Here is a 271,715-nt window from a genome sequence, read left to right on the forward strand (position 1 = left end):
GGGTGTTGAGGGGGAAGGAGGGAGGAGTGGTTAGCCCCCAATGTAGGTAATAAAAAGGAGTATTTTTTTGCTGAGCATGAAAATGATAATAACACTGAAAGTCAATCCGCTTTTTATCATCACTGCATGCTGGCGATCTTAAACAATGCTAGTGCTAAATACCCCACCCTCTCCCACTAAGGCCACCTCCATCCCTACCCATGCCGCTCCCCCCCCCCACCCCCCGCCATTAATAAAAAGGCATCTCTCAGAGTCTGGAATGTTTTCAATGATTGGTAGCCGGGGCACTTTGGTTCTCCTATGTGTGACCTCCATTCCCATATGGCATGTCATCTTCCTTGACCTCTTCACACAGTCTTCCTCTTCAGCAAGATAGTCTGGACTTCCTCACAGCATGGCAGCAGGAGTCCAAGAGGGAGCACGCAGATGTCCAAGTGCATATAAAGCCTTCCCTTGTATCACATATGCTAATCTCATATTGGCCAAAGCAACTCACGTGGTCAGGTCATGCATTAAATGTTGGAGGGGACCCACCGGGACGTAATACTGGGAAGCATGGCTTATCATGCCACCAAGGCAGCAATCTGCCACATGGGCCTTCCCTACCCCCTGGGAAGGAGGGTCAAGCAGAGCCATGAGCTGTGGTGTGTATCAGGCAGGGTCCTTAAAGGAGATAGAGCCACTCAAACTGTAATTTCAGGAGACTATAATAAAGAGGCTATTTACAAAGGTGTCGATGGTGTTTAGAGAATTCCCCAAAGGTTGGTTCCTTTGGGCTAATAGTAGTAAGGAGGCTTTGACACCCCAAGGCCTGAAGGGCAAGAACAGGATGTGGTTGCTAGAATCCAGAGAGGGGTTGTGGCTCTAAGAGGGAACTACCTGGTAGGAGCTGGGGCTTTCAGTAGAGGGAGATGACAGAGAGGAACCTGGGAGGGAGAAATAGTCTACTTTCATCTTCTTCTTCTCTCTGATTGCCTGCCATTTCTTCACATTGGCCAAACCCTACTAGAAGCCAGAGGCAGGGCATGCTGCAGATGCCATCCGTGCAGGTCAGCCTCCAAGTGCCAGAGCAGAGAGGACCAGGGTAGAGGGCAGTCTGCAGGACCTAAGGAAGATATCCAGCACTAGGCACCACTCTTGGGAAATCAGAAAATGAACTAGCACAGGCCCAAGAGGCTAGGTGGAAAGACACTGGATTCTGAATACATCATCTGGGCTCCTGAATCCAGCAGAACCTGAAGCAGCTCTATTCCTGAGCTTTTTACCTATGTAAGCTAATAAACACTTTTTTCCTCCATACGCCAATATAGGTTGGTTTCCGTCTCATGCTACCTCAAGGTCCTGGCTGATGATACACTCCCATTGAGGAGCTGGTCCTTTAATGATATGATTACATTTCACTCTTACCAGAGTCCTAAGAGGGCAATGAACATTGCAGGTGAGCGAACTGAGGCTCTGAGAGGTTGAAGGATGTGATCTAGGTCATCTGGCTCACTGGCCGCAGATATGGGATCTGACCTGCACCCAGTGTCAGTGTTCTAGCCATGTTTAGCCACTCTCTGCCTCCTGAATATGCCATACTCTCTTGCCTCTTCATTTTTACTGGGTGGAATAGTTTCCCCCTCCCTAAAAAAGCCAAGTCCTAACCCCAGGAACTTTCGATTTTGTGCTTATTTGGAAATAGGATTATTGAAAATGTAATCAAGTTGGAATCTTGAGATTGTCCTGGATTTAGGGCAGGCTCTAAATTAAAATGACAGGCGCCCTTATAAGAGAAAGAAGGAGATTTGCATCAGAGACACAGAGAGCAGAGCATATGAAGACAGACAGCAACGGTAGAGACTGGAGCCATGTATCTATAAGCCAAGGAAGTCCAAGGTTTGCCTACACCACCAGAAGCGAGGAAAGACACATAAAACAGATTCTTTCTCAGAGCTCCAGAAACTACCACCCCTGCAGATACCTTGGTTTTAGACTTCTGACCTCCAGAATTGTGAGAGAAGAAATTACTGTAGTTTTGGATTACTGAGTTTATAGTAATTTGTAATGACAGCCCTAGGAAGCTAATACAGGACCTTTGCACATGCCATTCCATTGGCCTATAATATAATCCTTTTCCCTTCCCCAAATCTGCACTCCTGCCCTTTGGGGTTTATAAGTAAACAAACCTGCACGGAAGAAAGGAGTCCTTCCAAGGAATCACTCACTCTGCCCCCTTGCATGTCTTTCCTCCTTGCCTTAGAGATCTCAGCCCAAATGCCACCTCCTCCAGGAAGACTTCCCTCCGTTCCTACTCTTCTCTGTGATTCCACAGTCCCCTATACTGCCTCTGCCACAGCTGTGCTGGCAGTATCTGTTGACATGGACTGTTTTTCACTGCCCTGTTGGACTGGGCACTGCTCAGAGGCAGGAACTGTGCAGGATTCCTCTTTGTGGCTGCAGCTGTGCCTAACACAGGTTCAGGCACAGCAGGGATATTCACGAATGCTTGCTGCGTGGATAAATGGACACATGTTCAGTTCGCCTCCAGTTCTGCCCCAATTATGGACTCCTGCCCCTCAGGGGAATAACCCTTTCTGGGAGCATGTGTGAAATAGTTTGAGATCACCAGTGGTGGAGGGCGGCAGGACACCCATCCTTGAGTTCAGCAGCACCTTAGCACAGCCCTCCTGCCCGTGATGCCAAGGCCCTGTCAGAGGCGTGACAAACAGCTTGGCTGATGGCTTATAATGTCAGAGATGATGGAAACAGGGAGGCAATGGCTGAAAGAATGGGTTGGGGACGCTTGTCATAACTTTATTTGTGGGAGGTGAGTTCCTGTCGGCCGGGTGATGGATGGAGCCAGGGCAGGCACAATGCAGACCCTGCCACTGCATCTCCCCTTTCTCTCTAAGCCAAATGACTTTGGGGATGAAAAATGACTTTCTTGGGAGAATCAGGGAGGAGGGACTTCAGGGGAAGGGGACTGTGTGGTCGGCACCTTGGAACGACTTTTACTTTCTTCCCTGAGAGCTGAGTTTCGCCTGGTCCAGCCTGATGGTGTCTTTTCCTTTCTCCCTCCCTTCTTCCAAGGAGTTTATTGAGATTATTGATCCCAGACACATTACCTGCCTTAATCTTCAAAACTGTCTAAAATGGAATGTGTGCTTTTACAGATGAGGAAGCTGAGGCTTGAAAAGTGGAAGGATACTACCCTAAGTTGCCTGGAAAGAAAGCAGTGGACCTGGGATTTAAACCTGGATCCGTTACTCCAAACCCTGACCTCTCTGCAACATGATGTAATAAAGACCATGTATGTAGCATGTGCTAAGTTCTTTGGAAGCACAGTGCAGAGAGTTATTAATCAGATGGGGGAAAAATCAGGGAAGAGTGCCTGGAAGAGAAGATATTTGAATTGACTCTTGAAGGGTGAATAAAATATCAACTGGTAGAAAAAGAGGATATTGGAATTGAGGAGGGAAAAGAGAGAAGTAACATATGCTTTTATTTGCTTGCCCCAAAGCAGTCAGTCACTGACCTCTTTCTACCTTCTAACGGAACCTTAATTTGGGGGGATACTCCATCCTGTTACAATGGCCATAGACATTATTAAACCATTTGTTAAATTTACATTTGCCTTGTGAGTGATTCGTTTGGAAAGAGGAATGAGAACAAATCTGGCTGATGAGATATAAGAAATGTTTTCCCAAGGACTTCTGAGAAGTCTGAGAAAGGTTTTCTTGTTCTCAGAGAAAGAATCTCTTCTTTTGCAGGATATGGTCACATCTGTACTTGATGCCTGGAGGTGTGGCATCCATCTTGTGACCAGGAGGAGAAAATAACACACTGATGATGACTCAGTGGGAAGATGGGAGTGGCATCACTGAGCTGCTGAGTCAATGGCTCTTGCAGCCACCAAACCTTAGAACTTAATCTTTGAGTTGATACATGTTTCTCACTGTTAATCAGCTAAATTGGTGGTTTTCAGCTAATTGGTGGTTTCAATTTCATAGCCTAAAGCATTCTGACTGGTTCAAGAGCTGAAGAGGATACCAAGCACATAGTTGTTTCCACAGCTCAGGCTTGGAGTAGAGGTAGAGATGAGGGCTAAAGGTATAGGCTTTGCAGTTAGACAGAGCTGGCTTCAAGTTCCAGCTTGGCCACTTCCTAGTTGTGTGACCTTAGGCAAGTCACTTAATGTCCGTGGGATTCAATTCCTGGGGATGAGAATAATACTCCTATCATATGGCTCTGATGATAAAATAAGATAATGCACCAAAAGGGCTCCTTAGCACAGGGCAGGGTTCATATTAAGTACTCATTATGTCACCCTGGTAGTAGCTGTTATTATCATTATTGAATTTTTTGGCCTCCATGGAAACCTTTATGCTCACTTCACATACTTGCCCTAACTCATATACTCACACTAACACTAGAGTTGGCTAACCCCCATTCACCCACATCTAGTTCCCATAGTACTGTGATTGTGTAGGTTTTGTGGTCTTGGAACCACATTCCATACTGGAGGGGGAGAAGGGAGGGCCTGGAGTCTGGTCATGGCACTCACCACACAATGTCGTGTTCTGGCAGGAGTTATCATGGGTAAGGTGAGGTTTTGTGGCCATAATTCAGCCCCAGATGGATTTACAAAAGGGACTTCCCTCTCAGCCAAGGCTGCTTGGACCTTTCACATCCTCAAGCAACTAAAGTGTTCTGCATCTCAAGGTCCTTGATAGTGGTGAGAAGCAGGTGTCACTAAAGGAGCAGCATGTTCCCTCCACCAAAACCCAGGCCTTATCAACAGATACACCTGTAGCCAGCAGATGATAAAGCTAAGTCCTAGGCATACCTCACACTGTTTTTGCCTTTTGGCTTGGATCAAGCTTCTGTTCTCCCCCCCCCTTGTTCTGTCTGACTCAGTTTGGCTCCCCACCATTGCTGGTGGTGGTGGTTTTCATTTCTGAGAGGCACCCCTTAGACTGAATTCTGAAGTCAGTATTTCCAAGTGTTGTGGATATCCATTGTATGGGCCTACTTTCATTCTGCCATACCTGCCTCTGTCCATATGGCTCCCAAAGGAGCAGGCATGTTATTCCTCAGCTGCATGCCTCTGATCATACTTGATTGGGCCAGAGGTGGGCACCTGACTGGAGCTAAGACAGTCAGAAAACTTCCATTGGATTTTTTTTTTTTTTACTTTTTTATTTAAAGATTTTATTTATTCATTCATGAGAGACAGAGAGGGAGAGAGAGAGAGGGAGAGAGAGAGAGAGAGGCAGAGACACAGGCAGAGGGAGAAGCAGACTCCATGTAGGGAGCCCAACATGGGATTCGATCCTGGGACTCCAGAATCATGCCCTGGGCCGAAGGCAGGCTCTCAACCGCTGAGCCACCCAGGGATCCCCTATTTTTTGTTTTTTTTAAGATTATTTATTTGAGAGCAAGAGAGAGATCATGGCAGGGAGGGGTAGAGGGTGAGGGGGAGAGAATCTCAAGTGGACTCCCTGCCGAATGTGGAGCCCAAAGCAGGGGTTCAATCTTACCACCCTGAGATTACCACCTGAGCCAAAACCAAGAGTCTGATGCTTAACCAACTGAATCACCCAGATGGTCCTCCATGGGATTTTTCAACCTAGGGCCAGAGCCAATGCCTTTCTTTTTTAAAAAGATGTATGTATGTATGTATGTATTTATTTATTTATTTATTTTAGAGAGAGAGAGAGTACATGTGTGCATGAGCAGGAGGAGGGGCAGAGGGAGAGGGACAGGGTAAGCAGGCTCCCCGCTGACCATGGAGCCCCATGAGTAGCTTGACCTCACAACCCTGAGATTCTGACCTGAGCCAAAATCAAGAGCCAGAGGCTTAACCAACCCAGGTGCCCTTAGCCAATTTCTTCCTAAGGTAGAAGATGTGGGATTTCAATTTGGAGGTGACTATTCGTCATGCTTCCCAGTATGTGGAAGGAGTCAGAATACAATGTGAGAGAATGAGGAAAGCAGAGACAAATGATGACCAGATGATCCCTGCCCCCTCAACACCCACTGTGCCTGATTTCCTGAGGACCAAAGAGGGACCACTGCCTGGCCACAGCCGGGATTAGTCAATCTTTCTTAAGTAGCAGAAGCTGATATGTTCCCCTTTTTGCCTTGACTAGTTCAAGTTGGACTTCGATCCCAATGACAAGAACCTTGACTGACACCCTCTGAAGCTCTTGTATGGCCCAGGGCCTACTTACCCTTCTCCTTTCAGGATCTCTTCACAACCACCTCCCTCTTTCCATTGCCAACCTTGGCCAGGAGTCCGAACTAGCTCCTGAGGCCCTGGCATGGCTTCTGTCCTTCTTGCTCCACCCACTCTCCCCGAGTGACCTCATTCACTTCCATGGCTCAGCCTCAACAACCTCAATTTGCTTATAACTTCTAAACCCCTAGCTCCATTCTGGACCCCATCTGAGCCCCTGGCTTTTCAAACATGGCGGAGTTTGTTGATCACCCTAATAGCAAGCATCAGAATTCTTCCTGAAAACAACTATTTGGGTTGAGTGGATACCTTGATAAGCTTCCTTGGGAACAGGTAAAGCCCCTGAGGGCATGGATGGGAGCAAGCACTAAGATTTCAGGTGAAGGGCTGGAAAGTGATGAGGCAGGAAGCTGCTCACCAAGGGCCAGGTGGAGGAATTAAAAGTATTTGAGCTGGTGAAGGGTTAGAGAAAAGCAGTGAAGAGTTCAGAGGCAGGTGTGAGGGACTCGGGGAAGGGAGAGCAAGGTATGAAACTGGATATTGTGTTAAGAAAAGACCAAGAGAGAGAGCCGCCCCCACTACCACAGCATTTTGAAGATGGGGGATTTCTTATCTGAAGGAAAACATGTGGTAGTTAACAGAGCGTGTGCAAGGTTTAGACTGCTTTTTTTTTTTAAGATTTTATTTATTTATTCATGAGAGACACACACACACAGAGAGAAAGAGAGAGAGAGAGAAAGGCAGGCAGAGGGAGAAGCAGGCTCCATGCAGGGAGCCTGATGTGGGACTTGATCCTGGGACTCCAGAATTACGCCCTGGGCTGAAGGCAGACACTTAACCACTGAGCCACCCCAGGCATCCCAGTATACACTGCTTTATCTGAAACCTGGCTATACCTGGCTGTGCAACCCTGGGCTCGTTACCTAACTCCTCTGAGCCTTGGGACCATCATCTGTAAGATGGGAGCAGAGTAGTTGTTAGGATTAAGTAAGTGCTAGCATGTGTTGCACCTTGGGACAACATCAACAACAAAACATTGAAGTTCAGAGTGCCTAAGGACTCATCCAAGGCCACTGGGTCAACCAGCATGGGGGGAGGCAGGCTGCAAATCCAAGAATCCCTGATCTCAGAGGATCTCAGAATCCCTCCCCAAAGGGTAGCTTCAGAGAGACAGGACCAAGGCTAGGGCCTACAGCCTCAGGGCTGGGATCCTGGCAGCTGAATCCTTGCTCCCAAGTGCTGGCTCAGCCCACTGTGGCTGAGTTGACTTTGCTTTCCTCCCCCACTCCCCTCACCCTCCCTTCCCCTACTTTTTCCCCTTCCTGCTCTCCTGGACAGTATTTCCCTGGGGCTCCCGTTACCAATTTGCAGAGCAAAGCCACACGCAGGCAGTTCAGGGGTGGTGTGAGCTCAGCGTCTCTGGTATTGTTTTTAATTCAATATTTTGTCCCTGTGCGCCAGACTCCTTTATTGGATGAGAACACTGTTATTGGATCCTGCCCTGCAGGAGAAAAAGCATGCTTCCCTGGACGATGGCAGCTAGGTTGTTCTAGAGTCTGATGAGTCAAGGCAGGGTGAGAAGACAGCAGAGAGTTCCAGAAAATCTGGTGGTTACAAGCTGTTCTGTGACACGCACAAAAATATTAACATATGTATTCTTGACCTTTCCCTTGCCCTCCCTTCTCAGGAGGACGAAGCCCAGGAGGCAGCCTTCACATCGCCCTCTTCCTTTTCCTGCACATCCACTGTGTATCTGGATCCTGCTGTGTTTCCCTCCTCTTCCCCCTGTGCCCGCAATGCCACTCAGTCCAAACCTTGAACACCTCCTGCCTCGACAACTGGTCTACCCCATCCTCCCCTGCTGCCCTCACACCCATTGTCCTTATGCTGGATGATCTTATTTGGGATTTCCTAAAAGGTAAGGATTTGGATGTACAGAATTTTATTTGGGGAGTGATCCCAGGAAGCACTTGCAGGCAAGCAAAAGTAGGATGGCAGCCAGGCAAAGGGTTATCAAGCAGGTCAAACTGTGGACACCTGGGCTTGACTGCACTGGGCACTCTGGGAGCAAGTGAACAGCACATAACTCAGAGTTATCCCACCTGAGGAGTGAGGAAGCTGGGAATTTATCTACTCAGTTCATTAGGTTGAACGCTGTTCTGGACGATGGGGAGGGGTGTTAATTTTCTGGCATCTCTGACCTGTTCCACAGGCAGGAGAGCAGGTTCCAGTGGCCAGAGAAAGTCCTCAGGTAGAAAACACAGGTGCTGGCATTTGGAACTGGAAGTCTGCCCAGTGTACACTGACATGTAAGGAAGGGCAAGGGCACGTGGGTGGGAAGCACTGATAGCACGTCTTCCATACAGACACATCCCTTGACTTAAAGTCCACTGATGGTTACTCTTTGCTATTTGGGTTAAAGACTCAAATGCTTTCCTCTGTTCTACAAGGTCTCAGTAGGTTGGCCCCTGCCTACCTCTGCTGCCTTACCTCACCCCTCCCTCTCTCCAGCTCTGGGTTCCAGCCTTCCTGGCCTTTTCTCTGTTCCTCAAATGTAGTATCTCTCACCACAGGACCTTTGCACATGCCGATCCCACTGCCTGGTCCTTCCACATCACCCAGATATTCCTACACATCCTTTAGGCTTCCAGGCCGCACAATTGTGTCTCCCAGGCTGGTCATGTTCTCTCTGCTCTCCACTGAGATAACTGGATTCCTTCTCCTCTGAGTCTATATATGTGTAATTATGCAACTAATGTCTGTCTTCCCTACCAGACTCTGAATTTCAGAGCCCAGGAGACTGCCTGGTGTATAGCAAGAACTTGATAAATATTTTGTTGACTGAATGAATGGATGAATGAGGATTCTGTGGAGTCCTTTCTTGTGCCAATTGAAATACTGGGTATTGCAATGAATTCAAAAGAAACTAAGAGCGGGGTGCTTGGGTGGCTCAGTTGGTTCAACATCTGCCTTTGGCTCGGGTCATGACCTCAGGGTCCTGGGATCGAGCCCTATGTGGGGCTCCCTGCTCAGCGGGAAGCCAGCTTCCCCTTTTCCCTTTGCCCTACTTGTGTGCTCTCTTAAAAATAAATAAATAAAATCTTAAAAAGAAAAGAAACTAAGAGCCTAAATTTTTAACAGGAAGGCCATAGTTAGGAGGAGGAGACAAGGGAGAAGCAGACAAGATTCTAGAGGGAAGGATAAGAGAAGAAAGATTGAGCTGGTGGTGTGTAGACTAGACAGTAGGTCTAGAAACGGAGGAGGAGGATAGTTACGACATTCCCATGTCTGCCCTTCAATAATGGCTCTTTGCGTTTTTGCCAGGGATTCTCCAAGGTTTGTTTGGTTTCTGTATGTATGGGTTCCTTTTGCATGTCACCTTTTTATGAAGACTGGCCCAAGGCAGCTTGCTTCCTGTGGTCCATACCTGTGTATTCTGTGTGTTCCATCAGTATCAGGATTTGGTGAAAAATCACTTTTGAGTCACACTAACTTGGGTTTGAATCCTGGCTCAGCTCCTTCTAGCTGTGTGGTCTTGGGCAGATTATCTACCCTCTCTGAATGTTGTTTTTCTCATCTGTAAAGAAAGGGTAATTTCTGGCCTTGTATGATTGTTGGGAGGCTCAGGGACCAAACAGAAGCCCAGTGCCCACTACACGATTTGGATGTTTGATAAATAATGCTATTATTGCCCAAACATAGTTTATGACTTCATACAGCAACATTAACTGAGCACCTACTCCATGCCAGGCATATTCATTCTTATCAAACCCTCAGCTACACCGTGAGGTAAGTATTTGAGGAAGACAGTTAAGAGTTCACTGAATCTTACTCTTTCTTCTTGAGCCCACGGAGAGACCTCGTTTCCTAATTTTCTTGTACTTTGTAGTATCCATGTGACTACTTTCTGGACAGTGGATGAGGGCAGACATGAAACACACCACCTCCAGGCTATGCTCCTATATATTACATCTCTCATGAGCCTCCACACTCTCTCTCTTCACCCACCGACTAGAGGCTAAGTTTTTCAAGACTCTAGGGGATGGAAAGCCACAGAGTAGAAAGAAACTGGATGACCGAGTTCATGTGCAGCAGGCCATGTGTCAAACATCCGCTTCCGACTATTTTATGAGCAAGAAATAAACATCCATTTTGTTGTTTGTTCAGAAGTTAGACCACTTTGATTATTCCACTATTTTTACTCACATTTGAAAGATGATAGAAAAGAGCCTCAGGAAGGTGAAGTGACTTTCCCAAGCTTGTCCAGTGAGATGCTGCAAAGCCAGGATTCTGATGCCAGAACATATCCCAAATGTGAGGGAGGCTGCTTTCCTTAGTTGGCTTTCAATAAATATTTGTTGAATGGATGCAATTAAGAGTCTTGATTTCCTAGTCTTAATGTTAATAACCTAGGGGAAAATTAGCTTAAAGATAAATTGCAGAGTGACCAAAAAAAAAAAAAAATCAAGATGTATGGATCCCCTTCACTGTATTGTAAGTTTCTGGAAGGCTATGCCTTATTGTACTCATTTTTTTAAAAAGATTTTATTTGGTTAGTTAACTAATTAATTCAGAGAGAGCGTGAGTGGGAGAGAGGCAGAGGGAGAAGGAGAGAGAGAATTGGAAGCAGACTCCACACTGAGCATGGAGCCCGAGGCAAGGCTCGATCTCATGACCCTGAGATCATGACTGAAGCTGAAATAAAGAGTTAGATACTTAATTAACTGAGCTACCCAGGTACCCCTTTATTGTACTATTTTTAAAATATTTCCCAGCACCTGGCACCATGCTTGGTACATTGTGAGTGCTCAAGCATGGCTGCTCAACTGAATTCTCACAGGTTACACAATTTGAGTGTTCCCCCAATTTGTTCAGATGGTGGAGAAATACCTTGAAATCATTGTCCTTCTTGCATAATACCATGAAATAGTGATAAATTAATTTTAAAGTGAGTAAATACATAATTTTGTGCTAAAATCCCATACCATCTTGTACTAGGCTCCACCATAAAAAGCAGAAGCAGGTGCTAAAGTTGGGTGAAATGCACTGGGGAATAGTTTCATATAAAGGTGATTCTTCCCATGAACCTTTCCTCCATGAATTGGCCTACAACCACCAGTCCACCACAACTGAATTTTAGAACAGGTGGGGCCAGCTCATAGAGGTGTCCCAGTGGGAGCATCGTTTAAAAACCACTAGATGAGTTGGTTGGAATAGAAAGGACCAATTTATTAATGGATAAATTTTCTGTTTTAATATTTGCTAGTTAGCTGCTTAAAAGCAATGAATGGCCTCCCCAGAACAAGCCAACAGCCTCTATCTCTGTTTTTATGCTCTTCTCCAGGTTTTTCTTTTTCTTACACATTCTTTTAATTTATGCTACCTTGCTGTGTTTTATGTATCTTTGTAAGCCACCTTAAATCCTTTCTGGAAGGAGGTGGTAGTATAAATAAAAACATATCACCTAAATATAAAATGTAACAAGCTCTATAAAAAGCTATTCCTAAAATACCAACAGTGATTTTTTATCATGGAAATAAATAAGATGATTAGAGTTATGCTGAGGGAATCCAGAGGGGGTAGATCTACATGATTATACGAAGCCCAAGGTGTGGCATTACAAATAACTTTAATAACTAGTGTGAAGATTAAAAATTAGTTTTATTTTATTACTTTCATAGATATTTATATATTTTATATGTCTATTATTTACTTCTGTAATAGTTCTTCAGGACAGAAATTGAGAAAATACAAATAAACAGCAAGAACAATAAAGCTACTAATAGCTCAATACTCAGAGACCATCACCACCTTTACATCTTCTTCATGTAGGATTCAGAGGCAGAGTCCCAGCAGGTCTAATAGGGGTTAGAGTCTGATGGACTAATGCCCCCCAGCCAGGTGATGGGGGTGAGGAGGATGGGGAGGAGGGAAAAGAAGAAGAGGGAAAGAAGGGGAGAGCAATGAGAACAGAAAGAGTCTTCTGTGTGGGTAGATGTGGAGCTTGGAGGACAAGGTGGTGTCTACTGCCTAGTCTGACTCAGGGCTGAAGTCTGATCTGACCTCCATTGGGAGAGATGCTGCGAAGTAAGGTGTGGGGTATAAGCTGAACTGCCTTGAGGCCCAGACAACACCAAAGAGAGATGCCTGGAACCCGTACCTCTGTAGGATGCTGTCTGACTTTGCTGCTGTGAGGATCCAATCAGGAGATCATGGCACCTCCAGGGTCCTGAAGCTTCTCGAGTGCCAGAGAGCAATGCCCTGGGCAGGGTAGCAGTGGCAGTGATGAGGCTCTCCTTCCAGTGACTTGGGAGTGGCAGGTGCCAATAAAGAGGCTGGAGCAGAGGATCCCTTGAGGAGATTGTCCAAGAGTACACATGGGCATATGCATGCCCAGAAAGAACTCAGTCATTTATGAGAGCTGGGCTGAGGGGCTTTTACTAGTGGACATGGAAGCTCTGAGTCAGAGATATTATTTAATGTGGATGGGGCATTGTTTATATGCTCAGGATGTCAACCTTGGGGGAAATTTAGGCCTTTTAAATATATACATGGATACATACAGAATTTTTTTCTAAACAAAATTTGAAACTGAGGAGATAGATCAGTTTTTTCTTTTCTTTTTAAAATATTATATTTATTTATTCATGAGAGACACAGGAAGAGAGAGGAAGAGACATAGGCAGAGGGCGAAGCAGGCTCCATGCAGGGAGCCCGATGTGGGACTCGATCCCGGGACTCCAGGATCACGCCCTGAGCTGGAGGCAGAAGCACTCAACCACTGAGCCACCCAGGTGTCTCTGATCAGTTTTTTTCTTAATGTGTGTTTCTCATAACATTATTTCCATAGCACATTAACAGATATTATGTGGAAAATGGCTTCAGTGTTCAAATGGGCTTGGAAACCATTGTGTGGAACAAGGTGAAACAGGTTTCCCCCTGTAAGATTACTCAGAACTTTCAATATACTAACATGCATTGTGATCTTCTATGAGAAAGTGTAGACTCAGCAGCTGCCCCTCTAGCCATCTGGGGTACATGGCCATTCACTGTTTTCATTGATATCTGCTGGCAATGGTTCACAGAGCCTAATGGGTACTAATCGAATGCTCAGTTTATCAATAAGTCACAGTGGCTGCCAATGACTGGAATGTCATTCTTTGGTACCTAAGCTGCTTTGACTTTGTATATCTATGCTGCATAACAAAATACCTTAGGAGGTCAAACCACCAAAGCATTTATTATTTCACTGTTTCTATGGATGAGGAAGTTAGGAGTATCCTAGATAGGTGATTCTAGCTCTTATGTCTCATGAGAGGACTGTGAAGATGTCATCCCGGGTTGCAGTCATCTGAAAGCTTAACTGGAATCCGAGGCTCCACTTCCAGGATAGACCCAATGAATCTCTCTACCCTATGTAGTCCCTTCCCACAATGAAAAGTCTAGCGTGTGCCACCTATAGAATATTGCAGAAATGATGGACTGTGGCTTCTGTGACTAGGTCACAAAAGACTTGTGGCCTCTGCCCGGTCTTGATCTTTCTTGGATTGCTTGTTCTTGGGGAAACCAACCACCATATTATGGGAACACCTGGACAGCCAGATAGATCCATGTGGAAAGGAATTGACGTCTCTGGCCAAGAACCAGCATCAGCCTTTGTACAAGCCATCTTGGAAGTGACTGGCATCTTGACTACAATTTCAGGAGACCTTTATCCAGAAATATCTTGATAAGCTTCTTTCAAATTCCTGATCCACAAAAACTGTACAAAATAATAAATGTTCATTGTTATTTTTAAAGAAAGATTTTATTTATTTATTCATAAGAGACACACAGAGAGAGGCAGAGACATAGGTAGAGAGAGAAGCAGGCTCTATGCAGGGAGCTTGATGTAGGACTCCATCCCAGGACCCCAGGATCACACCCTGAGCCTAAGGCAGACGCTCAACCACTGAGTCACCCAGGTGCTCCCATTGTTCCTTTAAGCCACTATGTTTTGGGAAAACTTGTCATACAGCAATTAATAACTAATATACATCCTTAGTGCTAAGGCTGGGTAATAAACAGCTGCTTCAGCTCACTGATTAAGGAGATTGCTTACTTCCCAAGCCAGAAGTGGTCTTGACCAATGTCCTTTCACTGACCCCAAATGGTGATTGCATAAATAGTTCTCTCCATCTTTTATTATGAAAGCATCTCTGGAAGGTCTGACTCATGAGGATCACTGGCGTAGGGCATTGATGAGGGCAGCCCCTCAGAATTAGGGGTTTATGAAACTCATTCTTTTTTTCCCCTGAGGGAGAGAGAGAGAGAGAGAGAGAATGCTAAGCAGGTCCCACACTGGGCCTATTGTGGGCTCTATCCCGTGACCCCAAGATCATAACCTGAGCAGAAATCAAGAGTTGGACACCTAACTGACTGAGCTACCCAGGTGTCCTGAAACTCGTTACATTCTTATGAGCCATTGTCAGTGCTGGTTTCCATAACTTTTCTAGTCATACAGATTTGACTGCAGAATCCTTTCTTTGTGCAATGGACATAGTTGGTCCATAACCACATCATTTCTTCCTTTTCCTTTATTCCTAAGAGAAACTCTCAGAAAAAAAAAATGATCTCTCTTATTCTTGATGTTGTGTGCCTGGGGCTGTTGCCGTCATCCTGTTGGCAGGAAAACGAGTTCCAAAGTATCCTTTACCCAGCTTCTACAATCATCAGTTCACCAATAACCCTCTCATCTCTACTTCTATCCACAACCACACCAGCCCCCACCTTGGATGATTTTGAAGCAAATTCTAGTTATTATATTGTTTCATATATAGATTTATTATGGATCTTTAAAAGATTAGGACTCTTTCAACAACATAATCCAATTATATCATCTTACATTTAAAAAAAAAAGCCTGAAATAACTCCTTTTCATTGTATATCCATGACTATTGAGTTCTTACTTGGTTCACAGTGTATCTAAGAATATAAATTCTTGTGTCAAATCGAGACCAAGATCTGCTGGGAGAGGTAATTACTCTTTGGAATTCAATAATAATTTTTGCCTGGACCATAAGTGTCAGTAACATTTGAAATGTTAACTGAGCCCAAATCCTTACTGTGAAATGCATAGTCAGACAGGCTTGGTTTGGGGGTATTGCCAGTTACTAACTCTATGACTGTGGCAAGTAACTAAACTCTCCGCATTTCAGTTTTTACAGTTATTTTAAAATATTAGAGTGGGGAGAATCCAGGGATCTGGATTTGGGTGGTGAGAGGCAATGAGAACAGGAACTCCTCCGAGCCCCAGCAATTGCATTCTGCTCCCTAGAAAATACATTCCCCTTCCACTGCCCACCGTGTAACTCTTCCCCACTCATTCAGTGCCTAAATAGAGGAGTCAGGCACTGTTATACATTTCCAACCAGCCCACAATTGCAGGGTAGGAGTTCAATATTGGTGATAAATATACTTTATGAGTGCTTTTTGAGGATATTTTCTTAAAGGCTGTTCCAATAAATAATTTACTGAAGCAATGAAAGATGGAGGAAGTGAGTCTGATTACATCTTGGAGTACCTAAAGCTTGGAGTTTAAGGAAGCTAGGCAGCCCACAGCTATTTAAAAACTTTCTGGAAGGGATAATTCTTCCAAGTTACATTTTTTAAAAAGATTACAGCTCAGCAGTTGGTGTCTTGGGTGGTGCCCTTCTCTCATCTCTGGATGCTATTCTGAAATCATAAAGATCATGACATGTTTGTGGACTGTTTGGTTCATCGCTCCTAGCCACACCCCCCGGTCCCCCTTTGTTAGTTTTTTTGAGGTATAATTGACTTAACATTATATTAGTTTCAGGTATACTATGTAATGATTTGATATTTGTATATATTGCAAAATGATCACCACAATAAGTACAGTTGACACCCATCATCATACATAGTTACAAAAAGCTTTTTTTCTTGTAATGAAAACTTTCAAGACCCACTCTTCTAGTTATTTGCAAATAGGCAATACAATATTAACAGTCATCATACTATTCATTACATCCCCATGACATTCATTTAACAACCAGAAGTTTGTACCTTTGGACCCCCTTCATCCATTTCTCTGACCGGCCCCTCCTCTGCCCCAAACTCAGGCAACCACTAATCATGAGCTTTTTTTTTTTTTTTTTTAGGATTTTATTCATGAGAGACACACATGAGAGAAGCAGAGATATGTGCCTATTTCTCTCTCTTGATCTCTTTGCCTCTCTTGATCCCAGGACTCGATTCCAGGATCCTGAGATCACAACTTGAGCTGAAGGCAGATGCTCAACCACTGAGCCCCCCAAGTGCCCCATGAGCCTATTTTGTTTTTGTTTTTCGATTCTACACATAAGTGAGATCATAAGGTAAATACCTTATCGTCTTTTTCTGTTGGACTTATTCCACTTAGCATACACTGTAGATCTTCTGAACTTCCATTTTGCATTTTTAAAATTGGAATAGCATAGCATTAGGATTTGGGGTAGGGATTTGAAGGTATTAGTATTATTGCCAGGAATGAGTCAATCAGTCTGTGGACTGATTGGCTCATCCATTAAACCAATCACTAGTTAGTGAGTGCCAATTAAATGCTAGGTATTTTGTTAGGTTCTAAGGTTATTGTGGTGAGCAATGCAGCAATCTCTGGCATTCTGGAGCTTTGAATATGATAGGGAAAATAGACTTCAAATGAATGAAAAGCAAATCAATATAGAAACGCCAATCACAAATATTTTTATGATAATGGTTAGGAACCCCAATAGAGAATATTGAGGGAAGGAGAGGAATTGCCTTAGATCCTGTAAATCAGAGGAGACCCCTGATGCAGTGACGTTAACCTGAGACCTGAAGGATGAGTCTCTCAAACCTTATCCCTGGAGATTCCCAAGAACGTATTAATGGACAAGATAAAATTGAAGTGCCCTAATATGATATTCAAGATGCTCTATGATTAGGATTGCCATGAGATACAGGATGCCCAGTTAAATTTGAATTTCAGATGAGCAACAAAAAGGTTTTAGTATGTTACTAAATATTGCATGGAACATATTCATACTAAAAAATTTCATTGTTTAACTGAAATTCAAATTTAACTGAATGTCTTATATTTTTATGCACTAAATTTGGCAACCTTATCCAAGATCTTCCCCAGCCATACTCTCCTGACTTACTTCCCATTTTTTTCTTTATATCCTATGCCTGTCTATAAGTGTTCCAACTTCTACGTCTGCTCAGGCTGCTTCCTCTGCCTGGGTCACAAGTCTCCCACCATATCTTCCTGGCAAACTCTTTTCATCTTTTAAACCTCAGTCCAAATGGCACCTTCTCTGGGAAACCTTCCCTGGCAGAGCATTTTATTCACGTTGCAGGGTGCTCACCAAATCTGGTTCCCATAGGGCTTTGCTTCATGAGTCTATGTTTTAATGCATCTAAAACACACAGACAAGACTGAATGGAAAAGAAAGGGTATAGGAATGATTCATTTTTCCTGCCCCTCCAATTCCCACCTAAGTCCACATAATATTAACACCAAACGGTGTTGGAGTACTTTTCTGTGTCAGGCACCTGCTAATTGCTTTGCAGGCAGCATCTTATGTAAATTCTCCATAATCTTAAGAGGTAAACTCAATTGAATCTCCACTTTGCAGGCAAGGGAGTGAGTGGGCACATAGAGGTGAAGTCAGCCGACAACGTTTCCACAGCTGTAAAAATGAGCATCATAACATTATATTCCTCATTAGGCTTTGTCCAACCAGAATGTGGGTTCCAAGAGGGCAGGAGCTTTCTTCATACAAACTTCTATATCGTCAGAGCCTACAATTGTGTCGGTCATTGAGGAGGCACTCAGTAAGTGCTTGTTGAATGAATGAATGAGTCACCTTATAGATGAAGAGAGCACAATTTAGAAAGAGAAAGTAACTTGGGGGAGAGCACACAGGTAGATGTGGTACAATTTTGGGGAGAGCCAGAATCAGTGGTGTGTTGGTAAATATGTAACAATCAGCTCTCTGAAACACCTGTAACCCTGTAGCATTTGTTTGTAGCATTTGTTTGATTTCCATGGTATAAATACTCCCACTGTGGCCAATTTTAAGTAACCAAGCAGCTGTCACCTTGAAAATTTCCTGAAAATTTAACCATAGGCTCTTACTCGCCTGTTTATACAAGCTGGCTCCAGCATACCAAGTACTGGGGGATAATTCTAAAGGATACATAGTTCCAAAAGGTGCATTCCCACCATTACTCATCCTGCCTCCTTGAATTAGGCACTGTCCATCCAGCTAAGGAGGGGGGGAGCACCCAAATAATTCAGTTCAAAGCAGACTGCACTGGTGATTCTTTAAAAACATAAATCCGATCACAAAAAATTTCTGCTTAAAACTTTTCAATTTTTTAAAAGGACTTAATTAATTTATTCATGAGACACACATACACACACACACAGAGGCAGAGACACAGGCAGGGGGAGAAGCAGGCTCCATGCAGGGAGCCCAATGTGGGACTCGATCCCAGGACCCCAGGATCATGCCCTGAGCCCAAGGCAGGCGCTCAACTGCTGAGCTACCCAGGCATCCCAAAACTTTTCAATTTATCCCCAATGTTCTTAGCATAAACCCAGTCTCCTTACCATGGCCCACAAGGCACACCGTGAAACCTCCTCCTGTGCCAGGCACTGTACTAGGCTTTTTGTACTAGGATATAATGGTGACCGTGATAGACACAGTTCCTGTTTCCATGGAGCCCTCGTCCTGTATATAAGGCTGCCAATAAACAAGTAATCAACTATTAAGTAGAAAATTACAGATGGAGATATAAGTGCCATAGAGGAGGTGCTGGGAAAGAGGTTTACGAGGAATGAGAAGGGGCTGCTTACATGGACTGGAGAGGAGTTGAGGAAGGCTACCCTGAGAAAGTGACCTTTGAGACCTAAAGGATGAGAAGGAGTTGGATGAGGTATGGGGCTCAGGGAGAAGAGGAGGGGATTTGGCTCTTTGAGAAGTTATATAAAACTTCTGTGTAGCTAAAGACAAGTGGAGATGGGTTGGGGAGGATGGTTAAAAATATTGCTTTGGTCTGAATGTTTGTATCCCACCAAAATCCATAAATTCAAATCTTAACTTTCAAGGTGACGATAAGGAAGTGGGGCTTTCAGGTTAGGTCCCTCATGAATGGGACGGGTGCTTTTCTAAGAGGGAGAAAGCTCCCTCGCCCCTTTCCTCCTGTGAGGACATAGTGGAAAGTCTGTGAACCGCATTGCAGACAACAAATCTGTTGGTGTCTTGGCCTTGGGCTTCCCAGCCTCAGAACTAGGAGAAATAAATTTCTGTTGTTTGCAAGCTACCCAGTGTATGATATTATTCTCATAGCAGCCTGAACGAACTAAGACAAATATGAACGTGAAGGTCACGGGGCTAAATGGCTAAGAAGACTACGGGAGAGGTTTAACACCCTTTGAAGACAGAGACTTATTTAAACCCCAGAAGCTCAGATCCACTCTTTAAATGATTCTCTTCCAAATCACCTCCAACTTCCTCCTACAGAAAACCTTTTTATATCTCTGGGGTAGAAACAAGATCATCCAGTTCCCACCCGGCCTCGCTTAGATGAATAAACAGAAGCCCAGAGAGGGAGATGTGATCGCCAACAGTTTCTCAGTCAATAGTAGTTGTAGGCCTTGGAAACACACTTTCTGAGACAGCACTGTCCAAAAACAAACAAGCAAACACAGAGGGAGCCATGGTTACATAGGTAATTTACACTTCCTACTAACCACATTTAGAAAGTCAAAAAAAAAAAAAAAGGTGAATTAATTTTATATTTTCTTTGACCCACTATATTCAAAAGAAAATTTCAACATGTAATCAACAGAACTCTTAGAAATCAGGACCCCTGGGTGGCTCAGCAGTTGGGCACCTGCCTTCAGCCCAGGGCGTGACCCTGGAGTCCCTGGTTCGAGTCCTGCATTGGGCTCCCTGCATGGAGCCTGCTTCTCCCGCTGCCTGTGTCTCTGCCTCTCTCTCTTTCTGTGTCTCTCATGAATAAATAAATAAAATCTTAAAAAGAAAAAAATCTTAGAAATCTGGTGTGTATTTTATTTACATTTATGGCACATTTCAACTCAGACTAGCTGTATTTCAAGCCCTCGGTTGCCACATGTGGTTAGTAGATATAGAACTGGACAATGCATTTCTACGCCTCAGTTTCCTTATTTGTGAAATGAGGATAAAATTGGCTAGGTCATAGGGATGCCTGGGTGGCTCAGGGCATGATCCTGGGGTCCTGGGATCGAGTCCTACATCAGGCTCCCCATATGGAGCCTGCTTCTCCTTCTGCCTATGTCTCTGCCTCTCTCTGTGTTTCTCATGAATAAATAAATAAATAAATAAATAAATAAATAAATAAATAAATAAATAAATAAATAAATAAATAAATAAATAAATAAATAAATAAAATCTTTAAAAAAAAATTGGAGAGCACAAGTGAAACTCTCGCTGCTCCGCCCTGCACATAGGGGGCGCCCAACAAATCCTGGCTCCTTTGGGTCTTTCCTCTCACCCTACCGCCCTCCTCCAAGTCTCCGCCCCCTTCCCCCCACGCCCCGCCTCCTTCAGGCTCCGGGCGGAAGCAGTACCGTCGCAAATGCAGCGCGCGTTACGGTGGCGTTGCCTTTTACAGCAGTGTGGCCGGCTTCCGTGGCCCTCTCACTTTTACCTCATTGGCCGTGCGACCCGCTCACCGCGCTTTCCGGCAGTGTGGCCGGAGCCGCCGCGGAGGGGCCCGCGGTTTGGCCGTGAGTGGAGGGAAGCTGAGTAGCAGGTGTTGGCTGGGCCTGGTACCATGGATGTGGGCGAACTTCTGAGCTACCAGGTATGAGGGGCGAGGCAGGCCGGGAGCCATCCCCTCACCCAGGCAGGGCTCTGCGGTCGCGGGACCAGAGCCCCTTCATCTCCCCCGGCGTCGCCTCTGTCCCCGGCCGCGTCCCCCGCGCTCCTGAGGCTCCGGCGTCCGAGCCCCTCGTTTCACTCCACTCCCCTGAGACTTTCCTGGGCCCTTTGGTTCATTCCTTCTCAGAGCGCAGGCTCCTTCGTCTCAGCTGCAGCCTGGGCCTCTTCTTGCCCTACCCTGGGTTGGGGCCTGGTCCCCGTCAACTCTTCCGCAGGCCCCCGGCCACCTTCGCAGCCATCTCGTCGGCTTTCCGGTCCCCCGGGCGTTGTGTTGGTGGCGGCGGTGGGAGGGCACTGGCCTTGCCCGCCTTTGACCCCGGCTTCCCCAGTAATTAGCCATGTGCCCTTCGGACGAGTCATCTCCCCCTCTTTGAGCTTCAGTTTTTGTATCTGTAAGACGGCGACAGTCCTAACCCTCCCGTTGGGTTGTCTGAGGCCTCCGTTGCAAACTACCGGGTGTGAAAGCTGGTTGTAAAGTGTAAGAGCTGTTCCCATGCCATTGTTAGGAGATGCGTGGAATTCTAGCGTGGAATCTTCTCGTCCTCCCTGCTCTGGCTACTTGGCGGGAATCCGCGGCCCAGAGGGCAGAAAGGACTTATCCAGAGTCACTCAACAAGTAAGAGCTGGGATTGGAGCTGAGGTCTCCTGGCTCCCAGTTCAAAGGTTCCCCCTCCTTGACTTCCTACAGGGGCCCCTCGTGAGAGGCAGTAGAGCCCCGCTGTCCACGTTGTTCAGGTGGCTACTTACCTTTTAGTGTGGCTATTAAAATTGCATATATAACCGGTCTTGTATTTCCATTGGCAGGTCTGCAGTAGAGAATAGGTCGTTAAGAACTAGGGGCCGGGGCTGCTTGTTCCTTGGAGTGTCTCTTTTGCTATTAACTGGCTGCTGTAACCTTGCACAGAATACTTACTTAACTAACTCTTTGTGCCTTGGTTTCCCCATGTGTAATTAGGGGCAAAGATGGTACCTGCCACATAAGTCTGTCATGAAGTTCTTATGGTCTGCCAATGCTTGTCAAAGAGTAAAAGTTCAGCAAACACTAACAATTATATTCATGTCACTCCCTCAGCCAGTATATGAAGAACAGACCTTGGAGACGTCGTAGAAAAGAACTTATAAGCAATGGGAGATATATAGCCAAGAGATTTATCTCTCTCTCTCTCTCTCTCTTTTTTTTTTTTTTTTTAAGATTTTATTTATTCATGAGAAACACACAGAGAGAGAGAGAGAGAGAGGCGCATAGACACAGGCAGAGGGAGAAGCAGGCTCCATGCAGGGAGCCCGACATGGGACTCGATCCTGAGTTGCCAGAATCACAGCCTGGGCTGAAGGCAGGTGCTAAACCTCTGAGCCCCCGGGGCTGCCCGAGATTTCTCTTTTTAAGACAGTTATTGAACATGAAAGAAGAAAGGAAATAAGGTTGTTGAATGAGTGGTTACATATCTGTTTGGGAGTTGTAGAATGGCAGGCCCACTGACTCAGAATATTGAAGCTAAAAGAGATTCATTCATTTGCTCAAAAAACATTTATTGAACGCCTACTGTTCAAAATCCTCTGAGTATACAATATTGAACAAAACAGACAAGGTTCTTGCTTCTGTGGAGCTTGTAGTCTGGTGAGAAAGTTAGAAGATGATAAGTGTGTAAGCAAATTCAGATTGTGATAGGCTCTTGAAGGCTAAGCAGAGTATACTCTGTAACTGTGCTGTTTTGTGAGATAGCCACTGGCACCTGTGGCTACTTGAAATGTGGCTAGTTGGAATTGAGAGCTATGTGTGGAATTGAGAGCTATGTGTAAAATACACATTGGATTTCCAGGATTTAGTGTGAAATAAATTAATGTAACGTATATTAATAATCTTTATATCAATTCCATGTTGAAATGATATGTGGGGTATATTGGCTTAAAGAAAATATATTATTAAAGTTAATGTTACTTTCTTTTACACTTTTTTTTAATATGACTACTAGAAAATTTAAAGTTATATGTGGCTGTATATGTGGCTCATTTGTGGCTTTCAGTATATTTTTATTAGATAGTGCTATGATTGAAAATAACCCCTGAGGGACACCTAGGTGGCTCAGTGGTTGAGTGTCTGTCTTTGGCTCAGGGCGTGATCCCGGGGTTCTGGGATTGCGTCCCACATCGGGCTGCCTGTGAGGCACCTTCTTCTCCCTTTGCCTATGCCTCTGTCTCTCTGTCCCTCGTGAATAAATAAATAAAATCTTAAAAAAAAAAAAAAAGAAAATAACCCCTGGCAGTAGGAGACAGGACCTATTACCTTTGGGTAATATGGTCTGGGAAGGACTCTGAGGAATGGATGCTAAAGGACTGAAGGTTGAGAAGGAGCCAATCATGTAAAAGGGCAGAAGGATCAAGGCAGAGGGAAGAGCACGTATGTAGGCTATGAGGTAGAAGCTGGTACAGCCTTTTAGAAGATCAGTGAGAGGATTGATGGTGCTGGAACATGGTGAGTGAGCAGGAGAATGGTAGATGATGAATAGGAGATGTAAGCAGATGACAGACAATGTAGGTCTTCCTGTAGGCCATGGTAAGGAGTTCAAATTTTATTTGGAGAGATGTTATATAGATAACCTCATGCAGCCCACTTCATTACAGATGAGGAGTGAACCCCATTCTGATAAAGCACTTCTCTGCAGCTGTGGGCTAAGGTACTGGCATAGTTGAAACCAGAATCCTGATCTCCTTATTTTCATCTCTGTTCATTCCCCATATGCACTATTCATGCAATTTCCTTTTCGTAAGATGGATGTCCACTCCTCCTGTTCCTAAAAGATGGTACAGTCTGGAATCTAGTTCATAATCAATCAAATGCACCCATCCTCTTGTGGAAGTAGGTGAAGATCATTTGAATTAATGAACGCAAAAGCTCTTCAAAAACAGTAACATTTTATAGCTATGAAAGATGCATCATTTACTTGTACCATCTCTCAAAATCTTTCTAATAACCCTATGAAGAAGGTACTGTCTTTAATCCTTGTTGTACAGATTAGGGAACTGAGGTACAGAAAAGCACCTGCCTCATAACTGAAGCTCCTAGTGACTGTGCTGTCGTGCCTGCCTACTCTGTGCCAGATGCTGAATAAAGTGCTTTCAGATGGATTCTTATATTTAATTGTCAACATGCTTTGAGGTGAGGGGCATGCCTATTTTATAGAAAAGGACACTTGAGCTAGGGAGGTCAGTTACCTGCCCAAGGACAATAGCCAGGAGCAGAGCCAGAACTGGAACCGAATGATTACCCAACCTGGTTTTCTGTTTTGTTTTAAGATTTTTAAAAACTTAAAAAATTGAAGAATGATACACCTATAGAAGAATGCATAAATTTTAAGTGCTGTTGATTATACATATGATTTACAAAATGGACTCAATATGACCACTGAAGTTCATTTCTCAGGGACATGTTGTCTAAATTTGAATATCCTCACCCCCAGAGTTTGATTCAGTAAATCTCTAATGGGACCTTAGAATTTGCATTTCTGACAAGATCTCCGGTGGTGCTGAAGCTCTGGTCCAGGGACTACATTTTGAAACTGCCCCTGGTCTAGAATTATCTTTATTTCTTTAAAAATTTTACCCAACTGAGATTCTCCTCCCTTCGCATAGCTGCTAGTTTTAGTTTTTTTAAGCTTAAGTTATACTTTTTCCCTGCCATCCAAATTATTGAGAACAAATCACTTAATCTTTCTGGGCCTCAGTTTCCTCATATGCCTAATGAGAGGATTAAGTAAGTCTCTCTGAGGTCTCTTCTAACTTTATATTCTGTGATACTAATTATTTAGGCCAAGAGCTCTAGAGTTTTCAAGGGATAAAAAAGCTTGATGTAGGGGAATGAATCGGGGCTGAAAATCTGGGAGATTTGAGTTTTAATCCTCCCTTTATCATTACTTATCTAGGTGACTCAGGACAAGTCACTTCCCCTCTCTGTATATCCTCCTCCTCCTCCTCCCCTTCCTCCTCCTCCTCCTCCTCCTCCTCCCTCTCCTTCTTCTTCTTCTTCTTCTTTTTCTTCTTCTTTTTTTTTTTTTTAAACCACCTCTAAAATGAGGGTATTGAGCTATAAGAATTGTGGTTGTTTTCCTTTCCTGGAACTCAGAGATTAAGGTAAGCAAGGAAAATATGTAATGTCAAGAAATGTTTATTAAAAGTATTTAATATTTTTTGGGTGCTTCCTAAGTTTCAATTTTGGGGAAGCTTAGTGGGAAGATTCCAATTTTCTGCTGAGATTGGTTCTTCTAGTAATAGAGTTAGGCAGTAAGTGCCTCAGTATATGCCTTATATCCTTGACATATGTTAACTATTCATTTGAGAAGACAGGAGAATTACAATGTGGACAGGAGGTGGTGGAAAAAGTCTTAAAGAGGAAGCCAGTTATGTTCCCAGTATGGAAATGTACTTTTTTGATGCCTTCAGGCTTAGACATCTCATCAAGAAGTGTGCCCAGCAGTTCCTTGGCTGAGAAGTTTCTGCTGCATAGGCGTGCATATGAACTTCAGGGCATTCTCATTAATACTAATTCCACAGATGTCTGGAAAAAGTTCTTACCTTCGAAGTTTTGCAATAAAGAATTCACGTTTAGTGCAGCTTGGCTCAGTGAGAATGACCTGCTTTGTGACATGAGAAGTCTTCTCTTTGAGGCAGATTGGGGTCAGGGACCCTTGGTTTTAGCAATACTGCAGACACCCACTCCTCTTGTTACCTATCAGTAATATCATAGCATTTCCTTGGATTGAGGGGGCTTATAGGAATTTATAATCCTGCTCCTTTCCCCTTATGTCCTTCTTTTGAAATAAAAAAATTTTAATGACAATAAACAATAAATAAATTTTAATGACAAGAATAGTATTAAAAGAAGGTATTTGAGAAAAAGGAAAAGTACCCTAATCTAACAAATATTTCTATATTCCCACAGTTATATATATTGCATGGCAATTATCATTGTGTCTATACTGTTTTGTGTTTATGTTTTTAGTTTTTAACACTGCCAGAAATATTTTCTGTGTTTCTATATAGCCTTCATGTTATTTTTAATGTTTTCATGCTTTTTCCTCAAGTGATAAACCAGCCATTTTCCCCTAAATTGTTCCTGTATAATTATTTAGGGGAATTATTTTAAATTATTTGGTTTTCAGGTTTTTGTTCTTGGAAATACTATTGCAGTGAACTTTTTTATTTATGAGGCATTTTTCCCCTCTCACCTGTCCTTTAGAAATTATCACGTGTTATCTCCTGTGCTAAGTATTGCATGTACAAAAATTATTAAGACATGGTCCTGGACCTTAAAGAACTCATAACTTGAGGAATGAGACCACCATTTCAACAATGAACTGTGTGAATGAAATATTATGAGAGCACAATGGAAGGAATGATTGGATGTGCCTGGAGAAGGGATATATTAATGGGGGTGGATTTGAATGTGGTCATTTGAAGAAAAGGGAGATGATGATGTTGGAATCAACCACGATAAATGAATAGGAATTCTGTGGGTAATGAAGGAGGCGAGGGAAGTCATTCTTGACAGGATTAGTGAGAACAGAAGCATGGGAGTGAAATGTCAGAGCATTGAGTAAATGGAGGGGAGTGGCAAATGATAAGGTCCGCACAGCTGCAGATACATTAAGGAACACATAGCTCCTTTGGAATTAATCCTGTATCAGTTTACAGTTCTAACAGTAGTAGGTGTTGTAGTTTTACCACAATCTTGATACTACTTGTTGTCACAATTTAATTTTGTCTCATTAATCTAGTAGGTAAGTAAAGTGTTAGTTCAAGTTTGCTGTGATAAGCATTTTTTTTCCCTTGTGTTATTTCTTATCATCTGCTTCTTTCTCTGTAAGGTAGTGTTGTAGTTTGTAATTGAGTTTTCTTTTTTTTTTTTTTTTTTTTTTTTTTTGTGGTGTAGATTTAAGAAATGTTCTGGAATCCAGAACTCATGTGCTGATTCTGTAGTGGCCCCATTTCACCTATAACACTGAGAGTATTATCTTCATCATGATGTTTTATAGCATTGGGTTATAAGCTTTTTGCATGACAGTTTAGACTAGTGCTTTTCGAAGTTGCTTTTTGTTAGTAGTGGGACTATAAACAACAGATAAAGCACTATTTTCATTGCTATTGCTATTCCCATTTCAGAGTGTTTTCTGTTTCACCTCCCGAGTGATTTCTTTTTTAAGTTCATTTCCTCTCTTTGCAACCTTCTCATCCTCTTTCTTCCTGGTGCATTCTCTTCATATTCATAAAACCATATTTAAGTGCCTCCTTGCACACTACACAGATAACTTAAAGTCAGGGACTAGCACCTAGCAAAGTGTCTTACACATAATGGATGCTTCATGAATGGTTGTTTAATGATTGAGTGAACCAGTATATACCTTCAAATGCGCTCCGGTTATTTCCCCTTTTGGAAAGCTTTGTTCTAATATCTTATTTGCTTTCTGACTTGTATGCCTTTGTTTTTACGTTAGACTTCAAGAATGTTTGCTTCAAATATGTTACTTCAGTTTCTGAATTGTCTTCCTTTTCCATATCATCTCTTGCTACTCTTGCTGCAAGATCTACATTTTTTAAAACTTTTATTTTGAATTAATGTTAAATTTACAGAAATTTGCAAAAATATTAGAGAGTTTCTGAGTTTCCATATACTCCTCACCCAGCTTCCCCTAAACTTAACTTCTTCTATAGCCATAGGGTGATGGTCAAAACCAGGAAATTAACATTCATAATGCTCGTAACCTAACTGCAGACTTAATTCAAATGTCACCATTTTTTTCCCACTAATGTCCTTTTCCTGTTCTAAGATCCTATCCAGGATCCCACATTGCACTTAGTTGTCACTGTCATTTTCATTGGCTTTTATGATCTTGATGTTTTTGAAGAGTACTGGTCAGTTGTTTTATAAAATGTCTAAAACTTGCATTCTTGAAAGTTGCCAGTACCCTCTGCCAAAGATTTTCTTGAGCCTCATTACTTTTGACTCTTCCTTAAAGTTTGATTCTGTAATATACTGTTCTGGATCTTAGATGAACTCACCCATTCTTCCGTCTTTCAGAACTTCAACATAGACAACTGTTAGCTTCTTAGCCCTGACCTAGGCTTTGTCTACTCACCATGCTGGCAAGATGTTCTGGGATCATGTAATTTTTTTGTATCGCTCCCCTTGCTCCACCACCTGCCTCCTGGTTTTGCATTTTAGTCAGGGTGTCTCCTTGGAGCTGTTTCTCAAAGATGAAAGACAAGGTCCTTTTCCTCATGGATCATAAGATCTTTTGAACAAAGAGGTGTAGCTTCTTCCTTAGGGGTCAAGAAGGTGTCAGGATTTGAAAATGTTTAAGCCACAGTTCTTGGTCTAATGGAGCTTGCATTCTTAAGAGTGGTATCCTACAGATTTGAAAATTGATACTCCAGTACACAGCATCATTGCTGTTACAGAGGAATGAACAAAATTTGGTGGCACAGACAGGAGCAGCTCTGTCATTGGGATGGCTTTGCAGAGAAACTGTTGCTTCTTCAGTTTTCTCCTTATTCCTTCCTTCCTACTTTAGCTTCGTAGTTTAGACTGTTGGGACTTTGTTAAATAGGTAGCTTTCTGGTTGGTCTTACTTTTTATTTTTGTGCATCTTGTATTGGCATGGTGATGTGGGTTTATTTCCTCTATAGGCCAGTGGAACACTTTTCTCTGGTCATCGGCTTCTTTGGAGGTAGGTTTTATTGAGATGCCTAATTTTGGAGGTGAACTTGAGGAAGACAGCCATTCCTTTCTGCAGTCCCTCTCTAGGTATTGTTTAAATTAGGGGAAGGAGGGACACCTTCCTGGCTCAGTCAATGGAACATGTGACTCTTGATCTCAGGGTCTTGAGTCCAAGCCCCATGTCGGGCATGGAGCTTACTTAAAAAAAATAATAAATTCGGGGATTGAATTTGTAAAACTTGCCCCAATAGAGAAATTTTCAAATGTAAAAATGACTACATAGGAGAATGTGGATGGCTCAGAAAAGCCTGTCAGCTCTATTGGAGAGAATAATTCAAAGCACGTGCACTCTGAGTGTGCCCATTAGGTGTCTTTTAATGTTAGTGTAGTGAATGAACATTAACTTGGGGTCAGACTGCTTGTGTTTGAAACCCACCTCTGCTATTTGCTAGCTATGTGACCTTGGGTCAGTTAATTAACCTCTTTAAGCCTCAGGTCCTAATCTTTAAAATGGAGATTTTATAATAAGTGTATCTTTGCCCAGCATTAAAAAAAAAAAAAAAAAAAAAAAAAACTATTGTTACCATCTTTTTTTAAAATACAGGATTAAATAAGACAAAATGGGTAGTGCTAAGTAGTATAGTGCCTGACACATAGTAAGCGCCCAGTAAATGTTAGCTGTTAATTTTTAATTGTTGATATAATTACAAACAACACACATGCTGTAGGAAAAGGAAAAAAATGTTTTTGTGAATTTTACAGAGCAGCCTCAGTATTCCCAAGGTCATTGGTCCCTTGGAGATTAAGGTTCAGAATGCTATAAAAGGAAATGAGAACAGTTTGTCACCCACACATGCCACAGTGTAGAACTGTTCTCAGTAGATTAAAGCACAGCCCTCTTCCACCACAGTTAGCAGTCATTGATATCAAGAATTATGTCATCAACACAGTAATTCTTTTCCCCAGGTCTCTTTAATATTGCTGAGATATCTCAGTGTTCCCCTTTTCTAGTGCCAGAAATCTCATTTACAAATTACTCCTTTCTTTTTCTTTTTTTCTCCCTAAGATTCCCGAAGGAAGTGTTTGGTTTTGGCCTAAGTCTTGGCTATGGAGAAATTGGAGAGGAGAAGGTATAGCAGAGATTCTCTTACTTTTTCCAGCAGCCATTTGATTCTAGTATTTCAGCTCAGTAGTTCAAAGTCATTTTCTTTTCTGCAGTGTTCTAGGAATGACTGATCTGAAAGTGTGTTGACCTAAGTTTTAAAACACCATCTCCATTGTGAGTTGGTAAGTAGAAACTAGATTATCCTTGTCCTAAGTTCAGTGAAGGATCTAGTTAGACTACCACAGTGCATTTTCATCTGTTAACTCATTTTAGATTATCAATGGCCTGTGAGCAGATCATCTGCTTGGGCTCCTTAGACTTCTCAACTACCCCACAATGTTCAAAGCCATTGACTGAACTGAGAAGGATATGAAATCAAGCAGAGTATTATGATACTTCCCTCTGAATGTGTCTGACTGTATTCCAGAGGCATATATGCTTGTTTATTGAACAGATTATTTGGCATTACTAATGTGTTTTGTTAATATGTAGAATTGAGGATTGATTACATTTTTAAGTTTGACTCCCCCTCCCAGTTAAGAGGAACTGAGTTTAAAATTACTTTTGGGGGACACCTGGGTGGCTCAGCGGTTGGACACCTGCCTTCGGCCCAGGGCGTGATCCTCGAGTTCCAGGATTGAGTCCCACATTGGGCTCCCGGAGCCTGCTTCTCTCTCTGCCTATGTCTCTGCCTCTCTCTCTGTGTCTCTCATGAATAAATAAATAAAAATCTTTAAAAAAAATAAAATTACTTTTGGAATTTTTAATAAACTTAAGCATTAACAGTACATCAGTCTTCTGCTGGTGTGTCATGTTAGAATGCTATTTTCTTTGCAACTTTGGATAAAAATAAAAGAATTGTGGTTAGAGTTTGTCTTATTATCTTTTAGTGGCCTCTTCAAACATTAATGCTTCCATGGGAACAGTTAATAACTTCTCATGTTAGTGATAAGGGAAATTTGAGCATTTCAAGGCTACGTAATTATTGACAGAGAAGCTGAAACATGGAGTGGGGGCTCTGGCCAGGAGCAGTTGTTGGGCAGAGGAAGGTAAAGATGCCAAAGAATCAACAGAATGCTAAAATACAACAATAAAGAAATAAAAAGATACTACCATCGATAAATTGGGGGTTGCCATGGAAAGAAACCCACATTGAGGTTTTATGTATTTATTTTAAAGATTTTATTTATTTATTTGACAGAGAGAGCACAAGCAAGGGGAGCGGGAGAGGGAGAAGCAGGCTCCCCACCAAGCAGGGAACCCAATGTGGGGCTTGATGCCAGGACCCTGACCAGAGCCAAAGGCAGATGTTTAACCAACTGAGCCACCCAGGTGCCCAAAATAGGATAAAATCTAATCTCTGAGGCCCTGCTTGTACTCTTTCGTAGTGTCCTGAAAGGCTGAGGTTGTTGGATGAATGAAGCATTAGTATTCTTGGTCATCTTTGGATGAACTGTAAAACTTTAGGGCTCTTCTATTAGTTACTGACGCCTGTAAGATACTAGAGACCATAGTGTAACCTGTGTTCATTTTTTATCCAGCATTTCTTCTAGATCTCTTTGCCCACCACTACTTGGGAGACTAAAGAATATCTGAGCTCACTAATCATGAGTCTTTCAAGAGAAACTAGCACTCACAAACAGAAGCTTAATCTGGCCTTCTGTGGCATGTCCCTTTCCTTCATGGCTGCTTATATTTCTGGAAGGGAGCCATTTACCTGTCTGATGGCCTTGACACTATATCTTTAAGCTAGTCTTATATCCAAATTCACACACCCACTAGCCCATGAAATCCGAATCATAGCAATTACCTGAGACCCCATGTGCTTGTTCCTGACCTGTTCATACCTCTGCCCCATTCCTGTCTGTGCTTGGCTCTTGGCTCTGTCTCTCATTTCCTGTCTCTCTTTTTGTCCTCCCAAGTTTATACATCTATTCTCTGAGTCCCAATTGCTGCCTCATCCAGAAGGATTCTGGCTGGCTGGGACTGGGGCTGCGTCATATGGTATACCCTGCCTTTGCTGGACCTTTAAGACTCAAACTTTGGGTCTTGGCCTCGGCCATTGGTAATCACTATTACTAGCCCATCTGATCATCCTGTGAAAGGACAGTTTGGGCAAGACTCTACCCAGAAGGCTTGCAGATTTTCAAATTTTGCAGCTCTGAGAGTCTACAGGTTCATCTTGGTCTTGTCTTTGCCATTGTTTCCTGATCATTCACCAGGTCTTGGTGAAGCACCAACTGTTGTTTCTGGAGCATTGTGAAATATGCTGACAGCCTGTGAGCCAGTCTAGCTTTTTGAGGGTTGGTAAATTTTATGTAGATTAGTGACCCATATTGAACCTTTCCTTCTTTAATTATCCAACAGATATGTAAAAATGCCTAGTGAATGCAGGTTGTTATACTAGACACTGATAATAGAGATGCACAAGACATTTGCAGTACCTTGTCTTTATGGAACTTATATTCAGGGTGGCAAGGTAGACAATAAACAAGGAAAACAAATACAAATAAATAAGAACACCCACACAAGCAAACATATACTATATGCACAAAACCAAGGTAATTTCAAATAGGGATATGAAGGGGAAACAATGAATGGGCTGATGTGATAGAGTGATGGGAAAGCATCAGAAGGTTCTGAAAGGCTATTCTGAGGGGTAACATTTGAATTGAGAACTGAGTGATGAGAAAGATCCAGCTCTATGAAGAGCTGTGGGAAAGCAGCATAGGCCTAGGGAAAATCCAGTACAAAAGCCCTAAGGTGGGAATAAACTTGTCATGTTTCAGGCAGTTGGCTAGAGCACAGTGAGTGAGAAAGAGACAATTAAGGACAGCGGTCAGCTGTGGGGAGGAGGGTAGCCTTAAAATGTTTATATTTTGTTGTCAGTACAATGGGAAACCATTAGGGGTTTGAAGCTGTGGAGTGACACCATTTGGTTTATGTTTGAAAAGAGCACTACATCTGCAGAATGTAGAATAGATTGTAGGGGAGCAGTCTGGTCAGCTTAGGTGTTCAGAGTGGATAGAATTCACCTTTGTGCTGCAGGGGGCCACAGCCGAAGCTGTGCTCTCTCTAGGATAATTGCTTTCCCACCTAGCTTGTTTTCAGAATCTCCCAGTTCTAAACATTTAATCTATGTTCTGGCTTAATCAAGAAGCAACACTCTCCTCGTGCCAGGCTTGGCACAGAAAACGTGGGCATGGTGCCTTTTGTTGAGCACCCTGGCCTGGAGAGAAGGAAGAAAGCAGCCCCGGTAGACCCGAGGACAGTGCAGCTGACCTTCAGCACCTGGTAACTTGTAGGAAGCTTTGGAATCCATAAACTTTATGTGCTTCTGCAAAACAGTTGCAGATGGTCTGGACTGATGATTAAATATCACTGTTGTCTTGCCCAGATCTGCTATGGCTGTCTTCTCCGAGTGTGGTTTTACATTGCAGTGGGTAATTACAGGGGCACAGCTCTTGCTGGTTGGCTTAGGGGGAAATTTCAGTTTCTGCCAGTTGTGTAAGTGACTGCAGTGAGCAGTGGCTGTGAATGGCTACTTTTTGTTTTCAAAATAATGAAAAAAAGGCCAACCAAACTTAAAAAGAACTCTTTCTAATGAAAGGGAATAATTGCCTGCCTTTGCTGTCTCTGCTGATTCTCCGGTGGGAGTTCTGCCATCAGACTTGTCAGACTTGGTTGGCAGGGACTTTTTCTCCTGAGTTAGCACAGAGATCTGAATGGGCAGAGATAACACAAATTAGCAGTGGTACAAGCGTATCTGCAGAGGAACAGATTTCCTTCTGACCAGAGGTGCCATTGGTGGGCACCACCCTAATTCTTAATGCATCTCTTACCACTGATGACAGGACTTTTCAGCAAATAAAAAGAATTGCTTAAGCACCACCTGAGCTGGGCAGTTTTTACAAGACTTTTGAGTTTCAAAGGCCCTCAGGCTGCTCAATCTGCCAATGTAAAGTCACTGAATATTATCTCCCTGGCTTCCTCCTGGGGATCCTTAGACCTCATTCAGCATAATGAACTTGGGAAGACAAATTATGATTCTTCTACCTCTTTTTTTTTTGCCAAAGATTTCTTCTTTTATTCCCACAGAACTTACAGGACAAAGAAAACTCAGTGGGGGAAGAAGAGATGTTGTCTGCCTTCTGGCTGACATGACTTATGCCAGTGGTCGCATGTGGGTTCCATAATGAAGATTGCAAATCGCTCCATCTTCTTGGAGCCTGTCCCATAATTAGAAGATTAAACATTTTGTTTAAATTAGTAGTTTTCCCCCTACTTCCTCTGTGTGCTTAAAATCACCATTAGAACAAGATGGAGACTGGTTGTCTGATACTGGGCTCCATGTGCTAGTTGTGATTGTCAGCAAGAGGTTGAGGAAGTCTTACTTTAATTAAAAAAGCAATTTTGGCCATGGTCCACCTTGTGTGAGGCAGAGGCACTTCTGACCATGTGAACTTTTCGATTGCTGAGTACAATGAGTACTGCTTTTTTCAGGAGCATGACACTGAGCCTAAAAGGATAATATCAGGAGACGGTATACAGCTGGGCTTGAAATATTGCCTCTGCGTTAATGGCAGATTTGCCTTCAATTGACAGATTGTGTTTGTGGGAAAAGAGGGTTACTTATAGGGATAGCATGGTCCTAATTTGAAGTGAATGAAAAGCAACTCATAGAGGAGCCTGTAGGAATTGTCATACTTTTAATGAAATAAAGATATGTTCTCCTCCCTATGCCACCACACCAAAAGAACAAAACAAAGGGCTAGGAACTAGCAGCCCACTAAGAGCCAAGGAATTGTGCTACTCAATTTATATGTGTTGCTGTATTTCATCCTAAAAGCAACCCTGGGAAGTTACTATTCTTATTCCTGTTTTATAGATGTGGAAAGGAAGTTCATAGAGGTTTAGTAATTTGCCTGAAGACCTGAGGAAGTAGATGCCAAAATCTTCTTCCTAATAGAGGGCTCTGGTGGATGAAGGGAGCTTAAAAACAGAAAACCTTAGGAAATAAAATGCAGCAGAATGCTACCATCACCCAGTCTTGTATCTGCCTTGAGTCTACCGTGTGTATCATTCTTGTCCAGCAGAACACCATGCACTGGTTATCAAACCCAGGGGAGCAGAACACTCCTGTCAGTTACCTGTCTCAGGGGAGGACTCCAAATACTTCTGCCCATTGCATCTTGGTATTGGAGTTGCCAGTGAAAACACCACACAGTCAAGTACTGGATGGAATGATGCTTTGCTCACACAGAGGAGAGCCAAAGCAAGATCAGCTCCTGGGATGTGTGTTAGTCCCTTGTGGCTAGTAGGGCCCTCCCACTTCCTCTGAAGCTGTTGCAGGGCAGTGGCCTACGTGGAGCCCTCTCTCTTGCAGTAGAAGGACCCTGACCTGAAAGCTAGTGTTGTGCCTGAGGGGCACTGATGTACATGCTTAAGCAGAGCAAAGGATACTCGTTGAGCATGAAGCAGAGACAGATACTGCCACACAAGATAAGCCTGGCACAAGCTGTATGGATGGGCTCCTTACCTCTTGGTAAGGAAGTGGTCCAGGCCTGAGGTCCATTCCTAAGCGCTGGGTGGGGTTGGAAATACTACATGCATGGACTGCCTTTCCCAACAATTCAGTATTGAAATTACTTGATTATGTGTCTTTCTTCTCATTGGACTTTGAGTTCCTCAAGGACAGTGATATCAGTGCATGCTATGTTGTAAATGCTCAATAAATGTCTCTTGACTGAAGAAAGGAAAGAATAAGGGAAATGAATAAGGAGAAAGGAAATGAACAAAGCAGTGGCCGAATTTAGTTCTCTTCTAGATATCTTTTTGTGTTGAGACTTAGCACCTCCACAGTTGCCTTCTCCTTCTTGCCTCTTCTTTCTTGATGGAGAGTAGATTAAGATATGTTTGTGACAGTGACCCAATCATTGCCTTAAACAAAACAATAGATGATCTTCATAAAAACTTGATTCTAATACTGTAGTAACCTGAGAGTTGACAGGCTTTTTTTTTTTTTTTTTATTTTTATAGACTGGAGTTGTCTCTGACTCCAAAACAACAGATTGATTGATCCATTTATTTGCCAAAGATTTGCTGCAAGTCTACAGTGAGCCATAATTGCTGTATTCTCTTTATCCAACCTTACAGGGAAAGAGAAGAGATAATACAAACAACAAGATTAGTTTTTATTTCATGTTGGTTGCATCTGGCATACCCATTTTCATTTGATTTTTTTTTTTCTTATTTAACATTTATTAAGTACTTTTTCTGAGTTAGGTGCTTCCTCACTAGGAGGGCTTTTTCCAGGATGAGATGGTGATTTGTTCAGGGTACACTCTAGTAACAGACTTGGATGTCTGACTACTATAGTCTGTTTTCTTCTCACTGCACCATGTTCCCCTTTTAGTGGGACCAGTTTAGCATCAGTTTCTTATTTGCTTTATGTTTTGTGCAGGGCAGGGACACACATTGGTTTCTAAAACAGAAAGTAGTAGAGCTGCTAAAAGTTCACCTAAGTAGCCTTGGGAAATAGATATGTAGTAGGCATAGAAACCAGTTAAGGCAGGATGATTTCCCAATCACATGGTGGTAGTATGATGTAGTGGACCGAGGGTTTCAATCCTGGCCCCTCTGTTTTCTGGCTGTTTGACCTTAGGCAAATCACCTAGCAAGCCACTTGTGCCTTAGTTTTTTCACTTGAAAAAACAGGGAATGTGTATTCCCTACCTAGCAGGGCTGTGTAAGGAGTAAAAAGATAATGAGATGTTATGGTCCTGGTATATAATAATCACTTGGCAAGGAAGCTGTGGAGGAAATCTTTATGGTTTAAACCCTAAGATTCTCTAACCTTGGTGCCTCCTATGAAGCCCTTTGTGAGATTTATGTCTGACGCTACCTGTGGAGGCCCAGTCTGGCTTACTTATGCAGCTTTGTTTAAAGGACGTGACCGAATTCCCTTGTGTGCAGGGTTTTTCAGCCAGTGTCTCTCTCTGTTTTTTGGTATGTTTGCAGGGATTCTCAAGCTTCTAAGTAATTTCAGTCTGAGGCGAGTTGGATTGATGTCAGGCTGCTTTAACACAGGTGTTATAAACAAGATTAAGAAGTTGTTGAGAAGATATCAGTGGAGCTCTGGGACTGGCTTTCTGGAGTCATTCTAAATTGACAGCTAATGGGTAGTTTGCCTTGATGGCTCTCTCTGAGTTGGTTGTAACTGACTAGAGATTCACCCACAGAAGAAACTTGCTTATGAAAATTCACTTTCCTTTCCTTTTTCAGAAAGTAAAGCTACTATACCATGTAATAATGTCTTTGCATTGTGCAAAAAAACAGTTGCCTTTGCACTGTTTTAAGATACCTTTTTCTAAGGCAGCCAATTTTTTTTTAAATTTTTATTTATTTATGATAGTCACACAGAGAGAGAGAGAGAGAGAGAGAGGCAGAGACACAGGCAGAGGGAGAAGCAGGCTCCATGCACCGGGAGCCCGACGTGGGATTCGATCCCGGGTCTCCAGGATCGCGCCCTGGGCCAAAGGCAGGGGCCAAACCGCTGCGCCACCCAGGGATCCCGAGGCAGCCAATTCTTAAGGTATTTTGATACCATAAGCCTGCCAAGCTTCAAAGAAAACTTGAAAAAGGGGGAAAGATGGTTCACATTATTTTATTCTTTTATTTATGTTTCTGTATAAGACAGTCATTTCATTATCTTCATCCTTGGTAGAATCCCTTCCTGTCCAGCAAAATATGTGTTTTGCCTTATCTGGTCTACTAGATGCTACTGCTAGAAAATTGAGTGTCCTAAAATGTTCTTGAAGTGAACAGTTATTAGTTTAAGATCACTTTAAAGTCAATTTTATAGCCTCCTTGCAAGAGAGTTGTGGTGAGGATAGAGCTTGCAGGGGAAATTTGTAGGTGGCAAGAGGCATTTAGCCAGGCTCCCAGAGAATTCCTATGGATCATATTCCATGTGGCCAGGTGGTCACTGATCTCTCTGTGCTCTAGGTGGAGGAAGCATTTCTGACTCTAAGAATAACTCATTCCCTGTACTTGTCTTTATTGGCAACGGAGGTGTTTTACTAACTTCAGTGGTTTGTAAAGCTTCTAGAAATAGTTAAACCTTTGAGTTGAGGAAAATAAAGTGCATCTTAGACAAAAGTAGACATGAAAGCATCTCTTTTCATTGTTTTTGATGGACTTATCAACAGGCATGTATTGAGGCCATAACACCAGATACTTCATTCAAGCTGAAAGAGGTAAATTGGTACTAGAAAGTATATTATATAATCATGCTATGTTTTCAGACTTTAAAATATTACCCATAATGTTGAAAAATACTCTAACAGGATACTCAGGGTAAAGCTTCATGTGGGTTCTGTCTTCCTTGAAATAAATGTGTGAGCTATTGTGTAACAGACTTATGTGGATAAGTTTTAACTTTTAAAACAGGTAAGGCCGAAAGCTCATGTCCTAGGCTCCTGAGATCAAAACCGTGTCAGAACCATTAAGAACTTAATGAGCAACTGTGAAAAATCTGGATTATGTAAGTGAATAAAATTATTTATTTCTTACTTACGATTTGGTTCTCACTAATTCAGTGCCAGGTTATTCTTACCTCTCCTTCCCATTTTCTCAAAACATCTTCACTTTTTTCTTTCCTATCTGTCTTTCTGTGAAGGTACATCCTTTCTCCCTATCCACTCTTTCCATTTGAAAGATGAATGAAGTTTTAAGTCTTGGCAGTGACCTCAGAGACAACTTATAGAAAAAGCAATTAAAGATTTCCTTGCCCCACTATAGTCTTAATGAAATTGCCCATTGCTAGAGGCAATACTCCACTGGCTGGAATCTTCTGTCAGCATAATTACATGTAACAGGTGTGCCATATTACATGCAAAACCACTCTGTGGGTCTGCTGGTTGCTGAATGAATACTCCACCTCTTCCCCACCTCTGTGACAAGCACTTACAAAGTATCTAATCTTTGTGTCACCTGAAATAATAGTTGTGAATTTATTGTATCTGAGCTTTGGTTTAAAACTGTAATTTAAAATAGTGTTGCCATGGGATGCCTGGGTGGCTCAGTGGTTTAGCGCCTGCCTTTGGCCCAGGGCATGATCCTGGAGACCTGGGATCGAATCCCACATCAGGCTCCCTGCATGGAGCCTGCTTCTCTCTCTGCCTATGTCTCTGCCTCTCATTGTGTCTCTCATGAATAAATAAATAAAATCTTTATAAAAAAATAGTGTCACATATTAATTTGTTATTTAATGTTTAAGGATTCAGAGTGGACTGGGTGGGTTCCCCAAATGGTCTGGGGGAGGAAGGTCTTACAGAAATCTCCATATAGACAGATGGCACAAAGCTTTTACAAATGGGCAAAGAACAAGGACAGAAAAGAGCTTTCCTGGTTAAAGCCGTGGACAGAAAAGTAGCAGAAGAGATTTTATTGTTAGTTGAAAGATAATGGCAGCAGGGAGAGATGATGAAAATTGTGCCTTTAACACGATAGTTTCTGAGGTTGTGACTAAGGAAAAGGATCCGGAGGTTGTGTGCACTGCTCCTGCAAAAGCAAAAGATTTCAGACCTAGTTCTGTCTATAGCTTCAGGCTTAAGTCCTGTCACTTCCTTGAATCTTAGTTTATTCATCGGTAAATTATGAGGTTGTACTGATATTCTTTGTCTGAACCTGAGTTTTACTATTTTTACCCTTTCTATCACTTGGTACCATTAGAGAATTAACTAAGTGGTACATAAAATATTACCTAGGCTGGCATAAAATAATCAGCTATGTAGGTGTGAATGAATCTTGCCTGGCTGCAGTCACCCTAATGACCCAAGGACCTCTGAGAATATGTGTACTTTATAATGTTTGCTAATAGTAAGTTATGATTCTTGGGGAGTTACTGGTTTAGTTGTCCTCTCCCCACTCTCTCACTGACTTACCAACATGGGTTGAGTGCCTGCTCTGATGTTGGGTGTTAGCAGCAAGGGTCCAATCCCATGGTTCCTGCTCTTGAGAACCCAGCTTATGAATTAGTAGAGGAGATGGAGATTTATTAATGCATGCAATATGTGTCGATAAAGGTATGATATGATGCACTGCTGAGGAAGCTCAGAGGTCTTACTGGAGTTTTGGGAAGACTCTTAGAAAGGCTGAGTAGGATTTCCCTAGTTTGAAGGAAGAAAGGAAAGTGATCTGCTGTTCATAGTAGCACTGTGTGTATTCACCCTGTTGCAAGGCATTGTTTAAATAGCCCAAGGTGACTCTTGGGTCCCTCTCTCAGTCTTTGAATATGTTACTGGCTTTTCCGATAGCAGGGTTTCTGGACCCTGTACTGCTCTTGAATTATCTAGATTTAATCCTTCTTTTTCAAGTGTGGTCGCTAATTCAGTGCTGTGGAACTGTAGCCAAATTGGATGTTATGCTTCTAATAGTATGACCTTAATATGCATTAGCTTTAAAAATATTTAAAGTTGGTCATCCTGTTGATTCATTGAATTGGAGATTTACTGAAGCCATCAGCTCTTTTCTGACTAAATTGTTTTTAAGTCACTTTTCCCCAGGCAGGGACTTTATATATTTGCCATTTTGAATTTAAACAAAGGACTCCATAGTGTTTATACTCTTTTGGTTCAACCAATTAGGGTTCTGCCTGTCTGTGCTACCATTCATCCACATTTCTCTGCCTGTTTGAGTAACTTTGTGAAAGATCTTGTTGAGATAAAGGTACCCAATCTGTGTTATAAACCCTGAACCTTAGTGAGCCGCAACAACATAAGGGAACTGCAACCAGTGGGGTACGACTTGTTCTGCATGATTCCCTGCTTGCTTCCGGTGGTCCCCCACTTCTCCCTCTGAGTGTATGCATAACCATACCATTTCGCAAAATTTACTTCAGATCTTTTTTTTTTTTTTTAAGAAATAAAGTTTTTTAAATACAGTTGAAGTCCCTTGTATGCCCCTCCCTAATCCAATTTCTTCATTACACTTTTTAGAAGCAATTACCATCTTGAATTTGGTGATTATTGTTCCCACACACTTTTTTATTATTACTACTTATGTGTACAACCAGTGATAATTGAAATTTTTTTCTTTTTTTTTTAAGATTTTATTTATTTATTCATGAGAAACAGAGAGAGAGAGAGAGAGAGAGAGAGAGAGAGGCAGAGACACAGGCAGAAGGAGGAGCAGACTCCATGCAGGGAGCCCAATGTGGGACTCGATCCTGGGACTCCAGGATCACACCCTGAGCAGAAGGCAGACGCTCAACCACTGAGCCACCCAGGCGTCCCGAAATTTTTTTTCTTATTACAAATATGTTCCAGTGAACATTCTTTAAGTATCTTTATGCATATGTCTGACAGTTTCTGTAATGTGTGTGTGTATATACATATACACACACATACCTGGGAGTAAAATTTCTGGGGTACGCAGAATGTATGCATTTTCAGTGTTATTAGGTATCACCAATTAGTTTTGTACTCATTTACACTCCTATCAGCGAGTTTTAACAGTTCCTATTTCTCCACATCTTCACCAACATATGATTAGATTTTAATTTTTTCATTTTTTTCCAATCTAATATCTTATGTTTTTTATGTGCATTTAAAAAAAAATATTTTATTTATTTATTTATTTATTTATTTATTTATTTATTTATTTATTTATTTATTTATTCATGAGAGACACACAGAGAGAGAGAAGCAGAGACATAGGCAGAGGGAGAAGCAGGCTCTTAGAGGTTGGGAGCCAAATGTGGGACTCGATCCCTGGACTCCAGGACCATGCCCTGAGCTGAAGGCAGTCGCTTAACCACTGAGCCACTCAGGCATCCCTATGTGCATTTTTCTGATTTCTAGGGGCATTGGATCCTTTTTTTTTTTATGCCAACAGGCTGCTCAGTATTTTTTCTTTTGTGATCACAATCGTGATGATACTCCTTGTCAAAAGTTGGTTTTAAGTAATTCTAAAAGTCTATTGTATATATAGGATCTTGCATTAGCAATCATTAAGAGAAATTGAATCTTAGGTTCTGTTCTCTTTTCAAAATGCTATATCTTTATCTTATTTAATCTTATTCTCCCTTATCTTACTAAAACAATCCTGTGAGGTAGAACAAGAGCAGAGCATTTTATAAATGCTGCACTGATAAGTCAAATGACTTATCTAAGGTCATGTGACTCTTAAGTGATTCACAGGAACCTAGATTTTTCTGATTACTGGTTTGTTGCTTTTTGTTTTGTACTATGGTACTTTCAGATCAGTGCGATTCTGTTGTTATTGTTGTTGGATTGATGTCTGGTATTTCCTCTAGCAGAGTGATGTTCAGGTTCTATTAGCTTAGTAAACACTTCCTGAGTGAATGAATGAATGATGATAGTTCTGGTGTAACTGACAAAACATTCATAATAAGTCTGCTAAAATGGAGGTAGTTTACCTTTCAACGATTTTACAAGTATCTGCCTCTGTTAGCCTTGATAAATAAAGAAACTGAATCAACATTCAGCTTTCTGATGCAGCTGCAGAATTAATCAGAGAAGATGTCAAAGTAAATCATGGATGCTAAAGTATAGTTTGTACTTTTAAAAAAGAAATCCACACACCCTTTGGAGGTGAGAGGAATATATATTCAGGCTTTCACAGAAGTAAGAATTTTCGGTAGGAATAATTCATTAAGTAGAGTCTTCATGATTGCTGATTTAAATCATAAATCACATCCATGTTACTTGTCAGCCAATCAGATTACAGATTTTAAGTGAGAGTGTTGGTGATTTTAATTTTTGATACATTGATTTTTCTGATTTAAGTTTGTAAGATTTAAGTTTGTAAACATATAATATGTAATTATATGTTTTATTAAGATTTAAGTTTGTAAACATATAATATGTAATTGTATTTTAATACCTGGAATAGGGGATCCCTGGGTGGCGCAGCGGTTTGGCGCCTGCCTTTGGCCCAGGGCGCGATCCTGGAGACCCGGGATCGAATCCCACATCGGGCTCCCGGTGCATGGAGCCTGCTTCTCCCTCTGCCTGTGTCTCTGCCTCTCTCTCTCTCTCTCTCTCTCTCTCTGTGACTATCATAAATTAAAAAAAAAAAAAATACCTGGAATATTTCCCAGATATTTCTTAAAAATATGATACAATAATCCTTTGTTAATGTATCACTTTACAGTTTACATAGGGCCCCTTTGTAAGATGTTTTAGTCATCACAACAACCTTTTGAGGTCTGTCTCTGATGGCTTTGATCCCTGATTATGAACTTTGGCTAATGGTAGTTGCAGCATTAGAGATTGTGAGCTTTTTCAGTTCTGGTGCCTTAAGCAAATTTGCAAGGGAGCCCTGATGTTAACTTTGGCAGGTTTCATGCCTGCAAATATTGATTGAGCCAGAAGTCCTAGTTGTAAAATGTCACCAGCGAATGTGCAGCCAGCAAAGGCAAGGGAAAACTCATTACTGCAGCTCATCTGTAACTTCTGGGTCAGGCCACTCACTACCATCTGGTAAAAATGAATGTTTGAAAACTCCCTTTTATTCTGACAAAATGTAATCAGGCGAGGTTAACAGCAGATGATTTCTGAGCATTTCAAATTGGTTATACCAATCCGTCCACAGTCTGGATTTGTGACATTCCATATGTCTAATTACCTTAAGAGGTATCAGAAACCTTTAAAATTATGAAACCTAATGGCAGGAAGGAATTTAATTATTTGTATACCTACTTTTCTCCCATGCATTGCATGCACTCCTCCCCCCATATTGAAAGTGTTTATTCTGAAAAAGAAAAGGCAATGATATAGAAGGAAAGAAATAGGATTACTGTCTTGAAATAATCTCAAGGATTTTTTTAAAATATAGAGTGAGGGACGCCTGGGTGGCTCAGTGGTTGAGCGCCTGTGTTTGGCTCAGGGTGTGATCCCGGGGTCTGGGGTCAAGTCTGGCATCAGGCTCCCCACAGGGAGCCTGCTTTTCCCTCTGCCTATGTCTCTGCCTCTCCTTCTGTGTCTCTCATGAATAATTAAATAACATCTTTTAAAAAAAAATACGACAGGAGACTAATCGTTGTTTATATTGCTTTAAAGGGAAAGATTAGGGACCAAGGAAGAAAGTTGTAAGTTGGAAGGTTTCTCCTCAATTTAACAAACTCTTTGAGTGATCCCAAGATGGGAAGGGCATGATTTAGGGAGGGGGTAAGTTTCTGGTTACTGGAAGTGTTAGGAAAGCCCCAGCCTATACCCAGTGGAGATGTTTTAAAGAGGATTCAGACCTCAGATAGGTGATTGGTTTAGATCAAGGCTTCCTAGTCTAGATGTCTCTAGTGCTTCAGAATTAGTACAGGAGGTTGTGAATCCAGACAGATGTACACAGGCATTCTCTGTAGAATGAATCTCAGTCTCAAAATCTCTCTCAAAACGAATCCATCTCTTTCTTTCTCTCTCTCTCTCATAAATGTAGGAGTTATAAACAAATTCAAGGAAAGTATTACCAAAAAAAAAAAAGTATTACCAAAGAGATAGTATTTGTTGTCATTGTGTTCTTAATCATTGGACATTAAGAGGTACAGCAAGGGATGGAGTCTGTCATATTTTGACATTAAAAAAAATCCTCCTTTAAAACCTGTTAATGGTCAACACCCTTTCCAAACTTAGGTTCTTTGATTTTTTAAATCAGGTGTGTCAAAAATAGGTGGGAAGCTACATGTATTGTCTTCTATGAGCCAGTCTCTTCTGGGCACTTCAGAAACATTGGCCTTTTTGTGCTTACATGTATGTATATACATATATAGGTAAGTGTATGAAGTGGTTATTGTTCCTAGCGTATAGATTGAGAAAATTCAAACTTAGAGGGGGTAAGTTACTTTACAGGACTGCTAACTAACTAGAGGCACTAGGATTTGAATTTAGGAAAATTTGACTCCAAAACTCATTCTCCATATAGGATATCACCAATTGCAAATAGGTTAGCAAGGACTAGTGAGTATTGCAAAGTAGGAAAAGAAAAGCACTATATTGGGAATTAGAAGCCTTGATGAATTACTGTCCATCACAAGCAAATTGCTTAGAGCCACTAAGCTTAGATTTCCCTGTCTATAAAGAGAGGTATAAATTAGATTATCGCTTTGAGCTCAAATTTCTAAGTCTTCCCCATTGTTTGATATTTAGGAAATAATACTTTATGCTCCTTTGGAAGGCCCTTTTTTGAAGTTCTGAAGCTTCTTGGTACTAGATGGAACATTCCTGGTTTATTATTAGGTTATAGAAGATTTCCTTTGACTTTTTCCATCCTTTAATAGAATTGAACATATTTTTTCTTCCAATAACATAAAAGTACATTTTATAAAAATCACTACCTTCCTAAGCCGGTAACTTGGAATACTGAACTTATTTAGACACCCCCCCCCCATACACATCTCCACTGTTATATCCTGGTATAGATGTGCTTTCACATTAATAATTGTGCTGTGTGTTTTCATAATTTATCATAATGATGCCATTATTGCTTATTATAGAAGGCCCCTTTCTCCCACCCCTACCCCCAAGTCTAATTGAGGTCGAGACAAGACCATAAATGTGATAATATAGATTGCATGCTCAGAGGAAATGGAGTTGGTTTCATAGTGGAGTTTTAATTTAGGATTCGTTCTGGTGATGTAGCGTCTTCCTATGGTACATTACTTTGAGCCCAATATAACTGCATTTTCCCACAGCTCCTCATTATAGCTACAGCTTCTCACTGCTTTTTAATTAAAAAAAAAAAATAGAGAGAGGGAGAGAGGGGAAAAATGAAACCTACAGCTTAGGTTGGATATTGTCTGGGTACGCAGGGAGTATCCTAGGCAGATTACTTATTTAATTTTTTAACTCTTTCCAAGCTTTTGTGGTGATGTCTTGATATCTGTTTCCAGGGGGATGTATATATATATATCATCCATCACACATACACACATAATAGGCTTCAAGATTTTTGGAAAGTAAAAGCATCTTATATATAATCTTGAAGCTTACTATAAGCTTTGAACAAGTGGAAATCTTTTATGTAACCTAGAAAGGCTACCAACTGTGTGGTTGGACGGTGGCAAATGCTTAGTGAGCATTTATATTGCTCACTACCTATTGGGAGTAAGGCAGGGAACGTAGAAGATTTTTTAAATCCTTAAAGGCTGATGTTCTGGAACATCAGAAGTTAAGAGTTAATCATTTTTTCTCTAGTCTGTGGGCAGCAGAGACAAAGAAATGACTTTATGAGGAACAGTTTCTTTTGTCATTCCTTCATCTTGAGGGATTCCAAACACCTTTCAGATACCAAAACAAATTAATCTCCAAAAGTGACTGGTAAGAATGGCTTAATCCTCATGGGATTGGTTTTGTAAGATACAAGGAGAGCTCATGTGTGAGCTGTTGACCTCTCTGACAGGCTAAGAGTGTTATATTCCTTTCCTGAATCCAGAGCTCTTTGGCTCTTCTATAGTGGAATTGGTTTGACAGCTCTGAGATTCTTCTCCATTTATGTATTCTTGCTTTGTTTTGTGTAACTGATCACTCTCTCAGTAGCAAATATTGGTAAATATAATGTAGACATTTATTTATTTCCAGGTGAGGATATTGTTAGCTTCATGATTTTTTTTTTGTGGGGACCTTTCACAAACAGTACTTAAGCTTTCTTAGTCCATATTTTATACAATGTTGTTGGAAAGACGGTTCCATTTTGCTTTATCAGGGAACAGGAAGTCCTCAGATGAAAATCCTCTAGACCTGTGGTAGCCAATATGATAGCCGCTAGCAGTATATGGCTGTTGGGACATGAAATGGGGCTGAGTCTGGGTTGAGATACACTCTGAATGTAAAGTAGTCTACCAAACTCTAGAAGCTTGAGTATGAAAAAAAATGTAAAATATCACATTAGTAATTCTAAAATATTGATTACATCTTAAAATGATAATATTTTAAATATATTAGATTAAAACAACATTAAAATTAATTTCACCTGCTTTTTACTTTTTAAAATGTGGCCCCTAAGAAATTTAAAATTACATCTATGATTTCCATTTCATTTTGATTGGGTAACTATGTCCTAGACCATTAAGCCCCTTGATAGGAAAGTAGCATTTGTCTTATTCACATTTATGTCCCCAGTCACCAGCATAGGCCTTATACTTAGTTGGCATTTAGTAAATATTTGTCAAAGAAATGAATCCTAACCTTTATCCTTCAGAGTGGTCAGGTTCAGAAATGAGTAGAAACTTCTTTGGGAGTGTTAGTATCTAAAAAAGAGACAACACTTATTGAAAAGAACAACAATTCTTAAAATCCTGCCTTGGGAGAAAAAAATTGCTGAAACAAAATATCTCGGGGCCTTTAAACAGCTTACCTATCTGTTGGAGGCAGGAGCTGATAATGTTGCTGAAGCAACCATGGCAGAGGACCCTAGTGGCTTTGGCTCTGCTCTGCTGGAGAGTTGTTATGAGAGGAACTCCAGCTGAATGCCCTGTGTAACAGAGAAGGGAGGTGTAGAAAACAGTTTGTGAACCAGAGTTTCCCCTCTTAGGGATGTTGTGCTCAGACTATTCCTAAAGATTAACAAAGTTGTTCTTTTCTCAAGAATCCATCCTGGCCCTATCTGTGCCCGTGTCACCATTTAGACAAGACCCAAATGGAAGCCTGGGACTACCGTGGGCCACCTTATTACCTGAAGACCCTTCAAGCCTTACATTTCTTTAATACATTACTTGTTGAACTAATGGTTTAACAACTATCATTTTAACTTTACTGAGGTCTTACATGACTTATATTTATGGGTATAGGTTCTTGACTGAAAGTCCCTTGAACCTGTCTCAGTGAGAGTCCTGGAATTAAGACCTGGATTAGCAAACTTCCGAGAGTTCGGGTTCACCTTTGAGAATGGACAAGACTGTCTTTGCAAGAGTTTATTAAAGGATCTCAGGCATCCCGCCTCCCTGCTTAGAAAATAAAACTGTTAACCTACTTTTCTTCCCCAGAGGTGTGGTGAAGATTAAGAGAGGTGCTTTAAGTTCTGCAGAAGAAAAGTGCATTTTCAGTGGAAATTATTAGAGGTAAAAGTGAAACTCCTCCCCTAGCTCTGAAAGGTTTGTTTTTTAATAGTAGTTTGGAAGACATAAGATTGGAAGATGTATTCCAAAGAGACACTGACAATGTTCTTTCAGTTTTGCATTTCTTAAGTGTGGCGGTATTTAGCTTTCTCCTTTTAATTGTGGTCCACTGGCTTTTCTGTCTGCCCTCAGAGATAAACAATCCAGAAATCTCCTTTCCGTGGAGAACTGTGGAACTCATGCTTTGATTTGACTGCTGCAGCAGGCTCAACGCTAATCAGAATCGCAGCAGGGCTCATTTTATGAGCCTGAAAGAATTAGTGCTCCCAGGGGGCTAAAGTTCTTACCTGCTGGGGAGCTACAGATTTCTGGTTTGAAGCCTGCCCTCCTTTAGGATCAAGCTACCTTTCCTTCCTTTCTTGCATGAACACCACAACCTCCTTTTTCTTGTGGTCCATGGTAACTGGCATGTTGATTTCTTTCTTCTTTTTCTCCTGTTTTTCTAAGTGCAGACCAGTGATGATGACAATAGATTCTTCTAATTTTTGTATTTATGCAAGTAGAGTGTTATCATAGGAAATTGTAATCTATCTTATGGAGGCTAGGAGCAGAGTGAAAAATAGCAGGTGGTAGCCTACAAACCAAATTGTCTAATGTGAGTTTTCTAAGCAATGTCATATGCTTAGACTTATTGGCGCACCTGGTATGTGGAACCAGCAGGGTATGTGAATATAGAGAGGAGTGAGGAGTGACTTTGCACCACTGGAATAGTGGAACTCAGTAGCATTATGGGTTATAAGTCAAAAGGTGAGATATGTAATGTGTATAGTAGAAATTTGTCTCTTATTACCATGAAACAACTTAGCAGGCTGGCAGCAAATGTGGCATTCTATTCTGTTGGTCTTAATAAACCATATCGCACCTAGCACACTATTTGTGTATGTGGTTATCATAATATAAAAAGAAAAGCTCATTGAGCCTAGCACAAATGTGTTGAGGGAGACAGAATCATGTGGATTACCTTATAGTAATAATCTTTTATATTTGTTTGGTACTGTAATCATTTAGCATTCTTTTTTTATAAATATTTTATTTATTTATTAGAGAGAGAGGGAGAGAGTGCTTGCACATGCACCAGCAGAGGGAGGGCCAGAGGAAGAGAGAGAAGCAGACTCCCATTGAACAGGAAGCCTGATGTGGAGGCTCAATCCCAAGACCCTGGGATCATGCCCTGAGCTGAAGGCAAGACGCCTAATTTACTGAGCCACCCAGGCACCTCTTTTTTATTTAGCGTTCTTTCACTCAAGTTTGCAACCTTTTAGTACAAACTTCCAGTTATGGATAAGTTCTGGGAATCCATCAGATAGCAGAGTGACTATAGTTAACAAGTGTATTGTATACTTGAAAGTTGCTAAGGGAGTAGATCTTAAATGTTCTCATCACAAAAAAAAAAAAAAGTAATTATGAGAGGTGATGGAAGTGTTAACTAACTTATGTGTAATCATTTTGCAATATATACATGAATCAAATACATTGTTATATGTACACAGTGACATATGTACACAGCATTATATGTCAATTATATCTCAGTAAGGCTGGAAAAAGAATGGTAAATATACACACACAGAGAAGCATCCTTTGAAGTTCACAAGGAAAAGGGTTATAATTTCCATTTGCTATTTGCAGATGAGGAAACAAAGGTTTAGAGAGGTTAATGACATGCCCAGAGCTGTACCAGTAGTAATTTGAGCTGTTTGAGCCCTGGTGCAGTGCTGTTTCTCCTTAGCTCTGAAGGCCATTTCGGTAGTGCCCCCATTTTATTCCAATTTAACAGAAGGGCACTGTTAAGAACTCCTCCATGGACTGCAGTGTCAAAGGCAGACTGAGGACCTAACAGTGGGGCAGACAGAGCTCTGGACCAGAAGTCGGGAAGTGTCAATTGTGTTTTCAGTTCTGCTGCTGGTTTTGCATCTTTGGGTAATACTACCTCTGGGCCTTCTTCTACCCTGCTCTTCTGTAAAGTAGGACTTCGGAGTGCAGTAGCCCCTTGGATGTTGCATGTGTAATCTTCTCCATGAGAACTTGTGAGTGACTGTAGTCTTTTCTTAGACATGAATTACAACCGTGTGCAGAGGGATTAGTGTTGGGGATTGTGTCATAACTAGTAAATTGAGCCGAATGTGTCTCAGAGTGGCTGTGTTCCCTGTGATTTCTATATGTACAGTAACTTTTGTGAAGTGGTAAAACTACGCATATTTTTTAAATTCTGTAAAAAAAAAAAAAAAAAAAAAGCCAACAACCTTGTAGGTGACATCAGTCCTGTATTTATAAAATTGCTACAGGTCTGAAAAAATGACCGCTTGGAACTTGGCTTCATTTTGTGAGAGAAACCATTTTGTATGGAGTTTTTCATCAGTGAATTCTTGAAAGCTTTTAGAATGGCTGCTATGTATGCCCTTCTAGATCTTTTCCAGCTCTGGAATCCTATGTTTCTTTTTTCTCTTTCTCAGCCCAACAGGGGCACAAAACGTCCCCGGGATGATGAAGAGGAAGAGCTGAAAATGCGTCGGAGACAAGCTGGTCCCAGAGACCGTGGCCGCTATCGGGAAGAGGAAATGACGGTGGTAGAAGAAGCAGATGATGACAAAAAGAGACTGCTTCAGATTATTGACAGAGAGGGCGAGGAGGAAGAGGAAGAGGTAAGGTGGCAGACGAGGCTGGCCGTGACACCATATCTGTAGAGGGTCATTTTATGCCAAATGCTTTCCCTGAGCTTTTCACCTTAATCTGTGAAATAGGGTTAAGAATACTTACTGCACAGTATTAACATGAAGGTGAAATGCAATAATAAAGTCAGGAAGCATTTTCAAAGTGTAAAGATCATTATAGATAGAGTTTTTAAATTATTCTGGATTATGTGTCATAATCGAGGCCTGAGCACTGTGAGGCTGTTGCTATTGACTGAGCAGGGTCAGAAGGATTCTTAGACTAGACACATTGAAGGCATGTCCATTTTTTAGTAGTATAGTTAGTAATCTTTAAAAGAGGAGTAGAATTTTATCAAACTAGTGGAAGAAGGTTTTTCAGTTGAGATGTCATTAGCAAGGCCACAAAGGTGGAGAAGTTCAAAGGTGGAGCTAAGAGATTAGCTTTTTAGGTGTAATTGAAAAATACAGTTTAGGAAAAGAAGTGCTATGTGCTGTTCCTCAAGGTGCCTTAAGGCATACTCGTTCCTACTGCTGAACCTTTTTACTTCTGTACCCTTCGTGGAATGCTCTTCCCCTAATGCTTTGCAAGACAGCTTTCTTCTGAACTGAGAAATCCAGGTCTCAGTTCAGATGTCTCCTCCTCAGAGACAGAGAAGCCTTTCCTATCTCTGAGGTAGCCCTGTAAATCATTCTCTCTTTCTCTTATCACTTCGATCAGTATATTGTCTTCACAGCACTTACAATGATCTGAGATCCTGGTTTATTTATTTTACTCATTTGCTATTCTCTCCCTGACCTCTTAGGAAAAAGGGACTGGCTCTGTTTTGTTCACAGCTGTATCTCTAACACTCGGTGCAATGCCTGACTCTTGGTAGGCCCTTAATAAATATTTATTGAATGAATAAATGAACGAAGCTAAAAAGAGTAGAGGTAAAATACCAGTGATTAAAAATAAAATGACCTTACCTAAGTGTCTTTTTATATCCTTAAGTATTAACTTGTATGTTATTTCACTCTGGCATTTTGTTCAATATGAATTATGGAAATAGATTCTTAAGAGCCAGCTGTTTTTTGGTTCCCTGAAAGACATGATGCTAAGTTTGGATTTAAAAAATGAAGCTGGAGTGTGAATCTGAGAAGGGAAAAAAATGGATTCATATTCCAAAAAGGTCTTTACTATATTGTGACAATAACTCTCTCCTCATTAGGATCCCCAAATTAGCAGTGCTAATTTGGGGATCTGCCCCTAAAAGATGGTGGTGCTTTGGAAATCTGTGGTGGGAGACAGTCCTGAATTTCCTCTCTAAGGGCAGCAGCCCTGCTAGGCTTAGACAAACAGTGTGTGTAGCATATCCTCCCTCCTTCCTTCCCTGTTCCCTGCCTCCTCCCCCCCCCCCCCCCCCCAATAGCTTCTGCTCAATCTGTTAGCCCTGCAGCAGCAGTTAATTGGCAGGTATAATTCCCATGTAGGGCAAGGCTGGTACTGGAGGATTAGGATAGTAGCTGTCATGGGTAAGTGGTTTCTAGCCTAGGAGACAGAAATGTAGTGTGGGACCAGGCCTTCTGTTAGGGGACAAGGGAAAAAGAGATCGCTTTGTAAAAATGACACATGGAAGACTACAAGTCTAGGAGTTATTTTCTCACTGCCACCAAGGTCCCGTTTGATGAAAAACAAGTGATGTTTGCCCCCGTAAAGTCACGTGGACTTGTAAAATATTATTGTCCTTTTTGTGCTACATCACCAGCATTCATCTTTCTGAAATCTCCCTCTGGTTTCTGACGTTGAGCTATTGGAGATACTGCTGTGGTCGATGACTAAGACTGATAATTCAGTTTTACTCCAGCATTGGAGGGAAATTAAAGGAGGGAAGGCCAAACCCTGAGAGGCCAAGATTTGGGGCATCCTGTGAGAGCTGTATCAACGCTAATATGTTTTTTTTTCTACAGGGTGGGCAAAATGTTAGGGAAGGACAAGAAGTGGAGATTGGGGTTACTTGAAAATGATTTAACCCTTCCTAAAAATTTCAATTACTTAGTGAAATCCTCGTAGTACATTGGGTACATTGTGCCTGTTGATAGTAGCAACAATAAGGGTTTAGGTTAATATAGCATCCTCTAGTTTGTAAAAACAGTTTAATGTACCTCATCTCTTTAGGTCATCTCCCTGACCTTGAAAGAGACAGGTATATTTTTGCCCTCCCTCTCTTCCTACCTGCCTTCCTTCCTCCATTACATCTTCACTGGGCACTTGCTGTGTGCCAGGCACTGTGATGGGCACTGGAGAGTCAATAGTGAATAAGTGGACATGGGATGTTTACTCTGGTTTGGGGTTGGAGAGATTGTCTGGGCCAGATCCTGCCAGACTTTTCCATATCTGGGTCATGAGAAGGATTTAGAATTTTATTCTGAATGCCAAGTGGATGAATTCAAGAAAGACTCCTAAGGTCAGTTGGACTTGGTGACAGCTTGAGGATTATATTCAGCAAAGTAACATTGCCACATGGCTAGTAAGTAGTGAAGCTCCACTCTGAGTCCTGACTGACCCAGGGCACTGAGTTTAGTTTGTAAAGATTCTCTTTAAGCTGTAGATACTGGGGATGGGGTGGGAGTCCAATAGAGGCCCTCAGTGGCCAGGGGTCATTGATAAAATCTAAGAAATCTGTCATGCCCAAAACGAATTTATAGATAACTCCTACTTAAAACCCAATATATTGACACTGAAATTTAATAAAGTAATAGCTAACACTTTGGAGTACTTAACATGTTAGGGATGGTTCATTGCTTTCCAAAAGGATCTGTTTCTGGTTCTCTTAATAGCAAGGTTTTTAAAAAAAAAATTTTTATTACTTTTAGGTGTGAGTTGTGGTCAGTGGTCACAAAAGCTGTGATGCCAGGAGTTGAGCGTTGGAGAGGCAGAGAGTGTTGTAGCATGTGACTTTAACCTCAAAAAGAAACAGAAGAGAAGACGTTCCTGAAATTTTAGTGTAGATTTTTTTTTTTGGGGGGGGAGATGATTCTGTTTTTAAAAATTCATTTTATTTACCTTTGTAGTTATTATTCCAGTGTTTGAAATAAGAAAACTGTATGGTCTCCTAGTTTTTATGCCTCTCCTGAGTGTGGTTACTAAATTCTTGATGCTATATCAGGCCTACAAGTACCTCTCTGATTTCCTTCTCAGCAGCTAATAAGGACCCGAAACAGTGATGTGTAAGAAACTCAAGCAGTGACTGTTGCTAATTAACAATCTTTCTTATGGTATGGGCTATACAAAAATAAGCCATGCATTGGATTTGGCCTATGGTCAGGAGTTTGCTGATCCTTGGCATGCAGAAAATATTGAGGTCCACTGTCACTGACTCAGGTGTTGACCTTGAACAAGTTCTGTTAAACTTGGATATTATCTCTACAACAAGGAGAAAGATGGGTAAATAGTAAATAATCCTTATCTAATATTGTTGCTTAGTACATGCTATCCAGTATGCTCAAGAAATATTTGTTGAATGAGCTAATCTTTAAAACCTTAAATGGAGCTTCCTGAGTTAGTTGTGAGACAGTGATATAACATAGCATGTGGTCTAGATCCTTAACCTTATTTCTAGTGGGAAGATAAAGTATGTACTGTATATTTAACCCAGAAAGGTAAGTGGCAAATGGCTAAAAGCCATGGAAAAGAAGTAGTGATTAGTGAATAAGAAATCCCTTTGAACTAAAATTGTTGCTGTTTGTTCCCTTTATACCAGGAGGAACCACTAGATGAGAGCTCAGTGAAGAAAATGATCCTTACATTTGAAAAAAGATCATACAAAAACCAAGAGTTGCGGATCAAGTTTCCAGACAATCCAGAAAAGTAAGGCTCTGTCTTGCTAATACCCTCTTTCCTTCTATGCGTTGTTTATTGTTTTTGTTTTGTTTTTCGTTTGTTTTGCCTGCGTTGGTTTTTGTGCTTTATGTCAGGAGTCCCACAATGACCCACGTGTTAGGGAAATCACTGGAAAGACTCATAGAGCTCAGAGTCATGGTACTCGGGGCCACACAACAGGATCAGGAAGAGAGAAAGGTCAGACAGTCTGGAGAAATTCATGTTTAGGCTCCCTATCTTTTCTCTGACTGGGTTACATGCAGACATGTTCCTTTCTCCCAACAGTGAAATGCATCAACATGTGTGCAGTGTTTCTGTCCAGGGAAGCACATTTGAGACCTAAGAGTCCAGGATATATTTATTGAGGACAAGTTATATAGGCCTTCTCTGTCAGCAATGACTATCAAAATTCTGCACTCCCAGAAGGAAAGCAGATGTTAAGTGCTGCTCCAGTTGGGCAAAACACCTTTACCACTTAGGGGACCTTTCAAAAGCCAAGTACCAGACTAGAACTAGACTCTTCTAAAGGTCAAGTCTGCTATGTTAACTCTTTTCTGCGTTATTCTTCTCAAGGTGCAGAGAAAACTCACCATGCCTGTCATTAATGATAGATTTTCTGTTGAGAAAATGTCAAGGGCTTTTCGGTTTGACAGATATGGGTGTGACTCCCATGTGACCTTGAATAAGTCACTTTTCCTTTCTTAGCCTCAGATGTCTCATTTGTACAAAGAAATAATACCGCCTACACAGGGTTGTTGTGAAGATTCGGTGAGCATGATGGCATTTATTTAGCTCGGTGGCTGGCTGGCACACAATAAGTGCTCATGAAATGATAATCTATGTGCTTGCTGCCTCCACCAGCACCTCTGTGTCCTGTGAGATGCTGTTGTGAAGAATCTGGTATTTTTCAGTTCATCTTGACAGGACTGACATGGGAAGATCACCCGTCATGTGGGTGTGGAATATGTACAGTATGATTTAGATAGGGGGAAAAATGAATTCTAACTAAAGGGATTTTCATATTTATACAGATTTTAATGTTGTAAATCTCTCTTCCTTCCCTGTCTTTCTGCCTCCCAGGACATACACTTTTAATGAATCTTAATAGGCCCAAGGCCCCTAGGCAATTAAGAGTTGAATAGTACAGTCTTTGTACTCCAGTTTATAGGTTACTAGGGAGACTGACTATAAATGCAGGGTAGAAGGAAATATACTTTAAAAAAGATACAAGCAGAGCACTGTGGGAGCATAGGGAAAGAAACCATGAATACCAGGTTGGGGGCTATTGAGGGCTTCATGGAAGAGGTGGATTTGAACTGGGCCTTGAAGAATGATTTTTATTTTAATAGGCAGAAAAGAACATGGGAAAGCCTGTCAGGCAGTGTGATTAGCATGAACAAAGGCACAGAGGTATCAGAGAATATAGAGTCCTCACGGCAACCTAGTGAGGCTAATGTGATTCATTATGTCCTCTCTGTGTTGTAGATGAGGAGGTATGGAGAGAGGAGAACCTGGTTACTGGACCCACCCAGGCCACAGTCCTCTTTAACAGGAGGAGTAGCTCAGTCAGAGCTCAGCCTTCCCAACGCCAGAGTCCTATCAGTTTTGATAGGACTGATCAGTCCTAACCTCTACCAGATAATAGCACTTGTCATACTGCACTGTGTCTGTGTCTATGGATGTGTGTGTGTGTGTGTGTGTGTTTTGATTATACAAATAAGACACAAATAGACTGTCATTATAAAAAACAACAGTGCAAAAGTGAAGGAAAAAATGAAAGTTCTCTTTCATTGCACAGACCCCCTTTCCATTCCACTACCTGGAGATAGTCTCTGTGAGTATTCTTTTAGATTATTTTCTATACATATATTTATATATGTAATTTTTCCCCCTACCTAAATCATACTGTACCTATTCTGAACCTTTTTTTTTTAAGATTTTATTTATTTGACAGAGAGCAAGCTGCGTGGGGCAGAGGGGGAGAAGAGGGAAGGGCAGAGGGAGACAGAAGCAGACTCCCTGCCAAGCAGGGAGCCTGACATGGAGCTCCATCCAATTACCCTGGGATCATAACCTGAGCCACAGGCAGACGTGGAACTGACTGAGCCATCCAGGCGCCCCATATTCTGAACCTTGATGATTTTACTTACATAACAGAAGATCTTTCCATGCATGTTTACCTTATTTTTTGTGACTGGTATGGAGTGTTTCATGATGTGGAGATACCATGATTTTTTTTACTATTTTTCAAATTTGATTATTTTAAATATTGACTTTTATGAACAATGCTCCAGTGAACCTCCATGTACATTTGTCTTAATGCACATTATTTCTATGGGATAGATACCTAAGTGTTGAATTCTCCAGTTGAAGAGGATGTGTTTTATTTATGTATGTATGTACGTATGTATGTATGTATGTATTTTTTGAAGGGGATGTATTTTAAACTTTGATAGCTACTGCCAAATTCCCTACTGTGGCAGGTCTCTTTCCCTAAAATCTTGCTCACAGTGAATGTAATCAGTCTTTAACATCTTTGTCATTTGTTTTAGTGTTATTTCTTTACTCAGTTTTCCTTCATTATACTCTTTGTATCTTTTAGGAGATAGACTGTGTCTTATTTGTCTCTGTTTATAGTACCTAGCATAGTACCTGCCATACTGTAGGTGCTCAGTAAACACGAGAGATCTTCTATAGTTGAGGTCATCCTTATTACATTCCCATTGCTTAGAACCTGAGGATACATTATGAGGAAGCTATGCTGTAGGTTGCTAACCCTAGAAATTTAAGAACCACGGTACTTTTTGGAAAGCCAATATTGCCTTTGTCTGTATTCTGCCAGTTTATTTTTTATTTTATTTATTTTTTATTTATTCATTCATGAGAGACACACAGAGAGAGAGAGGCAGAGACACAGGCAGAGGGAGAAGCAGGCTCCATGCAGGGAGCTCCATGCGGGACTCGATCCCGGGACTCCAGGATCACGCCCTGGTCTGAAGGCGGCGCTAAACCGCTGAGCCACCCAGGCATCATCAGTAGGCTGCCCTACTTCTGCCAGTTTAGAGCAGTGAGTTTCTCTGGGTTATATTCACCATCTACATCTTAGGTACCACAGATGCTCCAGTGTCACAATTTGTTTCTTTATTTTATAGATTTTACTTATTTATTTGAGAGAGAGAGAGAGAATGGGAAGGAAAGCCCAGAGGGAGAGTGAGAGGGAGAAGCAGACTCCCTGCTGTGCAGAGCCTGATGCAGGGCTTGATCCCAGGACCCTGAGATCATGACCTGAGCTGAAGGCAAACGCTTAACTGACTGAGCCACCTGGGTGCCCCCAGTGTTACAATTTATAAAGTGGCTTTAAGAAAATGTTATTTTATTTATTTATTTGAGAGAGAGAGAAGAGACAGAGTACAAGTGGGGGGAGGGGCGGGGGGATAGAGGGAGAAACAGATTCCCCACTGAGCAAGGAGCCCAATGTGGGGCTTGATCCCAAGACCCTGAGATCATGACCTGAGCTGAAAGCAGAGCTTAACTGACTGAGCCACCCAGGCACCCTGAAAATGTTATTTTATTTAAAAAAAATAAACAGTGTTTTCCATCCAAATTTATACACTGTTTTAATTTTTAAGTCATAACATTTGAAACTTGAAATTATGCATAAAGAACATTTTTTTTTCATATCCAAAAGCAGTTAGGAAACTACATTGTGTTTTAACCTTGAGTTCTTGAATTCTTACTGTTGCGGTGTCTTTTATAATTCTCTAGCCAGCGAGGTGCAATTAAGATGAAAATTGCTAGAGCATATTTGAATGAAACTTTCCGGTTGAGATCAGAAACGTTCAAATTTATTTTCCCATATATGCAATTGTCATTTTGATTGCATACCCAAAAATGCCTCTCTTCATTTGGCTGCATTTCAGATTCAATTGATGGTTCTCCTTTATGCAGCGTCTACTTTGCACTGTGTGATCATTCTCCCAAACATCACACTGAGTAGAGTGTGTTTCTCTCCTCCTTCTCTTCATTTTTGTAGGGGTGGAATTACTTAGTGTAGTGGCTCTCAAACTTTTTAGTACAGGATCCCTTTGCACTCTTAAATTATTGAGTACCCCAAAATGCTTATCTTAGGAAATTTTAGAATATACAAAAACACATTTCATTAGCCCTCAGAACACATTTCATTAGCCCTCAGGACAATGAAAGCATATGTTGTGCAGCCCTCTGGAAAACTCTACTGTATGCCCCTGAGAGAATGAGAGTGAAAAAGGCAGGTGATGTCTTGGATTTACTAGAAAAATAGTTTTGATCATATACACACCTGAAAGGGTCTCTGGCCACCTCCTGCACCACTCTGGGGTCCTGGGACCATACTTCGAGAATTGCTGATCTGTGTGGGTGGAAGAAATGTCATGCTTCCTATGCATTGATAGCTGGTTTTATGATTGCAGGAGGACTCATTGGTTTCTGTTGCTTTTATGGTATTTTTTACTTCACTGGTCATTTGCTAATATTCACTCTTGTGGTTGAAGGAGAACATCCTGCTGGTCTGAAACAAATGCACATGGGCAGACGAGCAGAATATTCTCTGTCAGGCCAGATGGAATTGATGACCCCGCTTCAGCCTGGGTTACTGTTTTAATATGTTGCTCTATTGCTTTCCCATTGACCTCTAACTTGATCCTTTCTTCCAGCTGTGTGTCAGCTGTTGCTAAAGGTACACCTATCCCTAGACAGTCAGTCCTCTACAAATATTGTCGTGTGTGCTTTAAATGAGTAGGCTTATTCTTAGCAAAAAGAGAAGAAAATTTTCTTTGTTACAGCAGAGCGGACTTGAGGGTACCTAGATATATTGAGCACCTGTTATGTGCCAACTGTTTTAGGCACATTATATTTATTATCTCTTTTAATCTTCACTATAATTCAGCTAGGAAGTTTAAGGAAGTTGAAGTTTAGAGATAGGTTAGTTAATCTCCACCTCCCTTGTCCAGACTGGGGCCCTGTGCTCTGTGTTCTAATAACAGTTTTCTTGGGCAACACTGGAATTCTTATGATTAATTGCATTGAACAAATTTTTAGATCTGTTCCTTGCTAGAAGCTCCACGAGAACAGTGAAGACAGCTGGGATGGTTTTGTTATTTGTTATATCCACAGTACTTAACACAGTGACTGGCACCTAGTACATGCCCTGTGAATGCTTGTTGACACCCTGCTCTTGGTTACACAGCCTGTAAATGTGGCTGGGAATGTGATCCAGGTCAGCCTCATTCCCACGTTCAGGCATTTCCCACTCTAGCTTATTGTTTGTGTAACACTGGATCCCAGTGGTATTTTTGTGAGGCTTCCCTGCTCACAATTGACAAAAGTTGCTTGTTTTGGTAATTTTATGACTTTCTAACTTAAAAACACTGGGTTAAAACTACATAGTTGGAAGAAGAATTTCCATGTTGGAAGGGACTGAAAGGTACAGTCCTCCTGCTTGAGTTTCTTTCATGTCACCCTGTATTAATTATCCCCAGTGACAAAGATCTAACTTTACAAAGAAACCTGTTTCGTCTTTGGCAGCTCTGACTCATAAGATTTCAACGTGGAATGAAAAAGAATTTCAGCACATTCTCTCATGAGAGGATGTCTAGACTCCTTATAATCTCAGTTGCTTCCCCAAATTAGTTTCCATAACCCTCCTAAATAATGTATGGTTCCTATAACAGATGTCAGAGACCTTAAGGGTCATCTGATCTGCATGATACATTAGCTCATCTTCTTCTAAGCATGGTAAAACCACAGCAGCTTTTGTAGCAGCTACTTTCCTCTGCTCCCTCCTTTGGCAAGTACCTGCTAGATTTTGGTGGTGGACCAGGGAGTGTGCCTGGTGCTGGGTGTCTCCGTCCTGGCAAGACTGTCTCATGGTCTGATTTGTATTGCAGTTACAATTGATTAAACCATCCAGTCCCTTCTACCCATGTACTCTTACTAAACTGTATCTTTCCCACCCTATGCTGTTTGTACCTGACTTTATGGTTCAGTGCAGTGTTCAGTGTGGATCCTGGGTTATTTTCCTCCTGTTAGATTTGGCCCATCATTATTGTTTGTCAGGAATCAGGAACATTTTTCTTTTTTTTTTTAATATTTTATTTATTTATTCATGAGAAATAGAGAGAGAGGCAGAGACACAGGCAGAGAGAGAAGCGGGCTCCATGCAGCGGGGAGAGAGAGAGAGAGAGAGAGAGAGAGATCGAGAGGAGAGAGAGAGAGAAAGAAAGGCAGAGACACAGGCAGAGAGGGAGAAGAGGCTCCATGTAGGGAGCCTGATGTTGGACTCCATCCCAGGTCTCCAGGATCAAGCCCTGGATCAGCAGCGACTGAAGGTGGCGCTAAACCACTGAGCCACCCGGGCCGCCCTTGTCAGAAACTTTCTGGATGGATTCTGTCAGCTGCTGTGTTCACTGTTTGTATAAGCTTTGTGTTATATGACATTTGTTAACTTTGCCGTTTATGTATCTTCACTCAAGTTCATCAAAACAGGCCTAAGGGGTGTCTGGCTCACTCAGTCTGAAAAGCAGGCAACTCTTGATCTTGGGGTTGTGAGTTTGAGCCCCACACTGGGTGTAGGAATTACTTAAAGATAAAGTCTTTAAAAAACAAAAAACAGGCCTAAGGATGGAGCCATGGGATACCAGCAGAGGCTTCTCTCCATTCATCCATTGATTATACCCCAAGTCTCCAAATCTTCCTTGTACGCATTGTGACTTGGTTTGTTTAGTACTATTTAGTGCCCTTGCCAGTGCTTCCCAATGAACTGTAGAAATCTTTTGTCAAGTTACTCCCTACATGTTAGATTTTTTAAAAAGTACTCATGTGGGGCAAATAAACCCTAGAGATTTGCTGAGCCTTTTAGGTTCAAAGCTTATACAAATCTACTGCCCCAATATCTGAATTCTACACCAGACCTTCCAAGTCATGATTCTGATTTGGCTTGCACACTTTAGGTGATAGGGAATCTAGTGATCTAAAAGGCGTATTAGAAGGAGCCTTAGAAAAACTAGTGTGGAGGGGAATCCTGAGAAGGATAATTTTGAAATTAGGATACTAAGCAGGTGAGAACAGATAAGGAAGGATTAGAAAAGAAGAACAACAGAATGTTGTGTGGTAACAGAGGTAAAATATACTGTGATAATGTGGAAGTGTGGTCCTGGCTGAGGAATTTGCAAACAAATGAGTGAAATGGAGTGAAAAGCCCGTAAAAGGATTAGAGTATACATTAAAATTTAGTGTATGATAGAGGCGGTATTTCTTTAGATCTGTGGGAAAAGGATAGATTATGGTATTGGGACAATTGGCCAAACATTTGCAGAAAATAAAGTTACATCTTTGCCCTGTATCATATGCTAAAATATATCTATTTACTTACCCCTAAACATTTAAATATGTATAAACATTGAAGTAGTATATCATAAAATATATTTGATCTTAGCATAGGAAAAACCTTACTCAGGGGTACATGTAAAATAGAGTTCATAAAGGCAAAGATTTGGCTACTTAGACTTTTAAAAACTTTTATGTTAAAAAACACAATGTACACATTAAAGGGCAAATTTTTTTTGCTGCTTTATTTTTTTTTACAACATAATGGCAGAGATTAATTTCCTTAATATATAAAGTGCTTATAAATCAATAAATAAGATGAGCACCCTGATATAAAAATGGTCAAAGAAACACAAATAACTAGTAACATTAACAGAGTTTTAACTTAGTATCAGAATTGCAAAATAAAAAATAAATTATATTTCTCATCTCAAATTGGAGGAGATTTTAAATAATACTGGTTTTGAGGGCGGGGGATAGGCACTGCTGGTACCTCTCTGGCAAGCTATAGCAAAATTTGTTAAGTTATCCTAACACAGTAATTATGAATACATATGTCTTAGTGTCCTTTTGTTATAAGGGAAAAGATTGGAAACCATCTGAATGTCTGATAAAGAGGGATTGGTAAAATAAATTATGATAGAGCCACACAAGGGAATTCCATGTAGCTTTTTAAAATGTATTACTTAGAAATTTCAGATGGGCTAAATCTACTACACCCACTCTGGGATCGATTAGTGATTTTTTTCTTGGAACACTATTGAGAAGGATTCTGAAGCCATGTCTGGCTCACCAGGGGAGTGTGCTGGGTCTGATGAGGGACTTTGCTGTGGGAGGAGGACTGGCAGCAGCAGCTGATACTGGCTTTTCCTGTTGTCAAAGAATGCTTAATGATAAGGGAAATTGTTCAGCCTATGTTAACAACGGTGGCAAAAATTGAATATAGAACTGTATACTATGTAGGCTACTTTTTAGGGATGGGGATGGGGTGGGGAGGAACGCTATGAGTTGAGAAAAATTACTTAAACCTACCAGAATATTATCAGCGGTTATTTCTGGTCATTGAGATAATGGAGGATTTGTTTATTTTTTTGAAAGCTTGTCTTTTTTTTTCCTCCAGTTTTCTATAAAAATTGGCCTTTTATAATTAGAAAAAAACATATACAAATGTTATGATTAAAAGCAGTAATGGGGAAAAAACAATGGTAAGGATGTGGTCTGAAACACAGGCGTGTTTTATTTTTTAAAAGATTGATTGATTTATGATAGAGAGAGAGAGAGGCAGAGACACAGGAGGAGGGAGAAGCAGGCTCCATACTGGGAGCCTGACGTGGGACTCAATCCCGGGACTCCAGGATTGTGCCCTGAGCCAAAGGCAGGTGCTAAACCGCTGAGCCACCCAGGGATCCCCCACAAGTCTCCAGATTTTCCTCTTTGTGTAATCCAGATTTCTGGAGAGGTGGTATTTGCCCAGCCCCTCAGCATCTGAATGAGGCATGTATAACTTTAAGAGTCCCTGCTTATGTTCTTTTTCTTTAAGTTAAAGTACCCTGATAAAATTAAATTGAGGCCTTTGATTAAGCAGGCATCTGTGGGTAGAGACAAAGATATGTTTCTGCCTTTAAGGAGCTTACATTCTTTTTTTTTTTTTTTTAAGATTTTATTTATTTATTCATGAGAGACACACAGAGAGAGAGGAGGCAGAGACACAGGCAGAGGGAGAAAAAGGCTCCATGCAAGGAGCCCGACGTGGGACTTGATTCTGGGTGTCCAGGATCACGTCCCGGGCTGAAGGCGGCGCCAAACCGCTGAGCCACCAGGGCTGCCCAAGGAGTTTACTGGTAGCAGGAGAAGAAGAAATGAGAGCAAACTTAGTGCTTTTTATAGGCCAGGCATTTTTCTTAAGTGCTTTATATGTATTTATTCATTTACTCTTTACAGTAGCCCTGTGAGATAGGTAACTTAATGATCTTATTTACAGATGAGAAACTGAGGCATAGAGAAGTGAAGTAAGTGGCTAAGTCAGGTTCAAATGCACTCTGACTCTAGAGTCTGTTAAACCACTCCTGGGGCACCTGGGTGGCTCAGTTGCTTAAGTGTCTCTTGATTTCAGCTCACTCACTCTATCTATCTATCTATCTATCTATCTATCTATCTATCTATCTATCTATCATCTATCTATCTATCTATCTATCTATCATCTATCATCTATTATCTATCATCTATCTATCTATCTATCTATCTATCTATCTATCTATCTATCTACCATCTATCTATCTATCAATCAATCAGAGGGAGAGAGAAGGAGAATGTGTGAGCAGGGAGGGACAGAAGGAGAGGGAAGGAATCTTAAGTAGACTGCACCCTGAATGCTGAGTCTGATAATGGGGCTCAATTACACAACCCTGAGATCACGACCTGAGCCAAAACTGAGAGTCAGATGCTCAACTGACTGAGCCCCCGGGCGCCCCTCACCTCAGGTCTTGATCTCAGGGTCATGAGTTCAAGCCCCACATTGGGCTTCACACTGGGCATGGAGCCTACTTCAACAACAACAACGACATAACTACTACTTCCCTTCAGTTACTTTCAATTGGGTATTGTTCAGTCGCTTTATGTGGATTGGCTCACTTCCTCCTCGGGGCAAACCTTCCTGTCTTGTTCATCAAAGGCTTAGTGGGCATTTCTTATATGTCAAATACCGGGGGAGGGCTGGGAGAGGTGAATGCAGAGCAGTTTTGTTCTTAGTGCCTGGGCCTAGATTTGTTGAAAGGTTCAGGTGTGAAAATGTGAGTGGAGTATCATACTGAGTAAGGTTTGGTGGTGATTATAAGATGCCAGAGACTAGCTCTGCTTTACTTTGGTATCTACCTCCTAATCATCTCACTGAGAGGGTTTGGAGGAAGGCAGGGTATTTTTGGATGGCAGGAGAATCCCAATATCTTCCTTTGGGCAAGGGGAATAATTGGCCCTTGCTCTGAAGTGGCAGGTAAGAGAAACCCTTTTTGGATTAGTAGGATAACTGTGTCAGGACAACACGGTGGATTGCCACACTGAGTGGTAATGGTAGCTAATCTACAGGACTGGTGGGCAGATCATTTAATGCTACAAAATGCTTCAGGAGCCTCTAAAAGGCAACTTGTGACTGCAAGAGTAAGGGGAACCCTGTAATGAGATCCGAATCCAAGATTGATTTTTGTAATGAGGAAATTGATTTCTCAAGGAAATTGTGTGACAGTATGATGTTTGGATGAGTGTACTTCCTGGTTGGTCTGTTGCAGACACTTTGACAGATTGTCTGTCTGGAATATGTTGCTCTTTGCTCCTCATTGCTGAGAGTATCCCTTTCCTTTCACTGATGCTGTCTTGTTTTCCCCTTCTAGGTTTATGGAGTCTGAGCTGGACCTGAATGACATCATTCAGGAGATGCACGTGGTGGCCACCATGCCAGACCTGTACCACCTTCTAGTGGAGCTGAATGCTGTGCAGTCTCTTCTTGGCTTACTTGGACATGATAATACGGATATCCTTTCAGATATGTCCTCAGTAGGAAGGCTGACAGGGTGAGGGAATACTGTTTACTCTCTTCTCCTGTCTGTCTCTGCTGATGTCTGCTGTTCACGTCTGGTGTTCTATTTTCATTCTAATTATCTCCCATCTTGAAACACACGCTGCTCTTTACTTATTTGAAAATCTGTTTTTATCTATGAATAAATCTTGGGCAACCCTTAATTGTCCTCTATTTTCTCTTATTAGTGCTGGAACTCGTTGTGATGTATCTGTTCATACCTTAATAGCATTAATTTCTTGGGATCTTGGTTTTCCAGGTCCATTATAGTGGCAAGGCCAGATAGGATTTGAATCTGTTGATCTAGACATCATTCTGCTAACAGATGGCCCAGTGGAGATGAGACAAAAGGAGGCAGTGAACCGTGGTAGAAAGCACATTGGAATGTCCGGGAAGATAGGGATTTAATCTCTTCTGTCCATTGCTATATTCCCTATACCTTAAAAAAGGTTTGCTGCACAGAAACATGCAATATTTATTGAATGAGCATTAGATCCAAACAGATGACCTAGGTTTGACTCCTAGCTTCATTTCTTATATGAAATTTGGTGCCCCTCCAGCCCTCAGTATTGTCATCTGGGGAAGTGGAGTTGCCTTTCATTGTTAGGGAGTATTAAAGAAGACCATGTAAAGGCTAAGCAATTTCTGACACGCAGTAGGTGCTTAGTAGATATTACTTTTAACTGAATTTGAATGGTGACCTCCAAAACCGTTTTATACCTTGTCTTTGCTCTTAGATGTGCAGCAGCTTTCTGCAAACGGTTTCTGATGTGCCTGTGGTTGGGGATATGTTCACTAAAGCAAATTCTCTTCCAATAGTTGTTCTGTTTGAGTCCAGATTTCTGAAGGTATGAGACAAATGTAGTTAGTCTGCCTGAATGATATTCACAGGGAATCTGCTGCTGCTTCATGTGGTTTTCATCTTCCTGGTAATCTCTCTCCTGAGAGCATGTCTGACTAGATTCTTTCCTCCCTGATAATTCTCATAGAAATAAGTCAGTGAATAATTTTAATGCAGGCTTCTTGAAGGGTGATCTTAAGCCATTTCTGAGACTTGTAAGGTTAGATAGTATTAAGAATCACTCTGTCAGTCCCCAGGTTGCTGAGTGTGTTCCTTGGGTGTACTGCTGGATTCTGGGTTGTGTGAAAACCCTGGCTGATTAGCTTGTTTCTGGATCAGATTAGTATAGGATCTAGGATCTCATGAATTAATTCAGTAGATATGCTTTGAGTGCTTATTATTATGCACCAGGCACTATACTAGACCCCTAGGAACAATGGACTAGACTGGATGTTCAAGCAGCATCAGTCACTAAATTACATGTTTGGGTATCTGCCCTATTCAAGATACTGACTAGTCCTCACAGAGTTCTAGTTGTGACTTCACATTTTAACTCACCTACAGAATGGTAGATTTTAAGAATCCAAACAGACCTGAGAGATGACTTAGCCCAGTGCCTTATTTTTTAATTTTGTGACAAATCAGAGGTCTGCATGTTGGACAGCTAACTGTTGAGGTTGAGGCTGGGTCTTTAGGCCCCTGATTTCCGGTCCAGTGTTGTTTCAAGTGTACCTTGAGCCTTCCCCTGTAGGATTGACTGCATCTCTGACAGATTTGCACAGTGTCATCTGCTACTTTGTGTATTCACACAGGAATCACCAAGTTTGTTTCTGGAAACACAACTCTTGTTCCCTTTTTCTGTTCCTGCTAATTCAAAGTAATAGTAGCAGCTTTCCGAAGATCCTGACATTTTGCTGATTCACCAGCCTGGTTCCTGCTGGGGAGAAGACTGACACAAGAAGTGCTGTTCGACATCGGCATACTTGGGAAAGGCAAGGGCACAGATGTTCCAAGTTGTTAAGTTCTGGTCTTTAAAAAGGAAAAAAACAAGTCCCCCTATAATAACTTTGACAGACTGCCATTTCCCTCCTGTTTTCTCAGAGCTAAACTGTGTTTTTTCCCCCCTCTCATATGCCAACCTTCACCCTACTGCCCTAATGATATTTTTTTAAATCTGATTTTTAATTATGCCCTACATCAAATTTAAAGTGCATTTGAAATTTTTTTAATTACCTAATTTTAATTAGCTGCAGCAATTAGGGTAAATGTCATCCTTCTCAAAGTACAGTTTTTCTTGAAAGTGGTTTCAGGAAAGGGTAGGCCCTCTTGACTTGCATCTGACACATCCTCTCCCATTTCAGGACGCTGATCTCCCAGTAGCACTGCACTCTGTTTCTTGTCTTATCTGTGATCTATAATGGAGATTTTTCTTCAGGAGATGCTTGTTAACAATTTACTGTTGTACAGCTGTAACTGCCCGAAACACCTTACCATGAATAAACAATTTCATGGCAGTCATGACTTAAATCTTTCATCTTTTTTAACTCTTCATTTATCAACCAAGACCATATGTGGCTGGTTATGCTCCTGGCAAGCACAGGTCATCTTTGCTTTGTCCTTCTCTGAGAAAACATAAACTATAGGGATTTTAATTGGATCAGAGGCTGGTTTGTTGTAACCTTAAGAGGCAGAGGATGCGAGAAACAGCTTGTGCCTCGTCCTTTCAACCGTGAGAAGCAGCTTCAGAGTTTATTCTGGCGCTCTGCATCACTGCTGCTCGTGAGGGCCTGTCAGCGCTTCTGTGCCTCATCTCTCCCCTTGAGAGGCTGGAGCCCAGCCATGGTTGGCTGCAGAGTGGAATTCTGGTCTGTGAAGAGCATCTCTGGGGGTGAGGGGCAGAGAGGGAGGGGCATACCCCTCACACAGTATTGAAGAGTCACTCTGAATGTGCTAGAAGGGAACACAAGATAGGATCCAACAGCTGCTGTCTTTTAGAAATACTGCTTTTTAAAACCATTCTTCCTTTGAAGTAAGTGATTTAAATATGTTTAGAGCCCCTTTTTTTGGTGAACCTTTTGGAGTGTTTCTACAGAAACATAAAATCAAAGGTACATTTAAAGATATTTTCTTAAGGTTCTGCTAAACAGTTCTTGTGGCCCAGTTTTAGCCATATTTACTCATTTTGCCTAAAGGAACAAGGAAGAATAAAACAAGAGGAAGATAAAACCCCAGGTGGTGGCTTGTCACCCCTTTTACCACCAACAAAAATAATAAATGACCACAGCATCAAATCCATAAGCATCCTATTTTTGTATGTTCTTAGTTTCGTTCTCAACTTGAGTGACAAGTCCGTGGAATCCTTTCTAAAGTACTTGTGGTAGATCACGGCATTTATTGGCTTCCTCCTTTTTGTGATAAGCTCTGTTGGGTCCTCTTGGGGAAAGAAGAAATAATAACTCTAGTCGAGCAAAAACACTCACTTACTTACAAGTTACTTGCTATGTGTGGTAAGTGCCCTTGGAGTATTATGCTCACGAGATGCCATTGGAGTTCTGAGGTGTGAGTCATTTCTGGCTTGGGGGTGATTAGGGAATTGGGCATTGGAGATGGGTAAGCCTTTGATAGATGTGGAGATTAGAGTGTGTTTCAAGTTTATTTTCATGGTCTGTACCTTGGCAATGGAAATTGCCATTTCTTACGTGCTAGAAGCTGATGTGCTCATGTAGTCGGTACAAACTAACCAGGATATCAGGCTCATGACTTTTCTTGAAAACAAAACAAAACCCAAAACATCAAGACTACTGCTTCCCAGGTAGGTACTCTGTTCTTTAAAATACATATACATTGAGTAAACCAAATCGTTCAAAGTCTGCTTTCTCTCCACCTGTTTGTGATTCAGAAAAATGAGGTCTCATTGTAATGGTAGCTTAAGGCATTATTATAGCAGGTTGCATACTAATATGCAGGAGGGAGAAATTTGTTAGTTATAGGGGAGATTATTGGTGCTGATGGAACAGCTTTTTTTTTGTCTGGGATAATTTTAGGTTATTAGAACTATTCTTTTCTAAATTACTGTCTACTTTGCTTAGACTCTAGGAAGCCAGGAAGACCTGCAAAGTTGTCCTGTTGGATTTTGTGAAGAATTACTATGGGAATTGGAAAATAAAGAGCAGACAGGCTTTTTTTAGACCAGCAGGGATCAATTGAATTTGAGCAGTTTGGGTGTGAGAAAGCTAAAGTGGAACAAACTGACTGCAACACACCATCTTGTCCCAGAGGATGTGTACAATAGTCAGGGGTGCCATGTGTTAGAGCCCCAGTGTTAATGAGCAGGAATAGGGCTGGGAAGTGTTTGAGCCTCTTAAGGGCTTTCTTCTAATTGGACTGGGAGGGAGTTGGCTATTGCTCCAGTGCATTCCTACAAGCACTAACAAGACTGTGTATCTTGAACTGTTGTTTTGCTGGGAGCTATTCTCATCTTGATATTTCCAGAATCAAAACTACATTGAAAAGAAAGTACTTCTTTTTCTCGTTCAGTAGTTTGACATGCCTGATAATCTGTGCTGATAAGTCACCCATTTTTCTGGAGCCATTTAAATATGCTCTGAAGAAAGTCAGGTCAGGTAAAAAGTGCCAAAATGGTAATCTAGGAAAAGGACCTCTTAATGTTGACATTTGATCTTATTTATGAGATTTTGGTGAATTCCATGCACCTGGAAGATAGGGTGGTTTGTAACCTGCTTTGGACATCTCCCCTGTGGCATAATAGTGCCCATTAGAATGTAGTAGGTATTTAATGAATCTTGAATGAGTGCATTTTCTTCCTCATATTAGTTTAATCTAGGAATGGGAGAAAATTAAGAGTCCAGGTTTATTCTAGGTAGCTCTGTGCCAACTATTTTAAAAAGAGAAAAAGACCATTGTGTTTGTGTTTTGAAATACATCTGCATTAATTGAGCCATATCGAATCACTGTCCGAACCTAGGAGTAAAAGAAAAAAGATTAAAACATAACAAAACCCACATTTGTTCCATTAAATTGGGTATAGTCTCTGGATCTAGAATGGTTCATTTTTTTTTTAAGGAATTCTTTTTGAAATGACTTTAAAAAAAAATGCCATCTGCTTATTACATCTTATAACTTTGTTCCTTATGGACACATCTCATTGGAGATTTTTTTTTTCTTTTCTCATTGGAGATTAATGAGATTAATGTTTAGTTTCTGTACCCAAACTCTACGTGGATCATATCCAAAAGCAAATATCTAAAGCCAAAAAGTGGAAGTAAATACCCTCTTTTTCCAAGAGCCTTTGTATTCTGGACCATTTCATGCCCAGCTGGTCTTTTCTACTTCACCTCTTATTACACTAGCTTATTGCCCCAGTAGTGGACAGGTACGGAGGGAGTGTGCGGGGTGGCCTTTCTACTCGACATGACAAAATAGGCTATCAAAAACTGTGTTTTAGTAATTCACAGAGAGACAGGCTCTCTGTTTTCCTATTATACTTGGACGGGAGAGCCTTTTACCTTGTGAAATGAAATTGTAACTACAGTGGAAAAACCTATCACCCATGCCCAGAGTCTGCTTGTGAAGAAATGTTGGATGGGCGGCAGACCATGCTGAATTTTCTCATCAAGATTGAGAGTCTGCCTGTCTATCTTTAGTTTTGGTTCTCATTCCTCTTTCTGGTCTTCAAATGACCCCTGTCTTCTGGGTCATATTACATTATCCAGGAGTTGATAATTAAAATTATGGACTTATTACTGCCTTGCTGAAAGGTTATTTGGTGAAAGTTAGGAATTTATGTAAAATCAGTTAGCAGTAGAATTGATGAGATGTTTACCAGTCATGGTAGCTGATAACTGGTTTCACGTTTGACTTCTCAACTGAGGCAGGAGAATAGGCAAGGAGATAACCATTGGAACATTTTTAGAAATGACTTTCCTTGGTGAAAGTTAGGCATTTATCCTGTCCTATATAAAACCACCACCATTGTCAATTTTTTTTCCTTTTTATAAAAAGTTCGTAGGTTTAATGTGACACATCTGTGAGCATGGTATAAGACTAATCAAAGAAAAATATGATATCTGGCCCATAAGACCTTGGAGGCTGAAAAAGGACTTGATCAATCTGAATGTCTATGGCATAGCCGAAATATAAAATTAGATCTTCCAACCCATGGTGACCCAGAAAGGGAGACCATGCTGTTGTTAGCTTACATTTTAGATTTTAGAGGTTTCAGGAGAAAGTGAAGGCAACAGTGAGGGCTGGGCTTTCTCTGTTCTCTGGGAAGACTTGGCTAACAGTCTTTATTATAAGATACTTTCATGTTTTCTTAGTACTTTGATTTGCTTGGTCTTTGATATTACGTGATGTTATTTATTCCTTCTAGCTACTCAGTGAGATGGGCTGAGCAGAGATCATTGCTACCGTTTTACAGGTGAGGAAACTAAGCTGTAAGGAGTTGAAGGGGCTTGGACAGAATTATACAACTAGTGATAATTTCGGGATAGTTCAGGTCACTAAAGATAGAAAGCAAAGATGAATACGACATGACTCCTGTCCTCTTGTTTGCTCTGACTCTTCATCTGTTGTTCTTTCATATATACCCCACCTGTCTCTTGAGGCTGTTGTTTAATGAACAGTCATCCTATATGAGTTCTTAGTTCTGCATGGCGTTATTCAAGGGAGGTAATGATAGTACTCTACATGCCTGATGTTCTTGTCCTACAGACCTCTAACTCTACAGTGGATGGATGGATGGATGGATGGATGGATGGAGAGATGAAATGCCATGCATATAAAATAAGCATGTGACTAGATAATAGGATTTTTACACTCTATATGGAAGAACTTTTTAAGAGCATATATTTGGGAGTTTCTTAGATGAGGAGGGTGAGGGGGAGTTTTCAGCATCTTTTTTCTTCCTGAAACTTTTAATAATTCTTGGTAGAAATCTGTGACAGTTCACTATAATTACAATAGAGTCATTAGCTAGAATTTACCTGAACCTAGCCCTGTTTAAACTTGGTATGTATTCCCCTGTGCAGTAATATGAAGTGTAGTGGCTAAAGTATCATTTTTGGAACCAGATGGACCTAACATTCTGCCTTAATATTGCAGTGACCTTTAGCTAAAGTACTTAACCACTTTGAGCTTTTTACCTCTCTGATCTGTAAAATAGGGATCACACGTATCTTATAATGCCCTTGTGTGAATTTGGTAGCACAGTGCTTGGCATAATGATGACTTTTAGACATGGTGGTTATTACAGTGGCGACCACTGCAGTCTTTACTACTAGTTCCTACGAGTCGGGTAGCTCTGGGGCTTCTAGAGGTTAGTTGGTAGCCAGTTGTTTTTTTTTTTTTAATTAATTCAACTTAAGTGTTTTGGTTTACTATATGTCAAATATGATGTGTGGTCTTCTGTGTCACCTGCTTTCTGGTTACTTTGTTAATGAAAACTAGACTAGCACATAAAGGAGTTTTGTCCAAAGTTGTCTTAAGTTTTGTAGCACTCTGGTGTTTTGGGTCAATATCACTTTAAAGAGTGAATGAAGGTGGCACAGAGAGTTTAATTACTTGTGCTTGATGGTCAACTGGTCAGTTACAGATGAATAAAACAAATCTGCTAATATTTTTTCTTTCAGCAAAAAATGTTCATAAAATACCTGGAATGTCAGTTGGCACTGAGCAAGTCCTATCATTCTTATTACTGTGTCCTATATCTTTCCTTTTATTTTTTTCTTTCCAGTTCTAGTGAAACTGCCCTGGTTCTGACCTTGTCTCACTCTGAATTCGGGTACATGGTATCTTTTCCTCCAGACCTGGCTCCCACCCAGCCCTCACAGTTACCTGCTCATCCTGCCTCCCATCTGCCCACCCCCACCCCCTGCACTAGGTGCTTTCATGCAGCCTGCACACAGCTATTAGCTTATTCTTTCAAAATATTATTCTCTTCATGCGGTTCTTTTTTTTTTTTTTTAAGATTTTATTTATTTATTCATGAGAGACAGAGAGAGAGAGAGAGAGAGAGAGAAGCAGAGGGAGAAGCAGGCTCCGTGCAAGGGGCCCGATGTGGGATCCGATCCCGGGACTCCAGGATCATGTCCTGGGCCAAAGGCAGGTGCTAAACCGCTGAGCCACCCAGGGATCCCCTCTTCACATAGTTCTAGTTGTAATTTTCTCTCTTCTCCCCTTTCTTTGTCCTCCCCTCCTTCCCCTGATCCTCTTTGTTCCCTTCTTCATGTACCTTTGTACGTTCCAGTGTCTCTGTGTGGCTTTCTTGCCCCTCTGCCCTCATCCTTTTTAGTTTCCTGTTTTCTGACCAATCTTCTAGCACATCATTCCTGATTTCCAAGTTAGTTTGGTAGCTCCTTTTCTAGGATGTCTATATTCCTCATTTGTTACATGTTGGCAGTTGCCTGTGGTGTGTAATTTTTAAATTTCTCTGATTTTTGAACTTCCTCATTTTGTAGATGAGGAAACTGAGGCCCACATTGAATAAGAATAATGGATTTGCTTTTGTCACCGTCACAGTGCTTTCTTCTCGTAGACATTCAGAAATGCAGGTCGGCAGAGCACGGTATCGGTGTCCGTGTATGTGTTGGGAGAGAGAGAGAGAGGGATTGTGTTTCCAGGGTGAAGAAGGGAAACAGTTTCCAAACATAACTCCTTTGTTCTCTCTTTCATGTTTTCTTTCATATATATTTTCCTCTTTCTATTTTTGCCTAGTGTTTAATTCTCATTGTTCTTCCTTTTATGTCCACAGTAGCTCAGTGTTTAAGGAGAGGGAGCTGGGGCGGGGGGGGGGGGGGGTGTTTAGCGCAGTCCAGTGTAAAGCCTTCCCTCTACATCTGAAACTGATTTCGTTGTGCCCTGCTCTCTGCCGACCTCTTGGTGAACACCAGCCATCTCATCTCAGAAATCGTTACTGCCTTCGAAGGTGAACTGTACAGGGTAGTTCAGATTATACTGAGTTCCAAGAATTTAAATTGTGAGGTAGGGTTAAGGGTGTTGGCCTCCAGAGCAATTTATTTGAAATTTATGAAAATGTGGTGAACCTATGGAATAAGTGACCAGGAAAGCAGCATAAGGAAAAAGACTGAATTAGTTAACAACATTGACTGAACACCCACTGTGAGTAGAACCCTGTTGAAGAGATGTTAATAAAACCACAGTGTATTAAAGGTAATACATGAATAATGAATAGTAATAAAATGATTGACAAGGAAACAGGAGGGAAGGAAAGAGTTTGATAAAATGTCAGTAGGGTTTCAATATGTACGTGATACCCTTAACACTTTTCACATGTGTCCATAGCTGTGGTTGATTTGCTTCAGGAATTAACAGATATAGACACCCTTCATGAGAGTGAAGAGGGAGCGGAAGTACTCATCGATGCTCTGGTAAGTTGCACATCCAGGTTGGTTTTGTGGGTATGTGCATCATCCCTGTTGTGTCTGTGAGTGGCAGCAGGTGGGTGTGGGCTCTGTGGTGAGACTGCCCTGAATGAGTGAGAAAGTAGAAATGCAACTTGGGGGGTACTTGATAACTCTGGAACTGTGTAAAGGAAGGAGTTATAGAGGCCTAGCATTTACTAAATATCTACTGTAGGCAGGCTTCTTCTCATTTCTTTTCTTTTTTTTTTTTTTTAAAAGATTTTATTTATTTATTCATGAGAGACACACAGAGAAAGAGAGAGGCAGAGACACAGGCAGAAGGAGAAGCAGGCTCCATGCAGGGAACCTGATGTGGGACTCGATCCCGGGACTCCAGGTTCACTCCCTGGGCTGAAGGCAGGTACTAAGCCGCTGAGCCACTCAGGGCGTCCCCTTTTTCTCATTTCTTTCACTTTATGTGATCCTCACCATATCCTTTCATATAGATATTACCATATCCCCATTTCCAGCTGCGCCACTGAGGCTTGCAAAGGCAAAGACAGTTTGCCCTGGTCACGTAGCTGGGCTTTGAACCTGTCTTCTCCTTGACTCTGTGTTCTCCTAGACTCCATGTTCCTGTTCTGTCCCTAACCATGGTGCTGCTAACCTTTTCACAGATGTTTTTTCTCTCCTCTCCAAGCACCAGTGAATATAGATACCATTATTATTTTACAGATAGGGAATTGGGGAACGTTAAAAGTAAGGACAGATGTTCTAGCTCATCCAGCCAGAGTTGCATCCCCTGCCTGTAGAGACAGGGCCGATGGATTTCTCTGTGCTTTTTTTGTGGAGCCTGGGCAAGGCTTCAGAGTCCTCTAGGCAGCAGCCAGTCAGAAGGAATTTCTGTGTGAGTTAAACATAGAATTTAACTCATCACATGAGGAAACCCAGATACAGAAGGACAGCCCTCCACTGGGTCAATCAGCCAGGCCCTGACACCAGAGCCTGTGTGTTCAGATCCCCACCACACCAGCTTCCCTCTCTAGCCAGTGATTGTAGAAGCCTCCAAGACTGGAAAGGTGCTACAACTGGCCAGTGGTGGAGGGAGTCTGGTCCAGCCTCTTACCCTGATACCCTGATACTTCCTGTGGGGCTCTGTCCACCCAGCATGCTGTCTCCCTCTAGGCTCAGTTAAGTTTCCCTCTGTTATCTTCTACAATCTTGTGTTTTCTTCTAAGAATGTCTGTAAAATCTGGTTTTGATACAGTTTATAGTTTATCAAAGATGGCTGCAGTAGGTTGTATTAGAAGCACCGGGGTGTTTGTTAGGCTATATTCTGGCCCCATCTCAAACCCACTGAATCAGAATGGCTGTGACTGGGGCCCCAAATGATTCTGACACCCCATTGCTGCTCCACCCACCCTCTCCTCACTCTTTCTCTCTCAAGGTCCTTGACACTAGAAATTTTCCATGTGCCATGCTTGTTACTGGTATTTGGTGTGAATGGAAAGGCTGTGAACCCACTGGATATGAAGGACTGTCTCCTACAGAGCATGAGGCTGGAGTCCAGCAGGGCTATTTGTGACTGAGTTTGATGAAAATTTCTATTGCCATTTTTCTTTCAAGCTCCTTCCTAGAGCGAACTGCCACTTTTGTAGAATTCAGGACCTTTATTTTTCCTTTGAACCACTGTGCAGAAAGAAAAGGATGATCTTGGGTTGTCCTTTTGTTTTGAGGAGCATCTGAAGGAAGGCTGTGGCCCTTGCTCCTGCTCTGGGTCCCCACAGTGGCATTTGTGCAGTCTTACCTACTAGAGGTTAATTATAGTGGCCCTGAGTGAGCCTTCCTGCCTGGTCCCTGGGCTGATTTTAATTACCATCCTTTGCCTGTGTGAATAGGGGAGATGAGAGAGAGAGCAGCTAGCCTGGCTGCTGCCTGTAAAACGTACCCAGAAACAGCAATTCACACAAAAGCCCCCTTTGTGTTTTCTGTGTTGCTAAGCCCACCAACAAAAGCTGGATTGTGCAGATTTTATTGTTTGTTTGGAAAGAAACAGTTCATCCTCAGTCTGGGGAGCTGTTAGGTAGCTGCTACACAGGGTTTTCTGTTTGTTTAGGTTTTTTTTTTTTTATTATCATTTTAAGATTTTGACTCTTAACAGCTTTATACTGATGGGGTTGGTGTGAATCACAATTGAGCGTTCCTAGACTCCTATATATTATTTACTTGTCTGCAGCCAGTCAGAAGCCATCAGTAAATAACAGAGAACAGAACTGGTGGATGGTCTTTCATTTGTTTTTTTTCTCCACCCTTGCGCTGCATTCAGTAGAAGTTTGATAAGTATTCTCATATTACAAGAGTTGAGTTGTCTTTGTAGTTTTAATTTGGGGCCAATATCAGAGGCTTGGAATTGCATGAGCAGAGGCTAGAGGGCACAGAGCAGAATTTATTGTGGTGTGCAGTTTGCAGTTATTGCCTTGGTCTTTTTCGCAGTTGGAAGTCCTAAGCAATAGACTAGCACATTTGTGGGGAGAGAGTGCTATCCTGGCATTCTTGGGGATCTTTGGGGCTTAAAATTTGGTCTGTATCTACAGTTATTACTTAAGCAAAAGGTGAATATTTGTGCTTTGTAACAAACTGATTTGATAGCCTGGAAAATAGAGTCTTTTCTGAAGAGTAGTAAATGCAAGGGTATACTGCTTTAATGACACTTCTTTGGCATACCTCTCTAAAGAAGTCTTAGGACTTCTTGAGGGTTATGATTAGATTACAGTCATTTCTTACTTACTAGTCCCCAAATTTGCCATGTGCTTGGCAGCCCCATGCCTTTGCATAGACCTGCTTTCAGCATGGCAAGCCTTGCTTCTCCTAGACTACTTGCGATACTCCCACTCTTCTTTTAAAGCCTGACTTAAAGCTTGTCTCTTCTGAGTGTTTTTTAGGCTCATCCCCCGACTGGAGTTTGTGTTCTTTTAGCACTTTATGTGTAATAGCACTTGTCACATTGGCTTAGAGACCATCTATTTATAAGTTAATCTTTTGTGAGATGTGATTCCCATCAAGGGAATGGCCAAATTATCATTTACCAACTGTGTGTCCTTGGGAAAGTTACCTAATCTCTCTGTACTCAGTTTCTTCTTCTGTAGAATGGGGGTACCAGTAGTGCCTATTGCATAACACTGAAGTGAGGAATAAATGAGATATTTAATAAATCTTTAGGACAGTGTCCAACACAGTATAAACGCCAAGTAAATGTTGGCCATTATCTTCATAAGGGTGTTATTATGCCTGGGACATACTAAATACTTAGTAAATGTCAAGTTAAAACAGTTTGTATCATCTACCATGCAGCAAGAGGTTTATGTTTGTTGAGTTCAACAAGCATTTTTTTTTCACTTTCAAAAAATGTTCAAAAAACACTGAATAAATACTCAAAAAATTTTTTGAAGAGAATGGACCTAAATAAGGCACGATAGATATTTGATTAAAAAAAAAAGATGAAATAAGTAATACTGCGGGGCAGAATATTAAGAACAGTTGTGAGAGATGAAGCTTCTCTGGAAGTGGGGAAGAAGGAGCAAATCACTTGTGATGGGAAAGAATCAGTAAAGACTGCAGGTACTTTCTGTGGCCTCAAAGGGAAGCTTTAACAGGAGGATGCATGCAGGTGTCCCAGGAGAAGAGGTGGACTCTCTGAGGCTGAGCCATGACATTGGCCATGGTGGCTAGGAGCCACCATTTGGTAAAGAGTTTCACAAAGTGGCTTTGATATGGAGACTCAGGGGTTGCTCTCCATACCCATTCTTGCACTCAATTAACCCTACGTAAACATTCAACTTTGAGGTTCTGTGGTGGTTTGGCTTGGGTTGGTTGGCAATGCATTTGTGCTACTGAGGCACAGGCAATGCATGGGCTGAGCTTGGCAGGTTTGTGGTTGCCCTTAAAGGCATTTATTATGTAAATGTCTGGATCCTATCATTTTTATCCCTTCTCATTTCTTTTAATGTCTTCACCTTCATTTGTATTTGTCCCAAGCAAAATTCATTAGTTCGTTCATTCATTGAATGCTTATTGAGTGCTTTGTATGTTCTACATTCCAGGAATCGGGTATATAGTGGTGAGCAAGAGACAGTCTGCTTTTGTGGAGCTCAAATTCTAGCGTAGGGAGAAGCAGTAAACAGATCAGAAACTAGTTAGTGATTCTCTGTTACATAAAGGATTAAAATACAGTGATGTGATGTATGGTGACTGGGAAGTCACATTAGATTTGACAGTCAGGGAAGGCCTGAGCTCGGCATGACAAGAGGAAACCAGCCATTCAGAATGACTGAGGGCGAGATGGGACAAGTGCAAAGGACCTAAGGCAGGAATGAGCTTGACAGATTCAAGGAACAGAAAAATTGTCTGAGCACAGACAGCTTGGGGGAGGGGAGAGAGCACGGCCAGGGTTAGGTTGCTCAGGGTTTTGTAGGCCTTGGTAGGAAGTTGGAGTGGAATTGCCAGTATGAAGGAGAGTAACTGGAGTATCTTGAGCAAGGGAGTAGTAACATAGTCTGGCCTAACTTTTTAGGAAGACCATTCTTGGCAGCTGTGTGGATAATGAATTGGAGGAGCAACAGGGGAAGCTAAAATATTTCTAGATAAATGACAGCAGGAATGAAGTTTTGCGTTCTGACCATATTGCCGTATGTATCCTCAAAACTTACTGGGTGATCAAGATTCAGTGGATATGGAAAGTTTTTTCCTAGTTTTTCAAATATGAAATTTCCAGAACTCATAGCAGGTAGAAAATTTTACTCCACACTCTTTAAGAAAGGTTATTGGCAGATTGTACAAGATAGAAAAAGAATCCTTCGAACCTTCTCATCTGTCCTTTTTAAAAGTTTCCTCCTTTTCTCTTTATTCTTCCCTGGTCAAGTGGAAAAGGATATCTGAACATGCCCTTGAACTTGGTCTCAGTAGGACCTGCCAGAATATTGTTTAGGAGACCTGCTAACAAGCTGAAGTATCCAGTGACTTACCAGAAGACATCAGGCTTCAGACAGTCATGATTTCCAAGGCCAGGGTTGCTCTGGCTGACGCTCTGGTCCCTGACCAGGATTTGTTTTGGTTTCAGGCTTAGTCACAGATCCAAAACATTGGCATGAAGGTGGTAGACCCAAGGGGCTAGGGGGTTAATACAGAATGTTACTTTGTGCTCCTACTAGGTGATATCCAGAGCTATGCATAATACAAATATTTTCCCAAGAGTTTTCTGAGCTGAATGTATTTTGACTGCTTTGACCCTCCTAAAATTAGATAAAATTGCATTTAACCCAGCTAAACATAAAGTTTCACATTTTGCAAGCTTGAAAAAGCTGTCTGTTAGAAGTTAGATTTCCGTGGCAAGGAAAAAGATATTCCTTCAGCCAAAGACCCATTCAGTTCTGGGATTTGAATGCGTTGTGTACTGCCACTGTCCTCCCCCCACCCCGCCCCCCACCATTTTCCAGACAGCAGAGATGGGAAACGTTAACTAAGAATCAAGGAAAGAGGGAAAAATAATGCAGATAAAGCAGTAATAAGCAATTGAAATGAGTGAGGCAGTTTGTAGAACCAACAAGCAGTGTGATACCCAGTGGATTTGCAGTGTCTGCTGCTTTAGGATTCAGGGAGATTATAAGTCAATCAGGGTGATTTAGGGAAAAACAAACTGTGACATGGTTCATATTTTCCCCCCAGATGTTTTTCTGTTTCCTCTCACATCCTCAAATTGTCCAATTAATTAAGGAAAACATTGCGGTGGATTTCTTCAGTGAAGCTTTTGCTGGCTGTGAGATTTGAGAGCGAGATTATGTATCTCCTTGGAATAAGAGGGGAAAACAGCTCATTCTTGTATTTATGGGCACCCTCAATTCTGGCATCAGTACCCTCTCAAATCTGCAGCTAGTGTCTTGCTTTGTTCTTCACACCATAAACGGCAGAGCCTAGAAATTACCTCATGTATGATTCAGGTTTGCATATTAGTCAATAATTTCAGTTTTTTCTCCTTGATAGATGCTTCTTTTAAGTATCACCAATAAAGAATAAAGGGGTCTTATTTCAAGATCTGTCCCTCTTGCCATTGTTCTGTTCTCGGGCTCGGTTTGAATTGTGTTGTAGGGTGTCTTATATGTAAGTGCTCCGGCAGTGTCAGTCGAATGAGATGTTTCCTTCTCTCTCCTTTGTTTTCCCCTCCCCAAAGTAACAGGATCTGATTGGAAAAAATAGGCGCTTAGAGCCAATCACTACTGCCACAACATTTGTGACTTTGGCCAAGCTAGTTAACCTCTCTGGACCTTTGTTTACTCATCTTTAAAAGCTGTGAGGATTACATGAGAGTAGATAGAACAGTTTTTATAAAAGACCTGATTGCATTTACACGAAGTAAGTGTCAGTTTGTTTGAATTTAGCAAAATGACTGTCTGTCACGTACTGTAGCCTTGTACTACCCTTGGAAAAGTATGCCAGGATGAACAAGGGTTTGGTGACTTCCTTCAAAGGACTGGAGTTTTTCTTGGTCTGTGGCAGGTGCAAATAGTGAATGATCAGATGTCAGAAAGGGTCGAGAACTATATTCAAACTCTCTACTTAATGTTTAATCTAGACCCAGGGTAAGGCATGCCACATAATTTTATTTAATCTTTATAATTTATTCCCATTTCCTCAGTGAGGCAGTCAGAGAGGATATACCACAGACACACAGCAGGTGTTCTGTTCCTGTACAGGTTCTTGACTGGCTCCTGATGAGAAGTCATTACCAGGTGGATAATCACTGTAGTGTTTCCTTAGTTACCTTCCTAGGTTTGCATCAGGGTTACCCAAAGGGCAGTCTCCCTAAGAGTACAAACTGTGCACAGAGGGAAGCGTGAAGTAGTAAAAGGGTTCTTTCACCAAAGAAAGAAGCTTGTTTTTTGCTTTTGCTGCCACTGCTCAGTAGCCATTTGGTCTTGGCTAAACCGTTAATCTCTGAATATCGGCTCTGTGATGTGGCTACTGAGAGTTTTCTATAAGGTTGTGTGAATCAAATTAAAGAGATTTAATTGCTGTTCTGTGCATTAAATGTAATACAAATGTCAGGCATTTTATTATGTTAATACTCTTCTCAAGAAGGAATTAGAAATTCATCAGAAGTAATAGTTTCATAATAGCTTAGTATAGAATGTTAGGAATGTTTTGAGTTTAACCCTAAATTTTGAGGTCTGTGTAAAGTATGGTGAGTAAACTTCCCAACTAAACATCTCTTGGTGCTGTGGTCTAGAACCATGCTTTTGACTGGAACAAACTTTTTTTTTTTTAAGATTTTTATTTATTTATTTATTCATGAGAGAGAGAGAGAGAGAGACAGGCAGAGGGAGAAGCAGGCTCCATGTAGGGAGCCCAACATTATGGGACTCGATCCTGGGTCTCCAGGATCAAGCCCTGGGCTGAAGGAGGCGCTAAACCTCTGAGCCACTCAGGCTCCCCTGGAACAAACTATTGACCTGATTTCAGATGGTACTTTCCAGGGTGTTTGTTTCAGTACCACAGAGAAGTAGAAAGAGTGCTAAACTTGATTTTCAAAGGCCTGGGTTCAAGTGCTAGTGCTAGCACTCACTAACTTTGTAACCTTGAATTTTACTTTGTCTCCTTAAGCTTAGATTTACTCATCATAAGTTAGGGATAATGAAGCCTGCCCTTTCTTTACCTTGGAGTCACTTCAAGACTCCAAGAGATAATGGGATGAGAGAGCACACTGTAGAACCATGGGTGGTCAGTTATTTTGTTCATGCAGGTGAGCAGAGTATGGGAATGGGAGCATTTGAGAGACTGTTTTGTGACATGTATCCCTTTCTCCTTTTGCTTCTCTGTTGCTGAAGGTGGATGGGCAAGTGGTGGCCCTGCTTGTGCAGAATCTGGAGCGCCTGGATGAGTCTGTGAAAGAAGAGGCGGATGGTGTCCATAATACTCTAGGTGAGGGGCAGGGCGACCAGTGATCCTGAAACCGTCTTGTTTGTTTTGGGGCTTTGTGCTCATTTCTTTCTTCCTTCATAATAGAATCAACAGTAGTGGTATTTTCTTTCCTTCTGCTCCCAGACTGCTTTTCCAAAAATGAAGACCCTTGTGTAAATTTCATATAACTGCAGGTTTGGTTTGGTTTGGCTTGCAGTAATAAAATTGGAAGTCCATTAAGTAGATAACTTCCTGGACAAAAACACTTCTGTTAGCAGGCCTTTGCCTCCAAATGTTAGAGTCATGCCTATGCAGGGTGATTTTTTTTTTTTAAGCTTTAGAAAGTGTGTATTTTATAATTTTTAATCCCCCTATATTGGTTTTTCTTCCTTCTTTCCTTCAGTGGGACTACAAACTTTGGCACAGTGGAGTACCCTTATAAGATAGTTTATTTTAAAAAGAGTTAAGTGTTTCTTTGTCTTATGTGTAGTTTGCCATGTAACCAGAGTTGAAGTATTATTGTTAACTTGGATGCACCTTCATCATATGTTAATTTAAGTGGATTTCTTTGCAGTATTTCCCTTCTTCCTCCTTGAATCTCCCAGGTCTTTTTCCTTGCAAAGTTGCCAAACCATTAGCCTATTTAAAATTATGCTTTTGGGTAGTCCTCTTTAACACTGGTCATTGTCTTATTAAAAAAAAAAAAAAAAAACAAAAAACCAAAGGTGACATATCTTAAACAGAGCTTGAGAAATGAATGAGGCCCAGCTGAAGCAGAAATTTTGATTAGATTAGATTTTCCTCTCAGCTCTTTTGTCTACCACAGATTTCTCTTGTTTTATACTCTCTTCTGTGACCATTGTCATAAAGAAGAGGGAAGACATAGCACCAAGGGACTAAGAGAAGAGAGAACACAACAATCTGTAACTTGGGGGTTGGCTTCAGTCTAGAGCTAGAATTTGGCATTACCATCTGTTAGCCTAATGCTGGATTTTGCTGAATAGAAACTTTATCAAAAGTCTTAACTGACTTAATAAAAAGGGCCTGGTATAATGAAAACAGCACCAGGCTGGCAGGCTTTAGAGATCTGTCTAGTTTCAAATTGGTCACCTACCATCAGCTCAGGAGGTTCATCCCTCTCTCATTTATTGAATGCCTCCTATTTGTGAGGCCCTGTGCTGGATGCTGGGGTACATTAAAGATGAATTAAGCATGATCTTACTTCCTAAGAAGCAGACTGATGGGAAGTCTTAAACAGAAAGGAAAGATAATACAGAATGACAAATGGTATAATAGGAGTCAGTGGACAGCAGTATGGAAGTGAGGAAGGGTCTTTAAAGGTAGCTGATTGGGGCTGAATGTGAAGACAGGTATGTTTTGACAGAGAAATGTGAGAAGGACCCTTGGATGGGAGAGAGTTACAATTGCAAAGCTGTTCATGGGCATGGGCTTGAGAAAAGAGTAGGTATGTATTGTGGCAATAGGAGGTAGCAGTAGTGGAAGATGGGACCTGAGGCATGAGTTTGCCCAGATTGTGGAAGACAATCTTGTAAACCAAGGCAGGATGATTGGATTCAACTCTAAAGAGCAACAGGAAGCCATCTACAGTGTAAGCAGAAGAATAAGGGCATAAGAGATTAAAATGAATGAATTGATTTTGCTGGAAAATGTGAGAAAGTAACTTAGGGTGTTGTGGTGGTCCTCAGCTCTCAGGGGTCTCATTGCTACTCTGCTAACATAGATTTGTATTCCACTACCTGAGAGGGCTGCCCACTGAGTCTTTAACTTGCCACTGGCTGACACGGGCAGAGGAGTGAGGAAGAACCTAAGACATATACGGTGATTTCTTTAGCTCTTTCTCCTTCAAAACTCAGACCTGATGTGTTCTGGGCATTGGCCTTAGAGAATTTAGAACTAACCCTATCTCCTTTATAATAGTAACATATCCTGGGATGGGGAGCTGAAGGGGCCCCAACGGAAATGAAAGCATAGGATGTGTTAGAATGGAACAATAGGGGTTTTTAAAAAAATGTTCCCTTTTTAAATATTGTGGTCATGTAATAACTTTTTTTCCTTTGGCCTCCTAAGTTTTAATTTTTCTATTAAGCAGCAATTTGGCTGTTGTAGGAGATAGCAGGACCAATTATATTTGCTTCCGAGTACCTGACAGTTACCTCTGCCAGCATGGCCTTTCCCCTCTGTGCACATTATTTTGTTCAATTAAGAAGATCATGCTTGCTTCTCTTGTAATATCCAGAGAAAGAGAACTGAAAATGAATGAATCAGGAAGGGAAGAGACTGAATTCACCATCCCCTGATTTTTTTCCCTAAGGCTTCATGCCCAGTCCCCTGTGTCTTTGGTTACAGGTCCCTGGGACTACAGTACAATGAGGACTAAGAATGCCTTCCTAGGTAAATAGCCACCTTTCTGTGTGTTCTGCTCTAGTGTGGTTCCCTATTAGCACAGAACATCTATCACTTACTCCTTTTGTGAATTTCATCATTTTCAGTTATGAGTTTTAGTTGCAATGTTACTTGAATTAAAAATAAACCATAGAATCTCCCTGGTTAATCTAATAATGACAATACAGCATCTGGCTAGGAGGAATACTGGAAGTCAGAGGAATATGGGGCTTGTCCTGGGAAAGGAAACAAGCTTGTTGCAGATGGAAACAAAATTGCCCTCCCAAATGACTGGCGTCTGTCTCCTTTCAGCTATTGTGGAAAACATGGCAGAGTTCCGACCTGAGATGTGTACTGAGGCTGCCCAGCAGGGTCTTCTGCAGTGGCTATTGAAGAGGCTGAAGGTCAGTTTGGCATTGTGGGACCCTAGCTCACATTGTTCTTTGCTCTGGGCCTGGCTGAAGCTGGGTCACTGGCACAGATGTTTGTCCTTTTTTGCTTTGGGATCTAGTTTGGGAATCTTTCAGACAATCTTTCTCTTGTCTCTTTATTGCTTCTTCGTTTTGTTTTGTTTTGTTTTGTTTTTGTTTTTTTAAAGAAGAGGCTTTAAAGTACCCTTTAGGGGCACCTGGATGCCTCAGGGGTTGCTCATCTGCCTTTGGCTCAGGTTGTGATCCCAGAGTCCTGGGATCCAGTCTCGCATCAGGCTCCCCGCAGGGAGTCTGCTTCTCCCTCTGCCTAGGTCTCTGCCTCTCTGTTCTCTCATGAATAAATAAATAAAACCCTTTAAAAAAAAGTAGCCTTCAATATCTCTGAAAATATTATAAACATTTTTAAATACGAATTCATGTGGTACAGAAGGTTTAAAACTGAAAGTAAAAGCTCCCCTCAGTAGATTCCTTCTAATTCCATCTGCCAGAGGCAGCCACTATTAGCAATATTTTACCTGTCCTTCAAGAAGTTTTCTGTGTATCTGGGAATGTGTGTGTTTCACAAACAGAATTATATAGTATTTTATTTTGCAAGTTGGTTTTTTTCACTGAACTAAGAGCTGCCTAATATTCTTTTTTTTTTTTTTTTTAAAGATTTTATTTATTTATTCATGAGAGACACAGAGAGAGAGGCAGAGACCTGGGCAGAGGGAGAAGCAGGCTCCCTGCGGGGAGCTTGATGTGGTACTCAATCCCAGGACCCTGGGATCATGCCCTGAGCTGAAGGTAGCTGCTCAACCACTGAGCCACTCAAGTGTCCCAGTACTCTGTTTTATGCACATATCAAAATTAATTTAACCATTCCCCTTTTTATAACACTTTTTCATTGTTGCATAATAATTTTCCACTGTTGTAAGAAGTACTACAGTGAATATTCATATACACATTTTTCCTTGCATACTTCTGTTAGTTTTTCTGTAGGATAAACTCCTAGAAGTAGAATTGATAGATTGGAGGATACACACATTAATATTTTTGGTGAGTTGTCCTGCATAAAAGCTGCCCCACTGATTTCAGGGTATCTGTTTCCCCTAGCAACATCTGATACTATCAGACTTAAAATTTTGTTAATCTGCTAAATGAAAACAGATTTGATTTTATTTTGGAATTTTAAAATCAGGGAAAGAATATTGGCTACCGCTTGTTTGTTAGCTACTCATCTCTTTTAATTTACTATTTATAGCCTTTGTTCATATTTATATTTCTTTTAGATTATTTATTCTCTCTTCTTCGTATAGATCTTTTGCTGTCTTTTTAACAATTAGTGCTGTCCCATAGAGTAAATGAGAAATGAGAGAGGCAAGAGCTTCTCTTAAAAGAGTAGTTTTAGGGGCACCTGGGTGGCTCAGTGGTTGAGCATCTGCCTTCGGCTCAGGTTGTGATCCTGGAATCGAGTTCCATATCGGGCTCCTCATAGGGAGCCTGCTTCTCCCTCAGCCTATATCTCTGCCTCTCTCTGTGTCTCTCATGAATAAATAAATAAAAATCTTTAAAAAAAAAAAAAGAGTAGTTTTAATCACAGGTGTGATGGAAGGCAGTTTGGGACTGCTTATATGCTACTGAATTGGTCCTCAGGCAAGCAAGTATCCCCAGCTTTTCTGTGAGAAGGAGGCATTTTACAGCTAGAAGTATTCATGGCCTTGCTATGCTTCACAGCCTTACAGAGATCCAGAAAGTCTGAGGTATGTCAGGTCAGATTACCCTCTACTGTCTGGCAGGGCCCAAGAAGAATGTTCTGCCTAAGATAGCATATGCCTCACAATTACTCTTCTTTCTGACAATTGAATTCTTCCATAGTCCTACTTATTTAACCATTTGTTTTCATGAAATCTATAACAGACTTCTACAGCTTGACTTGATATTCAGCTGATACTACCGTCAGTGGATATGGGCACATGTGCCTTACAGAGTATAAACTTAGTGCATAGTTCAGTAGATTACAACTCCTTTTCTTTCTCTCTCTCTCTCTCTCACTCTCTCACACACACACACACACACACACACACACACACACACACACTCTCTCTCCTACCTTTTAGGAAAAAAAAATCAGGTCTGATTAATTCATGCAGTGTCATCTTTGGAACTTCTTTTGACCTCCTCTCATGGGTCTTGATGTCCTTTGGTTTTAGGACTAGACTTGTTTCCCCATGTAGTTCTCAGTTTCTTTCCTCAACATTCAACACGTTTTTATTCTCCAAAGCCTTAAAACATTTTGGGAGTGAGGAGTGGAGGAGAGGAAAGTCCAACACAGAATTGAGGGGACAGGATAGACGGCAGGGACCTGAGTTGTTGCTGGGGTGGCCATAGGTGAGAGCTCCAACCTTAAAATACACAAAACAATCCAATAGCTCTTGTCTCTGAAGTCAAGACCAATTTCTTTAAGTTCCTTGAGAGTTCCTTCATTTGCTTCAGGGATCCGTCATTAAACCAGGATGTCAGGCCACCTCTGCCCTTTGAAAGGTGTTGAAACTTGCCAGTCTTTTTTTGAAATGGTAACAGGAAGGGAAATTGAGACCTTTGGGGGTTTTCCTTGGATTCCATTACCCTAATGAGAGTAATAAAGAGTCCCACTCAATAGTCTAGCAAGCCAGTGATTCTTGCCTTTTAGGCACAGTGTTAATGTAATCCTCAGGGCATAAATAGCCATGTTGCTCTCTCTAAAACAGTTTTTTGAGGTTTCGGGGTATCTAAACATTAAAATGCTATTAGGTTATTTTACTAGTAAGCAAATGCCCTTAGAAAAATCCTGTCTGCCCAGAACATTAATGAGAATCCTGCTTAAGGGTGAAGCCAGCAAGAAGGTATGTTTTTAAAAATAATGCCTTGTGCTTTTTTCTCATAATCTGGGAAAGTGCTTGTTATAATTTTCACTATCATAAACATACTGAATTTGAGTGCTGGATCTCTAAAAAATACAGATTTCCAGACACCTTGTCTCAGTCTCTGTCTTTGGTATATTTTAGAGAAGTTCCACCTATGATTCTAATGGACAGCCTTCACTAATACCCTCTGCTCTCTGGAGATGTGAACATTATTGTTACCCAGTTTAATTCCGCACTACTGGACTAGATTTAAAAACTCCCATTTTCAGTGTGCTATTCCCTGTTCAAGGACCTCCCTCTATACGATGCTGATGACCTCTGCCTCAGATCCTCTGCCTACTTTTAAAGTCCCCTTGTACTTGGCCTCATTTGACGTTCTCATGTCTCACTTTTTAAATGTTAGCCTTGCTACCTTTCAGACATCTTTTTTACCTACCCCCTGATCTGCAACGGTCAGAATTATTTTGACCTTTGTATCTGTCTTTGTTCATTCCCCTCCCTCTACCAGGAATGAGTCCTGTCTTTCTTATATACTTCTCAGTTACACGCAGCCTTCATTAACCAGTTTAAGTCCCTACTCTTCCATGTAGCCGCCATCAATTTTACAACTGAAAGGAAATTTATAACTTCTATCACAGATTAAAAAAAAAAATCAAGACCTATAGAGAGTAAATGCCTTGCCCAAATTCATACAGCTAATTAGAGAAGAGCTAGAATTAAATGCAAGACTCCAGACTTTCTTCGTGCACTATTTCCATGGCACTACTTTGCTTCCAGCCCATACTCTTGTCTGAATTTCAGCCATTTTACTTTTTTCCATCCTGGTTCTTTTGTGGGAGGCAGCAGATCTGGGTTCTGACCTGTACTATAACTGTGACATTTATCCTCTTGAAGCATTTTTTTATCACCTGGCAGACTTTTTTGGTATGCGTGCTTATTGTCTTTCTTTAAGTATCCTTCAACTCTTTAAAAGCAAGATCTGGGGATCCCTGGGTGGCGCAGCGGTTTAGCTCCTGCCTTTGGCCCAGGGCGCGATCCTGGAGACCCGGGATCGAATCCCACATCAGGCTCCCGGTGCATGGAGCCTGCTTCTCCCTCCGCCTGTGTCTCTGCCTCCCTCTCTCTCTCTCTCTCTCTCTCTCTCTCTCTGTGTGACTATCATAAATAAATAAAAAATTAAAAAAAAAAGATTTTAAAAAAATAAATAAAAGCAAGATCTGGGTCTCCATTACATTTGCATCTCCTCTCAATTGTTAAGTGTGGTTCCTGGCAACATGTTAAAAATGCAAAGTCTTGAACCTATGCCTTGACCCACTGACTCTGCCCATCTTGTGTGAGACTAGCAATCTGTTTTAATAAGCGCTCCATGTGACTTGGATGCAGGTTAACGTCAGAGAACCACCATCCTCGAATACTTAACGTTTACGTTTCTTGTTAAACGTTACTGTTTAACTGATCATCCCATATTTATTCAGTTGTCTTTCAGTAATTCTTTCAGTAATTCTACCTTGATGAGGCCTCTTTTTGCACTGGTAGCCTAGCAGTATATAGAGATACTCATGGATTTTTTCATCCACTAAATGAAATTTCACTAATTTGTGCTAAGAGGATGAAACCCATTGCAGAGAATTGCATTAAATGGGTTAGCAAGTGAGCAGATAACAGGAATGTGAGACCATCACAGTTCATTTTTATGGGAAATACAAGCTTATTAGGATGTTGTGTACTATTGAAAATAACACCAAAACCCAAAGTTTTGTTTTTCCTTTTCTAAAAAACACAATTAAAAATCCCTTTGTTTCCCAGTTAAATCACCATTTCTAAAACAGTTGCAACATTTAGCATATGAGCTAATTAATTGAGAATTGACTACATTATACTACACGTACAACTGGTTGATGGGAAGTTCTTAGCCTCCTATGACCAGGAGCTGGGATTTTACAGGGCACAATCTGCTTCAGCAATTGTACAGAGCTCTAGATGTGTCTGAACCTGCCCCATGTGTTCCAGGTACCAGAGGTGAGCTGCAGAAATAACCTGCAGATTCTGGCTGCAGGTGGCAACATAATTGTTTTGTACTTTCCAAAAAAGCAGCAGTTCCCAAAAAGGTGAAGTTTAATTTTATTCAAAGCTAGTACATGCTGAGTACAAACCTATGCTTGACTCTATAATTACTCTGACAGCTGAAAGATTTAGGATCACCAGGTTCCTGGATAGAAGAGAGCCCACAGAAGCTTCAAGTCCCGATGGGACTCATCGGTTAACTTTGCAAACTCCAATAGACTGTACCTACTAAATGAATTCTCCTTTCTCCTGATTTTCACTAAATAGCTTTTTGTAATTTGGCAGTTTGATATTTTGGAGGCTTGGAGGCCATCACCTCTGGCTGAGATTTAAATAGAAATAAAACTTCTTTGATGACTCTTTGTCTTTGGTTAAATGTTTAAGATTAGACTACTTCCTTCCCACCTGGCCCACAGTTTCCTTTATTTGTTTCCCACAAGATTAAAATTTTTGGTAGTCATTACCATCACCATAAGTTTTCCCCATCTGATTATGAGTGTCAATGCATTAGCTGTTGACTATATGGGAATTGCTATTCTAGATACTTCACATACATTATTTCTGATCTTCACAACCTTCCAAGTGGGTGCTGCTATCCTCCATTTACAGATGTGGGAAGAATTCCACACAGGGGAAGTGATTACCCCAACTCCATGTGAAATATGTGGCAGAGCCCGTGACAGTTTGGTCTGGGTATCTCGAAAGCCTCCCTCTCTTGCCAGGGTGCTTCCCAGCTGGTACCTCTTTCAGGCTCTGAGGCATTTTAGGACTCAGTGTTGGGGAGTTATGGAGGTCTAATAATTTTGACTTTCTGATTAGATTTCCTCCTTCATACCAGTTTTTCGAAGGACCTATATTTTAATAGAAAAAGTGATGAAATAATGATTATTATGATTTTTAAAAATTTACTTTGGGCAAATTGTAAACTCCTTGAAGTATCACAGCAAAAGCTGGAGATTTCCTGGGGGAATCAGGAATTCTCAATAGAGGAGAACTAGCTGTTGAGTGCCGATGATGTTGTATATTGGTTAATTTAATCCAACCACCCCAACGGGAAATTATTACTTATTTTTACTTAACATAAGAGAAATTGGGTGAAAGAGACAGAGTAATTTGGCCAAGATCATATAGCTGGTCACCATTAGAGCTGAGATTCTAACCTGGATATTTCTGATTCCAGTCATGGTAGTACCTAATATGTGTTAGATACTTCCATGTTACCTTATTTAATTCTCATAGTAACTCTCCTGATGTTGTGTTATTATTTATTTTTTAATTTTTATTAGGTTGTTCTTTTATTATTTGCTTTTTACAGATAAGGAAACAAGACTGAGAAATATTTCTTGAGTCATAAATGGCCACTCTAAAGTTCATGGTGCCTTGGATGTCTTGGGAATTTTGTTTTTACAGTGCTCCTATGCCAGAAAGGATCTAACAATCATGTTTGTTTTAGGTCCAAGGAATTTAATGCATATTTATGTCCTAACAATGTAGTAGCCATTTGAAAAAGTAATATACATGAATTAAAAGAAAATACTTTTTTCTTTTATACTTAAATACCACAGTTACTTACTAATAGATATGTGTGCCTTTTGAGTACTGCGCAACTAAAACCTTGAAATCCAGTTGAATACCATTACCCTCATTCCTTTTCTACATTGATTTTCACACAGTTTCCTTTATTACAGCAGCCACTAAAACCCAGCTTCACAAAGATAGGATGTCATCAAAAGAGTTTACCTGGAGCTAGTAGTTAATGCAGTGCTCAACAGATGTCAAATGTCACGTGCTTTGTTTGGAAATTTTAAAATATCCTGCAGTGCCCTTGTCAATTGAGTTTCACACTTCAGGTACCTCGGCACACAGTTTGGGAACTACAGACTTTGTGTCCCATAGGTAGTACATGCTCATGAGTCAGACATAGGTGCATTGATCCTAGATTCTTGTTATATGTAACCATATAATAATTTTAGGAGTATTTTTATTTTTTTAAAGATTTTTTTTTTAATTTATTTATTCATAGAGACACACACACAGGTGGGGGGGGGGGGAGCAGAGACACAGGCAGAGGGAGAAGCAGGCACCATGCAGAGAGCCTGATCTGGGACTCCATCCAGGGTCTCCAGGATCACACCCTAGGCTGCAGGCGGCGCTAAACTGCTGTGCCACCGGAGCTGCCCTTAATAGTATTTTTAAGTGCCGTAACAATGGACAAGTTTCATGTCTTATTTACCTGTGTACTTTCATGTTTAGTTCTTTGTCTTGTGTATAGTAGATGCCCAATAAATACTCATTGGAAAAAAAAAGAGAAAATCTCCCCTTTATCTTGGAGACAGGATTTATAAAAATCAAATAAAGGACAAGAGACCTTGAAACCACAGACAGGCTATGATGTCTTTTGGCTTCTTTTAGTTAAGTGTATCTTGTTTCAAAAGAGAACACTTGTACTTGAAAAGCTGTATATAAGTAAAGTGGTGTGGCTTAAATAATTTAAAATACCAATACTTATGATTTAAATAATATGAGTAGATAATTTTATTAGCAAATACTTGAATGTGATAGAGTTGCTCATCTCTAGGCTTACCACTTTTGAATTTTGATTTTTAAACAACTGCTTTCCTTAAAGTGGAACACACTACAGATTGCATTTAAACCCTGGCTGTTATACTGAATTTCTTGAAACAAGGCCTCAAGCTTGCCCAGGGAGCATACCTTGCAGTCAGTACACGTAAGACTTTGCATTAACAGATCTTTTAACCTAAGATGGTCAGCTTCCTGAAACTCTATGGGGTGCACTTAGGCTTGACGAGAAAGACGTGCATAGAAAACTGAAAAGTTGCTGGGCATTGCTTCATTAGGGGCCACTCTTCCTTCTTGAGTACAAAATCAATGTCCAAACAGAACTGTGAATAGCACTAAGGTGACGGAAGTGTTAGCTGTAAGATGAACACTTCCCTGTCCTTTCCAGGGACAGAAATTATTTGTCATTTCAAAAACCTGGATAGGTAACAAGGCTGCTGCTGATTAACAGTTGTTGTCTACATGCCTGCATTTTAAGGATCAAGGGACAGTAAATAAAAACATATCAGTGAGATTTGCTCCTCTCTGTGCACCTTTATCCGAAGGTACCTTATTAATGGTGAGATATTTGAGTCTCTCTGCTGAAGCAACGATGTGGACAGCCATAAAAGATGCTCTCTGCAATAGATATGTTCCCTCTGAAACACCAAGTAGCAGAGCATGCATCAGGGAAAGAATTGTGGGTAGTAATTTGGTTGTTAAAATATTAACACATTTCTGCATTTTTAATGTGGTTTCCTTTTTAAATAGTAGGCAGATTATGGCACATGAGCAGATAGGTTTATGATTTCAAATTAAATTTTAAGCATTAAAAAAAATCCAAAAGGAACTACTTTGTTATAAATACATTCAACTAATCTAAACAAGAACTTGCTTTCTTTTTACCTTCTCTGATCATCTGTCAGCTAATTTACAGCCTAATTTTATGATTGTAATATGTGAACAAAACTTCATAATGGATTTTAGTCTTACAATTTCAAAACTTTCAAGTATTCCACTAGTTCACATTTGAGTATATACTATGTGCTAGCTAGATAGCAGTCCCTGGGCTCAAAATGGGAAATCTGGGAAGGCTTCTCTGAGGAGGTGACTTTCATCCCTGGGCATTAGCAATGTGAGAGCCACTGTGTACATCTGCCATTTATGGTTTTACCGCGTAGTATTTGAGTCTGATCTCTTTGAGAGCAGAGGCAGACTTTTTTTTTTTTTTCCCTTAACCTCCCTTTTTGCTTTCTAACTTCTGTTCTCTAACTCAGATCCTAGTTCTTATGAAAAATTGGTTTCTGGGGAAGTAAGCAAGGCCTGTTAACTTTTTTTTTTATTTCTCCTATTTCCCCACAGGCAAAGATGCCTTTCGATGCCAACAAACTGTATTGTAGTGAAGTGCTGGCCATACTGCTCCAGGACAATGATGGTGAGGCTCCCTCTCGGTATTGATATTCTGTTAGGATAGGAGCCAGGCTTGTTTCAGATCATGACAGCAAGCTCTCTTGCCTTTGGCATCCCCTTGCTCTCCCTCTCGCTCTCTGTGCAGCTTTTGTACTCTGTCAAGCTGTATTGATTTTGTTTGCTGATGTATCAGTGTTAGACGGCTGTAAAATCTGACAGTTAGCTTCATTTTTTTCTTCCTCTTTTTTTTTCCCCTTTTAGAAAACAGGGAATTGCTTGGGGAGCTGGATGGAATCGATGTGCTTCTTCAGCAGTTATCCGTGAGTAATTCTTATGCTTCCTGTCTGCCATGAAGATACATGGCCTGCTTTAAATGGGAGGTGGAGCTGGAAATTGTGGGAAGAAATAGGCCATGTGATGCAAACCATATGGAGTATGTTGGCAGGTTTGAGGTTACAGTGGAGCTACATAGTTTACCTCCTTTTCTTAGTCATTTGCTCTCTATGGCCAGATATCACTGGCTATATCTGCTATGGATTTTCTCCATCTTCTGATATTTGTCAATTCAGGAGAGGTGTGCTTCCAGCTCAAGTGTATATTCTTGGGCCAAGAATACCAAATTATTTTCAGTTGACCCACTCCCAAGACTATTCACTTCCTTTCCTTTCAATCTGCCAGTAAAATGGATTCTATTCATTTAGAATCCAGATAAGCTCAAGGAGTACAAGTTCCAATGCAGTGGGATAGAGGTCACAGAGGAGGACAAGGAAGGATGTGGTTCTAGAGGCTGGAATAAGAAATCAGAAAATGCCATTTTCTCATTATAAGAAATGTAAGTCTAGTTGAAATGTTCTGCTGGCATTCTGAAAACACTGTTAAGATTTCTTCTAACAAATTTCATCTGTGCTATTCCAAAACCAAGACTGAAAATAGATCATTTGGATAAAATCTTGAGTGTTGGGAGTGTCTGAGATGTCAGTTTGCATACAGCTGCCATCTTGGTGCCAGCAGCAGTCTGAGTGGCTTGGCCTCTACCCCAAAACATAGAGCTTTGAAATGTGAATATGTTTCCAGTTTTCTGGGAAGGTGCTTAGTCCTGTTCTGCAAGATTATTGATCATTTTGTAGTAGACTCTATGGGTATGCATATACAGTTAAAAAGGCTTTCCTTTTAACTTGCCATATATTTCTGGCAGAGACAGAACTTCGGCTTTCATTAAATCCCATGATTTAGAACCACACCATGATTTAGAACCTCACCTGCTGTGTGAGACAGTTCAGTAGCCCTGATGGTTAGAGATATCTTCCTTAGGTTGTGGCCCTTCTGGATTGTGGTTTCTTTTAGAAGGAATGAAATGGGTCATGGTTGGTCTGGGTAAGTAGAGAGCTTTGGTGATAGCTGGCAAAGTTATTCCTTGACCTGGAGATGGTGGTTTTAGCTGTACATGCCTTTTATGGAATTTTCTCTATCTGTGTTCTATTTCATAGCAAGAGGGTTTTGTTCATTTGGTTTTTTGTTTTTTTTTTTTTAATCTGAGACAGATTAAAAAAAAAACACGAGTGGAACTCAATCACTCGTGGACCCCAGTGGTCAGTTGAGTGTTTTGCTTTTTTGTTTGAACTGATAGCTATCTAATACCTGTGACTCAGAAAGTCCAGTTTGTCTAAAGTGGAAGCTGGTGAGAATTTTGTTTAGTGAGCTTCTGCTTCAAGTTGTCGGGGTTATCAGGACAGGCTGACTTTGGAAATTGTTGAGTGCTGGCTGACATTCACTTAAGGCTTTGTGCTTTCTGGTGTTTTTGCTGGACAGGTGTTTAAAAGACACAATCCTAGCACTGCTGAGGAGCAGGAGATGATGGAGAATCTGTTTGATTCACTCTGTTCCTGCCTAATGCTCAGTTCCAATCGTGAGCGCTTCCTGAAGGGCGAGGGTCTGCAGCTGATGAATCTCATGCTCAGGTATGTTTCTTAGCTCCTAGTGCTTCCTCTTTTTCGTCCAGCTCCTCACTGTTGGCCCAAATTCCAGAACACATATCTGTGGTCTTTTAGTCCATTGAGTTTCCTAGATATGTAAAACAGTAAGGCCTTTAGGGGTGTGTGCATGTGCACATGTGGCATGTGCCTCTCTGTGTGTGGGTGTGGGTGTTGGGGGAGGGGGGGAGTCCTCTCTCAAGTTAGAGTGGATGAATAGAAAGTACATTTTGGTCTGTTTGTGCCCTGTTGTGTCAATTGGTGATATGACCATTCCATTAAAGGGAAATGTCTTTTTGCTCCTCCTCAGCTTACTCCGTTGGCTTTGGAAAATCTAGTCATGACCTTCTAAACTATGTCAATTTCTAAACTTTATATCACACGTAGACCTACCTATGCCATATATTTGTATTTTTGGTTTTTATATATCATTTTTATTTATACATATTTTTCATTATATATGATTTTTTTGCGAATTGCACATATGCTATCTGGCTAGCATAGGAGATATGAAAATGTGCAAGACAGTTCTAGAACTTTTCTTTATAGTACTTTCCTTTTAGATCTTTTATTATTTATGCTCTAATTCCTTAAGGTATTTAAAATGGTTATCGTGCTTAGTATATTTCATAGAATCCTAATGTTGGAAGTAAATGGGAGGTAGCTTGTATCAGTAACTCTTGAGAAATCTGGCTAAGAAGAGGAATAGGAAAATGGGAGTGGGGGGTGACCAGAGTATGTGATGGAGTCAAGGGACCATTTTTTAAACTGAGAGCCACTAGAGTGAGTTTGTGTGCCTGGAAGATGCTAAATATTATTATTCTTCATGAAATCCAGCTAGAGATTGTGCTCTTGAAACTTCTGTTAAACTAGTTCTTTTGAGGGGCACCTAGGTGGCTTAGTCAGTTGGACGTCTGCCTTCAGCTCAGGTGATGATCTTAGGGTCCTGGGATCCAGCCTCTGTGTTGAGTCTGGCTCTCTGCTCAGCAGGGAGTCTTCCTCTCCCTCTGCCCCTTCCCCTGCTTCTGTGCGTGTTTGCATGCTTTCTCTCTTTAGTAAATAAATAAAATCTTATTTAAAAAATCTAATTCTTTGAAAACAATTTTTTATAATTCAATAAATATATCTATTAAATATAATTTAGAATATAGACATGTGAAACTGCTGTTAAACTGCTGATAAGGTACTACTGTTAAGTGTCTTGCTGTGCTTATAAAGGAATGAGACAAGATTCCTGCCTCTACAAAGCTAAAAAGCAGCCATGTTACCAAAACACAACCCAACTTTGGGTGTAGATTTCTTTCAGTCCTTTTTCCTGTAATTATTTTTTTGTTTTTACCAGCTTTTTAGTCCTGTTACACATGTAATTTCAATACTTTTTTAAACTTAACATGACATTTCCTGTGCTGTGACATGATCTTTGTGAGAGTTTTCAATAACTGCATAATGGACTCTAAGGAAATAGAGCTTACTTAGTATTCTGTTGGTGATACTGAGACAATTTCTGTTGTTTTGATATTATAACAAATTCTACAACGACCATGTTTTTGTTTAAAACTACTTTTGTATTTAAGATTATCAAGGTATATGTTTCTAAAATATCTTCTCTTTAAAGGCCTATGTAGGGCTGGGGGCACAGTAGACCTCTTCGTTTGTCCAGTGCATTCCAGACCTTGAATTGATTGAAAATCTTCTTTTGTGGAATTGCTTTAAAAAATCTATTTCAAAGTGCAGAAAGGAGCATTGGAATTATTCAGAGGCCTTTAGTGTTCACTGATTTTTGCTAGCTTTACTCTCTTGAGTCTTTTGTTTGTTTATCTCCTTTACCCTTCTAATTGCCTGTCCTTTTGTTGAAATGACCCACCTTCTCTCAAGTAAATAGCATATAAAGAAGATGCATTTGGCTTCCTGGGCCTTCTAACCTTAAAACTGTACTCTACAGGGACTTTTCCCTAAGCTTCTTAAAGGTCTGAACTGCCAGTGTCTTTGGATGGTTGAGCACAAATATAAGTGATGTATTCCTGTAGCATATGGCTTGGTAATGTGCAGCAGTGGGGAGCTGAATAAATAACCAGAAATATGGATTATTCAAACAGGAATGCTGAGATTCTGGGAGCCTAATTAAAAAGGTGCTCCAAAAGCCTTAGAAACTGTACCTCTGTAGGATCTCCTAACTTTTCATTTTTGAATGCCAAAGTTACTGTTAGATTAATTCCTGTGCATTAACTAGCTATTTTAGCAGACTCAGCATTCCCTCTTTTCTCTTTCCCATGCTTCTTTGTTCTGTGTTATTTTACTTCTTCAGACTCCCAAATGGAAGGTTTAATTGGGAGGGAATTTTTTTTTCCTACTAGATTGATCCTGATCTTCTAGCAAGAGCTGCCAAGTTGCTCTCGGTCTAGAGAGAGACCCGTTCAGGACCTGGAGGCTGTAGCTCTAGAAGTTCAGGAAAATTTCTGTGGTCTCACTGCTCCTGAGTACGGTTCTTACTGTGATTCAGACACTGAGCAGTCATGAAATACCCTCCTGGAAAGGTGGCAGTGTGGGACAGCATGGAAGCATGGGCTTTGGGAATTGAGGTAAATGTGGGTTTGGAACATAGCTCTTTCACTGACTAGTGGATATTTGGTGAGTTGCTAACCTTTCTGACCTCTGACTCTCAGTTTTTCATCTGAAAAATGGAAATAACAATGCCAAATTCGCAGGGATTTTTGTGGAAATTAAATTAATGTGGCTGGGACAGTTCTGCAGCTATTTTTATTTTTTTTTATTTTTTTTTAATTTTTTTTTATTTATTTGTGATAGTCACACAGAGAGAGAGAATGAGGCAGAGACACAGGCAGAGGGAGAAGCAGGCTCCATGCACCGGGAGCCCGACGTGGGATTCGATCCTGGGTCTCCAGGATCGCGCCCTGGGCCAAAGGCAGGCGCCAAACCGCTGCGCCACCCAGGGATCCCAGTTCTGCAGCTATTAAAACACTGATGAAGTACCATGTTAACTTACTATGTTAAATGCTAGGCTTAATACAGAGCTGAACAAGGTAGGATTCTTGCCTTTGAGAAACTTAATTGCTAGTGAGGGAGGCTGACGTAAGTAACTGCAATATAGTTTAATGTGTTATATAAACTGTTCCTCTTAAGTGTTTGCATGTCTGTGAGTTTTCTTTTACATTTCTGATTATTGATAAGCAAAAGTCATTAGCAAGATAGTCATTTACACACACATTATCACACACACATACCCCTGTATACTACCCAATTTGATATTTATCGACTGTATTGAAGCATAATTTATTTATAATAAACCCATTTTAAGTGTACGGTTTTAATTTTGACAGATGTGTGCATCTTTGTTTTCAGCACAATGAAGATATGAAATGGCCCTGTCCAATAGAAATATATTACAAGAAGACATAGTTTTATATTTTGTAGTAACATGGAAAAAAGATGAAAAGAAACAAAATTAATTTTAATAATACAGTTTATTTAACCTAGTTTAATAAAAATCATTTCAACAGGTAATCAATAAAAAAGATTATTGAGTCATTTTACTTTTTTTTTCCTACGAAGTCTTTCAAGTCCAGTGCATATTTACATCTCAGTTCAGTGCTAAATTTTCATAAAGTACTTGCTTTGTATTTAGATTTCATAAAATTTACAGTTGAAAAAGTAGATTCTCACACCTGAGTTTCTTCAGACATACTTAAATGTTTCCTAATCTGAATCAAGTATCAATTTTTAAATTTAGATTGATTTAATCTGTTTTGTTTAGCCTATGTCACTCAACAGATTGTTTTTGAGATTTATTCATTTTGCATGTATCTGTAATTTGTTCTTGTTCATGTTTAATAGTATTCCATTATATTTCTGCATTCCAGTGTACCCATTTTTTACTTTATTCACCTTTTGATGAATATTTGGGTTGTTTCCAGTGTCTTGCTATTATTAATAAAGCTGCTTAAGTCTTTAGATTGAATATATTTTCATATCAATACCTAGGAGTGGAATGACTAGGTCATATTGGAAATGTAAGTTCACTGTTAGAAACCACCAAGACGTTTTCCAAAGTGGTTGTATCATTTTCTATTCCCTGCCTTCCTCCCACCCCAATAAGACATGAGAATTCTAGCCTCCTCAACACTTGGCGATTAGGTGAAATCTATTTAAGAATCCTCTCACTATGTTACTTCCTCAACCCTACCCTTATACCCACCCACCCACTTTCAAACGTTGAGGATTAGGGTCTAGCATCCTTGGCTTTCCACTATGGGAGCATTTGCCATCCTGTATGTTTATCTCTGACTGTACTATAAGACTCTTGAGAACAGAAACCAGATCTTCTTCCTCTTTTGTCCCTAGTACCTAGCAATAGATACATATTAAGGTTCCTAGTAAATATTTTCTAAATGAATGAGAAAGATCTGAGAAACATTTTTGCTGTTTTAAATCATCAGGTTATAGAATTTCTAGCAAATCCCATTCATAGACCCAAAGAATGAGGAATGGCTTACTAAAAGCCAGTATAGTTGAGAGCTCAGTCTTCCACCTAGATATATTTAATCCTGGTTTTCCTTGTCAGATTTTTTAAAAGATTGATTGATTGATTGATTGATTGATTTTAGAGAGAGCATATATGTTCAGGGCAAGAGGGAGAGAGAATCCTCAAGCAGACTCCATATTGAGTACAGACCCTAATGTAGGGCTTAATTCCAGGATCTGAGCTGAAATCAAGAGTCAGCTGCTCAACTGACTAAGCCACCGAGGCACCCCTCCCTATTAGATTCTTTTAACATGTGAAGAACATGGTATAGGCCACAGGGTGGTTGTGAATCTGATCTTCAAGGCTCTGGGGAAGCCAGGCGTCAGCTGCAGTCCTGGGCTTGCTGCCCTGTCTGGCCTATGCTCCTGCTATGCTGCAGAGCAGAAGCCAGCACAAGTGTCCACACTTCAATTTATCCCCCTTTGGGACACTCAAACCTCTCAACAATCTTCTGCCATCATCCTTTGAGATATTTGAGGGCTATGGTTTAGGCATTCATTTCTTACAACCTTTCTACTCAAGGTCCAGAGAATTTCTTCATCCAGATTTGTAGTTTCTCAGCATTTGTTTATAGGGACTGTAAGGAAGTCTACTACCTCTTTGCCCTTACTGGACAGGCCTTTCTCCTCTGCTTTATCCTCCCACCCAGGTGTTAGTTTAGTTGTCAGGTGACTTTTTTTCATTCCTGTGTTAAGAGTATTTGGATTTTACAGTGCTTGACAGAATCAATAAGAAAAAAAAAAAAGCTTTTCATTTTTTGTTTTTCTTCTGTCAAAAAAAAAGCTTTTTATTTTTTATTTTTCTTCTTCCAGATGAAGACATTATAGAAAAGAAGAAAAGATTTTTGAGGTGATATTTAAAAATAGTACTCCTGCTATGGAAAAAGCAGCAGATAGCCATCTTAGCATCTAGGAAACCCCCGCCCTCCCAAAAGGAATTTCTCATTTAGTCAAAGTGTTTTGATAAGGAAGGAGAAAAGATGGGATGAGAGTAGAAGGCACAGAACCTCTTGGACAGTATATACTGTGTGTATATAGTATATACTCCCCCAATAGAGAAAAATACCGCTTCTTGTGGGTCCTCATTCTTTTGCTTTGAGTGTCAAGAGTTACAGTACAGGGAGGATGTTTGTGTGGTCTTTGGCCAGCAGTAAGAGTTAAGATACAAATATGAACCCAGGGATCCCTGGGTGACGCAGCGGTTTGGCGCCTGCCTTTGGCCCAGGGTGCGATCCTGGAGACCCGGGATCGAATCCCACGTCGGGCTCCCGGTGCATGGAGCCTGCTTCTCCCTCTGCCTGTGTCTCTGCCTCTCTCTCTCTCTCTCTCTCTCTGTGTGTGACTATCATAAATAAATTAAAAAAACTTAAAAAAAAAAAAACAACAAATATGAACCCAGTGGTATTTTTGGAGTTGGGGATAGTTGAGAGAAAAAAGAAAATTTAGGAAAGTCACAATTTATTATACAACTTAACAGAACGATCAGATTCAGAGTGTCCAATTCATAGAAATAAGATTAATTTATACTTATAGGGGAATGGACATTTTAGAATTTAGTGGGACATGAGAGTAGAGCTATAGAAATGCTCTCATTGCCCCCTGAATGGAGACTGGTTTGCCATTTCTACACTCTTGGTTACAGATGTCTCTCCCTGGTAAGATGGCTGCTGCAAATTGAAGATTTCAATATATCAGCTTTAATTATAGACTGTACTCCAAATCGTTTGCTTCTTACCACCACAAAGCACTTTAAAAAACAAAACAAAACAACAGTATGTCCTTGTTTCAAATGGCTCAGTGTTCTTTAAGAAACAACAAAGCCAGTGGGAGACAGAAGAATTACATTGTCAGTTTCCTTGAAAATGTTGACATGAAGCTTATTGCTTCTGTTGTAAAACCCTGTTCCAGTTAGAAAGAGAAGAGACCACTGAGATCCCAAGGGATGTGTACAAATGCAGCTTGGGGTTGTGTAGCAGAAACAGAGTGAACCCATCTTGGTTATTAACTGTATAGATTAAAAAAAAAAAAAAAAAGGAAAGAGAAGGGTACATAGACACATCCCTTTAGGAACCACCATTTTTTTCCCCTTGAGATTTCTCAGTAAGATTTTCCTTAATCTAAAGAAAAGTGTCTCTGGCAAAGAAAACAAATAGAATGGCTATGGTATACCCTCTGCAAAGTAAGCTTTCGCAGGCCTGGTTCTGGACTGTGAGCTTGTACCAAAGTGTAAAGGTAGGCAGGCCAGCCTGGGGAGCTCTTTTAAACCTTGAAATTTTATTTCCTTGGTTTTCACCTTGTTCTGTATTGTTTTTGCTCCTAATGAACATGGGAAGGTTCAAATTTGATTGCATTTTTATTCTTGTGATCTTTTTCAGGTTTTTGTTCATTGTTTTTTAAAAGCTAGAGCCTTTTCTTCTGACTTTCAGTCTCCAGGATTCAACTGCAAAAGCAAAATAGTAATGCAAACATTTTAGAAATCAGCTATGCTTCCTAGTGGGGTTATATACAGTTTGTGCTCCAAGCTGCACACACTCATCCTGCTTGTTGTTTGTCCAACAAGCAAGCATTCCCTTTCCCCATTCACTGAATATTATCATTCTTTCTTAGATGGATAATAGTAGTTTGCACCTGTTCTCTGGGAACCAGAAAAACGCTTCAAAGCACAAAGTAATCCTTCCAACGCCCTCCAGGCTGGCGTTACCTCTTCATAAATGGAAAGTGCTGTGGCTGAGAAGGCAGATTAAACTGAAGCAAGATTACTTGGCAGGAAATGGTAGAGGACCTGTCTGAGCCCTTCCATCAGACTTCATAGCTATTCATCATTCCAGTACAGCTAAATTGCACATATTTAAAGTACACAAGTTGATGAGTTTTGCAGTGTGTGTCAACCTATCATACCATCACTGCAAACATGACAACAAACATATTTATCATACCCAAATGTTTCCTTGTGCCCCCTTGGTAATCCATAACTCCTCTCCCTCTACCTCGTCTCTAGGCAACCATTGATTTACTTTCTGTCCATTATAGGTTAGTTTGCATTTTCAAGAACTTTATGTAAATGGAGTCATTCAGTATGTACTCTTTTTGGTCTGGCACATTGAACTATAATTATTTTGAGATTTGTTCACGTGTATCAATAGTTCATTCCTTTTTCTTTGCTGGGTAGCATTCCATTTTATGAATGTATCGTGGTTTTATTCACTTGTTGATAGGCGTTTGGGTTTCCATTTTTTTGCTCTTATGAACGTAGTTATGAATATTCAGATACATTTCTTTGGGTAAACATATTTTTCATTTCTCTTGGATAAATGCCTATGAGTTGAATTTCTGAGTCATATGATAGGCTTATGGCTAATTTCTAAGACACTATCGATCTATTTTTACAAGACTGTTATACCATATCATTTTTGTATTCCCACCAGCAGTGTATGAGACTTCCATTTTCTCCATATCCTCACTGATACTTGGTGTGGTCAGCATTTTTGTTTTAGTCATTCTTGTGGGTATCTATAGGTATTTTGTGCTTTTAATTTGCATTTCCCTTGTGGCTAATGAATTGGGCTTTTTTTCATGTGCTTATTTGCCATTCATACATTTTCTTTGGTGGTGTCTGTTCAATCTCTTGCCCATTTTGGCAGGGAAGGGGGTTTATTTGTCTTATTGTTGAATTATAACAGTTCTTTATACATCATAGAATCTTTTGTCAGATGTATGTATTACATATAGTTTCTCCCAGCCCATACATTTTTTTTAAAGATTTTATTTATTTATTCACGAGAGACACAGAGAGAAGGCAGAGACATAGGCAGAGGAAGAAACAGGCTCCTCACAGGGAGCCCGATGTAGGACTTGATCCCAGAACTCCTGGATCACACCCTGAACTGAAGGCAGATGCTCAACCGCTGAGCCACCAAGGCATCCCTTGTCTTTTCATTTTTAGTCTTTTGAAAAGTTTTAAATTTTGATGAAATAATTTTTAAACTTGTTCCAGTGATTCCCCCCCCCCCCCCCCCCCGCCCCCTGCATTTGAGTAAACTTAAGTAGTGTCTTTCAAGAAATTCATTTTATCTTACTGGTCGAACTTAGTGGCATAAGGTTTTTTTGTGAATATTCCCTTATTCTTTAATATTGTAGACTCTGTAGTGATGTGCCCTCCCTTAGTCCCAGTGTTGGGCATTGATGTCTTTATTTCCTAATCAGGCTGGCTATCAATTTTGTTGATCTTGTTAGAGAATCAGGTTTTTCTTACTGATTTGTCTCTACTGTTTTGTGTTTTTTATGTCAGTGATTCTGCTCTGATCATTATTTTTTTGTCTGGTTATTTGGGATTTAATTTGTTCTTCTTATTTCTCAAGATAGAAATTGAAGATCATTATTTGAGATCTTATATTTTTTAAAAGATTTATTTATTTTAGAGAGCAAGTGTACAAGCAATGGGAGGGCTAAAGGGAGAGGGAGAGAATCTCAAGCAGACTCCCCCACCACCACCACCCCGAGCACAGAGCCTAATGTGAGGCTCAGTCTTACCACCTTGAGATCATGACCTGAGCCAAAATCAGGAGTTAACCATTTAACTAACTGAGCACCCAGATGCCCTGAGATCTTGTTTTTAATATGTTTGACGCTATAAATTTCCCTCTTAATTGCTGCCTTAAACCTTTAATGTGTGATACACATTTTGATATATTGTATTTTCAGTTCAAAATATTTTTATTCAGTTCAAAATACTCAGATTTCTCTCTTCATCTCATCCTTGACACATGAGTTATTTAGAAGTGTGTTATTTAGTTTCCAAATATTTGAGGATTTCCCAAATGATCTTTCTGTTTTTTATTTCTACTTTAATACCATTGTGGTCCGAGAACATACTCTATATGATTTGAATCCTTTTAAATTTATTGAGACTTGTTTTTGGCCCAGAACATAATCTATGTTGCTAAATATTCCTTGTGCATCTAAAAAGAATATTCTGTAAATATCAACTAGGTTAAGTTAGTGGTGATGTTTAAATCTTCTCTGTCCTTACAGATTTCCTATCTACTTATTCTATCACTTATTAAAAGGGGTTTTGAAACCTCTGACTATAATTGTAAATGTGTCTGTTTCTCCTTTGAGTTCTGGCAGTTTTTGCTTTATGTATTTGGAAATTCTTTGAGGTGATTAAACATTTAGGAGTATATGCTGTTTGGCTTAATTGACTCTTTTATCATTATGAAATGACTCTCTTTATCCCTGATAATGTTTCTTGATCTGAAATCTACTTTGCTTGATACTAACATAGCCACCGCAACTTTCTGATTACTATAAGCATAATATATGTATACTATGTATACATGTATATACTATGTATAGTATATATGTATACTATAAATTTGCTAACAGAATATCTGGTAGCAAATTTATAGTATACATCTTTAACGTATCACTGTCTTCAAATAGTAGTACACCATTTCATCTGTAGTACAACAATAAATTTCCATTTTTCCCTCCTGGTTTCTGTGCTATTGTTGTCATATATTTTACTCCTATATATGTTATAAATACCAATACATACTGTTTATCTTTTTGTTTGAATCAATTATGTTTTAAAGAGATTTTTAAAGTTAGAGAAAAGGGGATCCCTGGGTGGCGCAGAGGTTTGGCGCCTGCCTTTGGCCCAGGGCGCGATCCTGGAGACCCGGGATCAAATCCCACATCGGGCTCCCGGTGCATGGAGCCTGCTTCTCCCTCTGCCTGTGTCTCTGCCTCTCTCTCTCTCACTGTGTGCCTGTCATAAATAAAAAAAAAAAAAAAAAAAATTAAAAAAAAAAAAAATAAAGTTAGAGAAAAGTCTTATTTTTACCAACACATTTGCCATTGTCAGTGCTCTTCATTCTTTTGTGTAGATTCAGATTTTCATCTGGTATCAGTTTCTTCCCAAGTGATTTCCTTCCACATCTCTTGTGCTGGTCTGCTGGTGAGGACTTTCATCAGCTTGGGTATGTCTGAAAAAATACTTGCCGCCTTCACTTTTGAATGATATTTTCACTAGGTATAGCATTCTATGTTAATAGGATTGCTTTTTTCCTTTAGTTCTCTTAACAGTTGCTTCACTGTCTTCTGGATTGCTTGGTTAGCCATGAGAAGTCTGTTGTCATTCTTCTGTTATTTTTTCTGTATGTAATACGTCCCCGTTTGTCTGGATGATTTTAGGATCTTCTCTCTTGCTGATTTTGGACAGCCTGATTATGATATATCTTGATGTAGTTTTCTTCATGTCTCTTGTGTCTAGCTTCATTGAGCATTTTGGATGTGTGGGTTTATAGTTTTCATCAAATGTGGAAAATTTTCAATCATTATATTTTTAAATTTTTTTCCCTGCCCCACCCTCCTGTCACGAACTCCAGTTACATGTATATTAGGTTATTTGAAGTTGTCCAACCACAGTTCACTGGTAATCTATTAATTTTTTTCAGTCTTTTTTTCTTTCTGTGTTTTATTTTATTTTATTATTTTTTTTTTTAATTTTTATTTATTTATTTATGATAGTCACAGAGAGAGAGGCAGAGACACAGGCAGAGGGAGAAACAGGCTCCATGCACCAGGAGCCCGACGTGGGATTCGATCCCGGGTCTCCAGGATCGCGCCCTGGGCCAAAGGCAGGCGCTAAACCGCTGCGCCACCCAGGGATCCCTGTGTTTTATTTTAAATAGTTCTATTGTTATATATTCAAACTCACTCTTTTCTTCTGCACTTAATCTCATGCAGTGTACTGTTCACCAGACATTGTATTTTTCTTCTCTAGTTTCCCTGTTTCTAGTTAGCATACTGAAGTTTTTTTAACCTTCTTGAATATATCAAATATAGTTATAATAAAACCATTTTAATGTCTTCTGATTCTGTCATCCATGTAATTTTATTTTTGTCCACTTTGTGGTTAATATTTTCCTGCCTTGGGCAGCCCTGGTGGCGCAGCCGTTAAGCGCCGCCTGCAGCCTAGGGCGTGATCCTGGAGACCCTGGATCAAGTCCCACGTCAGGCTCTCTGCATGGTGCTTGCTTCTCCCTCTGCCTGTGTCTCTGCCTCTCTCTCTCTCTCTCTCTCTCTCTCTCTGCGTCTCTATGAATAAATAAATAAAATCTTAAAAAAAATAAAATATTTTCCTGCCTCTTTAAATGCCTGTTTCTGAAATTTAAATATTGTGAATTTTTCAAACTTGTTGGATTCTGGATGTGTGTGCGTGTTTGTGTGTGTGTCCATGTCTCCTTATAAATATTCTTGAGCTTTGTTCTAGGATATAGTTAAATTACTGGGAGTAGTTTCCTTCCTTGGAGGCCTACTTTTAAGCTCTGTTAGGTGGGACCAGACTCACTGTTAGTCTATGGCTAATTTTGCCTCAGGACTGAAGCAGTACATCCTGAGTACTCCTGTGATGCACTATGAATTCACAAAGCTTTTCCCACTCCAGCTGGTGGGAACACAAACTATTCCTGGCCCTCAGTGAATTCTAGGCATTGTTTTCCCTTTCTTTTTTCAGGTGGCTCCTTTCAGCAGCCTTGGTTAGTTTCTTCCCATGGATGTCCTAATTAGCACTCCACTGAAGACTCAAAGAGACCCTCTGCATATCTCTGTGCAGCTCTTGGTCTGGTACCCTGCCCTGTGAGCTCCAGCTGCATTGATCCCCCCTACTCTACCCTGTGTCTCCACCCTGCTTTGAGCCCTGGAGACTCTCCAAGCAGCCAGTTGGGCTCATTGCTTGTGTTTCCCTCTCTTAAGGATCACTATCTTGGGCTACCTTATGTCAGGTGTCTAAAAACCATTGTTTTATGTGTTTTGTTCTTTTGTTTCTTTGTTTTAGGTGTGGGAGGGAATATCAGTTTAGTCCCTCTTACTCCATTTTGGCCCAAAGTGGAAGTCAAAGAGCATGTTATCTATTTTTTAAAATACTTTCTAGTATACATTTTCTTAATATTTAATGCTCGTGGAAGTAATACAAATTACTTTTATGTACTGATCTTATATTAAGCAACTTTACTATATCACGTATCAGCTTGGTTTTGTTGCAATAGCAATTCTGCAACCTCAAGGACTTTCAGTGACAGATATTTATTTTTCACTCCCAATACATCCATCACTGGCCATCTGAAGTTCTGCTCCACATCTTTATCTTGGGATTCATGCTAAAGAACAGTGTTCAATGGAACATGACTTTCTCAGAGCAGAGAGAACAGACTGAATAACGTAATAAATCTTTAAACTTCTCCTGTAGAGATACATATATTACTTATGCTCACATTTTATTGGCCACAAAAAGTCACATGGCCAAGCCTGATGTCTGTGGTGCAGGAAGGGATGTATCAGCAGTGATATGTTTGAACTAGCTCATATAGGCTCGTGAAAGCTCACTGTGCACCTCTCTTTCCAACATCATGTCCAGTGGTATCACACTGGTAATTTGAATGAAAGTAGGTAATGGTGGAAGTATTTAAACCATGTAAATTGGAAAATACAACAAATCAGCACTTTTTTTTCCTGGAGAGTTAATTGTTAAACTTTTAGTCGCAAACCTCTGCGTATATGCACCTTTTGGAGAGGAGCAGTTAAGAGGTGAGAACAAGATTATTTTCTGTCACATCTCATTTCAAGAATTTGTTAGTTCGTGTGTGTGTGTTTAAATTTTACTAGCTGTGACTTCTAATGCAGTGTTGAATAGGAAGGAGTAGTGATTGGCAGCAGAGTTTTCTTATTCCTGGTGTTAAAGGAAATGTATTTTATTGAGTATAATGTTTGTTTTGAGTTTTTTTGGAGATAGCATTTATCAGATTAAGGCAATTTCTTCTCTTTCTGATGTCACAGATTTTACATAATGATCAATAATTTTATCAAATAATTTTTTTTCTGTATTTATTGAGATAGTTTTTTAATGTTAATATGGTGAAGATTACATTAACAGGTTTTCTGATGTTGAACCAACCTTGCATCCCTGGGAGAAGCCCATCTGTTTTATGTTTTCTAGGATTCTGTATTTTATTTAGGAATTTGATACTTATACCTGAGTGAGTTTGGCCTGTAAGTTTACTCTCAGAAATGTTTTGTTTGTTTTAGCTTTAGTAAATGAGTCAAATAACGCTCCTTATTTTTCTGTTTTCTCTAGGAGTTTAAGTAATACTATAATTATTTCCTTCTTGAATATTTGATAGTGATTGCTTCTGGACTTTAAATTTTCTTTGAGAGAAGATTTTATCTACTGATTGAGTTTTCTGAATGGTTATAGACCCATTCAGGTTTTCTTTTTATTTTTGTTGAGTTAGTTGGGGAAATTGTCCATCTCACCTGTTTTCCAGGTTTTTGAGTTTTTGGCATAAAATTATTCCTTATGTACTGTTGTCTTAATATCTGCTCTATCTGTAGTTCTCTTCCCTTCTGGTCATTCCCATTATTGGGGTTTTTGTGTATGCCTTTTCTCTCTTTCTTGTTTGCTCTTGCCAAAAGGTTGTCCATTATATTGGTCTTTTTGAAGAACTAGATTTAAGCTTTGTTAATCCTCTTTATTAGGAATTGGCCTGTGGTACAAATCTGGTTGAGGGCTGTTTTTCTGTGACCAGCAAGCTAAGAATGGTTTTCATATCTTTAAAGTGTCACATATATTTTAAAACACATATACACACACAAAGAAAAATATGCTACAGAAACCATGTAATAGCTCAGAAGCCTACAGTATTTTTTCTCTGGCCCTTTGCATAAAGTTTGCCAACCTGTGCTCTCTAGAGCCCTGGGTTTGGTCACTGATTGTTCATCTTATTTCACCATCAGCTCAGCCATACTGTGAGTAGTTTCTCTGCATAACTGACCCACCAAAAAAAAAAAAAAAAAAAAAATAACCCACCATAGTGCTACACACCAAAATCTTAACCTCTGTTTTCTACATATTTGTTTTGTTCTCTGGCAAAGTTAGTCAAGCAGTAGTTGGTACCAGTAGTTTTTGAAAAATGAATGGGAACAGAAATGGAAAATTGAAAAACTGTGTCTCGCAACATAGAAGACCACCATTATTCTATTTTAGCAGTGGAGTTCCTTTTAGTATCTCCCAGAGCACCAGTGTTCTTTGGCATGATGGTTTGAGAGCAACTATGAATTTAGTTACATTGATCTCACTGTCTCATTCATAGAAGTCCTGGATACTGGAAAGTGATCTTGTATTCTGGGAGCTAAAAGGAAATGAACTTTATCATGTACATTGTAAAGCAAACAAAAGTGACTTCATAGGTATTATCCAAATTTCTTGCCAGGATTAGTTTGTGGTTCACAGTATCTTTTAAAGATTTCCTGTCACCTTTTTTCTCCCCATTCATCAGTCCCTTTCACTTAGGGAGGAGTGGACTTTACCTCTTTTACTTGTTCTTCAAGTCAGTTTCCTCCAGGGTTCCTCCCCTTTTTTCTGCACCCTTTCAGGGTAGTCGTATTTACACCACTGATTCAGACATTACCCATAGATTTAATAATCCTTCCAGATTTGCCCCTATTTTTAATCTCATTCCTGGACTTCAGACCCATAACACTGGATATCACCGCCATGTCTCATAGGCACCTCAGGTTCAATCTGAATTCAGTCGTTTTCACTCTTAATCTACTATTGTTTTGTTTTTTGTTTTTGTTTTTTTCTGCATCTATCTGCCTCTAATATATTTTCCCTCTGTCTTCTTCTCCCCCCCGCCCCCAACTACTGTTCTATCCACTGTGGCAGGTATAATCTTTCTAACACACAAACAGCAGGCTTCGTGTTATGCTGCTCCCCCTCTTGCTCATTGTATTCTAGCAGTACCATACACCACTTCCCTGAATGCTCCCTGCTTACTTGTCTTTGCATATCCTGTACTTTCCATCAGCTTGAAATACCCTCTCCTTTTTGCCTGTCTGGGAAAGACATCCAGTGAAGCTTGGTTCATGCATCATCTTTGTGAGGCCTCCCTGACTCAGACACAGTCAGCCCTCCTTTCTGCATTCATGTTCTACTTTGTAGAACAAAACCTTCACTGTGGTGCTTGGCTTTTCTCGGTGTACCCATTGTCTTTGTATCTGTCTCGCCTGTGAACTGAGTTCCTCACAAACATGAGCTGTGCCTGCCTCTACATCCTCAACTTATATCTGGCATCTGTTAGGTAGGTACCCCATAAATATTTGATGAAAGAAATGAACAACAAAAAAAATTATACTTAGAACACGTGTTCATTGCAAAAGTGTTTTTATATAATAAAGAACAAGTTAATTAAAACAACAGTGGAAACTTGCCTTTCCCCATCCCTTCCTCATCAGAAGGTTTGCTTTGGCAGAATAAGGAGCAGTAGACGACTCTGTATCATTTCCCACTACCACCCACTTTTATAGAGGTTAGCATTCACTTTGGTCCTGGCGTGATCGACAACCTGATGAACCCAGACAAGACTAAGATAAACTACTTGTCCTCCAGTAGAATAAATATTTCAAATAAAGTCAACCCAAGAAAGTCAGGCCAAACAGCTATTGATTGCTAAAAGCCTGAACTTAAGCCCAATGAATATTCCAAAGTTCACCTCCATGCAGCTTGCCTAAATGGTGATCAATATGCAATTACTGCCCCCTTTAAACGTGTCTCACACTGCCTATGTGAAGAAGGGTTTTACTTTTTAAATCCTTTGTGTGTTAGATTTGCTTAGGCAAGAAAAAAGAGACAGAGAGACTTGGCTAAATCAGAGTCCTTTACCTTTAGCACTTCCAGCAATTCTGTGTTATTTGTGAAATGGTTTGAATGTATGCTGTGTGGTAATTGAAGGTGTCCTGGTACATGACCATCATTCATTTCAGGAGGGCTGTTCCTGAGTGACTAAACAATGAGGATATTATATCTCAGTTTCCTAATTTCTGCTCATATCATTATCTGCCCTAGTCATAACCTTTGCAAATTGAGGTTTGTGAAGTAGGTTGCTCAAGTCCAGTTGCAGTGAAAACAAATATATTATTTGTCTCGTTTCTTGTGAGAATTCAGCTTTGTGCAAAAAAAACCCTTTTCTGTTGAATTTGGAGCCTTATTTACCCTGCTCCTGATATTTAAGATTTCATGTCTCACATGCATGCCCTTTTTTATACCAGTATGGTACACAAAGCACTTTGTCATTTTTTTCACTTACTCCAATGTCATGGTCTAACTGTCCTTCCTGTTCCCCAGCTCTGTTGCTCTTGTCCCTTCATCACATGGTTGCCACAGCTTTTTAGAATGTATCCATCTGGAGCCCTCTTTTTCTTCAACATCTCGTGGCTTCTCAGCATCTGTGGCATGGAGCCCAGGGGTCCTGGCAGCACATCTAGGGCCTGTTATGACCTCTATCTGCCTCTCCTTAGTCATCTGCCCACCCCAGTCATTAACAGCTACCTCAGCTTCCCCTAGGTGGCATAGTCTTATGGCCTCCGGTACCTTTGCATGTATCGTGTACCCACACTGTCACCAATGGCGTCACTCTCTCCTCTGCCTAGCAAATGCCTGCTCATTCTTCAGACTCAGTTCGAGATGTTACCTTCCATGAGACATCTTCATTGACTTCTCCCAGATAAAATTAATTATCTCCACCTCCTCACCTTCTTGGACTTAATTCCCATTGCTTTGGGCTTTTGAAATTATTGTTATTTAACTGTTAAATTGCTTAAAGACAAAGAGCTTATAATTCCCAGCAGCTAATATAGTGCCTGCTATATGAAGGCACGTGCTCAGTAGTAAACTTTTTTTTCTTTTAAACAGTAATTGTGTTGAATGTCATTTGTGAATATCTGTGGGTTGTTTTGATTAATTCTATGGCAAGAAGAGTAAAGGTAGGAATATTTACAATATGTCCATGGTCTTTTGAGGTTGGCACCAAGTAAGATATCCAACTGTCTTGGTTTGCTTGGGACTGAGATGTTTCCCAGGATGTGGTACTTTCATTGCCAAAAATGCAACAGTCTCAGATAGACTGGAGTGGGCTAGCACTAACGGGCACTGTCAGCAGGCTTTTACATACTCTCCTTTTTCTCACCCATTGAGACCCAATATTGGCTGGCTAGTCTGACCTTGGATAAACATGCTCTGTCATCCTTAGCACTTTAATAATGCAATGTCTTAATATTGTTTCCTCTACAAAAGACTGTTCAAAGGGATGTTATCTCTGATTCCTGTTTTTAGCTTTAAGGCAAGAACTTGGCTGAAGGGCTTTGGGTTACGCTATTACCACCTTTCTGGTCAGGCATGCCTCCCCCAGCGTAATAATCACCTTACTCCATCTGTCTGTATTCCCCTTTTATAGCTTTAGTGTCCTCATCACCAGTGGCTTTTTGACACTCTAAAATGTGATCGAATTATCAATATTCTTAAAAATAATAATTTTTTAAACTCTTACCCTGATTTCCCTCTCAAGCTGATGGACTTTCTTCTCTAGGCTTTACTAGGAGTAGCCCATTCTCACCCCTCTTACTCTCTCACCTGTGCTTTCAAATATTTACATATATACCTGTCTTTTCCTATACTTTCCCAAATACATGTAACCTCTCTCCCTCTAAAGTAACTAACACATAATGGTCTCAGAACAAGTATGTTGAATTATATCTTCTTAACTCCTAGAGCTAGTTCTTTACTGGGAGGTCTTAAATTGTGTCATACAAGGTGGCATGGCCTTTGGTATAGCCTGTGTTTTCCTCCCAGATCTAAGCTAGGATACTGTTCCTTTATGCCTCAGAATGCCAGCCTTCTGTCTGTTCTTTAATCTTGCCAACCCATTTCCACCTTAGGGCCTTTGCACATGCTGTTCCTTCTGCCTTTAATGTTTTGCCCCTAAAATGTACAACACCAATTTCTCTCAACACTCAGATTTCAATACAAATGTTACCCCTAAAGAGGCCTTCCCTGATAACCTAATTTAAAATAGCCTCTCCATTCATTCTTTTATATTGCATTCTTTCTATGACACTTAACACTACCAAGTATCTTGATTTTCCATTTGTCTCCTGCAGTTAGAATGTAAGCTTCATGAGGACCAGAACTTCATCTATCCTATTCATATGAGATGTATCCAGTAAATATTTGCAGATTGAGTGATACATGGGGGAAAAAGTTATTTGCCGACTTCTACTTTTGCCTGATTATTTCATACTAATTTAGTCTCCTTAAATAGATTTACATGGTTTTGAAAGCAGAAGTCATGTCTTAATTTTTATTTTTTTCTTGTGTCTACCACAGTACTGAGTAAGTGCTCAGTAAATATTAAATATTGGCTTGGTTGGTTGATTCACCAGGTATACTAAAATATGAAATGACTAATTTGTTCTTCTTTATCACATAGTGTGTTAAACACTGTATAGTTAGAGAAAATTACACTCCTTAGAGAACTATTTGCAAGAACAGTAGCCAGTGGCAGAATTATTTTATGACCTTTGGACTTCAGGGGGAAAAATATCACCTTTATTGTTTCTTGAAAACAATTTAACTTCCCTAATTCTAAAAAATAATGCATGTTCATTATGGAAAAATAAAAGATACTGAAAAATAGAAAAAGGAATAATAAGATGCAGAAAGCATTTGACAAAACCCGACACCTTTCATGATAAAAATACCTAAACTAGGAATAGAAGGGAACTTCTCCAACCTTTCATATAGAGCATCTACAAAAAATCCACAACTAACATTACTCTTAATGGTTAAAGATTGTACGCTTTCCCCCTAAGATCAGCAACAAGACAAGGATGTCCTCCTTCACCGCTTATATTCAACATTATACTGGACATTCTAGCCAGGAGAATTAGGCAAGCAAATGAAATAAAAGGAATTCAGATTGGAAAGGAAGAAGTAAAATTATCTCTGTTTGCAAATGACGTTATCTTGTCATTTTTAAGACAATCTAAAAGAATCTACCAAAAAATTATTAGAACTATAAGTGAGTTCAGCAAGGTTGCAGGATAATATAAAGATTAATATACAAAAATCAGTTGTGTTTCTGTACACTTGCAATGAAAAGTCCAAAAATGAAACTGCAAAGACAGTTCCATTTCTAATAGTATCAAGAATACAATACCTAGAAATAAATATAACAAAAGAAATGCAAGATTTATACTCTGAAAACTACAAAACATTGTTGAAAAAAATTAAAGGAGAGCTGATAAGTGGAAAAATATTTCATATTCATGGATCAAAAGGCTTAATAATGTGAAGATGGCAGTACTCCCCAAAATGATCTACAGATCTAGCACAATCCCTATCAAAAAGCCAGCTGACTTCATTGTAGAAATTGACAAGCTAATCCTAAAATTCATATGGAATTGCAGGGGATCTAGAATAGCCCAAGTCTTGAAAAAAGAAAAATAATGTAGAATTCCAATTTTAAAAGTTACTACAAAGCAGTGCTACTCAAGATATTGTGGTACTGGCATAAATTAATAGAATATAATTAAGAATCCAAAGATAAAAATGTGTTTCTGTGGTCAGCTGACTTGCAATAAGAATATCAAGACCATGCAAAGAGAAAGAAAGAATAGTCCTCAACAAATGGTACTGGGACAGTTGGATATCCACATGCAAATGAATGAAGTTGTACCATAACTTCACACCACATACAAAAATTAACTCAAAATGAATCAAAGAACTAAATATTAGAACTTAAACTTTTAACTCTTAGAAGCAAACGTAAGTGTACATCTTCATGACATTGGATTTGGCAATGGTTTCTTAGCTATGACACCAAAAGCACAAGTAACAAATGACAAAATAGAGGAGTTAGACTTCTTCAAAAGTAAAAACTGGTGTGCTTCAAAATATACCATCAGGAAAGTGAGAAGGTGACCCCTAGAAAAGAAGAAAATATTTACACATCATTTATCAGGGGCTTGTATCCAGAACAAAGAGCTCTTACAACCAAATAATAAATATAAGTAAGCTAATTTTAAAAATGGACAAAGGATCTGAGTAGACATTTCTCTGAAGAAGATATACAAATGTGTAATAAGCACATAAAAAGATGGTTGACAGCATTAGTTATCAGGGACATGCAACTTAAAACCACAGTGAGATACTATTTTATACCCACTAGGATAGCTAGAACCAGCAAGTCAGCTGACAAGTGTTGGTAAGATGTGGAAAGTCAGAAAACATACACAGTGCTGTTGAGAATGTCAGATGGTACAGCCAATTTGGAAAAAAGCCTGATGGTTCCACAGAAGGTTAAACACAGGATTACCATATATCCCAGCAATTCCACTTCTCGGTATACATACATCCAAGAGAAATGAAAACATATGTCCACTCAAAACCTTGTACATGAATGTTTTTAGCACCATTATTCATAATGGCCAAAAGGTAGAAACACCCCAAATACTCATCAGTGGATGAACACATAGACAAATTGTGGCATATCCATACAATGAACTGTTATTCAGCCACAGAAAAGAAAGGAGTACTGAAACATGCTACAACATGGATGAATCTTGAAAACATTGTGCTGAGGGAAAGAAGCCAGTCACAAAAGTCCACATATTGTTTGATGCCCTTAACTTGACATGTCTGGAATAGCAAAGCCAGAGACAGAAAATAGATCAGTGGTTGCAAGGGAGTGGGAGTGGGGAGGGGAGGAACATGACCACTAAAGAGTAGGGGATTTTTTGTCAGGATAATAAAAATGTTCTACAATTGACTGTGGTGATAGTTGCATATATCTGTGAATATACTAAAATTCATTGAATTGAACATTTTAAATGGGTGAATTGGATGGTATGTGAATTATATTTTGATAAAGCTGTTAAAGAAAAAGGAAATAAGGCAGTTCATAATCCCACCACCCTGAAGTAATCTCTATTAGCATTTTGAGCTATTTCTTCCCAATCTTTTTTCCCCCAATTTTTAATGCATATTTTTCACATATTTGAGGTAATGCTTCATATAGAATTTTGGGTATTACCTTTTATGCTTATCATTCTGACCATAGAAATTTGTTCATTCTATTATAGACTTTCTTAATTATTAAAAAGTATGTAATACTCCATGTAGATCTATCATTATGTAATAATTTTCTCACTGGTAGACGTTTAAGTTCTGTTTTTTCTTTCGTCCCCCTCCCCCCCATTATAAGGAGTACTGTAGTATATACTCCCCCTCCCTATTTTTTTTTTTTTTTTTGGAAACTAGAACATCCCCATTGAATGCCTTATATGAAACCTCTTTTGTTCCTAGAGAAAAGAAGATCTCCCGGAGCAGTGCCCTGAAAGTGCTGGACCATGCCATGATTGGACCCGAAGGCACAGACAATTGCCATAAGTTTGTTGATATTCTTGGCTTACGAACCATCTTTCCCCTGTTCATGAAATCTCCCAGGAAGATCAAGAAAGTGGGAACCACTGAGAAGGAACATGAAGGTAGGGTTCACTGGAGAAGGCAGCCTACTTTAGGTGTATAGAAGGAATGGGAAGAATGAGAGCTACTTTGAAAAACTGATGTGAGGTTGAGGAGCAGACTCTGAGGCCCAAGAGTGCTACCTTTTTCTTTTCTTTCTGTTTTCTGTGTGGAAACGCAGCCTGGAGACCCTAGATCACTGATGGTCTTTGTTGCATTCGTTCTCTGCTTCCTTAAATCCTAGTGGTTCCATTTCCTCCTGGCCTATTAATAAGTCTGTGCATGAGGGTTTTGTTTTCTTCACTGTAATTTGTAGTGACTTGTCTCTCTGATGGAAGACCCTTTTGAAAAGAGTAATGAGGTGGCAACACATGTCACCTCCAGAGCGGTGCTTTCACCTCCAGAGCGGTGCTTTCGTGTATTTCTGTATTAAAGTATGATTCAACCAACATCAGGAATTGTCGAAATAAACTATTTACAGCTCAGGTTCCCCCTTTTATGTTTCTCCTCCCTGATGGTGCACACTCCCAGCAAAATGCTGCCATGAATTGCGATGCTGTAACTGGAGTAGTTACTGCTCTGCCAATCTCCTCCTGCTATTGTCTGGTAGCTTGCTGCATCCCTCCCCCCAATAAGTAGCTGCAGAGCAACCTGGAAGGCCAGGAATTTATGAGCATTGACAGTTCTGCTGGAAACTAACAGACACTTGCACCAGGGAATTGACATGGTTGGATGGTTATTTTAAAGCATGGGGAAGGGGGGCCAAGGAACTGGTGTGTATGAGAAAGGAGAAAAACCTGGGCCGATTGGCCCATTTGGTTGTCTTGTTAGAAGTTAACATTTGTCCCATGGTTTGGGTGATTTTTTTTGTCAGTGATTGGTAGAATTGATGTGGATATCTACAGGGTCTTTTGCATTCCTCACCCTCCTAGATAAAAGTTTGAGAGATCCTGTCTATCCCTTCTCAGATGAATTTGGCTTAGCCTCTATCAACTCAGAGTGGCTAAAGGGAAGGTGATGTGACTGTCTTCAGAGGTCACTTCCAGTGGTGTCTTCTCTGATCACCTCAGCTCTCCAGAGACAACAGAAAGTCTGGCAGGGTTGGAACTGGCAGGGCAAAGGACTGGACTTGAGATCTGAGAACAAGGAGAGAGTTCTGTTCACCCTGGTCAGTTATTGGCCACATACGAGCTGTGGACATGCTAACCCCACTGCCAGTCTGTTTTCTTTCCTCAATGGGAATTGAGCAAAACAAGGCCCTGGGAAAGGGAATGGATAGTTTTGGAGATCTAACAGATAAAGTTTTGCGGTCATTGAATACCTGCCACATTTCTGCACTACTGGGTTGTGGACTGTTTTATTTAGGCTTCACATCCTATGAAGTAGATCTTTTTTTTTTTTTAGGTAAGGAAATCAGCTGAGAAAGGAACCAACCTGTGGTTCTATAGCTCACTGGCTATGTGACAACAGCCTTTTACTTAACTTCTCTGGACTGTATTCTCCTTTCAGGTCTGTCAGATGAGGAAACTAGACTAGTGAACTAGAAGCTCTGATATCTGTACCTTATGATTCTGAGGCACAGGCCCTAGTTGTTAAGGCTTTGTCCTGTGATCCAGGAAACTCCTCAGGAACTATGCTATGGCTGACCTGCTGGGTTCTGTTGAGAGAGCTGATGCTGCATCTTCAGCATGCTTAAAGAAAGGTACAATAGGAAAACAGCCCTTAGCAGTCTTTTGCTCTGCGTGCATGGTGCTGAGAAGAAAAAAAGTGACAGACTCAGTGAGCAGCTGTTTTCCTTTTGAAAAATGTGCCCAGTGGCGTGCTGGTAACAGTACATTTGCTTTAGAGTACCAGCATTAGGAATTTGATAACATTATATTAGTGAGGGCAATGGCTTGGTAAGACAGCTCCTGGAAGGCATGTTTGGCCTGTAATGGCTGGTGAGGATGAGCTCTGCATTCTGAATACACCAGCACCCAGAGGAAAGTGAACTCCAGGGAGAAAATGCAGCCGTGGGCCTCTACCTGCCCCTGCTGCTGGCTGCTGCTGCTCCTGGCAAACTGGCGCTCAGGCCTTGATGGGAGTGTGAGAACGGAGGCAGAGCAGGGCAGGGGCACATTGTGCAAGGTTTCTTTGTCCCATTCTATCCTCTGGATTATTCTCCCTATGCTGGCCCTTCTGATGCAAGAGGACCAGGTTTGTGTGATTAAAAACTAGAACACAGCAGCCTCAGACCACCAGGAGTATTTATAGACATTACCCAGCTCATTCTTGCCCCCAGGCTTCTACTTTGCTCTTCCCTCCATCTATAAAATTTTCTCTGACCTGTCTGGATACCTTTCAATCATCCTTCAGGTCTTTAGTTTGGGGTTTTTTTTTTTTTTTTAGACATTTATTTATCCATTTTAGAGAGAGAGATAGAGTACAAGAGGGAGAGAGAATCCCAAGTTGACTCGGCTGAGCACCCAGCCCGACACAGGGCTCAATCTCATGACCATGAGATCACAACCTGAGCCAAAACCAAGATCAACTGTGCCACCTAGGTGCGCCTTCAGGTCCTTAGTTTTGATGTCACTTTCTCAGGGAAGCAGATGATGAACCCCTAGACTAGAATAGAGCTTCCTATTACATGGAGACTTGGTCTTAGGACTTTGCCTTCATAGCACTTAGAATATAGAACCAATGGCCTTGTCACCTCTGGGTGCCAGGGCTTAGTCTCATGCTCAGCGTGGTGGTGGATGCACAATAAATGTTTGTTGACTGCATGAATGAACAATCACTTCTCTGAAGGACTGATCATTAAGAGCAAACATGGATTTGGGGCTCTCCCTAGAATACTGCATGGTTGAAGTCAATGCAGTTGACCCTAGTAGATTGTTTGAAAGCAAACACAAATGGGTTGGTTGCTAGCCATAAGTTTTACTTTGTCTCATTGGTTTTGAAATTACGGCAGAAGCCCCCTCTTTAGAGCCATGCCCTTAAGAATCAGGTCTGAAATGGAATAAAGGAAACCTCATTTAAAATGGAGCAAGGAGGCCAGGAGGGGGATCTCTCACAGCCTAACACTTGCTGTTAATTGCAGACCCCCAACAGGAAGAGACATATCTTGTACTCCCCACAGGAAAACACCTATACTTAACTACCCAATAGGAGGAAGATTTTCCCCTTGCCCAGCAACAGCCTAGCCAATGAAAAGCCACTACACTTCGAACTCCTGGTTTATTTGGGTAGATTTTTGTTTATAACATCCCCTCAGAACACCTCCTTTCCCCCATAAAAGAGCAGTCCTCTCCTTTGTTCTGGATTTGCTTATAGTTTTTGCCATAGCTTGAATGGCCTGAATTGTAATTCCCTATTATTCCTGAGTAAACTTATTTTTGCTGGTAAAATAGCTAACAGTTTTATATTTAAGATTAACATACATTATGGATAGAACTTCCTTATACAAGTGAGGCCACCCTGTGACAAGCTGCTTTTGGTAATCCAACAACTCCTAAATAAGCACTATAGGCTGGGAATTAGCTTGCCGGTCTAGAACCTCTAAATGGTTGCTCTGCACTCCTGCCTTTCTTGTCCAACCTCACGGACTTATCACATATGAGAGTTAACTGCTTTAAGTTCAACCAGGTCCAGTCTCAGCACTTGTCACCTCTCAGTAATATAGTTTTGGAATATAGGTGAGGTTTGGTGGGGAGAGGTCCAGAGCCAATGACCGAGAAAGAGTTTTGAGACGTCTTTGGTGCAAAATGGTGGTTTTATTAAAGCATGGGGACAAGACCCGTGGGCAGGAAGTGATGTTGTCCTGGGCTTGTGAGGGGTGGCTGACTGTATACTTGGGAGTCTCAACTCCCAAGATAAGGAAAAGGGAGATTTCAAAAGAGCTTTCATATATTAAAGAGGACCTACAAGATACTGAAGGCCTTGCCATTGTCCAGTTAAAGGTTTTTCTCCTAGTAAGGCATTAACATTAAGATAGTTGGGAGTTTCCTTCTGGAAGTTAGGTTATTGATAAGAATGCTTTTTTCTTGTAAATCACTAAGACATAAACTAAGGGAGACTTAGGTCTATAGGACTATAATCTGTAATTTCTATAAGGTAAATATTTGTTTTTCCTTTCCCTTAGGTTTAGGGCAGCCAAGAGTGCCTGAGGAATGTGAAACATATCCCACCCAGGAGTGGGGGGGAGGAGGCGTTTGCAGGGTGTGAGCTTGTGCTTTGTCCTCAGCTAGCCTTCTGTTCCCCAACATCAGCACCTTCCCCAACTCTTAGAGGGTAGCAGTGTAGCCTGGTATGGTACAGATAGATCCACTGCTTATCAACCGTGTGATCATCCTAAACTCTCAGGGCCTTAGTTGCCCCGTGAAATGCTAGATCTACTACATGGGGGGTTGTGAGGGTCCGGTGAAAAGACCTATATAAACTTAATGTGGATGCCGAAATAGTGTAGGCACGTTAGGAAATTCAAGTTCTCAAACTCTTACCAAACCTGTCTTCAGTTCTGCCCATTGTGGCCTTTGTCCCATGTACGCATCCTCCTGAGAGGTCACTGGAAAGCCAGGCTGCCCATGCCTGCGGGGGTGGGAGTGTGGTGGTGGTGGTGGGGTAGATACTAGGAGATTATGACTGGATTTTACTGCCCTGCGGTGTAATAGCTCCATGCTCTGGAGCTGCATGAGACTGGGCAAGCTGATTGTTGATGGGCATGTCAAGTGTCATGATATGCTAAATAGAGGGTAGCATAAAAACAGCTATGTTCCTCAAATCAACAGAAGGGGTTGAGAGGAGAATCTAGATTAAGGTGACTCTAGAGAGGAGGTAAAAAGCAAAAACCACCCTTAAGGCCTAGAATTGCTGGTAATTTAGTTCCGCTTTTTGTGGGTTGGGCTGGAGAAGGACAAGAATTATTATAATTGAAATCCTTTCAGGTTTGCATAATAAAACCTTCAGAAATAGATCAGGGGAGGCACTTAGCTTGGGGGATGGGTTGGAAAGAAAAAATTTGCCCTTGGGAATAATAGCATGATTGGCTGCCTCCTAGGTTTTATAAGGATTAGTACAGAATTAGTTGTCTCCTTGGTATTAACTGCTTCAGAATGGGAGGGAAGAAGAAAAGAACTGGAATCCAGAAGTGGCATTTGACCTTTTACTTCTTGTCTCTTTTAAAATTCTTATTAAAATAGGTCCAATTTTCCTTGTATTGCTTCATTAGGTAGGTGAGTTATTGAGTTTGTAGCAGTTCTAGTTAATTGTGCTGTTTTAACATGGTTCCCCCTGAGGCTGTTAGGAGCTTTAGGGGGGTGAGCTACAAAGCCGTGAGTAGGTGTGTGGTGTGCATGCTCGGCATATGACAGCAGTTGATAACAGGTCACTGCTCTAAAGAATATTTTTCTGTTATCTGCAAAGAATTGTGATTGCGGAGGAATCAGGAATCATCTGGAAGCATGTTACCTGGTGCCTCTCAGACTCCCAACACCAAGGGAGTGCAGACCAGAGCTCCTGCCACCTACCAGCGTTGGAAGAGGGAAATGGCAAAACCTTTCCTATAGTCATTAGAGAACCAAGTTTGGTCAGCATGAGTGAAAAAGAAACATTTTTAATGCCTCCATGGTGGGCTGTGGCAATGACATGACATCGTTTGGAGGTGCCTTTTATCAGGGCTCTTGCTTTGTTCAAAATTTAACAAAGACACGAATGAAATCCTGGGGGACTCTGCTCTTCCCCAGTGTTCCATCTCCAGATCCTTTTCCTTGGATTGGCAGTGTCTTCCCTCAGTTATTTTTCTGTTTTACTGTATATACTCTCCTTGATTTCGTCTACTTACTGCAGCTTTAACCCATATCCCTTTGCTGCTGATCCCCAAATCTTCAACCTGTGTCTCTCCCAGGCTCTAGTCAGTTCATCTAATTAACCAGCAGACAACTCTATCAGACAGGTCAACTCAGCTCATTCAAAACTATATTCATTCCTTCATTGCCCAAGGCTCTTCTGCTTTTTCTGTATGGGATAATGGTCACCACAGCACCATGCTCTATTCCACCACCCAAAGCAGAGATCCATGCTTGACTCTCATAGTCCTTACATGTAATTGGTCATAAATCCTATAAATTCTGCCTTAGTCAGTCCTCTCCACTGATTCCAGTACCACTGACTGCTCTTATCATCTCTCCTGTCACTATAGCCTTAATAATTTTCTCTGCCCTAGCTTCCCAGCCCTCCTGTCCCCTCATTCTGTCCTGCATGCCACCACCCAAAGGAGAGAGACACTCCCAGCCCACAACTGTAAAATTACAGTTTATGGAAGGACGGAAATAAACATGGGGAATAAAGCAAGCTTACATGTATTTACCAGAAAACCATATTAGTGAGGACAAAAACATACCAAGCAAGAATTACTTCATTATTCAGGGGGATGGGAGAACAGTAATGCTTAGCAAGGAAGGCACTTCTGGTGCAAGGGAGAGGAGGGCTATAGGCTAAGAACAGATGGTGCCAGGATTTCAGCCTACCAGTTTGTCGTTAACCTGTATTCAGCATCTGTAGTAGTGTCTTTACATATCTGATAATGTTTGAGTCTTAGGGCTACCCCATACAAGGGAGGTGTTATTTCTCATTCTGAAAATGAGGAGATTGTAATGACTTCAAGTAATATAGTGGGTAAGTGTCTAAACTAAGACTTACACCCTCAGCTTGTGACCACAAATCTCACGCATTTCATGAAGCCATGCCATCGGTATGTGCTCTTCTGGATCGAAGCCAGCTTGCTCTTCTGTAGGTTGCTGGTGAAATCAAAAGCTCTTGATCAGAAGACCTTGGTTCTAATCTTGGTGCTTTGACCCAGGGAGGTCATGATGGTGGTGGAGACTCTTACTTAACCCTTTCAAATTGCATAAGTTATTAGAAGCTAATAGCAAAATAACTCAGGAAGACTGTGTCTAGACATTTCTAATGCCTTTCATGGAGCTCACTCATGGTAGGTGCTCAATAAATATTAGTGGAGGGCAGCCCTGGTGGCTCAGAGGTTTAGCGCCGCCTTCAGCCCAGGGCATGATCCTCGGGACCCAGGATTGAGTCCCACGTCGGGCTCCCTGCATGGAGCCTGCTTCTCCCTCTGCCTGTGTCTCTGCCTCTCTCTCTCTCTGTGTCTCTCATGAATAAATAAATAAAATATCTAAATAAATAAATAAATAAATAAATAAATAAATAAATAAAATTGGTGGAGTGAATAAATGAATTTATTTAACACCAGTATAGCGTTAACCATCAATAGTCAGGATCGAGGCATGTATCAGTAGTAAAGAGCATTGCATAATTCAAGGAATTCTTACCAATTAACCAATGTATGGTTCTCCCACAAGGCCACTCAGCTTCTGTTCCACAGTAACATTTAAAACATATTTGTTTATTCACCTGTAAGAATAGATTAATACCTGCCTCTTTAGGTTAGTGTGAGAATTATTACTGTGAGGTGACTGGCTTATGCAGGTCTAACATAGTGTAGAGGTTTGGTAAATGTTAGCTTATATAGATTATTATTATTTTAATACTGACCCTAGACATCATACTATACTAATACTTGTTATATTAGAGGTTGTAGAAGTCTAGGAAGGAGTTTTCTAGAGTTCTGGGAATGCTTAAGAGAAGAGATGACATTCTATTCCTTAAAAGATATATAGTATTCCTTCTTATACCAGTGAGGGTAATGGCAGAGCGGAGAGTGGGTGCTAAGGCATATATAGCTAGTTATTGTGATATGGATGATTAAGAATATGGGATTTTGATTAAGACAAAGCTTATGTTGGTGTCTTGGTCCTGTTGTTTACTGTCTGTGTGACTTTGGGAAAGTTGCTTAACTTTTCTCAGCCTGTATTTCCTCACTTGTAAAATTGCGGTGATATTGGACTCTATCTCATAAGGATGCTATGTGAGGATTCAGTGAAATAATACAAATCAAGTGCTTATTAGCACAGTTTCTGCTTCCTTAATATTAGTGGCTGGAATGAACATGGTTTTCCCATTTGTGTTCCTCTTCTTTCCATTCTGTGGGTGATTTTTAAAGTATCTACCTAAAGAAATGCCTTTCCTCCCTGAATCTGCCATTCATAGAGGTGGACTGTGAACATGTCAGTCCCATGTGGAAAGTAACACAAAAACCTTCTCCAGAGAAGACATACCAAGGCAGCTCCATGTCCCCACTTCTCTATACTGTCTGTAAAAAGAGATGTCAAAGATTTTTGTCCCCCTTATATTCCCCAAACTTGAAAATGAAAAAAGGTTGGTTATAGTGGTCAGAACAGTGAGCAAGTGAAGAACAAACCGTATTTAATTTTAAGAATACCATTAAGTCATGTGCTAACGGGCACTTTATGTTAAACAAGGATGGAAATGTCTTGCTGTTGTTTTTGTTGTTTGAAAACCTCATAATTGAACAGTTTCTGGATCAATTCCTTTTCTCTCCCTCCAGCTGCTTGTCTCATTCCTGACCTCAGATGACAAAATGTAGGGATGCTGAAATAAGCAATGTGTTTGGGTTCCTTTCATCAGGCTACAGGGGATGATTTTGAGTGTTGCACATCTGGTTTGCTAACTGGTTCCAGTCATATTAAGGATTTACCCACAGGCCTTTCCCAACTAGAGCACAACATAGTTGTTTGCCAATGAGGAAGACCATGAAACAAGCTTTATTTGCCATCCTGGAAGAAACTGCTCTTTTATGGGGAGGAAGAGGGAAAATAGGCTTATGGCCAGCTCACATTTATTGGGCATCTACTAAGAGACTCAGGGCTTTATAGGTGTCTATACTTTATGAATTAGGCATCTTAATCTTCTTTTTTAGAAATGAGTGTTAGTTTGTTAATTACCAAATACTTTTAGGAAGTAAATGACAAAAGCAGAATTTGAGCCTTGGTCTATTTCCAAAGCTCCTTCCCACACCAGGGTGGCTCCAGTGGTCTTCTGATTGGCATCCATGGGCAACACAGAGCAAAGAGGATTGTCTTTGGAGGCAGAGAGACCTGGCTTCACATCCCAGCTCTACTTCCAAACGAGCAGGTAGCCTTGGACAAGTTATTCTCTCTGGACTTTGAATTCCTCTTCAATCAACAATCCTGATAAACTCTTTCTCAAAGAGTTGTATGAAGAATAATGATCAAAAAAAAAAAAAAAAAAAGAAAAGGAGAAGAAGAAGAAGAGTGATCATCCTACATAGCCTAGCTTGTAACAGTTTAATGATAATATAGTACTGCGTATCATTTTCCTTTCAAAAATAGTCCTCTCAGGGTAGCCCCGGTGACTCAGCGGTTTAGCACAGCCTTCAGCCCAGACATGATCCTGGAGACCCGGGATCAAGTCCCACGTCGGGCTCCATGCATGGAGCCTGCTCCTCTCCTCCCTCAGCCTGTGTGTCTGCCTCTCTCTCTCTCTCTCTCTCTCTCTCTCTCTCTCTCTCTCTCTCTCTGTCTCTCATGAATAAATAAATAATTAAAATCTTAAAAAAAAAAAAAGTCTTCTCAGCCTCTCCTACTTTTCATGTTTACATGTGGGATGCCAGTTCATTAGCTTTTGTGGGTGTGAAGCTCAGTTGACCAGGACTTCGTGTATGGACAGGCTGTGTCATAATAAGAGTTTTCAAAGAGATAGGGCTGCCACTGTTTATCTCGATGGCCTATTAATACGGACCCTCAGTTATAATTCTGATCATGCTAGCCCTGTCAAAATGTATCAAGTCTTGAATGAAGTACCAGACCCTTCTGTTTGAGTTTGACTCACAAGTAAAGGGTCTGTTTCTATGGTTAACAGCCCTGAAGGTAGGTTAATGAGGCTTCATTCATTCTTTTATTAACAGACCACTAGTCCCTGCTTTGTGCCAGGCTTGGTGCTGTAGATGGAAGGTGAACAAGCTCACCTCTCATCTAGGGAGACATAGAAACCTGTATTTATATTGCAAGGTAAAAGGCAGAAGCAAGCGTGAAGCACTGTGGGAGCAGGGGCTTCCTATCTGTTTTGGGTGGTGGGAAAGCAAGCGGAGATTAGAAACCACTCTAACTCAGACACATAGCTCTTGAGCCAGAGTTCAGTATGAGTTAGCCAGGTGAAGGAGTGTCAAGTGGGTAAAGCAGTATGTATTAATAAAGGTTGGAAGGGATAAGACTGTAGTGAGCCTTAAACCTGGCTGCTGATAAGAATCATCTGGAATCTTGTTTCAAATGTAGTCTTCTGGGACACGTTCTCAGACTTTCCCATTGTACTGGTCTGCATGATGTTGGCGGATCTGTACTTTTATTAGGCTTCCCAGGAGTACTCTCTGAGACCAGTCTGGTACCAGCTCTTGGTGAGAAGAGCATAGAATCGGAGGTTAGGTGGTTAAGCAGAAGCCAGACCTTGAAGGATCCTGCAGAGCTCTTGTGAGGACTTAGGTAATACATGTACACTGCTTAGGAGAGTACCTGCAACAGAGGAAGCTTTCATTGATGTGGGTGGTTATTGCTGTTCTTATTTTATTATGTTATACGAAGAAACGATTCCCTCCAATTTTTACAGATCATAGATATAGTAGTACTTTTGGTTATTTTGGCTATCTCATCTAATTTGGCACAAATCTGAGTGGAGAAGATGAAGGAGAAACAATCATTCCTGTTTTTCTTTGTGTTTTTCATTTTGCCAGGTAGAAACTTAGTTCTCTAGTGACAGCATTAGCTGAATTCTTATTTTGGATATAGAATTTTCCACCGGTACATTTATTATTTTGTCAATATAACTCTGTTAGTTTTCATTTATAATCTTGATTAAATTTTATAGAACTGGTTTAGCATGCAATGCATCTCCTTTATAGAAGACAGACAAATACCAGGTGTAGAAGCAACAATAGAGAAGTAACCAAACCTTTTTAGGCTATTTTGCCAGAATTTTTAGGTGGTGCCAAAGTGAGGTACTAACTTAGGGGCCAAGAAGCAACTGTGGGCTCTGGTTTATTAAAATTCAGCACATAATCTTTACTCGGATGTGCTTCCTAATATTATCATTTAGGACCATTTCTTGTTCTGAGTACTCTGGAAAGTTTTAACATTCATTATCTCATTTCACCTAATCCCCACAATAACCCTGTGAAACGTATGTTATTACCCACATTTTACAGGTGAGAACACTGAAGCACAGAGAAGTTATTGTCTTGAAAAATCACACAGCTAGTACATAGCCTTTACTAGGAATTTTTCTGTGGCTTTCAAAAGTTGAATCATAAGCAATGTGTTCTCCTTTTTTAAAACTCATAAATCAGGGCCTAACTTAAACTGCTCACTGTCTTCTCTAATCAGTTTGAGTCCTCAGTAGTCCTGCTCTCCCTGCCCACCCCCGTACTGCATAAATAACCTCTGTCTCTCCGTCCTGAACATTTTGCCCTGCCACACTTTATTCACTTCTTCTTGGCTTCCAACTTTGAGTGTATCTACCTACTGAAAGCCTCTTCTCTCCTCATGGCCTCCCAGACTTGAAGCTCAACACCACTTCACCAGTTTCTATTCCTAAACTTTCCTGTTTGCTTCCCTTGCATACTTGGCCTTTAAACACTTTACTCAGCACTGGTCTGTTTTCTCCCTCTGTTGGGCCCCTTTTAGGAATGAGACATAAATCCATAGTTTTTGAACCCCCATTGATCAGTATGACTCCAAGAGCTTTGACAAAATACACATGCCTGGGCCCCACTTCCAGAATTTCTGAGGACAGGGACTCCAAACATGTATATTTTAAACAGCTTCAGAAGTTGTCACTTAGCTAGTTCTAAGAAACCACTGGCCAGAATGTTCAGAGTACAAGCATAGAGAAGTGCCCTTTTTGCTTTCTGTGCCAAAAGAAGATTCTTGACATGGTGGGTCTTAGGAGGAGGCTTGCTAGTAGAAATGGCTTTGTAGCTTTTTCTGAGTGTGAATAAAATAACCTAATGTAGGAAATTCAAGCATCATGAGAAGGGATGGAGGAAAAGTAAAAATCACCCTCCCGTCTCACTACCCAGAAGTAATTACTGGAAGCATCATGGACTCCATCCATTCAGACATCTGTGTTAAGGGGTAGGGGTTTTGTATATATGCACATCATTTTGTGTAAATGGAATCATGGTGTTTATGCTGTTTTGTAACCTGTTTTTACTCAGTGCGTCTAGGGCATATTTATTGGGGTAATAAGTCTTTTAGCATAGTTAGGAAGCTAGACTATGTTTGTAGGAGGCAGGCTAGATTTCAGGTTACATGATCAGTTTGTGGAGGTGATAGTTTGGAAAGGTGAGCTGTGCTTGGATGGTCATGTTGGCTCTCCCAAGTATTGTGAATGTGCTAGGACTTCAGGATAGTAAGGAAATGAGGCATAGACTAAAGGCTAACACATCTAAGGCCCCTTGGATGCAGTGTAAGAGGTGAGAAGGCCTTTCAAATGGTTGTGTGTGTGTGTGTGCACGCGCGTGTGTGGCTATTTTGTTAGACATGTTGGCATCTAGCAGTAGATATAATGTGGAAGGGGATAAACTGAAAACAAACTTGTATACATTTCACTGCTCATAAAGAATACGATTACATGTGTGAGATGTTTGTTTGTGTCCACCTTCCAGGACTCTTGTGATATTGGATGTGATTTTTATAGGCAACAGCGTGCGGGTTGCTGGAGAAATGTTCTGTGTATTTAATCATGTTGCAGTCTTACTTATTTGGTTGGGGTTTTTTTGTTTTGTTTTGGTTTGGTTTGGTTTGGTTTTTTTGTTTGTTTTGGGTTTTTTTATGGTAAGAAAATGTCTTTGGCTAGCTTTTATAGTCAGATTGATTTTGCTTGTGGGTGTCCAGATGCTGATGAGCTGTGATTAGCATAAAAAGGAGGTTGGAAAGATGTTGAACATTCTTTTCTAGTAACCAGAGATCCCCAAACAGAAATTATTCTCAGGTATCAGGTCCAAGAGAAGCAGCTCTTTTCTCTTTCAGATGTGAGTCCATTAAAGGATAGGAGTGTTAGTTGAGATCACTGTTGTGCCCAAGATTGCGAATCCGAGAAACCACCAAGGAGCCGACACCAATGCAAATGCACGAGGGTTTATTAGCAAGCTCGAGCTTGGGTCCAAGTATACCCAACACAAGGGAGCAGGGACTTGGACCCCAAAGTGGGTTACAGCTGGTTTTTTTATAGGCTGGTCTAGGGGATTTTCAGAAGGGGTGGAGGAATTTCTCAAGTTCTGTTTACATTCTGATGTGGGGCTTGGCTTTCAAGGACATTGAGCTCTGTTCTCATTCTAATATGGGACTTTCTACCATGGGCGTGGGCTCTGTTGTCTTTCTGATATGGGATTCTCTGCCGAGGGCAATTCTGAGCTCTTATTCACAGGGGCCTAAGATGGCTGTACTTGTGCTAATGCTAAACTTGAGGTGGAATGGCCTTGATTTTTCTCGGCCTCCACAATCACCACTGGGAATGGGGCAAGAGAGTTTTGCTGTGAGCCATCATGGGGGTAATTTTCTGCAATTGAGTGCCTCTGAGCATTAGTAACTTTAAATCCTTAAGTAGCCTATTAGAAAGGATCCCTGGCCTGGGTTCAGGGGATCTGTTTTCTGCCATAACTCAGGCTCAGGCTCTGTGATTTGGGTTAAGTACTTTGCCCCCTCTCACCCTGTTTCCCCACTTTTAAGAAGGAAGCAAATACATTTCAGTGTGTGAGAATCAGATAAGATAATATATGGAGAAAGTGCTTTGTATACCATAAAATTATGCAGTGTCTAGTGTGGTGGTATGTATCACATGGATCTTTCTCTGGTCTCCTGCATTCCTTACTTTTTTTTTTACATACTTTTCTTCCTTGTCCTGGCCCAAAAATAGAAAGCAAATGATTGTTAATTTGTTCCCTATTTGCTGCAGGGTTACCATAAAATAAATTAAGTGTATCATTTTGATAATCATTAAAAAATATGCCTACAACTTTCTTAAATGTATTGATTACTAATAAATCATATCTCTGTTAAGTATACCTGCTGGCTGGCAAACTTGCAGAATAACAGTGTTTGCTAGCCTCAGTAACAGGCTGATTTTCCTGATGATGTGTCAGCCAATGTGAGGTTACTACTGCCAACGAAGGCAGCAATGGTGTCATGTTTATGGAATATTTGCTGTGTTCCCTTGTATACGTGATATCAGTATCCCTACCATCAGCCCAGTGTCAGGTGTCATTAGCCTATTTTATTACTGAGGAAACAGCCCCAAAGAAGTTAAGTACCTTTTCAAATCATGCACAGGATTTAAATTAACATCTGCTGGAACTCAAAGTCATATTCTTGATCCTTTGCTAAAATTTCCCAAGGAGACATCTGAAAACCAAAAAGTTAAATGACTTTTAATCACCAAAGCAACAATCCAATAACTTTAGTTATTTCTAGAAAAAAAATAGGAAGATTTATAATACTGGCAGGGCAGTCCTATTGCCAGGTTTTTTGGTATTTGATAATGTGGTATGTGAATTTTTTCTTTCTTTTTTTAGGGTAGGGTGTATTTTGTAATGTGGGAGTGTAAAATTTTTTTATGACTTCAATCTCATTTTTTGAGAAAATGACCCTTCTAATAATAAAGTTTTTTCTATACATTTTATATGAAATTAGATATGTTTTTCTAAGCCAGAAGCTTGGCATGGTTCTTAATAACTTAATAATAAGAATAGCACAGCCTTACAGAAAGAACATTCAGACTTGAGTTCAAATCCCATGCCAGTTGTGTTTTGAGACTCAGTTTCCAGTGTAATGTAGGGGGGTTCCCCACAGCAACAAGCAATTCTTGGACCCCCGCATGGTCTCCAAGAACTCAGCTCAGTTCTGACACTATCTACCCAGAGATAGCTTCAGATTCCACAGGTTAGGGGGCTCAGTCCTATAAGACTAACCCCCACCCCACCCCCTGCTTTGGATGCCATTTGCAAGCCCAAATTGTTACCTGTTCTTCTGACCAAGTGGCTATAAAATCAGAGGTTCCCAAGACCCCCTCCTCAAGTTTGATTAATTTGTTAGAACAGATCACAAAACACAGCAGTATTTTACTTAACAGTTACCAGCGGATGAGTCAGGAACAGCTTGATGGAAGAGCTGCACATGGCAAGGTTGAGGAAGGGGAGTAGGGCTTTCATGCCCTTTCCAGCTGCCGCTCTCACAGCACCTCCAAGAGAAACCAACCCAGAAATTCTCCAAACCTTGTCCTTTGGGTATTTAAGGATGCTCATTATATAGGTATGGTGGATTGAACCTGAAGCCTCTCTCCCCTCCCAAGAAGTTTAGGGGTGGGACTGAAAGTTATAACCTTTAATTACAGGGTTGGTTTTCCATGGCAGTCAGCTCCCCATCCTTAGGAGTATTCCAAAAGTCACCTAATTAACAAAACAAAAGACACCTTTATGGCTCTCTTCACTTAGGAAATTCCTGGAGTTTTAGGAGTTTTATGCCAGCAGGTGGACAAAGACCAAATATAAATATCTTATTATAAATCACAATATCACAGTCACCTGAGGCACATTAATTACCTTCACTGATCCCAATGAAGGTTGAGAGTGAGTAGGAATGTCCCAAGTGGGCAAGAAAGGGAAGAGCTTTTAGGTAGGGGGAATAACATATACAAAGGTACCAGAGGATGTGTCAGTGGCACTCTGAAAAAGACAGGCATTCAGTGTTGTGGTCTTAGGGTTAGAGTCTAATAAGCACAATGAACAGATTACTGACCAAGGCTAGTTGGGGTGACCAAGGGGGCAGAGGACCTGGACCAGGACAGCCTTCTCCTAACCTAGCCCCAGCAGACACTCCTAGCTGCAGTATCACTGAGAAAGGAAGAGCCACAGTGCACGTATCATGGTCTTCCTTGGCTATGGTTTATAAATCTACTAAATTTATCTTATTTTTCTAGATCTTTTGTAGAGTCTTCTTTGTTAATCCCAATTTTGGTATCCTTAAGGCATACCTCTCTTTTTGTCTCTTTGAAGTTCATTTGATGACATTAGTTATAATCATGAATACCTCCTGAAGTTAATCTCAGTGTAATTCTTGCTGTCCACACTAACCCTCAATCCCCTTTAATTCCTTTCTCAGATAACTGTAACATTTTTCTCCTCTAATGGGCTCACTATTGGAATTCTTGCCCTGCTCCAGTCTGTCTTTGCTTCTTCCAAAACCCTTGCAAAGCACAGGTGAACTGCTTGGGTACCTCCAAAACACACACATGATCACATAACTCCACTGCTCCTTTCTTTAGGGCTTCTTCATGCAGGTCTAGGATGAAGTCTAGATTTTTTTAGCATGACATTGAAAACCTGCCCATTTGGCCTTCTGTCACTGTTCCCCCATTATCATCCCCTGTCCTCTCTCTAGCCTGAACTATTGTAGTTCCTCCATGTCTTGACCTCCATGTATTGACACTTGATGCTTTCCTTTACTTGAGACACTCCTTTACTCCCTTCTCTGTGAGACTAATTACTTATTCTTTGGAATTTTCCCCAATCCGGCTTCTTCCTTGAAGCATTCCCTGGTTTTCCACATTTGTATTTAGACTAGTCCCTTTCTTAGGCTCTCAGTAACATCCTTTGTGTGTGGGGGTCATTGGCTGGCTCTTTTCCATTCATCTGTGAGCTTTGCCCTGCTGTGGAGTATGTGGATTGGGGGGTATAGAATCCCTTTTATCTTTTATATACTTTTGAATAAAAACTCATTTGGAAGGAAAAAAATACTTTTATTATGAAAGATTTCAGGGACATCTGGCTGGCTCAGAGTTCAGAGCATATGACTTTTGACTCAGGGTTGTGAGTTCAAGCCCCATGTTGGTCATATGGGGTCAAAGTGTCCTTAAAAAAGAAGGAGGAGGGGGAGGAGGAGGAGGATTATATTATGAAAGATTTCAAAAACACAAGGTAGAGAAAATTATACACTGAACTTTATGTACCTATCACCCAACTTCTGTGATTAGCATTTGCCAATCTTGTTTCATTCCTCTTTTTTTTCCCTTGGAATATTTTAAGATAATACTAGATATTTTATAATTTCACCTTATGTGTGGAATTTGTAATTTACAAAATTAATAAGTTATATGAATGAGAGTTTTGGCCTTAGGCATTTTTCTAGCTAGAATATATATACTTACATTGGGATCTGCTGATAGTTTAGCCTCATACTTTTAGATGTTACAAGTAGCTTAGATTATGGGGATTCTCAGTCTGGGCCCTACTGATACTGTGGACTTGATACTTCTTTGTGGTGGGAGGCTGTCCTGTGCATTGTAGGGTGTTCAACAGCATTCCTAGCCTCTACCCAGTAGATGCTGTAGCACCCATCATGTCACCAGCACACACATAAAAATTGCAGAATGTTTCAGACAATAGAATCTTCCTTTCACCCCACCCCTCCATTGAGAACCTTTAAAATAGAGAAAGAGAAGAATTTTGTAGATTTTGAGAGCTGAGAGGACAGCTCAGAAAAGACAGTTGGGGAAACTGGAGTTGGAGGTCCCAGAAAGGAACAGTGAATGTCATTCTGATTATTACTGTGCTTATGAATATCATGTTGGAGAATGAAATGCTTCCCTGTCCCTGCGTCAATGTGTGTCCCACTCCTATCACACATAGTTTCTAGGAGCTACCTGGGTGATGTCAGAGGCCTGCTCAGGGTGTCTCACTGAGCAGGGAAGATCACATGGCTGGGCTGAGGGGTTTCCTGGGATACCGCGACCAGCAAGGACCCACTGCTGATGATTTGCTGCCATGCCCAGTATCTGCCAGAGGCTGCTCATCATTCCCGTTTACCAAATATTTATAATGAAGCAGGCTAGGGAATTCTTTCCTTGGGAATGCATCTTGGGTTCCACAGTGGTAAACAAGTAGGATTTGTTTCACGGAAATTACTTTGAAGTCAATTTTTGCGAGAAACCATCTGTTAATATAAAGCAAAGGTACATTGGCAATTCAGTTTGTAGCTTTGTTCAAAATGGGCTGTTTGTTTATTTCTCACAACTCAGTTTGCTAAGAAGTACCCTGCAAATTTGGGTGCTAGTAAATTTAGTTCACCATTAGGAAAGGCAGATTTGGAGGACAGAAAGAAAGCTGGACTTGGGGGTCAGATTAGTTTCTCACTAGCTCTGAGAACTTGGGTAAGGCACAGAACCCTGGTGGGCCTTATTTTTCTCATCTTTAAATTGGGGAGAATAATTCACTCCAGGGTTATCATGAATATTAAGTGAGAAAGAGCATCTAAAGCACCTAGCATGGGAACTTGACTCATAATAAATGTTTTTTCCTCTTGAGAAAGACTTTTAGGAGAAGCATGTAGACCTTTCAGGCCCTTCACTATTTGAACTGTAAAATGGTTGTACTGGGTGTGTGTGAGATAGTGAGGGTGGCAGGCTACTTTGTCTATTTGCCAGTTGGTGATGATAGCCTCTTAGTAAACGAAAGCATGGAGTCATTGTTCACAAGTGCAGTGTTTCTTAGGATTAACCAGCTTCCTTTATCTTCTCCCTATTATGAGTCTCTTCCCTGTTAGAATATGATTGGATAGCATATTCGCAGAGATCACCACATGTTTCTGCAGTGGTTTTGTGTGTGCAAGATTGGAGAACAGTTTAGTTCGTTAGCCTCAAACTGGAAATGAAAGTACTGTGTTAGTGTGGCACTGAGATGCTTCTGTCCTCTCGCTCTGCTGTGTTACTGGCTGATGGAAGAAGGTTAAAAAGTCAGACTTCAAGAAAATGAACATAAGGCCACCTTGGGTCTGAAAGCAGGGTTTTCTGGTTTCTGTGGAAATCAGCCAAAGCCCTGGAGTCTGGAGGAAGAGTGTGCAGGGCTCAGCAGCTGGAAGGAGGGCCTGGCTGCTAACTGTGGGAAGAATGGGAGGAGGAGCCCACGGCTGTTTGAAGAGCACTAAGGCAGGCCTGGAGAACCAGATGAAAGGAGTGAAGAGCTAGGTTTAGATCATTCCCTGAAGGCCCTGGAAACAGGCTCTTCTTTTTCTTTCTTTCTTCCTTTCTTTCTTTTTTTTTTTTTCTTTTCTAAACTGATTTCTCATCTAAAGCAGGCATCCAGGTATGGCTTTCAGAGTGTGAGAACACTGCCCTTGCTTTGGGGCTGTGATGATCAGCTGTGCTTTGCCTTGGCAGGTGAATACTTGGAAAGTGGGAATTGGAATGGTGGAGAGATCGTGGAGAGGGGAGAAGGTGGGGGAATTCTGGCACCATGGCTTAGGCCCAGGTATATCCAAACCCAGGTAGTCAAGAACCTGCCTGGATTGTGCTGTGCCTTCCTTGACTTTCAGGACCATCTAAGAATACAGTAAGCTAACTAACCATTGTAAAAGACTCTTAAAAAAAAAAAAATCACACTACACATATTTAGGAGGATTGTCTCATTTTAGGATCTAAAGGTGGGTTTTTTTTTTCTTTTTTTTTTTTTTTTTTCTGTTTTTGGTTGGGTGTGGGTAGGGTGATGGTAACTATATAATGTCCTTTTCAAACCCCAAGAGAGCTTCTAGGCCACAGAATCCATTTATATTAAGTAGAATACCCCTAAAGGTGATATACTACGGAAAAATAAGCTGTAACCAGCTGCACCTGACATCCAGCTGTCTTCATCACTAGAAGTATAAGTCTGGGGAGTCAGAAACCCTGAGTCTTGACCATCATCTCATAACAGTTATCCAAAATACTGCCGGTTGTGGGGGGTGCTGCTAACCCAGGTATTGGTGGGAACGCAGAGAGGAAACAGGTCTTGAAACCCCAGGCATTTATTTCTGTCATTACAAGGATGAGGATTTAATTACTAATAATTAAAAAAACAAAAACATGTTAGTGCTTACAGCCAGGTTTTCTGGAATATAGTAGAAAAGTGTTTAAACCCTTTGAAAGGAGCACATGAGTGGCTCAATTGGTTAAGTGTTTGCCTTCGGCTTCCCGTCATGATCTCAGGGTCCTGGGATCCAGCCCCATGTCTGGCTCTGGGCTCAGCAGGGATTCGGCTTCTCCCTCTGCCACTCCCCCTGCTTGTGTGCCTGCTTGCTCGTGCGCGGGCTCTCTCTGTCAAATAAAGAAAATCTTTAAAAATAATGATAATAAACTCTTCGAGACAAAGAGGTGAAAAAAAAAAGGGAATGTACCTTCTTACTAGTAGTTACTCCTGGTTTTAGGACTTTCCCCACTGGGATGTGTGGTTAGTTCCAAAAACGAGTGAAACTGTATACTCAGCTTTCTTGGAGTAAATACCTGACCTCTAGGCATACACTGTCTCTTTGGACTTTCTAGAAAACAACTTACCAGGCTAGTTTTATCAGGTAGGAAATGCAGTTGATTACTAGTAACAGAGACTGGAAATAACAGCGACTTAAGTAAAATAGATCAAATAGAGGTTTATTTTTCTCTCACATAAAACAAGTCCAGACGTCAGGCCTGGCCTGGCAGCTTTAAGATGTCATCAGGAACCCAGGTTCCTTCTGTCATTCTGTTCTGCCATCCTTCTCAGAGGGCCAGGGATATTTGTTTGCTTATTAATGTGCCCCCAGCACACATAGATAAATGTGCCTGGCTTCTACTTTCAAAATTGTCTCATGGTCTCAATCGTGCCTGGAGTTCCAGATACTGTGTCTATATTCCAAACAGCACCAAAGCAAAAAGGGGAGGGGGCAGGGCAGAAGGGGACATGTCCCCTCCTACAAGTTCCAAATACACTTTTGTTGTAAATCTTGACCCAAAGTGAGTCACATGGCCATACCTGGCTATAAGGGAAGCTATAGTTTGTTTTTCTGCCTTTGTTTTTTTTAATTTTTTTTTTTTTTTTTTTTTTTTATGATAGTCACAGAGAGAGAGAGAGAGAGAGAGAGGCAGAGACACAGGCAGAGGGAGAAGCAGGCTCCATGCACTGAGAGCCCGACGTGGGATTCGATCCCGGGTCTCCAGGATCGCGCCCTGGGCCAAAGGCAGGCGCCAAACCGCTGCGCCACCCAGGGATCTCTGCCTTTGTTTTTTTTAAGCTGGGTAAATTACCACATATATATGGGTTCTATTAGTAAGGAATCAGAGAAAATGGGTGGATAACTGGCAGGATGCTGCCAGTTGGCATAGAATATCTCTCCTCAGTAGAGTTTGTCCAAGCCTTCTCAGAGTTCCTAAAGTCCCTGGTGGCCATTCTTCATGGTGTCCACCAGAACAAGCATCATTTCCCAACCCCCACTGCTGCCACTAGAGTGATGGGGTGGCTTCACTGACAAAGCACATTGTCTGAGCCATTGAAAACTTATAGGTCGGAGTCATTTTCCACCAGAGATGGTTGGGTATGCACATAGCAGGCACTTAAAGCTTCATGGACCTCTCTTTCAACCCATCTGAGATATGGGCCTTCCCTGATACAGGAACACTTGACCTAGGGAGCTTCATGCTTTCAGCTCAAACCCTGAGAGGGAATGTTAGTTACCAGCTACCACATCATTCTGTTCTTTTCACTCTAAGCCCTTGGAGAATAGTTGTATAGCAGAAAGAAGTATTTTTTGAGCATATATATCCCTTTCTTGCTGCAAGGCATATTTTCCCACAGTTTCAAGGCTGTAAATTAGTTAAGCTAGCACTTAAACACTTTTTTAAATCCATAGTGGTGCTCAAACTCTGAAAGGAGGGGGAAAATCCCATGGGAAAGAGAAAATAAATCAACCAAAAGCAACACCTATCATATTGCTTTGCAGTCAGTAGGTGATTAGGCAGTGTTTGTGGAATCTCATCGCAACTGAAAAATGAGAATACTGAATTAATTTTGGCTATATTTCAGGTTAAATGGGTTTCAGTGGGCCTATTTCAATGGAAAATGCATTCAAAATTTCAAACAACAGACATATTAAAAAGTACTTTTGGAAAAATAACCTTTAGGAATCTCATCATTTATATTCCAAGTACTCATCTCTCACTTTTTTTCTTGCCTTCTTCCCAATGTATTCTTAACAAAAATTTTCAAACATACAGAAAAGTTGAAAGAATTGTACAGTAAATGCTCACATACCTACCACCTAGATTCCACAGTTAACATTTTACTCTATTTTCTTTGGCACTTCTGTGCCATCTCTCTCATCTGTCCATTTTATTTTTTGATGCAGAAAGGAGGTTGCAGATATCAGTATGCTTCACCTTGAACGCATCAGGAGTATTAGCCTAGGAGTAGGCTAATAGACTAGAGTTCAATTTTAAAAAATAAAATAAAAGCACATAGAGTGAAATGTACACATCTCAAGTGCACTTTGGCAGATTTGGACAAATACATATTCTGTTAAGATCCAAATGTTCTCACTACCCAGAAAGTTCCCTCATGCCCTTCCCTAGTCAAGTCCCTCCCCTATCTCACAAAGGCATCCACTGTTCTGAGGTATTCACCATGTCTTAGGTGAACTGCATCTAGAACCTCATGTCTGTGGACTCAGGGAATGAATATTCCTTGGGGATAAAGCTTTCACTGAACATACTCTTTTTGAGATTTACCCATGTTGAGTGTATCAGTACTTTTACTCTTTTTTGTTTCTGAGTAATATTCCATTGCATGGGCATATTTTTCCATTTTGTTGACAAGCTATCTTAGACTTTTGACCATCCTGAGTAGAGCTGCCATGAACATTGTTTTTGTGGACTGTTTTGTGTACAAGTCTTTTTTGTGGTCATGTATTTTCATTGCCTCTTGAGTAATATCTAAGAGTGGAATTGCTGGGGCACTTAGTTGTTCACATCTCTTTTTGATAAGTAGAATCTTGTAATTCAATTTAGGGAAGACTTTAATTTTTTTTTTTTTAAAGATTTTATTTATTTACTCATGAGAGACACAGAGAGAGAGAGAGGCAGAGACACAGGCAGAGGGAGAAGCAGGCTCCATGCAGGGAGCCTGACGTGGGACTCAATCCCGGTTCTCCAGGATCACACCCTAGGCTGAAGGCAGGCGCTAAACCTCTGAGCCACCCGGGCTGCCCAAGACCTTACTTACATATCATCCAGGCCATTTCTCTCCTTTACAGACAAGGATACTGAGACCCAGAGAGTAGATGGACAAGAGACCTATTCAGAGCCAAATAAGAGATTTTTTTCAAAGTTTGGACTAGAAATCCCTGTCTCTTAATGCTTTTCTGGTATTCTTTATGTCATACTTTCGTTCTTCCCCTGAGAAGGGGGCAAGGAAACTGGGCTGCTTTCTGAAAGATCATTAACTATTCTGGTTTTTGCTCAGGGAGAAGTAACTGTTAGATATACCCAAATGCAGTATATTGTGTTTGTTTCCTAAGTTTCTATAGTAATCTGCATCTGGTCCTGCTTCTCCTCCAGTGTAATTTTAGTAAATCTTCCAGAAAGATCATTCTGGAACACAAATCTGATCATACTGCTTATTCTCCATCATGCGATCTGTAGGTGTTATGGGATAAAGTCCTGCCTCTTTAATTGAGTGTGCAAGGTTCTTGTTTGCTTCTGTGGCTTCCTCTTATACCCCATCACCCACCCACTGCAGCCTTTCCTACCTTGTATTCTTACCTCCATGCCTTTTAGCCTCTTGTGCTTTATCTAGAATGATGTTCCTCCTTTGTCTCTCTGATAAATTCCTCGTTCTTCAGAGGAGACTGAAAATTCCCTGATTCATCCACACCCTCTCAAGGAATCAGTTATTCCCTTTTTTATGCATATGTATCTCTGACAGCTGACTCTTAAGCCATGGTGTTCTCTTCGGATGTCACATTCAGTATTAGTTGAATCTGCTAGCGCAAGACAAGATGCTGAAGGTATAGAGATGAATAAGATACGGGCTCTACTTTTGAGGAGTTTGCCATCTATTGTGGAGATTCATACAGCAGAGTGGTTTCAGTATGACATCCTTAGGACTTGTGTGGCCAGCAGTATAGGAGTGCTCACCTCCCTACAGCCTTCCAGGCATCAAGTGTTTTGAAAATTTCATTTGATGACTCTACCTTATGACTTTATCTACAATACTAGTGAGATTGAATGCTTTTTAAATACGTTTATGGGTTATTTTTAACTCATGAGGAAGATAATCAAGTTTTATTATAGTGGAACTAATTAGGTCATTTCCTGGCTGTGAAACCCTGGGAGGCAAGCTTCTTTTCCTGGCTGAGTCTTTAGTTTCTTATCTACAAAATGGGGAGAATAATAAACATGTTTCAAAGGATTGTTGTGAGAATTAAATGAAGTAATACATGCAGAGTACATAGAGGCAGGCACATAGTAGGTTTATAATAAATAGTCCCTCTTTAAGTTCCTAATCACTAGCCCAGTGCCTACCACATATTCAGGATGTTTATGAAGAATAGGAATAAATGCATTTTGTATATGTGTTTAAAGGGCTATATATAGATGCTAACACAGATCCATCTGTCTTGAGAAGAGTGATTTGACTTGCATCAATATTCAACTGGAGTGGCTGAGCACATATGCGTGACTCTTCTCGGGTTACCACATCTCCTGCTTAGCAGATGTCCATTATAATGGAATGTAAAAAAGGAAAAAAATACTAATAAAGGCAGAGGAGTGTAATGTTATGGCTTGATTTGACAGGGCCTCCTGCTACTTCAGCTGCTAGTGCTGGGCATGAAGCAGATTCATCTGTATTCCAGCACACCGCTGCTGAAGTCAAGATCGGTTTAATTAGGGTATTTTAAACATCCTGTTTGCATCTAGAATCTTACCAGAAAGTAAGATATCTGTCCATCCGGGGGAGTTCAGGGGCAGGTGGGCAGCAAGGACAGGGAGTAAGACAAAGATGGTTTTAATTTTAGAAATGAGAGAATACTTCTGTATGATCTCCTTAAGACAAAAGAGCTAATGGCCTTAGATGTTCCATGGAAACAAAGGCAGCCCTGTCGCATGGCCTTGAATTTTAAAGTGGCCCTGCAAGATCTTGCCAAGGCATGAGACTGATGGTTGAAGTACAGGGACCATTTCCATCCTAAGAATAGAGCTGTGCCTGACCCATATCTTTCTTAACCATTTGGGCTGCTGGAAGACGTTGTAGGCTCTGAAGCTGGGTGGGTGTCAGAGGGGCCCTGAATTAATTGTCCAAACAGCCAGGCTGGGCCAGTACTTAAGTGCCAGGCCATCAGGACACTGATCAGGGTACACTTTCCATAGTCCAGCATTTGTGTTTATCCATGATGTACCCTCCTCCCCCACCTTTCCAGCCTCATCACCTTTCATCCTCCCCTTCCCTTTACTACTCGGATCTTCTCCTGGTTCTTTGTTCATACCCCATGCATTCCAGCTGAATTCCTTTGGTTCATGCTTGTCCATCTGCTTGGAGATCCCTTGTTCCCATTGCCCTTCCCTGTTCAAGGCTCTTCATGCTTTGTTCTCTTCTCCCAGGCTCAGGTCACGTGGCATCTTGCCACCAGTCTTCCCAGACATCTGGCTAAGAGAGTATTTGCCTTCTCAGTTTCTGCCTCTTTCTCATTTCTCATTCAGTACTACTTCCTGTTGAGTAATTTTAGACATGATGGACTACAAGTACCTGGAGGGCCTATTCAGTGTCTGGATGTCTTTGTCCGCAAACACTGTATCTTATACATTGTAGGGTTCTACTTTATGAATGAATGAATGAATGAATGAATGAATGAATGAATGAATCTGTGTCCGTCCCTATGTCTAAGACCCCTGGAGGCTGCCTCCTGGGGTGCAGTTCAGCTTGCTAGTGCCTCCATTCCTTTTGGTGGCCTTATGGAAACAAAACCTCAAGAGGTACAAGCAGGACACCTCTGACACCTAGAGGCCCTTATCTAGTACAGAAAGATAGGGAAGTGGTTTGGGGATTGTCACTGTGCTCCCCGTCATCTTCTTCCCCTCGTTCCCCATCTCCCACCACAGTCCCTACCTTGGGAGACCTGTTAATGCACTATAGTCCATTTATCCCTGATTTTAAGAGTACATCTAGATCTGTACTGCCAAGAACTAAATGTGCCCATATAACCCCAAGTCCTGGCCTCTGTCTCTCTACCAACTTTACCACAGAGACCTTGAAGCTATGAGCTCATAGCCGTTCACTTGCCAGTGTAATGCACCCAGCTCTGCATCACTCCTAGGGGTCTCTGAGAAAGATGTTTTCCTTTTGTCTCAATCTGTATAGCCATCCCTACCTATTCCTTCCTTTCTCCTACCCTGTCCCCAACTGAAAGAGAGACCCTTCACACACGTGCTGTGCTTAGTCCCTGTGTGCTGGGTTATTGTGTACTCAGTTGAAGCTGTGTAGTTCTTAGCCTTGCTTATAGGATTATGAGTTCCCTTAGGGTGGACTATTTTCTTTCCTCTCTGTAGCCCCAGCACTTGCTGTGTTGCCTGGCACATAGTAGGTACTCAGCAGTTTAAGTAAAGGATAGCTGGTGTATGCACCACTTCATACCCTGTAATTAATTGTCCTGTGGTTACAAGACTCATAAAAGAGAAGATATTTTTCATTTCCTCTACAGATCACGTGCTGTGTTTTCAGTTCTACAGCAAGATCAAAAGGCAAGTGATTACCATGGCCGAGTACATTTATTTTTATTAAAAGTTAGGACCATCTCTGCTTCGATATGCTGTGTCCTTCAGCTTACTAGTAAAGAGCCACTGCCTACCTCAGGGCTGTCTGCAGGTCTCCTAGACCTTGTATTATTTGACTTTGTAGGCAGTCACACATAAGCACTTTATTTTAATTTATTGTAGGATTAAAGAGTCTGAGTGAAGTTGGCCTTGCTCCATTTTAAGGTTAGAACAAATCTCGAGTTACAGAAAATAACCCTACCATCTGAGGAAGTTGGGCCACCTAAGTTCCTATTTTTCTCGGCATTGGTTAGTGAGGATGGCACAGGCAGCCGAAACACATTCAGTGTCAGGCATACGATCAGGATCAGTAAGGAAGGGGCTAGGTGTTGTCCTACCACAGGAGCATGGGTAAAAGACTCACTTGTGATGTTCCTCTTTAGTACAGCAGATCTCAAATGAATGTCTATTGGGTACTTACTGTGGACTTGTCTTATTTGGTACAGTGGATTTAATAGATGGAAGGGACAGCTCCATTTTACATACAGTAAAACTGAGGCTTAATTAAATAATATGCCCATGGTTTAGTAAGATTCACATCTAAGTCTGTCTGACCCTAAAATTCCACATAAGGTTAATTAATTAATTGTTGGTCTTTCTGGCGGTGCCTGGGTGGCTCAGTCAGTCAAGTGTCTGCCTTTGGCTCAGGTCGCTCAGGTTGTGACGGCTTCCTGCTGAGGGGGAAGTCTGCTTCTCCTTCTCCTTCAACCTCCCTCCATCCCCTGCAGCTTGTGCTCTCTCTTGCTCTCTCTCTCTCTCTCTCTCTCATAAATAAATAAATAAATAAATAAATAAATAAATAAATAAATAAATAAATAAAATTTTGTTAAGAAAATTTGTTGACCTTTCTAACTCCTAAGTTAGAATTCTTGGTGTACCCAAGTGTCTTTTTTTTTTTTTTAAGTAGATTTTATTTATTTATTTATGAGAGAGACACAGAGAGAGGCAGAGACATAGGCAGAGGGAGAGGCAGGCTCCCTACAGGGAGTCTGATGTGGGACTCGATCCCAGGACCCCAGGATCACAACCTGAACCAAAGGCAGACACTCAACCACTGAGCCACCCAGGCACCCCTACCCATGTGTCTTTCTCAGTGGTGGGCCACTAGTAGGCCTGCTTGTTAATGGGCTTATCTATGGATAAATAGCTTTCCTCACAGAGAGAGGAAATCCTCCTGGGAGTTTGACCACCATTTTTTAAGAATGAGGATGGGAAACAGTCCATATCATTCTTTACAAAAGCAGCACACCCTGTAAGACACACTAGTTGGAGTGACTGCCACAGCCTAGTTTGTGCCATTCTAGAAACACTTCTGATCTGGGTATAGTAGATCATAAGCCCATAACCAAGGAGCCATCCCCAAGAGATGGGAACACTCTGAAATTCCATGGAAATGTCACATTTGTGTATATGTTTTGCAAGGGATAGCATGCATAAGGATTCATCAGATTCTCAAAAGTTTCTGTCATGTTTTTTAAAAAAGATAAATTGCAAATCTAGATTCCGGTGGCCCACAACAGTACTTTTGACCTGAAGCAATCACATCCCTTATCAGGGCTATTGTTTCTATACTCAAAATTCCAGAGGAGTTGAACCAAAGATTTCTAATTCTCCTTCCAGCTCTGAAAATAACAGAGCTCTGACTGACTCCAGAGATTCAAAGTTTTAGTTCCCTTGCAGATACCCAGGGCTCTAACCCATTGCTTATCATCCTTGAGAAGCCCTTAAAGAGATTTGAGCTAGGAAAGAGGGGCCAGAACCACTCCTCTAAGCAGTTTCACTAATTAGTATCTGAGGCTGCCAGTTGTCTGACTGCTGAGCCTGGCACTGGGCAGGCAGGGTCTCACACTGACAGTGTTTTGAGACTGGCTCCATAGTACTCCATCAAGACCCCGACCTCCCTACCTAGTGACTTGAAAATGTAGATTTGCTCGACCTTCCCCTCTTGGAAGCTTTGTGAATTCCTTGTGTGTGTTTTGTTCTCCCTGGGTCCTGCCTCAGAGGTTATTCTCTGCAGTGGGAGTCACCACATCCACCCCATCTGCGTTGACAGCTCCATAGCCATCCTTCGCCTCCATTTTATCCTGTCGAAATGACAGAGCCGCTGAGCAGTGCTGGCCAGCAGATAAACCTGTTATCTCCCCTGCTCTCTGTGCCGGCAGCTCTCCTCATCTTCTTGGTGCATGAAAAATTGACACCACCGTGGGCTGAAATCTGTTCCTAGGGAGGCTACATTTATTAGTGGCTAATGAAACTGTGTGTGTGTGTGTGTGTGTGTGTGTAAAACTTGGGGTGGCTAAAGTGTTTTCCTGTCTGTCAGGCACCAGTGACCTACACCCAGCCACAGTACCCAGAGAGAGAAAGACAGAAGGTACTTAGGCAGCTTCAGGGCTCTTGAAATTGACAACTTGTTCTTTACTTAAAATCCCAAATAGGTAAATGCCATTTGTTCTTAGTGTATACCACTGCAATTGATCAAGGTATCTCCTGCTCCAGGCTGGGATGAGCTGTAGAAATGCATGCTAATATGATCCAGTGCCAAAAAAGATGATTATTCTGTATATTACATTTTCCTCTTTGAAAATTACAGTTCCTGGGACACCTTGGTGGCTCAGCGGTTGAGCATCTGCCTTTGGCTCAGGACGTGATCCCAATTTCCGGGATCGAGTCCCGCATCAGCCTCCTTGCATAGAGCCTACTTCTCCTCCTTCTGCCTGTGTCTCTGCCTCTCTTTCCGTGTCTCTCATGAATAAGTAAATAAAATCTTAAAAAAGAAAGAATGAAAGAAAGAAGGAAGGAAGGAAGGAAGGAAGGAAGGAAGGAAGGAAGGAAGGAAGGAAGGAAGGAAGGAAGGAAGGAAGGAAGGAAAGAAGGAAGAGAAAATTACAGTTCCTGATACCCTCACTATTACACTGACACCCTACCCTCCCATCTTGTTCAGGGATAGAGAGAATGTTCTCTTACAGCTGTTTCTGCTCCATCTTAATCAGCAAGCTTAAAAGAGAAATTTCATAAGTTCTGGTTCAGTATTTGCAGAACTGCCTAAAACCCAAAGTCTTCTTTATTTGGACTCTGGTAGAAATCACTTCTGGAAAGAATAATTCAGTAAAAGAAGAGGAGTTGTTATTCACATCTTATTCCATATGGCCTTTTACTTCATTTTCTCTCATTAAAACTGTTAAAATTTTTCTAAATCCACATTTACATAGTGCCAATCTTTTGGACACAATGAGCCCCACATGAAGCACATTATTCAGGCTTTGAATGGTTTAGTTTCTGGTATCTTTTATCTTTCTTCTTTAAAAGCTTTGGTGATTATCTTTTATATCTAGAAAGCGTATAACAACATAGTAGGAAAGCTTACTGTTTAGAGTCAGGCATCTTGGGTTCTAAGCTCCCACTGCTGGCTGAAGGATGTGACCCTTAAGTAAGTTAATTAACCTCTCTGAACCTTGGATTCTACATTTATAAAAGAGAGATGAGAATGGTACCTTTCTCTTAGCTTAGTAGTAAGGATTCAATGAGAAAATTATATATAGACTCAAATAAGCCTACTGTCATAGATACACAATTGGTGACAGTTATTATTGTACCCTACTTACTTTCAACTAGGAATTCAAAGCTGCTTATAGTGAAACAGTATGGTGATACTAAACCTTAGCTTTGAAAAAGAATTTGTCAAAACACAAATGTCAAACTGAGGAAAATATTTGCAACATATATGACAGAAGGATAATATTCTTAATTTACAGAGAGCTCATAGAAATCAAATTGGCAGTAAGGCCAGGCAGCTCACTCAGAAAGCAATACAAGTGGTCAGTAAACATCAGAAAAGCCGCTTAACCTTGTTCATACTAAGAACAAAAACATGCTAATCAGAAGAAGATCCACTTTTCACCAGCTGGCTGTCATAATTTTTAAGTTGGATAGTATCCAATCTGAGTGAAGATAGGAGAAAACAGATATTCTTTATAATTGTATATAAATTATATATATTGTATAATTGTATATAAATAAATATATTTATATTGTATATAATTTATTTTTATTGTATTTATATTGTATATAATTTATTTATATTGTATATAAATACATAATTTATATATAATTATATATACAATTATACAGAATAATATATATAATATTCTGATTCCATTCTATGTGTGTGTGAGATACTGAGAGTAGACATAGAATTGGTACAACCTTTTTGTTCAGATAATTTGTCAGTGTCTTTCAATATATTCTATATGAATACCTTTTGACTCACCCAATTCTACTGCTAGTAATTTGCCATAAGGATACAAATGCAGAAGTATATTCATGCCAGAAAAAAAGCATACATGCCACAATTTGTGTATATGGATGTTTATTGCAGCATTATTTCTTTTCTTTTTTTTTTTTAAGATTTTATTCATTTATTCATGAGAGACACAGAGAGAGAGAGAGAGAGAGGCAGAGACATAGGCAGAGGGAGAAGCCGGCTCCAGGCAAGGAGCCTGACATGGGACTCGATCCCAGGACTCCAGGATCATGCCCTGGGCCAAAGGCAGGTGTCAAACCGCTGAGCCACCCAGGGATCCCCAACAGCATTATTTCTAATAGCAAAACCAAAACAAACAACCAAAAACTGGAAACCACCTAAAATACTCATGATGGAGTGGGGCACTAGTTAAATTATGATAAAAAGATCAGTGAAATTCTAGATAGCCATTAGAAAAAGAAGTATGTACTTATGGGGAAAATATATATATAAATATTTTAATATTAAATATAAAAAATATATTTAGATACATTTTAGATATATATTTTTATATATATTTTAGATATATTTATTTTTTTTATTTTTTAGATATATTTAGATATATTTTTTCCCCTGTCCTCTGAGAATGTACACCAAAAGATACCTTGTAGGGTTTTTTTTTCCCCCTGGGAGAGAAGAAAAGGTAATGAAAAGAATATAGGAAAAGACAAATATTAATAAATATTTGTTAATAAATATTTGTTAAGTGAATTTTATACCTTTGTGTAGGTATAGTCTGGATTTACCATGTGTATCCATTACTGTTATTTTTTTTAAGATTTTATTTACATATTTGAGAGAGAGAAAAAGAGTGAGTACATACAATGCAAAGCTGGGAAATGCAGAGGAAGAGGGAGAAACAGACTCCCCCACTGAGCAGGGAGCCTGATGCAGGACTCCATCCCAGGACCCTGGGCCTGAGCCAAAGGCAGATGCTTAACCAACTGAACAACCCAGGCACCCCCATTACTTTTTATTTCAAAATCCATTGGTGGATCATGGAGGAAATCACTAATAAGGCGTTAAAAGAGATTGCATCTTATAGTTGAGCTTCCTCATAGCCAAAGCAAAGAGGGAACCCTGATAAGCACAAAAAATTCATCAAGAAAGAGAAACAGGGGATCCCTGGGTGGCTCAGTGGTTTAGCACCTGCCTTTGGCCCAGGGCTTGATCCTGGAGTCCTGGGACCCAGTCCACATCAGGCTCCCTACATGGAGCCTGCTTCTCCCTCTGCCTGTGTCTCTGCCTCTCTTCTCTCTCTCTCTCTCTCTCTCTCTCTTTCTCTCTCTCTCTCTCTCTCTGTCTCTCATGAATAAATAAATAAAATCTTAAAAAAAAAAAAAGAAGAAGAAGAAAGAGAAACCTTAAGAAGAAGAAGGAGAAGGAGAAGGAGAAAGAAGGAGAAGGAGAAGGAGAAGGAGAAACCTTGGGACGCCTGGGTGGCTCAGTGGTTGAGTGCATGCCTTTGGCCCAGGGCGTGATCCTGGAGTCCCAGGATGGAGTCCCATGCCAGGCTCCCTACAGGGAGGGAGCTTGCTTCTCTTTCTGCCTGTGTCTCTGCCTCTCTCATGAAGGAAGGAAGGAAGGAAGGAAGGAAGGAAGGAAGGGAGGGAGGGAGGGAGGGAGGGAGGGAGGGAGGGAGGGAAGGAAAGGAAGGAGAGAGAAACATTTTCCTGATCTTCATATCTAAAAGGACTTTAGTGCCAAGGGTTGGTCTAAACTCAGATTTCATCTTGTGTTTCCCCAGCTTAAAATTCATGGATGGATCCTTGCCATTTTTCTGCATGATCTAGCCTTGCGACCTCCTCCATGTGGATATGACACTCTATCCAAGCTGGCCTTTGCATGTATTGTTCCTTGGCCTGCAATGCTCTCTCCTCTTCTCTACCTAGTAGTCAGCCATAGGTGTTGTTTTGGGGCTTTTTGAAAATTTTCCGTTGTTTGTTACCTCTAGTGGGAATCCTTTAGGTGAGATATTCCTTTCTCTGTGCTCCCCAAGTCCCCTCTGCCTCCCTCGAGGATGGGACTTGTCACACTGCCCTGTAATCGTTGTTTTGTTTCCCCACTAAATAAGGGGCTCCTTAAGGTCAGGGATAATGTGTTGTTTGTTTGGAGGCCCTGAGCACCAAGTGCTTGTCAAGCACAAAAATGGTTGGTGAATGATTGAGTATTCTGAAGTTTGAGTTCTGCCTCTTTCACCAGTTAGACCAGTCACTTGGCTCTTCCCCCTGTCTATTCAATGAGAGATTTGGCTCAGATAATCTATGAGAACTCTCGCTAATTTCTTTTTCTTCTGTGGTTGTCAGATTGTCCTGTATACAGGTGGAGATTGTTGCCAGTTGTTATTGCTGAGTTATTTCAAATTTTCAGAACTGAGCTGTTAGAATTCACTGCATTGATTATGGCCTGTCCCACACTGCTCACCGGCTGAAGAGATCAGAGCCTAAGATTGTAGAACTGATTATGTCCCCTACTCTGCCTTTGTCTCTTCTCCTTGGCATGCACAGAGGTCAGAGGGCTTTCCCTGACATGTGCCTCCAAAAATGGCCTTTGCTTGTTCTACTTTCTTACCCTGAGTGGAGCTGTTGGGTTCACTATCCTTACCCTGGGTTCCATGACATTTTTTGCTTTCCTGTGAAGACAGGTCCTGTTCTGTCCACTCTCCCACTTTCTGCTCTCACCCCATCTTACTCCCTGTTCTCTGCCCCCTTCACTTTGTTCAAGATGTTGATTGTACCACCTCAGTCTCAGCTTCACACAGATTATTGGGGTGAACCTGGAGCATTGTTTTGGGACCAGAGATGGATATACCAACAAAAAAAAGCAGGCTGAAATCCCTGCCTTTGAGTAGCTGATATTTTAATTGAAGGGAGATCATGAACTAACTAAACAAATAAATAAATAAAACAATGTTTTAGAAGGTAATCATGCTGAAGAGAAAAATAAAGCCAAGATTTGGAACTAGGCAATGTCAGGGTGGGTTTTTCTCTTTTAATGGGGGCAAGGAAGAGCCTCATAGAGAAAATGATAGCTGAGTAAAACTGAGCATGAAGATGGAGCCAGGCAGGTAAGCTGATGAAGAGTATCTTAGGTGGCAAAAACAAGTACAGAGGCCCCAGACCATGAGCTTGCCTGACGTTAGAAACAGCATTTAGTCTGAGTGAGTCGGGGAGCCCACAGAATATTTTAAACAGAGAAATGATGGGATCTGACTTTGGGTTCTAATCTAAAGGATCATTCTGACTGCTCTTAGAGATTAGACCAGAGAGGGCAAGGGCAGAAACAGAGACCCACTAGTAGGCTGTTGAATATTTCAAGCAAGAGATGATGGTGGTGTGGACCTGAGTAGCTGCAGTGAAGGCAGCAGAAAGAAGTGGGATTCTGGGCATAATTTGAAGGTAAAGCTGACAAGGTTTCCTGTGGGACATATGAAAAAGGACAGAATAAGAGACATCTCCTTTTTCAGCCTGAGGAACTAGAGAACCTGATGGCCATTAACCAGGTGGAAAAGACTGGGGAAGGGGTTTGAGGAGGAAGATGAGGAGCTAGATTTGGGACACGTTCAGTTTAAACGACCTATTGACAACCACGTGGAGAGAGCAGGTAGAAAGGTGAACACTCGAGTCTTTGCTCAAAGAACAGGACTGACCCATAGACCCAAGTTTGGGAACCGTCAGCATGTAGATGGTTTTTATAGTTGTGGGACTAGTTTCTGGCTTCCCAGAAAGATGAGTGTAGATAGACGGTAGGGTGCCAGGCTACTGCCAGCAGTGGGGGACTAGGGACATGAAGAGGCAGGGAATGCATCTGACACAGTGAGAGAGAAACACCTGTCTGCTATGGTGGTGCATGCTTACCGGTGGCTTTAATTAATTGGTGACTTTCTGAGAACTCAAGGGAGGTTTGACATGTGAAGATGTTCGTCAGTCACTTTTCAAATAGAATATTTGTTGCCCACACTGTGGGCATTATTTCAAAATAAACTTCACTCTGCCATTTCTCCATGACTAGACTTTCACCGCTTCCTTTTCAAGGTCATTATTCTTGATTTTTAAAAATTCTTTTTAAAGAAAAGAATCTCTTCACAGCTAAAGCCTATAATATACCCTTCAATTACCCTCTTCTTCCCAAGGTAGAAAAATAGTAGTTCATAATAGAAGCCTGGGGGTTATTTGAACTCGAAAAGCATTGTTACCATTTTGAAGTACTTACTGGCCAGCTGCTTTCAAACTTGAAGGAGTTTTAGCTGTACCAGAATGGAAGTGATAACCCTGGCACCCTATCGTGTCTCTTACTTAATTCTGGGATTTTTACCTGGGGAAATGATGAGGTGATTTGAGAATATGATTGAAGACACCTTGTTTGTTCATTATGTACTCATCTCAGAGCTGACATTCATGCTCTGTTTGCAGGTTATTTCTATAAATGGGGCAGTAGTTTAAGGTTCTGTTGTGGACAATAAAAATCAGTTAATTCCAGGCAGACAAGAAGTTCTAACTTAGTTTTGATTCACTCACTCAAGTTGTCCTTGAGGATATCACCCCTTTTGAATACGTTTCTTGTGCAGCATGTGAAGATCAGGTTTCGAATGACACAATTTAAGTTCTTGTCTTATTAATCAATAGCAGCAGTCAGGGAAGGCCTACTTATTCCTCTTCCAATAGAACCAGACCAGGCTTGAAGAGAGGTAATAATTACCGCTCTGATCACAGCATGTTCCCTTTTCTCCTTCCCAACCCAGAGCATGTCTGTTCGATCCTGGCCTCCCTCCTGCGGAACCTGAGAGGGCAGCAGCGAACCCGGCTTCTGAATAAATTCACTGAAAATGACAGTGAGAAGGTGGGTGTGCGTGCTGTGCGGTAAGGCTGGGGCTGGGGGGGGTGGGGGGCGGCGGTGCTCTTTATGATGCAATCCAGGAGGTGCTGAGCTGAGCACCCCTGCCCTAAAATATCTGCCGGCATGGCTTTGGGTCTCAGGTTTTTCTGGTGATCCTGCCTCTCTTCTCCACATACATCCTTCTGGGAGAAGTAGCACCTTAGGGCAGCAGCAACTAGTATCTTAGGGAGATTTTTAGACCCAATGAGAGTGGGATGAACTTGGATTTGGGTTGGAGGTTGCACAGCATGGCAAAGTGATCAGGAACTGTAGGCTTTGGATTCAGATAGCTGAATTTGAACCTGGTTTTGCTCTTTTCAACATGTGTGCCACATTGAGCCTCGTTTTCCCTGTCTTTGAAATGGACACATTAATTCCCATATCGAAGAGTCAAAGAGGGGGAGACTAAATGAGGCCTTCCTAGGTGGCAGCGATGGAAGATACTGGTGTGAACATAAGATTCTGTGAACTTGTCCTCAGTGGCCCAGGGGATAGGGAATGATCACGTGAATGAGATTAGATGCATCGTTCACATTGTGATTTAGCAGGCCAAACCATAAGAGTTTTAACAGTAACAAGAGCCACCATGTATTTAATAATTCCTGTGGATTGATAGACTCAGCAGATTCTTTTCGTTGTTGCATGTATTCTCCCAGCACCGTGGGGTTTACCTTCTGTATGGCTTTTGTCCACATTTGCAGATGAGGAAACTGAAGCTTGGAGACATTATGTCACTTGTCCATGATCACAGTCTACCATAGTCACGCCACCCTCATGAGTTAGCTCATTCTAGATGAATAAAATCAAGGACCAAAGCCCCTTTTATGACTTACCATGATTTCTTTCCTTCCCATGTCCAAGGTAAGGCTGAAAGCTCGTCATCCTATGGAGAGAGGTTTATGACTATCTCTCTGAGCTTGCGTCAGAGCTTTTTTCCAGCCTCACTAAGCAGCATAGCACAGGGAAGAGGCTGTCATGAGGTTAGGCACAGAGCACCTTAGCAGTTGTGTCACCCTGCTGACATTTAACATCTGTGCTTCAGTTTCATCTTTAAAATTAAGGTCACTATCTTTCCTGCCTACATTCTCAGATTTTTTATTAAGGTATAAGGAAATAATAGACATGAAAATACTCCATTAAAAAAAAAAAAACTCCATAAACTGAAATATGTAAGATTGTAAGATCTTGGGGTCATCATTGTTATCCAGAGAGGGTTTGGGCACAGTCCTCCTGGACTCTCAAGCCGTGTTGAAGCACCATCTGCTGTTAACCACTATAAGCTCTTGAGTAAATACCAGGGTTGCCAAGAGCCGTGATGGTGCCAACCTAGTAAAGAGATAGTTTAGAAGTCTAGGCTGGTTTCACAGTATTTGTTCAGTCTTTGGAAGTCTTAGGGAAAATGAAACTTTTTCAAACCCACCAAATGTTCCTCAGGCCATGTTTGAAGTATGACTTTTGCTAACTTGAAAACTGATTTTTAAGTTATTGGTGAGCAGAAGTCAGGGCCTTTTTTTAAGTTGCTGAAAGAGTTTTTTTCCTGTACTCTCTTCTGACTCGAAAGCAACTAAAGAGATTTTACTCAGACCTTTTTAAAAAAAAGATCAGCTCTGGGGTAGGATCTGAACATGAAAGGTTTCAGTTCGAAAAAAGAAATTTCTATAAAGTTCTAAGTGAATACCAAGTATGTAACTTCAAGCTCCTTCTCTTTGCAAGAAGGGACTTGAATTTTTATTTATTTATTTGCTTTTAACAACTCAAAATCACAGGAGCCCTAGAAGGGCTGGGAATGCAGCGTCCTTTGGGAAATAGGCCCATGTTCACACCACACCCAACCCAGGTGTTGGGTTGTTCTGCCCCAGCTCTTCAACCTATTCCTTCCGTGTTCCTTAAGCAGAGCTCATCCCTGATGTTAGAAGTGGGAGAGTGGGTCTCCTATTGTAAAGAGTGACAGTGAGATGAATGGGAGCCCCACTGTTCTCTTGCCTTGGTATTCTTTTTCCTTCTCACTCATGTCTGAAATATCTCTCTTTCAGGTTGACAGACTGATGGAGTTGCATTTTAAGTATCTGGACGCAATGCAGGTGGCGGACAAGAAGATTGAAGGGGAAAAACATGTACGTATCCCTGCCTATCTTCTGCTGGCTATTGACTTGCATTCCATTTGGGTCCCTTTGTACCTTCTCTGTGCCCACAGGACAGGCCAAGGGTACAGGTGTCGTCTACCCTCCCGTGCCACCTAACCTGTTGTTAGAGCACAGCAGGTAACAGTCTGCCAGTGGTTATACCTGCTCTTCTAATAGCAGTGCAAGTTATTAAAGAGGGAGGATGTGTTGGGTTGATCCCTGTCTGGCCCCGGGGGTTTGGGGGACAGCACCAGTACCCCTGACATGAGCTGCTCTCAGAAAATCTGGCCAAGTGCAGTGCTGTGACTTGGTACCACGTTGGCAGAGATAGCAGAGTCCATATTGGTTCACACTCCTGCTGGCTTCTGCAGCCATAAGGGAAGCACCGAGGGAGAGGGTGATCACAGGGCATGAGGACTAGAAGGAATGTTCGAGGTCTCTCATTGACGGATGTAAAACTGGAGACCCAGAGAAATGCTTAGATGCACTGCAGCAAAGCCTGCATGTCAGGTTTCAGAGGACTACCCGAACTGCTTCTGCTCGTGGCTGCTGAGGGAGACGAAACCTGTCAGGTTTTTTTTTCGAGGAGCTGTGCTTGTGGTGCTGGTGTCCTGCCTTCTGTACTTTCCACCTGCTTCCATTTTGTTCTCTGCCATCTCTGGCCTCTACCCTTCTCACTTATCACCTTCATCAGGACAAGCATTCATGTTGTTTAATGTCAAGTCTGTATTCTCATCCCCATAAGACATTCCTCAGTCTTTGGTCACATTGCCGAAGGATCCTTTCCTTGCTTTTTTTCAAAGTCGATAATAGACTTCATTTTCTTTGTGATCTTTATCGACTATATCACTCCATTCTTTTTTCGTTCTTGCCTTAAAGATGCACTGGAGGCTTTTGACCCTCATCAGTGGGAGAGCCGGTTCCAGCACCTGCTTGCATCTGGCTCTGTCAGAGCAGTGAAGCTATGGGGTGGGGCCACGTGCACAGGGAGCGACACTAGCATCTGCCCTCAGGCCAGGCGAGAGCCCAGAGCCTGGGAAGAGAGAGTGACCCTGGGGTCTGTGTCTTGCTTCTCTTCACCCCTTCGTATCCACCCCTCCCCTTTCACAAGCTATACCTTCATTTATGAATGCTGGTGGACAGGTAGCTGTGGTTACTGTTCTCGTTATTTCCCTCCACCTAGTAAGTCCTCAGATGTTTGTTGATTGATTGAATTGACTGACTGGGACATTCTTCATTTATACAGTGATACTCCTACCAGATGAAAGACAGAGACTCGGGCAGCCCCAATGGCTCAGCGGTTTAGTGCCGCCTTCAGCCCAGGGCGTGATCCTAGAGATCTGGGATTGAGTCCCACGTTGGGCTCCCTGCATGGAGCCTGCTTCTCCCTCTGCCTGTGTCTCTGCCTCTCTATCTCTTTCTCTGTGTGTCTTTCATGAATAAATAAGTAAATAAATCTTTAGAGGAAAAGAAAAGAAAGGGAAGGGAAGAGAAGGGAAGGGAAGGGAAGGGGGAAAGGGCAAGGGAAAGGGAAAAGGAAAGGAAAGAAAAGAAAAGAAAAAGCAGAGACTCTGCATTCTGAGGCTGGACTTCAGATGCTACCATGTGGCAAACCCATTTCTTTTGTTCTACTCTCCCGCCCCCTTTATTTTATTCTTTGACAGGGTTTCCTTTTCCATCTTTTCTTCCCTTTACAGTAACTTGTGTGTGCTGGACACTTAGTGCCTATTTAAGTCCCAGAGTAATGTCTTCTTTCTCTCTTCATCTGAATGATAATTAGAAAGAAATTGAAATTTCCTGAGACTTTTGTAGGGAACTGGTCACAAGACAGAACTCCAGCTCTGACAGAGGACCTGTGTTGCCTGCTGGAGATTTTCAGGGATAGGAAGAGCACTTGGGAGTTGAGGGAACCTAATAATTTTAAGCAGGTACCATCTCTTGGTCACTGTGTGGCCATGGCTTGTCACCAGGCTTCATGTAGCCAGTTTCTTAGCTATAACATGGTTTCAGCAAAGGTGATCTCTCAGGTGATCCCTTCAACTTAATGTTGTCTCTCAGGTTCAAGTGCACATCCTTTGGTAACCCTGCCAGCTTTAGCAGTGGGGTGGATTAAAGTGCAGTGAGGGGTTGATCAGAGGAACAGCAACCTCCAAGAAAAGGTTAGGTGAGTGGGGAGTCACAAATCCCTGGATTTGGATTCCAGCTCTGCCATGTCCTAGCTCTGAGACCTTGGACAAATGAGCTGATCTCTAAACTTTGTCTCATGTGTAAAATGGAAATAACACTTCCTTTTTGGGGTTGTTATAAAGACAAAGTGTAAAGCATACTGCTGCTGCTGCTTGGCGCTCCTAGCTTCCTTTGTCTTTCTTGTACAGCTTTTAAGCTAGCCAGGCAGCCCTTCTCCTGAGGGTATCCTCCTTGCCATCTGTCCCAGAAGGAGTCCCCCTAACAGACCAGAGTGTTGGCACCATCATAGACTTCATTTGAGGGGAAGCTGGAGTAGACGTTTTTCTGATGGAGACCAAGTAAGCTGTTGGGCGTGAGGGAGCAGCTTGCATGTGGCTGTTAGGAAACTTGGCCCGCTTCCCACAAGATTATCTATTATCAGCACTGAAGAGGGTGTGAAATTGATTAGCACTGACGGAGAGTAATGGCCGCAGCCACTCTTCCCCCAGCCTTCACAGAGCTGCTGTGTGCCCTGGGCACCAGGGCTCCTGCCATTCCCCGACAAACATCTGTCTCCTTGATGCCAAGGCCATTTTGCTGGGCACTGGCAAACATTCCAAGGCCATTAGTGCTCAGCAGCCTCAGTGTTGCTCAGAGAGACAGGGCAGGGTGGGGGGGGTGTGCGTGAGGGATGCATTTATGAGCCGTGCTCTCTGCCAGCACTTGGGCTCCGTCCTGGCAGATGCAGCCGCCTGGCAGGTGTAAAGTGACTCAGAACAAAACGACCTCTTTTTCACCTCTCCTTCATGCACTCTTCTCTCTTAAGTCATAAACAATTTGTGCCTCACCCCACCTCATCTCCATTAAACTTGGATGTCCTACACCCATTGGGAACTCAGCAAATATTTGTTGACTCGAATGAATGCTTATTTCTCAGGCTTTTGATGACATTGACTGTCAGATCAGTAATGAATAAATATCTCCCACACTTCCACACTTCACCAAGCCTGCAACAGAAAACACCCTAGATAACAGGGTCAGATACTGACCCAGGTAATGGGGAGTCAGGTATTGACAGTTTTAGTGTTTCAGAGCCCCTATCTTCCCCGCACACTTCAGACTTCCATGGGTACAATGCAAATGGCCCCGGTTCACAATTGACCAAGATTCACTGGAGAGAATCCAGTCATTTGGCAAATGTTTCTCAGGCGCCTGCTCTATGCGAGGCACTGGGCCAGCCGCTGGCAGGGGGTGAGAGTTAGAAGTGCCTGTGGAAGAAGGGGCCCAGGAGCTGCTGACAAGGGCTAGAGGCAACCAGGAAGCAGGGAGCAGTTGACTGTGCCCGGGGCACCCTCAGCAGTTTCTTACATGAGGCAAGGTTCATGTTAAAAGATAGAAATGCATCAGGCATTTCTAACTGAAGAGGAGCAGGAGCAAAGGAGGAGCGAGTGGGAAGTTAAAACCCCAGGAGCAGAGGGTGAGAAGGGGAATATGGGCTTTAGAGCCCGGCTTCTTTCTGCTGACTATGGACAGATAGCTTAAGTTATCTTATTTTCTTTTTCAGTGTGTTTTCTTTCTAAGATGCATGTCCCAACCTGTGTACTTTGGGGAATCACAAAAGGAGGGATTTGGTGAAATAACACCTGAAGGCTGTTTCACAGGGCTTGGCACATAGCTCATGGCTGGAGAACCTTTCATTGTCTCTTTAAGGACTCTGCACCCCATCACCCTTACATACACACATACTTTCTAACTCCCCTAGTACTGCAACATTATACAGGATCTGAGCTCCCTATTTCCTTAGCGTCCTCTCCAGCCACTGTGCACTCCTTCCTGCTTTAGCACTTTTGCATTTGCTTCTCCCCACTGTCCTGGCTCTTCTCATGCTGGTGCTTCCCTCCACCTTCAGGTCTCAGCCTAAATGTCACTTCCTCAGAGTTTTCAGTGATCACCATATGTAAGGTGGTGTCACCCCCATCTCCAAGGCCCCTTCATAACCTCTAAGTATTTGTTTGTTTACTGTCTGTCTCTGGGGCTGTGATCTCTCTTGTTCATCATTTTCTCAGCACTTATATAGTGACCGATATGCACTAAAGGAAGGACCATCACTCATGAGATGAAATTAATATTTGTCCCTGGGTATTAAGGAAAATTGAACGTCCCAGGTTTTTTCTACATTATTCCTTAACTCTCATTTTTAATCCTCTTTTTTGTTTGCTCTATGATTAGCCCCATCATCAAAAATACCTAAGGACATCTCTGTAGATTCTGTGGCCTACCTGTGGCAGTGTTCACCAAGGTAAAACACTCCTATTTAGAAGAGTCTACAGGACAAGCTGATAAGTTCTACACACATTTGGTTTGAATCACATTACTGCAGTAATCTGTGACCGTCAAAGACTCCCACATCTGGGGCAATGGCCCACTGCTTTCATGTTGTGTTCAGTGACTGTTCGATTCCAGAGCCACAGTGTATCTGGACATGCCCTCGGGGCTCCTGGTTAACTAGATTTGACCTGAACTTTTAAAGGGTGTGTAATTCTTAGACTCTTCTAGTGAGCAGCAATTCTCCGTGATCTGTAAATATCCAGGATGCTTGTCTCAGCAGATTTCACCTAACTTCCCAAACAACATCAAGCCCAGAAAACACCAAGGTCCCTATTATTGGGAAGATGTCCTGACTTCTCATTGGTTCCTTCTGGCTTCTCTTGGTTAAATGTACAGAGATGTCTGGCTTCTGACCGTCAGAAGTGAGACATAATTATATAGGTACTGGCAGGGATTTTAAAAGAGGGAGGAGAGCCTTGCAGAGAGGTTTCCCTTTTTTAGTTCCTGGGAAAATTATACTCAGCAGGTTTATTCAATAAAGTGTTCTTACCACATACTTTGCACTGTAATGACTTACAAATTGCATGCTAATTTTGCCACAGTTAAATCATTCTAGGCTTTATCCTGGAAAGAGAAAGATGGACTCCTTGTAATGAAACAGTATCCACAGGACTTGATGTCTGAAACAGACTTGGTCTATTTCCTTAGCATTTGAAACTCATTTGAAGATATGTACAGAAGGGGGTGGAGCACAGGAATGGATGCATGGGGTATGTGATCCCAAAGCACTGGGTAAGGATGTAGACAGGAGACTGCCATTGATTCCTCTGCTAACTATGCTGGAGGCTTCTGAGACATGCTTAAAGAAGAAAGAATCTTGTTGAGAGTTCCTTCCAGCTGTTCTTTAAACCAGTAGTTGCCATACTTTCCCTGTCCAAGAATTTGCCAGAACACAGCTGACAGCCTGTAGAAGCCAGTTATGGTGGAGGAGGGTATGTCCTGGTGCTTTTTCCTCTCCCTGAGACACCCTGCCTGCCCCCTTCCCAGTTGATCATCCTTTCTGCCAGTGGAGGAGTCAGAGGGGCTCAGTTCTGGTCTTGTGCCTTTGCCACTTACCTTGCAGTGTGGTCCTGCGTGCTCTGGCTTTTCTCATCTTCCCTGCCCTCCTGTTTTAGAGGGGTTCCTAGACCCTCTGCTGCTGTCTTCATGGGCTTGCTGCAGGCCTGGTAAGATCAGGGCTATGCACTGGCAACTCCCAAGCATCTACAGGCTCTCATAGCCCCTCCCACAGGACATCACCTAGACTTTTTAGACTCAGTGAGTCCAAAGCCACATCTGTGGCCCTAACCCCTTCCCATCATACCAGGGCCAGTCACCAGTTTCACCAGGTCAGAAACCTGGGCAGCATCCTTTTCTTCCTTTCTTTCCTGCTCCCACCACACATGCACCTAATAGGTTTTACCTCTGACCTCTGTGTAGCCTCTTCACATTCCCCTGTCCTCACTACCACTACATACACTCCAGCAGCCAGCGTCTTTTCTTTTTATATGAGTGTAACATGTTCCTCACTAACTAGTTTCCCTGTCCCTAGGTTTGTCCTCTCCAAATCCATTTCCTACACAGTAACCAGAGATTTTTCTAAGCTGAAAATGCACTTATGCCACTCTCCTACCCAAACCCAGTACATACTGGCTCTGTATTACCTGCAGGATAGATATGCTTTGAATTTCTTCCAGGCCTTGCCAGGCTCTCCCACTCAGGCCCCCCGCCTGCACCACCCTGCCCCCCAGCTGCATCCCTCACCACTCCTCTCCTTGTGATGTGCAAAAGCCGCTCTGTGGCACCTGAGCCTTCTTAACCTTTCTCTCCTGGAGCCTTCTAGGAGAAGGCCCATTGCTGTTTACCCAGAATACCTGTCTGTGCCATCTTTCCCACAACCGTCTCCTATAGCTAGCTAATTCTTCTGTATCCTCAAGAGCTTTGGCAGAAAAGTCAGTAGATGCATGTTGAATATGTACCATGTGCCAAGTGTGCTGCTTAGGATTACTGTGCCAGTTCCTGCAGAAAGCCTCCCCTGCCCTCCCCCCACCCGCTGCCGTGTCTCCCAGGAGCTCCCTGTGCGCTGCAGCCTGCACAGCATAGACCCAAATCTTGCCTCTGCTTCAGTTTCCTCGTCAGGAAAAGGAGGAGAATAATAATGCCTATCTTGAAGGGTTTCAGGGAAGATGAAATAGATTAATATATAGAAATCACTTAGAATAGTTTCTGGCACAAGGAAGTATGCCATAAGTGGTAGCTATTATTGAAAGTGTTTTTGGCCTGTATACTTGTCTCTCCCTCTAAAGCTGAGTCTCCACAAGCAGAGGCTGATCTTCCTTCCTCGGTGCTCCAAACAGGATTGTTATTTTCTGGCCTTGTGTTCTTATATCTGCTGTCACAGAAGCTCTGGTTCTCTCAAGGCTGACTTATATGTTGTCAAGATTCAAATGAGCAGTCGTGGGTATTTTTTGTTTTGTTTTTTCGGTAGATTCAGAAATGGAAGACAAACCCATCATGGAGGCATCCTGGTAGCATAGAAGGAACATGAATCCTGAGGTCATATGGCCCAAGGTTAAATCTCAGCTCAGCCACACAAGAACTCTGTTTTGGGGGAGATGACTTGCCCTATGCATGTTTCAGTTTTGATGGTAACTTTACCAGAGGGTCATTTTGAAGATTAATGAGACTGTTTATAGCAACGAGTCCATGTGCTTATGTGCTAGGGTTGGCCTGACATATAGTCTGTTTCTTCTATGGGGGCAAAGATCTGACCTGAGAGTCTTGGATTCTTACCAGAGCTGCTATCAGGTAGTTATGCATTCTTAAAAAAAATCCCTTTTATTATTTCTTCAGCCTCGGTTTCCCTAGCTAAAAATGACTGGCAGTCTTCAGGATCCTTCTCTAATGGTCTGCCCTATTTTAGAAGCTCTTAGAAGAAGGTTTTATTTGCTTGTGTTTGTGCACAGTGCCCCCACACACACACACAACACACACACACCTCCACTTACCTGTCTCTCTCCCTTGGCTTAAATTCTCCCCTTGCTTTTGAAGAAAAAAGAAATGAGCCTTTTGTAAATGGTGGGACAGTTCTTGCCCCTGACTGTAGACAGTAGCTGTGACCCATCGGGGCTCCAAGTCACATCCCCTCTTATTAAGGCAAGAAGGATTCTTATTGGCTTCATAGCAGCTTCTTTTATGACTGTCTGCTTCCATCAGCAAGGGGCAGCTCGCTGCCTGTCAGGGGCAGATTAGAAATGGCATCCACATGCTCATTTGGAGGCTTGTGACTTGCCTGCTGAGGGGGGCGGGGTGCGTAGAAAGGTGGTGATTCGGTAGCACTCCTGATGACAGATTAACATTTAAAGTGAGGATGTGGCTGGGGGAGGGGACAACAACACACAAACCTGCAGAAATGGCACCTTGGCACCACCCGTACCACGTCCTTGTGTATCTTTGGAGATGAATCTCTTTATTCTCGCAGCCCCCAAACAGGCTCATGCTGCTGTGAATTGCAATCTGTTCTTCTTAATGCACCATTCACTGAATTACCATCGAAGTTTTTATTCTAGCCCACTCTCATGGAATGAGCAACACAAAACCTTTCAGAGTGTCTCCTGTTTTTTCAACTCTTCCAAACGGCATGTGGAATTTGCTGGCCAAGCTGTGGATTCCCACCACCTCCCACCCTGCCCCACCCCTTTTTTAAGTTTCTTCAATTGATAAGGAGGCCAGATGTCCGTAATGCAGCTGGTTTGCATTAAACCCTAGAAATGGCATCAAGAAAAAAGTCCTGTCTATTTGTTCATATTGCTAATACTGGAAAAGGTCTATTAAACAAACTTTTTCCTTCTTTGAACTATGAAAGGAATCACAGGCTCGGAACCTAACTTGTGTGGGTTTCATCCTATCTCCAACTCCTATTTAACTGTGAGCTTTGTGGCCTTAGCCCAGTGCCTAGCACACAGGGAGAACTCAGGAAAGGGCACCGTTGTCATTATCCATGTGTTGCATCCCGTCTCTTGCCAGAGCAAAAGGACAAATAGAAAAAGGTCTTGGACAAGGAAATCATGTTCCACCAGAGTCTTTAACCGAAACTCAGTGACAGTCATTTGACATCTGTCTCAATTTTTCCATCTGTGAAATCTGAAAATGGTATTTGAAATGTGCATACCCAACACAGGGCACATACAAGCATGTGGAGTTAATGAAGATGCTCTACTTTCAAAAGTAGAAAGCGCTTATGTGGATGTCAAATTGTCATTGCTTCACAAAGAAGACAGTCAGTCACCTTCACTCTCCTCAGAGGTGAGAGTTGAATGAATTAATTTGTAAAAGACTTCCTTTATATCTTAACTCTGCTGTCTCATTTCAGGTACAGTTTAATGTATGTACAGATTTTCACTCTGAAAGTTTTTTTTTTGTTTTTTTGTTTTTGTTTTTGTTTTTTTAAACTGAAAGTTTTTAAAGTAAGATATGTTTACAATACTTAAGGAAGTTACTTGATTTTTAGAATTTCTCTTTAATCTCTATTAACAGTATTGCCATTTGAAGAGCACTTGATTTATATGTTCAGATTGTTTAAGATGTTCTATCTAATGTAGCAGCAGATCCAGGGGCTTGTCTTTCTGTCGCAGGGAAGTTTAATTTATTGTGAGAGGATGAGCTCATTGTCAATGCTGACCGCTGTGTCGTGTCAGGGTGACGACGCTTGATGTCCTCCTACTTGAGGCCTTTGTCGCAGTGGCTCTTCTGACTGTCTGGGAGCTCCGCCAGGCAACAGCTTCAGTCTGTCCATATAGATACCCAGATACAGGCAGAAATCCATCCCATCTGGTGATGGAGGTGCCTCAGTCCTAGATTCACTCTAGGTTATCAAAGCTAAAAGGAACCTTCTAGAGCACGATATCAGGGAAGACAGGTAGGGCTCCTGCCACTCCCCACCCTGCAGTCAGCCCAAACACAGTTGACTGGTCTCAAAGGTCCTCCCCCACAAGCTCCAGTTGGCCCCATGACCCTGACCCTTTTTCACGTAGAGCACTTGACAGCCACTGTGGTGAGTTAGAGTGGGCACCCAGAATGAAACCTATTTCCCTTCTCTGATCCAGGACAGGCCTCTTATTTCAAAGCCAAGAAGCTGAGGCCAAGAAAAGTTAGATGACATGCCTCAGGACAGGAGTAAGTTAGTGTTTGTTCAGTACTCTGTCCTGTCTTGACAGAGAAACTTGTTTGTAGAATCAACACATCAGGGGATCCCTCGGTGGCTCAGCAGTTTAGCGCCTGCCTTCGGCCCAGGGCGCGATCCTGGAGTCGCGGAATCGAGTCCCACGTCGGGCTCCTTGCATGGAGCCTGCTTCTCCCTCTGCCTGTGTCTCCACCTCTCTCTCTCTGTGTCTATCATGAATAAATAAATAAATCTTTAAAAAAAAAAAAATCTTAAAAAAAAAAAAGAATCAACACATCATAATTCAGAAAATTCCCAATGTCTAATTAAATGCTTCTTGTAATGTCAGAGGGTCTCTTAAGAGGGAAAGAAAGCAAGGAGGTTGGGTATCTTTTTAGAATGAGGTATCTGTGGCCTGCTGTACCCAAGTACTAAGTTCAGTACCCATGTGCTAAGAACATGGAGCTGCAGGTTTAATTTCTGCACGTGGGCTAGCCAGCTTCGTTCTTTTCTTTGTCAGGTCACTTTGAAGCATGTCTTATTGGTCAGTTGGGCATAAGTCAATTTCCTCCCTACTGCTAGTGAAGCAAATCCACTTCTGTATTACTAGTATGTAACCATCCACATGTTCCTAATCAGACTCCTTTGGTTCTTCCAGAGGTTCTGTTATGAGGGAAATAACAGGGCTGGGAGAAACTTGTGATAATCCTAGGATGTTTATGTTACTTTTATATTACTTCAAAGGCTGAATCCTAGCCAGATGATCATGGGTTGGGTGGTACCAGCAGCTATTCTTCACGTCTCAGATACCCTGAGAAGTCTTTCAGAGGTAGTTCTATTTCCTTACCTCCAGATCAGTTTTTTTTAATCTGGTGTCTTAGAATCCCAGAAAAGGAGCCAGAAATTCATTAATCCATATATAATGAAGGTGATATATGGTCCTACTTCTTCTTAAGACAGACCAAAACTTGAGAAGATGTTCTTACAAGAACTGTACCCAAACTTTCTTATTTTCCTTCAGAACGATACATAACCATCTTGCTTCTTTTATTTCCCTTTAAATACAGAATGCACGTTTGTGCTCAACTTTTCTGAATCCTTTCAGCAGTAAATATTCCCTGCCACAGAGTTGTAACAGTCTAGATAAGGTGCTATCCTGACAGCAGTCACCTTCTCTGCTTGCTGGTTTCTATGATGCTTCTAAAACTGTCAGGGCAGAGACTTCGTCTTAGAAGCCAATCTCTGTTTCATCTTTGTGCATGTTCAACGCAGCAATGGTGATGCCTTTCTTGGAGATGAGCTAAAGTCATATCTCAGATCTACACTTGAAATTTTCACTTTCAAATCATCTGGCCGTATATCTAAAAGTAGAATGTTGAAATGAACGTTGTCAGAGTCTTGAAGTTCTAAGGAAAGAGGAAAAAATGGAGTTTGGCATTGCTCTCTTGGGTCCATCCTTTCTGGATGACAATATTTAGAGAAATGGGAAGATACAGTATATTCCCGCTTGGTTAAAAGAAGGTCAGATTGTGGCGGGACACTCTGAAAAAGGATAACTCACAAGGGCTCTTCTGACCTCTTTGAAGAAACTTAATTTTGCTGTGCTCCATTCTTGAGCCTCTACCACTCTTACTTTGTTCTCGCAGATAGCTCCGAAATTGCACCCACACAAACATGGAGGTATGAAAAGAACACATACTTGGGTTGGAATCCCAGTTCTGCCACCCACTAGCCTTGGGGAGGCTGCTCTGCTGAGTCCTTTTCCTCATTTAAAATAGGAGTGGTGGGACGCCTGGGTGGCTCAGTGGTTGAGCATCTGCCTTTGGCCCAGGGCGTGATCCCGGAGTTCCGGGATCGAGTCCCATGTCAGGCTTCCTGCATGCAGCCTGCTTCTCCCTCTGCCTGTGTCTCTGCCTTTCTCTCTGTGTCTCTCATGAATAATAAATAAATATTTTTTAAAAAAATAAAATAAAATAAAATAAAATAGGGGTGGTAATCCCTGCCTTCTGATATTTGTGAGAAGCAAAGGAATTTAAAAGCACTTAGACTCAGTCTGATACGTGACAAGCGCTCAGTAAACACTGGCTGCTCCTCCTAAGTGGTTAGATGGCAGTGTTCTTTATTCAGATTGCTTCACACAATGCCTCGTATATAGCAATCAATCAAAAATACTACGATCTGCCGATAGCCAGGATCTTTATAAGCAAAAAAACACACTGCCTTCCTCCTTTCTGACCTTTCTTCTGGTGACACTGATGCTGCACTGTTGATCTCTCTCACCCTAGCCAAGTTGACTTTCCTGTGCCTTGATCCATGCTATTCCTCTGCTCCGAAATGTCCTTTCCAGTCTTTCAGACTCCTTCAGAGTCCTCCTCAAATGTACATTTCCTTTGATGTCTTTTGACTACCCCCAGATAAATGTATGTGTCCTTCTTGGTGCCCACAGCATGCGGTACAATTTGAGAAGTCCTTGATAGTAGGCGTTCGCATATTTTAAAAAATTAATGATTTGTTCATATTTGGCAACATTATTAGGCAATAATCTCCTTGATTATGTGGACTTTTTAATTAATCTTTTCTACCCCCAACACATCATGTAATACCTGGCCCACAGTTTGGTGTTTAGGAAATCTTTATCAGGTGGATAAATGAAATGTGTTCTACTCCCAGTATCCATGTTTGCAAACCTCTAAAAGTTTCATCACCTCTTCTCTTCTTTGTTTGCTGATACTGTGGCCTCCCAGCCTTGTGCTCTGCTTGCCGCTCATTGCTGTCCATCTCATACATGTTGCATATTCTTGTTGATGACATTGTCCTGCACATGTAGCCTGCCAATCGTGTCTCACTTCTCTGAGCAGCATTTAGGCCTCCCACCAGCTGGCCCTCCAGGGTCCTGTCCCTCACCATTTCCTGATGCTTCCCCCTCTCCCCATCCACAAGGGTCTTAGCACACACAGCTCATTAAACAGCACTGAACTTCTACCTGCATTTGTTCAGTCCTGACACATGCTTTCCAGGAGCCTACTGTGCTCAAAGTACTATCCAGGATGCTTTCCAAGGTACAGAGAAAACTGAAACACACACTCTTGCTTTCAAGGAACCTTGACAGGGAAGAGGCACACATCTGAATACCTGCTTTAAGGCAGGTCATGGGAAATGCCTTAAAGAGGTATAAATCCAATTTTGGGGAGTTTTCAGGACTGAAAAATCCTTGTATCTGATTGGAAAAGTTTTCAAGTTGGAAGGCTTTGAGAAGTTTTCAAAGATCTCAGGAAAAGTTCTGAAAGGAACATCACATTTTAGACTTTAACTATGTTGTGATAGAGATTGAGGGGTGGGGAGAGTCCCAACATCACAGGCAAAGGTGAAGAGACTAGGGAGCGGAGAGCAGGCCTGTCTGTGCTGTGTGCATGGTTGGGGATGGGTGGCTGGTAAGCAGAGAGCATGAGCAGCACAAGGCCTCAGACCCCTCATCCTTAAGGACTTCATTCTATTTCTCTCAGGAGCCTGGAAACCTTACCTGGGAGTCCCTTCTTCCCAAATGCCTTCCCATCTTAGCCAACCCTGATTAGCACCCACCACCTGTCATCTTAGACTTGGGTGTACACTGTATCCCCTTACTCTCTGGTCACTTCCTATGTCACTGTGGCCTCCCCAGACATTTGGCCCCTCTGTGACTAAGACCAAGACATCCCCTTACCTTCATTTTCATTCTTTATCAGCCTTAAGTCATTGCTTAGAATGGTGGCCTTGCCACTGGGCGCTTACCTGGGCTGGGATTCGAGCATAATGTTAATCATTTTCACCTAAGGTGAATCAGACAGGATTCCTGTCCCTAGGGAGTCTGTATATTCTCATAACTGGTAATCATGTAATTATGAGCAACTTACTTAACCTCTGTGTGCCTTGGATTGTGATTTGTACAATAGGATTAATAATCCCCTCCCTGCTGTCTCTAAATTTGGTAGTAAGGACCATATATATGATATGATAACACTTTAAACTCTGCAGCGTTATAGAAATGTAAAATATTAGCAGCAAGTGCTTTCTGCACGAGTGCCAGTGCCCCCAGCTGCTGAACACTGAGGAGTTCTGGAACAGGAAGTTACAATTATGAGTAAATGAGAAACTAAAGCAACCCTTCTAGTTTTAAACTCCTTAGACATCAGTCCAGTGCTCCATGACTGCCTTGTGAACATTAACACTATTACCAGATTACCAAGGAATTTGCTACTAAATGAAACTGGGAATTAGCAATGGTGATTTGCCAGACAGAGCAGCCCTCCTTTGCCTCAGACAGAAGCCTTTAGGAGTGAGATGAAAAGTAGCCTTCTGTTGCTATAGGCTGGCCCCTTGGGCAAATAAAGAAGTGCATTATCTGCGTCTAAATAGTCTCTGAAGGATTCTCGTTGGAGATTGATGACCAAGTAGTAAGTCCTTCAAGTTTGGGAGAGTGGAAAGCAAGGTCCCCAAAGGATTTCTACCAGTGACAGGAGCCTGAGCTGTCAGAGGGAACTGTGGCCATAAAACTACTGATGGAATAAAGAAATGGATTGTTGTCATCAAAAGCATGTATCAAGCACCTGTCTTCTCAAGCCAGCCTGCCAGTCATGCAGAACGAGTCCCTCACCCAGTTCTACTCCTGAGAGCCAACAGCCCAAAACAGATGTCTTTTCCCTTTTGTTCAGTGCTTGGATATTTACTGAGTGGGAACACGAAGACAAAATTCAGTCCCTGCCCTACTAGAGTTCATAGTCTACCCTTATGAAATAAAGGGAGTTGTAGATGGGAGTTGTCAACAAAGGGGGATGATGATGGAAATCAGTGTGAGCATTGTGTGTGAGAAGAGGTTGCGTGGGGGGCAAACGTGTTGAGGTGCTCTCAGAAAGTTCAGAAAGGAGCAATTGTTAGTCTTACATAATCAGGAAAGGCGTTGTGGTATAGGTAGCTTAAAAGCAGTGCTGGCTTCAGAGATACCCTAGAACCCCAAGGAAGGAAGGCAGGCAGCTAAGGCCCAGAGATAGAGAGAGGAGCTCTGTTGACAGAGGCAGTAATAATCTGCAGTTGGGGAACTCAGAGGTTGTGGTGAAAATGGCCTACAACAGTTGCGATGGTTGCACAGTTCTGAATATACTAAAAGCCATTACATTGTGCACTTTAAATGGGCAAATTGTATGATATGTGAATTGTATATCAATAAAGCTATTTTTATAGAAGAATCTGCCAGAGAGGAATAGATTTGGGGACAGCAAGTCTGATAGGTCTGGGTTGTAATGGTTGAGGAGAGACTCCTGTTGCTGTTGGGACATCGGCCTAGGGGAGTGCCTGCTGGTGAAGCCAAGTGGACAGGGTGGTAGCATTTTGCTACTGATGCAACGTGAGCCCAAAGGAACACATGTATGTATGGGGAATGCCCGTGCCATCAGCAAGACAGTCGTGGGGATAGGACCACTCTTCCCGAGTTTGACCTGACTTGGAAGGGAAAGAGACGTCCAGAGGTCCTGTTGAGAGGTGATTTATGGGGTCCAGAAGCAGAGTAGAGAATGAGAGGAAGCAGATAAATAGCTGAGATTTGTGTCACTGTCAGCTTATTTTTTTTAGATTGAATATCTGGATGAGATCATTTTGGCCTTGACCCGTTGCAAAGAGAAAAAAAAGGGGGGCTTTAATCTGACTCCCTGGGCCTCTAGTCCATTAAAAATGAAAACATAATGGGCAGCCTGGGTGGCTCAGCGGTTTAGCGCCGCCTTCAGTCCAGGGACTGATCCTGGAGACCCGGGATTGAATCCCACATCGGGCTCCCTGCATGGAGCCTGCTTCTCCCTCTGCCTGTATCTCTGCTTCTCTCTCTCTCTCTCTCTCATAAATAAATAATATCTTTTAAAAAATCTTTAATAATGAAAACATAAGAAATATACTTTAGAAGATATGGGAGAAGCAGGAGATACATCAGGGTGGAATAATCTGGTGGTGGTGTTGTAGTTGCTGTTCTTTTGTGTATTGTGGGCTCACTGGCCAGCTCACTTGTCCTACTTGCTCATTTGCTTCTAGGACATGGTCCGGCGTGGGGAGATCATAGACAATGACACGGAGGACGAGTTCTATCTCCGGCGCTTGGACGCAGGGCTCTTTGTCCTTCAGCACATCTGCTACATCATGGCGGAGATCTGCAATGCCAATGTGCCCCAGGTAAGAGGGGCTGCCCTGGACATTTCTGTCCATGCCTGCCTGGGTAGAGACTCTGAGAAGGAGGCAGATCCACTCTGCTTGACTCCCTGTACTCCACGTGGGCCCTCTCCTTCAGGGGCCAGCACGAGGTTCATACTTTCTACATGATGTATATGCTGGTGCTTGCAGGACAAACAGTGCTTTTACTTTCTCTCCCCTCCATTCACCTTCCTCTTAGATTCGCCAGAGGGTTCACCAGATCCTCAACATGCGAGGGAGCTCCATCAAAATCGTCAGGCACATCATCAAGGGTGAGTTGGGCACTGTTTGTGTCTGGCACTCCAGGATTGCTAGGTGATGCTAACTTTTCGAGTCTGAGTCAGTATCCCCGGCATTTGGTGCACAGCATTCTGTGACTGCAGGCTTAAGTGTGTTGTCACATGCACTGTGTGTCCCAATCATCTTTGTCAGGATACCAAAGACTAGCCTAGGTATTCTATGCCTCTGACACTTCAGTTCCAGCATTTAAAAAAACACATAACAAACAAGAGGCAGTGGGGCTTAGAAATCTTTGTTAAAAATTAAAAAGAAGAAGACAAAACAAGAAACAAAAAATCCAATTCCAAACTACATGCAGTGGAATGAAATTGCTTTCTAAGGGGGGAAAAAAACAAGGAAATAACAGGAAATACCTGGAATTATTCCAGACAGCAGAAAGTCAATCTGTACCACTGTAGTGTAACAGAAAGGGCATACCTGCCTTTCAGCCTCAACTCTGCCTTCCCCCAGCTGTGCAAGTGTGATCTAGAAGAAAGTATGCAAAGGTTCAGGAGATACTACATGACCACATTCAGTCTAGTGCCCAGTGGTGGATAGTGCTCGGCACACAGCCAGTGCTCAGCCAGATGAGCATCCCTCCTTCCCTCAGCTACCCCAGGGAGTCCCTCAAGATACCATCACATCTTTGGGACCTTATTCAGCTAGAGTAGCTCCCGAGGCCTCCATTAGTGAACCGGGTTCTCAATCACAAGTGTACCTGACCTGGACTCTGATGCGTCTGTGCCCGTGGGCCACTTAGCACAGACTCACACACAACAGCAGTTGAGGCCTGTATTGGCCTGTATTGCAGTAGTGATAATGCCAGGTTTCAGAGAAAGCCAGGATAGACTGGTGACTCTGAGCAGATTTTCATTTTCCCTCTCTGGCCCATGTTTTTCCCATTTCTAAGGTGAAGGAATAGGCTAGATGTCCTCAATGGGTTTGCCCGTAAGTGGCTTATAACTCCCATTATGGGTAGGAGATGAAATGTGAAGATAAATGGTACATATAATAAAGTGAAGAGAAGTTAAGAGCCATGGTCTCTGGATCCGACACCTGGAACTGAATCCTGGCTCTGTTACTTACTGTGTTACCTGGGGCGAGATACCCAATTGCTCTGTGACCTCATAGGATGCATGAGAAGATTAAATAAGATGATAGATTGAAATGTCTGACCCTTAATAAGTTCTCCGTAAATGTTAGCTATTATGAGTATTATGAAATATGATGATGATAATTGTCATCATCATTATTATAAGTGAGGCATGGCTGCAATCTTGTGGGAAGTCTTGTGAGTGGCATCAAACTGGGTCTTAGAGGCTGGGAGCAGGACATCCCAGAATAAAGGAACAGTGTGCATGAAGGCATGGGAGCAGGAAACCCTGTGTTTAGCACAGCCGCCCTGGGCAGGTGGCAGTGGTACCTCCATCATGTCCATTTTGCAAATAGAGAATTTGAGGTATTGGAATCTTATCTTTTCCCTCAGAGAAAGAGGAAAGGGAAACAATTCATGAAGCAAGCCCAGCACCTTGCCTTCCATGGTGGCATCCTGGGTGCTCCTTCCCCTCCGTTTGCATGAATTACTGCTTAGCATGGCCTACCACCTCTCTCAGGTGTAACTATGGTGATTTGCAACTCCAGTTCTTAAATGGCATTTACTTCTAACGCCCACTTGTTCAATTAGGACTTTTTATCACTCTCAGCTCTCTCTGGCATATAGGCTTCTCCTTGCATCTCTATCCCTGCAATCAAAACAGTGAATTGAGAAAGAAAAGGTGTTTTTCACAGGTACTGACACGTAGTAGGTGGATGTTTTCCTTTGTGAAATCCTAACACATAAACCTTCAGTTATTCGGTATTTTCAGTTGTTGTGACCCAGCCTCTATGTCCCTCAGATCCCCGTCTAGCCCCCCCCAGTGCCTCATGGGGCGTCAGGCCCCACCCTCAGACCGGGTGCTGAGTGGAGTTCCGTCGGTGGAGCGGCCTACACAGATGCCATATTCATTCCCACCACTCTTGGTCCTCTCCTCTGTTGTTTTCCTTTTCCCCTAGCCCTGCCGGAGCCTCAGGCCAGCCCTTTGGTTCTCCCTCCATCACCCTGCACAGCCAGTGGAGTAGTAAATCCACCAGTTCCGCCTCTAGACTCCATCTTGAATCGTTCTTTCCATCTGTTACTTCCCATCATACCACCCAGTTTATTTCCTTCCTAGCCCTTATCACAATCTGTAATTGTTTTTATTTATGTCTTTGTTTACTCATTTTGTGGGTCTCATACATTAAAATATAAGCTCTGACGTAGGGACGTTGTCTGGCTTGTTCAGTGTCACCTCATCAGCACCCACAGCAATGCTGGGCACGTAATGGGAACCCAGTGAATATTTTACGTATTGTTGAATTCAGCCCCACCCTCATGCAAATTTAATTTGGCAGATGTTTGCTGAGACTTTCCTCAGGGCTAAGCACAGGGCTAGATACTGTGCTTAGGTGCCACATGACACAGATGTGTAAGTGACCAGCCATAATTCAAGCTAAATGAAAGACACGCTCCAGCAGCTACTCAGCTAGCATTTGCTGGGTGCCAGGCTCTGTGTTGAGGACTAGAGATGCAAAGAATAACCAAGAGCCGTGTGTTTGAAATGTTCACAGTCTGGTGAGGAGAGATACTCGAAACTAATTACAATGTGATAAGTGCTAGTTGAAGTTGTGAACGGTGTGCTAACGGAGTAGTAAGAGCAGTACTGGAGGCACTGGCCATTCCATGGACTCCCAAGAGAGGGAAAGGCCCATCCCAGGCAGAGGGAGTAGAAGCCCAGGAGTAGGACAGGACATCAGTGGCCTTTGTAAGGAGTGTAGAGGGGATACTATGGTGCCACTGCCCAGGTCAAAGAGGCTCTCAAGAATGCTGACCACTTAAAACCAAAAACCTCTTCTCTGCAGATGGAGGGTTAAGGTTACAGTAAAGGGTTCTCAACCTGACTTCCACCGGCAGGCACCTGCCCTGGCTCACTCTCACCTCAGGGAAGCTCTTCTGCCTGTGGTGTTGTCTGCAGCCAGCCAGCCCCTCAGGGCAGTGTTGGTGTTAGAAAAGGAGGGTGGATGGCTAGGCTCTGCTCAGGCCTTCCCCGTCAAAAGCCTTCGCTCCCTCCCCCTTCTTCCTCCACCCTTCCTTCCATCAAAAAGCATGGGAAAACAAAGCCTCATAAAGAAAACCAGCTCATCAGTCTGTCCTCTTTGATTTTAATTTTGTTTTTCAGTTTGGGTTGCTTCCTTTTTTTTAACATACTAATTAGATGCAAGCTTTTTCTTTGATTTTATGGCCTACATATTTCCTAAGTTTTGCTGGCAGGATGACAGCTGATGTATCCCTTGAGGTCCCAGGAAAACGCTGATGAGGCAAGCCCAGCAGGGGACTTTTCCCGTTGTATCTCAGTCCCCTTTCTCACCATTTTCCTCCCTCCTCTTCTACTGGGGTTGCTAAGAAAGCTGGGAATAATTGATGGCTCATTAAAGTCCCTCTTTCTGCAGACTGCTTACTCGGCGCTCCCAAAGTCCAGCCTTCCCTGGAACTGGCAGCTGCTCCAGGTCTGAGCCTGTGGCACCCACATAGGAGAAGCATGGTCTCTTTGCCAGAGAAGGGCAGGCCATACCATGTGCTCCATGAGGGCAGCGACAGTCTTCCTGCCGGTCATCTTGCGCCTGGCCCATGACTGGTACAGAGAAGGGGCTCAGTGAATGCTTCCCAGGGTTATGTGCTGAGGTAGTGCTTCAGGCTTCTCTGTGCTATTCCAGAAATCCAGGACCACAGTAGGTAGAGTGGTCACTCCCAAGCACATCCTCTGGGCCAGGCTTCTAATGTGTATTCTCTGGTTCTCACAACAGCCCTAGAAAGCAGGATTACAATCTCCATTTTGTAAAAAAGGAAACCAAGACTTGCAGAGGTTGAGGGTCATTAGTCGAGTCAATAATAATGTTGGAAACTGGATCAAAACTCAGAACTGTACACATTCAGTCTTCCATCTGGCAGAAAGGAAACCTCTAACTTTGCTGATTGGCTCATACAGTCCTCCCATCTTTTAAGAAAGAAAATTTAGGGCGTCCAACTTTATAGAGCACCCACTTGGCATGACAGAGCACTAGGTGGGCTCCTAAGATAAATGAGATGCTTAGGAGGCCCTGTTCCCAGGGGGCATACAGCCCATCACAGGTGAAATGACTAATCACTACACGAAGCAGTATGAAGTCAGTGCTAAGACACAGAGCGGGAATCACAAAGGCATGGTTCATTCTGCTGCAGATTAAAAGGAACTTGAAGATCCAGGGAGGCTGCACAGAGGAGGTGCCCTTTTTTTTTTTTTTTTTTTTTTCTGGTAAAATATATGTCCGATTTACCATTTTAACCATTACGACCACTACCACCACATATCCACACATTTAATTTTCATCTTGCAAAACCGAAACTCTGTTCCCATTAAACACTCACTTCCCAATCCCTCCTCCCCCTCTTCCCCAAGTCCCTGGCAGCCACCGTTGTCCTTCCTATCTCTGTGAAGCTAATGACTGATTAAGGAGGTGGCTTCTAGAAGCACATGACAGACCTCTAAGGGCAGATACAGGTGTCCATCACCAAGGGGCCACCTTCTTGGATGTGGCATAGGAGCTGTGACCTGGAAATACTACTTAATATAAATACTTGTGCCAAGGGTTACTGTGGAAGTTGCTGGCAAGTCTCTTCAATGTCTTAGTCACTGGCAAAAGTTGTCCGGAAAACTGCGTGGCTGCTGGGCTGTGGTGCAGGGGAAAGCTCAGATTACTGACTCAAAACTCTTTCACTGATGGCAAAAAGACTGAACCAACGGCTTCAAAGTGCTTTCAGAAATTGGCTCCTGGCCCTTTGATTTGCTTTTGTTCTTTATGGCTTAAAATCTCCTCCAGAAGCTCATAAACATGTATTTCCATATTGATTTGGGGCTCTTGGTAACCTGAGCATTGCCTCTGTGATTTTGAAGCTGCAGAAGCTGACAGGATTTCTCTTTTGATAACATGTTTATGTGCATGTGACTTGCCCTAGGTCACAGCTACTGTGACCATTAGGGTGTTCGAAGGCAGGAGAGAATCCTGGAGAGAGGCATGCATTTAACCTCAGGCAGCTCCTTACCCTCTCTAAGCCATAGCCCTTCATCTGTGAGGTGGAGATAACCAGCCTCACCGGGTCCTGTGGGTATCCAGTGAGGCAGCGTATGCCCGCACAGCCCTGATATGCGGCCGGTGCATAGCTCGTGCTTGCTACCTGTGAGCCGCTCTACCGTTGTGATCCGTGTGTGAGCTCATCCAGTAAGAAACAGATGGGACCTACACACACCCCCACAATTCTGGCTCTCTGTCGAACTTTGGGTCCGTTAGTAGATATTACGTTTGAGCCCTGATTTCTTCTCGGTAAAACACAGATCTGGAGTGAATATGCACTTGAGCCTCAGGAAGGCTCACGTTGACCTGCATTTGGGTCCCTGGGACAGAGTACATGCTCAGCAAATGGAGACACCTTGCCTTGCTCCCTTAACCTAATCCTTTGACTCTGAGATCAGGAAAGCCAGCACCCAGACCAGACTCCTCAGGGCCTGGTGTGGAGGTGGGGAGGGTGCTTTCCCACCAGCTAAAGTGTCCTCGGTCCTGTGGGAACGTGACCTCTATTAGCAGGATAAGCAAAGGATACATATGCCTGTCTTTTAACTGAGTGCCATTTTCATGGAATCCCTGATGCATTTAGGTACTGTAGCTACAAATGAGTTTTCCTCTCCAGGGGAAGTATGACATTAGACCTTCCAGGTTCATCACTGTTATAAAGGAATCTGTTAGACATGGATTTCCTTTCCCAGTTTCTCATCTGTGGTTATGTCTGTATTTTCCAGACTTTCCAGTGTGAAAATGTGAGCATTCTTCTTCTCCCCCCAGCCCCTTCCTCCTACATTTTTTAAAGGGTGAGCATTTAAGGCTTCAGGCTCAAGGATCTGAACCAGGCTTGTGAGCACGGCCCAAGTCTATGCCCTGAAGATAGTTCTCCCCATCCACCAGCCCCAGGGCCCCTCCCTCTCCCTCTTAACATAAACAGAACAGCTTGTATTCCATGTCTGAATAGTAAACCTGCTGTCTAAAGTTTGCTTTAATATTTATGCGTTCAGCACTGCTGCCTGTTTTTGAGCTCCATCAAAGCCTTTATTATAAGAGCATTTGAAAATGCTGGGACAGTAGAGAAGGGAGTTGATGTGCGTACCATCTTTCTCACTCGCTCCAGCCCAACTCACCCTCTTCTCTCCCGCCCTCCCCAGCCCAGTCTCCCTTTCCCCAACTTCTAGATCCCCCTTCATCTAGCATCTCTTTTTCTGGCATTCTCTCTTCCTTTCTTATACACACAGACACAAACATGTTTGCACACATGTGCGCACACACACACACAGCAAAGAGAACTCCTCCCCAAGACCTCTGGGAGGAATCTGTTCAATATTTATAAACTGCTGCAGCAGCTATAATAACCAGAGGTAGCTGGCACCACCAAGATTTGCTCCAAATAGGATTCTGCTCTGGAAACAAAGAATGAGTAGGGATATGGGGCGGAGGGTGAAGGCACGGGGCATAGCATGGTGCCAGCTGCCAGTGGCAGTGGAAAAGTACTAGGGCCTCATCAGACCTGGCTCCATGTCTGGCGTGCTGTGGGACCCAGGCTGGTCACCTGCCCATCAGAGTTCCACTACATTTCTGAGAGCCCTGCCAGTTCTGACATTCTGACCCACTCCACGTCTGTGGCCACTGAGGTCCTTTACCACAGGACATTGCATCTGGAGTCTTATCCTTTTGGATGACTTTTTAGCCAGAGACCTTGTGGGGCTGGGCTGCTTCGGAGTGCTCACAGAGCAGTTTCTCCCCAGAGGATGGGGAACTGGCGGGGGGGATATTGCTTAGGTAAGTGGATGCCACTTTGGGGACTGGCATTCCCCCCCTTTCCCCACTCATTGGTTCTTTAGGTGCCTTTTTCCCGACTCACACATTTCAGGTTGAATTTCAGCCTCTCTGCCATCCCAGATTTGGGCACGTTGCTCCAGTTCTGTAATAAGCCTCAGTTTCCTCATGTGCAAACAGGGATGGCATTCTCTCCCTTGTGGGATTGCTGCAAACATCAGATGAGCCACCATACATACATGCCCAGCACATACTGTGGAGGAGACAGCTCTTCTCCCACACACCACCCATATCCAGAGAACAGCTCATGTGGTGATTTCTCCCTCCCCACAGAGAGTGATGGGAGACACACCGTGGGACTGGTGCTCTGTGTGTTGTGGTGGCATGTACCTTTTCTAAGGCCTTGGCAGAGGTGATTCAGCAAGGGAATCGATACAGACTTTGGTTTCCTCTACCTTCTGGGTCTCTAAAAGGAGATTAGTTCCTACAGGGAAGCTAGCTGGCTTGTCTTGGAAAATCACTGCCCCAAAGGATCAGACTGTTTCTCCACTTTCCTCCCTCCTGGGTCTGAGAATACATTAGAAGAGCAAAGTGTTAGTTCAATCCATTAAGACTCTTGCTTCTAGACCATGCCTCTGGGGGTATTAAATGCTGTAATGGTCATTTCTCTGTCTCCCGGGGCAGCAACTACTAGATCATTCACATGTGAGTAAGAGATAGCACTTACATACAGCCTCATAGCTGTCTCCGCAGCCCAGATCCTGCTCTCTCATCACCCCAGCCCTCTCTTTAAGGGGCCTTAATAGAAGGCATCACAACCATTTGCTGGTAGAGGTGATGGATGCATCTAACAGAAGAGGATGATTTCCAGAGGGAGACACACAGCTGGCACATGTCTGAATCCCAAATCCCGTTTTCCGGCACATGTCCAAAGTAATAAAGAGGAAGGAGGGAAAATGAAGAAGTGGCAAGAGCAGAGTTATTCCCCAGCATAGTGGGGGTGGGAGGGAGCAGGGGAGGGGTTGCACACTTTCTTCTCTCTCCCCAGTCTTTGTCAGATTCAGATCAGCAGATGTTTTATTATGTGAAAGCCTCTTGCCCAGAGTTCTCTATTCTACCTGAAGCTGTCCAGTCTGGGGAGCAGGGGGTGGGGCAGGGATGCAAACAGTCACCCTGATCCACTACTCTGAGGGCTTGTTAACCATGCCATGCTGCCTGCTGACTTTTGGCCAGATTCTGCTGGGTATTCAGCTAAAAGTAAGGCACATGCCTCTGCCTTCCCGAAACTACCCATCTAGAGGAAAAGGAGAACAAGTTAAGGGGAGTCTAAGAGTCAGACTTATGATGGGGACCCTGGCCTGAGGACAGGAGCCAGAGGAAGAGATGACCAGGTAGGCTTCACCGAGAAGACGGCCCTTAAGAGGGGCCTGCAGGAATATGTGGGCTCTCTGCACGTGACACTGCTGGCCTGAGCAAAGGAAGCTCAGGGAGGGAACTAGTTTGTCTTGAATATCTGTTATTTCCAGAGGAGGCCCTTCCCAAGGTCACTTAGGATTGTGAGTCAGAGACAGAGTTCACACCCAGCCCATGATGTCACACCGTCTCCCATCTGTGGGTCTGAGGGCAGTAAGCACTCTGTCCCTCCCTTCCCCTTCACACATGTCCTTTGTCCCTCCTCCTGGGAGTCACTACAGGAACCCCACCCCCACCCTCACACCCTGCACTCCAATCCCTAAGTTCCATGGTGTTTCTGTACCACTGCCCCCTTACCTCCTAAAACCAGGGTGACTATGTAATTTGAGAGGATACTTTTGAAAATGAAATGGAAAGCTGTAAGTATTGTGCTGGGGTAACTAGGTAAAATGGATCATGTGGTGACCTACCTTGACACTCTGATGTGTTCTCTGGAGATCTGTCCTCACCGTCATGCTCTGTATCCTCCACCTTCATGGAGCATTCTCCTTGCCTTCCTGCTCTAACGGAAACCCACCTCTCCTGGGGGTGGGCCTTCCCCAGTGGTGGCTCATTTCTCCCACATCCCCCTGCCACTAACACAGGGGGGAGCATCTCAAGACCATTGTTTCTCCCAACTCTCCATTTACCTAAAATCTCCCAGCTATTTGAATCTCACACCAGAGGACTATACCCTAACCCTGTTCCCCTTATGGGGGGAATTTGAGGCTTACTGTCACCACCTCCACTACTCTGTCATACTTTTTGGTGATGTCAGTATCCATGTGTCTCTTTGGCACCCCACTTCCAGCCTATCTTCAGAACGCATGTAAAATCTGAAGACTTCTCACCCCCCACAATGACCTTGGTCCCAGCCGTAATCAAATCACATCTCCTACCTTCTGCCCTTGCCCCCTTCAGGGCATCTCCCACACCTCCACTGGAGTGAGCTGTCACTCCTTTGCATAGAGCCTTCCCACAGCTCTGGTCACAGGGGAAAGGCTAGAGTCCTTGCAGCAGCCCACTGGCCCTGTGGTCTGTGCCTGCCCCTTCTGTCGCCGGTGCTGAGCTCTGGCCACACGGATGTCCCCACACTCACCCTCCCCCAGGCCAGGCGAGCCTCTTCACTGGTCAGCTATCTGCCAGTCACTCCCACACCTGCCCACGGGAATTTGCTTCAGGTCATCCATCCAATCTCTGTGAGGCCTTCTAACAGCCGCTCTATCTGTGTTACTTACTTGGTTGTTTACTAGAAAGTAGGCTTCATAGGAGCAGAGATTTTCATCTATATCATTACTTTATCCCCATTACCTCAAATAGTGGTTCTCAAACTGCATCACTGTTACCTGGAGGGCTTGTTCACACAGACCACTGGGCCTCTAAGTTCTGAGTGGGGCCTCCACAGCTGCATTTCTAACAAGTCCCTGTGCGCTATGGCTACTGCTGCTGCTCTTCCGGGCCCACACTCTGACAAACACTAGCTGGAACAAAGGTACCCAGGGCAGGTACCCACTTCTCGCATGCTGAGTGACTATATGAGTGAGTGAGCGAGCGAGCAAGCAAGCAGTGTGGCTGGGGAGGACTCTGGGTGAGGAGAGATGAGCTGGGCCCTGTTCACTGAGCACCTCGAATACAAGACCAAGGAGTTTGGCCACAGCTACCCTGTTGGAGCCATTGGAGGTATTAGAACAGCATGTGTCGTAGAGGGAGCTGGGATTTAGGGAAAGGCACGAAGGGACCCAGCTCCAACAGAGTGCGCACCTCGGATCCATACCTCACTCTGCCTTTGTCTCCCCAGAGTACGCGGAGAACATTGGGGACGGCCGGAGCCCGGAGTTCCGGGAGAACGAGCAAAAACGCATCCTGGGCCTGCTGGAGAACTTCTAGAAACCCCAGGGCCCCAGGCAGCATGGACTCTCTCTGGGCCTCCATCCCAGAAAGTTTTTACACCGCTTAATGTGACTTTTGGACAAATTAAAGCTAGTTTTGGTATTCCTGGCTGGCATTCTTTGTAGCAGAGCAGTACCCTGTGCTCTTGACCCGGCGACCCGGCACTATCCCAGCAGCTGTCATGGGACACATCTGAGGAAGGTCAGTGGTTGTCCTCACTCTGCCCATGAGGGAACCTGAGGCTCACAGAGCTTCTCAGTGATCAAGCAGTGCAGCCTACAGTGACCACAGGGCTACTCTGGTGGTACTGCAGTGAGGCTGCCCATCTGTAGCGGCCAAGGGGCATGCGTGTGGATTGGTGACCTCTCTGGGGCTTCCAGCCCTGACCGGAAGGGTAACACAAGGCACGTGGCTCGGGCAGGAGCACCCCTGGGGAGGCTTCCATGGCACGGTGAGACCAGCCACACACAGCACAGACCATGGAGCAGCATTTCGAACCCTGGCCACACATCAGAATCCCTGGTCAGGAGGGGAGCGTGAACAAGTATACCATTGTCAGGCCTCCACCACAGAATGATGAAATCAGGATCTGGGGTATGGCCTGAGTGCTGGGATGGGTTTTCACTCCCGGGCAGTTCCAGGCATCAGGATGAGCACCCCTGCTGGGGAGGAAACAGGCCTTGAGTCCAAATTCCAGCTGTGCCCACCAGCTGTGGCAGTTTGGCTACACGATCTTACCTTCCTTCGTCCGCAGACTAGGGGTGGTAATACCCATCTGGTACTTCGGAGAGTGAACTAAGTCCCCTAAGCATGCTGCCCGTGGTGGGCACATTAGGAATTGGGATTGCCTATGTCCTTCCCTCACAGCTGGGGCTTCAGCATGGGAACCACAACCATCTTACATGAAAAGATTGCTCTCCTTTATAGAAGCTAGCAGTCCCGTAGCATGTGTCCAGTCTGTCACAAAGAATAGCATCCTCCTGAGTGAGGAAGTGAAGAGCAGCAGTTCAAAAAGGCAGTATTTCAGGAAACTGAAGTGTGTTGCCCAGGGTCAGCACAGCAGCGACAGCGGGATGCCGCACACCCTGCCCGTGCCCACGGCCAACATTGCCAGGCAGCCCTGCTCTTGCTTCTCCTTGAACACCAGGTACAGGGCTGCAGGCCGCCATTGCCATCTGGCCCAAGTCAGCATGCCAAGGGAGACCCAGTTGCCATTCTGAGCAGCCGCCCGAGAGGACTCTGAGGAAGACGGCTCCTGCATCGTGCCCAGCGTTGGGCAGGTGGTGGGGCATCGAGTAAGACAACCCCTGCCTGCCTGGTGCTCTTGTCCACCCTGGCGGAAAGACAGTGTGCCCGTCCTTCCCGTGAGGTAGGCGTCCCACCAGAGCGGTGGCAGGTAGGTGCAACGGGACCTACAGAATTGCCTTACAGTCTCATTTTGGATTCAGGTGTTTGAGTTTTTTTAGTTCATTTTTCTGTAACTACAATAGCTGCCGTGTATTGAACACCTGCCATGTGTTCCTTGCTGTACAGCCTTTCTTTTAACGTGCACTGCAGCCTTGCTGGCATCATTATCCCCCATTTACTAAAGCTGAGAGTGAGGTCTCAGGGAGGGTGAGGAAGTTGTGCAAGGTCCTGGGGCCAATCGGCGGCAGCACCTACGCTCAAAGCAAGGTCTGCCTGTCCCCTAGTCCATGCTCTCCCCTCCACCCGCTGCTCTGTCTGGGAGACCACCACGGATCACTGACTGACATGACACTTCGATCGGTTCCACTGTCGATATGTGGTGTAATGAATTCACAAAGAATAAAGCATGTCTAGATGTAACCTGCAGAATCCTAGATTTTTTGAATTGGATGATACTTTGGAGAGCATTAGTCCTTCAGCATCACTCTTTTTAAAACTATTTGTGGGTTTTTTGTTGTTGTTGTTTTGTTTAGATATTTTTTTTTTCATGAGAGAGAGGAAGAGACGGGCAGAAGAAGAAGCAGGCTCCCCGTGGGGAGCCCAATGTGAGACTTGACCCCAGGACCCAGAATCAGCACCTGAGCCAAAGGCAGATGCTCAACCACTGACCCACCAGGTGTTCCTTAAAATTGTATTTGTTTTTAGCCAGGTAATGCTTGTACATGGTACAGAAGTTCAAAATTCACCACAAAGGTATGCAGCAAGAGGTCTTCTCTCCCTGGAGGCAGCCACTGTCGCCTGGTCACCCATCCAGAGAAGTTCTGTCCAGCGGTTCTCCAGCTGCTCTTCCCAAAGCTCCAGGCTTCCCACCAGCGCATCAGAAGCCTGCATGGGGGGAGGGGGGAGCAGGCCACTCCCAACCCCCCCCCCCACTTCAACTACAGTCACTCCCCTCCGCTCTGCTTCAGAGGGTGCCTCCTGAGCTTTGTGCCACGAGTCCCTCTGCTAAAAGCAGGTTTCAGCTCCTACCTTCACTTTACAGATGAGGAAGTAGTCCCCTTTTCCATCAGTTTTGTGACAGGAGGGTTTGGTGGGGGACACAAGGTATAATCCCTTAAGATTCAGAAGAGGTCACAGTTCAGAAGACCGGATGAGAAGTCTTGGCCCTCTGCTTTCTGATTTTAACAACCCACCACATGAGGTTAAGAAAAGCCTTTGAGAGCAAGGTAAAGATATTCTCTCACCAGCCTTGCTAACCCGTTGGCTCCTGGGGTGTGGAGCTTACCTTTTGCATCTGCTCATGGCTGAGACCCTGTCTTCCTCACCAAGCAGCACCCCCTCCCCCAGAAGAACTTCTTGGGCTTCCAGTAAAGGCCGCCCTTGCCGTACATACACTTCTGAACGTGACTTCTGTGTCTGCCCTCCGTTGGGGTTCCCAAGCTCTTCCCTTGAAGCAGAGCCCTCTGTGGCCCTCCTTGTGCCCAGAGCTGAGCAGTCCCGGCGCCTGCCTCCCAGCAGGGCAGTATGCCTTTTCCTGTCCAAACATGGCAATGAAGCACTATTAGCCAGAATTACCTCATAGAGGAAATGAGGATTTCACATGCCTCTTCCTCCACAGCCTGCTGCTCTGTTTGTAGTGGTCCACAGGCCCGAATTCAGTGGCAGCAAGATGGGCCACATCTAATTTAAAGGGATTTGCATGCAGGCTGCATTCCTCCTTTATCTGGGGGGAGTGCTTTGTTAGGCGAGCTAGAAGCCACCCTTTGGTCACCCCCACAGCCACCCCCAATGTCCTCGGCCATTACCAAGAATGTCAATTTAGTGTCAACAGGAAGATGAGACTCACTTTCCTAAAGGCAGAAACTTCTGGATTAGTTTTTCTCACCCAACAGTAGTGATAAGAGCAGAGCCACATTTTTCAATCTGCCTTCCTCGGTGCACATGGCAAGTGTCTCAGTGGTGGGCCTCCATTATCTGGGCTGCAGAAAAGGCAAATGCTCCTCCAGCCATCTTTTTCTTGATTAGGTGACACATGCCCTTGGTGTCAACTTCAGAAGATCCATATGGGCTTCCGGTGTGTGAATCTCCCAGCTGCATCTCCTGGCCCCCCAGTGCCTCTCCCCAGAAGCAACTACTACAAAACCACTGGAATAGCCTTTCAAGGCTGTGTCTTCAAGTGAATAAAAATATATTTAATACAAATGGGAACCTATCATGTTCTCTATCCTGCACCTGGCTTTTTGCTCTACACCTGCCAAATCACCCAGTGGCCCCACTCCTTCCATAGCTGAGCTTATCAATGGCAGGGCCACACAGAATTTAGCTAATCACATTCAGGGACATTTAGGGGTCTCCCATTTTCAGCTACTACAATGTGGCAGTGAACATCCTTGGTCATTTCACACATGTATGAATTTAAATTCACAAGCAGAATTGCTAAGTCAGAGAGGATGTGCATTTTTCACTGGGACACGTGTTGCCACATTGCCCACCCTGCATCGACGGCATCTACGGGTACCACCCTGCACCCTCTTCTGCATGGCGGCAGCCCTCGTCTCTGCCTCTCTGATGGGAACAGTGGCTGTCATCTTAATTGGGTTTTCTCTTATGAGTGAAGTCATTTGGTGTTTTAGAAGAATGAATTGATGGCGTGTGTGCCATATTAGCTAATACTCATTGAGCTCATTCTATGAGCCTCAGTGCTTCTCTCAAATTAGCTCATCTAACCCTCATTCTTAAGGGGCAGGTACTTTGTCACCAGCCCCCTTTCACAGATGAGAGCAGATGACAGGGCCTGTGGCTTACAAAGTGACAAAACTGAGCCTGGAACATGAGCAAACTGGTTCCAGATTCCATGCTGCTGACCTCAGAGCTGCCCTGCCTCCAAACCAACTGGCAGAGAAGGGGCTCAAGTGAGAATGGAGAGGCAGCGGTCCGCCACTGGGGAGCCCCTGTCTGTACAGAACGCATGGGCAGCAGAAGCCTTGGGCGCAGTTGTACAGGAAGCCCCAGAGAAGCAGCCCATCGGCAGCCTTGTGACGGAAGCCCACAGTGTCTGCACAGGGCCCCTGCTCCCTGAGCCTCTCACGCCTGCATCTGAGCAGCTGGCTGCAATTCTCGCCTGTGTGGGGGCTTTGACACCAGGCTTTCTGGCTGGGGATGGGCGATCACATGAATGTGGCCCTGGCTGCTCTACCATGCGAAGAAGGAAGTCCAAGAAACATCTGGAAAGTTAGCCTTTCTCTCTGCAGCAGTGGGGAGGAGGAAATGCCTTCGAGCAGCTTGTAAGTGAGGATCCTTGCCTACCTTTCCCCATTTCCTCACGCCCCACCTGTCTACTGAGCTCAGACTCCTCACTCTGTACCCCCCAACCTGCGTTACATGTCACTGCAACCTCCCAGGGTGTGCCTGCTACACACTTGCTCTGTGCAGGGCGCCGTGTTGGGCATGCACCCCAGGCTCCCCATAGCTGCCTAACAGGGTGTCACAAGGAAGCAATAACAAGCTTTAATAGAAGTGAGGAACAGGAAGTGCCCCCAAACCTGGCAGGAGGGACCAGGAAAGACAGGACACTGCACCATGTCTCTATCTTAAGTGATGTCACAGGGGTCTTAAGATGGTCACGAGTCTCAAAAAATAAGAGGTAGAAAGTCATTCGAGGCAGAGGGAACTGCACAGGCAAAGGTGTGGGGACTGGGTAAAACATGGGACCTTTGGGGGTGCCCAGACTACCCTGAGGTCAGAGCGAGGGTCGAGTGAGCTCCCAGCATTGGCAGAACCCGAGAGACCCACATACATGTTGATTGCCTGTCCTTTCTGGGAGCTTGGGTCATGTCTAGTCACAGAGCTTGTTCTGGGACACATCACCTCCCCTTCCTGCAGGCTCAGAGTCCCGGAATGATGGGGAAACAGATTCTGGCCCCTAAAGCGGGATCCAGCCTCACAAGTGTGTCCAGGAAGTACCCAGGCCCCAGATGCCCTGGTAATAACTGAGCAAATAGGGTACAAAGTGATAGAGACCAGGCGATGGAGATGGGGCTGAGGATGAGGCGCTTTGGAGCTCAGCTGTGAATGACCCCAAGGACCCCGGCGGCCTGAGCTGAGACAAGAGGAGTCTAAGCAGAGGCACAGAGGCAAAGGTTTTGGGGCAGAGAGAGCACCATCATTCTCCAGAAAATAGGCAGCAGAAGCCATGGTGACTAGACCCAAGAGTGAGGCAAGGGGCTGCTGGGGGAGCAGGCCGGAGAGGTGGGCAGGGGCCAGATCTTGCAGGGCCCTGGGGCCCACAGAGCAGTTTTGGCAAGGAAGGGATGTGATCTGATTTTGAAAAGATCCCAGTGCCTGATGGAGGACCCGTGGTGGAGAATAGCTTGGAAGCAGGAGCCCCAAGAAGAGGCTGGTGCACGCACCCAGGGAGGAGATGCTGATGCTGTGGACCAGGAGGTGGTGGACGCGCTGAGGCAGAGCAACGGGTCACCCCGCAGGGAGGGGCCCCTGGCCCGGGAGCCTTTCCCCAGCACTGAGGGCTGGGAGCCACTGAACGGCCCAACCAGAGTCGGGTGGGGCCGGCAGAGAGAGCTGCTCAGTATATAAATATCTTTAATGAATAAATAGAAGTGCTTTTAGGGCTGGCGGAGTCGTATCATTTCCACCTGCCGTAAAATTTCATTAGAAGCAGGCGCTGCAGGGGGAGAGGAATGGCTGTAATAAATCTACCCGCCCACCCCCAGGCCCTCCTCCACTCTGGGCCTGCTCAGCCCCACTCCCTGGAGAATCCAGACCCAGGCCCTCCTCCCCAGGCCTTCCTGGGGCTCCGAGGAAATCTGGTCCTCTCCTGCTCTCCTGCCCCAGCCCCCCAACCAGAACAGGCAAGCAGCAGCTGTGAGCAGGGATGTGCGGCTTGACACTGAAAACCATGGCCTCACTCCCCTTGGGAATAGGGCAATTCCTGCCCCTACCACTCCCCTCTTCCCGCCCCCCCCGCCCCCCCCCCGCCTTTACTCCCTCCCCAAGATGACAGAGACTTCATCCCCTCCCCACTAATGCAGATTAGATGTGTTTCAGAGAAGGTAGTAATCAACACTGCTGAATTCCAGGAACGACAGAGCTGGGGGAAAACATACCTGGGGTCAGACGGTTTTCCAAACAAGCAAACAGAGGCCCCAAGAAAGTAGGAGACTGTCCTAAGATCACTCATGGTCAGCAGATCTGGGCCTCCCAAACTACCATAGTGTCGGCTACATTATTTAGCACCAACTAAATGCCTGGCTCTGTACAAAGCACTTGATAGGGACCATTTCACTGACCCCTCCCTACATTCCTGTGGTGTGGAGACTGGCACCCTACCCTCTGGCAGATGGACCCAGGTCACCGCCTCAGTCAGTGACAGCCAGATGAGAGTCAGTCTCCGCACCACCACAGCAGCCTTTTTCTCCTTTATGCAAGCGTTCCAGAACTGGGATTGTTTTTTCTCAAGCCTTCGAAAGACTGGAGTAGAAAATTTACTGATGGAGTATATGCCAGGAGTCTCTGAACGGAAGGCCACTGTCCCCAGCACCTTGCTGCATCCCCATAGCATCTTCCAATGTTGCCATGCTCCCCTCCATTTTATAAACAAGAAAAGGAAGCACAGAGAGGTCAAAGAATGTGTCCGAGGTCACACAGCTGTGTCACGGATGCCAGCTCTTCACTTGAAGAACTGGGGATGCTCGGGCCCCCTCCCCTGGCCCCACTGCCACTCTCTCCCAGCCAGTGCTGTACGTCCAGGAAGCCTGGCCAAGTGGACGAGCACAGCTGGCAACCTGCCTGAGCCCATGGTTATCAGTTAAGCTCATTAAGTGGCCATGACAGGACATGGCCTGGGCCAGCTGCCTTCCTTCCTCACCTCGCTCCAGCCCTCTTGGGAGCAAGGCCCGAGGATAGGTTTCTGCTTTTACCAGCCAGGCCAGTGTCTCTGTAATTGAGAAAGATCAAAAATAATAAATAAAATAAAATAAAATAAAATAAAAATAAAATAAAATAAATAAAATAAAATAAAATAAAAATAAAAAAAAGAGAAAGATCAAAAGATATTCAAGCAAGCTTCACCGGACTGGCCCCATGGCCCAGTGGGCAATGGGGCATGGGTGCTGGAGACAGGTTTCCAGCTGTGTGACCCAGCTGAGTGACTTCACTGCTCTGAGCCTAGGTCTCCTTGTCTATAAAAATGGGGAGATAGTGCTGTACAATACCACTCACCACCCAGGCCTATGACAAGCTAATACATAGAAAGCACTTGACCCACTAGGTGTTAGGTGCTGATCAATGGTCATACCATCACATAAGTGACATCCTTATGTCACTATTTTCTTATTCACTTTCTCCACTTGACTGTAAGCTGATTCATCTTTATTTATACCTTCCAGGATGAATGAACGAACCTGTGAGGGCATCGGTCCTTCCATCAGCAAACTCCCGTGCCAAGGTCCTTTAGGAGCAAAGAGTGAGCAGTGTACTTGTATACAACAGGTGCTCCCTAAGGGGCTGGGCTGTTGAACCAGAGTGCCTGGGCAGGCCTGACTGTGCTCCCTTGCCCCAGGCCTTAGTCCATGTGCTCTTGCTCTGTGACCTGCCCCCATTTCCCCCTCTCCTGCTGATGATTCTACTGCTGTTCAGGACTCGCCCAGGGCCAGACACCACCCTCCCTGGGGGCGGGAGTGTGGGGCCCGGTCTCAGGGGGCTTCAGCCTCCTGGAAGAGACAGAGGCAGGTACACCCCTCATCAACCAGAACACAGTGAGCAGAGGTCCTGAGAACCCCATACACTCTGCCCTTGGCCCCGAGACCCCTGGTTCCTCTTTTGCCCCCTCTCTGCTCTTCCCAGGCCCCCAGTGAGCCTTCCCTGAGCCTGCTTCTCCTGATCTGCCCTGTGAGCTGCTTGAGCATGGGGGCTGCCTTCCTCCGTTTCTGCACTGAGTGCCCAGCACGGGGCTGCCACCCACCAGGATCCCCTGCAACATTTCCTCAGCAAATCTTTTCTGAGCACCTACCACGTGCCAGGCCCCCATGTGCAGCTGTGGGAATAAAGAACAAACAAGGCTCCTTGTCCTGGACACCAGCCAGGCAACTCGAGATGGCACTGGGAGCTGTACATAAAATAGGAAGAACAGCCCCTCTGGTCTGGAATGTCAGGGAAAGGCTTTCTGAAGAGGTAATGCTGGAGTTGAGACAAGATTGACAAGCAGAGCAGCTGCCAAGAGAAGTTGGGAATAGAATTCTAGGCGAAGGGAATAGCAAGTGCAAAGGCCCTGGGGCAGGAGTGTGATTTACATATTTAAGGAACAGCCAGGTGCCACATGAATGAGGAATGCAAGGAGATGAGTTTTCAGAGGTGGGCAGGGAGCAGGCTGGGTCAGGGGCAGGGTCTTGTTAGCCACAGTGAGGAGTTTAGATTTTCTTCCACACACAATAAGAAACCATAGAGGGTTTTAAGTAGAGGAGGGAAACGATCACAGAGAATATGTGTGGAATATAATGACTGAGTCAAAGAGGGAAGGAGTGAGAGGATGGGTGAAGGAAGAGGGAATGAAAGGATGAATGGCAGAGCAAAAGGCAGAGGACCGCTGGCTGTCTGCATGGAGGAGATCCCACCATGGATGCAGCAGGATCTGGGTCCCTCCTGTCGTTAACCTCTATGTCCCTCTGGCCCACTGTCTGAGCAGCCGGCGCCTAGCCTGGGCTCATGGTGGTCAGAGCAGCGGGCACAAAACCAACTTGAGTCAGGGTGGGAAGTGACGGTTCTGGGAACATCTGAGCTGAGTTATGTCTTGGGAGTCCCTGACGCTTCACTTCGGGAAGCAGCCATGGCAGGTGGAAATTCGCCAGGTAAGAAGCCTGGAAGGGCTCCCAGGAGCGGTGCCGAGAGTGGCAGAGGCACGGAGGCAGGAAGAGCCCAGCTCTGAGCTGGGGGCCTTACAAAACCAAATGCAATTTTCAAAAAAAGATTTTATTTATTCATGAGAGACAGAGAGAGAGAGAGAGAGAGAGAGGCAGACATAGGCAGAGGGAGAAGCAGGCTCCCTGCGGGGACTCTGATGCAGGGACTCGATCCTGGGACCCTGGGATCATTGCTGGAGCTGAAGGCAGACCCTCAATCACTGAGCCACCCAGGCGTCCCTAAAACCAAATCCAAGTAATTGTCACCACAACTCTGTGAAAGGCAAGCTGCTGTCCCCATCTTATAGATAAGAAAACCAAGGCTTGGAAGAGGGAAGAGGCTGGATGGTCACACAACTGTTCTGGGCAAGAGTTGAATCTTAACCTGAAAGCCCAAGAGTGATCAATAAAATGTATCCCAACCCTCCTGTGGGTGTTGGGAGTCCCCAACCCTCCTGTGGGTGTTGGGAGTCCACACAGCAGGCAGGAGGGAGGATACTGTTAAAGACACACACACACACACACACACACACTGCAGGCATTGCTGAGCAACTTCTTGGAGTATCTTGGGGGTATGGTAGAGGAGGTGACATTTGAACCCAACCATGTAGGATGGTGAGCTTTGATGGGTGAGAAGGGGGCAGGGGAGGAGGTTGCAGAGGTAGGAAGCACAGGGAGGATGAGTAGGTGGGGAGGAGAGGGGGTCGTAGGAAAGGGGGCTGGCAGGTGGGCAGGAGGCAGATTGGGCATGCTGCAATGCCAAGGCCAAGCGGTGTACTCTATTTGGAAGGTGCAGAGGGGCCCTGGAAGGGCTCTGAACCATTGAGGGGCAGGTCATGTGGGAGAGTCTGAAAGTCCCTCCTGTTTCCGGCCTGACGGACAGAAGGGGGTAGGTCAGGAGGCTGAAAGGTCAGGGGAGGGCTGGTGCCGTAGTCTGGGCAGGCCTTGGTGGTGACCTTAAGGACGGGGAGGAGAGGGCACGTTTGAAAGCTATCATGGAGTTAGAGTGGGCTGGACTTGGTTGGGGAGAAGGGTGGGAGCACAGGGTGCAGCCCCGAGAGGGTCAGTTAGCTTGGCCACCTCCCCGGGCCAGAGACTCATTCACCCACCTCTGACCACTCTCCACCCACCGCTTGTCCCTCCTCCCACCCTGCCGGGGCCGGTCCCTCTCCGTGTTAGGCGGGTAGGATACAGGAACGCCTGCCCTGGTCCCTGCCCCTCTGGAGCACTTCTCGGTCTAATGGGAAGACCACAGCGACAAGAGGGGATCCCCACCCAGCGTGCTGAGCACATGTGATCAGGGACGGAGGGAGCAGGGAGAGAAGAGGGGGGCGAGGGGGCTCAGCGCGGCCCCCCTCCACCTCTGGGCAGTGGGTTTGCAATGTCATCATCCCAAACAAAGGACAGTACATTATTAGCGTTATTAATTATCATTAATCTAATTAAATGGCAATTACAATTAAGAACAGGGATCCCTGGGTGGCGCAGCGGTTTGGCGCCTGCCTTTGGCCCAGGGTGCGATCCTGGAGACCCGGGATGGAATCCCACGTCGGGCTCCCGGTGCATGGAGCCTGCTTCTCCCTCTGCCTATGTCTCTGCCTCTCTCTCTCTCTCTCTCTATGTGACTATCATAAATAAATAAAATTAAAAAAAAAAAACAATTAAGAACACAGTGATAAAAAAAAATGCCACCTTGGATTTAAATGCATCCACGAATGACTTTCCAGGAGCTCAGCCCAGCCCCCACGGCAGCACCGCTTGCTCGCTGGGGCCACAGCCACTCCTCGTGTTTCAGAGGCACCGCGGGGGGATCGCAAGGTCCCACTCCCCCCACTCTCGTTCTACCGGTGAGCAAACTGAGGCCCAGGAAGGGGACATGATGGACCCCGGGGTCACCCTCAAGTCTGTGACAAAGGGAAACTCAAGCCAAGGAGCCCGATACCGGCCCACCTCCCAACTCACCCCATCCCTAACAGCCTCTTTTTTTTTTTCCCTAGGAAAAACAGCTGTCAGAGGCAGCCATCCTGTTACTGATTAAACAAGGCAAATTCTATCGGAACAGAATCGGAGACACCCCTGGACACCTAATTACACAGTCTGGAACGAGAAACATGGGCAGGGGAAAGGGAATATGAACAAACAGTGCAGCGGCAGCACGGTGCCCCCCCAGCGCCAGAAGCTGTCATCTCCCCGAGGCCTCCAGACGGGAGCACAGGACTTACCTCCTGCTCCTCGGATAAGGTGCCCGCTCCGGGAAGGGGCCCCCCAGCTGTGCTGACCCCCGCCTGCCCCCACCAGCCAGGGCACAGCGGCGTGTGGGCCAGAGCCCCTCTCAGGGCCACCTCTGACCCCGTGGGGAGCAGGTGTCGTCCCAGGCCTCCAGGCCAGCCGTCGGGGCAGCGAGGTGGGGCAGAGCTGGGCCGGAGCCACCCCCACCTGGCCCTGGAGCCCCGGGCTCCGTCTCCCGGCTGCAGGGTGTCCCGGCAGGTTCTGTCCCAGTGGCAGTGCTGGGAACAGGGGCTGGGCGGGGCTGTCCCCTCCCCCGCCTGAGGACCTGTCATTTTGTATCGAGGAGGACCGTGAGCCGGCGAGGGCAGGGGGGCCCTGTCTGATTCTGTTCTTCCCTTTCCAAGCCCCCACCTCGACAGGCCCCCGAGCAGTGATGACAGGAGAATCCAGTATTCATTTGGCCATATTTGTTGAGCACGGCCCTGTGTTCATGCCGGGCTTGGGGAGACAGGACTGAACAAAACAGAGCACCTGCTCTCGAGGAACCCACAAGTGTAGAAGGGGGGCACAGACATGAGCAAGGCAGACCAACCAGAAGAAGACAAACTCCAGAGAGAAATAAGTGAGGTGGTGGCACGTCTGGGGGGCTCAGTGGTTGAGCACCTGCCTTCAGCTCAGTTCATGATCCCGGGGTCCTGGGATCAAGCCCCGAGTCGGGCTCCCTGCTCAGTGGGGGGTCTGCTTCTGCCTCTGCCTCTTCCCCTGCTTGTGCTCCCTCTCTCTTTCTGTCAAATAAATAAATAAAATATTGAAAGAAAGAAAGAGAGAGAGAGAGAAAGAAAGAAAGAAGAAAGAAAGAAAGAGAAAGAAAGAAAGAAAGAAAGAAAGAGAAAGAAAGAAAGAAAAAGAAGTGAGATGAAGAAAACAAGGCGATAGAATCAACATGGAATCAGAGAGCTGGGGAGATAAGATGGTCCTGGAAGGCCTCTCAGGATATGTTTGAGCTGAGACTGACCAGCGGGCTGGGGGCAATCTGGGGTGGAGCTGAAGGAACATTCCAGGTGAGCGCAAGCTGAATGAACCAGCGGGGGGGGGGGGGGGGGGGGGGGGTATGTGGGTGTGCGCAGCGGGAAGACAGGCCTGGAGGCGGCAGGTGTCCCTCGCTGTTGCCGGATGGCTCACAGCCACCCCCCCCCAGAGCCCCCCCAGCAGGGCACTTCCTTCCCCGTCGGCCTGCCCCCCGGCCCCGCCCCGCCGCAGCCCCCACCCCTGTACCGCCCCGGGACGGACCTCCTCCAAGTGACTTTGCTCATTATTTACGGTTAGTATTATTGGTGTGCCATTAATCATCATTGCCCCTCACCTTCCTCCCTGCATCTGTCTTTCCACCCATGAGGTTTGCGCCCTCAGTGGAGGTCAAGGCTCCTGGCTGTCTGAGGCCTGGGTTGTCCATCTCTGAGAGGAGAACATGACATGCACCCACACATGATGCGGGGCTCTGGCCCTTCAAGGCCATGGATGTGACTCCGGCCATCCTGCTGCTGGAACAAGTACTGGCCTCCCTGAGCCCCCCTTTCTGCCTCCAGCGTGGACAGTGACGGTCGGTACCTCTCGCCTCTGCCGCGTGCTGCTCCCCGTGCACCAGCTGTTGACTTCACACAGCAGCCCTGCACAGTAGAGTTAGAGTTACCACCTCTTCACCCCCTTCACAGACGCGGGAGCTGGGCCCAGGAGGGGTCATGTGGCTTGGCCGAGGGTCAGTGGTGCAGTGGGATTAACATCAGGCCTGGGGTAGATTAGACAGTAGTGATGCTTCAACATGAATTTCCTGATTCCAGTGGCTGTACCGTGGTTATGTAGGAATAAGTCTTGGGGGGCGCCTGGGTGGTCAGTCGGTTAAGCATCTGCCTTCGGCTCAGGTCATGATCTAGGGGTCCTGGGATCGAGCTCTGAGTGGGGGGCTCCCTACTCAATGGGGGGGGTCTCTCTCTCCCTCTGTGTGCACACTCGCTCTGTCTCTCTCTCTCTCTTTGTCTCTCTCTCTCCCTCTCAGATAAATAAATAAATAAATCTAAAAAAAATTAAAGTCAATATATCTCTGTTGAGTTTTATTTTTTTTTAAATATTTTATTTATTCATGAGAGACACAGAGAGAGAGAGAGGCAGAGACACAGGCAGAAGGAGAAGCAGGCTCCATGCAGGGAACCAGATGTGGGACTCGATCCTGGGTCTCCAGGATCACACCCTGGGCTGCAGGCGGCGCTAAACCGCTGCGCCACCGGGGCTGCCCATTTGTTGAGTTTAAAAAAAAAAAAAGAGAGAGAAAAAGAATAGGTCTTTGTTCTAGAAAGTGCACGCTAAAATATTTGGAGGTGGTGCTGTACCGCATACTGGTCTTGCCACCGCCCCATAAGTTGAAGATGAAATCAGATTTTTAAAACTTTAAAACATCCACAATATAGAAATTAAAACCAAACAAACAGGGATCCCTGGGTGGCGCAGCAGTTTGGCGCCTGCCTTTGGCCCAGGGTGCGATCCTGGAGACTCGGGATCGAATCCCACGTCGGGCTCCCGGTGCATGGAGCCTGCTTCTCCCTCTGCCTAGTCTCTGCCTCTCTCTCTCAATCTGTGTGTGACTATCATAAATAAATAAAAAAAATTAAAAAAAAAAAAAAACCAAACAAACAAACAAAGCCTGTGAACCTTCCATGCTGGGCTCGGTATTCAGACCCAGAAGGGCTGGGCTGGTGATGGAGGTTCCTTTTGTACTCACTGCTGCCTTGCAAGGAGGGGGTGTTATTTTACCCCTGACTCTGCAGACAGAGAAATAGAAGCTCAGAGTAGAAGAGGCATTTTCTGAGGCCACACAGCCAGGCAGTACGCCAGCCCATGGGGGGGCTCCCCACCCAGCAGGGTGTGAAGACCAGAGGGAAGGGAAGCTGCTGGAGGCTGAGGGGTGCGGGGAGGCCTCACGGGCCAGGGGTACCGGATGCCAGGGCGCTGGGCCAAGTGGTACCCTCCTCCCCTGCCCTTTCAAGCCCTCAGACCTCCCTAGGAGGGGAGGGGAGCCGGGGCTCCCACCCCCCGTCAAGGGCTGATTGATCTGCCACGGTCCCTGGAGCCGGTCCCCACGTCCGCACCTCTAGCTGCTGCGTGTTTTCTTGTCTCTGATTGTAAACAGATTTGACTAAAGAGGTAAATTAGAAGTTAATTAGAGAGAACATGATTGATGAGGCAGTTTGCTGTGACTGGGAGGCGTGGAAAGGATGGGGCTCCGTGCACGGAGGTGAAGAAGGAAGGGTGCAGGAGGGAGCATTGTTCACAAGCCCATGAACGTGGCAGGGACCCCAGCAAGGTGAGGGGCCCGCTCCAGCCTCCCCTTTCTCTTAGGTCCCTCCAGGTGAGCACCCACAGGCCCTGTGACGGGGGGCCAGGCGCTTGCTGGACTCCGTGTGTGGCCAGAACTCTTATCCCAGTGTGCAGCCCGGCCCAGGGCAGGTGCTCGTGCTTGCCACACACTTACACCACTCCAGGCTCTGTGCATCTTCTCAAAACATCGCAAGGTTGATGCCGCTCCTCTGTTTTCTGGATGACGCACTCTGAGACATTCAGAGCTGACGCAACTTGCCCAAGTTAACACAGCTAATAAGAATGGAGCAGAGACTGAGCTCTGGAGCCTGTGCCTTTCTGAGTTCTAGACTGGGTGCCCGCTCATGAGTCCGACTGCCCAGGCACCACAGGGGTCCTCCCCATGGCACCCCTGCTTACACACCTCCCGCAACGGTGAGCTCACTTTCTCCCAAGGCAGCCTGTCCAGCGGCAGGTCAGCTCTGACGAGGGGAACGCCTGTGCCTGTGTGGACCCAGTCTAACTCTCCCAGCCCTACCTCCACGGCTCTGCCACCTGCCTGCCTTCTTCACATCCCAGGACAGAGACCCCCAAGGGGAGGGGAAGCCTTCGAGGTCTCACACAACTCCCTCATTCTCCCGGGGGAAACTGAGACCCAGAGTAGGACCCAAACATCAGAGTGACACAGGGAGCTGGTGTCACAGGAGGACCCGACTCCCCCATGTCTGAAATACAGTGATCAAACCCCGCCAGGGCTCATATCCTCTACTCCCTCCCTGGGCTGTTTCAGCTCTTCATCCATCCATCCACAACTTCCCTCCCCTATTCATTCAGCAAGATTTACTGGGGCCCCGACTCTGTGCCAGAGAAGGAGTGAGGAAGATCCCACCTTCCCTTGGAAGTGCTCACAGCCCCGTCAGGGTGGCAGAGCTGCAAAGGAGAGGACCAGGGGCTACAGGAGAGCCTTGATGGGGAGCCTGGGCCCTGCAGGAACTGGCGCAGGAGCCAAGCTTTCCACTTTGGAAGAGGTGTGAGCATGTTCCAGGCAGAGGGAACTGTGGTGAGAGGGAGCGTGGTACATTCCAGAAACCGCCAGAAGGCCAAATGGCTGGAAGCAAGAGTGAGGGGGAGCTAGTGGGAGGTGAGGTCACCTAAAGAAGCTGTTCGGATTTTATTCTAAGCAGTAGAAACCATCCAGAGCTCTAAGTGGGGGAGGATGGTGGGATTTGCATTTATAAAAGTGTTCCCTCCAACTTCTGGTGGGATGTGGGGTGGGCACAGGGGACACAGGAGGTCCCCGCGGCAGGTGATGCCCACCAACCCACCAGCACGAAAAGCGGGGACACAGCGGGGACGACCAGCCATGTCCCGTGGGCGGGGCTCAGGGATGGGTTCCATCTCTGGGTGCAGGATGGCCTGGGGTGGAGTTTCGAGAAGGGGGCACACTTGAGACAGGGAAGACCTGGAGTAGGACAGGACTTGAGGGGAAGTGCAGAACCTTGGATGGAGGCGTGTTGGGTGTGAGGAGGTGTGCTGTAGACAGGGTGATGCCCGGGTCAGGGCTGATGAGAGCCAGAGCCGGACGTGTCCGTCTTCCCAGATGCTGGAAACATGTGGTCTGTAGGACCATCCCATCCCGAGGCCCCCCTCCCTGGTCAGTGGGTCAGTGACCCTCCTGAAAGGGGCAGAAGAGTCTGGGGCAAGGGAGACCAGAGCTGGACAGAGAAGAACAGGACAAACCGTCTCCTCCCTTGTTCTAGGTTATACGCTCCTGTTAATGCTACCAGTGGCCACATGGCCTGGTCAACAGCCTCATTCCAATGGTTGCTGGTGGGGCTGGAAGCCTCCTGAGGGCCTTGAGGCCCAGCCTGACTCTCAGCTTCCCGCACTCCTCAGACTTCTCCAGACCCGAACAGGAGCCCACCTGGGGAACATCCACTGAATCAGACTGGTGACCCAGGAAGTGGGCCATGGCCAGAGGGTGACAAATGATACACTGCTACCCTCCCTGAGCCTGTGCCCATCTTCTCCCAGGCACTGCGAGTGATGGATGTTTCACTCATGCAACAACCTTCGTGATAAGCTCTGTTTTTATTCCCATTTTACAGATGAGGAAATAGGCTCAGAGACGGAAGGGGTCCAGGTCCCACAACCCAGAAGAGACAGAGCCGGGATGTAAACCCAGGCCACAGCGTGCACTCGGGGCAGTTGGCCAGCCAGCTGAGTGATCAGCTGGGCCTTCCCAGCCTCGTGGGGTGGGTGGGGGTTGGGAGAGGGCCCCTGCTCCTGCTCAGAGGGTGCCAGTGCCTCCCTCCCAGCTGAGGGGAGGCAGGAGCAGGAGAGGAAGCAGTGACAACTCTTAGAAACTACCCGGCTAGCTCCTGCTTCAGACTCCAGAGGGCAGGGAGGCAGGGGCAGGGATTGAACACTGGATTCAGGAGATGCTGAGGCAGAGGCTGAGTGGGGGCTCAAAGGTCACACACCTGACCTTTGACCAGAGTGGCCTCCTTGGGGACGTAGGCCTTCCAGTCCCCTCCTTGGTCAATACTGGGGCTTCTGGTTCCTCTGGGCGACAGTGCCCAGTGGGGCACAGGGTGGAGGACTATGATGGGAGGAGTGCAGCCCCAGGATCCACGCCTATCTATGCCCCCTCTGGGATATGTGGCCTCTGAAGTCACTATCCTTCCCTGGGTCTCAGTTTCCCTACCCGTACAATGGGCTAGTGCAATAAGAGGGGGTCCAGAGTCCCTGGCAGCTATAGATTATCCTAGAGAGAGTGAAGACAATCAGGAGCTAACATTCACCGAGCCTCTCCTGTGTGCCAGGGGCAGAGGAAGGATGTCTCATGGCATCGCTGACTTAATTTTCATGAAACACAGTAAGACAGGGGTCGGAATCTCCACTTTAGAGACAAGGAAACTGAGGCTTGTCTGAGTAGCTTTCCAAGGACCACACAGCTGGGATGAGGTGGAGTCAGGTTCAAGCCCACCACTGTCTGGCTTCAGATGAAGCCAGTGTCCGCTCTGTCCACATGGTCATGTGCATGGGTGCAAGCATGGGTACCCCCAGCAGGGCCACACCTGCAGGGGTTTGGGGCAGGCAGTATTTGGGGAAGGGCCTGGATGGGAGATGGGGAGAAAAGTGCAGTGGGTACGAGTGGAAGTGAGAACAAGCAAATACGCATCTCTGGTCAAGGCCCTTGACCTTTCCAGTAAAACAGGGAGAATCATGGCCCCCCCCCATCCAGAGCTATTTCAGTGAGCTGGTATGCCCAAAGCTGGCCCAGTGCCTGCTTGTTAAATCCGGTGCTGGGATTCCACGTCCTCTGCTCTTGCAACAGCCGTAGGGGTCCGGGAGAGGAAGCACACATTTCTCAGACAACAAATGGAGGCTCAGAGAGGTGAGGAGACTCGCCCAGGGTCCCATGGGTTAAAATTTGGACCCTATGGGCAAGCTCTCATCACTGCACCAGCAAAGAGAAGATACTGGATGGATGGGTGGATGGATGGATGGACAGAAAAATGAAAATGTGCATGCAGCCCTGGGAACTCTCTGCCCTCTGAAGCTGCCTTGCTATATTCTTAGTCTGGTTTCTCATGATAGGTGGAGGGGTTTTAGCCCCAGGATCATGCTAGAAGGCTGCTTTTCCCTTGGGGGTGGGGAGGGTCTGAAGGCCCCAGATGCTGTTCTGCCTTCTGGATCACAGCTAGAGATGCTCCCGGGTTAGAGAGGACTTTATCTCCTCCTTGAGCTGCTGTGGTCTGATGTACTGGCCTTGGCAAGTGCCATGAAAGACTGGAGCAGTTTCCAGCCATTTCCAGCACCTCCATCCAGGTTCTGCAAATAGATCATTCATACAAGAGACCAGCACGCCCACTGGTGCGTCTGCTCCAGCAGGGACCCCTGGGAAGACCCCTCTGCTCTGACCCAGGCCCAGCAGTCTGGGTCAGGTTGGTCATGCCTTGTGCCCACCCCCATCCTTGCCTGAAATTTCACTATTAGAGTGTAACTCCTTTGGTGTAATGCTATAGTTCTGGTTTTGAAAAGAATTTGCCTCAGTGAGGAGAACATTAGCCAGGGTCTCTGAAGATCTGAGTTGGAAACCTTGTGTATTTTGGTCAAGTCACTACCCCTCATTTCCCTCCAAAGCACTGAGCTGGAAAGGCTCTGCTGCAATGATCAAGCTGTACCCTCCCACCGTAGAGATGGGGAAAGCTGCGGTGCAAGGGGGCTGGGAGTGGCTGGAGATGGAACTCTGAGCAAGAGGGCTTCATTGGGCCAGGTAAGCCTGCGTCCCCGGTCCGTCCAGTGGGGGCACGGCATCCCAACATCAGAAGGAGCTGGAGGAGATTAACTCCTCCCCTCCCTCCAGCTGAGATCTGGCCCCCATACAACACCCTTGGAGCTAAAGAGACTTCCTTCTTGGGGCGAAATGCTCAGGCCTCTTGGTGGCCACCAGCTGTGTCATCTTCGCATGGGCTCTGCATCCCTGTCCTGGGCTCCTCCTCAGCAAACGGCATGTCAGCGGTGCAACTTCACGGGGTCAGTGTGGGCCGGAAGGACAAGGGAAACAGTGTGCTCCACTCAGGGACCAGCAAGGGTCAACACAGTAAGTGTTGCTTATCATTTGGAATCAGGAAGATCGAAACTGGACCCTGGATCTGCCACTTGCCAGTTGTAAGATCTTAGACGCCTCTCTAGGCCTCAGTTTCCTCATCTATAAAATGGGGATGAAAATGCCTTTCACTGCTGTGGGGATTTAATTTTAAAAAACATGGTAAACACTTGGCATGAGACCTGACACATCCTAGGTCCCCAGTAAATGATGGGTGCGGGTCACGGTGACACAGAAGTAATGACCCTTCCCAGGATGTGGGGTGTCTAGCTCCTCAGCAGTTGCTGAGGGCCTGTTGTGCGCTGGGCCCTAAAGTAGCAAGGTGACGAGCAAAGCCAGCCGGGTCCCCCCTTCGATGGTCACTCGAGCTGTGCACAAATTAATTTCAAAAACCACATCTGTGTGTTTGCTCAGTAATCATGTATCAGGTGCATGCTGTGCCCCAGGATCCAGCTGGGGCAGGAGACAGACCCACCCCTCATTCTCGTGGGGTTCACGCTGCAGTCAGGGAGACGGAAGGTCAAGAAATCAGCACGTACAGTGGCAGATAATGATGAGCATTGAGACAGGGACAGGTGAGGGGCTTCAGAGGGACAGGGACAGCATTTTAGGGAAGATGGTCAGGGTGACGTCTGATCAGAGACCAGATGTGAAAGAACACGAGGAGCAAATGCAAAAGCGCTGAGGCAGGAGTGTCCCTGGAGCATCTGAAGAGCAGCCAGGAGGCCGGTGTGACCAGAGTCAGGGGCCCAGGGGGCGCAGGGGAGACGAGGGCAGACAGGCCAAGGGGGCCAGCCCGGGCGCACCGGGCTTGTGAGGCGTGGTGAGCGCCCTGGCCTTGGCCTGAGTGAGGAGAGCAGCGCTGCGGAGAGTCCCCTGGGGGCGCCGGCCTCGGGTCCCCAGGGTCTAGCTCCGGCGCGGAGCACACCCCGCGTGGGACCCCCAGGGATGCCGGCCGAGCTCGGCGCTGTCTCCGGGGGAAGCCCTGACCCGCATGGGGCTCTTGGGCCCTGGATCCAAGCGTGGCCAGCCCAAGCGCAGGGGTGCCAGGTACGAAATACACGCCGGAGTCTGACGACTTGCTACGCAAAAGGAATATCAACTACCTCAGGAACAACGTTTTATATTTATTTATTACGTGTTGAAATGACAATATTTGGGTATGTATATATTATTAAACTAATTTCACCTGTTTCTTTTTACCTTCTTTTTAAAAAAATAGTGGCTACTAGAAAATTTAAAACTACACGTGCAGCCTGCATGTGATTTCTATTGGACAGCGTTGGTCTAGCTAATTAGTCACAGCCATGGAATATTTAGACTGGCGTTAACCGTGCCATTAAAGTAATTTAAGGATTTTTTAAAAACACTCCTACAAGCAGAGCCTTGAGTTGGCAGAGGCTCTGCTGTCCCGTCGTGTTTAATAAGCACCCGGTTTGCAGGGTGAAGGGCCCAGGAACCCCGTCTCTCTGATGCAATTAATTGCCTTTGATGGAGATTATCACTAGGCTCCTCGCTGGGACAACACAGACACACACCACATGCACATCTTTCTGGCCTTGGTAGAGCACAATTTATGAGCTTGGGTTACAATTTGAGGGGTAAGGCCTATAAGGGTTCTTTGGACCTTGGAGAGGTGCCCCCTTTGGGGAGCCACAGGGTGGGAGGTCTTCAGGCCTTACCTGCCCTCCTCAGGCAAAGACACGTGGAGGAAAAAGCTCTTCTGGAGTCAGGAGCCCTGGGTCCTTGGCGTGGTTCTGCCATTTCTTCCCCGTGAGATCTCAGGCTTGTCACCGTCCCTCTCTGGGCCTCAGTCTATACAGTAGGAGCAGTAGTGGTTGATCTTGGATGACCCTTCAATATTTTAAATTCTAAGCTTTAGAGGATGCCTTCACTCTATGTGGTCCACCCAGGCTGGAATCCAGAAGCAAAACCTCCAAGTGGCCCCTTGGTCTTCACAGGGTCATGCAGGCTGGCAGCGATGGGACTGGCTGGATGACCTCCCCCACCCCTGGCCTCTGGCCTCAGCCCTTCCTGGTCAGAACATGAGCTCTGAGAGAGGCAGAGTACAGCAGAGTACAGATGAAGGCTCCGAGTCCACACAGACGAGAACCTGGGTCTGCATCAAGGGTGGCACCCATGGACAGAGACTTCAGAACCTGGAGGCTCACATGACAGGGACATGACCCAACTGTAGAGGCCACTCCAGGCTCCTGCCTCGCTTGTGGGGGAACGGATAAAGGCATCAGCAGAAGAGAGGAGCACCCCAGACCTGGGTAGCAGTCACCATTTGGCCCCCTGTGCCACCCTCCCGGTAAGCACAGGGGCAGGTGGCTTCCTCAGCCCAAGAGGCTGGCTGGGCCCAATTCAAGGAATAGGAGAGGAAGAGCCACTGTCCTTTCAGCTGTTGCAGTCCTCACTGTGGCCCACCGGGTGCCACCTGGGTACCCGGGGAGTGAGCCGATTCCCAGGTGCCTGGGAATGTTCCAGTCAGACAGAAAGAGAAGCCCCAGGGGTGGGGCTTGGGCCTCTGCAGACACAGCCAGACTCCTCAGAGGCGTAAGTCCATGAACATCTCATAGCTCTGTGTCGAGGCCAGTGGTGCTCAACCCCAGCTGGGTGCTGGGATCACTGGGAAATGTTATAAAAGCCTGATGCCTAGGCCTCACCCCAGACCAATTGTGTCAGTATCTCTCAGCATTAAAATTTTTTAAGCTCCCCAAGTCATGCCAGTGTGCGTTCAAGGGCTACCTCAGCCCCAGATCAGTCCTAAGAGCCTCAAGATGGATGTTTAGGGTAAGGGAGGGGGGACCTTTGAGGCTCAGAGAAGGGGGAAGTAACTTGCCTAAGGTCACACAGTGAGGTGATGGAAAAACCAGCCCTGGAACCTAGGCTTCTTCCCTGGACATGGACCAATTCCTCTCCTGAGGTTCCATTTCCTTTCACAAACCAGGGCCCAGGCAGGCAGTGCTCACAGTATTTCACTTTAATAATATTGGAGCTTGGTACAGTCAGGGCCACCACCGTGAGGGGCGGGAGCTTGCGATGGCGATTAGCGGAGCCGTAAGTCTTTCGCTTTATCCAAATCTTGGGCAGTAATTTAGGAAATTTAATTAAAGGGGGAGAAATGGGGACACCTGAAGCTCCTTGCCTCCTGTTATAATGAGTGAAATACACCGGGCTGTAAAAGGAAATGCTGTCTGAGACGCGGCTCCGATGTTTTATTGCCAAGTTTTATTCGCTGATGTAAACGTAATCTCTGGAAACCGGAGCGCTATTAACGCACATATTTTCACACATCCGGGGCCCCGCCTGCCACCTCCCTTCCTCTGGGTTTGTTCGGCCACCTCCTAGGGTCAGCCCCCGTGCTTTCTGGGCATGTCGGTGCCAAGTCTGGATTTCCCCGCCGGTTTCACACCCTCCCCTGGCAGATAAGAGTTTAATAGAATTCCAGTGCTCCTCTGAACTCAGTAATGCATTCTGGAAATTAGGCGACTACATCCTGAAGCCATTGTTCCCCCTTATAAATGGGCTCCCTCGAAGCCAGTGACCGTGGGGTCTCTGATAAGCTCTCATGAAGCTGCGCTCCACATGTTATTGGTGTGTTAAAAGGTTCAACTCCAGGCTCACATTGCTCATTGTTAGGGGCTGATACATTTAAGTAGTTTCTCCATGAATCAGGCAGCTTAGGTATTTCCCCCCTCTTGGCATTGATAGATGAGCGAAAGGAAGCCATTTAGACGGCGCTATATAGGGCCCTGGCCCACACGGTGAATGATTTCCAATGCCTGGTTTAATTTATTTTTAAATGAAATTTGTTATTGATTCTGGATTAAAAGGACAAATCTTACGGCTGTTACCACTGACAGAGCCATGGTGCTCAAGTGACACTTCTCAAGGAGGGGAGGGAGAGGGTGGCCTCCCTGAGTCAAGGGGAGGGTGGAGGCTCTCCAGGGAGCTTGGGTCAGAGGCAGGCGATAGTGCAAGATGCCTTGCTTGGGGTGAACTTGAAAAACATCGTCTTGGGGCACCTGAGTGGCTCAGTTAAGTGTCTCAGAGTCCTGGGATCCAGCCCCTGCTCAGCGGGGAGTCTGATTCTCCCTCTCTCTCCCTGGCTTGTGTTCTCTCTCTCTCAAATAAATAAATAAAATCTAAAAAAATAATAATAAAAGGATTGTCTTTCCCACCTGCAATACCTGACATGATGTTCACCTTCTGAGTCTCATTTGGATAATGGGAATAGCAGTGATATTTGCCTCATGGCATCCACGTGACTACTAGATGCTTGTTTAATTGCCTCCAGGGATGGGATGTTTACTCTCTCCTGGAGCATTCCCAGAGTGAAGAGAGTGACAAGAATCACCCACCCTGGTGAATTCGTGGCAACTATTTTCTGGGATAGTATTTGGTTACCTCCTGCCTCCATTGGGCTTTTAGCTTCCACAGTGACTGCACGTGGATCCATGAGCAGAAAAGACAGAATTAAGCAGGGAAGAAATTCAAGCTGGGGACTCTTCCTTTCACCTCCAGCTTCCCCCTCACCTCACTGTGCAACTTCGTATTTGTTACCTTATCTCTCTGAGCTTCAGTTTCCTTATCTGTAAAAGAAATAAGGTAAAAATAATATTGGCCTCAGGGTTTGTTGCATGAATTATGAGATCATAGATGTGAATGTGATTTATTAGCTGCAATTTAGGTGCTTCAGGAAACACAAATGGGACAGTATGGTATAGTGAGAGAGCCCCGAGTGGGGAGACAGAGGACCTGGATCTAGTTCTGTCATGGTTGGGTGTGTGACTCTGAGGGAGTCACTTGCCTTCTCTGGGCCTTAGTTTCCTATGTTGCAAAGAGGGCGGTTGAATTAGATGTCCTTAGGTATTTTGTCTAAGATCATGGGCTCTAGAAAACTAGAGAATAGAAGAGAGAGTAGAGAATAGCTAGCCTCAGAATAGCTCTAAAACTGCCTTGCTGTGTGACATTGGACAAGATACCTAACCTCCCTGAGCATCTGTTTTTGTCTGTAAATAATAACAGCAATAATGATAATAATAATAGCCAACATGTGTATGTATTTACCATGTTCCAGGCACTGTTCTGAGGGCTTTCCATGTAGTGCTTTTCATTTAGCCCTCACAATCATCTTGTGATGGAGATATTATAATCTTTATTTTACAGATGAGAATGTTGAGGTACAGAAAGGCTAAGTAACTTGTCTAAGGTCACACAGCTAGCAAGTGGCAGGATTCAAAACTAGTATCCATACTTACAACCATACTATTCTACTATATGTGGCCTGGTTGTTCTGAAGATGAAGTGGGATAAGGTAAGTTCTTAGCCCGGTGCTGGGCACACAGTGATGGGTCAACAGAGGCTTGGGGGCTGGGAAACTCATTACCTTCCAGGGGGACTCAGATTGGACCTTGGTCTATGGGGGACTCAACTAGACAAAGGGGAAGGCACGCAAGAGGAGGGGGGAACACCTGAAAGGGAAAGGATATCATGAAGTTCAGGCATGTTCAGGGAGGGAACGTGGTAGAAATGGTATTTGGGCAGAGGGCATGTGCAGGAGGTGAGGCTGGGACCTTGAGTGCAAGCTAGAGAAGTTGGGGTTTCTGTAATAAAAAAGGCCAATGGAAGGTTTGGGGCAGAGCCTTCACAGCACACGCCTTTTCAAAGTCAGACAATCTCTGGAGGTCTGGCCTTGAAGGAGACTTAGAGGTCACTGTGTTTAACCCTGTTCCAGAACTATGAGGAGAAATGATTTTTGAAGGTCAAGCATTGAGTTAGTGGCAGAGCAGCAGTATGCTGCTGTCCCACCCTGACCTTCTTCCTTGGAAGCCCTCAAGTGGAGTCTCTCATTTTCCCTCTTCTAATCTCTTCCTCCCTGTCTCCTTCCCTGTGCCTCCCCTGCCTGCAGTCTGTGGGCTAAGAAGAAAAAGCCCTGGCTGGGTTTGAGACCCAGTTCAACCACCACATTGTCCTGGAGAGATCTCAGGCTGGAATTGAGAGTCTGGGTTTCAGGCTTGGTGCTGCTACGTGATCTCAAAGATTCTGTTTCTTCATCTTTATAACGGGGGCTATGGAGCCCATTTCTATTGGGAGTGAGGCTCAAGTTAATGAATGAGAAACTGCATTTGTAGAGTCCAAGACACCTGGCCATGCCAGGATAACCTAAGTACCATCTCTGTGTGGGAAGGAAGTGAAAAGAAGTGAGTCAATCAGGCAAAACCAACCTCTTCCTCCAGTGAATGTGGGCAGGAAGGTGTTGGGGCTATGGCGGGGATCTGTCCGCGGTGCTGAAAGTAGCGTCCTGTGGGAGCTCCGTTGTGCTGAAACATAGCACACGTAATTGGCGGCTTCAGGGGTCTGTCCACAGTTTTGAACGAACTGGATTGCTGCTGGAGGCCATAGGCCCCATCCAGTGTGCTGCCCGCCATAACACTGGAGGGGGGGGGGCGATGCAAGGGCAGAATAAAGATGGGGTGGGGAGCTGTCCCTCGGGCTCTAACCTCATTCTCAAACTTGGGGCTCTGTCCACAATGCTGGATCTATCTGTAGTCTGTGGAGAGGGGAGTGGACTGCAGCGCTCACTGCCATTCGGCGAGGCGGGAGAGGAAACCGGAAGATCTGTCCACGGTGCTGAATCTTCGAATCTAAGCGCCCGCCCAGGCGAGGTCCCCGAGGCCAAAAAGATGGGGGGCGAGCTGACGCTGTCCTCCCCCGCGGTGCTGAACCCGCGGCGGACAGGACCGGGTCGGGGGCGAGGCCTGAGGAAGGACAAGGGATGAGAGCGGGAGGGGACCCTGGCCTGGCATCAGGGACCTCGTCTCAGGCTCGTTGTGACACCTGGGAGAAGCTATGCCTCTGATTTAATGCGCTTCCTCATCTTTTAAATGAGGCCACCTGTCTGCCCTCACGTCCGTCCTGAAGGTCTGTCCCAACAGCCCCAGTAAAACCGTCAGGGAAGGAAGCGGAGAATCTCTTTGGATTCCTGATCTTGGGAATGGGAGTGGCTTTGTTGCCCGCCCGCCCCTCCAACATCCATTCCATCTAGGCCCATCGTCCGAGGAAGAGAGGGTTACAGTCCAGGAGGGGGCGATCCAATCCACCGCGTGGGGCCCAGCATCTTCAGGCGGAAGGAGCCCCGGTAACTGGCCTGCCTCACTCCCACTATGCAGACAGGAAAACTGAGACACAGAGAGGAGGATACTAGCAGCAATACCTATTCATTCCCAACCGTGAGGACGGCGTTATGCTAAGCGCTTTAACACACGACTCCATAAATCCTCACCAGGACCCCTGGAGGGGGCTGCTGTTCCCATTTCTCAGATGAAAACTTTGAGGCTCAGACGGGGATAAACATCCGGGCAGGATCACAGGGGAGCTAAAGCCTGCGGCGGGGCCATCACCGCGTCCCCTGGGCCTCGGCCCAGGTTGCTGCCCTGCCTCACCCCCACCCCCGCCCCCACCCCTCCTCCGCCGACCCCCAACCCCGGCGCCGCCCTGCTGGCAAAGTTGGGACTCCCTCGGAGCCCCCCGGGCCTGGCGGCGGGGGGCTGGTCTTTCTCCCCCTCCCGCTGGATGACATTTCTGTTTCTGAAGCCGGCCGCGTTACGCTCCGCGGGGACCGGGTCCCTGGAGGGGCTCCCCCGCCCCGCCTCGCCCCCGCAGGGGCGCTGGCGGGCGGGGAAGTTGCGGGTACCGCTTTAAAAATCCCAGCCTGGGCAAAACTTTGATGATAAATCAAGCGGCAGATCCCTCCGCCGCCGCCTCCTCGGGCGGGCGGGCGGGAGGGAGGGGTGCGGCGGCCGCGGCGCCGAGCGGAGTGGCCTTCCGCGGAAGGGAAGAGTCCCGCAGTCGGAGGCGGCCGGCTGGGCGTGCGCTTGCTCCCGCAGCCGGGCCGGGCCGGGGCCGCGCTGGGCCGCGCTGGGCCGCGCTGGGCCGCGCTGGGCCGGGGCGGCGAGGGCAGCCGGGCCGCATCGGGCACGGCAGCGCGGGCGCGGGCGCGGGGGCAGCGGCCGGCCGAGCCCCGATGTGAGGCGGCGGCGCCCCGGCCCGAGCGCGCAGCATGGGGGCCCCGCTCGCCGTGGCGCTGGGCGCCCTCCACTACCTGGCACTTTTCCTGCAACTCGGAGGCGCCACGCGGCCCGCCGGCCACGCGCCCTGGGACAACCACGTCTCCGGCCACGGTGAGTTCGGGCGCCGCCCGCGCGGACTTCCCCACCGAACCCCACCCCGGGCCGCGCCGCTCCCAACTTGGCGGCGCCCGCGCTGGAACCCGCGCCGCAACCCGCGCCGGCCCCGGCGGGAGGGAGTCCCGCGGCGCCCCCTGCAGGGCCCCTGGACCCGCCCCGGCCCCCGCCCCCGCCCCCCCCCCCGCAGAGGAGGGGCGCCCCGTGGGCAACCCCGCTCCCGCCCGCACACTCCAGGACCCCGCGATCCGCACAGCCGCGGGCACACTCGCTGTTCCCGCACTCACAACTCCTGCCCTCCCCTGTTGGATCCCCCTCCTCACTCATCCACACTCACACTCATGCCCGCTGCGCACACACACGAGGTTGGTGGGCTCACACCCTGCCCGCTGGCACCCAGGCGCTCACACTCTGCACAACTCTTGCCTGCCCTTCTGCCTGCAGACACACGCACACACACTTGTGAACACACTTTGCTCGCCCACTCCCCTCTGCCCATCTGCCTTTCCCTTTTGTGGGCTTAACCCTGCAGCTGCCCTCATCCCGTTCCACTCCTCACCTGCCCCTGAAACCCCCCCGGAAAGGTCCTGGGGGACCCAAGACCCTGCCACTTGGGAACCAGTAGTCTGGGACCACAGCTGCCCCTGCAGGGTGGGTGATGAAGGCTTGGTGGGAGCCCCTCAAAGACATTGGAATAGTTGGGATTGCTGCTTCCAGCCACAGGCACGGAAGGGGAAGAAGGATGATGCCAGGTGCTTTTGTCTGTCTCTGGGGGTGGGCAGAAAGCCCCTGCCATCTTTCCGTAGGGTACTCACCCATCCTCATCCTCGGCGCCGAGAACTGAGAGGTGGGAAATGAACTCAGCCGCCATGGGAGCCAGGGAGCAAGCAAGCAATCCCACATTGGTTGCCCGAGTGTCAGAAGCTCCTTTCGGCCCCAGAGGAGCCCAAGTTGGCAGCAGAGTTGTAGCATCTGAGGCTGCGAGCTGTGGGGGCTCCCCCTAGCCCCGTGAGCCAGGCTCCAGAATGGGGACCAGAGCATAGATGAAAATGGAGACCCTTCTTCTATCCATCCCTTCCCAGTCTGGTGGGGGAGGCTGCAGCACCGGTGCTGGGCACCGTATGCCCGGGGCTGGTGGGGGGAGGTTTGCACAAAGAACGGAGAACTGTGTGATTTATTCTAATGGGAAAGTGGGAGGGGGTGGGTAATTAGAGGAGGCTTTGCTGGGGCCTCATGCCCGAGTGGGGTTGTTCAAGGGGGAAGGAGTAGAGGCTTCCAAAGCCCTTCTCAGGGGTCTCCGCTTTTGGGGAACCACGAGTCCCTGCGCCCTTCTGCCTCACCACGTTTGGTGTAAGTGCTCTCTCTTTCATCTCTGTACTCTTCATATCCCTCATCAAATTTCTACCGACCTGGCTGGAGCACTGGTAAACAGGGGAAGGGTGATTTTGATCCTCAACTTACAGATGGAGAAACCAAGGCTCAGAGAGGTGAAGGGACTTGCCCAAGGTCACACAGTGAGTGAGTGTTGAGCCGGGACTGGCCACAGGGTCTGTTGGGCAAAGACAGAGCTCTTTCCAGGATATTCATCTCCCTGTCAGATTCCCTCCCGTTTAAAGGAAACTGGGAATTCCTCCTTCCGCTCCCCTCCTCGTTCTCCTCAGTTCCTTGGCATGGTTAGAACTTATACGAGGAGGGTTTTCCAAGGAAGGGTTTTCCTGAGTTTCTAGTCCCAAGAGATACGAGGACTGGGGCTCTGAGGTTTATGGTCATCCTGTCCCTAGAGCATCAGGGCCCAAGGATTTGGGTGCTGCTCTGTCAGTCGTGAGGCCCCGAGGTGGCCCCTCATAGGGAATTGGGGTTTGCCCTTTGTGTGGTAGTCTCTGGCTGCCCCCTGGTGCCAGGCTTGCCTAGGGGCACAGCTCTACCCTGCCGGCTATAATGTCGCCTCTGAACCCCGGCCAGGTCCCGCTCAGGCCCAGAGGAGGAGCTAGATGGAGAGGACTCAGCACTGACTGTGGGGAAACCTGGCTTCTCTCCCTGACCCCCTGGGCAGCTCTGGGCGAGTGGGTCAGCCCTCTGGGGCTCCTTGCGTCCCTCACGAAACGAGAAGGCCAAGCTGCTCTGCAGGGGTCAGACTGCCTTCTCCCGACATTGCCAGGTTCAAAGTCACCAAGCGGTGGATCCCGGGGAGCCCCCACGGCTGTCCCTCTGCTGGGCCAAGCGCCCGACCACAGGAAGGGTTTGGAGCCACTCACTTAATCACAAAAAGAAACTGTTATTAATGATAGTGAGACGCGGCGAATAAGTGGGTCATGTCTAATAAGCCATTTGTGTTCAGGAGGAGAATACCAATTTGATAAAAGCTGTGTGTGCTGAAAAAGCCCAGAAATTGCTGTTTAGCAGATTGGAGCCTGATCGTTTCATTATTCCTGGGCTCCGCGTGTCCTCAGCTGATTCAGGAAATGTGGCCGGGTTAGGGAGGCGTCTCGATGTCTGGAGGTGGGGATGGGAGGCTGGAAGTGGGGGCTCCTCTGGAGGAGCCCATAGACCCCAACCACTTGGGGGCTCCTCACCTCTCCAGCTCAATCTGAGCCCAGCCCAGCCTCCAGGCTAATGCCTTGCCCCCGGGACTTGTCATAGGAAGAGCCCGTGGTCAGCTGGGTCGGCAAGGACATCTGTCTTGCTTCCCATCTCTCTGCTACCTCCCCTTGGGCCACTTTGCAGAGGGCCTTTTAAAGGCATGAAGAATGAATGGGGGGTGAACAGTGCATGCTTTTTAGGGAGGCCTAAGGGATTGGGAGGCTGGTCCCAATCCCAATCGTGATGGTCCGTGTTTGTCCCCAGTAGGTACTCAGTTAATGGCCACTGTTTTGATTATTCCTCATCAGAAAGGGTTAGCGCATTGCCCTGAGCCCAGCAGAGGTGGGGGAGGCAGGTGGGGGAGCTGGCATTGTGAACTGCCTACTGTGGGCTACGTGCTGCCGAACCCCTTGCCAGTGTTAACTCACGGAGACTGACGTTATTCACACAAAGCTGGCATTGGTCATATGAGGATGGTGAGGTTCAGAGAGGCCCAGCGACTTGCCCAAGGTCACTGAGTCTGCGCTGAGAGCTGGAGAGCTATGCCTGCCTCCTCCAGGACGACCTCCCAGCAGGTTTGGCCAGGTTTGGCGAGTCACGTGACAGGACTTCCTCCTTCTGCAGAGCCCTATCTCAGTGCTCCCTTCCAGCTCCCCAGAGAACTGGTAATGCAGTGGGTGCCACCAGGAAGAACCAGCAGCTTAGGAAAGTGATGGACGGGATCTTGCTGAGGCCGCATGCCAGTTGGAAAGAGAAGATAGCTGGGCTGGACTCCTTCTCCAGTCCTTTTTCCAGATCTTGGCCAGGCAGGGGTCTGGAGGGCAGGATCTTTGCAGACCTCCTGCCTTGGAATCACCAGAGAGTGTGTTAAAATGCAGATCCCAGGGTCCAACCCCCCCACCCCCAGGCCCATTGGCCAAAATGATTGTTGATGAGACCCTGGAATCTTCATTTTAAGAAACTCTCCAGATGATTCCAGGGCAGCCTGGAGTTGGGGAGCCACTGCCTTAGACACTCACCCTGGCCTGATGACACGTGTAGGGACGGCACATTGTCTGGTGCCAGGGGCTGCTGGGTTGGTTCGGTTTTGCAAGAGAGGGAGAGGGCCAAGCTGGAGTAGGCATACGGACCCTCAGAGGAGCCCCAGGAAGCCTTACACTGCAGCAAACATCCGTCCTTCCACTCCCGCCCAGACACACACACACACACACACACACACACGCACACACACACCTAGACCAGCACCTTCAATTATTAATACACCCCAATGCAGACACGGATCCTGGCTTGGCCCAGCGCTTTGTCCATTGAGTGATTCACTGTCCTGAGGTTCTCTGTTGCCAGGAGGGAGCAGCGGGGTGCTGAGGGATGGGCGGGGGCCACCGGCCGTTTGGCAAACGGCCTGCGCACTGAAAACCCACTCTGGCATCCTCTCATTCCTTACCGAACTGTGGGTATCTCGCCACCAGTAAGCCAGCTAGTTTGGTGGCTGGGAGATGGAGAAAATTGAGTGCTGTCTTCCGAAGGTTATGATGTTAAAAATGTGTTCGCATTGTCTCGGGTGTTGGTGATTATTCTATCAATTACGCCTGTAAACACTCGGCCTTGGGCTGAGGGTTCCCGGCCTCCTGTGGGGAATTGGCCCTCACAAGCGGTTTTCCCCGAGTCCTTCACACCAATTGGTTTTGACACCTTGCCTATCAGCGGCTCCGGCGGCCTTTTCCCGAAGCAGCGGGAGCCGTGGGCGGCCGGCAGGACAGGAATTCGGCTCATCTCCACGGTGACACGGTGACACAGTGACAGCAGGGGTGTTGGGGGGAAGTCTCCTCATGACAAACAAGGGGGCAGGGGCAGGGGTGAGGGAGGGTGGTCAGCCCCCTGGACAGGAGATGGAGGACAGGACCAAGGCCATGGGCAAGGGTGCATTTGCCCGAATGGCCTGGGAGGTCACCACTTGGCTTTTGGGGTCACCTTATCCAACTCTGTGCAAATAAGGTGAGAAATGTACAGAAGCAAATGTTTACTGAGCATCATGCCGGGGCCTTAAATGGTGTTGTCTCATTTGACCCCCACGAGAGCCCTCAAAGGAGGGGACTTCCCTGGCGCAGTGTATTCATGAGGGAGCGGAGTCTCAGTGAGGTTAGAAGGCTTGCCCAGGGTCGCTCACCTAGCAAGTGTCAGAGTCTGGATTTGAACCCAGGACCGTGACTCCAGAGCCCAGGCTCACAATGCTGTTGAGTCCCAGAGAGGAGGAGGAGGGAGAAATCTGAGGTCTGAATGCTAAAACTTTTGTGTATTCCAAGTTAATGCAGTTTGAAACATCCACGTAATTTTAATTTCATAGGGGAGCCGTGTGTTTAGTAGAACGATCACAAGGTTGGATCCCCTCCCTCATCCTCACGGACCAGTACAAGGACATCCCCGGGTGGCCAAGGCTGATTATGCAGTGGGCAGACCCAGGACCCTTGGAGTGCGTATGAGATGCTACAGCCCTGAGGGTAACGGGGTGCCAGGGTGTGTGCACCCCTCTCCCTGACCCTGGTGAGGTGAGACTCTTCTATGAGAAAAAGGGGCTGTGATCTCCCTGGGGGAAGAAATCTTCCCCTCTGCTACCTGGAGGCCTTGAGGTCCCTCTGGCACCTGTTGCTGTGGAGAAGGCAGGTGGGGCTGGGGAGGCAGAGGGGCTGCGACTCCTCCAGGTCACCCTCGTCAAGGGCAGGCCCCCTCCCCTTCCTGGAAGTCGCCAGAGGGATCTTTGGGACTCCACTCCATCACACCCAGTTGAAACCCCCTCTCCAAGAACCCCCGGGACCCTCAGCAGGATTGGGTCCTACTGAGAGATGGGTTTAGGCAGAACCTAGACAAACCTCTTATGTGTTAATAGTTATGCATTTATTTTAATGTGGATTGGAAAAATAAAACCAGCACATCAAGACTGTGATTTCACAGATATGATTGCTTAGGATGAGACTAACGGGGATATTAAAAAATAGTGAGTTAGTTTATAGGAAAACATTAAGGGCAGAACAGTGAGCGTGGTACAGAGGCAGGTCTGTGTGTAGGAATGACTGGACGTGGGGGCTGCTGGCGCACGCGCTGCCCCCTGCCCCCCGGACTCTGTACTCTCATCGGGAACTGCTGGCCTAGCAGAGGCTGCTGTCAGCTATTAGAAGCGACCATTCATTTATTCCTTCATTCATTCAACAAATATCGGTTGAGCACCTGCCATGTACCAGGCTCTTTTAGCCACTGGGGACATATTAGTGAAGAAGACAGATAAGGTTCTTGCTCAGACAACTAAACCCATAAAAAATATATAAGTATAAATTGTGATAAGAGTGAAGAAGCGGAGATGATGTTCAGCCTGGAAAAGGCGCTCCCAGGGCAGGGGGGACACCAAGTAGTGAGCTCCCTGTCACATAAGAGATGCAAGCTGGAGCCGACCATTTATTAGGTGGGGGTGTCATGGAGGGAATCCCTGCTCTATTTCCCCAAGGAGCACAGGCCGGTGAAGTGGGCAGAGAAGTCAGCACACCGTGGGTGGTTAATAACGATCTGTCACACCCGGGCTCCCCACCCACCGGGGACAGGGCGGGAGTGAGGGCCTCTGCTGTGTCCTGTGTGGAGAGGTGGGGCAGTGGCTCCTTTGTCCCTTCACTTCAGCTCCGAGTTAAAGTGCCACAGTTGCGGAGGGAGAAGTAGATCCTGAGCCTTGGTGCCGGTCGCTTGGCAGGTCCTTGCCCTTCTCTCGGCCTCAGCAACCCCCGACGATGGCGAGTTCACATAGGCCCTGAGCCTCTAGAATCTTTCCACCTGCACCCCCACCCCCAGACTCCCAGCCGCCAAGCCCTTTCCTTTGCCTTCCAGGCAGCAGGTGAGGATGGAGCCCATGGCACTTAGTGGCCTTCCAGGGGCTGGGAATCAAGACACCAGGCAGCAATCATCGAGTATTTTCTCTGCGCCTGTTACTTCCTTCACCTCCTCCTTTTAGCCTCACATACCCCATGAGGAGGATGCTCCCATTTTACAGCCCAGGACACGGAGGCTTGTCTGAGGCCGCACAGCTGGCAAATGGCAAGGCCAGGCTTGAGCCCAGCTCGTGCGGCTGCAGGGCTGGCGTTCTTCGCCGCTCATCTGTCCCGCCCCTGCTGCCAAGCCCGGTGGGCGTGTGGACCGGTGCTTTGTTCCGGAGCGGCACCCTGGCTTCATCGGATTCTCTCGGGATCCAGGAGGCCAAAATGCTGGGGAGGCCTGGGGTCCGGCCGAACGATCGCGGGCCGAGAGCCCAGCACTGTGGTCAGTGGGGGTGGCGGGACCTTGAGGGGTTCGCCTGGGGCCCTGGGTGCGCCTGCCCCGTGTTCTGCGGGGGGCTGGTGGTTTTGCCTGAGTGTGTGTGGAGTGCGTGTGTTTGGGTGTTTGCTCATGTGCGGTGGAGGAGCGGTGGGCAGGAAGGAGCCAGGTGGCCACGTAGCGCCCCGGCCTAGGGGCCCGGCTGCGCCCTCTGCGCCGTAGCCCGGGCCTGTGGACCCGCCTCCCCGGCCCCTCCAAGCTGGTGCCCTTGGGACACGAGGCCTGGCGGCTCCGGGAGCATCTGGAAGGTTAGAGCTGGAGCTGGGGGTGGGGGTGCTTGCTCGGAGCTATCAATTAGGGGGCTGGCAGTGCCCAGCTGTGGCCAGCGCCCTGTCTGCCCCTCTCTCCGATCCCCCTCTCTCCGGGTTGAGCGCACTCTCCATCTTTCAAACTCTCCATCGTTCCTTGTCCCTCTCCCTGTGTCTGCTGCATCCATCTCCCTCTCTCTTCTCGTCGCCCCACCTCTCCCTCTCCATCTTCACACGCACACACATGCACGCACGCACGCACACATGCACGCACACATTCCTCTCTCCAGGTGACATCTCGGGATTACACAGGCGTATATTCTTTGTATATTCTCTGTGTCATCCTGACACCCACGCAAAGCCGGCACTCGGGAGAGGTCAGGTGAATGAATGAAGTGGATGAATGAATGCCCAAGTGTTGGAGCTACAAGGGGCACCGGAGCTTGTCTAGACTCGTGCTTCCTAATTTTCTTGGAGGTCACAATCCTCCGGAGCATCTGATGAAAACTGGATCATTTCCTCAGAAAAATGCCACATTGTTTGGGTTGGTTCCAGCGGGTTTGCTGAGGTCCCCAGAGCTCACCTGTGGTGCCAGGGGAAGCAGCCTACGTTTCACTGGGGAGGACACTGAGGCCCAGGGAGGAGCCAGGCCTGGCCCGGGATGCAGGGCAAGTACTCAGCAGAGTGGGGAATGGGCCAGGGACCCTCCCCTTCCCCAGCGGCCCTCCCACCTGACCCAGAGGGGTGGGAGCGTGGGGGTGGGGGTTTCTGGAACAAGCTTCCCTCTCCTTCCTCAGCAAGCTCTGGGCTTATGTCTTTCGGGGGTGAGCCTGGGGGACAGGGGGGGAGCAGACCAGGGAGGAGAGCCCTGCAAGTGGCTCAGACAGGCGAACTAGCCTGAGGGGGTCTCTGAAGGTTCCCCATGAGAGTGCTGGCTGTGTCCTGGTGCAGTCAGGAAGACTTCCTGGGGGAAGCGGGCCCCTGGTATCCGGGGCCTGCCAGGGCTGCGAGGGGACTCCGGAGGCCGCAGGAGCCTCCCCTCACTGCCTGGGACTTGTGCGCACGTATGGGCCAAGGCAGGCAGCGGAGCTTGGTGTTGCCCCCGCCACCTGCCTCCGGAGGGATGGGGAAGGCACGGGGTGTGGCTGGCGTGCGGGTGGGACCTGCCACGTGACTGAGGGGGCTCCAAAGGGACTTGGAGGCTGGAGTGGCTGCCGGAGAGGGAGAGGCTGCTTCCTGAACTAGGGCTGAGTGTGCAAGCTCATAGGATGCCGAGGCTGTCGCCGTGTGCAGGGGGTGACAGAAACGTGGGCTGGGCGGGAGGTGGGAACTGGGCTTGTGTGCGTGCATGAGTGTGTGCATGTGTGTGCACGTGTGTGTACCTACACCGGCTTCCTTTCTAATGCTTGCACACACCAGGCTCTCTCCTCAGGAAATCAGCGATTTCGTCTGCCTGGCAGGAGGCTCTGTCCCTACCTCTCCCACCCTGTCTCCCTCCTTCGTGCCTCTCGGCCTCCTCACGGGGGCCCAGCACCTGTCAGAACCTGGCCACGGTCACCCCAGTGGGCACCCCAGGCGCCCACCAGCACGCCCTCTTGCAGAGGAGGAAACAGGCACAGTGGGAGGCTGGAGGCCCACACCTCATTCCCAGCCAGGGAGCAGAACCCAGACTTTAGGTCCCCTCAGCCTGGCGTGATAAGGTCGTAGGGGATGGTGCCTGCCTGGGCTTTGGGGTCAACACTCTTGGGCTTAAATCCGGGCCCCCTCTGAGCCTCACTAGCCAACTTGGGGTTGTGGTTCTTGACTGAAGCCCCCTTTCCCACAGTCCTCAGGTTGGGGCCTGGTCCAGGCAGAGAAGGTAAGAGCAGACGGCAGGGTGTCTGTTTTGCTTTGTGAGGCTTTAAAAAAATTATTTCCGGCCTCAGAGGCAGCTGCAATTAGGGCTGGCTCACCGGGGAGCTGTTTGCCGCCTGTCATTGGCCCCAGGAAAGGGTCCCTAATGGAGGCCCGGCGGCCAGAGTGCATGGTAGTGGAAATTGCGCTCAAAACAACCCGGCACTAATGGTCTCCTGGCAGGCAGAGGAGAGGGAGGGGGAGGGCAGGCTGGCTGACAGCTGATGGAAGGCCTCTGGGGCCGGGGCCCTGAGACTCACCAGCTGGTCTCCCTATGTCCACCACCCAGCAGTGGTCTTTGAACTCCAGTTAGGCACTGGGAGTCCTGAGCCCCATCCCGGCTCTGCTGTTTTCCCTTAAATCCCCTCCTGGGCAGCAGGAACAGTAAGTGCAAAGGCCCTGGGGTGGGGGCAGAACCCCTTCAGCTGGAGATTGTCTGGTTCCAGAATAGGCCTTGTGTTTCAGAAGGCCAGGCCAGTCGGTCTTCTGGGTGAGGAAAAAAGGAGGTGGGAGCCTTGGGGAAAGGGGCGTTGGAGCAAGCCGTCCTGGGAGAGGCAGCGTGAAAAGCAGCCGGATCATCACCAGCCTAATAATGGTCCACGGAGGCCACTAGGTGCTGGACACTTACAGGCATGTGTGATCCTGTTGAGTCCCCACAATGCCCATTTTACAGATGAGGACACTGAGGCTTGGCGAGTTGCCCGCCACAAGGAGGTTACGGTTGGGGTTCACAGCTGGGTCAGCCTGACTCCAGAGCTCATACAGTTACTGCTGCGCTGCTGGATTTCCCAAACGCGGTTGGGCAGGCGTGGGAGGGGCAGGGCAGGCACTAGGTCCCCAGTGGGGCTGCGTTCGACCCACACCAGGTCCCGGAGAGACGGCACGGCTGCCAGAGTCTGCCTCAGTTTCTCCCTTCCTGTTGGTGTCTGCACCCGGCTTTCAGGTGCCGTCTCCCCTTCTGCTCTGGTCTTCTCGCTGCCCCCCTTGGCACCTCCCCCACAACTCTCCCTTGTCTTTCTCCTTCTCGGTGAACCTGGGAATGCTCCTTTCTGGGCTCCGAGGCAGCTGCTCCTCCGTGCGGATGATGAGGCCTCGCTCTGCTTCCCCCATTCACCCCCTCTCCACTTCCAGCAGGCAGCAAGGATGGTGCCTCCCTGGGCTTTGGGGTCAGACTCTCAGGCTCAACTCCTGACCTCCCTCGAGCTCTCTGAGCCCGGCTAGCCATCTGTGCAACTGGCTTTGCAGGCTGTAGAGACGAGGAGGAAAAGAACGGCCGTCCGCACGAACATCAGGACGCCTGTTTGCCTTCTCCCGTCCCAGCTCCCCCATCCTGGTTCCTGCCCTGTCCGTGGTTCCCTGCACATTCCCCCACTTGCCTCCCCACCTCCCAAACCTTTCACTCCTTGTGGCCCAGATGTGTGGGAAGAGGAGGCAGGAATTCCACTGGGGAAACCTGCTTGACTCCCACAATCCTGCAAGTGCCAGAATATTTTCACTCTCCTTAAATCTCCCTAGATTTGTAATTCCACTGCTGTCTCCCTCAATATGTGCTGGTGGCCGTGGGAGGCACCCTGCCCCCAGCCGCCCGCCCAGCTGTGGCAGGGCTGCCGGGCGGGGGGCTGGGCAAGTCCTCACTCTCTCTGTGCCTCAGTTTCTTCATCCCCAAGAAGAAGAGAGTGAGAGTGGCTACTCCCTGGGTTGTTTGGGGGATCTGGTGGGAGACTTTATCTTATTAAGGAAGCGTCTCCATAAAAATGAAATCTGATATATGCAGCAGTGTGGATGAACCTCAAAAACATGATGCTAAGTGAAAAAAGCCAGTCCCCAAAGACCCCATATTACTCTATTTGTGGGAAGTATCCAGAATAGCAAATCCAGAGACTGAAAAAGCACAGATTAGTGGTTGCCAGGGATTGGGAGAACGGAGCATAACTGCTTAATGGGTGCAGGGTTTCCCTTTGAGGGGAAAAACATGTTTGGGGACTAGATGGAGGTGGTGGTGGCACAACCTTGTGAGTGCACTTAGGGCCACCAGCCTGTTCATTTTATTTTTTTATAAAGATTTTATTTATTTATTCATGAGAGACACAGAGAGAGAGGCAGAGACACAGGCAGAGGGAGAAGCAGGCTCCCCTCGGGGAGTCTGATGTAGGACTCGATCCCAGGACCCCGGGATCACGACCTGAGCTAAAGGCAGACACTCAACCACTGAGCCTCCCAGGTGTCCCGGCTTGTTCATTTTAAAATGGTTCATTTTGTTATATGAATTTTACTTCAGTTACAAACTAAGTACACAGGAAACATCTCTATAGCACATCCTCTGTGCCAGGCAGTCCTCTTTATAAATGTCAACACATTTGATCCTTACAACGGCCTTATGAGGTAGCTATTACCATCACCCCCATTTTACAGATGAGCAAACTGAGGCACCACATCATTAGGTGCTTAGCCCACAGTGAGTGCTCAAAATATTAGCTATTTGAAATTTTTTTTAAGATTTTGTTCATTCATTCATGAGAGACACAGAGAGAGAGAGAGGCAGAGACACAGGCAGAGGGAGGAGCAGGCTCCATGCAGGGAGCCCGACGTGGGACTCGATCCTGGGTCTCCAGGACCACGCCCTGGGCCGAAGGTGGTGCCAAACCGCTGAACCACCCAGGCGTCCCAGCTATTTGAATTTTTATTGGTTAGGGCAGCCCTTCTTCCCAGTCGGTGGGGCCGGGCAGGGACCCCACCTTGGCAAGTGTCCGTGTGTGTGTGTGTGTGTGTGTGTGTGTGTGTAAAACTCAGCAGTGAGTGGCTGCCACCAGGGAACGGCAGGCGTGGAGGCTCTACTGTGTCCCGCACACGGAAACAGACTGTTCATCTGCGTTAGTTCATTTAATATTCAAAATAAGCCAGGAAGCAACGACACGTGTGGGAACTGACGCTCAGAGACGTGAAGCAGCTTTCACGAAGCCACACAGCAATTGCAGGCAGAGCTGCAGCTTGCACGGCCAGGCGTCGCTGTAAATCCCAGGCTTCACTGCCACCCCGAGCCCCTCTGCTTCCTCCTGGTCCATCCCCCCTTCAGCTGACACAGCAGCTCCCCCCCCCCGCCCCCCCCCACCCCCGTGAGCAGAGCAAGGTCTGCGGAGCCTGGGGCCATGGAGACAGAGGAGGCCTCTGCCCGGATCAGGCCGAGGGCGCTGGACTGGGGGGTCGGCCCCACGCCGCGGCGGCCTGAACAGCTCCCCACCAGGGGCAACATCGCTTTGATGTTCTCCTATGTCATTCAAAATGCATGTATTCTGTATTCTAGTCCATAATATATTCATGTTTGTTGTAATACAAAAATAATGTTCTTTCCTCATTTGGGGGGAGGGAAGCCGGTGCCTCAGGAGGCCGCTTCCCCGGTTGGAGCAGCGGAGGCCAGGAGGGCACCCACCCTTCGTTTCTTTGTTCACCCCTTCTGCGAGCGGGGCCTGAGTGGGTGTGAGCTGTGCCCGCGCGTGCAGCACGCAGGGAGCCTGCCGCTGGGCCACACCGGCAGCCGCGGGGTCAGCCGGAGGGTGTGACAGGTGCGTGGCAGGGCGGCTCCCGTCCCCGGGCCCCTGCAGGCCACGGCTGGGAGGGGGGCCCGGGGGCTGAAGGGGAAGCCAGGCCGGGACTGCGGTGGAGGTGGCTGCCCACCCGTCCGCCCCTCGGGGGGCCCCGCACCCCAAGTCCTCCTGCCCGAGAAGAGCCTCTGCCTGGCGCTGCTCTGAATTTAATGCGCGACTCTCGCAGCTCCCTGCTCCTGCGGGAGGACGGACTCTGAGGCCCGCAGCCTCCAGCAGGCCGCCGGGCCCGCCGGAATTTACAGAGCGGTGTGGCTCTCCTCGTGTCTATTTTTACAGTTCCCCTCTATTTATGGCAAGGGATGCTGATTTTCCGTTTATGGCGGCAATAAAAGTCTCCTTTTAAGCTGAATTTATTTAAGTAAAAAGGGAAAGGTGCTTTGAAAATAAATATTAAGTAAATAACAGCGCAGGTGCTTGGGGGATCCTGCAGAAATGGTGCAGACGGTCCCCAAAACGTTGGACTCATGAGACTGTCTCGGGCATGTCCTCTCCTGTTCGGAGCTCCTCCTAACTCTGCCAACTCTGACCAGCTCTCGAGTCCAAGCAGGACCCACCTCCTAGAAGCCATCCCTGAGTCCAGGCAGCCGTGGGCCTGCGTTCATCTTCCCTAACACTCACACCTCCAGCCCGAGCTTCTGGATGTCTCTGGGGAAGGAGAAGAGGGGACCATGATTCATGGCTGAGTGAACAGTGCACACCCTGAACAACTGTACATGGCAGTGCAGGCTCAGTCCCCGCCATTGTCCATACGGTAGTCACTGATCTGCGTGTCTGCCCTTCCTGTGGACTCTGGGCCCCTGGAGGGCCAGGGCCTGGCCGGAGCATCCTGGGAAGCCCAGCACGGTGGGGTCATGAAGGTTGATCTCCTTCATTCCTTCTGTGGGGAGGACCTGAGCTCCTTCTGCGTGCCCAGGCCACCCTCTTCCCACTAAGGCACACTGCAATTCCCTGAGCTGTCGTACAAATGGCCTTCTTGCACTTAAGAAGAGAAAAACGTGTCCACTCCGAGATCAAACAACCGTCATCGATTCACACAGCGGGCCAGGGCCCAGGGGCCGCCCAGGGGGAAACCAAGAACCCTCCCCTGAGCCCTGCCCACCCCAGAGCAGACACTCTGCACCCGTCCCCAGGGAGGAGAGGGCTCTGGCTCTTGCCTGCCGGGCTCCTTCTACGAGGCCAGGCTTCTGAGTCCCTGGGAGCCGTTTCATGTTTTTATCTGGATTTTCCTCTTATGGACGTTTTACATCTCCTGATTTCAGGAGCAAGGTGAGATTCACGGATGAGCCAGGGCTTCGTCAGACACTCCCTCTGCAGCCTTTCCCCTCCTCTGCCTCTCAGCTGAGAGTTAGGGTGGCCGCGGGCCTTCCTGACCCCATGCCACACACCCTCACAGCCCTGGCACCCAGCCGAGCTGGGCACAGAGCGGGCTTTCTGGAAATGACGCCCAAGGAGTCAGGCCTGTTTTGCTGCAGGGCAGGGATGCTGAGGGAGGACTCAGATTCTGCTTGGGAAATTCTTCAGTCAGCCTTAGGGCTGGCAGCTGGCCTTGTCCCTTCATGCTGGGTGACCGCAGGCACTGACGCTCCCTCTCTGGACCATGCTACTTCCCTCCGAGATGCGGCTGGCGATAAGGAGGACCGCCTCCTCTAGTCCTTGGGAGGATGAAGTAGGGTCCCGTGCACAGTGCCTGGAGGGGCTTGCCTCCTTCAGTCCCAGGGCAGGGGACTGCCCTCGGTGGCCCCCAGGTTCTTCTCTGAGCTTTGTTTCTCAAGTCGCTGGAAAAGGCTAAAGTATGGATGGGGGGGACAGGGGGAGATATAGGGGCCCTTAGGTGTACCCCCCCTTACTTCCTGCCTTTATCACTGCAGCATTGGCATCAGGAGAGGACAGGGGAGGACTTGGCCCTCTGGGGTCCCAAGGCCTGAGTCTGAATCCCAGCTTCTCAAAGGCCTGGGTCCCAGTCCCCACTCCTGTCCCCAACCTGCTGTGAGATCCATTTTCCCACCTGTAGTAAAGCGCCAATGACCCTGACCTGCAGGGTTGCTCTGAGGATTATGCGGGCTCAGACACATCTGCTCTGTGGCGCCTTGTGGGCCTCTGGTGGGAAAGCTGATCCCAGAGGCACCTGGGTGGCTCAGCCGGTTAAGCGTCTGCTTTTGGCTCAGGTCATGATCTCAGGGTCCTGGGATCGAGTCCTGCATGGGGCTCCCTGCTCAGCGGGGAGTTTGCATCTCCTTCTGCCTGTGTCTCGGCCTCATTCTCTCTCTCTCTCTCTCTCTCTCTCTCTGTCTCTCATGAATAAATAAAAAATCTTTAAAAAGAAAGAAAGAAAAAAAGAAAGGTGATCCCCTAGAGTTGCTGATGCTGGCCTATGGGCCTCAGGGGTGCAGAGAGCTGCCTGCGAGCAGCCACAGCCCTTCCTGGCACTGCCGGCCTTTGTTTATTGCCCCATTTCATTCTCGGTCACATTTCATATGACAACTTTATGGGCCCTCTCGGGGAGCCTCTGGCTTGCCTGTCAGTGTGGCGGGGCGCCTGTGGGCCAGGCTGGGCTCGGGCGGCCAGTGGTCATGAGGGCCAGGAGGAGGGAGGGTGAGGAGGGCCCGGCCTGCTGGGGCTGGACTCAGGATGCCTGTGTCCATATTGTCAATTTGTCTGTCCCTAGCCCTGCTCTAGTGGGCACAGTTCCCCCAGAAACTCCATTCTGGCACATAGTAGGTACCCAATAAATGAATGATTCTGTCTCCTTTTTTTGTTTGTTTTTTTTCTTTCTTACAGTTTTGAGAACTGAGGTCCTCTGGGTAGTTGTCTGACCTTTCTCCCTTCATGCATTCATGCATTCATTCACTCATTCAGCACATGCTGGGCAGTGCGGGGGTCCTGTGCTGGGGGAGCTCCCAGGCTGGGGGAGACAGACACCTTAGGTGGGTCATTATAACATGTTCCAGTGGGGCGACAACAGTGCTCAGAGACCATCAGGGGCCTTCCACCCTGGAGGGCTTCCACCCTGGCCGGGGCAGGGGAGGCATCTCCAGGCCCAGGGCCACCTGCGAGCTGGGACTCCAGGAACTGTGCCCCAGCGAGGGGGGAGGGCACATGTAAGTGTCCAGGAACAGCAGGAGGGGCCACAGTTGGGGTCCAGCAGAGCCAGAGCTGCAGACTCTGGATGCCCAGCCCGAGAGCCTGACGCTGCCCCATCAGGCACCCTGAGCGTGAGGGTTTCCTGGAGCCCCCCGGTGGCCCGGAGCCGGGAGAATGGGGTCCTTTGCCCTCCGCCAGAGCCACCGTATATGTCAGGTGTCACAGCAGCAGCGTTCATCCAGCACCCACCGTGTGCCCGGTGTGCCCGGTGTGGTTCCAGCTGCCAGGATGGAGCAGTAAACCAAAGAGACTCCCGCCTCCGGCCTTTGGGGGCCTTACAGTCAGGCTGGGAGGGGGACAGTACGTGAGACAAGAGAGAACCTGTGAGTGTAAGCGGTGAGGAAAGAGCAGCAGGTGGAGAAGAGGGGGACAGACGAGGGGGACGAGGGGGCCGGACGGGAGAGGGAAGGCTCAGGCGGGACCGGAGCCAAGGCGGTGGGGGCTGGGCCGCGCTCGGGGCACACGGCGGGGAGACCTCGGAGGTGGGCAAGCCGCTGCTGCGGGCCGGGGGAGCCACCGGAGGCTTTTTTAAAAAATTGTGCTAAAATATCTACAACGTCACATTTACCATTGGAACCGTTTTGAAGTGTCCAGTTCAGTGGCATCCAATCCGTTCGGGTCGCTGTGCAGCCACCGCCACCATCCATCTCCAGAGCTTGGGCATCCTGCCCAGCTGAAGCTCTGGACGCTGCCCCCGTCCTGGCTCCCCAGCCCCAGGCAGCCACCCCTGCGCCTTCCGTCTCTGAGTCTGGCTGCCCCGGGGCCCGGTGGAGGCGGGATCCTCAGGTACTTGTCCTTTTGCTCCCGGCTTATTTCACTCAGCATCATGTCCCGCAGGTTCATCCTTGCTGGAGCTGGGTCAGAACCGCCCTCCTTTTAAGGCCGAAGACTATTCCGTAGTGTGGAGAGACCACATTTTGTGTATCCATTCATCACTGGAGGATTTGGAGCAGGCCATGACAGTAGGACCAAGCCAGAGCTGGGCTGAGTGAGGACCAAGGTGCCAGCGGGGCCACACTGGTTCTCTCTGCTCTGCTCACCCCCCTGCCCAATACACACACACCCCTTGCCTCCCTCTAGCTCCAGTTCTGCCTTGGTTCCCCTGACAAGGAGTTGATCCTTCTACTGGTCCTCAAGGGGTGGTGCTCTCACTCTGGCAGAGACTGATGGGTGGCCTGCGGTCCAGTCCCTGCGGGCTTCCTGGAGGAGGCAGCCTTAAACCAGAGATTTGAAGATTAGAAGGGCAAGGAAGGCTGTGCAGAGGGAGAGAGGAGATGGGGCTGGATCAGAGGATCTGGGATGGAGACCTCAGTGGGGGAGGGAGCCGGGGGCTGGGCCGAAGCTGCCTCTGGTGGACAAGCCCCCTGAGGTCTGTCTCTGTGTCACTGGCTGCTGGGGGCAGAGGTCTGTCGGGAGCCAGTGAGGAAGGAGTGGAGGTGCAGGACTGATGGACAGGAGGTTACACGGGCCCGGGTGTGGGAACTACAGACCTTGCACCCGCTGCATGATCTGATGAAGCTGCAAGAAGCATATTTAAAATCTTCCTGGGGGGGATCCCCGGGTGGCTCAGCGGTTTGGCGCCTGCCTTCAGCCCAGGGCATGATCCTGGAGACCCAGGATCGAGTCCCAGTCGGGCCCCCTGCGTGGAGCCTGCTTCTCCCTCTGCCTGTGTCTCTGCCTCTGTGTGTGTGTGTGTGTGTGTGTGTGTGTGTGTCTCATGAATAAATAAATAAAATCTTTAAAAAAAAAATAAAAATAAACTCTTCCTGGAGATGACAGGATTTTGAGCTCAAATATGAGAGAAGGGAGTGATAGTCATCGAGCACCTACTATGTGCCAGGCACCGGGCATGTGTTGCGTCTTCCCCAACGCCCTCTCTTTCTTACCTTTTTTTCATATAGAGAACTGAGGTTCAGAGAGGTCAAGCGCCTTGCCCAGGTCACACAGCTGGGGAGTAGAAGAAACAGGATTCGAACCCAGGCCTGAAGGCAAAGCCCTAGGTGTTGTATTGAATCAGGGCCTGGAAGGTTGGGAAGGAGGCCAGGCCCTAGTCTTGGAGGGCAGACAAGATCTTCCAGGTCATTCTCTGCCTTTACCAGAAGCCAAACCCACTGACTCGGGCCAGGGCCCCAGAGCTGTTTCCTGCAGACCGTGCCCGATAACAGCGCTTGGGGTTAATGACTACATTGTGCCCCTAATTAAAAACAGAAAAGAAGAAGAGGTTGCATTCAATCAAGCCCCCTCTCCTTCTCCTGCAGAATCCTAATTTGTGGACACCGGTTTTAGTTGTCTTCCCAGTGAGCCCAGCCCTCGGCCCTGGGGCAGGAGAATGCAATCGCATCCTTCTCAAAAATCTATAATTATACCAGCTTCCCTGGAGACCGGCTGTGTGGAGTTACCTGAGCAGGGAAGGGGGCTCAGGACAGGAGGAAGTCAAAGAGGAGAGATGGATTTCATGTCCCAAACTCCACAGGGATGCTAACTGGAGATGGGGGGGGGGGTGTCCGGGTGGCTGGAAGGAGGCACATGGAGGAGGCGATAGGAAAAGGGGCTGCAGGAGCAGGTCGAGAAGCTATGGGCTCCACTCTCAAGTGCTCTGGAACTGGGTTCAAATGTAATGGCTTCCTCTGCGGCCTTGGGCAAGTCCTTAGCCTCTCTGGGCCTCAGCTTCCCCACCTGAACAATGGGGTGATAATGATCACCGTTCCCCCACAGCATCATGGTGGGAGCAAATGCCCACGAAGAGCTCCGCACAGTGCCTGGCACAAAGCAGCTACTCTCTGTTTCTTAGACGTTATTACTGCACCATCATCATCATTAAACTTAGGTAAACCACCTCCCAGTTTCTGGTGTTGATGTCGTATCCTCTCTCACAGAGCCGGGACAGGGAGCTCCTGCCCATTAGAGGTACCTGCTTGTAGTGGAGGTGTGAGGAACTGAGCTCCCCGTCTCTGGAGGTGTGCAAGTGGGATGCAGAGCTGTGGAGCCAGGTGGCTGAACTTTTCCTGGTAATTCAGACCAAATCCTGATGAAGGCTGAGAGAGCTCCGGGTCTTGGTCACAACTGCTGGTCAGACCGAGGTTCAGAATCCAGCTCTGTGTGACCTTGGGCGAGTCCTGCCTCCTTTTTGAGCCTCATTTTCCTCGTCAAATGTGGGTGAGCGGATTAGGAAGTATTAGAGACAGTGCCTGCATAGTGCTAGGCATGTAGTAGATGCTTCATAAATGGTATGGATTCTTTTTAAAAAACGGCAGAGCTCTCTGGCTTTCCCTCCTCCTTGTCTTGGCTCGCACGTGCCCTTCCCCGGCCTCTGCCTGTCAGGATGCACCCATCTCTGAGCCCTGCTGACACGCTCCTCCTTCCCCGAGTGGCAGTGACCCCTCCCCTTCCCAGTGCCCAGGAAGGACACTGCTCTTGGGATGCGCATCACTTTCTCCCTCAGATTGTCTGAGCTGGTGGGGTTCTCAGACCGTCGGGACTGACCCCCATTGTACAGAGAAGGGGAGAGATGCTCCCCAGGCCACAAAGCAAGCCCATTGGCAGAAGCAGGCTCAGTCCTCCGTCCCTGGTTCCAGTCTGTGCACCGGTGCTCACCTGCCTACGCTGTGTCTCTGCCAGGGGCTCCTCTAGGGACAGGGCCGAGGACAGACCTTCATGATGCTGCCCGTGAACAGAGAGACACAGGTTATGGCCTCAAATGCCCAGAACTTCGTTTCCTCACTTGTCTTGCAGACACGTTGCCCCCATCACTACTGAGGTTGGAGACAACAGGATCCTGGGGGGCCTAGGATCCTGCCCACCTTAACCTGGGCAGATCTTGGCAGGGTCTGAGGGGGTCAGAGAGACCCTGGGAGCAGAGTCCACCATGGGGGTGGCTGTAACCACAGATGACTCACCTGATTCCATGAGTTCTTGCAGCCAGATTTCTACCCATCCTCCTACCCAAAATTCTTCCCCACTTTTGGCTCCAGACCATCTCCCCACCTGGGGCTGGGGGTGGGCAGGGAGCATAACACTTCCTTTGAGAAGTCTCCCCTGATTGCCTCGGGCTGGGTGAAATGCCTCCTCTGTGCTTGCCCAAGCCTTTGCGCTCCCCAGCCTGCCCCAGAGGACCCTGCAAGATGTTGGCCGTCTTAGACTGTTCCTTTTTAAGAAAGACCGCTACAGCCAGAAAGAGTTTATTTATTTAAGATATTTATTTATTCATGAGAGACACAGAGAGAGGCAGAGACATAGGCAGGGGGAGAAGCAGATTCCCTGCAGGGAGCCAATGTGGGATTTGATCCCAGGACCCCAGAATCACACCCTGAGCCAAAGAGAGACGCTCAACCACTGAGCCACCCAGGTGCTCCAGAAGGAGTTTAAATACTCTGGGAAGAACATGGCCTTGGGAGTCAGACAGGCCTGGGTTCAAATCCAGGCTCTGCTGTGTGGCCTTGGAAGGGCCACTGCGCGGCACTGGGCCTTGGCTGCCTCCTTTGAGCAATGGGGACACGTGAGCAGGAGAGGAGAGGAAGAGAGGAGATACACCTGCCAGGACATCCCCCACATGTGACAGCTGAGCACCGGGAATGTGGCTGGTCTAAATTGAGATGTGCTGTAATCGTGTAAAATACATGCTGGATTTTTAAAACTTAGCACAAAAGTGAATGTAAAATATCTCATTAATAATTGCTCTTACATGTTGAAATAATTTTTTTGATATCTTGGGTTAAATAAAATTCATGATTAAAATTAATTTTATCTGTTTAAAAAAATTTTTTTTAACTTTTTAAATGTGGCTACTAGAAAATTGCAAATTCCATGTGTGCCTCACACCCCCGGCTTATGTTCTGTTTCTGTTGGACAGCGCCCTCTAGAAGACCACTACTGGGATCAGGGGAGGGCTGCTCCCCCAAGTGTGTTTAGGGTCAGAGGGCCTGGCCAAGGACTAGGGGCCTGGGGCCTGACCTTGGTGTCCTCTGGCTGCTGTGTAACCCCAGGCCACTCTCTCTGAGCCTTGCTTTCTGTATCAGTAAAAAGAGCCAGGGTCCAAGATTGGGTTTTCAGTTTGGGGGTGTCCATGGGCAGGGGAGGCTGAGCCAGGGTGGATGGAGGCCCGGCCCCTCCCCTGATGGTGTCCCCACTCGGAGAGAGCCCATCTCTGCCCTTCCTGCCACCCACGAGACCCCCACATGCTGTTTCTCATTCTCCCGTTGGCCTGACATCCTTCCTCCACTCAAGCATCTCTAGGTGGAGGAGAAGCGCCGTGGCAGAGTCTCACAGGCCTGGGTTCAGGGGCCAGCTCCGTCCTTCCTAGTCTGTGATCCTAGGGGCCCTCTCCCAGGTGCAAGGGGGCCCTTTCTGATTCCTGTGGCTCAGCAGTGGCACCTGGAGGAGGTCACAGCTTTGTCCCTCTCACCGTCTCTTAGACAGCCAGGTCCCACTGCTGGCCGCTTTAGATCCAACTCTCCTCCTTCCCTCTTTGCAAGGGCCACTGGGTCCGGATCAAGGCAGAATCCAGCTGTCTCAGACACGGGGCCAAGCGCCCACCGTGATCACCTCTCAGCTCCGTCCTGGTGGCTCAGGGCCTCGTGGCCCACTGCAGTCCTGCGGGAGCTGGCAGGCTGGCACCAGGGAAGGTGAGGAGGGCTGGCCCAGGACTCCCAGGGTGGGGACCTCTCAGCTCTGGACCCTGCTTCACCACTGCCCAGTCATATCTGTTCATTCGTTCACTCAAAAAGTATTTACTGAGCACCTACTAGGTGCCAGGTGCTGCCCTAGGAGCTGGGGATACACCAACGGGTAAGACAGGCACAGGCACAGTCCCTGCCTCCTGGAGAGCAGACAATCAACAGACAAGAAGTGTATTCTCTGTGCTGCTCAGTACAGTGGCCATTACCTACAAGTGGCTATTTATGTTTAAATTTAAATGAGTGAAAATGAAATAAAATTTAAAATTCAGTTCCTCATTCACACAAGCCACATTTCAAGTGCTCAGGAGACACACGTGGCTGGTAGTTTCTGGATTAGCTCAGATAGAGAACATTTTCCTCATTGCAGAAAGTCTGTCGATGGCGCCAATAATGTATTGGAAGAGAATAGTGATTTGAAGCACTGGGTTTGGGGTGAGAGATGCAATTTAAATGAGCTGGTGAAGGTATGCCTCCTTGAGGAGGTGACATCTGAGCAGAGTCCTGAAGCAGAGGAGGTTGGGAGCTATCTGAGAATCTGGGGGGCGGGAGGAGACTGTTCCAGGCAGAGGGAATACCAAGTGCAAAGGTCCTGAGGTAGGATCTCAACTGGAATGTTCAGAGAACACCAAGGAGGCCATGATGGTGGGAACAGAATACGCAGGGGGAAAAGCAGAAGCGGGCACCCGAGGGGACAGGCCCAAACATGAGAGGCCTTCTCTGTCATGGGAAAGGCTTTGGCTTTTGTCCTCAGTGAGAAGACGCCACAGGAGAGTTTTGAGGAAAGGAGTCAGGATTGGTTTGTGTCTTGCCAAGATAACTCTGGCTGACAAGTTGCAAATATATTGTTGGGGAGGACGGGTGGCCACGGGGAGGCCAGTGAAGGGGCCACTGTGCTGTTGTGGGTGGGAGATGGTGGCGGCTGGCCCAGTGCAGGGGCGCGGTGCAGGGGCTGGGATTCTGGAGACTTCTGGAGGCAGCATCCACAGGGTTCCCCGCAGACTGAATCTGGGCTATAAGGGAGGGTGACAGGGTGGTCAAGGACGGCTCTACAGTTTGGGGCCTGGACCCTGGAAGGCAAAGGCGGGCATGAGCGAGGATGGCTCCCTCCAGGGGCCTGGTTTTGCCTCCCGCCCAGTGGGAATAAGGACAGTCCCAGCTTTCAGATCCACTGCAGATGGAGGCACCTGGCACCTCACCGGGCACACGTTCAGTAATTCAAACAGCCGTTCTTATTAAACAGCAGGGACAGCGGCCTGTTCCTCCCTAACCTCAGAGAACATGGGAAGTCTCCAGGGTCCCATAAACCTCTAACCTTGGGGATTAGGGACCTTGCAAACTTTCTCTTTGCCCGGAAACCAGTTACTGGAGTCAAGCTCCACATGGAAACCCTGTGTGTAGAGCAGAAACAGCAGAAGCTTCCAGATGGAGTTTGTCACTCCTGATGCTCTCAAAGCCCTCAGAATCCTGGGGCGGGTGGGAGGCAAGTGACCTCAGAGCAGGACCCCTACCTCCCAGCCCCGGGCTCCCTCTTCCCCCTGCCCCAGCTGCAGGTGGGAGGGGACACACAGGAGGGACCGCTGGGGCTGGGTGGTGGCACTTCTGCCGTGGGAGACGGAGGCACCCTGCAGTCTGCAGCAGCCAGGTGGGGCACGGGGCGGGAGGGCTGACGGACACACATTCCCTGGGTGACCTGCACGTTGCCAGGCGTCTTTCCAGGGCGAGATAATCTCTCCTGAGAAGAGGAAAGAATTCTAATTACGTCTCAGGACAATATTTGTTTGGAGAGAGGAGAGACAGAACATATGGTGGGGAGGGGCACTGGCCAAATTAAGTGGGGATTTGTTTTCTCATTTACCTGGTGGCGTTGGGCGGGGCTCCTGCTGGGTCTGGGGAAGCGGGGCACTGGGGTTTTCCTGGGGAGCTGGGCCCTGCGGGGGACGGGAGGCGGGCGTGGCTGCCCTCAGAGGATGGAGAACGGGCAATCCGCTCGGCACAGGCAGAGCACCTGCTAGGGGCTGGGGGTGGTGGAGCCCGCAGGAGCCCGCAGGAGCCCCGGGTCCCTGTTCTCAGGGAGCTCGGCAGGCAGTGCCTGCAGTGAACGATATGAGGTCGAGGTCGGGCAGGCAGGAGGTCGGGGTGGCAGGGACCCTACCCCGGGTGGTCACGGACGGCCTCTCTGAAGGGGCTAGTTAGAGCTTTGTGTGGCGTGAAGGAGCCAGCTGGGCAAAGAGAGCCCAAGGCTAGAGTATTCCAGCCACTGGGCACAGAAAGGGCCAAAGAGGGGGAAGCAAGGCGCGCTCACAGGACAGAGGAGACCAGGGGGACGTGGGTGGGCCCTGAACCCCAAGCCGGTGGGCTTTCTCCTAGGTGCATTGGGGAGCCAGGGCAGATTCTGAGCAGGGGTTTGGCCAGGTCTCACTCGGTTTCACAAAGACTGCGGCGCTGGCTGCTGTGCTCTGGGGTTGAGAATAACCTGGGAGGGAGAGCGGTGGGGGTGACTAGAAAAATCTGGAAGACTTGATGAACACGGCACCTCCTCCCTGGCCTCCCTGGCCTCCTTGCTCACACCTTCCAACCCAGCCCTCCTCCGATCCCTCACGGCCCTGAGTGGGTCTCCCGTGGTGCCCGCGGACTCCGGGAGAGCGACCCAGTGTGGGGGGCGCTCCGGCCCCTGGACCTGCCCCTCTGGCCCCACGTGTCCCCAGCTGCTCAGCACACCCGTCCTGCGGCCTCCCTGGGCTCCTCCGGGGCCCCACCTGAAGCCAGGCCGTCCCCACTCACCACCCGGCTGCTCCTCCCCTTTCTCCACGCAGCCCTGTTCACAGAGACGCCCCACGACATGACGGCGCGGACGGGCGAGGACGTGGAGATGGCCTGCTCCTTCCGCGGCAGCGGCTCCCCGTCCTACTCGCTGGAGATCCAGTGGTGGTACGTGCGGAGCCACAGAGACTGGACCGACAAGCAGGCGTGGGCCTCGAACCAGGTACTGCCCCCGGGGAGCCACCCGAGCCGCTGGGAGAACCCGGGCCCCTGGGGCTCAGGCGCTTCTCTGCCCTCTGCGGGGGAGGCCGAGCTAGGCCGAGCACTTGGGGTGACCACGGAGAGCACAGAGCCCCTCCCTCAGGGTACAGGTGGGGAAGCAGACCCGGTGGGCAACCCCGTCACTGCACACGCATTCACTGGAGCCCATGCTGTTGGTGCCCAGCGCACACACCTGCCACCAGCCCCACTGACAACCCCTGCAGCTCTGCCTGAGAGCTTCCCCTGGGCCACAGAGCCCGCAAGGCAGCCCGGCAGTGGCGGACACAGCTGGAGGCCACGGCCCCCCGCAACCTCCCGGGGTAACTGGAGAGCTCCACACTGTCCCCCTCGGGTGCCCCGGGGAGTAGGTTCCAGCTGCCCGCAGCGTCCCTGGCTTGAGAACGTGCCCACTACTGACTTCCTTCCCTTTGTGGTCTCACCGGCCCACGCCCCTACTGGTGTCCCCTGGGATCCCTGCCCAGCTAGACTAATAGCACTGGAATCTTTGTCTCAAGGTCTCCTGCTGGGGGAGCCCAAACGAAGACACTTCCATTCCTCCACTTGGGTAAATGCAAATAATATATGAATACATGCACCTCTGCGCACACGTTCACATATGAACACGGACATTTACACACCTGCAACACATTCTTGCGTGTTCATGAAGTAGCCTCTAACATATTCACGGATATGTATTAAAGACTTTCTTTTTTATTTTATTTTTAAAGATTTTATTTATTTATTCATGAGAGACACAGAGTGAGAGGCAGAGAGACAGGCTGAGGGAGAAGCAGGCTCCCCGTGGGGACCCTGATGTGGGTCTCGATCCCAGGACCCCGGGATCACCACCTGAGCCAAAAGCAGATGCTCAACCACTGAGTCACCCAGGTGTCCCAAAGATTTTATTTATTTATTTGACAGAGAGAAAGAGCGCACAAGCAGGGGGAGCAGCAGGCAGAGGGAGAGGGAGAGGCAGGCTCCCACTGAGCAGGGGGCCCAATGCAGGGCTCTATCCCAGGACCCCGGGATCATGACTTGAGCCACAGAGATGCTTAATCGACTGAGCCACCCAGGCGCCCCTCACAAATACGTATTCAACTTTGTCTTGCTCCTGGGAGTGTCACCTCTCTTCAACGCTTACAGCCTGCCTCACAGGGCTCAGAGGAGTCCACGGGGGTCAGAGGAAGTCCTTAGGCAGAGACCTGCAGGTATGTGCAACTGGAAGCATCTGGGGTCAGCCTGCAGGGTATAACACCATGTGGGCAGGACTCTGACAGGATTTGCCACAAACACACGATCATGGGTGTGAGACACCTCAAAATGCAAACACATTCACAGAGACACAAGGGTAGAGACAGACATTCCAACAGACACACCAGGCAGGCTCACCCACCCCCACAGATCCCTAAATACCCACATATCTAAATGCATAGCACATGCAGTTTTACAGGCACCCTCTTCATCTTCTTTTGCTCTGACTCACCCCCACCCTGAGATGACACAGAGCTGAGGGACGCCCGACTCCAGACCCCAGAGCATCACTTGTCACAGCTACAATCTTAGCTATTGTCCATACTCCCACCCCATGATGCTAACGCCTTGTCTCTGCTCTCTCTGCCCCTCCCGCTCCCTCCCAACAGCTAAAAGCATCTCAGCAGGAAGACACAGGGAAGGACGCCACCAAAATAAGTGTGAGTTTTGGTAATGACTTCTTGCAACGGCTCTAATGGAGGACACAGCTGTAATTTAAAAAAAAAAAAAAAAAAAGGTCCAGTTCAGCTGGCAGCTTGGGCACGAAGATGGAGAAGAAAAAAGAAAGGGGAAAAAAATGGCCTCATTCTGTTTTTTAAAAGATGCAGATTTTTCAAGTTCATTGAATGACAGGCACAAAAAAAAAAAAAAAATGACAAGGGGAGAGAAGACACATTCTCTCCTGTCAGGGCCAAGGCTGTGTGTGGTCTGGATGCTTTGTGTCTGTCTCAGCAGCATTTTTAATTTGGGGAGCTAACAGGGTCTGATGTGACTAAGCTGGCTTTCTTCGGGCCATCATGACTGTGGTGGCATGTCACGGTCACTTGGGTCATGTGGCTCCTGTGGGTGAGGTGGGGCGGGAGACCTATAGCCAAGGGACTTCAGTACTGGCCGGTCTTACGCCTGGACTCATTTTATCATTGCTACAAAGCCATAGGGAACAGCCAAGTGTTCGCCCTTTTTCCAGGTAGGGCCACTGAGGCCTGGAGGGGTCAGAGATTGACTAGAGGCCATGACGTGGCTGAGCTGCCTGACTTTAGGGCTTGAGTGCCTTGTCTCCAGACGCTGCTAGGGCCGCATGTGGGGACTCAGGGGACTCAGGAAGTGCCAGTTTTTGTGGAGGAGGAACACCCAAAGTTGGGCCTGGGAGAGGCCAGCACGATTGAGAAGGGAGGCGGAAGGGAAGAGCATGCTGAGCACAGGGGACAGGCCTGGGGACATGTGTGGCCCTAGGGCTGGGCTGGATGGGTGCCTGGGGCATCAGGTCAGCCTGGCAGGAGGCTAGTAAGTCCGCTAGTGACATCAGAAGTGCAGGTGCCCACAGGGGTATGAGTGTGTGTGTGAAGGGAGTGACCTCCAAATTCACTCTTCTCTGCTGATTCCTCCACAGCTTCTCAAGGGTTTGTGAGGGAGCTCCGGGCCCCAAGGCCAAGGAGACACAGGTGCACCAAGGAGCCTTGCCCTAGAGCAGAAATCACAGTGCAAAGAGTGAGCACCATCAGTAGGCATGAGGGAGGGTGCCATGCTGGGCACTGAAGATGGGGGAGCGGAGGCAGGGAGGCCAGGGAGGAGGCTCCTGCAGCCACCCTAATGGGAGGTGGGCAGATTACAGAACAAGGACCTTTATTTTTTTTAATATTTTATTTATTGGGGCACCTGGGTGGGTAAGTGGTTGAGTAACTGCCTTTGGCTCAGGCGGTGAACCTGGAGTTCGGGGATCGAGTTTCTCATATTGGGCTCCCCGCGGGAAGCCTGCTTCTCTCTCTGCCTGTGTCTCTGCCTCTCTCTGTGTGTCTCTCATGAATAAATAAATACAAATTTTTAAAAAGATTTTATTTATTTATTAGAGAGCAAGCAAGAGAAGGAGCAGGGGAGGGGCCAAGGGAGAGGGAGAAGCAGACTCCCTGCTGAGCAGAGAGCCTAGTGTGGGACTCTATCCCAGGACCCCGGAATCACCACCCAAGCCCAAGGCAGACACTCAACCAATGAGCCACCCAGACACCCCTGGGGAACAAGGGCCTTTAAAGCAACATTTGCGTAGTCTGACCCCTCCAGGGCCCTTCACAGCTGGGGTCTGGCAATTCAAGCCTCTTCCAGATTAGGGCAGCTGCAGCTCCCCCTCTACCCCTGCCCCTCACCCTCACCCTCTGCCAAGGGCACATCCATATGCAATGCCCCATTTCTTGCCCAAACACCCACCAGTTAAACCTGGGTAGATAGAGATCTGTGTATATATTAAAACACCTGCAACTCACTCTCCTATGATTTTGTGTGCGGTTTAAGGAGTGTCTCAGGCAAAGGGAAGAATAATCTAATTGACTTAGAGGATTAGAATTCGAGGCTGCTAGGCCCCACGTGAGGGGAATGCGAAGATGCTAATTAGTTAAATAAAATAAATGTGCTCAGCGTGATTATGCCATCACTCCCCGCCCCCAGCCCCTGCAATTCCTGCACCAGCTGGGGCTCCAGGGGTCTGGTGAGGAAACTCACAGCCATCGGCTACCTCCTTGTCCAGACAGGATCCCACACATGACAGTTCTTAAATGCACACAGAGCTCGCCGACGCCTATAAGCAGATGCACAGCCCGGTTTCCCGCGGGCTAGAAGGCTCAAACTTTTCTCCATGGCCCTTCAAGGCTTTGCTCAACTCATTCTGCTCACTGTCTGGGCTGTCTCATCTTGCTTGACCTGGCTCCCCTTCCCGTCCCAACTCTGGCTGCTTTTCTCCCTTCCCATCCCTGCCCACCGCCTGGCCTTTGCACGGGCCAGTTCCTCTGCCCAGAAAACTCTCCCTCTCTCTTCCTTCAGAGCTCAGCTCAGGAAGCGCCCCTTGACCATGTGGCTCAGCCGGCATCCCATTTCCCTGCTGCCTGTATTTCCATACGCAATCATCCATGTGTGTGTTTGTTTCCTATCTGTCCCCCCACACTCCCAGACTCAGTGGGGCTGGGACTGTGCCTGCCTGATTAACTGTTACGTTTCCAGAGCCTAGCGCAGCGCCTGGCACATAGTAGGTGCCCAATAAATAATTGAATGACAGTCACACACATACAGGCCAACTGTGGTATAAGCCCAGACACAGATTTTGATACACGGACATGCCAACATGATGTGCATCTGTGCCTGTACTTGTATGTATACGGGTGACATGAAGGCACAACGTGGCTCGTGTGGAAGCCACAAGGTGGCTCATGGGGCCTAGAACCCAGGCCCTATATCTGTAGGAGCCAACTGAGCCAGGCAGGAATTCAACCCAGTAGGCTTCTGTCTTCTAAAAGTCCTGATTGCAGTGGGCAGCTCCTGATTTTTAACTGTTGGAACCTAATTTGAACAACACTGTGGGAGCTAAACAGCATAGCACACTGGCTCGGCGGTGTGGGTGCTGTGGGATCCCAGGTTCTGGGGGAGGGAGTACCATCAGCTTCCAGGAGCCTGGTGTGGAAGGGCTCCATGACCTGCTGGGGCTGCCATGGTAACCCCGGGAAGGATCAGGGTTGGCAGTGCGGAGGACACAGTGGGGCCAGCACCTAGCATCCCTCAGCCAGAACGCCTTGTAACAGTGGTTACTAGAGTGAAAACTTTATATGGATTTGTGAATCACAAGACTCCTATTCCCAGCAGGTGGGGGATAGCTGGAGCATGAAGGGAGGCCCATCTTCTCTGCGGTAAACAGGCGAGGGAATCAAAAAGCTCAGAATCCTGTAGGGAGATCAGTTATGTAGTAGGATGGGCATCTGTGATAAAATAATAATAATAATAATAATAATAATAATAATAATAATAATAAAGCGGCTAACATTTATTGAGTGCCTGCCATATGCCAGGAACCATGATGCGCACTTTATATTACAGGAATTATCTCATTTCACTTGGGACCTGGGGAAGGACCCCTGGCCTAAAAACATCTTTCTTGGTAACTGGCATATGCCAAGGGTTTCACCTTCGGAGCCTCATTTCTGTGGCTCAGACCACTTATTTTTCTTATTGGCTGTTTTCAAGTTCTGGAAGTTTTTCCTTTGATTTAACTGAAGTTCTCTGTTTTAGAGTTTGGGTTAATTTCCCCTTAACCAGTTTTGCAAGCAGAAGTGGTTCCCAACTTCCTAATTTGAAGGCAAGCTGAAATTCACCCCCTCAACCTGCTTTACCTGCCTTCATCGTATAGCTGCTTTAGTGGGGAAGAGCCCTAGACCCCCAGGGTCCCCATATACATGTGGCCCAGTGCTCTGGCCCATTCATCCTGAAGCCTGCACCCCTTCCAGCCAGGCCCCAAAAGCCAGGTACAGCCCTGAAGGGCATCAAGAAGCTCTGCAGCCTCCCTCTGGAATCTCCACGAAATCTCCATGAATGGCTATAAGACAGGCCTGTTTGTTAGATCAACCAAGTGGTTCTGCGGGCCAAGCCCCTGCCAACCCTGGCCAGTGGCTCTGCATGTGTGGTGCACATGTGGACCTGGGTGTTTTTGGTGGAGGGCTGGGACAGCTGGAGTGGTGCACAAAGTCTGCATCCTTCACAAAGGATTAACAGGCCAAGTGGTGGCTCATGGTTTATTATGATTTTTATTTTTTGCTATTGGTGTTTCCATCTTAAAATTCCTGCAGTGGTCCACAGTATACATAGGGCATCATGTTCTGAGCTCCTCCAGGGAGGGGAGATTCACATGGAGCCAAAACCACTCCATCCATCTCAGGAATGCCTGAAGCATCCCTAGAGAGGTTGAGGGCCTTGAAGATGCCTCTCAGAAGGCCATGGTCATACACACTTGGTCCCTGTCCTCAGGTGCTCCCAGGTCAGTGTGGGAGATGAATATTAACCCAGTCATCACCCATGATAAGAAGTAAAATGACAACTGTGACCACAAAATGAGGAGAGCTCCCTGGGAGTCTGAGCCAATGACAGAAGACCTGGCCTAGTCTGGATGGTCTGGAGGGCTTCCTGGAGAAGGTGCTATTTAAAGTAAGCACTGAAGTATAGAGGTGTTGACTAGGAGTGAGGGATCTCGGCTGGGTATGCGTGTTGGAGGAACTGCAGGAGGCTAGTGTGGCCAAGGGGCAGGTGGGGATGAGACCCCAAAGGGCCCAGTCAGCCACTGCCAGGAGCCATCGAAGGAAGAGGCCCTAAGTCGGGGGCATTGTGTGACCCTAGTCAGTGCAAGGGGGATGGACTCTGGAAGGAAGAGGAGAGGCCCAGTGATATTCAGAGGGAAGATCAGTGGAATTCTGGAATTGATTGTGCCAGAATGCAGAAGGAGCAGGGCAGTGATGATTTGGGAGTGTCTGGCTGGTGTGGGTGAGGCCTTCTGGGGTCCAGATTCAGAAGGACCCTGAGCTGGATTCTGGACACAAGGGTGGGGGCAGGGATGGGGGTGCTGGTGGAAGTGTCTGGGTGCTGCTGATGGAGGGCCTGGGAGTGGCAGGGCTCAGAGCTGGCCCTGGCCCGGGGCAGGGACCATCTGACCCCTAAGCCCCACCCCAACGCCTTCCTGGGGCCACCCTGTCTGTCTCAGGCTCAGCCACGAGCCTACACGTAGGAGAGGTCTGGCACCATGGACATGCATCAGCACCACTCATTCTTCCTGGCCTGGCTCTGGAGGAAGATCCCAGCCGTGAGGGGCCAGGGGTGCCCCTGCCATGCCCAGAAAGGCCTGGGCCGTGAGTGAGCGGGGAGGAGGCTGAACTTGGTCATGGCATGGACTCGCCTTGTCTCTTTCAGCATAATTAGGTGCTTAATTGCACTGCTAAGGCCTGTCGATGCCTGTGCCGAGGTGATTATGATTTACAGCCAGGCCGAGGCGCAGGGGTCTCCTCTCGTCCTGGCCTCTCTGGTCTCATTGGAGGCCCAGTTGGTGAATGAGGAAATTCCAAGAGGCTGCTCCCTCCACCCCTTAGAAGCTGGAGCAGGATGTTGGACTCCCTCCCACAGGATTTGCCTCTGAGGATGGGCTGGGCTCCCCAAGCCAAGGAAGGCTGGGCACATAGGCAAGGATGTAGGATGGGGTGAAAAGGTAGCCCTGTGGTTTATTGGTCATGGGAGGCTCCCCATGTCTCTGTCACTGGCTGAGTGGCCTTGGGCAAATCACTTTACCTCTCTGAGCCTCAGTTTCCTGAGGCTATCTTGGCAGGGCCTATATCACAGGGTTACTGCAAAGCTTAAAAAAGATATATGAAGCTTTTAGCACATCATCTCACGGTGATCAAGTGCTCTGTAAACACTGGCCGCCAGCACTACTCTTATTGCTGTTACAGGTTTTTCACTCCAGATCGTGCTGAAAGGGGTAGACACCAGGGCTGGCGAGATCCTTGTCTCATGCGTGACTCTCCCTGAGGTGCTGGGTTCGGTGTGGGGTCTGGGTTGTCTGCGAGTCCATGCAGCACCGCCTGGGGTCTGGCTGGTTCACAGCTGTGACCTCAGCACCCAGCTCAGAGCAGGCCCTCACTAAGTGTCCACCAAATGCATGATGAATGCGTCCCAGGAGCCTGGGTGCTGGTGACTGGTCAGGATCAGACCCAGCCTCCCAGCACCCTCCCCGACTCCTTCCTCCTCTCTCAGAGAGGAAGGGCTCTCCTTCTGAAGGCCACCAGCTCTGCTGGCGGAGGGGGCGACAGGGTGCTGGAGGGGGAGCAGACTGCTGGCAGAGGGCCGGTCTAGGCTCTAGGCCGGGCCTCGGGTCTGGGGGTGGGAGGGGTGGGCTGTGTCTGGTGCTCCCTTCCTTAGGAGCGGCTGCTCCCAGCGCTTCGCATTATTACTCCATTAGCGCCTTGTAGGGTTGACAAATGAAGGATAATTAATATCCGTGAGGGAAACAGATGTTGAGGTAATTCGCTCCCCGCTGTGCATTTGCAACAGCATCTCCTAACTCGCCTGAGAGCATGGCAGGGCCACAGGGCGTCCCGGTGCCCTTGGTCAGAGGTGATGGAACCAGCAGGGCCTGCGGCTTCCAGCTGGGCCCAGCCCGGAGCCGGGCAGGGAGGCTGGTTCTCAGCCCCACACCAGGAAGGGGCGGCTGGGAGAACTTCCTGCTCTTCCTACTGGGCACTCTGCCTGTGTCCCACCTCGTGCCTCCTGCTCTACCACAAGCCCACGTTTTCCGGCTTCACGGGGGTGATGACCAGCTGGAAGGCTCAGACGGGCCAGGCTCCTTGCTGCTGCCCACCTATCTTCCCTCTTCCCTTCTGGAGCCTGGGAAGGGCCCCCCTCTGGCTTTGCCAGCACCGGTCACCCAGCAGGACCCTAGAATGAGTCCATTCATTCAACAAATGTTGCCGTTGTTGTTTACAGGGCACAAGACCCTAGATGGTCACTAAGATGAACAAAAGGGGTGTCATCCCTGTCCTCGTGGTGTTTATAGTTTGGCCAGGGAGAGAAACAGAAATCAAGCCAACAGATGAATAAATGGTCTTCAACGGTAATGACTGCTAGGAGATGCACAAGGGGTTGTGATGGAGGGCTTCTTGGAGGAGGTGAGGTTGAAAATGAACAGGAGTCAAGCGGATGAAGAGAGATGGGGAACACCACTGGGGCAGAGAGACCAGCATATGCAGAGGCTGTGAGGTCAGAAAGAGCTTGGCATTTGGGGGAAATGAAAGGGGTCCGGAGATCTTGTAAGTCACGTGTGTGTGTGTGTGTGTGTGTGTGGGCGCGCATGTGCACCCAGCACAGGTTCAGGCACATCTGCAGTGAACGCACCCATGGAGACTCTCCTCTTTTGCATCCCAGCCTCCTTACTGCAAAGGTGACCAGCAAGAGCCTCCTGCTCCAGGAGCTGGGGCTTGACAAGACAGTGACAGCTGGTTTTCCATGCCTGCCCCCTGCTCTGGGGGAGAGGGGCCCGAAGGGCTCAGGGCAGAGGCTGCAGGTCTGAGGTCCACTCGGCTCCAGGCTGGGCCTGGAGAGCCTGCAGTGATGCTGACTGGTGGTGAGGTCAGTGACAAGGGGCTGGGGGCTGAAATCCCCGTTCTGTCTAGGCAGGGTGGGGGCTACAGGAGGCAGGGCGGGGTCCTTTCGGCTGTAATTAAGAAGGGGTCAGGGAAGGATGGAAACCCCTTCCCACCTCTCCTCTCCAGGCTGGACCCCTCTCTTCTCCCTTTCTAACTTCCTGTGTTGAATTGTGGACTCACAGAAAGTTACGACGGTAGATCATAGGGTCCCCTGGGCCCTTTCCCTGGCTTCCCCAGCGATAAACCTTATAAAAATATCCAGCTGCTTTTTCTCTTCTCATTGAAAAAAATTCTTAGCTTTATAGTAGCTTTATAGTCGCCGCAGGTTTATTCATAAGAGCTATGATCTGGAAACTACCCACATGCCCATCAACAGGTGGTTGGATAAACAAATTGTGCAGTATTTCTATGATGGAATACTATTCAGCAGTGAAAAAGCACAAACGGAGCTGTGCAACCACAGGAGCAGCCTCACTGATTTTCCCTGGTGGGAAAGAGGCCACACACAAAAGAGCAAAAGAGTTCAAGAACAGACAAAACTAATCTACAGTGATAAAGTCAGGGTAGGGGGGTACTGATGACAAAGGGCCACAAGGGTGTGGTCTGGAGGGTTATACGTGGCCCGTGCTTTGCTCTGGGTGGTGCTCACAAACACAGTTTTGTCAAACTGTATGCACTTTACTGCATACAAGGTATATTTCAATTTTATTTTATTTTGCTTTTTAAAGATTTTATCTATTCAGGAGAGAAACACAGAGAGAGGCCGAGACACGGGCAGAGGGAAAAGCAGGCTCCCCATGGGGAGCCCAATGGGGGACTTAATCCCAGGACCCTGGGATCACAACCTGAGCCGAAGGCCGATGCTCAACCACTGAGCCACCCAGGCACCCTATATTTCAATTTTAAAATAAAAATCAAAAAACTGAATCAAATCAATAAACAAGCAGAGTCAAAGTACAAAGACAAATATTACAGACGCTCTTGCTCCCAGCAGCCGATGTGGAGTTATTAGTATCCTGCTATATTTGTGATCAGCCTTCTTTTTTGTTTGTTTGTTCAAAGCAGCAGAACATTTCACACTAAGCTGAGACTTAACTGAGGTCTCTCCTAGGTCCCTGCCCCTCCCCAGGCTCCAGCCCAGACACAGGCACTGCTAGGAGGCCACCGCATTCCCTCCTGGCTGTTTTCACACTTGCACAGATGTGTCTCCGAAGCCAGGACGGAGTGTTTTTTGCAGGAGCTCTGCAGTGAGATCACTCTCCCTGCGTGTCGCTGAGCCCGGCTCTGGCTCCGGCTTTAACTGCTGGCCAGTATTCCATCAAATCCACTGCCTGCCGTCCACTTCTTTGTCCTGTTGATGGACACTGAAGTGGGGTCTACTTTTTTGCTATTTGACTCACTTTCCGGCAAGCCCCCAGCGCCTCTGTGGGAGTGTCTCTGGGGCCCCAGGGTACAAGTGGGCTCCCAGGACCTGCGCTCTCCCTCTTCCCAGCTGCCGCCTGCTGGCCAGGTCACGGTCTCTCTGTCCCCCTCCCCAGGTGGTCAAGGTGGTGGGCAGCAACATCTCCCACAAACTGCGTCTGTCAAGGGTGAAGCCCACGGACGAAGGCACCTACGAGTGCCGTGTCATCGACTTCAGCGACGGCAAGGCCCGGCACCACAAGGTCAAGGCCTACCTCCGGGTGCAGCCCGGGGAGAACTCGGTCCTGCACCTGCCCGAGGCCCCGCCCGCCGCGCCCGCCCCGCCGCCCCCCAAGCCGGGCAAGGAGCTGCGGAAGCGCTCGGTGGACGAGGAGGCCTGCAGCCTCTAGACTGATGCCTACCCGGCCAGCCCCCGCCCCGTGCCCCTCAGCTGTACAGAGTGCATGAGGAGCCGCTGGACCGCTGGGGACGGGACTGCCTGGGTCCAGCCGCCTCCCCGTCCCCAAGACTGCCTGCGGCCACCACGTCGGCCCTCTGCCCGCCACTCCCTTGCTCAGCATGTAAGCCCTGCCCAACCCTTCCTTTTCAGACCCCTGCGGTGACCTGGCTCGGAGAAGGTGGCCCCGCGCACCAAGGGGACGACCACCCCGAATGCTGGGGCGGGCACCACGCCGGGGCCAGGCTGCCTCTCTGTCACCAGCTTCCGTGGAGTCCAGTGTTTTGCGTTGCTTGCTTGTCTCCCATCCTGTCCCGAGCCGGGGCCTCCCAGCCTTACTCTCCCTCCTGCCCCGTCATCCCCCGCTTGAACCCGGGGGAATGGACTGTGACCCCTCCCCGAATCTGGACTTGAATCTTCTGAGCAGAACTAGGGCCTCTACCTTGGCGAAAAACTGGGGCACAGAGCCCCCAGGAGAGCCTTGCTCTGGGCCCATGGCCTAAGAACAGAGTCACTTGCAGGGGGCCTGGGAAGAGAGGGAGACACCCCACTGCCTCCTGGGGGGGTCCTTCATGTTCAGCTTCCTTATACCTAAGAAACGGCTCCCTGTCCCACCCTCTGCAGAGGTGGGGGGACCAGGAATCTGCCCATTCACATGGCAAGTCTGAAGGAGGGCCTCTCCCCTCTGACCCAGTGGCCCTATGCAGAGTTTTGCACCAGCAGGACCCCTTCGAGGGTCTTCGAGGCTCTTCCAGGAGCCCCCCTCTGCCAGCTTCCAATGTCCCAGCCCCCTCCTGGGCTCATGTCACACCCACCCAAGGGCCTGGGGCTGTTGGGAGCCAAAGGCCCCCCAATACCAATCCCTTCACAATTCCTGATTAGGGGGACACCCACCCCCTGGTAATTTGTAAATATTTCTATTGGGCCCAACACCCCCTGGGAACTGGCTCAAACCTCTGGCCGCCCCTCAGTGATGGAGTTGGGATGTGGGAGAGGCCGAGGGCTCTGCCCAGGAGTGTGTGGGTAACCCTGTACACATGATCCAATCTGTGACTACCAGCCAACCTGAATAAAGCGGTTTAAAAAAACCTTGGGCAGTGTCTTTCTGGGGCATTTTTGTGTGGAGCAGTGTGGCGGGGGAGGGGCCAGCTCACACCCACCCTCACTCAGCAGCTTCTCACTCCTGCTCTCTGCCCCCCAAAACACAGACCCAGAGCTGGCTGGGGCACAGAGAGAGGACGAAGGGAAACCAGCCTCTGTCCAGTTACCAAGGGCTTGAATTATTCTTAGGTTTTGAGATAATCACACCTACAGAGGAGTGCATAAGACATGTCTATACTGTTTTGTCAATAAATATGTTATAAAGCAAATAAAGGTGAGCCGGCACCTCCCAACAGCACTCCAGAACAGAACCCCCCAGCCCAGCCCATGTGTATTCCTGACCAGACCCACTCTCCTCCTTCTTAGAGAGTAACCACCACCCTGGCGTTTAAGGAAAGCACATTTTTCATGTTCTCTTTACAGCTTTACTACTTCCATGTATGTCATCTTAAGCAATAGAGTTGAGTTTTGTCTATCATTTAGAACTTTATATGCATGGAATCCTATCACATCCATCCTTGCATGTACCACTCTGCTTGTGAGATTCATGCATGTTGTTGCATGTCTGTAATTTGTCCATTTTTATTACTGCATGAATATCCCACAATTTAACTTATTTATTCATTCTATTGACAAGAATTTGTGTTCCCATCTGGGTGCTTGGCAACATTGCCGAAGGCATTCTCGCCCTTGTCTCCTGGTGCACCTGAGCATGAGATTCTTGGGGTGTGTTTGTTGGGTCGGATGTTTAGGCACGGCATGTTCGGGAACTCGTCTGCCCCTATCAGGTATCACCAGCACCTTATTACAGTTGAGGGAGCGGCTTCAGAGGGGTTAAGTAGCTTGCTTGAGGTCACTCAGTTGTTGAACTCTGCTCTGCTGGATATGGATCACCTCCTCACCCACTGAACATCACCACCTCTCCCATAATGCCTTGGGCTTGGATTCCCCTTGGTTCATCCCAGACAAGACTCCCACCCGCCACAGTCCTGCTGGGAACCCACCTGAGGGCATGTCCTTCTGGGGGGCTTTTAGGGGAAACCCTCACAGCCAGCACACCCAGCTTGTCCCTCTCCTGTACCCACAGGAACCATCACCCCACCCCCACATTAGCCCATCCTCGAGCCCCCCTGCAGTCAGACTGAGTGAACCTCCCTCAAGGGCAGGGACTGTATCAGTTCTCTGAAGCAGGGAATCAAGTCAGGGGAAGGGTGGGTTGGAGACCGGCTGACTGGCTGAGGACATGAATAAATCAAGCTATTAAGCAGGGCTGGGGACCCACTGCCAAATCCAGGTGTCCCTGCGCTGGAAGGTCAGTGACCTGTGGTCCTGTAGGGCAGCAGCCAGCCTTTTTTTTTTTTTTCCAACAAATATGGTACCTTCCAGAAATGCCAAAGTGGGAGGCAGGCCCTGAAAAGCCCAGGTTCCTCTGGGAAGGTCCTGGCTGGGCAGGGTGGGGGTGGGGGTACAGGCTCCTGCCAGGGTGATAACAATAATTACAGGTCCTGAGTACCTACTCTGCACCAGGCACTGTGAAAGGCTTTCCACAGGAAATCCTGAGAATGCACACGATCTCGTTTTACCCCCTCAAGGGCATGTGTCCCATCTCCAGTCTGCTCACCCTTTACAGGGGCCACCATCTCCTTAGAGGGAATATTTCTGCTCCATTGGGAATGCAGTCCAGGGGAGAGCAGTGCCTGGGTTAGATTTCTGCCTCTAACCATCCTTGCTGGACATCCTCAGGATCTCAAGCAAGGCTCCTCACGTCTCTGAGCCTCAGTTTCCTCTTCTGTAAAATAGGGAGGCTCCCAGGGAGATACAAATCAAAATCATGAGCTAACCTCTTTGCACACACTAGGATGGTATGAATCAAAAAGACAGATAATAACAAGCGTTGGCAAAGATTTTAAACTGGAACACGCACACTGCGCTGGTGGGATTATAAAGTGATGCAGCCGCTTGGGAAAACAGTCTGGCATTTTCTCTGAATGTTAAACATAGAGTTACTGTATGACCCAGCAATTCCATTCCTGTGTATATACTCAAGAGAACTGAAAACATATGTCCACACAAAAAACGTGTGCATGAATACTCACAGCAGCATTATGCGTAATAGCCCAAAAGTGGAAACAACCCAAGTACCCATCAACTGATGAACGAGTGAATAGAATGTGGCATATCCAGACACCGGAATATTATTTGGCAATAAAGAGGAATGCAGTCCTGACACACGTTACACCCTAGGTGAAACTTGGAAACATTATTCTAAGAGAAAGCAGCCAGACACAAAAGGTCCCATATTGCATGATGCCATTTTTAAAAATATTTTATTTGTTTATTCATGAGAGACACAGAGAGAGGCAGAGACTGAAACAGAGACACAGGCAGAGGGAGAAGCAGGCTCCCTTTGGGGAGCCCATGCAGGACCAATCCCAGGACCCTGGGATCCTGACCTGAGCCCAAGGCAGATGTTCAACCACTGAGTCACCCAGGTGTCCCTGTATGATGTCATTTATATGAAATATCCAGAAAAGGAATATCCATAGGGACACAAACCAGACTGGTGGTTGCCAGGGCTAGGGGAGAAGAGAGTGGGCGGTAACTGCTAATGGGTATGGGGTTCTTTTGGGGTGATTGAGATATTCTAAGATCGATTGTGGTGATGGATGTACAGCTCTGCAGATATCCTAAAAACTACTGAAATGTGCACTTTACATGGGTGAACTGTATGGTGTGTGAATTATATCTCAATAAATCTGCTGAAAGAGAGAGATGCTCCTGACTCAGTGCCATGTCCACAGGCCCACACCAGGCACATGAGAGGCCCCCAGGAAATTCTGACGCCTATTAATATTGCTGTGATTTTTTTATATGGAAGCCAGAGCCAAGTTGTGCCCCTCCCCAGGCACAGAAACCTGAGTCCTAGGGGAGGGAAGTTCCTAAAAATCATATACCTAGTCCTATTCTAAAGTCTCAGATAAACCTCTGCACATTCCTATGTTAGTTACGGGCCACATTCCCCTTCATGCCCAGCCATAAGAATAATGGGACAGCGGTGTGCTTGTTATAAATTCAGACGTCCTGGCCCCTTCTTGGCCTTTAGATCCCTGCCCACATCAGTGGCTAGTGGCCCCAGGTGGTCCTCATGATGTGGAGAGAGAGCAGATGACTGGCCAGGGACACCTTCCCATACTCTTGTTCAGCTTCTATACTCTTGCATCTCCAGCCCCCAGCATCCTTGGTCTCCAAGGCCCTGAATTTTGGCCCCAAACCCTCCCTGGTCCTCTCTCAGGGCTCCCCTGTGAACCCTGTCCCAGAGCTTTCCTTTCTGCCCTGTGCAGGGTGGCAATGGGGTACCTGACAGGGCAAGGCTTCTGTTCCCCATTCTTGGTCCTTCACCCCAGGATTCAGAGTATGAGGTAAGAATGCCCCATTTTAGGAGGTGAGAGCATGTCCAGTAAGTTTCAACCCCAGGCGGTCCCTCCTGGTTCAGGGCAGACTAACTAATACTCCTAGTGCTGGCTAGTGCTGGCTAGGTGATTAGCTATCTAGAGAGTTAGGACCAGTTCCTTTTTTTTTTTTTTTTTTTTTATGTAAGTGCCAGCTTTTACTTATTTTTTAAATATTTTATTTATTCATGAGAGACACAAAGAGAGAGAGAGAGGCAGAGACACAGGCAGAGGGAGAAGTAGGCTCCATGCAGGGAACCTGACGTGGGACTTGATCCCGGGTCTCCAAGATCACGCCCTGGGTTGAAGGCGGCGCTAAACCGCTGAGCCACCGGGGCTGCCCTAGGACCAGTTCCAAAATCATCTCAGTACTTGAATGAAGAACTACGTCGGGGCAGGGGATGGTGGAGGCCTGGTCCAGGGGAAGAGGGAAAGGTACCCAAGACCTCCCATCAGGGACCCTGGAAATGAGTGGGGTCTGCTGCCTGCCTGGGCCCACACTTTGCCCAAACCCGGGCATCTCAGTCTGCAGAGCTAGAGAGCAACCAAGGTTTGGAGCTATATCCCTGGAGATTCTGATCCAGTAGTGAAGCCCAGGAATCTGTATGTCCAACAGGATTCTGATGGAGGTGGCCAATGGACGACAGTTTGAAAAAAACTCTACCATACGATCCTTTAAAGGAAGGACACACATAACTAAAAAAATAAGAATACTTTTTAGAGGGCAGTCTGGGTGGCTCAGCATTTAGCGCCACCTTCGGTCCACAGCGTGATCCTGGAGACCGGGAATCAAGTCCCACATCGGGCTCCCTGCATGGAGTCTGCTTCTCCCTCTGCCTGTGTCTCTGCCTCTCTCTGTGTGTGTCTCTCATGAATAAATAAAATATTTTTGAAAAAAAGAATACTTTTTAGAAAAGTAGGTGCTTCACTTAGCCACATGCAACATGTTTTGCTTCTTACCAGCTCTCATTTTTGCTGCTAACTGAAGAGCATTGCAGCACATGGATGCACCACAATTACCCTAAGGACTCACCTACTGATGGATAGCTAAGTTACTTCTAATGAGTTGCTGTTATAGGTTGCAATTCTCCAAATATGGTTCTATGAACTTCTTAGCACACTTGAGGTATTTCAGGTGTGTGGGAAATCCTTAAACATGGAATTACTAGCACCAGATAGATGGATCTACACTTTCAATCTAAGATAGTCTAACTGCTCTCCCCACACTACCTTGACAACCTTAAAAAACTTGGGGGAGGGGACGCCTGGGTGGCTCAGTGGTTGAGCATTTGCCTTCAGCTCAGGGTGTGATCCTGGTCTGAGGATCGAGTCCCACATTGGGCTCCCTGCATGGAGCCTGCTTCTCCCTCTGCCTGTGTCTCTGCCTCTCTCTTTGTGTGTCTCTCATGAATAAATAAATAAAATGTTTAGAAAAAAAAAACTTGGGGGAGAATTTAAGGGGACACTGTGAAATTAGCTTTTGGCACACTGAAGCTGCTTTCCTTCACCAACATGGGGGAGGGGAGGGCCCAGGAATCTGCATTGCTTACAAGTTTCCCTGCACCCTCGCTTGTGAGTATTGGGATACCATGTGTGCATAGCAAGTTGTCTGAAAAGACATCTACCCAGGCTGAGAGCAGCGGTCACTTCTAGGGAGTGGAACCGAAGGGATATACCCCAGTAGGCTGAATATTTGTAAAGGGCAAGTATTACACCTGTAACTTGATATGCATAGAAATATTTTTCAAAAACCAACCAGGAAACAAAAGTCAATAAAAATGGAGGGAATCCTGGTATGTGTGCCATATGGTTGCACCTGAGTTGCCTTGACCAGGTCTCTCCCTCTGGTGGTGAGGAGGATTCTCCTGAAGCAGTCCTTGACACTACATGGAGCAGACCCTGGAGCCATGTCCACCCCACTCTGTCTCTGCGCTGCTCTCCCATCCCCTACCCACTCCCACTTGTTATTTTGCTTGATTTAGTCTTGATTTAGCTTAGGAATCCACACTTGTTTGAGATTACTTGTCTCTGTGAAGACTTGCCCACTCCTAGCCCTAGTGTGTGAATCTTGATTCATCTAAGCTCTTCATGTGGAATCCACAGATCATCCCAATCAGGGGTCTGTGGATGGTATGCATGGGATTCACAAACGTGCATGGAAGGAAAAAAAAAAAACCTTCCACCTCTATTTTCACTAACTTCCAACTGAAATTTAGTACCTCCTTCTATTATGAATGTAAGCAACAAGCCACAGTCGTGTTCGCAGTAACTTTGTGACTTTGCCACCAATAGAAAGCACAAATATTTTCATATCACAAAAGTTACTACAGTATCTCAGAACATTGTTCACACTCATCACTACTTCGAAATTATGGTTGTTATTAGATCTGCCGCTAGAATTTATTATTTAATGCACTAATAAAGAAGCGAGTTTATTCCTATATCACACATTTTCAAAAATATATTTTGGAAACTGTGCTTCAGTATAATTGGTTTCCTTTGTAATCCTATCATTTTATTTTATGCAGTTAAAAAATAGTCTGAGAAGGAGTCCATGGGTTTCTCCAGACTGCCAAAGTGTCCACAGCACAGAAAAGGTAGATGAACCCTGGCCAAAGCCAATGCTGGCAATTCCATTATCCTAGCTGGGGACTAGCTTAGGAAGTATCATGTGACCTGGTGTGTTACATTCACAACGAAATTTGAGGGGACATCTGCTGGAGGGAGAGTGGACCCCCTCTTGGGAAAGGTTTCTTAAAAGGAGACACAAGGAAGTCATCCTCTGGTTCTTAGTGTCTGAGCACATGTGCTGGGAATTTCTTCTACCATTAGGCAACCATGCAGAGAGTGGCTGACCCACCTGAGATGTTGAAGCAACTGATGGGAAAAGCCCAGGTCTTTGAGGATGTGGTGGATCTGGTGAATTCTCTACCCCTGGATTCCTGTTATCAGTGAATAAATCCCTTATGATTAGGCCAGTTGGGTCAGCTGTCAATCAGTTGCAGACAAGAACACTTTCTTTAATCCATCATGTTATTTTTGTCCCCTTACATATACCATGCTTGATGCTAATCATCACTGGAGTGACCGGGAGAAACAAGTCAGCTCCTTCTTCCTTTCTGATCCTTATTTAGATTGATCACATCTTTCCTTGAGGCTGAACACCCTCAGATCCTTCAACTGGACTCAAGGGACATGGTTTTGATATCTGTATCCACCCCTAACATGGATGTCTATCTAGGTCAGTGGTTCTCAAATTTCAGCATGCATCAGAATCATGCTAATGTTTATTAACATTAGCTTGTTTTTTTTTTTAAAGATAGATTTATTTATTTATTTATTTATTTATTTATTTATTTATTTACTTATTTATTTATGATAGACAGAGAGAGGCAGAGACACAGCAGGAGGGAGAAGCAGGCTCCATGCTGGGAGCCTGACGTGGGACTTGATCCCGGGACTCCAGGATCACGCCCTGGGCTGAAGGCAGGCGCTAAACTGCTGAGCCACCCAGGGATCCCCTTAGCTTGTTAAAACATACATTTTTAGATCCCACTCTGAGAGTTTCAGATTCAGTAAGGCTGCAGTGGGTCCCAATAAGTTAAATTTCTAACAAATTCCTTCATGATGCATGATGCTAGTCTTGGGGAATACACAGTTTGAGAATCACTGGTCTAGATCCCTCTAAAAACATGGCTTCCCCAGATAAACCACTACTCAAGATGGGGTCTGACTAGTGTGAAGCAGAACTGTCACCTTTCTCAATACCATCAGCATGCTCCCATTATTGTGGCCCAAATTACAAGCTGTTGTGTTATACTGTTGAACTCTATGTCACCAAAACTCTAAAATTTGTATTATGCAGGTGGCTCCTAAACTCTCTCCATATTCTAGAGATGGGAAGTATCACTTGTTGAGTGCTGAGTGCTTTAATGAGTTATACCATTTAATTCTTACAACAATCCTTGAAATGGGCAGCTATCTTTCTCTGGGGAGACTGATATTCAGAGAAATAAAAAAAATTCCCAAGGTCACTGAGCTGGTAAATAAATGAGGGACCCAGGGTTTGAACCTGGTTTATAGAACTCTACAATTAAGAACTCTCCTCCTGCTGAAAAGTATCTATTAATCAGCTGCCCTTTGAGGCCCAAGACAAATTCACCTAATTGTGCTTCACGGAGCTCATTCATCTTTCTTGTCCACAAGGTCATCAAATGTGATTTTTGTCAAATGGCCTAGCTTTCTTGAGCCTCCAATATCTTCTTCAACCACAACTCAGTCCTTTTACTGTCTCCACTCCTTCCCCAAAGAGGAGGTTAGGCTTACGGAGTTGCATTTGGAGCCACATGAGTTTGGTTTCTGAAAGTGTTAACTGTGGGCACATTTTAATAAAGACCATTTTCTAGGCTACAGTTACATAAATGTTCTAATTTAATATGCAAATGTGCCACAAATGATTTAGGGTGTGCTAGGCCTTTATTGTTCTAGTTGCAGTTATGTTGATTTAGCCCATAGCTTTATGGTTAATAATTTAGTAAGCAACCTTATTTTTTAATCTCCCTTTGTCCTCATGCCTCATCTTTTTTCACATTAAGGGACCTGAGCCTGCACAAAGATTCAGTTTAATGAATCATCAATCCTTGAATAAGTGTAGCTCCAAAAGGATTCCATTCAAATTCTAGGGAAGGCGTTAAGTTCATGAGTTTTCCCCTTGATGGGATTCTTAGTTTTATCATGAATATAATGACTCACTTTATCCTTACTAGTGCTTTTGGCATTATATGCTAACTTGCCTGATATTAACATTGTTAGGCCAGTTTTCTTTGGTTAGTATTTGCCTGGGATATCTTTTTCTATTTTGAACATTTGTGTGTCATTGTCTTAGGTACAATATCTCTTATACACAGCTTATAGCTGGATTTTGGTATGTTTTAAAAAATTCATCTAGTAGTCTCTGTCTTTAATAGATAAGTTTAGTCCACTTACATTTATTGTGATTACTGATTATTTGGATTTATTTTCTGCCATCTTATTTTGTGTATATGTTACGTGTGTTTCCTATTGCCATGAGATTTGATGGGGGGCAGGGCGAAGAGCATGTGTGATCAGTTTAATTTTTTTCTTCTTTCTTGGCTTTTGATGAATAGTGTTCTTTAGTACCCCACCCCTCTTCCTCCCCACTTATTTGAAGGCTATAAATCCCATTTCTTTTAGTGGTTTTATTTTAATTTTTAACTTACTTATTTAACTATATATTTTCTTAACATTCTGAAATTATTCATTATCTCCATTTTCCTCTTAACAAGACAACCCCTTTAACACAATGTAACTACCTGTTGAACTGCCCCCTGCCGCATCGTCCTTGTTATTGTCTAGAATTTTAATTACACAAAAAATAATATTTATATGATCAGAAATTAATTAGATTTACCAATATATTTGATCAATTTATGACTTAGTGATTTTCTTCTTTCACTTTGTTTTGCTGAAGTACATGCTTTATTAATCCTTTCAATGAGGATATGGTTGGTAAACTCTCTTTATCTATGAAAGCCTGAAAATGTCTGTAATTTTCTTTCTTTCTTTTTTTTTTTTAAAGATTTATTTATTTATTCATTCAGAGAGAGCGAGAGAGAGGCAGAGACACAGGCAGAGGGAGAAGCAGGCTCCATGCAGGGAACCCAACGTGGGACTCAATTCCGGGTCTTCTCCAGGATCACACCCCGGGCTGCAGGCGGCGCCAAACCGCTGCACCACCAGGGCTACCCTCTTTCTTCTTTCTTTCTTTCTTTCTTTCTTTCTTTCTTTCTTTCTTTCTTTCTTCCTTCCTTCCTTCCTTCCTTCCTTCCTTCCTTCCTTCCTTCCTTTCTTTCTTTCTCTTTCTTTCTTTCTTTCTTTCTTTCTTTCTTTCTTTCTCTCTCTCTCTCTCTCTCTCTCTTTCTTTCTTTCTTTCTTTCTTTCTTTCTTTCTTTCTTTCTTTCTTTCTTCTTCTTCTTTCCTAGATTTTACTCATTTATCCATGAGACACAGAGAGAGAGAGGCAGAGATATAGACAGTGGGAGAAGCAGGCTTCCTGCAAGGAACCCAATGTGGAACTTGATCCCAGGACCCTGGGATCACACTCTGAGCCAAAGGCAGATGCACAACCATTGAGCCACCCGGGCGTCCCTGCTCCCCTTTTTCAATGTTCCCATAGCTGTGTATTGAGGGAGGCTGATTATGCTTTTCCCTCTGCATGTTTAAGATATTATTCTCTCAGCCCTGTCATTGCATCACTGTTGATGAGAAATCTGCTGTTGGCTCAATTGGCATTCTTTCATATGCAATTTGCCTTTATTCTTTTGTAATTCCTAAGATTTTTCTCTTTATCTTTTACATTCTGCTCTATCATAATTTTTCTGGTTGAGATTTATTTTTTACCATCCTGATTTTAACCATTGGTATGTGTTTTTCACCTGAATACTTTCTTTTTGATTCTGAAATATCTTCAGCCACCATATCTTAAATATTGTACCTCCATTACATCCTTTATTCTCTCCTTCTAGAATTTCTATTACACATATGTTGGAATCTTTCAATCTATTTACCATGTCTTAACTGCTCTTTCATATTTTCTATTTCTTTATCTCTCTTTGAGTGAATGACTCAGGAATATCTATCAATTCACTAATTTTCTCTTCAAATGTGTCTGATTTAGAGTTTATTCCATTTGAATTCACTTCAATAATGATACTTTTCACTGTTAGTGTTTCTCATTGTTTCTTTTTCACATCAATAGTTAATTCTGTTTTGGAGCATCTGAGTGGCTTAGTTGGTTAACCATCCCACTGTTGGTTTTGGCTCAGGTCATGATCTCAGGGTGGTAGGACCAAGCCCCATGTGGGCCACATGCTCAGTGTAGTCTGCTAGAGATTTTCTGTCTCTACCTCTCCCTCCCCCTCTGCCCTCCCCCACTCCTATCATGCACACAGGCATGCACTCTCCCTCTCTAAAATAAATAAAATCTTCAAAAAAATAGTTAATTCTGTTTTACTTCATAACTTTTTCCTTTTTTTTTTGGAAAGGAAGTTATGCCTTCCTTTACCTTTGTTAAAATCTTATTTTAGAGTCATTTCCGGATTGCTCTATTATTTGCAGTTATCATAAATGAATCCACCTGTTAAGAGTTGAGTTTACTGGCTGTCTTAATGTCCATTTTATTCACAGGGTTATTTTTAAGTGGAATCTTTCTGTCCATTTTCTTTCTCTGCACTTGTCTCAACCCAGACCCTTGGGACCCTAGTCCCAAATCAGGCTTCTTAAAGGTGGCTCAGGGTTCCCAGTTTGGGTGCTATCAGAGATATCAGAGATATTCAGAGAAGCATTTAATGAATCAGGGTGGTTTAGCTCAGGTCCCACTTGCCAGATCTTCATCTGCTCCCCCTGTTACCTAACATACAGTTTTAAGCAATGAGTCTGATGCTAGACCTCTAGTTCTTAAAGAATTCTTTTGGTCCCATTTACTCTGCAGGACTTGAATTCCTAGTCACTTCTGGGTCCTGAGCCTGGCCGGTCTGAGGCTTCAGCCACTATTGACTTTTTCTCATTGCTTTCCATTCCAAAGAGAAGTTTACTGTATTTGTGAGTGTGACTATGTAATTTTATTTTTAAAATATAATGTGTATATTATTACAGTATATAAACAGAGGTTATTTTTTCCCACTAATTCATGGACAGTGTGGTTAATTTTTACTATATCAGTTTTATTGAGATATGATTTATATCCAATAAAAGCATCAGTTTAAAGTGTAAAATTCAATGAGTTTTGGAATCTATAGTCATGTAATCACCATTACAATCAAGAAAAGAATACTTCCATCACCTCCTGCCAAACTTCCCTTGCTCCCCTTTGCTTTCAATCCTCTTCCCCAAACACCAGTCCCAGAAAATCACTGATCTGTTTTCTATCTATGGATTAGTTTTGCCTTCCTACAATTTCAAATAAATTGAATCAGACAGTAGGTACTCTTTTGTGTTTGGTTTTTCTCACTAAGCATAGTGATTTTGAGATTTATCCATATTGTGTATACTGATACTTAATTCCTTTGTACTGTTGAGTAGTATTTTCTTGTGTGACTTACCACAATTTGTTTATCCATCCTTCTATTGATGGACATTTGGGTTTCTAGTTTGAGGCTACTATACACAAATCTGCCACGTACATTCATACACAAGTTTTTGTGTGGACATGTTCTCATTTCTCTTCGGTAAATAAGTAAGACCAGGATTACTGGACAGTAAGCTAAGTGTATGTTGGACTTACAAGAAACTTCCAAACTGTTTTTCTTTTCTTTTTTTTTTTTAAAGACTTTATTTATTTATTCATGAGAGACACACAGAGAGAGAGAGAGAAGAGAGCGGCAGAGACACAGGCAGAGGGAGAAGCAGGATCCATGCTGGGAGCCCAACGTCGGACTCCATCAGGTCCTGGGCTGAAAGCAGCATTAAACCCCTGAGCCACCTGGGCTGCCCCAAACTGTTTTTCAAAGTGGCTGCACCATTTTGAATTTCCATCTACAATGTGTGAGGATTCTGGTTGAGGAGAAGGTTATTTTTAAAGCATGAACTCAATGCCATCTTGACTGGAGGTGACTGTAAAAACACTTTAGAATGTATACTGAGCTATAAAATGCCAGGAATGGTAATGAAGGCTCTGTGAAGGCACAGACTCTTAAGTGTCCTGTTTACTGCTGCATCCCCAATGCCTATCACCAGTCTGGGCTTATGCCACACACACTCTGTAAATGAATCAATGAATAAAGATTTGCCTCTGACAAACATTAACAGCTCATAAGAGTTGGGTCAAAGTTTGGACCTATTGCATCTTATTTAATCAAAGAAGTTCTTGGAAGCCCTGTTTTCTCCTTCCCTAATTTCACCAAAACCCTTGTTTTGAACTAGTTGGCATTTCTACCCTGAGCTCTCCTATCCTTTCAGCCAGGCTTCTCTTCATAGGTCAAGAGGGCCACCCCACCACCCTGCATGGGGTATGCATTTTAGCCTGCAGGAAGGAGAAAAAGGGTGAGAAGGCACAACTTTCTTTAAAGACACCTGTTTGACAATGAAGATCACTTCTGCTTATCTGTCGTGGGACAGAACTTAGTCACATGGCCACATGTAGCTGCAAGGGGAACATGGCCCTTATTCTGACAGCTGTGTGTCTAGATAAATAGCAGGATTTTCCTACTCAAAGGAAAGAGAAGATAGACAATGGATCACTTCCAGCAGGCTCCATTGTGAGCCTTTGTCCTGACCTCTAGGCACTTTAGGCTCAACACAATGTATTATTTGAAAAACATGTTTATTCCTCAACTCCAGGGAGAAACTTTCAATTCACCATCCAAAAGCAAGCCAAGCTGGTGAGTAGAGGAGGTTTCTCATTCAGCACCTCCAGGCCCTACTCTTTGCACCCCTCCCCACTAGCCACCTTGGCTCTTGCTTCAAGGTTGTCTGCCCCAGAGAAGGGGAGGGGGGCAGTAGGGAGAAGTAGGATGGTGCATTTACAGAAGGGGAAGTTAATGATGGGATAGGTAGGGGGCCCACACTGCTGATCTCCTGGCACCCTGGGTGATCTACCTGAGGAATCTCTGGTGGATCCTATCACTGAGCTGGGTGTAGAGAGCTGGGTCCAGGTGGCTTCCCAAGTTCATCAGGCTTGAGCTCTGGAAAACTTAGTAGCCTACAGGGGGTAAGGCATGTCCCACAGCTGAGTGCCCAATACAGTAGCCACCAGCCCCGTAGATCTATTTAAAATTAATAAATAAAATATTCAGTTTCTCAGTTATACTAGACACATTTCAAATGTTCAATAGATGCACGTGACTAGTGGATACTATATATTGGATAGTACTATAGGAAATATAGAACATTTCCACCACTGAAGAAGGTACTATTGGATAGCACTGTTCCAGAGGAAAGACATCTCAGATCATATTAACAGAGGCAGAGTGCCAAGAAAGAGGGCAGCTGATGGGGCTGGTCGACACTATGCCAGGCAGACCCCAGCTATGCTACTTATGGCCCATGGGCCCCAGAGTCAGTGAGGGAAGCAAATGAGAGAGAGGAAGGCATCCAGCAAAGATGGCCAGAGTACAGAAATGTAGGAAATATCTCTGTATTTTGCTTAAAGGAGTTTTGGCATGGGTTCCTCCAGAAGATGCTGGGCCACAAAATTCAGGGCAAGGAGTTTACTTGGGAGGTGATCCCAGGAAGCACTAGTAAGGGAATGGGAAAGTGAGACAGGGAAAGTGTACACAGTGAGACAAGTGGGACTCCATTCCACTGGGGAACTCTGGGAGTCAGTGCAGAGCACTCACCTCAAAATCATCCGGCCCGAGGGCTGGGGACCTGTGGTTTTTTTCAGCCCCAGTCATTGGCTGAGGGCTGCTTCTGGGTGTTAATTCACCAGGACTTCTGGCTTGCAAAGTATAAAGACAGAATGCCTTCCTTACCTGTGGAAAGTCCTCAGGCAAAGAGATGCAAATATGGGGCAGCTGGAAGTTGGCTAGAACATACTGGAGTGGTGAGACTAGTGGGATATGGGCTGTAGCAGTACTATCTGCTACAAAGGAGGAAGACCAACATCCTTAACCCCAGCCTCATCTCACACACACACACACACACACACACACACCCCACATATGTCCCCTGTACATTTCTCACATTAGTTTCTCCCTTCTCCTCAGACTTACCCTGCTTTCTCCCACCACAGGACCTTTGCATGTACTATTCTGGATGTCTGAGACACTCTTCTACTCTTTCTCATCCCCTTTCACTTACTTAAGTCCTACTTATTCTTCAGATCTTGGCTCAAATGACCTTTCCTCTAAGTAACCTTCCCTGAAGGACACTCCATCCCTACCCCAAAGCAAGAACAAGTCCTCCTGTTGCACTTTGTCCCAGCTCCCTGTCCTATAAGGGTATCATTATATGTGAGGTTAGTTAATGCTGCCTTCCCCATTGGACTGTAGGAAAGGGATCTTGCTTGTCTTGTTCACAGGAACACATAGTCGGTTCTCAAGAAATGTATAATAAGTGAAAAAAAAAACGAATGAATAGAAAAATGAAAAAAGAATGAATTCCTGTCAGATTGACTAACACTTCTCTAGTAGCCAGAGAGGGAATTTATCAGCTAAAGACCCCAGGAAGAGGAGGAGGCTAATTAGCAATTCATTAGGATCCATTTTCACTTCTGTAGTCAATGCTAATCACTTGTTTGTTTAAAACGGGAAGTTCTGCACTCATTAAATCCATTAGTAAATGAAAATGTTTCTCAGGGAAGTCTGGCCTCCCACATTGGAGTGTAAATTCAAGGGCTGCACCCCCTCTTTTGTACAGACTTCCCAGATGTCAGCAAAGCAGGTGTTCACAAGCTGGAAATACCCTAGGCTAGGACCCTCGTCCTTTCTCACGGGAGGGGCCTGCTTCTCCAGCTCTCTCTGGGCACGGATCCTGCCCCTGTACAATGGGCACAGCATTCAATCTCATGGCTAGCAGCGAAGATTAGAGGGAGCTGGAGCTGTGCAGTCAGGAATGTCAGCTCACACCTTGGTATTATCCTCCTGAAAGACTGCGGAGAGGGAGTCTATTTTGAGGATATGGCTACCCTGCAGCCCCACTGGTTTGAACTCTGGGTCTTGTTAGCAAACAGGAGCCTCTTTCCTTATAAGCAGCCCATGCATAGAGGGTGCTCACAGGCCATGTCGTGCCCACCCTTGCTTTGCTTGCAGTAGCCCATTTAATCCTCACAGCCCAACCAACAAGGTAGCCATTATTACCTGCATTTGCAGGTGTGGAGACTGAGAGAAGGGGAGAGGCTCTTGCCCTGGGTCTTTTCTCTTCTCCATACTGAGCCATCTCCTCAGGAAGCCATCTTTGACTTTTGAGTAAGAAATGGCGGGATCCCTGGGTGGTACAGCGGTTTAGCGCCTGCCTTTGGCCCAGGGCGCTCCATCCTGGAGACCCGGGATCGAATCCCACGTCGGGCTTCCGGTGCATGGAGCCTGCTTCTCCCTCTGCCTGTGTCTCTGGCTCTCTCTCTGTGTGTGACTATCATAAATAAATTTTAAAAAATTTTTTTAAAAATTAAAAAAAAAAAAAAGAAATGGCTGTTCTGCTCAGTCTTGTACTTCATTAGGTGAGTCTGCCTTTCCTGGGTCTTACTCATCCTAATGTTTCCAGGGGCCTGGTAGCTCAGCAGAAAAGAAACAGCTATATTTGTCTGAGTGCTAACTAGCTTCAGGGCTCAATGCATGCCATGCATTAAATCACCAAGTCCTCAAACAATTCTATGGGGCTGAGCTACTATTATCATCTCTATCTTACAGATGAAGAAACCGACTTGTCAAAGATCATATGGTTAGTGTTGGGGAGGAAGAATTTCCTCTGTCCTTCAAGGTCCTTTGAGCTGGACTCAGAATCAGATTGGCACGAGACAGATTAACAGGAAAAAATAAAATTTGATAGTGTGCACATGGGGAATCCACACGGACATGGACATTCTGAAGACAGTGAAGCAGCATGATGCTTATGCGAGCTAAGGAGAGCGGTAGGGGTTTGAAGATACAAAGGAGAGAAAGACCATTAGCAGGAGGGTGAGAGGAAATGTTTGAAAAGCAGAGGTTGTCCGGTTGTGCAGATAAGTTTCTTAGGTAAAGAGAGGAATCTCTGTAAATCTTTTCCTAGCCCCAGCAAGGAATTGAGGAGAAAGTAAAAAGCTTTTCCTGAATCGAATTTGTTTGCTTTTAACTCGAAATAATGTTCATGCCAAAGTAGCCCCTTTTGGGGTGACCTGTCCTTGACCCTCACACTGGAAAGTGTGTACATAATCTGTCTGCCTTTAGCGTTCCATGCACTTCACTGCTGGGAGGACTGTTTTGCCCACACCACAGGGGCCTCAGGAACTGTGGACAGGGAGGGGGGTGCATGGGGGCGACAAGGCCAAGGGTGAGCTCTGCCCTCCAAACCAACCAGAGTCCTGCAGAAAAGCCCCAGAGAACAACTTCCCAGGGGAATGCTATCAAGCTCTTCCTCAGGCACCTTTCAGGTACTCACTGGCAGGAGAGCCCAGGCCCACCTTTGAAATGTTTTGTTTTGGGATCCCTGGGTGGCGCAGCGGTTTGGCACCTGCCTTTGGCCCAGGGTGCGATCCTGGAGACCCGGGATCGAATCCCACGTCGGGCTCCCGGTGCATGGAGCCTGCTTCTCCCTCTGCCTGTGTCTCTGTCTCTGTCTCTCTCTCTCTCTCTGTGTGACTATCATAAATAAATAAAAATTTAAAAAAAAATGAAATGTTTTGTTTTGTTTTGTTTTTAAGATTTTATTTATTTATTCATGAGAGACACAAAGAGAGAGAGAGAGAGACAGAGACAGAGACAGGCAGAGAGAGAAGCAGGCTCCATGCAGGGAGCCTGATGTGGGACTCGATCCCGAGACTCCAGACCAGGCCCTGGGCTGAAGGCAGGCACTAAACTGCTGAGCCATCCAGGGATCCCTGAAATGTTAATTTTTTAAAAGATTTTATTTATTTACTCATGAGAGACAGAGAGAGGCAGAGACACAGGCAGAGGGAGAAGCAGGCTCCATGCAGGGAGCCCAACGCGGAACTTGATCCCAGGTCTCCAGGATCTGGCCCTGGGCTGAAGGCAACACTAAACCGCTGAGCCACCTGGGCTGCCCTGAAATGTTAATGTTAAAAGTAAAATTACCAGTTATTTTACTAGCAAAAGATGGATCTATTTGAGAATAAAGGAGAATTGCAATCTGGGACAAACAAGCTGTGGCAAAACCACAGGCAAGTTGAGAACGAAGGAGAGGCAGGCTTTTTGAAGGAGAAAAGGGGTAAATTGGGAAGGCTGTTCATGAACTAAAAATCCACTGGAGTAAATTGGGAGTTTTTAAAAAATATTTTATTTATTTATTCATGAGAGACACGCACACAGAGAGGCAGAGACACAGATAGAGGGAGAACCAGGGTCCATGCAGGGAACCTGATGTGGGACTCAATGCCAGGACCCTGGGATCATGCCCTGAGCCAAAGGCAGATGATACTCAACCACTGAGCCACCCAGGAGTCCCTAAACTGGGAGTTTGAAATGTGATGGCTTCTCATTGGCTGAGCTGTTGCCAGGGGATAAGGAAAGCATCTCTTCCTCCACTGGGGGTAGTGGAGTAGTATCCCCCTGCAAGGTCAAGTCTGCCCAAGGTCAAGTCTGTCTCTTCCTGCTGGGTCTGCAATCAGCTAGGAGTGATAGGGCACAAGAGCTCCCCCTGCTGAAACTTCCCTGCTCCTTTTTAGTGACGTTTCCCATTACCAATTTTCGCAAAAGTATGGAACAGACAGACCATCCTCCCTTCCCAAAGTCCTCGTCCTTTCCTTCAGTCTCACTGGATAGGGATCCCACCTCCCACTGAAACGAGCAACATCGTGACCATCCTGTGTGAGCCTCTGCACACGCACTGCTTCCTCTGCCCTGAGGGGTCCTTCCTTTTGTGTCTGACAGGCAAATACTACAAAGCTACCTTGGATGGCCTCTCCTCCGTGAAGCCTCCCAGCTTCCTTTCAGTTCAAACACCTCTGTGCTGCCACTTATACCTCTAATGTACCATCCTCTGCATCATGATGACCAACTCCTACAGCACACTGCCTAGGGGCCAGGCCCCGAGGCCAGCCTTTACCAGTCCATTTCTCACCATGTTCTCAGGGAGGTATTATATATATATATATATAACTATAAATTTTATTATAAATATTATAAAACTATAAACTATATATATGAAACTATATATATAGTTGTTGTTAAAGATTTTATTTATTTATTTATTTATTTATTTATTTATTTATTTGAGAGAGAGAAAATGCATGCGTGCACATGTAGAAGTGTGGAGGGAGGGGCAGAGGGAGAGGCAGACACCTCACTGAGCCCGGAGCCTGATGTGGGGCTTGATCCTAGGACTCTGGGATTGTGACCTGAGCCGAAGTCAGACACTTAACAAACTGAGGCATCCAGGTGCCCCCAAGGGGGGTGGTATTATTTTTATTCCCATCTCTTCAAGGCTCAGAGCCATAAAGAGACTTGCCCAAAGCAGGAGAGTGAGGATCCAAGGCCAGGCTGCCCATCTCCAGGGACCATGCTCTAACTGCTGCTCCTGACCTCCTCCTAATACAGACGATGGCTGTCTCCTCATAACATGTCTTGTTTAGCTCTCCTTTGAGCCCAGCCCCTAGGAGGCAGTGTTTAAGTCTTTTTGTCTCTGGGCCTGGCGCATAGAAAGCCTCAAAAACTGCTTGTTGAATTAGTTTCCAACCTGCAGATTTTGGATCCTGTTACATAAATAATGATATAACTGATCATGTGATGTCAGCAGCCTCAGGTTTGAATCCTATCTTTGTCCTCTACTTGATGCTTTGAGGCCCAGCACTTGGAGAGCTCGCTCAGTCATCCTGACATTGAGAGGAAGTCACAAACCCCAGTCCTGTCCAAGGTGCTGAAGATGCGGTAAGGAAGGTGACCCCCTCCATGGAAAAAAGGTGACAACCCCCAGACAGAGCTGTGGCAGGACAGAGGGCACCATGCAATGCCTTGAGAGCACTGAGCATGAGCCCTAAATTCTGTCTGGGCAGTCACAAAAGGCTCTGAGGCTGGACTTGCTTCTCTTGGGGCTCTAAGGGACTCAGATGAGCCAGGGCATAGAGGGGAAATGGTTCTCCAGCATACATACAGGAGCCATGGGGGCGGGACGGGGTGAGGCCTGGAAGAGACCCTCTCCACAATCGCTTCGAATTTTTGGATTAAGCAATGCCACCTCCCCCTCCAGCCCTGGTTCTACTTGAGAAATGCAACACACAGGAGAGGAAATCCCGCTATTAGGCTCCTGTCACCAAAATGTGAGTTTACCATAGCATTATGGACTCACCAATGTCTTATATTTTAATAATACAAATTTTTGTGACTGAATAAGTTACACATGTATCTCGTTTAAAGATGTAAAGAGGGCAGCCTGGGTGGCTCCGCGGTTTAGCGCCTCCTTCAGTCCAGGGTGTGATCCTAGAGACCCGGGATCGAGTTGGGCTCCCTGCATGGAGCCTGTTTCTCCCTCTGCCTGTGTCTCTGCCTCTCTCTCACTCTCTCTCTCTCTGATGAATAAATAAATAAAATCTTAAAAAAAAAAAGATGTGAAGAGTATAAAGGGTATAATGTGAAGACTTATCGCTAATCCTGTCACCCTTCCTAGAGGCTGCCACTTGGGTGTTCTTTAAGAGAAATTCCACACATAAAGTACCCCCATCCCCCACAAATCGTTGCACTGTTCTGCTTGCCGTTTTCTTTAATAATGTATCTCGGAAATATACACAGAAAATAGCCCTTTCTTTGCAAAGGCCACATGGCAAACTATGTGTTACTAAGAAATTATTTATCTGGGCCTCTCTGGATGGACCTTTAGGTTGTTTCCAACCTTTTATTAATGCAAACAATGCTTTAACGAACACTTTGTTCATCATTTTGGCACATGAACAAGGAAATTCCTAATAGCAGGATTGCTGAGTCAAAGGGTATGTGCATTTTAGATTCTGATAGCTATTGCTGTTTTTTTCATTTTGTTATAGGGTTGTAACGTAGTTTATTTAAACAGTCCCTCCTTCCCTCCCCCAGCTTTTCTTCTGCTTTCTTTTCAATTTCCTGTTTACTTTTATGAAATAGTTAACAGTAACATTTCATGACTTTTGATGTATCATCCTTCAGTATATACAGTTCACTAGAATTTCTGTGTTGTGCGTAGGGGGGGGGGACGGGGGTGTTTTGGCCTCTTTTGGATGGATGTTTATATCCTTTGATTAGCTTATTTCCTATCTTTTGCACCCAGTCTCTCGAGAAATTAATGCAAAGCATTAGGCATAATGCCTGGCACATACTGGGCATTCCGGTATTTGTGAGTTTCTGTAAATCACAATGTTGCAGTGAATTGCCTATGCAAGTACATCTTTGTGCACATGTGTGAGCATTAAATTCTTAGAAGCAGAATTGCTGGTCAAAAGGTGCATGCATTCCCATTTGGTAATACTGCAAAATTGACCTCCAAAGAGCTTGTACCACCTTACACACCCGTTTCCCCACATACTTGCCAACACTTTATTATCAAATCACAGATGTTTTAAGGGGCGGAACAATGCTTGGAGACTGTTTCAAACCCTTTATGGAGCAGAGAGGGACACTGAGGCCTGGGGACGGGGAGGGAGTGCTCGAAGTCCCCTGTGAGCTGTGGCACAGTTCAACTCGCATCTCGGGCCTCTCTGTCCCCTTATAGGGAACTGGGCATGTCCTGGGTGGAATGTGTGAGCACCCTGGATAGGTGCCATGAGGTGAGAGAGGGCACGAAGATGGGGCAAAGGGGAGGTGGGCGCACCAAGGTCTGCATCGACTCCTCTGCATCTGCCGTGGGGAATGCACCATTTTTATTTCATGAAGAAACTTGTGACTCTTCTGCGCTACTTCTCTCCCCCTCTCCCCCCACCAGCATCTTCTCCCTTGGAAACGGCCTCAGAGATTCTGAGAGGTGCCTTCCTTACTTCTGAGCCCGCCTGTGTGGGAGGAAGCCGAGGACGTGAGGGTACTGATTGAGAGAGCAGGTTGAGACCTAGGAGCTGTTGTGCAAAAAGAATGGTAAATTATATAAGGAGGGAAAGCGGCAGGGTGTGGGGTGGAGGCAGCCATTCATCAGTGCTTTTTAACCCTTTCCTGCTGCAAGAGCAGGCGGCCCGGGACTGACGCTGGGAACTGGCTGCAGCGAGAGACATTTTCATAAATGGTTTGTGCTGAAGGCTTTGAAGGGAGGACAGCATCGCTCCCTCCTCGCCCTTTGCAGACAGGCTTTGTACTCTGGGTAAAACTGTCGGAAAAGGTGGAACAGCTCCTAATCTAGGAGATGATTCCTGTGGGAAATCAGGCTGCTTTTCAAGCGTAATTTGAAAAGCCGCTGCCTTCAAAACTTCAGTGGTGGCGGGGGGGCTGTGGAGGGGGGTGGGGATGCAGAGAGAAGAATGCCATTTATAAAGCAATCAACGCTTCGACAGAGTCAGCCATCACTCAGAATTATTTTCCGAAATTTGGCCTCTATTCCATACTCTGGAGGAAAGGCAGTATGGGCACTTTGCTTCCAATCAAGCCCGACACAGAGGCTGGGGTAAGTCACACAAAGGGAGATGTTCATCACGGCTGGAGCTGCGGAAAATCATTTTTAGGGCTTCTCAACTCTCCGGCCCGAGCTGGAGGAAGCCTCATCAGAGGTTCCATTCATCTCACTTCTTACTTTTAAACTTTAAAGCACATATTTATGTGCCTCAAGTCGCCCATGAACCACGGCATGTCAAACAGTTTGGGGTTGATGGAAGAGGTACATTTTCTCGTCCTGGGACTTTCGAAAACACAATTTCATCGCCAGCCAGCCTCTCCCCCTTCTGATGGCTCCTGGATGCTGCCACGAGATGAATATTCCTAAAACGCTGCTTTCAATTCATTAATCACCTGTTCAAGAACCTTTCAAGGCCACTTGATCTGTTAAGGGTGGAATCTCTAGGTTGGCATTCAATGCCCTTCATAAATGTGGCCTCAGTGACCACAGCCTGCTAACACATCCCCTCCTGGGCTGCCGGGCCACACTGGTCATCTGCCACAGGCGTGGGGTGGTGGCTGTCTGTCACTGTTACCCACTCTGCATCTCTTTGCCTAGTAACCAAATACAGTGCTTCCTTTTGGGGGAAACCACTCCATCCCAACTCTGTCTCCATATGGTTTGGATGAGCTGATCTGAGCACCTGCCCCCAAGACTGCCAGGAGAATGCTAAGGATCAGGAGGCAGCAAACTAAGGTCCAAGGGCAAAATAGTGGCCCATGGCCTATTTTGTAAGGATTTTACACATTTAAAATGTAAAAAAAAAAAAAAAAAAAAAAAGCCAAAGAAGATTCTACAGAGATCCTATGGCCTGCAAAGCCTATAATATTCACCATCTGACCCAGTATGGGGAAAGTTTGCCAAAACCTGCTTGGATGCACAATGCTTGGTTTGGGGTGGGGCAGAGGACTGGCTGAGCTGAGAAGAGATAATCCTAGAACTTGAGTTGGGAGCTGCCAGATGGAGGTGCACACTCTCCTAGGCTTGATCAACTCAGAGAACATCAGCCAGGACTACTGGCCATCCTTGCCACTTTATAGAGAGAGGCTGCTAAAACATGGAGCCTGGCTGTGGGATCTGGAGCCAGGGGCCGGGTGGTGGGGCGGGGTGGCTGCCGGTTATGAGAGCCAAGACATTACTCTCAAGCTACTTTGAGTTGGGTTTCCTGTTAGCTGCAACTGAAGGAGTTATGATGAGTGCAGATATGGACAGGTACACCTGGCTGCCTTTGGCATGTCATTTTCCTTGTCTGGAATGCCCTTTATCCTCTTTCTGCCAATAGTCTGCTCGTCTTACCAAGATCTTACCCTCCTTCACCAGGAGTCCTCCTTAGTTCCCAGGTGGTTTATTCTGAGATTTAACCATCTACTTCCTCTGCAATAACTGTCCAGAGGAGTATGTGCTGCATCCTAACAAAGCCGTAAGCAAAGGGGTTGGATGGAAGGAAGGGCTGCACAGTGTCGAAGCCCTGGGCACTGTAAACACGATAACACTTTCTCTGCTGCAGCCATTTAAAGAGGCAGAGGTGGTGAACTCCAGTTCAGAGATGGGGAAATGAAAAGTGACTTGTCCAAGGTCACACAGGTACTGAGGGGTAGAGTCGGAAACCAAGTCCAGTGCTGATGAGCTCCAGATCATCCACGCTCCTTCCACACTACGAGCCTCCTAAGGACTACGCCCAGTCCTTTGCAGGATCCCAGGGTCCATCTCTGTGCTTTCCGGAATCCCCCAGGAGGCACCCACTGCCTGCAAATCAGAGCTCAGTGTCTCAACTTGAAACTCAAGGCCCTTCAGTATCTACCTTTAACTCCAGCCAAACCAACACTCGGAAACCCTCAATGAAAGGAGAAATCCTCAGTGCACCAGCCACGTTTAACAGGGGGAAACGATCACTTTGAGAAGCCCACATAAACAAGGGCTAAGATGAGTCAGCTGGATGGGTTCAAATTAAAGTTGCCTGAATATAATAATGACTGGAGAGGCACTCTAATTAGTTTTTTTTTTTTTTTTTTAAATCAAGTGAATCTGCCTGCGGGAATCCCAAAGCAACTCAGGGTGTCTACGCCCTGAGGACAAGATGGGTTTTTGGAACACCATGGCAGATCCTTCCACACGGATTATCTCCTGGAGAGCCTCCCAAGGGCCCAAGTTGCATCAGGGCACAGGATGTGTGTGCACGTTCCCCTGCCTCTTGGCACACTATTACAGCCTGCCATGTCCACGCGCCCTGGGAAGGCAGACTACTAGGTAATACTCCATAAGTCCCACCACCTCCCTGACCTGTTTTCTCATTTGTCAGGACCTAGAGATTGAATTAGCCTAGGACTTTGTGTCCCCAGTGGAATTAGGAACAATGTGGTGAATCTTCTTAGAGTCCTCTCAATTAGAGGGTATTTCCCCCCTTTCTCAAAGGAAATCATCCTAGAATTTTAAAACCAGAAGAGAGTAAAGTGATTATCTCTCTTTCAGGGGTTCTTAACTTGGGGTCCCTGCAGGCTCATAGGTGAAGTCTCTAGAATTGTACACAGAATTTGTGAGGTCAGCTCAGTAGACCAACCCAGCAGGAGATGAGATGGTACATGACCCCAGTCTCACAGTCTCGGAGGATGCAGTGCCCTCCTGGAAGGGAGGGGGGTAAGAGGAGGGACATTGCTGGGGAAGGGGTTCTTGAAGTGTCATCGGCTTGCTGGAGGGACCCAGAATTCCCCAAATTAAGCTCTCATTCTGGCCCATTCTCACCTTTACAGGCAGGAGAGCTGAGGCCCAAAGAGAGGGATGGCCCCTGATGACTCACTGGCTGAGCCAGACCAAAAGCCAGGCTGCTACCACCTAGCCCCAATCTGGACATTCTGTGCCCTTGCAGAGAAGACCCTAATAGATGAGTGGGCCTCCCCGGAACTGGCTGGGGCCCCCCTCGCTTGGATATGTCCCCATGCCAGCTGCCTTCTGGGTTTCACAGAGCTGGGGTATTATCTACATCACTGGAGGAGTTATCTGGATGGTATCTAACCAT

The 271,715-nt window shown here is 45.4% G+C and overlaps 2 protein-coding genes and 2 long non-coding RNA genes across 7 annotated transcripts in view; 3 read left to right on the forward strand and 1 right to left on the reverse strand.

Moving 5' to 3' along the window:
• The window catches only part of LOC144298826 (uncharacterized), an 8,524-nt gene extending 4,915 nt beyond the window's left edge, over positions 1 to 3,609 (forward strand). Inside the window, exon 3 of the long non-coding RNA XR_013365701.1 lies at positions 3,156 to 3,609. This is a non-coding gene — a long non-coding RNA (uncharacterized LOC144298826). The remainder of the gene's footprint in view (positions 1 to 3,155) is intronic.
• Positions 3,610 to 20,937: 17,328 nt separating this feature from the next.
• On the forward strand, positions 20,938 to 182,790 carry CTNNBL1 (catenin beta like 1). Of its 4 annotated transcripts, none has more exons than XM_077873122.1 (16): positions 20,938 to 21,097; positions 50,574 to 50,762; positions 54,512 to 54,618; positions 65,376 to 65,515; positions 74,712 to 74,809; positions 82,660 to 82,753; positions 85,448 to 85,539; positions 94,437 to 94,509; positions 94,746 to 94,804; positions 96,294 to 96,442; positions 118,194 to 118,375; positions 153,959 to 154,056; positions 156,126 to 156,206; positions 171,961 to 172,098; positions 172,316 to 172,388; positions 182,119 to 182,556. In XM_077873122.1, the coding sequence occupies exons 1-16, from the start codon at positions 21,068 to 21,070 to the stop codon at positions 182,277 to 182,279; spliced, it is 1,764 nt and encodes a 587-aa protein (XP_077729248.1). In that variant the 5' UTR covers positions 20,938 to 21,067; the 3' UTR covers positions 182,280 to 182,556. The 4 variants fall into 4 exon arrangements, with proteins under 4 accessions (XP_077729248.1, XP_077729246.1, XP_077729247.1 ...); XM_077873120.1 differs by lacking the exon at positions 20,938 to 21,097 and adding an exon at positions 21,656 to 21,790 and having other exon boundaries at positions 182,119 to 182,557; XM_077873121.1 differs by lacking the exons at positions 20,938 to 21,097; positions 182,119 to 182,556 and adding exons at positions 21,657 to 21,790; positions 182,597 to 182,790.
• A 1,929-nt stretch (positions 182,791 to 184,719) lies between these two features.
• On the reverse strand, positions 184,720 to 185,868 carry LOC144298323 (uncharacterized). The gene is made up of 3 exons (XR_013365252.1): positions 185,381 to 185,868; positions 185,125 to 185,270; positions 184,720 to 184,980 (listed from the first exon to the last, which is right to left on the reverse strand). It is a non-coding gene; the product is annotated as an uncharacterized LOC144298323 (long non-coding RNA).
• Positions 185,869 to 210,192: 24,324 nt separating this feature from the next.
• VSTM2L (V-set and transmembrane domain containing 2 like) lies at positions 210,193 to 247,049 on the forward strand. Its single transcript, XM_077873124.1, has 4 exons — positions 210,193 to 210,389; positions 234,695 to 234,864; positions 236,543 to 236,593; positions 245,626 to 247,049. Exons 1-4 carry the CDS (start codon positions 210,269 to 210,271, stop codon positions 245,896 to 245,898), a joined length of 615 nt encoding a protein of 204 aa, XP_077729250.1. The 5' UTR covers positions 210,193 to 210,268; the 3' UTR covers positions 245,899 to 247,049.
• The last annotated feature ends 24,666 nt before the right edge of the window (positions 247,050 to 271,715 follow it).

The sequence above is a fragment of the Canis aureus genome, chromosome 26, assembly GCF_053574225.1.
Source record: "Canis aureus isolate CA01 chromosome 26, VMU_Caureus_v.1.0, whole genome shotgun sequence".
Lineage (NCBI taxonomy): Eukaryota > Metazoa > Chordata > Mammalia > Carnivora > Canidae > Canis > Canis aureus.

Bases quoted from the DNA above. Each gene is read 5' to 3' on its own strand.
- CTNNBL1 (XM_077873120.1), top strand. From the start codon at position 21,668: ATGCCATTGTTAGGAGATGCGTGGAATTCTAGCGTGGAATCTTCTCGT. The intron at 85,540-94,436 runs GTCAGTTTGGCA...ATTTCCCCACAG, and splicing joins GGCTATTGAAGAGGCTGAAG to GCAAAGATGCCTTTCGATGC. The intron at 94,805-96,293 runs GTGAGTAATTCT...TTTGCTGGACAG, and splicing joins TGCTTCTTCAGCAGTTATCC to GTGTTTAAAAGACACAATCC.
- VSTM2L (XM_077873124.1), top strand. From the start codon at position 210,269: ATGGGGGCCCCGCTCGCCGTGGCGCTGGGCGCCCTCCACTACCTGGCA. The intron at 210,390-234,694 runs GTGAGTTCGGGC...TTCTCCACGCAG, and splicing joins CAACCACGTCTCCGGCCACG to CCCTGTTCACAGAGACGCCC. The intron at 234,865-236,542 runs GTACTGCCCCCG...CCCTCCCAACAG, and splicing joins AGGCGTGGGCCTCGAACCAG to CTAAAAGCATCTCAGCAGGA.